The sequence below is a fragment of the Meles meles genome, chromosome X (assembly GCF_922984935.1).
Source record: "Meles meles chromosome X, mMelMel3.1 paternal haplotype, whole genome shotgun sequence".
Taxonomy (NCBI): Eukaryota; Metazoa; Chordata; class Mammalia; order Carnivora; family Mustelidae; genus Meles; species Meles meles.
Window position 1 is genome coordinate 61,799,993 of NC_060087.1, and position 244,240 is coordinate 62,044,232.

A 244,240-nucleotide genomic window follows, 5' to 3' on the forward strand; every position below is an offset into this window, starting at 1 on the left:
TTAGATATTTCATCTCTAAATAATGACCCATCCTTTTGGTTCCTACCAGCATTATTTAGACCACACTTTGTCCTCTCCCATATGTAGTCTTGGAATAACTTTCTGTCTGGTTCCTAGCTCTAACTTCTATCTTCAATAATACCTACAAGAAACTCTATCTATAGAAAGGTTTTCCTAGTCTCCAAGCATTTCTCTGTACAGAAACATTACCACGATACATTGTTCTAAGAACTTTATATATGTGAATTCACATAATCTTAATAAATTACCATTTATTCTCCATTTTAAAGATTATAAAACTGAGGCTCTGAGAGGTAAAGTAGCATTCCCCAGTATAGCTGCTAAGTGGTAGAGCTTGGATTAAAACCCAGGGAGTCCTGCTCCAAAGCTTGTTTCTCTAATGATTCAAGACAAACTCAAACATCTAAAATTGAAATTATTTCCCCCTATATTCAAATCATGCTCAGTTCTCACCTTGGCCTAGAGGGCTCCCCAGATATCATAGGTTAGAATTAACTCCTCTTGTCCCTCCTCTCTCATTGAGCCATCTCTGTTCATTAGAGACCTTATCACGAGGGCTCTGCTCATCAACCCTTCTCTCTTCCTCTTTCTCCCTTCTCCTTTATTGTAAACCCTAAAAGATATCTCTGTATCTTCTCAGAGAAATATTGGGAGCTGCAAACAAATGTGTTCATGGATTTGAAGGCATCTCAAATGCATTTTGGGTAACCTAGAGTTCATCTGGTTCTACCTCTTAATAAAGATGAGAAAATTAGAGATCAGACACATTAAGCAATGTTTCCCAAGCCATTCAGATAATTAATTATAAAGCCACAGCTCCGGGTCTAGAAGAATCTTTTCATAACTCTTGTAGAATTATTTCTAATCTACATGTCATTCCAGATTACACCGGTGATGGTGTTACAAGATTGACAGGACTCCAGTTCAGGAAAGAAAGAGAAAAGGAAATAGTGAAAACAGAAACAAAGGAAGTGGGAAGAGCAATCTCACTTGCTACTCCCCAGTACCTTAGAATTTGTGACCTCTTTAGGAAATTTCTAGGCAAGGCCAGAAGCTAGTGGCCTTCTGAGTAATAAGACCATAAAATCTGTGCTTGAGCATGTGCAACCTACAACAAACATAATGACATTATTACAACTAGTCATTTACTCTAATTGTACCATGCCAAAATAATTGGTGAGTGAAAGTAAAACAAAGGTCATAGCAGACTTGCCCCATTATACCCTTTTCATTTACACTTTCAGTTTGGTTCTGTGATGCACAGGCAATGGCTGTCTGCCATTCCTGTCTCCTTGAGGCTGGTTGCAATAGAGTCTAGTCTCCCCCAACAAGGTGTAATGGAGGACTATGTACTTAACTGATACACTTAGTTCATGGAGGGGAGAAAAATCTTATGATTGAGAATTATGGTCATCCCCTCAAGGGAAAAGGATAGTCTTGGGGACTAAAACATACAACCTTTTTAGTAATAGCGGTGGTGCTTTGCATATCCAGATTTGAATCCTGACTTGGCATATTTTTCTGATTTTACATCTTCATAGGGCTTCAGCAGGAAGGAAGCAACCCTCTGTAAGATGGCAAGTTGGGGCAGGGCATGAATTCAGTAGTTTCTACCCATAACTACCCAAAACAAGTGATCTTCAAAATTTCTTAAGATGTTTTTCTTAGCCTATGGTCTTATAGATATGGTAGAACTTGAGGAAGTTTCTTAAGAATAGATAATATTATTTCTATACTATATAGATAATAATATTTTTATATTTTATATTTACATGAATTGTTCTCACCGGGAAAAAAAAGACACCATGTTCACATCCTTCACAGCTTCTCTCAATAAGCAGATCTTAACAATGTATTTCTAGTGAGAGTGCATCTGGCCACTATATCAATTTTGATAAAAAAAAAAAAGGAAAAACTGAATAATGTGATCTTTGCAATTAGTCCTGGTATATCATTTTTTTAAAAATTTTTTATTTTTTTGTTAATTAATTAATTTATTTTTTTCCAGCATAACAGTATTCATTGTTTTTGCACAACACCCAGTGCTCCATGCAATACGTGCCCTCCCTATTACCCACCACCTGTTCCCCCAACCTCCCACCCCCGCCCCTTCAAAACCCTCAGGTTGTTTTTCAGATTCCATAGTCTCTTATGGTTCACCTCCCCTTGCAATTTCCCTCAACTTCCTTCTCCTCTCCATCTCCCAATGTCCTCCATGTCATTTGTGATGCTCCACAAATAAGTGAAACCATATGATACTTGACTCTCTCTGCTTGACTTATTTCACTCAGCATAATCACTTCCAGTCCCGTCCATGTTGCAACAAAAGTTGGGTATTCATCCTTTCTTTTCTTTCTTTCTTTCTTTTTTTTTTTTTTATAAACATATAATGTATTTTTATCCCCAGGGGTACAGGCCTGTGAATCGCCACGTTTACACACTTCAAAGCACTCACCATAGCACATACCCTCCCCAATGTCCATAACCCCCTCCCCCTCTCCCAACCCCACCTCCCCCCAGCAACCCCCAGTTTGTTTTGTGAGATTAAGAGTCCTTTATGGTTTGTCTCCCTCCCATCCCCATCTTGTTTCATTTATTCTTCTCCTATCCCCCAACCCCCCATGTTGCATCTCCACGTCCTCATATCAGGGGGATCATATGATAGTTGTCTTTCTCCGACTGACTTATTTCACTAAGCATGATACCCTCTAGTTCCATCCATGTCGTCGCAAATGGCAAGATTTCATTTCTTTTGATGGCTGCATAGTATTCCATTGTGTATATATACTACTTCTTCTTTATCCATTCATCTGTTGATGGACATCTAGGTTCTTTCCATAGTTTGGCTATTGTAGACATTGCTGCTATAAACATTCGGGTACACGTGCCCCTTTGGATCACTATGTTCGTATCTTTAGGGTAAATACCCAGTAGTGCAATTGCTGGGTCATAGGGTAGTTCTATTTTCAACATTTTGAGGAACCTCCATGCTGTCTTCCAGAGTGGTTGCACCAGCTTGCATTCCCACCAACAGTGGAGGAGGGTTCCCCTTTCTCCGCATCCTCGCCAGCATCTGTCATTTCCTGACTCGTTAATTTTAGCCATTCTGACTGGTGTGAGGTGATATCTCATTGTGGTTTTGATTTGTATTTCCCTGATGCCGAGTGATGTGGAGCACTTTTTCATGTGTCTGTTGGCCATCTGGATGTCTTCTTGGAAGCAATGTCTGTTCATGTCCTCTGCCCATTTCTTGATTGGATTATTTGTTCTTTGGGTGTTGAGTTTGCTAAGTTCCTTATAGATTTTGGATACTAGCCCTTTATCTGATATGTCATTTGCAAATATCTTCTCCCATTCTGTCAGTTGTCTTTTGGTTTTGTTAACTGTTTCCTTTGCTGTGCAAAAGCTTTTGATCTTGATGAAATCCCAATAGTTTATTTTTGCCCTTGCTTCCCTTGCCTTTGCCGATGTTCCTAGGAAGATGTTGCTGTGGCTGAGGTCGAAGAGGTTGCTGCCTGCGTTCTCCTCAAGGATTTTGATGGATTCCTTTCTCACATTGAGGTCCTTCATCCATTTTGAGTCTATTTTCGTGTGTGGTGTAAGGAAGTGGTCCAATTTCATTTTTCTGCATGTGGCTGTCCAATTTTGGTATATCATTTTTATCCCTGGTCAAGTAAGCTTCACAATTCCTTCATTTGAATGATAGTGCAATGCAGCCATGTAAAACAATAGGGTCAATGTTGCCTAATACATACAGGCTTGGAAAACCAGACCTTTAGAAATTTTCTAGGAATCTGGGGCGCCTGGGTGGCTCAGAAGGTTAAGCTTCTGCCTTCAGCTCGGGTCATATCTCAGGGTCCTGGTATCAAGACCCACATCGGGCTCTCTGTTCAGCAGAGCGCCTGCTTCCCCCTCTCTCTCTGACTGCCTCTCTACCTACTTGTGATCTCTCTGTCAAATAAATAAATAAAATCTTTTAAAAAAAAAGAAATTTTCTAGAAATCTTTCTGCAGCAAGGAATATAGTGGTCACTTCAAATACAAATTAAAGAAATAGGAGGGTATTTTTCTCTCTGCCTGTTTTATATTGTCTTCCTCTCTCTGTCCTCTTTTTTGCTCAGAATGAAGACTCTCCCTCCCCAACAGACACATGTACACATAGACACACACAGACACACTCACACTTCAACTAAATTCTGGAGAACCTATCTCTATTGGTATCTCTAAAAGCTGATCCTTTTTATCTATTTACACTAAGCCTTCCCTAGTTCTTTTTTACCCTGTTTTGTTAACTTCCTTTCTGGTTCCTGCATCTAGTTTCTTCCTCAAAATGTTCCCAAATGTCTTTATTTAAAAGACAGATTTAATCTTGGAGTGCCTGGTGGCTCAGTCAGTTAAACATCTGCCTTCAGCTCAGGTCATGATCCCAGGGTCCTGGGATTGAGCCCCACATCAGGCTCCCTGCTTAGCAAGGAGCTTGCTTTTCTCTCCCACTCCCCCTGCTTGTGTTCTCTCTCTCTCTCTCTCTCTCTCTCTCTGCCAAATAAATAAATAAAATCTTAAAAAAATAAATAAAATATAGATTTAAACTCCTAGTATTTCCCTACACAAAAATCTCCAATCACTCAGGATGTTCCATCCTTTATACCAGGAGTTGGCAAATGTTTTTTCTAAAGGGCCAGATAGCAGATATTTTAGGTTTTGTAAGCCATATGATCTCTATTGCAATGACTCAACTCTGTTGTAGTACAAAAGCAGTTATAGACAAGACATAAATGAATGGGCATGGCTAGGTTTCCATAAAATTTTACCTACGAAAGCAGATAATAGCTAGGTTTGACCTGTTGACTGTGGTTTGTTTGACCCATACTAACATGCACAGCCTCCTTTTAACAAAATTTGTTCCCTCCTCCTGGCTCCCTGATAGCTGCCTATGCTTAAGATAAGACTTCCCTATCCTATATGCTTGTGAACTGACTCGGAATGCTGGCCTACTCAATTTATTCCAGTACTTCCTCAGCCCCACCTACTTTCTGCCTTAAAACACAGAGTTGCCTATCAAGGTAAACTAGGAGGAAGACTCACCAAGAGTCACCAAATACCTACAATATTTACACCAAAATATCTACAATAGAGGCAAGGAAATGAACTACCAGGAAGAGTTTTTCTACCAAGTGACTGTGAGGGAACTGATTATAGGACAGTAATATGATAGAAAAAGGGAAGAAATATTAACAATAATAATAGTTTGTTCAGAAAGCAGAAACGATTAGAGGGAAGCTGTTAAGGCAGAAAAAGCAACCAAAGAGGTTTTCTCTTTCTGTTCACCTGCTTTTAAGGATCTCTGGCATAGTACAACATTCAGGAACCTGGGCCTTACACTCAGGCTGCCTACATTTCAAATACTGGCTTAATCACTTAATTTCTGTGTAAATTAAAAGCAGGTCTGTGTCATAGTTTTTACATGTTACATACATTTTACATGAGAATGATAATTGAACAATCTCTGAGAATTTTTGACAGGACCAAACTGACAGTGTATATAAACCACTTAAAATAGGGCCCAGCACATGGTAAGTAGTCAGTAACTGTTAACTACTACTATTATGGAAATCTGGGGACAGAGCCAGCATTCACAGATCTGTCAGATAGTAATGAGTTTGCAGACTTTGGAGTGGCTAGTTCTGCCTCAGTGACTGTGCCCCAGAACTTCTGTTCGGACACAAGATAGTTTTGTCCACCAAAAAGACCCAAAGGTCTGCTGCTCTGAAATGTTACGGAATTAAACTTTTAAACTTTTAGCCACAACACAGTAATAAAAGGGTTTTTTCAAATAAAGAACTCAGTAACAAAACATTTTCTTCTGCCAGTCAGATTAGTGGGCAATTCCTACTTATGTTATCATGTCCCAAACCAAGGTTTTTTGGTTCTTACTCTCTTTGTTTCCCATTTAGGCATTTATCTTTCAGCTAGAATATCTCCTGCTTTCCGTTTCACTGTCTCCAATCTAGCCTCTACTCTTTTCAGGGTGATCTTTGTACAAATCAGATTCCAGTACATTTTTCGTTACCCAAACTAAAAAATTTCATTCCTCTTTACTACTTGATGAATAAATCCCAAATTACTCTATAATTGGGCATTCAAGGTCCTTTACATTTGGCTCCATGCTACTATATTTTAAGTGAATTAGGTCCATACTTCATTAACTCTGCATGGTTAGTATTTTTATATTGAATTCAGTTTAAATTTATTTTTAAAATTAAAATAAAGCAAAAATTATTTTTTGATGTACAGATCAATGAATTTTAACACAGGTGTAGATTCACATAACCATTACCATAATCATAATGAAGGATAGTCAGTCAAAAAAACTCCCTCATGCTAATATTTCCTATTCACACACTACTGCCACTCTTTATCCCTGGGAACCACTAATCTATTTTCTTGACACTTTACTTTTGTCTTTTCAAGAACAACGCATAAATAGAATCATACTCTAGGTGAAATTTGGAGATTAGATTTTTTAAACTTAGCATAACATCTTTGAATATATTAGTAATTTATTCCTGTTTGTTGCTGAGTTGTAATTCTGTGGTGTGAATATACCACAGTTATTCATTCACCTATAGAAGGGCATCTAGGTCCTTTTTAGCTCTTATGAGTAAAGGCACATGAATACTGGTGTAGTTTTTGTGTGGGTGGACAAGAGTTTATGTTTCTCTGAGATAAATGCTCAATAATGCAACTGCTGTATCATGTGGTAATTATGTGTTTGATTTTTTTTTAAAGATTTTATTTATTTACTTGACAGAAAGAGATTACAAGTAGGCAGAGAGGCAGGCAGAGAGAGAGAGAGCGAGCGAAGCAGGCCCCCTGCTGAGCAGAGAGCCCGATGCGGGACTCGATCCCAGGACCCCGAGATCATGACCTGAGCCGAAGGAAGAGGTTTTAACCCACTGAGCCACCCAGGCGCCCCATGTGTTTGATTTTTAAAGAAACTTCCAACTTGTCAAGAAGAAGGCAACTGAAGGTAGTCAAGGGCCAGCTCCCACCCCCACCCCAAATGAGACAAGCTCACTCCACAGGAGAAATAGTGAGGATGCTGTATGAGGTGCCAGCAATGGTATAGATAAGACTGTAACAAAAAAAGTTCATAGCTTTTTTTCTCAAGCTCATCTATAGTATAAGAAATGGAATAGTGGACCTCCTTCATTGCCCTCCTCCATAAGCTGACTGCCATGGCAAGAAATCTTGCTACCCCAGACCACTCGGCCATCCTGACACCCGAAATCTTGCTACCCCAGAAAGTGTGACTTCACCTTGATTATTAGTATTAGGGGGTGTGGCCTGAAAAATTACAAAAAGATATCAAGTTCTTCACCTTGTAAAGTTAGGACTGTAGAAAAATATAGAGCCTTAGAAGAAAATACCTCCCTTCTGACCTTCCTCCCCTTCCATAGGCTATCAAACTACTTTACCTGTCTCCATTCCTCCAGGACTGGTAGAGTTTCAGGGGAACACAACTGTGAAAAATTGTTCTAGATAGTGGGTTTTCAGGGTCTATGCTACATTTAAATCATTCTGCAATGAGAATTTGAGCTACTTCCAATTATAAATGTTGGAAGAATGGGGTTTATGTGGATAAAGTGCTAGAGTAGGGCAGCAGTTGAGTATAATGATTAAGAGTATGAGTGATGACAGAAAATGGCTCATATACCTATGTACAAAGAACTCTTAAAAATTGGTTAAAAAAAAAAAGGCAACTGGGTGGCTCAGTGGTTGAAAGCCTCTGCCTTCGGCTCAGGTCATGATCTCAGGGTCCTGGGATCGAGTCCCGCATTGGGCTCTCTGCTCAGCGGGGAGCCTGCTTCCTCCTCTCTCTGCCTGCCTCTCTGCCTACTTGTGATCTGTCTGCCAAATAAATAAAATCTTTTAAAAAATTGGTAAAAAAATAATAATAGAAAAAGAGATCTGATATGGTTATCAGAGGCGGAGGGTGCGGGGGTATTGGAGGAAGGTGGACAGAAGATACAGATTTCCAGTTATAAGATAAATAAGTACTTGGAATATACTGTACAACTTGATGACTACAGTTAACACGGTATGCTATATGATAGATAGGAAAGTTGTTAAAATTACAGTAAATCCCAAGAGTTCTCATCACAAGGAGAATTGTATTGTATCTGTATGAGATTATGGATGTTAGCTGAACCTACTGTGATAATCTTTTCACAAAATATGTGATAATCATTTCACAATATATGTGATAATCATTTCACAATATATGTAAATCAAACCTTCATGATGTATGACTTAAACCTATACAGTGAATTATACCAATTATTTCTTAATAAAACTGGAAAAAAATATTGAGTGAACAAAGACCATCTTCCCCAAAGGACCAAAACCCAAGAGAAAAAATGGGGGATATGTGGATAGACAATTCACATATGGGATATAAAATTAGTCTTTAAGCATATTAAAAATGTTCACACTCACTCAAAATTAGAGAAATACTAAGTAAAAATATAAGGACACCATTTCTCACATACCAGACTGACAAGAATATGATAATGCATTCTGCTAGGTGAGACTCTGAGGGAATAGGCACTCTTACACATTGATGGAAGGAAGACAAACTGCTACAACTCTTCTGGTGGTAAATCTGATGATTCTAACAATTTTATATACATATTTATTTAAAAAATATCACAGCTTGGGGTGCCTGGGTGGCTCAGTTGGCTGAGTGTCTGCCTTTGGCTCAGGTCATGATCTCAAGGTTCTAGGATCAAGCCCTGCGTCAGGCTCTCTGCTCAGTAGGGAGTCTGCCTCTCTCTCTCTCAAATAAATAAAACTTTACGAATATAAAAATAAACAGCATGGAGGTTCCTCAAAATGTTGAAAATAGAACTACCCTATGACCCAGCAATTGCACTACTGGGTATTTACCCTAAAGATACAAACATAGTGATCCGAAGGGGCACGTGTACCCGAATGTTTATAGCAGCAATGTCTACAATAGCCAGACTATGGAAAGAACCTAGATGTCCATCAACAGATGAATGGATCAAGAAGATGTGGTATATATACACAATGGAATACTATGCAGCCATCAAAAGAAATGAAATCTTGCCATTTGCGACGACGTGGATGGAACTAGAGCGTATCATGCTTAGTGAAATAAGTCAATCGGAGAAAGACAACTATCATATGATCTCCCTGATATGAGGACATGGAGAAGCAACATGGGGGGGTAGGGGGATAGGAGAAGAATAAATGAAACAAGATGGGATTGGGAGGGAGACAAACCATAAATGACTCTTAATCTCACAAAACAAACTGGGGGTTGCTGGGGGGAGGTGGGATTGGGGGAGGGGGAGCGGGCTATGGACATTGGGGAGGGGAGGCGAACCATAAGAGACTATGGACTCTGAAAAACAACCTGAGGGTTTTGAAGGGTCAGGGGTGGGAGGTTGGGGGAACAGGTGGTGGGTGATGGGGAGGGCACGTTTTGCATGGAGCACTGGGTGTTGTGCAAAAAGAATGAATACTGTTACGCTGAAAAAATAAATAAAAAGGGGAAAAAAAATAAACTAAAAATCATAGCTTTATTGAGGTATAATTCATATTCCATAAAATTTACCTACTTAAAATGTATGATTCAGTTTTTTGGGGTTTTTTGTTTGTTTGTTTTTAGTAAAGTCACAATGTTGAACGACCATACTACAATCAATTTTGGATCATTTTCATCACCCCAAATAGAAATTCCATACACATTAGCAGTCACTCCTCATTTCCCCTCATAGCACTCCCCACCACTAGCCCTACACAATCACTAATATCTAATTTTTGTTTGTAGATAGCAAAGAGGTATATATGGGGATAGAATACTGAACATTCACAGAAATCATGGGAAGAATACTGAACTTGCCTAGGTTATGAAATTCAGGTTTCAAGATACATTTACCTTAATTCCCAAGGAAAAGTAATTCTGAGAGATATCTGTATTAAAAGTGAACAATGCTATTGATTTAGACCAAGTATAGCCCTACCACCACTAAATTAAACCTGCTTTCAAAATCCTGAAGGAGCAGTTTTTGAACTATGTTGAGTCAAGTTATTCCCATGATTCCAGTGAAAATTTCATAAGTTCTAAACTGAGAAACCCTCCAGATAATCAAGGAAATTTGGCAGTTCCTACAGTTTCTGGATATTATTGATAGTTTCTCCATCATCATTGCATAATGATTACTTCACTAAATGATTTATCCAGGAAAGGAAAAAGTTATACAGAAAAGCCACATTTCAGGAGATAAACTATTTCTTCCATAATATTGGCTAAAGAGATCCATCCATTTACCCTGGCAAACCCCTCCTCTCCCTCTAATTCTCAAAAAAAAGGCTGGTCGTGGACAAAGGCAGCTACCCAATGTGAGAAAAAAAGACATAGATACACTACCTTATAGGATCCCAAAATTTCATGGAAGTCTAATCTAATCATCACAATTCAGAGCAGTAGATACCAGAAAAACTGTCTATGCCAATGAAGGTAAACTCTCTTTTACAAAGATTTTAACTTTTCCTTTTCCTATGACCCTAGAGTCAAAACAGCCACAAATATCAGAGAGGTGGCAGAGGACTCCTGTCCTGCAAGATTATCTGGCCTGGGATTATTCTGGTATCAATGTCAGTTGGAACACAGCAGATGGGTACCGTGCAGAAAGAGTTAATGTAGCAGACCTGAGATTGCTATTCTTAGAAAAAGTCTACTTACCAGGTTGGTCTTTGGCTGGCATCTGATAACTTGGTTTTTGGAGTATTTCCAGTCAACAATTAACTGATTAGGGTTGCTCATGGTGCCTAGACTATTTGTGTAAGCAATGTGGTTTAAGCCTAAACGTCTTCTTTCCTTTTTGGAGGCTCGAGTTTTGGTATGTGCTAAAAAGAGAGTGCTTATGTGACTAGATTCCAATAAAAATCTTGGGCACTGAGTCTCTAATGGGTGTTTATAGTAGACAGTATTTCACATATGTTGTTGCAGTTTTGTTGATGAGTGAAGAGTGGACTCTGTGTGACTCCTCATAGGCAGAAAAGAGCATAAGGAAGCCCACACAAGGATTCATCCAGATTCCACCTGTGTCTATTTCTTTTATGGTCAGTGTATCCTTACTGCATCACTGTAATAAATCTTAACCACAAATAAAACTATATATTGAGTCCTGTGAGCTTTCTACCAAACTGCCAAACCCGGAGATAGGTTTGAGGATCTCTGACATATAACACTTATTCACCTAGCCACTCACAGGTAACACAGATGGTCAAAGAGTGGTCTAAGTCTTGGGAAAGTGGCTTCTACTTCAGGTATGTCGTTCTTCCATACTACCCTAAAGGGCCAAGGTAACCCATTCAAAACTCTATGTCTAGTAAGTGAATAATACATTTATGTAACAAATACTCAATGAGTACTTATTGTATGCCAGGTACTATAGTTTCAAACTGAGGACAGGCCTAGAAGGCCCAAATTATTACTGTATCCTATGCTGACCATCAGATTCTTCATATAATACCATTTTATTGGACTTCAACATGGATTTTTTTCCTTCCTGAAGTTTTTTTTCCTTATTTATTTATTTATTTATTTGAGAGAGAGAGTGAGCAAGCGAGCACAGGGTGGTACATCAGTAGGCATGCTTTATACAAGTTCTGGTAATGCATCCACATTGTTACACTTCCTCAAACAATATGACTAATTCTACTCTATTACACTCATTTTCTTTATAATAATTCACTACATTGTTCACACAAACACCTATCTACAACTGTGGTTTTCACCCCCTCAGCTTCCCAATGTCATTAAGCAAATACCATAACCAGAAAAGGTAAAGGCCACTCAAGAAGATCTATGAGACAGAATGCTGAATAGCTCCAGGAGAAATATTAAAGTGTGACATGTTGTCTTCTTGTCTTTCAGACACATCAGAATCACCCCAACCCTATAAATAATATCCGTAGCTATTGAAGACAATGCTAGCCTTTTAATTTCCAATTGCTTTCCACCCAAACAGTTTTAATATCTCTTTCCTCACTCCCTGCTAGGTCCAGCACATCAGAGCCATCCCATGCCTCTCCACCTGCTTGGGAAACTCCATATGGGAACCAAAATGCATGGTAAAACAAGTATTCGACTCCCACTGATAGTAATCAGCCCCAATACTTGGTACAATTGGATGGGTATCAGCTAGAAGAGCAGTTGTAGCAGTTGTTTATACTTGTCACCATAAAACATTCCACAAGAGTGCCTGGACAGCTCAGTCAGTTAAGTGTCTGACTCTTGATTTTGGCTCGTGTCATGATCTCAGGATGGTAAGATCAAGCCCCATATTAGGCTCCACACTCAGCATGGAGTCTGCTTGAGATCCTCTCCCTCTGTCCCCTCCTAACCGCTCATGTTCTAAGTACATACATACATACATGCACTCTAGAATATGTCATAATTTTCCCTCAGGCAAACCTGGGAACAATGTGCCCAAACCCAGGAAAAAGTAATATCTATTCTGCCATTGTTCCTTTAATCTGACTGATGTACCAAAGTATCACACCTCAACCAACTCATAAAACCAAGCTACAAACACTAACAGGTATTCTATCAATCACCTCAGTCCTCCCTCACTACTTCCTGAACCACCCTGTAATCTTGACATTCTTTTTCTCTACCCCACTCACCCATCCACCCCACTCCCTGCTGCCATTGATCCCAACTCATTTGTATTTGTTCTTGCTCTCACTGTTTAATGTCTTTGGCTCTGGGTGTCTGGTTCTGTGTTTTGGCTTCAAATTCCTGCCTCTAGCACTCTTTGATTTGAAATAACCTCCAGTCAATTTGCCCTTCTCTTTAGTCCTCATCCTTCATACATTGTTTTTAGCTTGATTTGTTTTCTGGTTTGGGCATCCCAAGATGGTAGTGGGCATCCCTCCTACCACTGGGTCCCATGAAACCTAATAAAACCCAATCTCCACTTATTTCCATATAGAGGCTGGATGTGATTTTGATCTTCTATGTCTGTAGTTAGACTCTGGTATTTGAACTTTGTCTTTCTCCTAGACCAGTAGATGTCACACATCTTACACAGAGTAAAAATTTCAGACCAATAAATTTTAGGTCATGTAATCTCTGTCACAACTACTCAACCATGCTATTATTGTGCAAAAGTAGCCAGAAACTATAGGTTAAAAAATGGACATTAATGTGTTCCAAATAACACTTTATTTTTAAACAGTCAATAGATTGTCTCTCTGGTTCTTGACCTCCCATGTTACTCTGGATACTATCTATCCTTATCATAAGCCTTCTGCCCCAGGCTATTTGATTGAAGCCTAGGCTACCATATGAGAGGAAGATTTATACAAAATTTATCATGTCTAAAAATTAAAGTTATCTTCCCCTACCAAAGCTGTTCTCCCCAGAGCCCCTAGCATGGTTACTCACAAACACTGTTCATTCAGGCATTGAAGTTAGAAATGTGGTAGCTTTGACCTATCCCCTTTCTCACTTGCCAATTTGTCAACAAGTTCTGTTGAGTTTTTTCTCCAAAACACTCTTATATTTGCCCACTCTACTTCCTCCCTGTGGGAGGCCGCGATAAGGCTTGAGACGAGAACCAAACCAGGCCCTGATTTGTGTCTCCTCTATTGTCTAACTGGCTGATTAAAGACAGAAGATAATGGAGTTGAGTTGCACTGAGAAAGGGTCTGTGCTATGTGTTGTGCGCTCGCCCACGTGACTTCCCACATGCAGTTAGCTTTGAATACAATTCCGACGGGGTTGTAAATCCTTAACTGGTCCTTGCTGTCCCAGCACAAACTTGTAGATTACTCTCAAGATTGTTGTCACTTTTTGAATCAATATTGAAACAATGTCTTAGCTCCAGCCTTTTGGAGTCGTGAAGTCTGTGTGTGATCATTTACAAGATTGATTAGGGGAACTGATTACAGGAATTTGTGGTTGTTTAACTAGACACGGGTATATTGCTTCTCTTATTGTGTAACTACTATATATATGGCCATAATGTCCCTAATAAACTCGGTACTGTTGGACATCCTCCTCAGTGTTCCTCCTGCCCCCATCTCTTTGTCTCTTTAACTTCTTTTCACCATCCTCTTACCCTCACATTTCCTGGTCGATTTGTCGCACCGGCTGCGACGCTCCCCACTTCCTCTGTGGCCCCTCTTGATTTAGTCCACTGTAATATATTACAGCAAGATCAGATTACTTGCAATATACTGTGATGTTTCACAAATTCAGTACATACTTCCTTTTTCCTAGACTCCTCTCCACTTTAACTCCTACTCCCACCTTTTATATTCTTGGTGAACTTTTATTCATTATTCAAAATGTAGCTCAGACTTTCCCTAATACTTGTAACCACTGCCTCTTTAAGTTTACTTGTTTAAATAGCACAACTGATCTAAGAGATATATTCCAAAAGCCAAAATTCATGAATGATGGAAAATTTAGATTAAGATGGTAGAATAAGAGGTTCTCCACACATATCCCTTTAAAGCGACAATAATTTGATAGCAATCCACAGACAGGAGTGCCGTTGAGACAAATTTGACATCCAGGTAAAAGGTGCAAAATCCCAGTAGAGTCCAACACCAAGAAGGGTCATTTTGAGAAGGCAATCATAAGCCCACAGGGCAGGCTGGCCAATTGTGGACTTGGATACAAAAATAGAAACAAACCTATCCCCCTGGGGACTCAGCTACAGCCCCATTTGGCCTTGGTCCTATCTTCAGCACCAGCTGCCAAGGGAACCAGGAAAAGATATGCCCACGATGCCTTAGGTAACAGGCTTATCAATATTGGTTCAACTCTCAACATGGAAGATGCCTTGTGGTTAAGCTCCACCCTCTCTCAGCCATGGTCTGAGAGCAATCCTGTCCACTGAGGGATCTGGCATGAGGCACACGCATCCATAATCCTACAAGCAGGCCTAAAGGCTTTGGACCTGGCTATGGACATAGAAGCAGCACTGTGACTTGGTTCCAGTCCTTCTCAGGTACAGTCCAGAGCCATTCCTGCCCACCCAGGGAACTTCCCAGTAACCTGGTAGGAACCCTCTACAATTTCCAGCAGGAGTTACATCTATCCATATACCTGGTAACAGGCCTACCAACGGCAAACACTGAAAAAGAATGTTATCCTAGCACCAGTCCTACTAACAAAGTCCTGGAGGCAGTCCTACCAGCCCAGGTACTAGGCAGGATTCATAGCTGCCTAAGCCACTGGTAATAGAACCACCAACCAGTACCCATGATGAACCAGCAATAGTCACATGACTATTCAATGCTACTCAACTGAAGTCCTGGATGCAATACTGTCAGTGCAGGGACCCAACAGGAAAAGGACTTTATCGGCCAAAATCAGTCTGTAAAGACTGTAAAAGAGGTTTGGTCCTTTAAGTGTACAGATACCAAACAAGGCTGCAAGGATCATGAAGAATCAAGAAAATATGATACCACCAGAGGAAAGTAATAAATCTCCAGAAACTGATCCCAAAGAAATGCATTTCTATAAACTGACTGATAAGGAATTCAAAATAATCATCTTAAAAAAAGTCAAATGAGATGCAAGAGAAACAGATAACTAAACAAAATCAGAAATAACTGCATGAAAATGAGAATTTTAGTAAAGAAATAGAAACAATTAAAAATGAACATAAAGCGAATCAATAGAACATAAAAACTTAAAAATTCAGTATAGTGCTTTAGCAGCAGACTCAATCACGCAGAAGTAAGAACCAGCAAACTTGAAGACAGGTCTTTTGAAATTAGTGAATTAATGGAACAATACAACAACAAAAAAGAATGCAGGGGCTCCTGGGTGGCTCAGCGGGTTAAAGCCTCTGCCTTCAGCTCAGGTCATGATCCCAGGGTCCTGGGATCGAGCCCCGCATCGGGCTCTCTGCTTGGCTGGGAGCCTGCTTCCTCCTCTCTCTCTCTCTGCCTGCCTCTCTGCCTACTTGTGATCTCTATCTGTCAAATAAATCTTTAAAAAAAAAAAAAAAGAATGCAAAAGAGTGAAGAAGGCCCATAGGGCCTATATGACAATACAAGGATACAAAGGTTATATACATTATAAAAATCAAAGAAGGAGAAAAGAAAGAGGAAGGGGCAAAAAAGTTTATTTAAAGAAATAATGGCTGGGGGCGCCTGGGTGGCTCAGTGGGTTAAGCCGCTGCCTTCAGCTCAGGTCATGATCTCAGGGGCCTGGGATCGAGTCCCGCATCGGGCTCTCTGCTCAGCAGGGGCCTGCTTCCCTCTCTCTCTCTGCCTGCCTCTCTATCTACTTGTGATCTCTCTCTGTCAAATAAATAAATAAAATCTAAAAAAAAAAGAAAGAAATAATGGCTGAATGCTTCCCAAATTTGGGGATGGATATGGATATCCACATTCATGAAGCTCAAATATCCCCAAATAAGATCAAACCAAGATTATCCCAAGACACATTATAATCAAATTATAAAAAGTCCAAGACATGGAACATTGAAGCAGCAAGAGAAAAGCAACTTGTCATATAAAAGGGAACCCCCCATAAGTCAACCAGCAGATCTCGCAGCAGAAACATTACAGGACGGGGATGCCTGGGTGGCTCAGTTGGTTAAATGTCTGCTATCGGCTCAGATCATGATCTCAAGGTCCTGGGATTCAGTCCAACTTTAGGCTCTTTGCTCAGCATGCAGCCTGCTTCGCCTTCTGCCACTCCCCCTGCTTGTGTACTCTCTCTATCTGACAAACAAACAAATAAATAAAATATCTTAAGAAAAAAGAGAAAGAAACCTTGTAGTACAGGAAGGAGTGGAATGGTATGTTCAAAGTACTCAAGGAAAAAGGTGCCAACCAGAAATACTACATCCAGAAAAGCTATTGCTCAGAAGTGGAGAGATAAAGACATTCCCAGACAATTTAAAGCTGAGGAAGATCATCACTACTAGACCAGCCTTACAAGAAATGTTAAAGGGAGTGCTTCAAGTTGAAATGAAAGAAAGCTAAGAAACAAGAAAACATATGGAATCATTAAGTAAAAGTAAATATATAGTCAAATTCAAAACACTCTAATAATGTAATAGAGGTATGTAAATCACTGAACTCTAGAAAAATGTCAAAAAACAAAAGTACTAAAAATTTACCATAGGGGCACCTGGTTGGCTCAACTGGTTAGGCACCTTACTCTTGATATCAGCTCAGGTCAAGATTTCAGGGTTGTGAGATCAAACACCATGTGGGACTTGGTGCTTGGCGGGAAGTCTGCTGGAGATTCTCTCTCTCTTCCCCCAACTCATGTTCTCCTCTTTCTCTAAAATAAATAAATAAATCTTTAAAAAATAACTATAGCTACAATAATTGTTAATGGATGCCCAATATAAAAAGATGTGAAGAGTGATATCAATAGTATAAAATGTGGGAGAGGAATAAAAGTATTAAGTTCCTTCAAGTGGCTGAAGTTCTTATTAGTTTAAAACAGAAGTGCTATAATTATGTTTTATGTAAGCCTCATGGTAACCACAAAATAACCTCCAGTACATACACAAATGATAAAGAAAATTAAAGCATATTACTAGAAAAAATAAAAAAGAAGACAGCAAGAACAAAGGAGCAAAGAAACTTAAAAGTACAGTCAGAAAACAATGAACAAATTCGCAATAGTAAGTTCTTATCTATTAATAATTACTTTAAATACAAATGGATAAATTCCTCAATCCAAAGACACAGAGTGGCCAAATGCATTTTTAAAAGTTCTAATAATATGCTGTCACCAAGAGATTTATATTAGCTTTAGGGGAATGAGAAAAAGCAGGGACGGGGCTCGAGATTCCTAACCCAGAAACTCACAGAAAAAAAAATCACAACAATCCAGTTCTCTAGCCCAGCTTGCAGGTGTTGCTGGACATCAGGAAGCCTGAAGGCACCAGCTCAGAGCAACCCCCATGGCTCAGGTTATAAGCAATTCTGCTCCTGCAAAAACTAGACCAGAGCAGCCTGAGCAACAGTGGACCCCAGCAACTGACCTTTCACCAACTTTTTCCCTGATTATAATGTGAAAAATCATGCCCAGCAGTAGAGATTTAACATGCTAATTAGACATGTAATATATGATAAAACATGATCTTTAAGTGTGCAGGGTTGATAAGTCCCTCCCTGCAGAGTGATTCTTAGAAAATATATTATAAGCCCCAAGGAATGACTGTGGAAGCAGTCAAATGTCACCAGCATTCCTGTTCTAGGGCTTTTGAGTTCAACAGCCCTGTAGGAGCAGGATTCCAAGATCCCCAGGGCTGGGCATAAGTGAAGAGCCATGAAAGAATGTGACCTTCAGTCTCCCCTTTTTGCACCTGGCGATTGCCAGCCCAAACATCCCGCCCCTCCCTTATCCCATGACTGCATCCCTGCGTGTCTACACTTAGGGGAAAATGCAAGCCTGCTTCAAGATATTTGCCATCCCTTTGTACTCCTTTCCCATGCTTGGAGGCATCTGTCCTTGCTTTTCTGATAAAAACAGAACAAAATAAAAGCTATGTGCAGGATTCAGCTGCTGCTGCTCTACCTTGCAGAAGCAGCCCTGCACTGCCATTCAGATTGGTGTCTGAGAACTTCATTTCAGTGTGTGACCACACCTGTCTCTACATGCTTAAACATCACCTTCTTCCCTGCTTAAGCCTCTTTAAAACCTTTCCTACCAGCCAGTCTGAGAACACCTTCCTTTGTGCTGTCTCCCTTGTGCTCGAGCATAAGCCTCAATACCTTTGTCTGGAACTCTCTTTAGGCCTCTTGTCAATTTGTATTGCTTGGGGAGCCCAAGGGCCCGGTTCAGTAACAGGCACATGTTGGCTGAAAGTGAAGGGATGAAAAAAGTTATTGCATGCAAACAGTAACCAAAACAGAGCAGAAGTGACTGTACTTAGTAGGCAAAATGGGCTTTCACTCAAAATCTGTCACAATAACCAAAGGTCACTAGACAGTGATAAAGGAGTCAGTTCATCAAAGGATATAGCAATGTAATTATAAATGCTTTCCATAGTGGAACACTTGAATATGTAAAAGACATATTAACAGAAGTGAAGGGAAAATTAGACAGCAGTTCAATGACAGTACAGGACTTCAATACTTCACCTCAGGGAACTAAAACAAACTAAGACCAAAGTTAGCAGAAGGAAGGAAATAATGAAGATTAGAACAGCAAAAATTACTAGAAACTGAATAAGCAATAGAAAAGATCAGCAAAAGTAAGAATTGAGTATTTGAAAAGATAAGCAAAATTGACAAATTTTTAATTACCTAAAAAAAGGAGAGACTTAAATAAACAAACTTGTAAATGAAAGAGGAGACATGGCAACTGATACCAAGAAATAAAAAGGATCATAACAGATTACTATGAACAATTATACACCAACATATTGGATAACCTAGAAGAAATGGATAAATTTCTAGAAATACACACCCTACTCAGAATCATGAAGAAATAAAGAATCTGAACAAACCAGTAAAGAGTATGGATTTTTGAATCAGTAATCTAAATCTGTCAATAAAGAAAAGTCCAGGGCCAGGTGGCATCACTGGTAGATTCTAACAAACATTTAAAAAGAACTATGCCAATTGTTTTCAAACTTTTCTCCAAAAATTGAATAGGAGGGAACACCTCCAACTCATTTTACAAGGCCAGCATTACCCTGATCAAGGCCAAAGGAGGACACTAAAAGAAAAGAGAACTACAGGGCAACATCTCTGATGAACATGGTTGCAAAAGTCCTCAGCAAAATACTAGCAAACCAAATTCAATAGCATATAAAAAGGATCATATACTATAATCAAGTAAGATTTATTCCTGGGATGCAAGGATGGTTCAATGTATACAACTAATAAATGTGATATACTGCAGTAATGGAATAGCAAATAAAAATCATATGGCCATCTCAATAAATGTAAAATATACATTTGACAAAATGCAACATCTTTTCATGATAAAAACTTCTAACAAATAAGGTATAACAAAAAGTCCTTCAACATAATAAAGGCTGTTTATGATAAGCCCACACTTAACATTATAGTCAATGGTGAAATTCTAAAAGCTACTCCTTTAAGAAACAAGACAAAGATGCCCACTTTCACCACTTCTATGCAAAACTGTGCTTAAAGTCCTAGCCAGATCAACTATGCAAGAAATGGAAATAAAAGGCATCCAAATCATAAAGGAAGAAGTAAAATTGTTGTTGTTTGCAGATTACATGGTTTTACATAGAGAAAACTCTAGAGATCCCACCAAAAACCTGTTAGAAGAAATAAATTTATAGAATTTACTAAACAGAATTTAGTAAAGTTGCAGGATGCAAAATCAACATACAAAAATCAGTTGCATCTCTATATGCTAATAATAAACTATCTGAAAGGGAAGTTGGGAAAATCATCTCATTTATAATTGCATCAAAAAGAAAAATGGTTAGAAATAAATTTAACAGCAGAAATGAAAAATCTATACACGAAAAACTATAGGACATTGGTGAAAGAAATTGGACAAGACACAAATAAATGGTAAGGTATCCAGTGGTCATGAATTGGGAGACTTACTATTGTTAAAATGTCCATACTACTTAGAGTGATCTATAGATTAAATGCAATCTCTATCAAAATTCAAGTGGTATTTTTCATAAAAATAGGTAAATTATAAAAATCATATGAAACCACAGAAGACTGAATAGTCAAAGGAATCTGCAGCAAGAACAAACTGGAAGCATCACACTGCCTGCTTTCAAAGTCTATTATAAAGTTCTTTTTAATCAAAACAGAATGGTACTGGCATACAAACAGATACATTGTCCAATGGAACAGAATAGAGATTCCAGAAATAAACTCATACATATGCAATCTACTAATATTTGACAAAGGTGCTAAGAATACACAATGGGGAAAGGATAGTCCCTTTAATAAATGGCACTAGGAAATCTGGATATCCACATGCAAAAGAATAAATTTGGAACCTATCTTGCAACATACACAAAAATCAACTCAAAATGGATTAAAGACTTAAATGTATAATCTTAAACCATGAAACTTAGAGAAGAAAACATAGGGAAAATGTTCCCAGACACTGATCTTAGCAATGATTTTTCTGGATATGACACAAAAAGCAAATATAACAAAAGCAAAAATAAACACGTGGAATTTTATCAAACTAAAAACTCCTCCACAGCAAAGGAAACAATCAACAAAGCAGCAACCCACAGAATGGAAGGAAAAATACTTGCAAATCAGTATCGAGGTTCCCCTTGATAAGGGACTAGGCTTCCTTGAAAAGGAAATTACCCAATTATTCAATAGCAAAAAAAACCCAAAAAAATGTAGAAAGGATCTTAATAGTCATTTTTCCAAGGAAGACATACAAATGGCCAAGAAGTATATGAAAAGGTGTTAAGCATCAAGGAAAGCAATCATCAAGGAAATATAAATTAAAACTACAGTGACATATCACCTCACAGACATTATAATAGCTAATATCAAAAAGAAAAGATAACAAGTGTTTCATTTATCTATCCACCCAGCAACAAAGATTTTGAGACTATTTATGAGACTATTACTCTTTTTGTTACTCTTTGTTCTTTTGTTTTATTTTTTAGATTCCACATGTATGTGAAATCATATGTTATTCGTCTGTATGTCTAACATTCCAATATTGTAATAATTTTATATGGTTACAAATGGTAACTGCACTTATAATTATGAGAACTTCATATTTAAGTAATTATCAAATCAATATGTTGTATATGAAAAACTAATAATAATATTATATGTCAACCATACTTCAATTTCAAATAATGTTTTTAATTTAAAAAAGACAAATGTTGGCAAGGGTGTGGAGAAAAGGGAACACTTGTCCATTGCTGGTGGGAATGTAAATTGGTAGAGCCATTATGGAAAACAGTATCGAGGTTCCTCAAAAAATTAATGATAGAACAACTATGTGACCCAGCAATCATACTTTTGAGTATATATCCAAAAGAAATGAAACTTGTATCTCAAAGAGATATCTAAGCTCATATGTTCATTGCTGGCTTACTGACAGTCTTCAATATATGGAAACTACCTACAGTTTGTTGATGGATGAATGGATAAAAAAATATAATGGAATATTTTTCAACCATGGAAACAAAGAAATACTGTCACTTGCAACAACATGGATGTACTTGTAGGACATTATGCTAAGCAAAATAAGCCAGGCATAGAAAACATACTATATGATCTCACTTATATGTGGAACAAAAAAGGTAAATTCATAGTAGCAGAGAATAGAAGGTTGTTACCATGGGCTGGGGTCCGGGGGAAGGAATAAGGAAATGCTGGTGAAAGAGTACAAACATAGTGTCATAAGATGAATAAGATATGGAGATCTAATGCACAATATGACTATAAATTAATAATATTGTATACTTGAAATTTACTAAGAGTGTAGAACTTAAGTGTTTTTACTATACACACACATACACACAATGGTAAGTACAATGACATATCACCTCATACCTGGAAGAATGGCAATCATCAAGAAGATAAGAGATAAGTGCTGGAAGAATGTCAAGAAAAGGAAATATTTATGCACTGTTGGTAGGACTGTAAATGGACTGTAAATTGGTTCAGCCACTAAGGAGAATACCATGGAGGTTCTTCAAAAAATTATAACCTACCATACACTCCAGAAATCCCCCTTTTGGATATATACACAAAGGAAATCAAAGGGGTTACCAAAAAGACATACACACTTCCCAAGTTTATTGCAGCATTATTCACAATAGTCAAGATATGAAAACAACCTAAGTGCCTGTCAATAGATGCATGGATAAATAAGTAAATAAGACTGGATTTTATAAATATATATACATATATACATGGGTGTGAATATATGTGTGCGTGTGTGAAATACTGTTCAGCCATGAGAAAAAAGAAGTTCTGCCATTTGTAACAACATGGATAGACCTTGAGGGTATTATGCTAAGTGAGATAAATCACACAGAAAGATAAATACTATGTAATATCTCTCATATGTGAAATCTAAAAGAACTGAAATCATAAAAGCAGAGAGTAAAATGGTAGTTACCAGAGACCCAGAGTGGGGAATGAGAGAGATGTTTACGGGTACATACTTGCAACTAATAGATAAGTAAGTTTCTAAAAACCCAATACACAATACAGCGATTATTGATGACAAAACTATATTGTAAATACTAAACTTACTAAAAGACTAGATCATAAATGTTCCCACCACTAAAGAATGATAATTATGATAGGATAGAGGTATTAGCAATGGCAATCATGCTGCAATAGGAATGTATCAAAAAATATGTTATACACCTTAGGGGTAGAGGAAGATGGTGGTGGAGCAGGAAGACATTAGGCTTCCCTCGTTCCACAAAAACAACTAGGTAACTATCAAATCATCCTAAATACTCCAGAAATCAACTTGAAGGCTGAAAGAACAAATTATACAACTAAAGGGAGAGTAGGGGTCACATCAAAGAATGTGGTTCAGGAAGTGCAGAGACATGCTTTAGGGGAGAAATGGAAAATCAGTGCTATGGAGGGGAGGGAGCTGTGGTTGCAGAGAAGGGCAAGAGAGAGAGGAGCCTATAGGAGAATGCATAAGGAGAGCATCTCCCCAAAGCCATATCTTGGAAAACAAGAAAGGCTGAATTTCATTAGTTCTTACAAGCTGCAGGGCTTAACGTCTGGAGTTTTAAAGGTCAGCAGATTTGGCTGGGGTAGAGCCCTGAGGGAACAGCCCTGCTCCCAGAGAAAAGGCAAGCAAACACCTGGGGGCAGACAACACAGAAACAGTAATTTGAGGAACCCGTGGTACAAACCAGGGATAGGGGGTGGAGGTAGATGTGGGGGTAGGGGTGGGGTTAGAGTGGGGAGGTGAGGGGTTGGGGGAAGATTATTCACTCCTCTAGGAGTGCTTCACTGGGAGGCAGCTTTCACAGAGATTCCTCTCTGAGAAGAAAGGAACTGGCTGGTACCATTTCCCTCCTCTGCCCCTCAGCATAAACACAGATCCATAGGCAGGAAGCAACCCAGCACCATCACTGGCTGCCTGACTTGCTTACACCAAGACCTGCCCTGCAGAGCTCTGGCTGGACTGCCCTTCTCAGTCACCTTTGCCTCAGTCCCAATGAGAGAGACATTTCCTTTGGAAGATAGCACACACCCCTGACCCCACAACATATCCCAACCAGAGAGTTCTGCAGGGCCTCAGTTCTCATGAAGTGGTGTCAGGTCTCATTTCACAAGCAGACCAGAGCACACCTAGTTAAAACTATCCATAGTCAGTCCAGGGACCAAACACTGCACACAGCAGGCAAGGACAGACTCCATGGACAACTGGCCTGAAGGATAGAGCAGACAAAATACAATAGCAGAGTGTAAACAGCACACACCAGAGACACTCCCTGAAACATCAGACCCTGGACACTACATGATCTCTTCTTCATAATGCCATTACTTTCAGGAGCAGGAGACATAACTGGCTTTTCTAACACAGAGAAGAAGGCAGACACTTAGACAAAATGTCAAGACAGAGGAATTTATCTCAAATGAAAGAACAAGATAAGGCCATGGCCAGAGATGTAACCAAAACAGATATAAGTAACATGCCTGATGGAGAACTTAAAGCAACAGTCATAATGATACTCACTGGCCTCAGGAAAAAAAATAGATGATATCAGTGAGACCCTTCCCACAGAAATAAAAGTTAAAAAAGACTCGGTCGGAGATGAAGAATGTGATAAACAAGATTGGAAATAGGCTTGATGCAATGAACAGCAGGCTGGAAGAAGCTGAGGAATGAATTAGTGACCTAGAAAACAAAACAATGGAAAATAATGAAGCTGAACAGAAGAGAGAAAGAAGAATTATGCAACATGAGAATAGACTTAGGGAACTCAGTGACTCCATCAGATGTAATAACAATTATAGGAGTCCCAGAACAAGAAGAGAGAGAAGGGGGGCAGAAAGTTTATTTGAAGAAAGAAGACTTGAATACTTCCCTAATCTGGGGAAGGGAACAGACATCCATATCCAGGAGGAACAGAGAACTCCCATCAAAATCAACAATAGCAGGCCAACATCAAGGCATATTATAAATAAATTTTCAAAATACAGTGATAAAGAAAACATCTTAAAAGCAGCAAGACATAAGAACTCCTTAACTTATAAGGGAAGACCCATAAGGCTAGCTGGAGATTTCTCAACAGAAACTTGGCAAACCAGATGGGAGTGGGATGATAAATTCAAAGTGCCAAATGGAAAAAATCTGCAGCCAACAATATTCTATCCACCAAGGCTGTTATTCAGAATAAATGAGAGATAAAGAGTTTCCCAGACAAGCAAAAACTAAAGGAGTTTGTGACCACTAAACCAGTCCAGCAAAAGATATTAAAGGGGACTCTCTGAGGGCAAAGGAGAGACCAACAGCAACGAAGACAAGAAAGGATTAAAGAATATCTCCAGAAACAATTACAAAACAAGTGATGAAATGGAAATAAATATATATCTATCAATAATTACTTCGAATGTAAGTGGACCAAGCACTCCAATCAAGAAACATAGGGTTGGTACCTGGGTGGTGTAGTCGGCTGAGTGTCCAACTCATGGTTTCAGCTTAGGTCATAATCTTGGGGTCATGAGACTGAGCTCTGCATCAGGTTCCATGCTCAGTGCAGAGTTTCCTTGGGATTGTCTCTCCCTTCTCCCTCTGCTCCTCCCCACTGGTCTCTCTCTCAAATAAATGAATAAATCTTTAGAAAATATATAGGGTGTCAGAATGGATAAAAAACAAGATCCACCTATATGCTGACTACAAAAGACTCACTGTTGACCTAAAGACATCTGCAGAACGAAAGTGAGGGGGATGGAGAAACATTTATCACTCAGAAGAATTTCAAAAGAAAGCCAGAAGCAGTATTATAATTGGACAAACTAGACTGTAAAACAAAGACTGTAAAAAGAGACAAAAAGGGCACTATATACTCATAAAGGGAAAATCCAAGAAAATGATATAACAATTGTAAATATGCACCCCACGTGGGAGTGCCCAAACATATAAAATAATTAATAACAAAGACAAAGGAACTCATTGAAAATAATACAATAATAGTAGGGGAATATAACAACCCATGTATGTTAATGGACAGATCAACTACACAGAAAATGAAAAAGAAGAAAATGGCTTTCAATGACATCCTGGACGAGATGGACTTAATAAATTCAGAACACTCCAGACTAAAATGGAAAAATACACATTCTTTCAAGTGCACATGGAAATTTCTGAAAAATAGATCACATGTTTGTCAAATGGTTTTGATACATCCATTGAAATAATCATATGGTTATTGTCCTTTCTATTATTAGTGTGGTATATCATGCTGATTGATTTGCAAATATTGAACCACCCTTGTATCCCAGGAATAAATCTCACTTGATTGTGGTGAAAGATTTTTTAAAAAATCTATTGTTGGGGCGCCTGGGTGACTCAGTGGGTTAAAGCCTCTGCCTTCAGCTCAGGTCATTATCCCAGGGTCCTGGGATCAAGCCCCACATCGGGCTCTCTGCTCAGCAGGGAGCCTGCTTCCTCCTCTCTCTCCCTGCCTGCCTCTCTGACTAGTTGCAATCTCTGTCTATCAAATAACTAAATAAAATCTTTAAAAAAAATCTATTGTTCTTTTAAAGGCCACCTACAAAAAACCCACAGCTAACATCATACTCAATGAAGAACAACTGAGAGCTTTTCCTCTACAGTCAGGAAGAAGACAGGGATGTCCACTCTCAACACGGTTTTTTTTTTTTAATTTTTTAAAAAATTTTTTATTTGTATATTTGACAGAGAGATCACAAGTAGACAGAGAGGCAGGCAGAGAGAGAGAGAGGGAAGCAGGCTCCCTGCTGAGCAGAGAGCCCGATGCGGGACTCGATCCCAGGACCCTGAGATCATGACCTGAGCCGAAGGCAGCGGCTTAACCCACTGAGCCACCCAGGCGCCCCTCAACACGGTTTTTTAACAGTACTGAAAGTCCTAGCCACAGCAATCAGACAACAGAATGCAACAAAAGACATCCAAATCTGCAAGGAAGAAGTCAAACTTCCACTATTTGCAGATGATTGATTTGATACTCTATATTGAAAACACAAAGGACTCCACCAATAAACTGGTAGAACTGATACACAAATTCAGTGAAGTCACAGGGTACAAAATCAATATACAGAAATATGTTGCATTTTTCTATAGCAATAATGGAGCAGCAGTGAGAGAAAATAATGAATCAATCCCATTTACAATTACACCAAAAACAGTAAGATACCTAGGATTAAACCTAACCAAGAGGTAAGACACCTGACTCTGAAAACTAGAAAACAATGATGAAAGAAATTAAAGATGTCACAAAGAAATGGAAAGGTATTCCATGCTCATGGATCAGAAGAACATATATCTTAGAATGTCTATACTACCCAAAGTAATCTACACGTTTAATGAAACCCTTACCAAAATACCACTAGCATTTTTCACAGAAATAGAAAAAAATGGCCTAAAATTTGTATGGAACCAGAAAAGACCCAGAATAGACAAAGCAACCTTGAAAAATAAAAGCAAAGCTGGAGGCTTCACAATTCCAAACTTCAAGTTATATTACAAAGCTGTACTAATCAAAACAGTATTGTACTGGCACAAAAGTAGACACATAAAACAAAAGAACAGAATAGAAAACCTAGACGTGAACCCACAATTATATGGTCAGGTAATTTTTGACAAAGCAGGAAAGAATATCCATTGGATAAAAACCAGTCTCTTCAACAAATGGTGCTGGGAAAACCAGACAGCAACATGCAGAAGAATGAAACTGGACCACTCTTTCTTATACCATACAGAAAAATAAATTCAAAATGCATTAAAGATCTAAATGTAAGACCAGAAACCATAAAACCCTACAGGAGAACATAGGCAGTAACTTCTTTAACACTGGCTGTAGAAACTTCTTTCTAGATATGTCTCCTGAGGGAAAGGAAACAAAAGCAAAAATAAACTATTGGGACTTTATCAAAATAAAAAGTTTCTGCACAGCAAAGGAAATAATCAATAAAATTAAAAGGCAACCTACAAGAATGGAAGAAGATATTTGTGATGGCATATGTGATAAATGGTTAGTAACTCAAATATATAAAGAACTTATGCATAACCCCCAAATAAATTATCTAATTAAAAATGGGCAGAAGACATAGACATTTTGACAAAGAAGACATCCAGAGGGCCAACAGACACATGAAAAGATGTTTAACATCCCTGATTATAAGGGAAATGCAAATCAAAACTACACTGAGCTATCAACTCACACCTGTCAGAATGGCTAAAATCAACAGCACAAGAACAGCAGGACAACACTGAAAGGGGAACCCTCTTGTGCTCTCGGTGGGAATGTAAACTGGTGCAGCCACTCTGGAAAACAGTAGGGAGGTTCCTCAAAAAGTTGGAAATAGAACTACCCTAAGATCCAGCAGTTACACTACTAGGTGTTTACCCAAAGAATACAATAATACTAAGTTAAAGGGAGACATGCACGCTAAAGTTTTTAGCAGCATTATCCATAACAGCTAAATTACAGAAACAACCCAAGTGTCCATCAACTGATGAATGGATAAAGAAGATTTTATATATATATACATATATATATATGCACCACATACACATATAATGAAGTATTATTCAGCTATAAAAAATGAAATCTTGCCATTTGCAATGACATAGATGGGACTAGAATATCATGCAAGGGGAAATAAGTCCATCAGAAAATGTCAGACCCCCTATGGTTTCACTCATATGTGGAATTTAAGAAACAAAACAAATGAGCAAAGAAAAAAAAGAGAGAGAAACAGAGAGGCAAACTACAAAACAGACTCTTAACTATAGACAACAAGCTAATTGTTACCAAAATGGAGTTGGGTGGGTGGAATGGTTAAATAGGAGATGGGGATTAGGGAGTGTACTTGTTATGATGAGCACCTAGTGTTGTATGGAGGTGTTGAATCACTACATTGTACACCTGAAACTAATATTACACTATATGTTAAGTAATTGGAATGTAAATAAAACTTCAAAAAATGTACACCTTACATTTATCAATGTTGTATGTAAAATATATCTCAATAAAAAATATTTATCAAAAATGGTAACTGTTACTGGCATAAAAACAGATACAGAGACCAGTGGAACAGAGTAGAGAGCCCAGATATGGACCCTCAACTCTGTGGTCAATCTTCAACAAAGCAGGAAAAAACATACAGTGGAAACAAGACAGTCACTTCAATAAGTGGTGCTGGGAAAAATTGGACAGCTATATGTAGAAGACTGAAACTCGACCATTCTCTTACACCGTACACATAGATAAACTTGAAGTGGATAAAAGACCTCAACGTGAGACAGGAATCCATCAGAATCCTTGAGGAGAACATAGGCAGTAAACTCTTCGATATCAGCCACAGCAACTTCTTTCAAAATATGTCTCCAAAGGCAAAGGAAACAAAAGCGAAAATGCATTTTTGGGACTTCATCAAGATCAAAAGCTTCTGCACAGCAAAGGAAACAGTCACAAAACAAAGAGGCAACCCACGGAATGGGAGAAGATATTTGCAAATGACAGTACAGACAAAGGCTATTATCCAGGATGTATAAAGAACTTCTCAAACTCAACACACACAAAACAGATAATCATATCAAAAAATGGGCAGAAGGGCGCCTGGGTGGCTCAGTGGTTTAAGCTGCTGCCTTCGGCTCAGGTCATGATCTCGGGGTCCTGGGATCGAGTCCCGCATAGGGCTCTCTGCTCGGCAGGGAGCCTGCTTCCCTCTCACTCTCTCTGCCTGCCTCTCTGCCTACTTGTGATCTCTCTCTGTCAAATAAATAAATAAAATCTTTTAAAAAAATGGGCAGAAGCCATGAACAGACACTTCTCCAATGAAGACATACAAATGGCTATCAGACACATGAAAAAATGTTCATCATCACTAGCCATCAGGGAGATTTAAATTAAAACCACATTGAGATACCACCTTACACTAGTTAGAATGGCCAAAATTCCCAAGACAGTAAACAACGTGTGTTGGAGAGGATGTGGAGAAAGGGGAACCCTCTTACACTGTTGGTGGGAATGCAAGTTGGTGCAGCCAGTTTTGGAGAACAGTGTGGAGATTCCTTCAGAAATTAAAATAGAGCTTCCCTATGACCCTGCAATTGCACTGCTGGGTATTTACCCCAAAGATACAGATGTAGTGAAAAGAAGGGCCATCTGTACCCCAATGTTCATAGCAGCAATGGCCACAGTCGCCAGACTGTGGAAAGACCCAAGATGCCCTTCAATGGACGAATGGATAAGGAAGATGTGGTACATATACACTATGGAATATTATGCCTCCATTAGAAAGGATGAATACCCAACTTTTGTATCAACATGGACGAGACTGGAAGAGATTATGCTGAGTGAAATAAGTCAAGCAGAGAGAGTCAAGTATCATATGGTTTCACTTATTTGTGGAGCATAACAAATAACATGGATGATATGGGGAGATGGAGAGGAGAAGGGAGTTGAGGGAAATTGGAAGGGGAGATGAACCATGAGAGACTATGGACTCTGAAAAACAACCTGAGGGTTTTGAAGGGGCAGGGGGTGGGAGGTTGTGGGAGCCAGGTGGTGGGTATTATGGAGGGCACGTATTGCATGGAGCACTGGGTGTGGTGCATAAATAATGAATTCTGTTACACTGAAAAGAAATTAAATACAAAAATTTTAAAAATGGTACCTGTGAGATAATAGATGCATTGATTAGCTTGATTGTCATAACCATTTCACAGTCTATATACCTACCAAATGATCACATTATACATCTTAAATATATACAATTTTTATTTGTCAACTATACCTCAATAATGCTGGAAAAATAATATTTAAATATTTATGTCTGAACCTGAGTACTCAAATAATTAATTGGTTTATTAAGATAAATATTGCAACTGAAATGAGTCTGTGTTTCACTACACCACTAATTTAGTAGTATCAACCATGAACTTAATCTGAAAAGAAACACAAAAGCTCTTATCGCTTCAGGAAATTACTGCATGTATAACCATAAAGAATAGAGCACAACCCTGTTGAAATCCTTGTTCCCAATACAGAATGTGAATAAGGCATGGTCTCGGCAAAATCACAAATTTCTCCATGTCATAGAACTTTAGAAATCATTCAACAGTGAGTTTCAAATCCTTAAGTGTCAAAATCTTACCATACTTCCATTATTGTGCTTATGTCATTGAACACCTAGTCCCCTGAAGAGAAGATGAGCTTCACGGGAACAGGCCTCCCGTTTATTCATTTTTTTATACCAAAGATGACCTACACAAAGCAACCATCCCAAAACATTTGTTGAATTAAATTGCTTGCTAACTGGGCTTCCAGGCTGTCCTCCTCTCCCAAATCCTGCCAGTTCTTTCAAAAAAACACATCTCTGCTAATGTCATTCCATTGCCCCAAACCTTTAATGGCTGTTCATAGTAACCTGCTTTATAGGATTATGTTCACACACCCTGGCAGGGCGTATAAGGACCCTCACACTGTTCCCTCAGCCTATATTCCCAGTCTCAGTCCAGCCTCTCATCTTCACACACACTCTCAAGCCATATTAGTTGTTCCTTGAACACTTTTGGATTTTTATGACTCTATGCTTTTGCAAACGCTGCTTCCTCTGTCTGAAAGATCCTTTCCCTCTCGTCTGCCTAGCAAACATTTGCTATTAAAGCTGTTTAAATATTACTACCTTTGCATCTTTCCCTGACCCCTCACAGGATTAAGGTCCCCTTCATTCGTTTTTCCATACCAATGGGTTTATTTGCTCTGAAAACGGACGAAGCTAAACTCAGGGGTAAGGGAGGAAGAGAAGGAAGGAGGGAGAGTCCTGAACTGACTTACCTAAGCAGTGATTGCGGCACTACGCGTTAAGCACATTGTTCTAGCGGCGGTGGGAGGATGGGGTTGGATAACCTTTCAGTCTTGAGAGGCTATGGCTGGCATCTTTCGTACAGCGTGTACGTGTGCTCCCGCGTTTGTGTTGAAACACAAACGTGTGTGGGAAACAGAGAGACAAAAGACAAAAAAACAAAAAACCACCACCACCACCAACAAAACAGAAAGAGAGAAAAAAGGAGATTGGGGGCGGGGGGGGGGACGCAGTGCAGTAAAAGCGGATGGGCGGACCCAAATTTCTTGAGCTTCACTGTTTTGCAGAGGTCTAGCTCTGCATCTAGCGCTGTGGCAAGGCTGTGGAAGAGGAGAAAAGGGGAGGGACTGCATTCCCTCCGAGCGTGCCCAGCCTCGACTGCGGGGCAGATCACCTTCCGCTCCAGCAAGGCCAGTTCCTCCTCGCCATGACTCACGCCTATTGTGCTCGGCAGGGCGTGCTCTGCCCCGCAGCATTACAGGTGGTATCTGCTCCTTGAGACGGTTCCCGCCAGGCTAGGCAGTGGAGCGCCGCATAGCGCGCCGCGCGCCTTCCTGCTTCCCAGCTCCGGGCCGGGCAGTTTAGACTCAGCGCCGGCAGGCCTGCTCGGTCGATCTTCGATCCAAAGATGCGGCGGAGCTGGAAGATGGCTCTGTCCGGGGGGCTACGGTGCTGCCGCCGAGTACTTTCTTGGGTGCCAGTGCTCGTTATTGTCCTCGTTGTGCTTTGGTCCTACTACGCCTACGTCTTTGAACTCTGCCTGGGTAAGTGGAGCTGGGCACCTACGGTGGGGAAATCATGCTCCAGCATAATTTTCCTACCCTTAACACTGGCGTCGCCCTCCCGGTGTTAGCCATCACGCTGCAGGGCTTTTTTTTTTTTTTTTTTTTGAGGGGAGGGGATTGTTTGTTCTTAGCTCTTGGGAGACCTCCTCGTCTTCAGCCTTGGCCTCTCACAATATTTCTTCACAGTCTTCCCGCGAGGGTCCCAGCATGTCGCCATCGCTTCCCATTGAGGGTTTTTTCCCTTATTCCCTGGCCATACCCACAAGAATCTCCTGGCACTTTCCACTATAGCCCCCTTTTGTCATACAGGACAACCACTTGTCCCTGGTGTTCTCGTTCTGGGGCCTCCCACCCTACAGAATTGGGAAACCCACCCTGTATCATTAAACTGCTTGCACAAGAATCCCACCAATGCATCCAACTCGGAGCCCCACATTTTCGCATTCCTTCCTACTAAAGGAAGCCCAAAACATTTCCTGTAATCTCTTACTAGCACTCTTTTTTCCAACACTGGAATTCATCCTTTTTCCATGATCCTCTCACACTGGCTGAAGTGCTTCACAGCTTCTCCCACTTAGAACCCCACAGTATGCCTTGTTTTATCCCACTGGGTCTCCCCTTTTCACAAAATGAAAATGGCCCCTTTATTCTCTTTCCCTGTGGGCTTTACCATTTTGTCATCTTCTCCAGTGGAATGAGAGTCCTACAATACATCTTGTCCTGTCCCCTCACCTTAGAGCCCCTGATTTTATCAGAATAAAAGGGGTTCCTTTTAGTGTTCTGCTCTCCTGTTTTGAGGAGCATTCACTCTTCTCCACTAGGGTCCCCACATTATTTTCTCACATCTCATACTAGGCACCCTGCTTTTATCACAATATGGTCATGCCTGTCCACTCTCTTCTCATATTAGTGTCCTCTTTACCCTCCCATAAGACTTTCCACAACATCTCATACAGCGCCCCAAGGGCCACTACTTTTCTAATGATACTACCCCCTTGTTATCTTTTTTGAAAACTACTCCCCACCTCCTGTAGTTCTCTTTTATTGTTAGCCCCACATTTTGCCATCCTCTTTCTCTAAGTTATTATTATTATTATTATTATTATTATTTTATCTTATTTCCCTCTAGGGTTGTCCTTTCCCCTGTCTTCTCAAACTAGGAAAACACCATCCTTTTCTACTGGGATTTCTAATATATCCTTCACCGCCCATGGGAGCCTCATGTCTTGTCCCGTTTTATTAGACCATCCCTTTTATAAATCTAGAATCTCCTCTTGTACCCTGTCCTGTCACATTATAGAGAGTTCCAACCCCTTATCTAGAAAATGGTTCCCACATCATATCTTATGCTTTCAAACTCAGAATTCCACAGTATTTCCTGACACAAACCACAACATCCTATCCTGTATGTTCCCCAGTTGTATTGCCCCAGTCACCTATTCTTATCACTAAAGGGTTTATGGTGTTCTTATAAATTCACAATGGAGTTTTTATATTATATCCTGTCTCCTCACAACAGACCTTCTCTTTTTCTCAAGTGAGATCTCCCCTTGCCTCTATCTTCTCCCATTAAAGAATTTCCATCTCTTCTCAACAGAGATTCACTAATAGTTATTGTCACTTCAGTGTAAGAAATACACCTTTAAACTTGTGTCCTGCAATGATCCCCATTCATTCACTATGAAGTTCCAACATATTTCTGGTTCCCTCACACTAGGAATCTTATTTGTCCCATTTGTCATCTATGCACTGCCAAGTCCTTCCACAATATCTTTATTTTTTTATACTAGGCTCTTAACATCTTAAAAATTATGGTTAGGGCATTGTTTTGTCCAAACCCAGGACCTGACCCTTCTTACAACTTCCTTCTCTTATATATTTGACAAAATACTAGTTTACTCCAGGTAGGTGGAGATTAAGTAGGGAGCCAGGAGATAACTGTGTTTGCCAGTATAAAAATTTCTTCTAACTATGCATGGGAGTTTGAATTTTCTACTTCTCCTTCTTAGATTTATTATTGAAAATGTACTGAGACGTTAAAAAATAAATTCAATTAGTTGCCTTTATAGATGCAAATTTAGGCTTTTTTCCTTTTTATCTCAAAGTTTATTTCAAACTTTACCCCAACAATAAACCTCAGCTTTATTGATGAGTATTAAGTGGGCTATGCAATGATTGGGAAGTTTTACTGTTCTCAGACTTCACCACTTGGCTTTTTTGAATGACTGACTAATGGGTTAAAAGTTCAGCTCCAATATTATACTATGGGCTTTGCTTCTTAGGATCAGTGCCATCTTGTAAACACTACTAAGCATATTTTAAAGTTTTGCAGTACTGACTTACATGAGCTTAGCCAAGCATTCATTTTAAAAATTAATAATAGTAATGGCTGACAGTTACATAGTGCTTAATCTGTTCTAGGTAATGTAAGTACTGTAGATATCTTAATTCTCTCTATATTAAATTACTTAGTCCTGATAATAACCATACAAAGTAGGTACCCTTATTGTCCCCATTTTACAGATGTGCAAACTGAGGCAACTATCGAGCTGGAATCAGTGAAAATAGTTAAAGGAAACTTAGAGCTTTTAAATTTTGCTTTATTTAACATATTTGCAGATCACTTGTTATATGCCAGGCACTGTTTTAAATGGTTCCTGTGCACGTACACCCGCCTACGCGCCCCCCCCACAAATTCAATTCTCATAACGACCTTCTAAGGTACATTCCCATTTTAAAGACAAGAAAACTGAGGCACAGACAGATGAAAAAGGTTGCCTAGGGTCATAGAGCTAGTAAATTGTCCAACTTGGGTGGCAACCCAGGCAATATGGTTCCATAGTCCATGCTTTAACCACTATAGTGTCCTAACTCTCTGCCTTCTTTTAACAAATACAGAAGGTGGGGCGCCTGGGTGGCTCAGTGGGTTAAGCCTCTGCCTTCGGCTCAGGACATGGTCTCAGTGTCCTCGGATTGAGCCCCGCATCGGGCTCTCTGCTCAGCGGGGAGCCGCTTCCCCCTCTCTCTCTCTGCCTACTTGTGATCTCCCTCTCTGTGTCAAATAAATTAAAATCTTAAAAAAAACAAATACAGAAGGCAAAACTTGTGACTAATGGGCCAAATGTCGCCTGCAGATGTATTTTATTTGATCTGCACAGTGTTTTCTTAACATTTTGCATCAGTTACCATTATTTAAAAACCAGGAGAGTAAGGTAGCCTTCACTTCCAATTATGGCTCCGCCTTCATTCTGTCATCTTCATTTTATAATCTTCTGAAACCTTGGTTTCAGAGAGGTTAAATCAAATCTTCCTAAGTCACTTGTTTAAGAAATAGTGGGGAGTTGGGTGTCAAGTTTGTTTGAAACCAAAACAACACAACCAAATTAACAGTTTAAATTTCAATATGACTCAAAAAGTAATATTAATGACCTTTCTAGAAATAGAACCTGATGTCTTTATCTGTAATTTCAGGTTAGAACTCAAGCCAAAAGTGGTATTTTTGTCTTTTAAAGTTTGAATTCTGCCACTTACTAACTAGGAGATCTGCGGCAATTTGCCTACTCTTTCTCAACCAAAGTTGCCACACATGGTTCCTTTCTTATACGGTTGTTCATTCATACCACAAATATTTCCTTAGCACTTACTATATGCCATTTAGAGCATTGTTGTGAGAGTTAAAGAATATGACGCATCTGTATATCTTCTTTGAACAATGTCTATTCATGTCTTTTGCCCATTTTTAAACATTTTTTATTTAAATTCAATTAATTAACATAAAATATATTATTGGTTTCAGAGGTACAGACCTGTGACTCATCAGTCTTATATAATACCCAGTGCTCATTACATCACATGTCCTCCTTAATTTACATCACCCAGTTACCCCATCTGTGCACCCCCTACCCCTTCAGCAATGCTTTTGTTTCCTATCCTTAAGAGTCTCCTATGATTTGTCTCCCTCTCTGGTTTTGTCTTCTTTTATTTTTTATTTTTTTCTGTCTTTCCCTATGATCCCATTTTGTTTCTTAAAGTCCACATACCAGTGAGATCATATGATAATTGTCTTTCTCTGACTGACTTCTTTTGCTGAGCATAATACCCTCTAGTTCTATCCATGTCATTGCAAATAGCAAGATTCCATTCTTTTTGATGGCTGCCTAATATCCCATTGTATGTATGTATGTGTGTATATATACACATGTGTGTGTGTGTGTGTGTGTGTGTGTGTGTACCACATCTTCTTTATCCATTCATCTGTCAGTGGACATCTGGGCTCTTTCCAATTTGGCGATTATGGACAATGATGCTATAAACATTGGGGTGCAAATGCCCCTTATGATCGCTATATTTGTATCTTTGGAGTAAATAACCAGTTGTGCAATTGCTGGGTCATAGGGTAGCTCTATTTTTAACTTCCTGAGGAACCTCTGTACTCTTTTCCAAAGTGGCTGCTCCAGCTTGCATTCCTACCAACAGTTTAGGAAGTTTCCCTTTTTTTACACCCTTACCAACATCTGTCATTTCCTGACTTTTTTAAATTTTAGCCATTCTGACTGGTGTGAGGTGTCATCTCATTGTGGTTTTGATTTGTATTTCCCTGATGCCGAGGGCTATTGAGCATTTTTTCATGTGTCTGTTAGCCATTTGTATGTCTTCTTGGGAGAAATGTCTGTTCATGTCTTCAGCCCATTTCTTGACTGGATTATTTGTTCTTTGGGTGTTGAGTTTGATAAGTTCTTTATAGATTTTGGGTACTAGGCCTTGATCTGATATGTCATTTGCAAATATCTTCTCCCATTCTGTCAGTTGTCTTTTGGTTTTGTTGACTGTTTCCTTTGCTGTGTGAAAGCTTTTGATTTTCAAGTCCCAATAGTTCATTTTTGCCTTTTTGTTCCCTTGCCTTTGGAGACTTGTCTAGTAAGAAGTTACTGCTGCAGAGGTTGAAGAGGTTCCTGCCTGTGCTCTCCTCTAGCATTCTGATGGGTTGCTGTCTCATATTTAGGACATTCATCCATGTTGAGTCTATTTTTATGTATGGTGTAAGGAAATGGTCCAGTTTCATTCTTCTGCATGTGGCTGTCCAATTTTTTGCAACACTGTTTGTTGAAGAGACTGTCTTTTTTCATTGGTTATTCTCTCCTGCTTTGTCGAAGATTAACTGAACATAGGGTTCAGGGTCCATTTCTGGATTCTCTATTCTTTTGATTTATCTATGTCTGTTTTTATGCTAGTATCATACTGTCTTGATGATTACAGCTTTATAAATACAACCTGAAGTCTGGAATTGTGATGCCTCAAATTTTGATTTTCTTTTTCAACATTCTTCTAGCTATTTGGGGTCTTTTCTAGTTCCATACAAATTTTAAGATTGTTTTATCCAGGTCTGTGAAAAATGTTGATGCTATTTTTCATCATTCCATCCACTGGAATCATTCCATTCCATGCATTGAATGGATGATTTGCTTTGGGTCATATAGACATTTTAACATTATTTGTTCTTCCAATCCAGGAGCATGGAATGTTTTTCCATTTCTTTGTGTCTTCCTCAATTTCTTTTATAAGTGTTCCATAGTTTTCAGAGTACAGGTAATTTACCTTTTTGGTTATGTTTATTCCTAGATATCTAAGTGTTTTTGATGCAATTGTAAATGGATCAATTCCTTGATTTCTCTTTCTTCTGCCTTATTGTCATTATTTAGAAATGCAATTGACTTCTGTGCATTGGTTTTATGCCTTACTAATTTGTGGAATTTCTGTATCAGTTCTAGCAATTTTTGGGTGGAGTCTTCTTGGTTTTCTGCATAGAACATCATGTAGTCTGGGACGAGAGAAGGTTTGACTTCTTCTTTGCCAGTTTGGATGCCTTTAATTTCTTTTTGTTATATGATTGCTAAGGCTAGGCCTTCCAGTACTGTGTTGAACAGCAATGGTGAGAGTGAACATCCCTGTCATATTCCTGACCTTAGGACAAAATGTTCAGTTTTTCCCCATTGAGGATGGTATTCACGGTAGGTTTTTCATATATGGTTTTTGTGATATTGAGGTATGCTCCTTCAATCCCTACACTACAGAGGGTTTTAATTAAGAAAGGATTCTGTATTTTGTCAAATGCTTTATCTGCGTCTATTGAGATGATCATAATGTTCTTGTCCTTTCTTTTGTTAATGTGGTGTATCACATTGGTGGATTTGTGGATATTGAACCACCTCTGCAGCCCAGGAGTAAATCCTGTTTGGTGGTGGTGAATAATCCTTTTAGTGTACTGTTGGATCCTATTAGCTAGTATCTTTGTAAGAATTTTTACATCCATGTTCATTAGGGATATTGATTGTAAATCTCCTTTTTGCTGGGGTCTTTTTTTGGTTTGGGGATCAAGGTAATGCTGCCCTCATAGAAATTTTCCTTCTTTTTTCTTTTTTTTTTTGAATCAGCTTCAGAAGAAATGGTATTAATTCTTCTTGTAGAATTCCCCTGGGAGGCCATCTGGCCCTGGACTCTTGTTTATTACTGTTTCAATTGCTTTTTTTTAAATATTTTATTTATTTATTTGACAGAGAGAGAGATCACAAGTAGGCAGAGAGGCAGGCGGGATGGGGGGATGCAGTCTCCCTGCTGAGCAGAGAGCCCAATGTAGGGCTTGATCCCAGGACCCTGAGATCATTACCTGAGCTGAAGGCAGAGGCTTAACCCATTGAGCCACCCAGGTGCCCCTACTGTTTCAATTTCATTGCTGATTAGGAGTCTGTTCAGGTTTTCTATTTCTTTCTGTTTCAGTTTTGGTAGTTTGTATGTTTGTAGGAATGCGTCCATTTCTTCCAGATTGCCTAATTTGTTGTCATATAATTGCTCATAATATTCTCTTACAGTTGTATTTCTTCAGTGTTGGTTGTGATTTCTCCTCTTTCACTCTTGATTTTATTCATTTGGGTCCTTTCACTTTTCTTTTTGATAAATTTGGCTAAGGGTTTATCTATCTTATTAATTTGAAAGATCTAGCTCCTAGTTTCTTTGATCTGTTCTGTTTTTTTTTTTTCTTTCTGTATCATTGATTTCTGCTCTAATCTTTGTTATTTCTCTTTTTCAGATGGATTTTGGCTTTATTTGCTGTTCTTTTTCCAGCTCCTTTTTGTGTAAGTTTGTGTTGTATATTTGAGACTTTTCTTGTTCTTTGAGAAGGGCCTTTATGGCTATTTATTTCCTGCTTAGGAGCACCTTTGCTGTATCCCAAAGGTTCTGAACTATCTTGTTTTCATTTTCATTTGTTTACATGTGTTTTTTAAATTGTTCTTATATCCCTGGTTGACCCATTCATTCTTTACTAGCATGCTCCTTAACCTCCATGTGGTTTTGTTCTTTCCAATTTTTCTCATGTGATTAAGTTCAAGTATTAAAGCACTGTGGTCTGAAAATATGCATGGTATGATCTCAGTCTTTTTGTAACAGTTGACGTCTGATTTGTGATCTATGTGATTTGTGATCTGTAGGATATTTCATGTGCACTGGAGAAGAATATGTATTCTGTTGTTTTAGGATGAAATGCTCTGACTATATCTGTAAAGTCTATCTGGTCCAGTGTGTCATTTAAAGCCCTTGTTTCCCTGTTGATCTTCTCCTTAGATAATTTGTCCATTGCTGTGAGTGCGGTGTTAAAATCCACTACTAGGATTGTACTATTATCAAAGTATTTTTTAAAATTTTGTTATTAATTGGTTTATACAGTTGGCTGCTCCCTATTTAGGGACATAAATATTTACAATTCTTAGATCTTGTTGGATAGACCCTTTTATTATGATATAGTATCATTCTTAACTTCTTATTTCAGTCTTTGGTTTGAAATCTAGTTTGTCTGATATAAGTATGGCTATTCCAGCTTTCTTTTGATGTCCATTTGAATGATAAATTGTTCTCTACCCCCTTACTTTCAATCTGAAAGTGTCTTTGGTTATAAAATGAGTCTCTTATACAATGCATTTCGATGGGTCTTGTTTTTCAATCCAATCTGATACCCTGTGTTTTTGTCCATATTCATTCATAGTAATTATTGAAAGATATGAATTTAGTGTCATTTTATAACCTGTAAAGTTGCTGTTTCTGTAGATTGTCTCTGTTCCAGAAGTCCAAAGATCAGAAGTCTTTGTTACTTTTGTGCTCTCTTTGTGCTCAAAGGATCTCCTCTAATATTTCTTGCAGGGCTGGTTTAGTGTTCACAAATTCCTTTAGTTTTGTTTTTCCCAGAAACTATCTCTCCTATTCTGAATGACAGGCTTGCTGGATAAATTATTTTTGGATAATTGGATAAATTATTGCTGGATAAACTATTCTTGGCTGCATAGTTTTCCCACTTGGCCAGTCCTTTCTGGCCTGGCAGGTCTCTTTGGACAGGTTTGCTTCCAGCTTTATCTTTTTACCCTTGTAGGTTTAAGGATCTTTTTCCAGAGCTGCTTTCAGGATTTTCTCTTTACTTCTGAAATTTTCAAGTTTCACTATTGTATGTCAAGGTGTTGACCTATTTTTATTGATTTTGAGGGGGGTTCAGTATGCCTCCTGGACTTGAATGCCTGTTTCCTTCCCCAAATTAGGGAAGTTCTCAGTTGTAATTTGTTCAAATAACCCTTCTGCCCCCCTTCATCTTCTGGGACCCTTATTATTTGAATATTATTTTGCTTTATGGTATCTCATGATTTCTCTCATTCTCCCTTCATGTTCCAATAGCTGTGTTTCTCTCTTTTCTCGGCTTCCTTGTTTTATATATCCCTGACTTCTATATCCCTGACTCTGTCTTCTGTCTCATTTATACTAGCTGTTAGAGCCTCCATTTTTTACTGCATCTCAGGAATCGCATTTTTAATTTCGACCTGATTAGACTTTATTTCTACAGTGAGGGATTTTCTACTGTCTTCTGTACTTTTTTCCATCCCAGCTAGTGCCTTTATAATTTTTGTTCTGATTTTTAGTTCTGATGTCTTACTTATAACCATATTGATTAAATTCCCAGAAGTGAGTACTTCTACCTGTTCTTTCTTTTGGGTTGAGTTTCTCCATCTCATCATTATGTCCAGAAATGAATAAAAGAAAGAGAGAGAAAAGGCAAAATGAACAACAACACCAGAAAAATATAAACAAAACTAACCAGAAGAAAATGGAAACAGATCAAAATAAGAAAAAAGCCAAACAAGAAGTAAAGCAAAACAAGACAAACTAGATCCTGGGGTATTTTGGTTTGTTTGATAAAGGAAACTAGACCTCAAAATAGGAAAGAAAGAAAAACCTATATATACAAAAACACAATAAAATACAATGAAGGAAACCAAAAATCATATATACACACACACACACACATATATATATATATAATGTTAAGATAAACATGAAAAAAGAATTTAAAAAATAATAAAATAGCTGGAAAAACTGAAAGACAAAGGATAATAGTAATAATAGTATATATATAGTAATAATAGTATATATGCTATATATATAAAATAATAGTAATAAAAGTAAAAGTAATAAAAAATGACAATGAAAGAAACCAAAAATCATATATATACACACACCCACACATATATATATATAATGTTAAGATAAACATGAAAAAAGAATTTAAAAAATAATAAAATAGCTGGAAAAACTGAAAGACAAAGGATAATAGTAATAATAGTATATATATAGTAATAATAGTATATATGCTATATATATAAAATAATAGTAATAAAAGTAAAAGTAATAAAAAATGAATGCTATATTCTGTTTCCTCAAGTACTGAAGTCTTGCCATTCTCTGATCAGTAAACTTCATGCCAGTGAATTGTTCCTACTGGTCTTGTGGGGGAGGGGCCTGTTACACTGATTCTCAGATGTACATGCCCAGGTAGAATTGCATTCCCCTTGCCAGAGGGTGGGCTCAGTGTAAGGGGCTGCAGATTGTACTATGTGGTGCTATTTTCCTCCCTGAAGGATTTCAGCACCAGTGGGGGAGATTAAAATGGCAGCACCCAGATCTCTAGCCCCGGAGCTTTAATATTGCCTACCAGACTCTTCAGTGAGCCCTCACAGAAAAGCAGTCAATCACTCTTGTCTCCCTGGTTTCTGCTTGAACTCTGTGTTCACCCAGCCTGTGACCGGGCATTTTTATCTCAGGCACATGTCACAGTTTCTAGTCTTCCAACTTTATGGACTCCTGTGGTGTGAACCTACACCATTCCTCCTGGGGGTGGGAGGGGAGTCTCGCTGCACTTCTGCCTTTTGCTGGGCCCCTGCCTGGAGAACAGCTGCTTGACCTTGTAGCAGTTTGCAGTTTATGGTAACACTGAGCAGAAAGTTGGTGCCTAGACCCTCCATTTTCAACTGGTTTCCCCACTCTGAAGCCTAGAAACTGCCACATTCAGTCACCCCTGTTCTTGTGATCCCAGGAATCATGATTACCACACTGTCCCACCTGAGATTCTGCCCTGCTTCACCACCTGCTCACCTTTAAGCCATTGATGCCCCACACTGTAGCAGACATCTGAAAATTCTGATTTTACACTCCACTGCTCAAATACTTTGTAGTGGTTTCTTTAAGCTAGCTCCTGACCCTCTTCCCTATCTTCAGATGTATCACCCCAGATTCATAGCTCCAGACCTCCTACCTTCCAAAAAGTGGTCACTTTTCTATTTGTATAATTACAGCAATTCTATTCTCAGATACCCGATTTATTTTACATTTGTTCAGAATGATTTGGTAACTAGCTGAATTTCAGGGACCAGGTGAAATTAAGGTTCCTTATTCCTCTGCCATTTTAGCTCCTGGGATCTCAATTCAGAATCTTTTTTAAAATTTCCTTTTCTGATTTTTCTTTGCTAGTGCACAGAAATAAAACTATGGGCTCTTGATCTTATATTCTGTAATTTCACTGAATTTTCTTATTAGCTCTAAGAGGTTTTTCAGTTGTTCCTTAGAATTATTTATACAGTAGGATCACCATCTGCCAATAGAAATAATTTCATTCCTTCTTTCCAATTTGGGTTTTTTTTTTCTTTTTTTGGCCTTATTGCACTGCCTAAAACTTGCAGTACAACATGAACAGAAGTGGTAAAAACAGGTATCCTTTTTTTGTTTCTTATCTGAAGCAAAAAGTTTTTAGTCTTTTTTCATTGAGTAAACTGTTATCTGTGTGTTTTTCATAAATGCCCTTTATCAAGTTAAGAAACTTCACTTCTATTCCTAATTTCTTTTTTCAAAAACAAATTTATTTCTTGTATAGTTAACATAAAATATTATATTAGTTTCAGGTATACAATATAGTGATTCAACAATTCTGTACATTACTCCATGCTCATCATCACACTTGGACTCCTTAATCCCCATCACCTATTTCACCCATTTCTCCCCCCCAGCCTACCCTCTGGTAACCATCAATTCGTTCTCTTTAGTTAAGAGTCAGGTTTCTTGGTTTCTCTCTCTCTCTCTCTCTTTTTCCTGTGCTTGCTAGCTCTGTTTCTTACATTCTACCTATGAATGAAATCATAAGGTATTTGTTGTCTATCTCTTACTTATTTTGCTTAGCATTATATTCTCCACCTCTGTCCATTTTGTTGAAAATGGCAAGATTTAATTCTTATTTATGGCTGAATAATATTCCATTGAACAAATGGAATTTTTTACCACTTCTGTTCATGTTGTACTGCAAGTTTTAGGCAGTGCAATAAGGTGAAGATATGGAGAAAGGGGAACCCTCTTACACTGTTGGTGGGAATGCAAGCTGGTATAGTCACTCTGGAAAACAGCATGAAGTTTCCTCAAGATGTTAAAAATAGAGCTACCCTATGACCCAGGAATTGTACTACTAGGCTCTTCAACAGACTAATGGATAAAGAAGATGTGGTCCATATCTACAATGGAATATTACTCAACCATCAGAAAGGATGAATACCCACCATTTGCTTTGACATGGATGGAACTGGAGTGGATTATACTAAGTGAAATAAGTCAACCAGAGAAAGACAATTATCATATGGTTTCACTTACATGTGGAACATAAGGAATAGCATGGAGGACATTAGGAGAAGGAAGGGGAAAATGAAGGGGGGAAAATCAGAGAGGGAGATGAACCATGAGAGACTCTGGACGCTGGGAAACAAACTGAGGCTTTCAGAAGGGGGGGTAGGGGGATGGGTTAGCCCAGTGCTGGGTATTAAGGAGGGCATGTATTGCATGGAGCACTGGGTGTTATACGCAAACAATGAATCATGGAACACTACATGAAAAACTAATGATATACTACAGTGACTAACATAACGTATTAAAAGAAAATAAGAAAAAAAGAAAAGCTTAAATGTGAGACCTGAAGCCATAAAAATCCTAGAAGAGAACACAACCAATAATTTCTCTGACATCAACCATGGCAACATTTTTTTTAGGTCTGTCTCCTGAGGCAATAGAAATAAAAGCAAAAATAAGCTATGGGACTATGTCAAAATAAAAAGCTTCTGTACAGCAAAGAAAACAACCAACAAAACTAAAAGGCAACTTATTAAATGGGAGAAGATATTTGCAAATGACATATCTGATAAAGGATAAGTATCCAAAAACATATAAAGAACTGATACAACTCAACACCACAAAACAATCCATTTAAAAAATGGGCAGAAGACATGAGGAGACATTTCTCCAAAGAAGACATCCATATGGCCAACAGACACCTGAAAAATGGTCAACATCATTCATCGTTAGGGAAGTGCAAATCAAAACCACAATGAGATATTACCCCACACCTGTCAGAATAGCTAAAATCAAAAACAGAAGAAACAATAAGCATTGACAAGGATGTGGAGAAAAAGAAAACCTCATGCATTATTCCTAGTTTCTTGACTATTTTTTATCCATAAAAGTTTGTGGTATCTTGTCAAATACTTTTCTAGCATCAATGGAGACTATTTTTTTTTCCTTTATTCTCTTAATATAGGGTATTACATTATTGATTTTCATATGTTGAAGTAGACTTACGATTTTTGGATACATCTCACTTGACCATGATGTATAATCCTCTAATATGCTGCTGAATTTGGTTTGCTGGTAATTTTTCAGTAGTGTTACATCTATATATTCATGAGATGTTTGTATGTTGTTTTATTTTCTTGTGGTATCTTTATCCACCACAGGTATAAGGGTAATGCTGGCATTATAGAGTAAGCTAGGAAGTGTTCTGTCTTTGATTTTTTAACAGTTTGAGAAGGATGGATGTTTATTCTTCTTTAAGTATTTGGTACAATTTACCACTGACTCTATCTGGTCTTGGATTTTTTGTTGTTGTTGGGAGGTTTTTGATTATTGATTCAGTCTTTTTACTTTTTGTGTCTGCTCAGATTTTCTTTCTTCTTAACTCAGTTTTGGTCATTTCTGTGTTTTCAGGAATTTGTCTATTTCATTTAGGTTACCAATTTGTTCATATATAATTGATCCTATACTATTATAATCCTTTCTATTTATGTAACCTCTCTTTTACTATCTCCACTGTATTTCTGATATTAGTAATGTGAGTCCTCTCTCCTGACCTGGCTAGTTGAAGGTTTGTCAATTCTGTTGATTTTTTTCAAGGTCCCAACTTTCAGTTTCATTGATTCTATTGTTTTTGAGTTCTCTATTTTGTTTTTCTCAAGTCTTCATTATATCCTTCTGCTAGCTTTGATTTTAGTTTTCTCTTCTGTTTTATTTCCTTAAGGTATAAAGTAAGATTATTGATTTTATATTTTTGCTCTTTAATAATGTAGGCATTTAAAGCCATAAATTTGGGGCACCTGCCTGGCTCCTTCTGTTGAATGTCTGCCTTTGGTACGGATCATGACCCAGGGTACTGGGACTGAGCCTTGCATCAGGCTTCTGCTCGGGGGGGGGGGGTCTGCTTCTCCCTCTCCCTCTGTGCTCTCTCTCTCTCTTTCTTAAGTAAATAAATAAAATCTTTAGAAGAAAAATTAAAGCCATAAATTTACCTCTTGAGTACTGCTTTTACTGTATCCTGTTAGATTTGGTATGTTGTGTTAATATAGTCATTCATCTCAAAGTATTTTCTTTTTCACTTGTCATTTATTCCTTGATCCATTGCTTAATAGTGTATTTTTTAGCAAAACATACACTTGTTGAGTCACAATGTATGCCTGCAACTGATAAAACATTGTGTCAACCATACTCAAATTAAAAAAAAATTAAGAATACCTGAAGTAAATATAGCAAAACATTAAGACCTTCATACGCTGATTAGATATAAATTAAAAAATGAGTTTAATGTTTAATTTCCCCATATTTAAAATTTTATAGTTCTTACTATTATTCATTTCCAGTTTAATTCCATTGTGTCAGAAAAGAAACTTTGTATCATTTCAATCTTTTAAATTTATTGAGATTTGTTTTGTAGTTTATTATATGGTTTAAAATGGCAAATGTTCCATGTACATTTGAGAAGAATGTGTATTTTTCTGTTGTTGGGTTCAGTGTTTTCATATATCTGTTAGACTGATTGGTTTATAGTGTTGTTCAAGTCCTCTATTTTCTTACTCATCCTCTCTCTAGTTTTTCTTTAGTCTCAAGGTAAAATTTTAATACAATCTGCTGTTCCCTTCAGTTATGTTACATGTTACATTCCTCATCCCAATCACCTATTTAACCCATCCCCTCCCACTTCACCTCTGGTAACCTTTAGTTTCTTCTCTATAGTTAAGAGACTGTTTCTTGGTTTGTCTCTCTATTTTATTCCCCTTTGCTCTTTTGTTTTGTTTTTTAAATTCCACATATGAGTGAAATCATATGGTATTTCTCTTTCTCTGACAAACTTATTTTGCTTACTGTAATACTCTGTAGTGCCATTCATGTTGTTGCAAATGTCACAATTTCATCCTTTTTATGGCTGAATACTATTCCATTATGTATGTATGTATATATATATATATATACACACCACATCTTCTTTATCCATTCATAAATTGCTGGACAATTGAGCTGTTTCTATAATTTTCCTATTCTAGATAATGCTGCTGTAAACATCAGTGTGCCTATATCCCTTAGAATTAGTATTTTGTATTTTGGCATAAACACCTAATAGTGTAATTGTTGAATCTTTGTGTAGTACTGTTTTAACTTTTTGAGGAACCTCCTTCTGTTTCGCAGAGTGGGTGCAACAGTTTGCATTTCTACCAGCAGTGCAAGAGGGTTCCCGTTTCTCCACATACTTGCCAATACCTGTTGTTGCTTGTGTTGTTGAGTCTAGCCATTCTGACAGGTGTGAGATGATATCTCATTGTCATTTTAATTTTCATTTTCCTGATAATTAGTGATGTAGAGCATATTTTCATGTGTCTGTTGGCCATCAGGATGTCTTCTTTGGAAAAATTTCTATTCATGTCCTTTGCCCATTTTCTAATTGGATTATTTATTTTTCACTGTTGGATTTTTTCATACATTTTTATATATGTTGGATACTCTTTATTACAAATGTCATTTGCAAATATCTTCCCCCCTTCCATAGGTTGCCTTTTAGTTTTGTGTATTGTTGCCTTTACTATGCAGAAGTTTTTTATTTTGATGAAGTCCTAATAGTTTACTTTCTACTCTTTTTTTTCCCTTGCCTTGATTTCAGTCATTCTGAAATGTGTGAAATGGTATTTCATTGTAGTTTTGATTTGCATTTTCCTGATGATGAGTCATATTGAGCATCTTTTCATGTGTTTGTTGGTCATCTGTATGTCTTCTTTGGAAAAATGTCTATTGATGTTTTCTGCACATTTTTAAATCAGATTATTGATTTAAATAATCATATTTAATAATATTTAAATAATAATTAAATTAAATAAATAAATTTATTTAATAAATAATAATAAAAATTAATAAAATTTATTTTATATTTTATTATATTTTATATTATAATTTTATTATATTATTATATATAATAATATTATATTTTATATTATAAAATAATAATAAAATAATAATAAATATAATAAAAATAATAAATTAAATAAATAAATAAATAATAATATTTAAATAATCAATTTAAATAATTGGGTGCTGAATTTCCTGAGTTCTTTATATATTTTGGATACTAACCCTTTGTCAGATTTGTCGTTACCAAATATTTTCTCTCATTCCATAGGTTGCTTTTTAATTTTGCTGATTATTTCCTTCATGGTGTAGATGCTTTTTATCTTAACGAGTCCCAGTAGTTTATTTTTGCTTTTGTATTCCTTGCCTCAGGAGACATATCTCGAAAGGAGTTGCCATGGCCGATATTGAAGAGGTTACTGCCTGTGTTCCTTTCTAGGATTTTGATGATTTCAGTTTTTTCATTTAGCTCTTTAATGAATTTTTAAAAGATTTATTTATTTTAGAGAGGAAGAGAGAGCAGGGGGAGGGGCAGGGAGAGAGAGAGAGTCTTAAGCAGACTCCACCCTGAACATGGAACCCAACATGGGGGTCAGTCTCATGACCCTGAGATCATAACCTGAGCCCAATCTAAGAGTCAGATGCTTAACCAACTGAGCCACCCAGGTACCCTAATCTTTAATGCATTTTTAATTTCTTTTCATAAATGGTGGGAGAAAGTTGTCCAGTTTCATTCTTTTGTATGTTGCTGTCCAGTTTTCTCAGCACTATTTGTTGAAGAGACTGTCTTTTTCCCATTGGATATCTTTTGCTGCTTGGTCAAAGATTAACTGGCCATGGATATGTGGGTTCATTTCTGGTATTTTTATTCTGTTCCCTTTATCTATGTGTCTTTTTTTGTGCCAATATCATACTGTTTTGATCACTGCAGCCTTGTAATATAACTTGAAGTCCAGAATTGTTATACCTCCAGCTTTGATTTCCTTTATCAAGGTTGCTTTGGTTATTCAGGGTCTTTTGTGGTTCTATACAAATTTTGAGATTATTTTCTGTATGTCTGTGATAAATGTCTTTGGTATTTTAATAGGGATTGCATTGAATGTGTTGATTGCTCTGGATAGTATAGCCATTTTAACAATATTTGTTCTTCTAATCCATGAGCATGGAATGTCTCTCCATTTCTTTATGTCATCTTCAATTTCTTTCATCATTGTTTTCTAGCTTTCAGAGTATAGGTATTTTACCTCCTCGGACAGGTTTATTCCTAGGTATTTTATGATTTTTTGGTACAGTCGTAAATGGTATCGATTCTTTGATTTCTCTTTCTGCTCCTTCATTATTACTGTATAGAAATGAAACAGATTTCTGTATGTTGATTTTGTATTCAATTTTACTGAATTTGTGTATCAGTTCTAGCAATTTTCAGGTGGAATGTTTTGGGTTTTCTATATAGAGTATTATGTCATCCGAAAATATGTCATTTGAAAGTTTGACTGTTTCCTTGCTGATTTGGATACCTTTTATTTATTTTTGTTGCCTGATTGCTGTGGCTATGACTTCCACTACTCTGTTAAATAATAGTGGTGAGAATTGACATCCCTGTTTTCTTCCTGACTATAGAGGAAATGCTCTCAGGTGTTCCTCATCGAGCATGATATAAGCTGTGGGTTTTTCATATATGGTCTTTTTTTTTTAAGATTTTATTTATTTATTTGACAGACAGAGATCACAAGCAGGCAGTGAGGCAGGCAGAGAGAGAGGGGGAAGCAGGCTCCCCGCTGAGCAGAGAGCCCAATGCGGGGCTCGATCCCAGGACTCTGGGATCATGACCTGAACTGAAGGCAGAGGCTTAACCCACTGAGCCACCCAGGCTCCCCAGTATATGGTCTTTCTTATGTTGAAATATGTTTCCACTAAACCTACTTTGTTGAGTATTTTTATCATGAATGGATGTTGTACTTTGTCAGATGCTTTTTCTGCATCTATTGAAATGATCTTATGGTTCTTATCCTTTCTTTTATTAATGTGGTGTATCATGTTGATTGATATGTGAATACTGAACCACCCTTGCAGCCCAGAAATAAATCCCACTTGATCATGTTGAGTGACTGTTTAATGTACTCTTGGATTTGATTTGCTAGTATTTTGCTGAGAACTTTTGCATACATATTCATTGGCAATATTGGCCTATAGTCACTTTTTTTAGTGGAATCCTTATCTGGTTTTGGTATCAGGGTAATGTTGGCCTCATGGAATGAATTTGGAAGTATTCTTTCCTTTTCTACTTTTTGGAATAGTTTGTGAAGAATATATATTACCTCTTCTTTAAATGTTTGTTAGAATTCCCTTTGGAAACCATCTGGCCCTAGAGTTTTGTTTGTGGGAATTTTTTTGATTTCTGTTTCTGTTTTTCTGTTTCTTTGCTAGTTATCAGTCATTCAAGTTTTCTGTTTCCTTCAGATTTAGCAGTTTATATATTTCTAGGAATTTATCCATTCCTTTCAGGTTGTCTAATTTGTTAGCATATGGTTTTTCATAATATTTACTTATAACAGTTTGTATTTCTGTGATGTGGGTTGTTCTTTCTCTTCTCTCATTTGTAATTTTATTCATTTGGGTCCTTTCTGTTTTTTTTTTTTGATAAGTCTGGCTAGAGGTTTATTAATTGTATTAGTTTTTTTCAAAGAACTAGGTCTTAATTTCATTGATTTTTTTTTTTTTTTAGTTTCTGTATCATTTATTTCTGCTCCAATCTTTACTATGTCCTTCCTTCTGCTAGATTAAGGCTTCATTTTTTGCTCTTCCTACCTCCTATAGGTGAGATGTTAAGTTGTTAATTTCAAGTTTTTCTTGCTTCTTAATTTAGGCCTGAATTGCCATATACTTCCCTCTTAGGACCACTTTTTTGCATCCCAGATGTTTTGACTGTTGTGTACTCATTTTCATTTGTTTCTACAAACTCTTTAATTCCTTAGTTGATTTCCTGGTTGACCCATTCATTGTTTAGTAGCATGTTGTGTTGCCTCCATATATTTGTGGTGTTTCCATAGTTTTTCTTGTGATTGACTTCTAGTTTCGTAGTGCTGTGGTCAGAAAAGATTCATAGTATGATTTCAATCTTTGTTTTAGTTTCTGCGTTATGTGTAACCCAATACGTGATTTATATGGGAGAATATCCCATATAGTCTTTAAAAGAATGTGTATTTTACTGCTTTAGGATAGAATATTGTGAATATATCTGTTAAGACCATCTGGTTCAAAGCCATTGTTTCCATGTTGACCTTCTGTTTAAATGATCTTTCTATTGATGTATGTGGGTTGTTAAAGTCCCCTACTATACTTGTATTACTGTCAATACGTTTCTTTATGTTTGTTATTAATTGTTTTATATATTCAGATGCTTCCATGTTGGGTGCGTAAATATTCATCATGGTTAGATATTCTTGTTGGATTGTCCCTTTTATTATGACATCATGTCCTTTTTGTTTGCTGCTAGATGAAACACAGGACCTTATCTTTTTAAATTTATATTGTTATATTTTAGCTATATCATTCTGGATGTTTTAGATATTATAATAAGCCAAGAAAAGGAAATAAGAGACTTGCATATTGGGAAGGAGAAAAGCTCATTATTTGTTATTGATATATTTGCCATCTTGGAAAAATCTAAGCAAATCAACTAGAAAACTATGAAACTAATAAGCTTAATAAAGTGACCTGGTTTCAAAATATCTAGATGAAATAAAAAAAATATGTGTTGACATACATAAATGGAACCACGGGATTTTCTTATTCCCATTGCAAAGGCAGGTCTTTGTAGGATAAGCAAGGATAGTCTTACGGTGGGGAGGAGTTCCCTACTTGCCTGCAGTTGAGATTCTGCAGAACCATGAAGCCCAAGTCCCCAATCAGGAACATTTCTGAGATGTAGCAGTCTTTATTTACTGGCTTGTACTGCTTGTCCTTGCCACTCTTGGGGACTTTGGTCCACATCTCTTTGACATTCTCCACCACCACGTTACAGTGCCTGTCACTGGCTTTCACAGGGCCCAGGAGCTTCTTACTGTTACGCCAATTCATGATCACAAGAAGAGCGTTGTTCTTCACTATTGCATTAGCACAGAGAGTGGATCCATGTTTACTCCTTCCTCCTGCCACTCCTGCAGTGCTTTCATGGTCATCTCAGTTTTGGGCTTTTTGAGGAGGCTCATGGTGGTAGAGGCTCTGCCCCCAGATCAGTGCTGTCTCCTCCACGTTGCTTCTGTTTCTGTCTTCTGTATCTCTTGTTATGGTCTTTCTTTAAAGTCTAGTTTTTCCAAAACAAATATTGCCACTCCCACTTTCTTTTGATGTCCATTTGCATAATAAATATATTTCCATCCTCTCATTTTCAATCTGCAGGTGAGTAAATGAGTCTATTATAGGCAGCAGATAGCTGGGTCTTGTATTTTATTCATTCTGACACCCTATATATTTTTTAAATATTTATTTGTTTATTTGTGAGAGAGACTGGTGTGGGGGAAGAGCAAAGGGAGAGGGGAAAGAGAATCCCAAATAGACTCTGTACTGAGCATGGAGCCCGATGCAGGGCTTGATCTCATGACCCCAAAATTATGACCCAAGCTGAAACCATCAGTTGGACACTCAACCAACTTTACCACCCAGGTATCAGCCCTGTTTTTTGATTGGAGTGTTTGGTCCACTTACATTCATAGTAATCATTGATAGATATATATTTATTTCCATTTCATCACTTGTTTTGTAATTGTTTCTGGAGATTTTCTTTGATCCTTTCTTGTCTTTATTGCTGTTGGTCTCTCCTTTGCCCTCAGAGAGTCCCCTTTAATATCTTTTGCTGGACTGGTTTAGTGGTCACAAACACCTTTAGTTTTTGCTTGTCTGGGAAACTCTTTATCTCTCATTTATTCTGAATAACAGCCTTGGTGGATAGAGTATTGTTGCCTGCAGATTTTATCCATTTGGCACTTTGAATTTATCATCCCACTCCCATCTGGTTTGCCAAGTTTCTGTTGAGAAATCTCCAGCTAGCCTTATGGGTCTTCCCTTATAAGTTAAGGATTTCTTAGTTCTTATATCTTGATGCTTTTAAGATGTTTTCTTTATCACTGTATTTTGAAAATTTATTCATAATATGCCTTGATGTTGGCCTGCTATTTTTGATTTTGATGGGAGTTTTCTATGCTTCCTGGATGTGAACATCTGTTCCCTTCATCAGATAAAGGAAGTTTTCAACTCTTCTTTCTTCAGGTAAATTTTCTTTTTTGTTCATAGGATGAGACAAGGCTAGGGTCCTCTTACCCACTGCCATCTTCCCTCTCTCCTCCTTTTGTATCAATTTTTAATTTAAAGTCTTTTTGTCTGATATTAATATAGCTCCCCTAGATCTTTTTCAGTTTTTATTTACATGGATGTGTTTGAAAAACTGTATTCCAAATTGTACCATTTTGCATTCCCACCAACAATGGGTGAGATTTCCTGTTTCCCCACATCCTTATCTGCATATGGTGTTGTCAGTATTTTAAAGTTTTGTGTTTCTAATATATGTGTAGTGTAGTATGTGTAGGCCTATTGTTTTACTTCATTGTTATTTAGTTATTTTTTATTTTTATTTGTATCCTTATTTTTTAATTGATTTTTAATGCACCCATTTCAATTTTTTGTAATTTCATTATATATATGTATATCTTTTTTCATAGTGCTTACCCTTGATAATATAATTAAAATTTATAATAAAGTCCAAATAATTAATTTGAATCAATTCCAGCTTAGTATAACAGTATACAAAACTACTCCTTTTCAGCTCCAGTCCCCACATTATGTTGGTACCTCTTCCATATTGCATCATCATAAATTGTATGCCTCTTAACACAGATTTATTATTGTCTTATTTATTTATTTTTTAAATCACATACTAAATAAAAGAACTATAAACCAAAAATACAATCCTAATAGCTTTTATATTTACATACATAGTTACCTTTACCAGTATTCTTGGTTTCTTTTAATGGTTTCAGTTACAGTTAGTGCACTTTCATTTCTTCCTGCAGAACTCTGTCATTTCTTAAAGGACACTTCTACCAGTGATGAATTCAATCACTTTTATCTGTGAATGTCTTATTTTATCCTTCATTTTTTGAAGGATAGTGTTTTATGTTATTAGATTCTTGACAGATATTTTTCATTCAATAGTTTATTTTTTAAATTTTTTATTTTTTATAAACATATAATGTATTATTAGCCCCAGGGGTACAGGTATGTGAATTGCCAGGTTTACACATTTCACAGCACTCACCATAGCACATACTCTCCACAATGTCCATAACCCCACCACCCTCTCCCTACCCCACTTCCCTCCGGCCACCCTCAGTTTGTTTTGTGAGATTAAGAGTCTCTTATGGTTTGTCTCCCTCCTGATCCCATCTTGTTTCATTTATTCTTTTCCTACCCCCCTAACCCCCGATGTTGCATCTCCACTTCCTCATATCAGGGAGATCATATGATAGTTGTCTTTCTCCGATTGAATTATTTCACTAAGCATGATACCCTCTAGTTCCATCCACGTTGTCGCAAATGGCAAGATTTCATTTCTTTTGATGGCTGCATAGTATTCCATTGTGTATATATACCACTTCTTCTTTATCCATTCATCTGTTGATGGACATCTAGGTTCTTTCCATAGTTTGGCTATTGTAGACATTGCTGCTATAAACATTCGGGGGCACGTGCCCCTTCGGATCACTATGTTTGTATCTTTAGGGTAAATACCCAGTAGTGCAATTGCTGGGTCATAGGGTAGTTCTATTTTCAACATTTTGAGGAACCTCATGCTGTTTTCCAGAGTGGTTGCACCAGCTTGCATTCCCACCAACGGTGTAGGAGGGTTCCCCTTTCTCTGAATCCTCGCCAGCATTTCTTTGTGTCTTCCTCAATTTCTTTCAAGAGTACTTCTTAGTTTTCTGAGTATAGATTCTTTGCCTCTTTGGTTAGGTTTATTCCTAGGTATCTTATGGTTTTGGGTGCAATTGTAAATGGGATTGACTCCTTAATTTTTCTTTCTTCTGTCTTATTGTTGGTGTAGAGAAATGCAACTGATTTTTGTGCATTGACTTTATATCCTGACACTTTAATGAATTCCTGTACAAGTTCTAGCAGATTTGGAGTGGAGTCTTTTGGGTTTTCTACATACAGTATCATATCATCTGCAAAGAGTGATAGTTGGACTTCTTCTTTGCCGATTTGGATGCCTTTAATTTCTTTTTGTTGTCTGATTGCTGAGGCTAGGACTTCTAGTACTGTGTTAAATAGCAGTCATGATAATGGACATCCCTGCCGTGTTCCTGACCTTAGCGGAAAAGCTTTCAGTTTTTCTCCATTGAGAATGATATTTGCGGTGGGTTTTTCATAGATGGCTTTGATAATATTGAGGTATGTGCCCTCTATCCCTACACTTTGAAGAGTTTTGATCAGGAAGGGATGCTGTACTTATTCAAATGCTTTTTTAGCATGTATTGAGAGTATCATATGGTTCTTGATCTTTCTTTTATTAATGTATTGTGTCACATTGATTGATTTGTGGATGTTGAATCAACCTTGCAGCCCTGGAATAAATCCCACTTGGTCATGGTTAATAATCCTTTTAATGTACTGTTGGATTCTATTGGCTAGTATTTTCATGAGAATTTTCACATTTGTGTTCATCAAGGATATTGGTCTATAATTCTCTTTTTTGATAGGATTCTTGTCTCGTTTTGGGATCAGGGTGATGCTGGCCTCATAAAATGAGTTTGGAAGTTTTCCTTCCATTTCTATTTTTGGAACAGTTTCAGGAGAATAGGAATTAATTCTTCTTTAAACGTTTGATAGAATTCCCCTGGGAAGCTGTCTGGCCCTGTGCTTCTGTTTGTTTGGAGATTTCTGATGACTGCTTCAATCTCCTTACTGGTTACAGGTCTGTTCAGGTTTTCTATTTCTTCCTGGTTCAGTTGTGGTAGTTTATATGTCTCTAGGAATGCATCCATTTCTTCCAGATTGTCAAATTTGTTGGCGTAGAGTTGCTCATAGTGTGTTCTTATAATTGTTTGTATTTCTTTGGTGTTGGTTGTGATCTCTCCTCTTTCATTCATGATTTTATTTATTTGGGTACTTTCTCTTTTCTTTTTGATAAGTCTGGCCAGGAGTTTATCAATCTTATTAATTCTTTCAAAGAACCAGCTCCTAGTTTCGTTGATTTGTTCTATTGTTCTTTTGCTTTCTGTTTCATTGATTTCTGCTCTGATCTTTATGGTTTGTCTTATTCTGCTGGGTTTAGGCTTTCTTTCTTGTTCTTTCTCCAGCTTCTTTAGGTGTAGGATTAGGCTGTGTATTTGAGACCTTGTTTCTTGAGAAATGCTTGTATCGCTATATATTTTCCTCTCAGGACTGCCTTTGCTGTGTCTCACGGATTTTGAACCATTGTGTTTTCATTATCATTTGCTTCCAAGAATTTTTTTAGTTCTTCTTTAATTTCCTGGTTGAAGCATTCATTCGGTAGAAGGATGCTCTTTTGTCTCCATGTATTTGGGTTCTTTCTAAATTTCTTGTTGTGATTGATTTCTAGCTTCAGAGCATTGTGGTCTGAAAATGTGCAGGGAATGATCCCAATCTTTTGGTACCGGTTGAGACCTGATTTATGACCCAGGATGTGATCTATTCTGGAGAAGGTTCCATGTGCACTAGAGAAGAATGTGTATTCTATTGCTTTGGGATGGAATGTTCTGAATATATCTGTGATGTCCATCTGGTCCAGTGTGTCATTTAAGGCCTTTATTTCCTTGTTGATCTTTTGCTTCGATGATCTGTCCATTTCAGTGAGGGTGGTGTTAAAGTCCCCTACTATTATTATATTATTGTCAATGTGTTTCTTTGATTTTGTTATTAATTGGTTGATATGGTTGGCTGTTCCCACGTTAGGGGCATAGATATTTAAAATTGTTAGATCTTCTTGTTGGACAGACCCTTTGAGTATGATATAGTGTCCTTCCTCATCTCTTATTACATTCTTTAGCTTAAAATCTTATTTATCTGACATAAGGATTGCCACCCCAGCTTTCTTCTGATGTCCAATAGCACGGTAAATTGTTTTCCACCTCCTCACTTTAAATCTGGAGATGTCTTCAGGTCTAAAATGAGTTTCTTGTAGGCAGGATATTGATTTTTTTTATCCATTCTGATACCCTGTGTCATTTGATTGGGGCATTTAGCCAGTTTACATTCAGGGTAACTACTGAGAGATATGAATTTAATGCCATTGTATTGCCTGTAAGGTGACTGTTCTGTATATTGTCTCTGTACCTTTCTGATCTACTACTTTTAGGCTCTCTCTTTGCTTAGAGGACCCCTTTCAATATTTCCTGTAGAGCTGATTTGGTGTTTGCAAATTCTTCCCGTTTTTGTTTGTCCTGGAAGTTTTTTATTTCTCCTTCTATTTTCAATGATGGCCTAGCTGGATATAGTATTCTTGGCTGCATGTTTTTCTCACTTAGTGCTCTGAATATATCATGCCAGTTCTTTCTGGTCTGTCAGGTGTCTGTGGATAAGCCCACTGCCAATGTAATATTTTTACCATTGTATGTTATAGACTTCTTTTCCGGAGCTGCTTTCAGGATTTTCTCTTTGTCGCTAAGACTTGTAAATTTTACTATTAGGTGACAGGGTGTGGACCTATTCCTACTGATTTTGAGGGGGGTTGTCTACCTCCTGGATTTTGATGATTCTTCCATTTGCCATATTAGGGACATTCTCTGCAATAATTCTCTCGAATATACCTTCTGCTCCCCTCTCTCTTTCTTCTTCTAGAATCCCAATTATTCTAATGTTGTTTTGACTTATGGTGTCACTTATCTCTCGATCTCCTCTCGTGGTCCAGTAGTTGTTTGTCCCTCTTTTGCTCAGCTTCTTTATTCTCTGTCATTTGGTCTTCTATATCACTAATTCTTTCTTCTGCCTCATTTATCCTAGCCGTAAGAGCCCCCATTTTTTATTGCACCTCATTAATAGCTTTTTTAATTTCAACTTGGTTAGATTTTAGTTCTTTTATTTCTCCAGAAAGGGCTTTTGTCTCTCCAGAGAGGTTTCTCTAATATCTTCCATGACTTTTTTGAGCACAGCTAGAACCTTGAGAATCATCATTCTGAACTCTAGGTCTGACATATTACCAATGCCTGTATTGATTAGGTCCCTAGCCTTCGGTACTGCCTCTTGTTCCTTTTTTTTTTGTGGTGAGTTTTTCCACCTTGTCATTTTGTCCAGATAAGAATATGTGAAGGAGCAAATAAAATACTAAAAGGGTGGCAAATACCCCAGGAAAATGTGCTTTAACCAAATCAGAAGAGACCCCAAATCGTGGGGGGCGCGGCGGGGAGAGAAAGTGCATAAAAAGAAGTTCAGGAAAAAAAAGCAACTAAAAAAAGAAAAGAAGTAAAGAAAAATAAAAACATACAATATATTTGTATATTAGACTAGTGACTAGAACAGGGTCACCCACTTAATTTTGGGAATATTTTGTTCTTTTAGAAGAAACTACCTCTCAAAATTTTAAAGTATGAAAAACATATATAAGGGTAAACACAATGAAGGTATGGAATATGCATATAAAGATGAAAAAAATTTGTTTTTAATTTCTAAAAAAATAGTTGATAAAGTAAGTTGGTTGGGAGAATAAAGAAAAAGAAAGTGGAGAGAATTTGCTTGGGCTGGAGACTAGAACAAGCCCAGAGCTAGATTTAGGGTATACTTTGATCTATTAAACCAAGTTGTACCCCAAATTTTTTAGATGTAAAAACCCTATGTGTATACAAAAAATAAAGTTAGATACAATGAAGGATCAAATATGACTATAAGAATGAAGGTTCAAAAAAGATTATTATTTTTTTATGGAAGGTATTGTTAAGATAAACTAGTTAAAAAATGTTAAAAGAGGAAAGTTTAAAAGTTTAAAAAAATTTAGCAGAAGAAAAGAAATAAAATTTAAAAAATTAATTAACTGCAAGACTAAAGAATCATGGGGAGAAAGCCATGAATTCCATGGTTTGCTTTCTCTTCCTCTGGAATTCTGCTGTTCTCCTTGGTATGTGAGCTTGGTTTTGGCTGGATTTCTTGTTGATCTGGGAGAGACTCCTGTTGTAGTGATTCTCAAGTGTCTTTGCCTGAGGTGGAATTACACCACCCTTATGAGGGGCCAGGCTAAGTAATCCCCTTGGGTTGGCTTTCAGGAGCTTTTGTTTCCTGAACGCTTTCCGGAAGATGGGAATGAAAATGGCGGCCTCCCAATCTCTGGCCCGTAGGAGCCGAGAGCTCAGGGCCCACTCCTCATTGCGCTCTCAGAGAAAAGCACTCAATCACTCCCATCTCCCTGGCCTCTGGCCGCGCTCCGGGCTCACCCAGCCTCTGACCAAGCGTCTCTGTCTCTGGCATACAGCTCAGCCTGCAGTCTCTGAACTGCATAGATCCCTGAGCTCTTCCAGGGGGTGTCTCCCTGGATCTTTTGGGGACCCCACTCACAGAGCAGTGGCCTGCACCACGGATTACGGTTCAAGGTAACCCTGAGTTGAGAGCTCACTCCTTGGCTCTGTCTCTCTAGCCAGCTTCCCCGCTGTAATACCTGCAACCTCTGCGACACTCAGACACACCCGATCCTTCTGTGACCCTACATGGGCTTCACCCCGGTTTAGCCTCTGGAGTGATGTCCCTCTGTGGAGCAGACTTTTAAAAGTCCTGATTTTGGGGGCACCTGGGTGGCTCAGTGGGTTAAAGCCTCTACCTTCGGCTCGGGTCATGATCCCAGAGTCCTGGGATCGAGCCCCGCGTCGGGCTCTCTGCTCAGCAGGGAGCCTGCTTCCTCCTCTCTCTCTGTCTGCCTCTCTGCCTACTTGTGATCTCTATCAAATAAATAAATAAAATATTAAAAAAATAAAAAAAATAAAAGTCCTGATTTTGTGCTCTGTTGTTCCACTGCTTGCCGGGAGCTGGCCCCTCCCCCTGCGCTCTATCTTCCCGTCATGTTGGATTCACTTCTCCACCAGTCCTACCTTTCAGAAAGTGGTTGATTTTCTGTTTCTAGAATTGTTACTCTTCTTCTCTTCAGTCTCCTGTTGGATATTTAGGTGTTCACAATGGTTTGATACTCTATCAAACTCCTGCTACCTGATGTCGTCTCAGCCTGCTACTTCTCCACCATCTTGACTCCTCCCCCTCTTTCAATACTTTAAATATGGCATCTTACTCCCTTCTGGCCTCCATTGTTTCCAAGGAGAAATCAGATGGTAATCTTATTCTTACATGTGAAGTTGCTTATTTTTTCCTGCCTCTTTTTGAAGATTTTATTTATTTATTTGACAGGAGATCACAAGTATGCAGAGAGTCAGGCAGAGAGAGGGGGGAATCAGGCTTCCTGCTGAGCCGAGAGCCCGATGCGGGGCTCGATCCCAGGACCGTGAGGCCATGACCTGAGCCAAAGGCAGAGGCTTTAACCCACTGAGCCACCCAGGCACCCCTATTTTTTCCTGCTTTTAAGATGTTTCATTTGTCTTTGGTTTTGTCCGTTTGAATATAATGTGTCTGATTGTGGATATCCTTTAGTTTATGCCATGTGTAGTTTATTGAGCTTCCTGGATGTTTAGATTCATGTCTTTTAACAAATTTGTGGAGTTTTCAGTCATGATTTCTTCAAAAATTCTTTGTTCGCCCTTTTTCTGCTCTCTTTCTGAACTCCCATTGTGCATATGATATTTTATTTGTTAGTGCACTACAAGTCTCATGGGCTTTGTTCATTTTTCTGTCACTTTCTCAATTTGCTCTTCAGACTGAATAATTTAAGTCAACCTGTCTTCATATTCACCAGTTCCTTCTTTTGCCTGCTCAGATGTGCTGTTGGATTCCTCTAGTACATTTTTCCGTTCATGATTCTCCTTTTCATCCCCAGATTATCTATTTGGTTCCTTTCTCTGTTTTGTATCTCTTCATTTATATATACTATTTTCATTCTTCTGATCCTTTTATTTTTTTTATATGCTGCCACCTCCTGACAGCCCAGGGGAGAAGAATGAGGCACAAACAAGTCAGCTGCAAGAGAATGGGAGCAGGGAGTGACAGTAGAATAAAGACTGTCACCCCGAACAACTTCTCAGTCTCACATTTATTAGAAAGTGAGTAACAACCAGCAAAGAAGCTGTAGTAGATTGCACATTGACCATGAGTCTTGTAGATATGTTAGAAGAAAGGCAAAATATGTCTGGTCACATAGCACATGACCTATAGTGGGCAAGCCCAAACTAAAGGATTGTCTGACTAACTGCTGATGCTCTCAGGGGAAGGGGAGCTAATGGAAAAATGAAGCAGGTGGCATTCCGGCCTGAGCAAGCCGGGCATCCCCAACTGGTTGACTTCAAGGATGCATACTGTTCTGTCCCCCAGAGGCCTGTTGCCAGTGCATGTTTTTCTTAAGGCTATACCTGAGCATCTTAGTAGCTCGTATAATTTCTCATAGGTTATATTTTAAGCAGTACATTATTCTGAGGGACAGTTATAATACACAGTTTCTTCTAGCTCTTTGAGCATCTTTAAGACAGTGCATTTAAAGTCTTTGTCTGGTAAATTATTGGCTGGGCTTCCTGAACAGTTTCTATTAATTTTTTTCCCATTAATAAGCTATACTGTTTTGTTTCTTTGTATGCCTTGTAATTTTAAAAAAGATGTTATTTATTTATTTGACAGTGAGAGACACAGCAAGAGAGGGAACGTAAGCAGTGGGTGTGGGAGAAGGAGAAACAGGCTGAGCAGGGAGCCCAAGAGGGGCTCGATCCCAGGACCCTGGGATCATGACCTGAGCTGAAGGCAGACGCTTAAAGACTGAGCCACCCAGGCCCCCCTGCCCTGTAATTTTTTGTTGTTGAAAAACATATATTTAGAATATTATAAAGTAGAACTCTAGAAATTAGATTCTCTATCTCTTTAGGGTTTGTTTTTGCTACCTGTTGTAAGTTGGTTTTGTTTGCTTCTTTAGTGATTTTTCTAGATTAAAGAATGTTTTCTTTGTTATATGTGGTCTCTAAAGTCTTTGTTTCTTAACCTTGTCATAAGTCAGTTGTTTGGTAAAGGCTTCATGAGTGTCTGGAGTGAGAAATAGAGAAGAAGAAAAATATACTTTCCCAGCCTTTGCAGATTAGCTCTGTGTTGGTGCAGTCCTTTACTCTTTCTACTCTTTCCATCCAGTTTACAACTTTGCTTTAGTCTTTCCCTACTTTTTAAATGCCTGAGGGCCAGTTAGAAGTGAAAGCTTAAGGTCGTCTCTGGCCTTTTCTGAGCATGCATTCCACCCTGCATGTGTGTACCCTTCTTAATTCCATGGTACACAGAGTAGCTTTTAAACACATATTCTCCTACCCGTTTTGTTGATCTCTTCATTCCCATCCTTTTTATTCTGTTAGTTGCCTGTCTCAAGTGTTGTCTTTTGCCCCAAGCTGCCTATAAATGCTTTCATCAGAGGCCACCCAAGAAGGTGCCTCAGACCTAGGAATGCACTGAGTCAGATATACAGGGAGGCCTTTGTTTTGGTCTTTGAAGGAGCTGTAAGACCATCAAGACTCACAACCACAATTCTTTGATAATAAGGTCTGTATTGCTACTTCTGGCATTTGTGAAACCACACCAGGATATTCTCACAGCCCCTTCTGATCTTGGATGTGAAGAATGGTAAGAGAAAATTTAAAATGCCACAACATTCCCTTACCAAAAAGCAACAACTCCTTTCTTCACTAACTGTACCCTCTTGATTGTTGTACATTTTTTTATTAAATTACAGAATTCTGTAAAAACATTCTAACAGTCTTTGCCACTTCATTTATAACTTCTTGATGAAATAGAAAACCCTGGAATTCCCTACTCTACCATTTTTAGTGACCAACAGTGACCATTTTGAGATCTAAAAAGATCCAGGAAATAATTCTCCTCAGAAGCTAGAAATCCTTCAAAAAGATTCAAAGGAAATGAAAAAATAAGGCAAATAAGGCAAAAAACCCAGAAAGAATATTTCCTGGAAACCACGTTTCTGAATAAGTAAAAGTTACCCATTTAAGCCTGTGTGAATGCCTATGTCAAAAATGGTATTTTCTTTCTTTTTTTTTTTTTAAAGATTTTATTTATTTATTTGACAGAGAGAGATCACAAGTAGGCAGAGAGGCAGGCAGAGAGAGAGAGAGAGAGGGAAGCAGGCTCCCTGCTGAGCAGAGAGCCCAATGCGGGACTCGATCCCAGGACCCTGAGATCATGACCTGAGCCGAAGGCAGCGGCTTAACCCACTGAGCCACCCAGGCGCCCCAATAATGGTATTTTCATATCTAAAATAGTTTTGTAAGTCTCCCACATGCAAAACAGTTAAATATATCACACCTGACTACTAAGATAACAAACCAAACATTTAAAATAACTCCAATAGTTCTTATACCTAGCTGATAATCAGAATCACCTATTGAATTTTTAAAGTACAAATTCCTGTAACTTCACACAGAGATTTGTTGTATGAAGAGGACCCTATAATCTATATTTTTCTTAGTTCCCTATGTGGGTATTGAAATTATCCAAATTTGAAGATAGCTGCCTAACCAAGTAAAAGGATGGCTGGTATGAATAACTTTTTCTGAGGAGTAAAAGAAATCTGGTGTGACTCGCTTGCTCTCAACAAGCAGAACATGAGAAATATGTCTAGGTTCTACATTTTAAATTCTTTTCTCTGTCTAAAGTCTAAGAAACATGAAATGGAAAAAGTAGGTATCAAATATATTCACTTTGACATTGAATACATTATTTTAAAACCATAATTTGAAACTCTGGGATTGGTATAATAAACAATATTTTTAAATAAGACTTTTTTTTAATCCTAAACTATTCTGAAACCTAGCTTTACTGAAAGGGTTATCTTTCTCAGAAAAATAATAAAGAGCTGACAATAATTAAGTACTTATTATATACCAGACATCCAAGTACTTTACACATATTTTGTCATTTACTTCCTATAACAACCTTATAACATATATAATTTTATCTTCATTTTACAGGTGAGGAAACTGAGGCCCAGAGAGATTAAATAATTTTTTGAGGGCCACAGAACAAGTAAGTGGCAGAGCCACATTATTAGTACATGCCAAAGTAAATGTCATACATCACTACAATAAACTCACCTCCCAAATGAGTCATTAAGTAAAAGAGAACTTCATATTGTGAGTGAACATTCATCTCAATAGACTCAATTTTCAACCTTCCCACTTTTCTTTTACAAGTCCTTTTGAGCTTTACTATCTAATTTGGAAGGTACTAGCCACATGTGGCTATTAAACACTTGAAAATGGCATCTGAATTAAGATGTGCTGAAGTATAATGTATACCCCAGCTTTCAAAAGTTTGAATGTAAAATGTTAATGCTTTTATGTGCATAACATGTTGAAATGATGTTTTTGATATATTGGACTAAATAAAATATTAAAGTTAACTTCACTTGGTTTTTTTCAATGTTTGAAATGTTCTTGTTAGAACAATAAACTATGTGGCTTGTATTATATTTTTATTGGTCATCACCATTGTGGAATTTCTTCCATGTCCTTCCTGCTATGTTTGCTGACTATCTCCATCTAGCCTCAAATTAGGATTACTCTAACATTCCCATTTTGGGAACCCTATAATATGCATCTACTGAAAGGAAGTTATGAGGTATGCTTTGTTTTTAATACTAATTATCTGTGATGAACTGTCCTTACATGTACTCCACATTTCCATACCTTCTCTCCACACCTAGTTGCAAAGAACCAGTAATTAGGTGAAAGAAAAAAGGAGAACAGTACAAAAATTTATTTGATAATTCCAAATACTTCCCAGTAGTGAGCTAAAATTTGAAGGAAAAAAGCAGGTATATAATTACATATATCACCACATCACTATACAGTCATGCATAGCAACTTACCCCTAGAATGACTAAGTGTACACTTATCCAAGAGATTCATGATAAAAGATTAATTTTGTAAAATTTTATAATGATTTTTGTAACATTTTCATTTTATTTATTATTCTTAAACAGCTTTATTAAAGGATAGACTACATGCCATAAAACCCACCCATTGCAGGTATGTAGTTCAGTGATTTTCATAAATGTATAGTGTTGTATAACCATCACCTGGTATAGTTATAAAACATTTCTATCACCTCCCCAAAGTTTCTTCATGCCCATTTGCAGTACCTCACTTTTTCAGCCCTAGGCAACTACTGATTTGCTTTCTCTTTTTTTTTTTTTAATTTTTAAATTTTTTAATAAACACATAATGTATTATTAGCCCCAGGGGTACAGGTCTGTGAATTGCCAGGTTTTACACACTTCATAGCACTCACCATAGCACATACCCTCCCCAATGTCCATAACTCCATCACCCTCTCCCGAACCCTGTCCCCCGGGCCACCCTGAGTTTGTTTTGTGAGATTGAGTCTCTTATGGTTTGTCTCCCTCCTGATCCCATCTTGTTTCATTTATTCTTTTCCTACCCCCCACATTGCATCTCCACTTCCTCATATCAGGGAGATCATATGACAGTTGTCTTTCTCTGATTGACTTATTTCACTAAGCATAAAACCCTCTAGTTCCATCCACATCTTCGCAAATGGCAAGATTTCATTGTTTTCTCTTTCTAAAACTTACCTTTTCTAGGCAGTTGTACAAATGGAATTGTACAATATATACAGTCTTCTTTATCTGGCTTCTTCACTGTACATATTTTTGAGTTTCATCCATGTTATAGCATTCTATTAGAGTTCTTCAAAGAAACAAGACCAATAAAATATGTATAATGATATAGAAAGGGATTTATTACAAAGGCTTAGCTTATATGATTACTAAGGTTAAGTCCCATGATCTACCTTCTGAAAGCTGGAGGCCCAGGAAAGCCAGTGGTGTAATTTCACTACAAAGCTGAAGGCCTGAGAACCAGGGGGAACCAATGGTGTAAGTTTTAGTCCAAGTCCAAAGGCCTGAGAACCAGGAATACCAATGTCTGATTACAAAAGAAGATAGAGGTTTGAGGTCATTCAGACAACAAATTTGCCTTACTTCTACAATTTTGTTCTGTTCAGGCCCTCAAAGGATTGAATGATGCTCATGCCAAATTGGTGAGGGTAATCTTTACTGTCTGCTGCTTTAAATGCTAATCTATTCCAGAAATACCCTCACTGACACACCCAGAAATAATGTTCTATCAGCTATCTGGGCATCCCTTAGCCTAGTCAAGTTGACACATAATATTAAACATCACAAGCAATAATATTTTCATTTTAAATATGACTGACGTATTCTTAGTCTCTTCCTTTAATAGTGAAAAAGGCAATATTACAAAGATCACTAGAGGAAAGGCAGAACTTCCAAGATAAGTGCCCAGTATTTTATAATAAAGGCCCTTATTTTTTTCTTCAGAAGTATGTAACTTCCAGCAGGGAATTTTGCAAGAAAATATTTTTTCCCTTAGGTTTATTGAATCCTTACAGATTCTAGGAATATAACAAACTTTAAAAGTCAAGTCCACTGTCTAACTAATATGTAAATGTCCTCTACAACATTTCGAAGTGTGTGTAATGGGAAACTCAGTCCTTTCCAATGCTGCCAATCCATTATTGTCAGTCATCACTGTTATCGTCATCATCAGAATCATGATTTTTTTTTCTTATATTGAACTAAAATGTGTTGACCTGTAGCTTTTAACCATTGATTCTATTTCTGGCCACTGTTCTTGATTGTATGAACCAATCCCACTTGCACCATGACAGACATAAAATTACTTAAAGAAAGCTGTTCTCCACCTGGAAACTTCACTGGTTTCCACTCATTTTTCTGTATACACATTGTCTTGTTCCAACATCTTCAAAGTGCTGAATGATTGCCTTCCCTCACCGACAAGTACTACAGCAAGTGGTCAAGCAAATGGTAGTTAGGACCTTCACTTTTCACTTACCAGTGATCAGCCATAGAGATTGAAAGCGATATACGAAACAGCAGTTTGTCAACCACTCTTTAAGATTGGTCTGCAAGCAGCTCTGCTCTCCCCCACTCCATTTTAAGGATATGTTATTAACCCAGTTCAGAGCCTAGTTAAGCTGATTCAGTCATGCAACATGTCTGTGCAAAATCATGCATCCTAGGTTGATCCAACAAGGCTTCTTGTTTCCATTTCCATTTGCATTGTCAAAGTAGAGCATGTGCTTCTTTCAATCATTCTTAACCAGGATTTTTTAAACTGGAAAGGGATAAAAAGTTAGTATCCATCTCTAGGCAGGTATATTATAAAAAAGAGGACATTACCTGGTCATATTTTTGCACTAACAGAATAGAATAGTTTTTTAAAATGACATATAATGCATTATTTGTTTCAGGGTTACAGGTCTGGGATTCATTAGTCTTACACAATTCACAGCACTCACCATAGCACATACCCTCTCCAGTGTCCATCACCCAGCCACCCCATCCCTCCCAACCCCCTTCCCTCCAGCAACCCTCGGTTTGTTTCCTAAGATTAAGAGTTTCTTATGGTTTGTCTCCCTCTCTGGTTTTTTCTTATTTCATTTTTCCCTCCCTTCCCCTCTTGTTTCTCAAATTCCACATATCAGTGAGATCATATGATAATTGTCTTTCTCTGACTGAATTATTTTGCTTAGCATAATAGCTTCTAGTTCCAGCCACATTGCAAATGGCAAGATTTCAAATTTTTGATGGCTGCATAATATTCCATTGTGTATATATATCACATCTTCTTTATCCATTCATGTATTAATGGACCTCTAGGCTCTTTCCATAGTGTGGCTCTTGTGGACATTGCTTCTATAAACATTAGTGTGCAGGTGTGCCTTCAGATCACTACATTTGTATCTTTAGGGTAAATACCCAGTAGGGCAAAATTGCTGGGTCATACGGTAGCTCTATTTTCAATTTTTTGAGGAACGTCCATACTGTTTTCCAGAGTGGCTGCACCACCTTGCATTCCTACCAACAGTGTAGGAAGGTTCCCCTTTCTCCGCATCCTCACCAACACATGTCATTTCCTGACTTGTTAATTTTAGCCATTCTGAGTGGTGTGAGGTGGTATCTCACTGTGGTTTTCATTTGCCTTTCCCTGATGCCAAGTGATGTTGAGCACTTTTTCATGTGTCTGTTGGCCATTTGGTGTCCTCTTTGCAGAAATGTCTGTTCATATCTTCTACCCATTTCTTGATTGGATTGTTTTTTCCTTGGATATTGAGTTTGATAAGATCTTTATAGATTTTGGATACTAGCCCTTTATCTGATATGTCATTTGCAAATGTCTTCTCCCATTCTGTCAGTTGTCTTTTGGTTTTGTTGACTGTTTCCTTTGCTGTGCAAAAGCTTTTGATCTTGATGAAGTCCCAAGAGTTCATTTTTGTCCTTGCTTCTCTTGCCTTTGGTGGTTTCTAAGAAAAAGTTGCTGCAGCTGAAGTTAAAGAGGTTGATGCCTGTGTTCTCCTCAAGGATTTTGATGGATTCCTGTCTCACACTGAGGTCTTTTATCCCCAAATAGAGTAGTTTTAACAAAGTTCATGAAAAACAACCTGAGGGTTTTGAAGGGTCAGGGGTGGGAGGTTGGGGCAACCTGAGGGTTTTGAAGGGTCAGGGGTGGAAGGTTGGGGGAACAGGTGGTGGGTAACGGGGAGGGCATGTTTTGCATGGAGCACTGGGTGTTGTGCAAAAAGAATGAATACTGTTACGCTGAAAAAATAAATAAAATGGAAAAAAAAAAGTTCATTCAAATGATTATTAAAAGGATAAATTTTAAGACTCAACAAAAGTAGACCTGGAAATGAAGAGAAAGAGGAAGGATAACTGATGAATGACTTGAGGAAATAGCCCCTAGAATATAGTATTGCTCTCTGTTTGGATTTTTCCCCCATTTTTTCTGACCATAAGTGTTTATTTTTGTGTATGAAAACCATGTGTTTTTTTTTAAAGCTTTTATTTATTTACTTGACAGAAAGAGATCACAAGTAGGCAGAGAGGCAGGCAGAGAGAGAGAGGGAAGCAGGCCCCCTGTTGAGCAGAGAGCCTGATGTGGGACTCGATCCCAGGACCCTGAGATCATGACCTGAGCCGAAGGCAGCGGCTTAACCCACTGAGCCACCCAGGCGCCCCAAAACCATGTGTTTTTTTAATTAAAAAATTTTTTTCTCTTCTAAAGAGAGTGCACATGCAAGTGGTGGGGGAGGGGCAGAGGAAGAGACAGAGAGATAATCCCAAACAGGCTCTCTACACCCAGTGCAAAGCTCAATTCAGGGCAGGATCCCAGGATGCTGAGATCATGACCTGATCCAAAATCAAGAATCAGATGCTTAACCAAGTGATCCACCCCAGCTCCCCTGAAAACCATCTTAATTGAATAATTTCTCAAGACTGAAAGCCATGCCTTATAGTTTCACTTTGCCTTAACACTTAGTATAAATGCTCACAGATGGTGGTGACTAAAGACAGGCCTCACTTTGCTCAAATGACATTCTGAGCAAAAATTATGTATATATCACATAAGGCAGTAAAGAATGATTGGAGAAGATATAGATACAGTTCATTCAAAAAGCCTTGGAGGCTGGAATCTAGTCCCAGCTCTACCATTAATTTGCTCTGTGACCTTGGACAAATTATTTGATTCAACTCTAGTCCTTTTTTTCCGATCTGAAAGATGAGACAGATAAGCCAGGTAGTTGCTAAAGTTTCTTCCAGTTCTGATACTCTACAAAATCACAGTTCAAATATAATAGGAAGTGTTAATATTTATTTTATCCTTGCCTTGCACTAGGTAGTATGTTAAACAGCAGTTACATGCATTAATTCATTTGAATCTCAAGTAACCTTGTAAGGTAGGTACTATTAGGGAAGTTAAGGAACCTGCCGAAGGTCACAAAATAGTGCAACTGGGTTTTTAACCCAGGCAGTTTGACCTCAGATCTGGCATGCAACCTCCACACTAAATTAACTCTAAATATATAAGAGAAGCTTGGTATTTAAAGATGTTCTCCAGTGACTACTTTGAGAAAATGAATGGTCATCTCCTAATTGATTGGCTTTTAAGCTCTTAAATAGCTCAAGATTTTCCGATTGATAGAATTTTTAAAAATCTGGTTATATCTATATTCATTGAATGAGTTCAAATTCTTAATTAACTCAAATTTAAGATGAAGAAAGATAGCAAAGGATGGAATTTAATCATGCTTGCTTTCCCTCATCTTAGCAGGCTGGTTGTTTTCCTAAAGTGTTATTCCACTGAATACATAGCTCAAAAATGATGCTATGGAAAGATGGACTAGAAAAATGATGCTTGGAGGCACCTGGGTGGTGCAGTGGTTAAGCATTTGACTCTTGGTTTTGGCTCAGGTCGTGATCTCAGGATTGTGAGATCAAGCCCTGCATCAGGCTCCATGCTTAGCCTGGAGTCTGCTTAAGACTCTGTCTCTCCCTTTGCCCTTTCCCTTTCTCTCTCTCCCTCTCTCTCTCAAATAAATAAATACATCTTAAAAAATGAATAAAAAAATTGTTTTTAAATATCACTAATTTTGACCTTTCTCTTTTCTTTTCACAGTGACTGTATTGAGCCCAGCAGAAAAAGGTAAGATAATGTTGTAAATTGTATTGGTCAGAGTTGTATCCCTCTTTCTATATAAAAGTGAATTACCTAAAAGACTATAAATTGAGCAACTTTCCCAGAAATATTGAACTGAGTGGAAAATTTAGGATAACATTTTTTTCAGGAGGCATACCTGGAGCGTACCCAGAGATAAAGCAGAACATATTTTCAGTGACCCCTTTCACTGTAGGACAGGAATTGGAAGTTACCAGTATTTATTATAAAGACATAGGTAACCATGTTGTTGGCCATAGTGACCCTAGGCTCCTGCTTCATCACTATTGTCCTAGGTACCTTGCTTTCCTGGGCAATTCATTCCTTCTTAAAGGTGTGGAATAAGGGTCCCACAAGGAAATTTAAAAGGATAAGTCCTTCACCATCACAGTTGCAGTATATTTACATATTCTCCATTCTTCACCCCTATCTGTCTTAATCTGCAATTTATACTACCACTGTGAAGAGACTGAGGAATTTTCCATTAAAAATATGTAAACTAAGCCTGAGTCTTAACAAACATAACCTCATGTTCTTTATTCAGGCATAACCATAAGTATTTATATAGCCACTTTTAATTCTCACTTCATGGGGGCGCCTGGGTGGCTCAGTGGGTTAAAGCCTCTGCCTTCGGCTCAGGTCATGATCCCAGGGTCCTGGGATCGAGCTCCGCATCGGGCTCTTTGCTCGGCAGGGAGCCTGCTTCTTCTTCTCTCTCTCTACCTGCCTCTCTACAGGTTGTGATTTCTCTCTCTGTCAAATAAAAAAATAATAATAATAAAAAAATTAAAAAAAATTAAAAAAAATAAAATAAATTTTAATTCTCACTTCATGGGATTAACTTGTAATTACATAATGTTTGTAATAACTTGTAATTACATAATTACATAATTACATAATGTTTATATTATGCATTTTTATTTGTTTTTTTATCTAAATGAAGTATACTTAACATAGAGTATTACATTAATTTCAGATGTATGATATAGTGATTCACAATTCTATGCATTACCAGGTGCTCATCATAAGTGTACTCATTATTCACCATCGCCTCTTTCACCATCTCCCAAACTAACTTCCCTCTGGTAACCACTAGTTTGTTCTCTATAGTTAAGAATCTGTTTTTTGGTTTGTCTCTCTACATCTTTTTTTCCTGTGCTTGTTTTGTTTTTGTTTCTTAAATTCCATGTAAATGAAATCATATGGTATTTGTCCTTCTCTGACCAACTTACTTCACTTAGCATTGTGCTCTCTACCTCCATCCATTTTGTTGCAAATTTCAAGATTTAATTTTCTGGAGCTGAGTAATATTTGATTGTGTATATTTACCACATTTTCTTCATCCATCAAGGTACACTTGGGCTGCTTCTAATTTTGCCCATTTTGAACAATGCTGCAATAAATATATAGGTGCTTGTATCCCTTTCAATTACTGTTTTGTATTTTTGAGGTAAGTACACAGTTGTGCAATTACTACATCATAGAGTAGTTCTATTTTAATTTTTTGAGGAATCCCCATAATATTTTCCATAATATTGGCTGTACAAGTTTGCATTCTCACCAACAATGCAAGAGGGTTCCCCTTTTTCCATACCCTCACCAACACTTGTTGTTTCTTGTGATTTTGGTTTTAACCATTCTGCAGATGTGAGGTGATACTTCATTGTAGTTTTGATTTGCATTTCCCTGATGATAAGTGATGATGAGCATCTTTTCATATGTCTTTGGACCATCTGGATGTCTTCGTTGGAAAAATGTCTGTGAATGACTTCTGCCCATTTCTTAATTGGATCATATATTTTTGGGGTGTTGAGCTGTATAAGTTCTTTATATGTTTTGGATACCAGCCCTTTATCTGATATGTCATTTGCAAGTATCTTCTCCCATTCTGTGGGTTGTCTTTTGGTTTTGTCAACTGTTTCCTTTGGTATGCAAAAGGTTTTTTTTTAAAAAAGATTTTATTAATTTATTTGACAGAGAGAGAACACAAGCAGGCAGAGAGGAAGGCAGAGAGAAAGAGAGGAGGAAGCAGGCTCCTTGCCAAGCAGAGAGCCCAATGCGGGATTCAATCCCAGGACCCTGAGATCATGACCGCGCCGAAGGCAGAGGCTTAACCCACTGAGCCACCCAGGCGCGCTGCAAAAGGTTTTTATCTTGATGAAGTCCCATTAGTTCATTTTCGCCTTTGTTTCCCTTGCCTTTGGAAACATGTCTAGCAAGAATTTGTAGCGACTGAGGTGGAAGAGGTTTCTGCCTGTGTTTTCCTCTAGGATTTTGATGGATTCCTGTCTCACATTGAGGTCTTTCAACCACTTCGAATTTATCTTTGTATGGTGTGAGAGAATGGTCAAGTTTCATTCTGCTGCATGTGGCTGTCCAGGTTCCCCAACACCATTTGTTGAAGAGTCTTTTTTCCATTAAATATTCTTTCCTGCTTTGCCGAAGATTAGTTGACCATGAGTTGAGGGTCCATTTTTGGGTTCTTTATTCTGTACCATTGATCTATGTATCTGTTTTTGTGCCAGTACCATACTCTCTTGATGATTACAGCTTTGTAATAGAGCATGAAGTCCAGAATTGTGATGCCACCAGCTTTGGTTTTCTTTTTCAACATTCCTTTGGCTATTCAGGGTCTTTTGTGGTTCCATACAAATTTTAGGATAGTTTGTTCTAGCTCTGTTAAAAATGCTGGTGGTATTTTGGTAGGGATTGCATTGAATGTGTAGATGGTTTAGGGTACTATAGACATTTTAATAATACTTGTTCTTCCAATTCATAAGTGTGGAATATCTTTCCATTTCTTTCTGTCCTCTTAAATTTCTTTCATCAGTGTTTTCTAGTTTTCAGAATACAGTTCTTTTACCTCTTTGGTTAGGTTTATTCCTAGTTATCTTCTTATTTTGGTTGCAGTTGGAAATAGAATTGTTTTCTCAATTTCTCTTTCTGCTGCTTCATTATTGCTATACAGAAATACAACAGGTTTCTCTATGTTGATTTTGTATCCCGGAACTTTCCTGAATTCACATATCAGTTCTAGCAGTTTTTTGGTGGAGTCTTTGGGTTTTCTGTATAGCACTTCATGTCATCTGCAAATAGTGAAAGTTTTACTTCTTCCTTGCCAGTTTGAGTACAATTCTTTTCATTGTCTGATTGCTGTGGCTAGGCCTTCCATTACTATGTTAAATAACAGTGGTGAGAGTGGACATCCTGTCTTCTTCCTTACTGGAGAGAAAAAGTTGTCAGTTTTTCCCCATTGAGGATAATATTAGTTGTGGGTTTTTCACATATAGCCTTTATGATGTTGAGGGATGTTTTCTCTTAACCTACTTTGTTGAGTGTTTTTATCATGAATGGGTGTTGTACTTTTTCAAATGCATCACCCTGTTACCAAAGCCAGATAAGGACTCCACTAAAGAAAGAGAACGAGAAGCCAATACTCCTGATGTACATGGATGCAGAATTCCTTAGTAAGGGGTGGCTTAATGGCTCAGTCATTAAGTGTCTGCCTTCAGCTCAGGTTATGATCTCAGAGTTTTGGGATCGAGCCAAACAACAGGCTCCCTGCTCAGTGGGAAACCTGCTTCTCCCTCTCCAACTCCCCCTGCTTCTGTTCCCCCTCTCACTGTCTCTCTCTCTGTCAAAATAAATAGATAAAATCTTTAAAAAAAAAGAAGTCCTCAGTAAAATACTACCAAACCAAATCCAACAATATATTTAAAAATCATTCCTCATGGTCAAATGGGATTTATTCCTTGGTTACAAGTGTGGTTCATCATGTGCAAGTCAGTGTGTTATACCACATTAATAATAGAGTAAGAACCATATGATCATTTCAATAGATGCAGATAAAGTATTTGACAAATAAGCCTTCATGGTATTAATCATTTAACAGAGGGATTGGCTATAGAGGCAACAGAGTAGAGTGGTGGGAAGACAGTAGAACACAGTAGTTAGAAGTATGGGTTCTGGAGCTATCCTCACTAAATTCTAGTCCTGGTACCACTACTTCTTAGAAGATTATTCAACCTTTTTGTGTCTACTTTATCATTTGTGGAATAGAAATTCTAATATAACCTATTTCATAGAGTTACTATGAAAATTTAATGTGTTCATACATACAAAACACTTAGAACAGTGGTAAGTAAAGCCACACTACGGCCTAACAAATATTTGCTACTATTATTATAGCCTTAGAGCAAGTCTGGAGTTGTCTCTTTTTCTCACGTATGGTTCCTTAGGTCAGAGATCACTTTATGTATGTGCATAAACATAATATAAACATAATTTTCCACAATACACTTTGAAGATAAGTTGAGCTGGGGCTTTACTTACGCTCTATCATATTAAGAATAATGACAATTATCTTATTATTGGAAACAATCACTTATTGTGTTGGGTACCCTACTAAGTTTTATATGTATATTAAGTCCTTCAGTATTAACATAAATGCAGTGATACAGGCAATCTTGTATCAATTTTATTGTGAAGGAAACTGAAATTTAGAAAGGTTAACTAAATTATCCCAGGTCATACACCTAGTAATTAGGAGAATTCACACCCATACCTGTCTGACTTCAAAGTTTGTACGCTTAAGTAAACTTGTACTCATCTTTTACTTTTCTTTTTTTTTTTAAGATTTTTCCCACATTTTTAAAAATTTTATTTCTTTTCAGCGTAACAGTATTCATTGTTTTTGCACCACACCCAGTGCTCCATGCAATACATGCCCTCCTTAATACCCACCACCTGGCTCCCCCAACCTCCCACCCCCCCGCCCTTTCAAAACCCTCAGGTTGTTTCACAGTCCATAGTCTCTCATGGTTCACCTCCTCTTCCAATTTTCCTTAACTCCCTTCTCCTCAACTTCTCCCCATGTCCTCCACGTTATTTGTTATGCTCCGCAAATAAGTGAAACCATATGATACTTGACTCTCTCTGCTTGACTTATTTCGCTCAGCATAATCTCTTCCAGTCCCGTCCATGTTGCTACAAAAGTTGGGTATTCGTCCTTTCTGATGGAGGCATAATACTCCACTGTATATATGGAGCACATCTTCCTTATCCATTCATCTGCTGAAGGGCATCTTGGTTCTTTCGACAGTTTGGCAACTGTGGCCATTGGGGTACAAATGACCCTTCTTTTCACTACATCTGTATCTTTGGGGTAAATACCCAGTAGTGCAATTGCAGGGTCATTGGGAACCTCTATTTTTAATTTCTTCAGGAATCTCCACACTGTTCTCCAAAGTGGCTGCACCAACTTGCATTCCCACCAGCAGTGTAAGAGAGTACCCTTTCTCCACATCCTCTACAACACACGTTGTCTCCTGTCTTCTAATTTTGGCCATTCTAAGTGGTGTAAGGTGGTATCTCAATGTGGTTTTAATTTGAATCTCCCTGATGGCTAGTGAGGATGAACATTTTTTCATGTGTCTGATAGCCATTTGTATGTCTTCATTGGAGAAGTGTCTGTTCATGGCTTCTGCCCATTTTTTGATATGATTATCTGTTTTGTGTGTGTTGAGTTTGAGGAGTTCTTTATAGATCCTGGATATCAACCTTTTGTCTGTACTATCATTTGCAAATATCTTCTCCCATTCCGTGGGTTGCCTTTTTGTTTTGTTGACTGTTTCCTTTGCTATGCAGAAGCTTTTGATCTTGATGAAGTCCCAAAAGTTCATTTTCGCTTTTGTTTCCTTGGCCTTTGGAGACATATCTTGAAAGAAGTTGCTGTGGCTGATATCGAAGAGGTTACTGCCTATGTTCTCCTCTAGGATTCTGATGGATTCCTGTCTCACGTTGAGGTCTTTTATCCATTTCGAGGTTATCTTTGTATACAGTGTAAGAGAATGGTTGAGTTTCATTCTTCTACATATCGCTGTCCAGTTTTCCCAGCACCATTTATTGAAGAGACTGTCTTTTTTCCACTGTATATTTTTTCCTGTTTTGTCGAAGATTATTTGACCATAGAGTTGAGGGTCCATATCTGGGCTCTCCACTCTGTTCCACTGGTCTATGTGTCTGTTTTTATGCCAGTACCATGCTGTCTTGTTGATCACAGCGTTGTAGTAAAGCTTGAAATCAGGGATCGTGACGCCGCCAGTTTTCTTTTTCTTTTTCAACATTTCCTTAGCAATTCAGGGTCTCTTCTGATTCCATACCAATTTTAGGACTATTTGCTCCAGCTTTTGAAAAATACCAGTGGAATTTTGATCAGAATGACATTAAAAGTATAGATTGCTCAAGGCAGTATAGACATTTTAACAATGTTTATTCTTCCGATCCAAGAGGAAGGAATGGTCTTCCATCTTTTTGTGTATTCTTCAATTTCTTTCATGAGTGTTCTGTAGTTCCTCGAGTACAGATCCTTTACCTCTTTGGTTAGGTTTATTCCCAGGTGTCTTATGGTTCTTGGTGCTATAGTCAATGGAATCAATTCTCTAATTTCTCTTTCTGTATTTTCATTGTAGTGTATAAGAAAACCATTAATTTCTGTAAATTGACTTTGTATCCTGCCACGTTACTGAATTGCTGTATGAGTTCTAGTAGTTTGGGGGTGGAGTCTTTGGGGTTTTCCATATAAAGAATCATGTCATCTGCGACGAGAGAGAGTTTGACTTCTTCCTTGCCAATTTGGATACCTTTTATTTCTCTTTGTTGTCTGATTGCTGTTGCTAGAACTTCTAATACTATGTTGAACAAGAGTGGTAAGAGTGGGCATCCTTGTCGTGTTCCTGATCTCAATGGGAAGGCTGTGAGCTTTTTTCCATTGAGGATGATATTTGCTTTGGGTCTTTCATAGATAAATTTTATGAAGTTGAGGAATGTTCCCTCTATCCCTATACTTTGAAGCGTTTTAATCAGGAACGGATGCTGGATTTTGTCAAATGCTTTTTCTGCATCCATTGAGAGGACCATGTGTTTCTTCTCTCTTCTCTTATTGATCTGTTCTATCACATTGATTGATTTGCGAATGTTGAACCATCCTTGTAACCCAGGGATGAATCCCACCTGGTCATGGTGGATAATCTTTTTAATGTGCTGTTGGATCCTATTTGCTAGGATCTTGTTGAGAATCTTAGCATCCATAATCATCAGGGATACTGGTCTGAAATTCTCCTTTTGGGTGGGGTCTTTGCCTGGTTTGGGGATCAGTGTAATGTTGGCTTCATAAAAAGAGTCTGGAAGTTTTCCTTCTACTTCAATTTTTTGGAACAGCTTCAGGAGAATAGATGTCATTTCTTCTTTGAAAGTTTGGTAGAATTCCCCAGGGAATTCTTCAGGTCCTGGGCACTTGTTTTTTGGGAGGTTTTTGATCACTGCTTCAATCTCGTTACTAGGTATCAGTCTATTCAGGTGGTCAATTTTGGGAGTTTATAGTTTTCCAGGAATGCATCTATTTCATCTAGGTTGCTTAGCTTATTCGCATATAACTGTTGATAATAATTTCTGATGATTGTTTCTACTTCCTTGGTGTGAATTGTGATCTCTCCCTTTTCATTAATAATTTTATTAATTTGAGCTTTCTCTATTTTCTTTTGGATTAGTTCGGCCAGTGGTTTATCGATCTTATTGGTTCTTTCAAAAAACCAGCTTCTTGTTTCATTGATATGTTCTACTGTATATCTAGTTTCTCCCTCATTGATCTCTGTTCTAATCTTGTTTATTTCCCTTCTTATGTGTGGAGTTGGTTTTATTTGTTGTTGATTCTCCAGTAAGAACTCCAGTTGATTCTCCAGTAAGAAGGTGTAGAGACAGCTAGTGTATTCTCGATTTTTCTTTTTTTTTGAGGGAGTCTTGGATAGCTGTGTATTTCCCCCTTAGGACTGCCTTTGCTGTATCTCATACGTTTTGGACCAAAGTGTCTTCATTCTCATTGGTTTCCATGAATTGTTTACGTTCTTTGATCTCCTGGTTGATCCAAGCATTCTTAAGCAAGGTGGTCTTTAGCTTCCAGGTATTTGAGTTCCTTCCAAACTTTTCCTTGTAAGTGAGCTCCAGTTTCAAAGCATTGTGATCTGAGAATATGCAGGGAATAATGTCAGTCTTTTGGTATCGGTTGGGTCCTGATTTGTGACCCCGTATGTGGTCTATTCTGGAGAAGGTTCTATGTGCACTTGAGAAGAATGAGTATTCTGTTGTTTTAGAGTGGAATGTTCTGTATATATCTATGAGGTCCATCTGGTCCAATGGGTTATTCAATGCTCTTGTTTCTTTATTGATTTTCTGCTTGGATGATCTGTCTTACTGAGAGAGGCATGTTAAGATCTCCTACTATTAATGTATTCATATCAATATGACTATCTTGAGTAATAGTTTTCTTATGTAATTGCCTGCTCCCATTTTGGGGGCATAGATATTTACAATTGTTAGATCATCTTGGTGGATAGTCCCTTTAAGAATTATGTAGTGTCCTTGTGTGTCTCTGACTACAGTCTTTAGTTTAAAATCTAAATTATCTGATATGAGAATCGCTGCCCCCGCCTTCTTTTGAGGCCCATTGGCATGAAAGATGCTTCTCCATCCCTTCACTTTCAGTCTGGGTGTATCCTTAAGTTCAAAATGGGTCTCTTGGAAACAACGTATGGATGGGTCTGTCGTTTTATCCAATCTGCAACCCTTTGTCGTTTTATGGGCGCATTTAGGCCATTCACATTGAGAGTGATTATTGAGAGATAGGTTTTTTATTGACATCGAGTTACCTTTGAAGTCTTTCTGTCTGTAGATTGTTTCTATATTTCTGTTCAATGATATTCTTGTAATTTTTTCTCTTTTAATATTTCTTGCAGTGTCGCCTTGGTGGTTGCATACTCTTTTAATCCTTGCCGGTCTTGGAAACTCTTTATCTCTTCATCCATTTTGAATGTCAGTCTTGCTGGAGAAAGTATTCTTGGCTGCATCTTCTTCTCATTTAGTGCCCTGAATATATCTTGCCAGCCCTTTCTGGCTTGCCAGGTTTCTGTGGGCAGGTCTGACGTTATTCTGATGGGCTTTCCTCTGTACGTAAGGAGCTTCTTTGTCCTAGCTGCCTTTAAGAGGGCCTGCCTACAATTATAATTCTTCATTCTTGCTATTAGGTGTCTCGAGGAATTTCAAGATTCTGTATTCTTGGGGGGAGACCGTTCTGCCTCTAGTACATGAACGCTGGTTATATTCGTGTTATTGGGAAAATTTTCATGGAGTACTTGTTCCACTATATCTTCTAGACTTCTTTCTTTCTCCTCCCCTTCAGGGATTCCAATAATTCTGACATTGGAACGTTTCATGGCATCATTTATTTCCCTGATTCTGTTTTCGTGGCTTCTGAGCTGTTTGTTCCAGGCTTCCTCCTGGTCCTTTCTCTCTATCTGTTTGTCCTCCAGATCACTAATTCTATCTTCTGTCTCAATTACCCTAGGTTTTAGAGAATTTAGATTAGATTGGAACTGATTGAGAGCATTGTGACCATCATCCCTGGTGACTTTCAGTTCTGCCCTAACATTGTGAACATCATCCCTGGTGACTTTCAGTTCTGTCCTAATCAATTCTATTTGGTCATCCATGGCTTTCTTCAACCTAGCTATTTCCTGGATAATTGTTAGCCTGAATTCCCTTTCCGACATATTGTCTATGTCAGTAGCCATTAGCTCTGTTGCAGAAGGTCCATCCTCTTTATTTTTCTTCTGTTGGGTATTCCTCCTCCTAGTCATTTTGGTGAGAGATGGCTGAACGGATTTAACTGGATGTATTGACCGTGATGCAGTCAAGGTGCACCCTGGAAAGCTTCTGAGCAATCAGGAGTCCCCACCCAAACGAAAGAAAAAAGAAAGAGGAAAAAAGAAAAGAAAAGGAAAAAGAAAAAGAGAGAGAGAAACAGGAAAAAAAGAAAGATAAAAGAGAAGGCTCAGCCCAAATGGGCCCCAAGGTAAGATTTATGATATATATAAAGAAAAACAGACAAACAAAAAGACTGATAAAAGTATATGACAAGAGAAAAAAATATATATATATAAAAGCAAAAAAAAAAAATAACCCTCTTCAAAAAGAACCCCAAGTATAAGATTTATATACTATCAGGACAAACACAAATACACAGAAACACTGGTGGAAGAAAAAGATGGGAGAGTGGTTATAAGTTCTCAGTGTGTGCGAGGAAGGTTATTTTGATTCTTCCTGGATGTATCTTGATATCTTTGTTAAAGGACTCAACTTTCCTAAGATAAAGGAGGATTAAAAATTGGTTTACCTATAGGGGTAGCATTGACTGGGGAAAGGGGATTACCTTGTAGTTTAACTCTGTATGAATATTAAAAAATAAAAATAAAAAAAGAATAAACTAAACTAAAATATTAAAAAAACTTAAAAATTAGAAAAGCGAAAAAAAAAATCCCACGGGTATATGTATCAAAATTTCACTTTAAAAAGTTATTATGGAATTTGAAGTACTGGACATCTCACTGTGATGGTAAATAGGTTAAAAAATTATCTATATAAAAAAATGAACCAGAATAGTTTGAACAAATTAAAAATAAAAGTTGTATCTATGAAGTAGTGGTGGTCGTTCTCTTGTCTTTTTTTTTTTCCCCCTGGTTGGTTTTCTGTGGAGGGGCTTGCCACGTGGGTTTTAGGCAATGTTCCCTGAGTTAAGTCCTCCGGAACCCCTCAAGGGGGTGGGCTTTGAGGAAACCGGTTTTTCAGGCTTTTGTTCTCTGGAGGTTTTTATTTTTGTTTGTTTGTTTGTTTGTTTTTTCCTATTGCCTTGAACACTTTTGATGTTCTTTAGAGGTTTAGAGGAAAGCAAACTGCACCCAGACCTCCCTCTCAGGGAGAAGCCTCAGTCTGTTCCCCTCTATGTGCTGCGGAGCACATAAGTTCCCCCTAGGCCACTGGCAGAGTACGTTCCGAGTTGAGGTCCCTGGGGACGCAGGAACTCCTGCTTGTACCCCAAACCACGACAGTGGCAGCTGTCTGGGCAGCTCCGGACTGCCAGAGAGATTCCAAGCAGCGATCGCACACTGAGATTTTCCTGCTGGCCCGGGCTGGGAGTCCCTGGTCTTTCCGGGTCCGAGAGCACCGGGCTGGCGCCTGTGGGCACCTCTCTCAGGGGAGCTTGTGGGACACGTGCGTCTCGGGCTCTGATAGCCCAGCACGGTGCGCGCGTGGAGACTGCAAAAAGGCTATGCTTCTGCCAGCTGGTGAGGCTCCCAGCTCCTCAGGGGACCCCACGCATTCTCGGGCGCGCTGGTGGCTCAGGGACCAAGACCTGGTTTCTCCGCCGCACTCTCTCTGGCTCAGCGCCAGGGGTCGCTGTCCTGGTTCCAGGGACTTAAGCCCCTGTCCCTAACTGCCATTCCACAATTCCCACAATTCCCCCTCCTCCGTGATCCTTTGTTCTTTTTGAGTGCTTTCAACCAGACTCCAAGTTAATGCTGGTCCCCAGTCGCAGGGCACTCTCATATTGGGGTATTACTTTCCTGGGTCGCCTCTGGTGGCTCCCTCCCCCTTTTGTTTATCTTCCGATATCAGTCCGAGGTTCCCACTCCGCTTTACCTGCCCACTGGCATCTTCTGCCCCCGTAGAGATCCAGGCGTGTATAATCCTGATCTCAGGCTGATTTCATGGGTGATCAGAGTTCTTTGGCGGGTAATCAGCTCACTTTAGTGTACAGGTTGAAATGGCGCTTCCTCCGACTTCCCTGCCATCTTGTCTCCCTCGTCTTTTACTTTTCAGTCTACAGCTTCCTTATTTGCTTAGCTGAGCTCCTTAATGAGAAACCTGATGCTCAATTGCTGTTTTATCTAGTGTCCAAAGTTCTGTATCTTCATTTTATCTATATTACCAGTGAACTCAATCACTCCAGTGTGGAGTGTCATTTGTAAGCTCAACTCTGTTCAGAGCCTTCCTAGTAGCATCAATCCAGTTACCAGGATTTAAATTCTTTAGACTATGTTACCACAATGTATGATTTCTTCTTCTTTTATCGACTATTTGACAAATCCCCACTCCTCTCTGCTAACATCAGTTTGTTCTCTATAGTTAAGACACTGTTTCTTGGCTTTTCTCTCTTTTTTCTTTTTCAATATTCTTTCCTGCTTTGTCAAAGATTAATTGCCCATATAATTTTGGGTTTAATTCTGGGCTTTCTATTCTGTTCTATTGATCTATGTGTCTATTTTTGTGCCAGTACCATACTGATTACTACAGCTTTATAATATAATTGAAGTATGGAATTGTGATACCTCCAGTTTTGTTTTTCAAGATTATTTTGTGTATTCAGGATCTTTTGTGGTCATAATGTATGATTGTTTGTTTTTTTTCATGTTTTTATTTAAATTCCAGTTAGTTAACATACAGTTTAATATTAGTTTCAGATGTAGAATTTAGTGATTCATCACTTATATGCAACAACCAGGGCTCATCTCAACAAGTGCTGCTGTTAGTACCCATCACCAGTTTAATCCAGCCCCCTGCCCACCTCCCTTCCAGCAACCCTCAATTTGTTCTCTATAGTTAACAGTCTGTTTTATGTTTTGCCTCTTTTTTCCCCCTATGTTCATCAGTTTTGTTTCTTAAATTCCACATATGAGTGAAATCATATGGTATTTATCTTTCTCTGAATGACTTATTTCACTTAGCATAATGCACTCTAACTCCATCCATATCATTGTAAATGGCAAGATTTCATTCCTTTTTATGTCTGAGTAATATTCCACTGTAGATAAATACCAGAGCTTCTTTATCCATTTGGACCAATTTCTTTTTTTTTTTTAAGATTTTATTTATTTATTTGACAGACAGAGATCTCAAGTAGGCGGAGAGGCAGGCAGAGAGAGAGGAGGAAGCAGGCTCCCTGCTGAGCGGAGAGCCTGATGCCGGGCTGGATCCCAGGACCCTGGGATCGTGACCTGAGCCGAAGGCAGAGGCTTTAACCCACTGAGCCACCCAGGCGCCCCTGGACCACTTTCTTACACCACATACAAAAATAAATTTAAAATGGGTGAAAGACCTAAATGTGAGACAGCAAACCATAAAAATTCTAGAGAACACAGACAACCTTTTTGACATCATCCATAGCATCTTCTTTCTAGATACATCTTCAGAGGCAAGGGAAACAAAAGCAAAAATGAACTATTGGAACTTCATCAAGATGAAAAGCTTCTGCACAGTGAAGGAAACAATCAACAAAACTGAAAGGCAACCACTAGAATGGGAGAAGATACTTGCAAATCACATACCTGATAAAGGTATGAGTATCCAAAATTTATAACGATCTTATTAAACTCAACACCCAAAGAACAAATAATCCATTTAAGAAATGGGCAGAAGTCATGAATAGAAATTTTTCCAAAAAAGACATATAGATGGCCAACAGACACATGAAAAGTTGCTCAATATCACTCATCATCAAGGAAATACAATGTATGATTTTTAAGCACCTTCCTGATATTAGAATTCTGATTCTAAGCACTTTTTTTTCCCTGATAGCTCTCAAATTTATCAATATAATAAAGAATTATATCTTGCTTTATTCTGCAGTGGGGCATAATGGGACAAAGCACAGAATTTAGGGACAGAAGATCTGAATTGGACTTATGGCTCTATCATTTACTAGTCCTATGATTTTTAGTAAGTAACTCAACTTCTCTGAACCTCAATTTCTATAAAAGGAGGTGAGTTTAGTAACATGTTACAGATTTATTGTAAGTTAGCAAGCATGAAATTATATGGGAATTGAAGTATACAATAGTAAACTGCTTTGTAAATGTTAAGTATGAACAGTCTCAGTTATAACATTTTTATGTCAGGGTTCTCAAAGACAGTGGGATAAATAAGCTGGAATTAGATTTGATTGTAACCATAAGAGAGAAAGTTAGACTTATAAGGAACTTCTAAAGACTAGAGTTGGTTACTAGGAGATGCCATGAAATTTATTCAGAAAGTATTAGACACCCAAGTATCTGGCATGAATTGGTAAGCCTTGCCTAGAACCTGACCAATAGGCCTAATGAATATATGTGTCCCTTCTAACATGAGGAATTTGTGTTTTGTTTCAATTTACACTGCACTATTAAAGTAGTGTAGGAACTGCCAGTAGGAACATTATTTGGCATTGGCAAGGAAAATATTACTGCCAAATAAAAGAAGACCTCAAATCACATAACCTTTTATTCAGTCTCCACAGCTTAAGAAAACCATAATCAAACATACTGCAAAAGTTTTTCCATTTCTTGTCAGCTTAATGGTTCTTTTACTGAGTTGAAGAGCTCTCTCCAAATTTATAACCACCCAAAGCTGATAGATACTTTGTTTAAAAATATGGTCCTTTGCAATAAAAAAGATATGAGATACACACACACACACACACGTGCAGTGGAATCAAAAAGTGGAATCAGCCATCAAAAAAAATGAAGTGTTGCCATGTGTAATGATGTGGGTGGAACTAGAAGGTATTATGCTAAGTGAAATAAGTCAGTCATAGAAAGACAAATACCATATGATTTCACTCATATGTGAAATTTAAGACACAAAGCATATGAATATAGGGGAAGGGAAAGAAAAATAAAATAAGATGAATACTGAGAGGAGGCAAACCAAAAGATACGCTGAACTCTAGGAAACAAACAAGGTTGCTTCAGGGAGGTGGTTGGAGAGAAGGGATAATTGGGTGATGGGCATTAAGGAGGGTACATGATATGAGCACTGAGTGTTACATGCAAAGAATGAATCATTAAATTCTACCTCTAAAACTAATAATTTGAGAGAGAGAGCATAAGTGGAGTGGGATGGGCCGAGCAAGAAGGAGAGGGAGAAGCAGAATTCCCACTGAGCAGGGAGCCCAATGCCAGGCTTGATCCCAGGACTGGACTTGATCTCAGGAACCTAAGATCATGACCTTGCTGAAGTCAAATTTTAACTGACTGAGCCACCCCTGTGCTGCAATATAATATTCTTTTAGAAGTAGGTTAGCCTCTAGAGAGAGCTTCATTTGGTTCCCCAAATCCACATTATATAATTTTACAGTATATAAATACTGTACATTTATATAATTTTACAGTAATAAGTATAGAATAGTCTATTATAAAGAACACTGAGACAAGTGCTCAAAACCTAATTGAAGATTTCCTGTGCAGTATGAATGTGAGTATAATAGATCATACTGTGGCCCAAACTTTTTCCTCCCAGTGCCCTTTCAGCTTGCTGATGCCTCATATATGACCAATAAGTCAAGATTAATATAATAAAGAAGTAGACACAAAGCAAATACTTCTATGCTCTGGATTTTTAAAAAAGATTTATTTATTTATTTATTTGACAGAGAGAGAGATCACAAGTAGGCAGAGAGGCAGGGAGAGAGAGAGAGAGAAAGGAAGCAGGCTCCCTGCTGAGCACAGTGCCCGATATCCGGCTCGATCCCAGGACCCTGGGATCATGACCTGAGCCGAAGGCAGAGGCTTTAACCCGCTGAGCCACCCAGGTGCCCCTGTGCTCTGGATTTTTAAATGGAAACCTAAATCGTTCTCATATTAACTTGCTAGGGCTGCAATAACAAAGTACCACAAACTGAATTCTTAAAACACAGAAATTTACTTTCTCACAGCTTTTGAGGTGAGAAGTCCATTAAGATACTATCATGGTTAGTTTCTTCTGAGACTTTTCTTTTTGGTTTGTAGATGGCCGTCTTCCTGTGTCCTTACATGGTCTTCGCTCTCTGTGTCTTAATATCCTCTTTTTATAAGGACACCAGTCATAATGATTAGAGCTCACCCTAGGGACCTCAGTTTAAATTACGTTCTTCTTTAAAAAAAAACCCTATCTTCAAGATGTGGTACATATACACGATGGAGTATTATGCATCCATCAGAAAAGATGAATACCCAACTTTTGTAGCAACATGGACGGGACTGGAAGAGATTATGCTGAGTGAAATAAGTCAAGCAGAGAGAGTCAAGTATCATATGGTCTCACTTATTTGCGGAGCATAACAAATAACATGGAGGACATGGGGAGATGGAGAGGAGAGGGAGTTGAGGGAAACTGGAAGGGGAGATGAACCATGAGAGACTATGGACTCTGAAAAACAACCTGAGGGTTTTGAAGGGGCGGGGGGTGGCAGGTTGAGGAACCAGGTGGTGGGTAATAGGGAGGGCACGTACTGCATGGAGCACTGGGTGTGGTGCAAAAACAATGAATACTGTTACACTGGAAAAAAAAAAAAACCCTATCTTCAAATACAGTCACAGTCTGGGATATTGGGGGTTAGGAGTTCAACATGTAAATGTTGGGGGAACACAATTCAGCCCACAGAAGTTCAAGTATTTAGGAATGACATCTTTTTCTAAAAAGGTAAATAGCTACAACTATTTTTAACTTGAAAAGGGAAACTAATTTAGTATGAAACTAGTATGCAAATGAATTCTCAAAGGATGAGTGAAACTTTTTTTTTTAATGTATATTGTTTATGGATACATGTATGTAGCAGGAGCATAAAATGTGCACTGGATACACATCAATTTCAGAATCTGGTTGCCTGTGGAAGGAGAAGGAGCAGGAAGGAGATATGGAGATGGGTTAGGATGAGTGAAACTTTTACTTAAAATGGTTAATGGCCGTTTTTCATGATAAGCAACTATGGTCAATATGTTACTCTTGATTATATTTGGATTTTTCCAACATATTGTGTCTGATGTCATTCCTAAATTCATCTCCTATCCTCGCCTATCCTTGAATCCTTTTAAATTTCTAACATCCGGTGCACCCCAGATCCTCATATCAAGATCTTCAAAATACAGATACTATGATGCTGAATAGGGTCATCTATGTAAAACAGTCTTATGAAAGCAAAATTATTATTATGGACTTCGTTTTTAATCATCTACAGAAAAAGATATGCACTCATGTCTTAAAAAAGAATTTGTGAATCCTGTGTAACAAGGATTATACAATATATAATATTCAGGACTGTGGTTCAGATTTTCTAGGCTTTAGTTCTTTCTGTTTACTGGATTCAGCATGACTAGGTCAACATATGCTACTTCTTTTGATCTCAGTTGCTCTACTTACAAAATATGAATGCATGGCTTTTGACAATATATTTATAAAGGTAGTAGTAGGAATTATAGTCCTAAAATATATTATGCTTCTTAGAAGAAAGACCTTTAAGTCCTTTCCAATGTTAATAACAATAATAATATCTACTACTATTTATTTTGTAATTATCATAGTGCCAGGCACTATGCCAAGAGACTTACATACATCGTCTTATTTAGTGCTCTACACACCATGTAGAACAGGTACTTTTATAACAATTCTATAGATGAAGAAAGTGAAACTTAGTGACATTAAATTCCCAAAGGAAATATATATATTAAGTGTCAAAGTTGAGATTTGATCCTGGGTACATCTGACACCAAAGTCTGTGCCTATTTGCTACTGTTACAATGTTCTTAGAGCATTAGAGATGGGAATTTATCAGGAACTCTATTAATTCTCCAAGTTTGTCATGACAAGTTACCACAAACTGGGTGTCTTCAAGAACAGAAATTTATTCTCTCAGCTCTGGAGACTAGAAGTCCAAAATTAAGGTTTAGTCAAGTTCATATTCCTTCTGAAGTTTTCAGGGGAGACTCTTTCCTTGCCTCATCCTAGCTTCTGGTGATTCTTGGCAATACTTTATGTTTTTTGGTTTGTGACAACATAGCTCTTTTCTTGTTCTGTCTTTGCATGACCATCTTCTCTATGTGTGTATCTTTGTATCTAAATTTCCCTTTCTTATAAGAACACCTGTCATAGGGCCTACCCTAATGCAGCATGATCTCATCTTGACTTGATTACTTTTGTAAGGACCATCCTGAGAAAGAAGAACAAAGCTTGAAGTATCACAATTCCAGATTTCAAGTACTCCAGTATTTAAGATAAACTACACAGCTATAGTAATCCAAACAGTATGGTACTGGCACAAAAGTAGACACAGTGGAACAAAAATAGATCAGTGGAACTGAAGAGACCCCAGAAACAAACCCACAATTATGTGATCAATTAATCTATGATGAAGAAGACAAGAACATGCAATGAGGAAAAGACAGTCTCTTTATTAACTGGTGCTGGGAAAACTGGACAGCTATATGCAAAATAATGAAACTGGACTACATTTTTACACCATAAACAAAAATAAACTCAAATTGGATTAAAGACCTAACTGTGAGACCTGAAAGGATAAAATTCCTAGGAGAGAACACAGGCAGTAATTTCTTTGGCATCAATTATAACAGCATGTTTCTAGGTATGTCTCCTGGGGTAAGGGAAACAACAGTAAAAGTATACTACTGGGACTACATCAAAATAAAAAAGCTTTTGCATAGTGAAGAAAACCATCAACAAAACAAAAAGCAACCTACTAAATGGGAGAAGTTATTTTCAAATGATGTATCCGATAAGAGGTTAATATCTAAAATATATAAAGTACTTAAACATCACAACACCAAAAAAAATGTCTTTTTTGGAAAGATAATCCAAATTAAAAATGGACAGAAAACTTGAATGGACATTTTTCCAAAGAAAACATACAGATGACCTACAGACATATGAAAAGATGCTCAACATCACTCATCAACAGGGAAATGCAAATCAAAACTGTAAGGCATCACCTTACATCTGTCAGGATAGCTAAAATCAAAACCACAGTAATAACAAGTGTTGGTGAGGATATGGAGAACAAAGAACACACAAGAACTGTTGTTGGGAATGTAAATTTATTATAGCCACTGTGGAAAACAGTATGGAGGTTAAAAAAAATAGAAATACCATGTGATACAATAATTTCACTAATTGGTATTTACGAAAAGAAAATGAAAACACTAATTTGAAGATATATGCACCCCTATGTTTACTGCAGATTTACTTACAGTAAACAAGATATGGAAGCAATCTAAGTGTCTGTCAATTTACAAATGGATAACAAAAAATAGTGTGCATATATGCAGTGGAAAATTATGCAGCCATGAAGGAAAGAATGAGATCTTGCTATTTGTAACCACATGGATGGACCCACAGAGTATTATGCTAAGTGAAATAAGTCAGACTGTGAAAGACAAATACCATATGATTTCACTCATATGTGGAATCTAAATAACAAATGAATAAACAAAAAAAGAATCAGACATATACAGAGAACAAAATGATGGTTGCCAGAGGGAAGGGGATTCAAGGATGGGCAAAATAAGTGAAGGAGAATGGGAGATACAGGCTTTCAGTTATGGAATGAATAAGTCACAGGGATAAAAGGTACAGCATAGAGAATACAGTAAATGATATTGTAATAACATTGTATGGGGACAGATGGTAGCTACACTTCTGGTGAACATAGCATGATGTATAGGGGAGTTGAATCACTATGTTGTATACCTGAAACTAATCTAATGTGTGTCGACTATACTTAAATGGAAAAAAATTTAAAAAAAAATCCAGTGGTGTCTATTGTAACTTGGTAGAAACTTTAAAAAGAAATTTTGCTCCTTCACATTTTGACAAGTCTCTTTTGATATAACTACATTTAAATGTACATTTCAAAGCTATTACTCCCCTGCTTTTATCCTTCCCCAGTGGCCTGAGCTAGAACTTACATGCTCCTTTGTACTTACCAATATGACTCCTGCAACACCCTCTTGCAACAGTTTACGCCTTGGTGGGGGCATATATGGAGCCGAAATGATGAGATCTCTATGTATGAGGAAAGATCAGCAGCGTGCAGCCAATGCTGTTTCAGAGTCATGATTTTGTTTCCTACCATTGCTGCATACCACTTGGCACTGGTTTCTATCATACAGACTAGAATTCCCAACACATTTAAATATGACTATCAGAAAAATGAAAATGTTAGGCTGGGAAGTCAGAATAAATAGCTTTTTAAAAAAAAAAATCAGTGGCAAGGACTCCTTTCACACACCACTGTGGAGCAGGCAACTACTTCTTTATATTGCTCTTCGTGTCCCCAAATTAGCACTCACAGAAGACATTCTTCATTTACTTGTAAATAAAATAAAAGGCTTAAAATTTGTCTTATTTCCTAAAAAAAAAAAAAAAAGAATAAATAGCTACCTATTATGCTAAATGTTAGAAAATCTAAAATGAAAAGATAGCAAAGGAAGAGGCCCATTTTTGTTTGTTTGTTTAGAGGTTGTTGGTCAATATTTTTATTTCTACCAGTTAACAGATAAAGGGACTGGAGATGAAAAGATAAGTGAGGTTAGAGAATTATAATACATTCTACTTCAGAGGTGCCTGAGTAGCTCAGTCGGTTAAGCATCTGACTCTTGATTTCAGCTCACATCATGATTTCAGTGTTGTGGGACTGAACCCAGTGTTGGGCTTCACACTCAATGTGGAGTCTCCTTGAGAGTCTCCCTTTCCCTCTGCCCTCCTCACTCCCCTCCACTCGTGCGCTCTCTCTCTCTCTAAAATAAGTAAAATCTTTTTTTTTTAATTTATTTATTTTTATTTGTTTATTTACAGTATAACAGTGTTCATTGTTTTGGCATCACACCCAGTGCTCCATGCAGTACGTGCCCTCCCTATTACCCACCACCTGGTTCCTCAACCTCCCACCCCACCCCCCACCCCCCCCCCCGCCACCCCTTCATAACCCTCTGGTTGTTTTTCAGAGTCCATAGTCTCTCATGGTTCATCTCCCCTTCCAGTTTCCCTCAACTCCCTCTCCTCTCCATCTCCCCATGTTCTCCATGTTATTTGTTATGCTCCACAAATAAGTGAGACCATATGATACTTGACTTTCTCTGCTTGACTTATTTCGCTCAGCATAATCTCTTCCAGTCCCGTCCATGTTGCTACAAAAGTTGGGTATTCGTCCTTTCTGATGGAGGCATAATACTCCATTGTGTATATGGACCACATCTTCCTTATCCATTCATCCGTTGAAGGGCATCTTGGTTCTTTCCACAGTTTGGCGAGCGTAGCCATTGCTGCAATAAACATTGGGGTACAGACGGCCCTTCTTTTCACTACATCTGTATCTTTGGGGTAAATACCCAGCAGTGCAATTGCAGGGTCATAGGGAAGCTCTATTTTTAATTTCTTCAGGAATCTCCACACTGTTCTCCAAAGTGGCTGCACTAACTTGCATTCCCACCAACAGTGGAAGAGGGTTCCCCTTTCTCCACATCCTCTCCAACACACGTTGTTTCCTGTCTTGCTAATTCTGGCCATTCTAACTGGTGTTAGGTGGTATCTCAATTTTGTTTTAATTTGAATCTCCCTGATGGCTAGTGATGATGAACATTTTTTCATGTGTCTGATAGCCATTTGTATGTCTTCGTTGGAGAAGTGTCTGTTCATATCTTCTGCCCATTTTTGGATATGATTATCTGTTTTGTGTGTGTTGAGTTTGAGAAGTTCTTTATAGATCCTGGATATCAACCTTTTGTCTGTACTATCATTTGCAAATATCTTCTCCCATTCCGTGGGTTGCCTCTTTGTTTTGTTGACTGTTTCCTTTGCTGTGCAGAAGCTTTTGATCTTGATGAAGTCCCAAAAGTTCATTTTTGCTTTTGTTTCCTTGGTCTTTGGAGACATATCTTGAAAGAAGTTGCTGTGGCTGATATCGAAGAGGTTACTGCCTATGTTCTCCTCTAGGATTCTGAGAGATTCCTGTCTCACGTTGAGGTCTTATATCCATTTCGAGTTTATCTTTGTGTACGGTGTAAGAGAATGGTCGAGTTTCATTCTTCTACATATCGCTGTCCAGTTTTCCCAGCACCATTTATTGAAGAGACTGTCTTTTTTCCATTGAATATTTTTTCCTGTTTTGTCGAAGATTATTTCACCATAGAGTTGAGGGTCCATATCTGGGCTCTCCACTCTGTTCCACTGGTCTATGTGTCTGTTTTTATGCCAGTACCACGCTGTCTTGGTGATCACAGCTTTGTAGTAAAGCTTGAAATCGGGTAACGTGATGCCGCCAGTTTTGTTTTTGTTTTTCAACATTTCCTTAGCAATTCGGGGTCTCTTCTGACTCCATACAAATTTTAGGATTATTTGCTCCAGCTCTTTGAAAAATATCGGTGGAATTTTGATCGGAATGGCATTAAAAGTATAGATTGCTCTAGGCAGTATAGACATTTTAACAATGTTTATTCTTCCAATCCAAGAGCATGGAAGAGTCTTCCATCTTTTTGTGTCTTCTTCAGTTTCTTTCATGAGTGTTCTGTAGTTCCTCGAGTACAGGTCCTTTACCTCTTTGGTTAGGTTTATTCCCAGGTATCTTATGGTTCTTGGTGCTATAGTAAATGGAATCGATTCTCTAATTTCCCTTTCTGTATTTTCATTGTTAGTGTATAAGAAAGCCACTGATTTCTGTACATTGACTTTGTATCCTGCCACGTTACTGAATTGCTGTATGAGTTCTAGTAGTTTGGGGGTGGAGTCTTTGGGGTTTCCCATATAAAGAATCATGTCATCTGCGAAGAGAGAGAGTTTGACTTCTTCCTTGCCAATTTGTATACCTTTTATTTCTCTTTGTTGTCTGATTGCCGTTGCTAGAACTTCTAATACTATGTTGAACAAGAGTGGTGAGAGTGGGCATCCTTGTCGTGTTCCTGATCTCAACGGGAAGGCTGCAAGCTTTTTCCCATTGAGGATGATATTTGCTGTGGGTCTTTCATAGATAGATTTTATGAAGTTCAGGAATGTTCCCTCTATCCCTATACTTTGAAGCGTTTTTATCAGGAACGGATGCTGGATTTTGTCAAATGCTTTTTCTGCATCTATTGAGAGGACCATGTGGTTCTTCTCTCTTCTCTTATTGATGTGTTCTATCACACTGATTGATTTGCGAATGTTGAACCAACCTTGCAACCCAGGGATGAATCCCACCTGGTCATGGTGGATAATCTTTTTAATGTGCTGCTGGATCCTGTTTGCTAGGATCTTGTTGAGAATCTTTGCATCCATATTCATCAGTGATATTGGTCTGAAATTCTCCTTTTTGGTAGGGTCTTTGCCTGGTTTGGGGATCAGGGTAATGCTGGCTTCATAAAAAGAGTCTGGAAGTTTTCCTTCTGCTTCAATTTTTTGGAACAGCTTCAGGAGAATTGGTGTTATTTCTTCTTTGAAAGATTGGTAGAATTTCCCAGGGAATCCGTCAGGTCCTGGGCTCTTGTTTATTGGGAGGTTTTTGATCACTGCTTCAATCTTATTACTAGATATCGGTCTATTCAGGTTGTCAATCTCTTCCTGATTCAATTTTGGGAGTTTGTAGCTTTCCAGGAATGCATCCATTTCATCTAGGTTGCTTAGCCTATTGGCATATAACTGTTGGTAATAATTTCTGATGATTGTTTCTATTTCCTTGGTGTTACTTGTGATCTCTCCCTTTTCATTAGTAATTTTATTAATTTGGGCTTTCTCTCTTTTCTTTTGGATTAGTGTGGCCAATGGTTTATCGATCTTATTGGTTCTTTCAAAAAACCAGCTTCTAGTTTCATTGATACGTTCTACTGTATATCTCGTTTCTACCTCATTGATCTCTGCTCTAATCTTGATTATTTCCCTTCTTGCATGTGGAATTGGTTTGATTTTTTGTTGATTCTCCAGTTCTTTAAGGTGTAGAGACAGCTGGTGTATTCTGGATTTTTCAATGTGTTTGAGGGAGGCTTGGATGGCTATGTATTTCCCCCTTAGAACCGCCTTTGCTGTATCCCATAGGTTTTGGACCGAGGTGTCTTCATTCTCATTGGTTTCCATGAATTGTTTAAGTTCATCTTTGATCTCCTGGTTGATCCAAGCATTCTTAAGCAAGGTGGTCTTTAGCTTCCAGGTGTTTGAGTTCCTTCCAAACTTTTCCTTGTGATTGAGCTCCAGTTTCAAAGCATTGTGATCAGAGAATATGCAGGGAATAATGTCAGTCTTTTGGTATCGGTTGAGTCCTGCTTTGTGACCCAGTATGTGGTCTATTCTGGAGAAGGTTCCATGTGCACTTGAGAAGACTGAGTATTCTGTTGTTTGAGGGTGGAATGTTCTGTATATGTCTATGAGGTCCATCTGGTCCAATGTTTCCTTCAATGCTCTTATTTCTTTATTAATTTTCTGCTTCGATGATCTATTTCTGAGAGAGGCGTATTAAGATCTCCTACTATTATTGTATTCATATCAATATGACTCTTTATCTTGATTAATAGTTTTCTTATGTAATTGGGTGCTCCCATATTGGGGGCATAGATATTCACAATTGTTAGATCGTCTTGGCGGATAGTCCCTTTAAGAATTATGTAGTGTCCTTCTGTATCTCTGACTACAGTCTTTAGTTTAAAATCTAATTGATCTGATATGAGAATCGCTACCCCGGCCTTCTTTTGAGGCCCATTGGCATGAAAGATGCTTCTCCATCCCTTCACTTTCAGTCTGGGTGTATCCTTAGGTTCAAAATGGGTCTCTTGTAGACAACATATGGATGGGTCCTGTCGTTTTATCCAATCTGCAACCCTCTGTCATTTTATGGGCGCATTTAGGCCATTCACATTGAGAGTGATTATTGAGAGATAGGTTTTTATTGACATCGTGTTACCTTTGAAGACTTTCTGTCTATAGATTGTTTCTATATTTCTGTTCAATGATATTCTTAGGATTTTTTCTGTTTTATAGGACCCCCCTTATATTTCCTGCAGTGTCGGCTTGGTGGTTGCATCGTCTTTTAAGCCTTGCCGGTCTTGGAAACTCTTTATCTCTCCATCCATTTTAAATGTCAGTCTTGCTGGATAAAGTATTCTTGGTTGCATGTTCTTCTCATTTAGTACTCTGAATATATTTTGCCAGCCCTTCCTGGCTTTCCAGGTCTCTGTGGAAAGGTCTGACGTTATTCTAATGGGCTTTCCTCTGTATGTAAGAAGCTTCTTTGTCCTAGCTGCTTTTAAGAGGGTCTCTCTTGAAACATAGTTCCCCATTCTAACTATAAGGTGCCGTGAGGACTTTCGGGAATCTAAAATCTTGGGAGGAAATCTCTCTGCCTCTAGTACATGAACGTTGTTTGCATTCGTGAGATTGGGAAAATTTTCATAGACAACTTCTTCCACTATATCTTCTAGACTTCTTTCTTTTTCTTCCCCTTCAGGGATTCCAATAATTCTGACGTTGGAACGTTTCATGGCATCGTTTATTTCCCTGATTCTGTTTTCGTGGCTTCTGTGCTGTTTGTTCCAGGCTTCCTCCTGATCCTTTCTCTCTATCTGTTTGTCCTCCAGATCACTAATTCTATCTTCTGTCTCAGTTACCCTAGCTTTTAGAGAATTTAGATTGGATTGGAACTCATTGAGAGCATTTTGAACATCATCCCTGGTGACTTTCAGTTCTGCCCTAACATTGTGAACATCATCCCTGGTGGCTTTCAGTTCTGCCCTAATCAATTCTGTTTGGTCATCCATGGCTTTCTCCAACCTAGCTATTGCCTGGATAATTGTTAGTCTGAATTCCTTTTCTGACATATTGTCTATGTCGATAGCCATTAGCTCTGTTGCAGAAGGCCCATCCTCTGTATTTTTCTTCTGTTGGGTATTCCTCCTCCTTGTCATTTTAGTAAGAGATGACTAAACAGATGCAGCTGGACTTATCGATTGTGGTGCAGTCAATGTGCACCCTGGAACGCTTCTGTGCAATCAGGATTCCCCACCCAAATGAGAGAAAAAAGAAAAGAAAAAGTAATAGAGAAGAAGAAAGAAAAAAAAGGGGAAAGAAAAAAGGAAAAAAAAAGAGAGAGAGAGAGAGGAAAAAAAGGGAAGATAAAAGAGAAGGCTCAGCCCAAATGGGCCACAAGGTAAGATTTGTGGAGTATACAAACAAAAAAAGACAGACAAAAAGAGTGATAAAAGTATATGACAAGAGAATAAAATATGTATATATAAGCAAAAAAAAAGGGAAGAACCTCATCAGAAAGAACCCCAAGTATAAGATTTATATATTATCGGGACAAACACAAATTCACAGAAACACTGACAGAAGGAAAAATTGGGAGAGTGGTTATAGATTCTCAGTGTGGGTGAGGAAGGTTATTTTGATTCTTCCTGAAGGTATCTTGATGTTTTTGTTAAGGGACTCAACTTTCCTAAGTTACAGGAGGATTCGAAACTGGTTTGCCTATAGGGGTAGCATTGATTGGGGAAAGGGGATTACCTTGAAGTTTAACTCTATATGTATAGTAGAAAATAAAAATTAAAAAAGAATAAACTAGACTAAACTAAGTTAAAATTAAAAAAGAATTAAAAAGATAGAAAAACAAAAGAAAAACACGGGTGTATGTATCAAAAAGTTCAGGTAGAAGGTTATTAAAGAATTTGATGTACTGGGCATCTCAGTGTGAAGGTAAATAGGTTAAAAAATTATCTGTATGTATAAAAAAAAAGAACCAGAATATTGGTAAAGAGTTAAAAATAAAAGTTGTATTTATGAAGTAGTGGTGGTTGTTCTCTTGTAGTCTTTTTTTTTTTTCTTCCTTCCTGGTTGGTTTTCTGGGGGAGGGGTCTGCCACGTGGGTTTTCAGACAATGATGTTCCCTGAGTTAGGTCCTCCTGCTCCCCTCAAGGGGGGTGAGCTCTTTTTTTTTCAGGAAACTGTTTTTTTCAGCCTTTTGTTCTCTGGGGGTTTTTATGTTCTTTCATCTGCTCTCTCTTGCCTTGACAGCTTTTGATGGTTTTTGGAGGTTTAGAGGAGAGCAAACAGCACCCCAACCTCCCTCTCAGAGAGAAGCCTCAGACTGTTTTGCAAGAGCTGCTGGCAGAGTCGGTTCTGAGTCACTGTCCCTGGGGATGCAGGAGCTCCTCATTGTACCAAAAACCAGGGCAGCGGTGGCTGTCTGGGCAGCTCCAGACCGCCAGAGAGGTTCTGAGCAGAGATCGCACACTGAGATTTTCCCGCTGTCCCGGGCTGGGAATATCTGGTTTTTCCGGCTGCCAGAGCTCCAGGCTAGCGCCTTTGAGCACCTCTCCCAAGGGAGGGTGTGGGACGCGAGCGTTTCAGGATTTCTGTCTGTCCAGGTTCCCAGCCCCTCATGGGAGCCAGACCCCACTCTTTCTTGGGCGCACTGGCATTCAGGTGCACTGGCGGCTTAGGGATGGAGACCTGATTTCTCCACCGCACTCTCTCTGGCTCCGCGCCAGGGGAGGCAGTCCTGGGTCCAGGGACTTAGGTCCCTGACCCTAACCGCCCAGGTTCCCACTATTACCCCCCGCGATCCTTTGCTGTTTGTTTTTTGAGTGCGTTCAACCAGACTCCAAGTTAATGCTGGTCCCCAGACACAGAGCACTCTCGTGTTGGGGTGTTACTTTCCAATGGGTCACCTCTGGTGGCTCCCTCCCCCTTTTGTTTATCTTCTGATATCTCCGACACTCCCAGTCTGCTTTACCTGCCACTGGCGTCTTCTGCTCCAGTAGAGATCCAGACGTGTATAATTCTGATCTCAGGCTGATTTCATGGGTGGTCGGAGTTCTTTGGTAGGTAATCAGCTCACTTTAGGGTACCGGTTGAAATGGTGCCTCCTCCTATTTCCCCGCCATCGTGACTCCCCTCAAGTAAAATCTTTTTAAAAATACCATTTCAAATCGACTTATTATATGTCAGCTACTGCTTTAATGTACCTTAGGTGTATTAATTCATTTACTTCTCATCACAGCCCTATGGAGTATTATTGTAGGCTCATTTATGGATGAAAAAACTGAGTATAGACTGTATTCATTTTCTAGGGCTATCATAACAAATTATGACAAACATGGTGGCATAAAACAACCAAAATTTATTCTCAAATGGTTCTAGAGGGCAGAAGTGTGAACATGTATCTACAAGCCATGCTGCTTCCAGAGGCTTAAGGGAAGATAACAAATCTTATCTCTTCCAGTTCCAATGACTGCCTTTGCTCCTTGGCTTGTTAGCTGCATAACATCACCCCAGCAAAGACTCATTTTTAGATCTCTTTGCGGGTTTTTTGGGTCATGTTTATTGAGATATAATTTACATACAATAAGAATCATTCTTGTAAATATACAGGTTGATGAGTTTTGACAAATATATACAGTGATGTAAACTCCACCATCGAGATAAAGAATATTTACATTATCCTCAAAATACCCGTCTTCCCCATTTATAAGCTGCCTTATCACTTTTCACCTTGGCAACCAATTATCTGTCTTCTCTTCATATAGTTTTACCTTTCTTAGAATGTCCTATAAATTGAATCATAACCCTTTGTATCTGGCTTCTTTCACTTCGTAATGTGCATTTAAGGTTCATCCATGTCAGTGCATATATGAGTGTTTTTTTTTTATTTTTACTGCTGAGTAATACTCTATATTATAGATGTACCTCAGTTTGCTTATTTATTCACATATAAATGAACATTTGGGTTTTTTCCAGTTTGGGGCTATTATGAATCAAGCTGATAAGAATATCAATGTACAGGCCTTCACGGAAACTTATGTTTTTATTTCTCTTGGGTAAATACCTGAGAGTGGATTGCTAGGCTGTATGGTAATTGTATGTTTAACTTTCTAAGAAACTGCTAAACTGTTTTGCAAAGTAGTTCTACTATTTTGCGTCTCCATCAGTGATATATGAGAGTTCTAGTCATTCTACATCCTCACTGTCATTTGGTGTTGTCAGGGATTTTAAAACATGTTATTGTGCATAATTTGGTATCTCCTTGTGGTTTTACTTTGCACTTATGTAACAATTAATAATAAGCATCTTTTCATGTGCTCGTTTGCCATCTTTCTATCTTTTTTATAAAGTGTCTCAGTCTTTTACTTATTTTTTATTGAGTCTTTTGTCTTATTATTGAGTTGTAAGAGATCATTAAATGTATAGATACCAGTCTGTTTTTAAGCAAATATGATTTCTTTCCAGGGAGCAAAATTAGGAACAATGGGAGAGAATTACCAGGAGGCATATTTCTGCTTAATATGAGGAAGATCTGCCTAAAATCTAAAAATAGAATGGGCTTCCCCAAGAGTTAAGTTTCCCATTACTTCAGGTATTCAAACAAAAGCTGGATGAACAATTGTTAGCAGTAGTGCAAAGCAGATTTATACATTTATACATTATGAAGCCTGTTGATCTAAATGGTGTCTAAGGACTTTTCCAAATGTAAAATTTTATATTAAAATAAATCAAGCCAACATTATATTAATGAGGTACAGAATTTATTGGTTGCATCAAAAAAAGGAAATACATTCTGAGGGAACCAAGCTAGGATTGTGATAACCCCAGCCACTTTCTCAGCCAGTGAAAAATTGGCTTACAAATCCCTAGCTACTATGTGGAAAGTAGAGGCTCTCTGTTTTGCTTTGGTGTTGACTGTGAGTATCCCTGACAACATGGAGGCATTGAGCTATACTTAATCCAAATGATATGTATGGAATGGTGGCATTCCAACTATCAATTTTAAACTGGGAAAGTAGCCAAAGGTTATTCCCTAAGTGATGTTGCCTTGTATACTTATTTATTTCCACAATCAATGAATCAATGAAGTGTTAAGTAAACATTATCAAAAAAGAACACTGGAAACAAACCACTTTCCTCTTTTTGAACAAAGCCATTGTGTGTCTTCCTCTGAAGTCTGTGTAGTTTTTACCACCATATCTCAGAACACAAACCACTCAGACTTAAGAGGAAGGAAAGGAGAGGAAGAAAATTGATGTCAGTTAAGTCCTAAGAGTATATGAGATCCTTTTACATTTAAGTCAATTAGTTCTCTAAACTTTGTCAGACAACTTGATAAGGTTGTTTGTGTGTGTGTGTATATACATATATCATGAGATCAGCAAAGTTAACTAGCTTCTCAAGGACATGTACTTATTAAGTGGCAGATCTAGAATTCAAACCCAAATAATCTGAGTCCAAATCCATTGTAATTTTGCGTGGCATTTCAGTGCTCAAAACAGATCAAAGAAAGAGGCCTCTTCGGCATAGAAAAACAGAAGGGCTATAATCCAAGGTTATAAACACACATAGCCTATATGTTTTGTTAGCTTTGTGTTGTTTACCAAATTCCAATATGCTGGGACTAGAAAGCTCTTTGAAACTGAAGAAATATTGAATTTAAGACAATTAAAATGAAGCCCTGCTTTGCACAGGGGCTGGAAAACTTATGAAACTCATTACCTCCCCAAATTGGTATAGACTAAGATATAACCAGCTTCATAAAAGGTTTATATAAATTGATAGATGGTAGATACCAAATGGATAATTAAGGGAATATAGGGTATTTGATAGATAACCCTAACCTTTGAAATTCGTATCAATAAGGAAAATCATGCTCTTTTAAAATGTGATGCCATATATTGGCACTAGAATTTGATACTACCATCAGACAGACTCCTAAGGAGTAGCTGACTAAACCTTGAAAACCACTCTTTGGGTGCCTGGGTGGCTCAGTCAGTTGAGTGTGCATCTGGCTCTTGGTTTTGGCTTGGGTCATTATCTCAGGGTTGTTGGATCGAGCCCTGTGGCTGCACTCAGCATTAAATCTGCTTGGGATTCTCTCTCTCCTCTCCCTCTGCCCCTCCCCCTGCTTGTGCTCACTCTCGCACTCTCTCTTCCTCTCACTCTATTCTCTTTCTCTCTCAAATAAATAAAGTCTTTTTAAAAAACAACTTGAGAAAATCTTATATTCTCCTTGGGCAGGGGGTAGCTAAATAATGGGAACAACTCTTGGACAATTTTTGTGTTCTCATGAATTATCCTTAGCTCTTTGGCTACAATGTATGGGTCTCCAACCCCCTCTCTCCAAATAATACTTCAAATAGCTTGGAGAGAAGGTACAACTCTTTGTTCAAGTTTTTAAGGCAGTGAAATTAAGGCAGTGAACTCAAATATTAGAATCAAAACCTCATTGATAGTTGTCTACTACTCAAAGAGAGAGATGACTCACTGACAAATTTCCCCCTAGTAATAATCTGGGAATTTCTATCTTGGGCCAAAAATGGGGATCCCATTTTGGGAATCCCCAAAAGTGAGGATTCTTTCAATTGCTAAAGCTGCAGCTGCTGTTCCTATTGGAATGATGGTATGTAGTTGAAAGGTATACCCTCCTCCCCATTACCCAGCTCTACCAACTCATATGCTTTTAGTCATCAGTTGATATAAAAGATAAAAATAATATCTTTTTAAATAAAACAGTTTTCACCAATAGCTTTTAAGAAAAGAGGTATGTTGGATAATTGCCACATTAACAGTCTTAGCATTTATTTGTCTAAATATATACAGTAAAATATCATTATTTTCCTTTTTTCCCCATTTTGGTGCTCATCTTGCTGCATTTAGAGAAGCTTATCTGCTGCATTCCTTCTTATTCACTCAAAAAGTATATGCATGTGCATACACACACACCACATACACACACACAAAATCACTGATTTCCTATTAGTCCCTGGAGCAACAAATAGAAAGGCATCCTTCTGGCAAAAGATGTTGCTAATAACAACTTTATAATACTTCGACCTTGTGGTTTCAGATTCCATCATTTTTATCAAGATGTTTAGGAATTCTTATTTCAGGAAAAAAAGTTCAAGTAGCTTTGTCATTTCAGAAGCTGCTTCCATAATGGAATATTCACAGTGCAACACAGTGACTAAATTCAGAAAAACTGTATACCTAAGGATTTTTCTTTGGCAGTTGGTCATGTTCCTTATGGCTGATTTCTTCTTCTCCTGAAAACATTTGCACATGTGGAAGGGGAGAAAAAAGAACAACAACACTTGAAAGGTTTTGGCTTTCATGTGGTAATCACAGCTCCAGCTGCTTCCAATGCCCATGACTGTGATCACTACCAGATAAACAAAAGACTCTACCCTGCCTGTTTGCTTTAAAAAGATGTTTTCCTGTTTCATTCCTATGTCAATGACTAGTGGCAATTCAGGAATACTGTTCACAAGCCCTTTGATTTTTCTAATGATCTGGAAACTCACTAGAGCATCACACTTAAAAAACTTATTGTCCCGAGGAGACGCCATTAGAAGGAGGCGGAGAGGGAGCGCTCTTCGCCTTTCCTTGGGTGTTTGACGTGGTGGCGGGGGCCCTTCATTCCCGGACTTTCCTCTGCCCTCTCAGGCTTCGCCCCGAGGCGGGAGTAGAGACAGTGGCTGGGGTTGGCGGGTCGGTGCGAAGGGGCCTGCGCCGGCCGCGGTTGTAAAGGCGCTGCGGCGGCTGTGGGGTGCTCAGCGCAGCGCTAGGGCTCGGGTGGCCGGGAAACGGGATGGCTGCGGCCGGCAGCGGCGGCGGGTAGGCGGCGGGTAGAGCCTACTCATTCAAGGTGGTACTGCTGGGGGAAGGCTGCGTGGGAAAGACGTCGCTGGTGCTGCGCTACTGCGAGAACAAGTTCAACGACAAGCACATCACCACTCTGCAGGCATCCTTCTTAACGAAGAAGTTAAATATTGGTGGGAAAAAGAGTAACCCTTGCTATATGGGATACAGCAGGTCAAGAGAGAGTCCATGCATTGGGTCCAATTTACTACAGAGATTCAAATGGAGCTATTTTAGTTTATGATATAACAGATGAAGATTCCTTTCAGAAGGTAAAAAACTGGGTCAAAGAATTACGGAAAATGTTGGGGAATGAAATCTGTTTATGTATAGTTGGTAATAAAATAGATCTGGAAAAAGAGAGACACGTTTCCATTCAAGAAGCAGAATCATATGCAGAATCTGTAGGAGCAAAACATTATCATACTTCTGCTAAACAGAACAAAGGAATTGGGGAACTCTTTCTTGACCTTTGTAAAAGGATGATAGAAACAGCACAAGTGGATGAGAGAGCAAAAGGCAATGGCTCTAGTCAACCAGGATCTGCAAGGCGAGGTGTACAGATTATTGATGATGAACCTCAAGCCCAGAGCAGTGGAGGGTGCTGTTCTTAACTGTTCTTAACTAAGAAATTAAACAACTGTGGATCATTGCCCTCAACATGAAGACTGCCATATTCCAAGTGACATTATTTTACCAATGGAATTATAGAATTAACAGTATTTTAAATTACGTTTATAACACTGCAGAGACCTTAGGTGCTAAACTTAGTGGAGTTTGTGACCAGAGAATTGGCATTTGTCTGCAAATATTAAAAAAGCAATTACCAATGGCCTTTTTACATACTTTTTTCTTTAATAAGGAATAATATGCATGTAGAAAAGATGTACTTAAAGGCTTCATTTATATTCTTTTCAATCAAATCTTTATTTAGTAACTTAAATATGTTGTTGGAATGGTATACATTTTTGCAGGCCTTTGTATTTTGTGGTAGTTTGAATTGTATCACTTCCGAACAGCAAACTGTTTTTGTTTTCTTTTTTTTTTTTTTAAGTAGCAGATACCTGAAGTACTATTTTTGCAGGGTTTGCACAGGCCCCTTAACTGTCTACTACTTTGATATAATCTATACACAACCTGTATGCTGAGCTGGTAAAATACATTGTAAAATTACATATTAAATATTTTATCTGCTTTTACAAGCGCAAGGTGCAAAAATATATACAATAGTCTCATTGATGATTGTAAAGTGAATTAACATTTGGTGATAATGCCTAAGCTTTTTGACTCTGTTATAAAGATCATAGCTCTGACACCAGTTAGAATGGCCAAAATTAGCAAGACAGGAAACAATGTGTGTTGGAGAGGTTGTGGAGAAAGGGGAACCCTCTTACACTGTTGGTGGGAATGCAAGTTGGTGCAGCCACTTTGGAGAACAGTGTGGAGATTCCTCAAGAAATTAAGAATAGAGCTTCCCTATGACCCTGCAATTGCACTGCTGGGTATTTACCCCAAAGATACAGATGTAGTGAAAAGAAGAGCCATCTGTACCCCAATGTTTATAGTAGCAATGGCCACGGTCGCCAAACTGTGGAAAGAACCAAGATGCCCTTCAACGGATGAATGGATAAGGAAGATGTGGTCCATATACACAATGGAGTATTATGCCTCCATCAGAAAGGATGAATACCCAACTTTTGTAGCAACATGGACGGGACTGGAAGAGATTATGCTGAGCGAAATAAGTCAAGCAGAGAGAGTCAAGTATCATATGGTCTCACTTATTTGTGGAGCATAACAAAGAACACGGTGGACATGGGGAGATGGAGAGGCGAGGGATTTGAGGGAAATTGGAAGGGGAGATGAACCATGAGAGACTATGGACTCTGAAAAACAACCAGAGGATTTTGAAGGGGCGGGGTGGGGGGGGGGTGGGAGGTTGAGGAACCAGGTGGTGGGTAATGGGAGGGCATGTACTGCATGGAGCACTGGGTGTGGTGCACAAACAATGAACACTGTTATGCTGAAAATAAACAAATTAAAAAATAAAGATCATAGCTCCCCTTCACGTTTGTCTTAACTTGAAAGTGGCATGTTTTAATTTTCACATATACTTTACTTGAATTATTGCTGTTGTCATATTTTTTTGCCTCTGTAAGTCTTTCTGATGATTGAACAACAGCATTTGCCTTTTGGTTTGTTGGGGTTTTTTTGTTTTGTTGTTGTTGTTGTTTGGGGGGACTTTTTTGGATAAAAGAGATGACTTCTGCTGATTTTGCTTTAGAGTGGTTACCTTAGAAGTATTTGAGTGGAGCATGCTGAGTTTCACTTCTGCAATGGCTTTAGTTTTCTCTTAGACTTTATGTGAGATGGTTTCACTGGTGTGAGAAGAAAGGAAGAGGTCCCAGAGAGTTGCCACTGGCCAAGATTCATTCATACAGCATGTCAGTGGGTAGTTTATTCTCCTGGGGCAGCACTTTTAAATCCTTTGTGAGCAAATTGTATTTGTTCATTGCTTGCCAGAGATGAACACAGAAAATTTGTTCCATTTTATAAGAGTTGTCCTTCTGAGTTTCTGTGAAGGGAAACATTTCATGTAATGTGGTTATAGCAAACACTGGAAAGATTTATTATAAAATTATATTCTTGTATACTTTGTAAATTAGTCTCATTAGGGCTTTTTTTTCTGCATAGGACTGAACTTAAATTTGTTAATTTTTTTTTTGACAGAGATCACAAGTAGCTAGAGTGAGAGAGGGAAGCAGGATGATGTGGGGCTCGATCCCAGGACCCTGGGATCATGACCTGAGCCGAAGGCAGAGGCTTAACTCACTGAGCCACCCAGGTGCCACAAATTTGTTAATTTTAATAGAATCAGACACTGCTCACAGAAGGATCACAAATTGTGGAGATTAACATAAATTGTTTTTGTTCTAATATATATATTTTTCCATTTCTGTCATGCTTGGAAAACTAGTAAATGTTATGTCTAAGATTAAAAAAAAAAAACTTATTGTCCCAACAGTTTATAAGAATAATTATAGTTACAAAATAATTATAAAGAAATATGTCTCTCACTTTTTAAAAAGATTTTATTTATTGATTTATTTAAGAGAAAGAGGGAGCAAGCACAAGCAGAGAGGAGAGGCAGAGGGAAAGAAAAAGGGAGAAGCAGACTCTCTGCTGAGCATAGAGCCCAATGTGGGACTCGATCCCAGATTATGACCCGAGCTGAAGGCAGACACTTAAACAACTGAGCCACCCAGGGGTCCCTAAAGCTCTAGGCTTTAAGCCCTGCTAGTTGTATGAACTCACGAAATTCAGCCCCTCTCATTTTCCAAGCCAATGGCTCTGGGGAAACCTTTTGTATCCCTCTGTGTGCTTCTCTCTCTCTCATTCTCTCTCTCTCTCTCTTTCGCTCTGTCTCTCTCTTCCTTCCTCTCTCTCTCCCTCTCTCCCTTCTCCATTACCACATCTCCCTTCCCTGCATAGCATCCACAATCCTTTTTCCCCTAAACTACGTCTCCACACTTACTACCTCCTTTAATGTGGCCTCTTCTCTCCTTATAGTTCTGTAGTTCTATCAGTCTTCTGGTCTATTTCTTGGCTATTTATGATGATTTGATTGTTATTTAGCTGTGTTCATGAGTTGAAATGAGCTTAGGGTCCTCCTACTCTACCACTATCTTCCCTCTTCCCTATTAAGAGGAAAAATCCTTCTAGTTTGTGGGGTGATACATATGGAACTTCGATATCTTCACTCTGGTGTGACCTGAAACCACAAGGGAGATGACAGAGTGTAACAGACCCTTGTAGGTACCTTAATTGAACCTGTGAAATAAGTGTTGGAGCAGGTAATGTCTGAGGTCCCTTCTAACCACAGTCTTGCTCAGTGTACCACCCCAAACACTGATCACAGGACTCGGTGAGCCACAACCCAGTGAGTGGCCCTGTGGAACCTTCTGGTGCCTAGCCACAGAACAGGTGTGGGAGAGTGCATGGGTGGGCAACAGCAGGAATTGTCAGTGGATAGGTGGCTGGGAGTTCAGTGGGTTCAGTGTGAGCAGGATCCCCATGCTCCCCTCATGCGAGTGCTCTCCTTGAGTTCTGCCCTGCAGTGCCTGGGCATGCCTGTCCTGAATATCACCTGAGTGGCCCTGTAGAACCTTATGGTTCCCCTACACCAGAAAAAAACCTTTTTTTTTTAATGGCAGTTTGACCTCATCTGCCAAAAGACCTATGTTTGGGCCTAGCAATCCCACTTTAAGGAATTGATCCTATAGATTTAGTATATGTGGCACAGACATATATACAAAATTTTTTATTACAGCATTATTTGTAGTAGCAAGAGAAGAAGAAAAAACTAAATTTTCATCAGAAACACTTCAGTTAAATTATGACACATCGATGCAATGAAAACGCATGAAACATTTGTAAAGAGTGAGGAAGCTTACTCTTTGCAGTTTATATTAAATAGAATGATCTACAACTTATAGAAGATGAAAAAGAAATTGGTACAAAACTATATATAGAATACTATTTCTGTGGGAAAAAAAACCACACTGTTTCAATGTTTTTATATGTATAAAATCCAAAAGGGTACAGAATGAAGTCATGAAACTAATATTTGTTGTTTCCAGGAAGGAAACTTGGTGGCTGAGGGACAGAGATGGAAGGGGATCTTTTCACTGTATACTGTTTTATGCCTTCAAATTTTGAATGTTGTGAATGTATTACCTTTCAAAAGAAATACAATGAAAACATTTTTAAATATTACAAAAATTTGACGTTTATATTGTGTTCATATATTCATATAAACGCATAAAAATCAGAAGATCTGTAATGATACGCAGCAAACAGCAATCGGGTATTAATGCCCTAGGAGGGGAGGTGGGAGGCTAGATGTCTGTGTGTGGTGGATCTTACTTTTTACTTTATTGCTTGAATTTGAAAATGAGATTTCATAATTACACCAATGAAGCCCATAAAAAAGGACTTGCAACATAAGACTAGGAGCACTGGGCCAAGAGAGTACAGTTTTCTCAATTCAGCCATGTATGTATAAGGCACTCAGCCCTATTAACTTGGTCTTGAGTCATCAATCCCTTGAGCCTTTCTGATTGATTGAGGTAATAATGCCTGCCCGTCCACATGAGAACACAGTGAAACAGCAACATGACTATCAGCTTATAATGGCCTCTGTGGAGAATAGTGAATTTTTTTTATATCAGAAGAGCTATCCAAGAGGCAAAGATTATGAAAGACAAGCAATGGAAGCAACTTTTACAACTATTGCAGATACAACTCCCATTTCAAAAGTATATAATCTGTGAGATTAAGAGTCATTTATGGTTTGTCTCCCTCCCAATCCCATCTTGTTTCATTTATTCTACTAATGAATCACACACCTGTACCCCTAAAATAAATAATACATTGTATGTTCATTTAAAAAAAAACAAAGTATATAATCTGAAGACGTTGTCATGTCCTATTGGTTTAACAAAGTTGAAAGTGACTGCTCTGTACATAATGACCTTGACAATGTTGATGCTGTAAGTGAAGGTTCACTGTCATCTTTATATTAAGTTTAATAGTGTGTCTTATGTAAAATTAGGACTTGCCGATTATTCCCCTACCAGTCTTTATCCTGGGATATGACTCTAACCAGATGCAGTTATGCAGTCATGTAGAACCTTGCTTTCTAGTGCTAGAAAAGATGTCTCTAATTACTGGATTAAATAAATACGAATCCAGATTGCTTGCAAAAAAAATAAATATGTAGTCTTTGAGGATACTGAAAAGAACTTGTGATTTTTGGTCAGTAATCCTGTCTTTAAGACCTGGATACATTATATGGTAGCTGTATCACTTTGGATCATTAGATATTTCTAATAGTTAACCAACTGTCCTTATCCTTTTACCTGTCTTACAAAGTTAGTGAAATAATAAAATGAGATAGTATTATGAAATCATGTTGTAAACTCTATAGTGTTGTGCAAATACTATCATTATCATCTTTTAGCACATACAATGACAGATAGTAATAAGTGGCTATAGTAGCTTCCCTCACATTGTCATAAAGAACATTTTCCATTTAGTTTTAGAATCACGTGGCAACTTTTAAAACATACAACTTCCAGAAGGTCTCACTTAAACTATGGCACTGTAACTTATTTCTGTCAGTTCATGGGGAAAGGTAAAAATTAACATTTTATAATAATACTAGAAAATACTTGGTAATAAAACATAACAGAAATTTGTTGTTTAGTTTTACATCTTTCTGAACTGCTAGAAATGGACAAAAAAGATAGTATAAACACTGATTTTTTTTCTCTTAAATTTCAGTTATCTACCTCATATTCTACCATGCCATCTTTGTGTTCTTTACCTGGACCTACTGGAAGTCTATATTTACACTCCCACAACAGCCAAATCAGAAGGTAAGAATCCTGGTTACTTCCTAAAGGCTAAAGAGACAGGAAAGCAGAAATACAAACAAACAAACAAAAAACAAACAAAAACCCCAAGAACAGAAGAAAATGAGAAAAGAAACAAATAGCCTTCATTTAAGGAGAAGAGATTCAGGGTAATTTTTAAAAAGGCTTCTTAATGATAAAGGCAAATTAAGGGTAGAATAGTCTATAGAAGGATAATATATCGTAAAATCACTGGCCATAGATACTTTGAAAACTAAGAAACCGCTATTTGAATTAATGACATAATTATTTTTTAAAATTTTTATTTCAATTCAATTTAGTTAACATATATTATTAGCTTCAGGAGTAAAATTTAGTGGTTCATTAATAGCATATATCACCCAGTGCTCATTACATTAAGTGCCCTCCTTAAGGCCCATCACCCAGTTACCCCATCTCCATGCACCTCCCCTCCAATAATTCTCAGTTCATTTCCTATAGTTAAGAGACTCTTATGGTATGTTTCCCTTTCTATTTTTATCTTATTTTCCCCTCCCTTTCCCTATTTTCATCAGTTTTGTTGCTTAAATTACACATGTGTGAAATCATTTGGTATTTGTCTTTCTCTGACTTATTTTGCTTAGCAAAATACTCTCTAGTTCCATGCACATCATTGCAAATGGTAAGATTTCATTCTTTAGGATAGCTGAGTAATATTCCTGAGTGTGTGTGTGTGTGTGTGTGTGTGTGTGTGTGTATACCACATTGTCTTTATCCATTCATCTATGAATGGACATCTGAGTTCTTTCCATATTTTGGCTATTGGGGTCACTGCTACTACAAACATTGGGGTGCATGTGCCCCTTAAAATCAATATTTTTGTATCACTTGGAATAATATCTAGCAGCACAATTTCTGGGTAGTAGGCTAGTTCTATTTTTAACTTTTTGAGGAACCTCCATACTGTTTTCCAGAGTAGCTATGCCATTGTGCATTCCTCCAGTAGTATAAGAAAGTTCCCCTTTCTCTGCATCATCACCAATATATGCTGTTTCTTCTGTTGTTAATTTTAGCCATTCTGACCGGTGTGAGGTGATATGTCATTGTGGTTTTGATTTGTATTTCCTTAATGCTGAATGATGTTCAAAATTTTTTCACGATAGTCATTTGCATGTATTCTTTGGAGAAATGTCTGTTCGTATCTTCTCCCCATTTCCTGACAGATTATTTATTTATGGGTGTTGAGTTTGATAATTTCTTTATAGATTTCAGATACTAACCCTTTATCTAAGATGTCATTTGTGTATATCTTCTCCCATTATGTCCATTGTCTTTTGGTTTTGTTGATTGTTTCCTTTACTGTGCAGAAGCTTTTTATCTTGATGAAATCCTGATAGTTCACTTTAGCTTTTGTTTCCTTTGTCTTTGGAGATCTCCCTAGCAAGAAGTTGCTGTGGCCAAGGTCAAAGAAGTTGCTACCTGTGTTCTCCTCTAGGATTTGGATGGATTCCTCTGTCACATATAGGTTTTTCATCCATTTTGAGTTTATTTTTGTGTATGGTATAAGAAAGTGGTTTCATTCTTCTGCATGTGGCTGTCCAATTTTCCCAGCACCATTTGTTGAAGAAACTGTCTTTTTTCCAATGGATATTCTTTCCTGCTTTATCAAACATTAATTGACCATAGAGTTGAGGATCCATTTCTGGGTTCTCTATTCTGTTCTATTGATTTATGTGTTTGTTTTTATGCCCATACCATACTGTCTTTTTTTGTTTGTTTATTTACAACATAACAGTGTTCATTGTTTTGGCATCACACCCAGTGCTCCATGCAGTACGTGCCCTCCCTATTACCCACCACATGATTTCTCAACCTCCCACTCCCCCCACCCCTTCAAAACCCTCTGGTTGTTTTTCAGAGTCCATAGTCTCTCATGGTTCATCTCCCCTTCCAATTTCCCTCAAATCCCTCTCCTCTCCATCTCCCCATGTCCTCCATGTTATTTGTTATGCTCCACAAATAAGTGAGACCATATGATACTTGACTCTCTCTGCTTGACGTATTTCGCTCAGCATAATCTCTTCCAGTCCCGTCCATGTTGCTACAAAAGTTGTGTATTCATCCTTTCTGATGGAGGCATAATACTCCATTGTGTATATGGACCACATCTTCCTTATCCATTCATCCGTTGAAGGGCATCTTGGTTCTTTCCACAGTTTGGCGACCGTAGCCATTGCTGCAATAAACATTGGAGTACAGATGGCCCTTCTTTTCACTACATCTGTATCTTTGGGGTAAATACCCAGCAGTGCAATTGCAGGGTCATAGGGAAGCTCTATTCTCTTTTTTTTAAATATTTTATTTATTTGACAGAGAGAAATCACAACTAGGCAGAGAGGCAGGCAGAGAGAGAGGAGGAAGCAGGCTCCCTGCGGAGCAGAGAGCCGGACGTGGGGCTCGATCCCAGGACCCTGGGATGATGACCTGAGCCGAAGGCAGAGGCTTTAACCCACTGAGCCACCCAGGCACTCTGGGAAGCTCTATTCTTAATTTCTTCAGGAATCTCCACACTGTTCTCCAAAGTGGATGCACTAACTTTATCTTCCAGGTGTTTGAGTTCCTTTTAAACTTTTCCTTGTGATTGAGTTCCAGTTTCAAAGCATTGTGATCTGAGAATATGCAGGGAATAATGTCAGTCTTTTGGTATCGGTTGAGTCCTGCTTTGTGACCCAGTATATGGTCTATTCTGGAGAAGGTCCCATGTGCACTTGAGAAGAATGAGTATTCTGTTGTTTGAGGGTGGAATGTTCTGTATATGTCTAGGAGGTCCATCTGGTCCAATGTTTCCTTCAATGCTCTTATTTCTTTATTAATTTTCTGCTTCGATGATCTATTTCTGAGAGAGGCGTATTAAGATCTCCTACTATCAATGTATTCATATCAATATGACTCTTTATCTTGATTAATAGTTTTCTTATGTAATTGGGTGCTCCCATATTGGGGGCATAGATATTCACAATTGTTAGATCATCTTGGCGAATAGTCCCTTTAAGAATTATGTAGTGTCCTTCTGTATCTCTGACTACAGTCTTTAGTTTAAAATCTAATTGATCTGATATGAGAATCGCTACCCCGGCCTTCTTTTGAGGCCCATTGGCATGAAAGATGCTTCTCCATCCCTTCACTTTCAGTCTGAGTGTATCCTTAGGTTCAAAATGGGTCTCTTGTAGACAACATATGGATGGTCCTGTCGTTTTATCCAATCTGCAACCCTGTGTCGTTTTATGGGTGCATTTAGCCCATTCGCATTGAGAGTGATTATTGAGAGATAGGTTTTTATTGACATCGTGTTACCTTTGAAGTCTTTCTTTCTGTAGATTGTTTCTATATTTCTGTTCAATGATATTCTTAGGATTTTTTCTCTTTTATAGGACCCCCCTTAATATTTCCTACAGTGTCGGCTTGGTGGTTGCATAGTCTTTTAAGCCTTGCCGGTCTTGGAAACTCTTTATCTCTCCATCCATTTTAAATGTCAGTCTTGCTGACAGTCTTGGTTGCATGTTCTTCTCATTTAGTACTCTGAATATATTTTGCCAGCCCTTCCTGGCTTGCCAGGTCTCTGTGGAAAGGTCTGACGTTATTCTAATGGGCTTTCCTCTGTATGTAAGGAGCTTCTTTGTCCTAGCTGCTTTTAAGAGGGTCTGTCTTGAAACATAATTCCCCATTCTAACTATAAGGTGCCATGAGGACTTTCGAGAATCTAAAATCTTGGGAGGAAATCTCTCTGCCTCTAGTACATGAACGTTGTTTCCATTCGTGATATTGGGATAATTTTCATAGACAACTTCTTCCACTATATCTTCTAGACTTCTTTCTTTTTCCTCCCCTTCAGGGATTCCAATAATTCTGACGTTGGAACGTTTCATGGCATCGTTTATTTCCCTGATTCTGTTTTCGTGGCTTCTGAGCTGTTTGTTCCAGGCTTCCTCCTGATCCTTTCTCTCTATCTGTTTGTCCTCCAGATCACTAATTCTATCTTCTGTCTCAGTTACCCTAGCTTTTAGAGAATTTAGATTAGATTGGAACTCATTGAGAGCATTTTGAACATCATCCCTGCATACCATACTGTCTTGATGATTACAGCTTTGTAATAGAGCTAGGAGTCTGGAATTCTGATGTCACCAGCTTTGGTTTTCTTTTTCAACATTCCTTTAGCTAATTAGTGTCTTTTCTGGTTCCATACAAATTTTAAGATTGTTTGTCCCAGCTGTGTAAAAAATGCTGGCAGTATTTTGGTAGGGATTGCACTGTATGTGTAGATTGCTTTGTGTAGCATACACATTTTAACAATATTTATCCTTCCAATCCATGAGCATGGAATGTTTTTCCTTTTGTGTTTGTGTGTATGTTTTCCTGAACTTCTTTCATAAGTGTTCAACAAATTTCAGAGTACAGATCTTTTATCTCTTTGGTTAGGTTAATTCCTAGGTATGCAATGGGTTTTGGTGCCATTGTAAATGAGATGAATTCCTTGATTTCTCTGTCTGCTGTCTCATTGTTAGTGTATAGAAATGCAACAGACTTCTGTAGGTTGATTTTATATCTTGCAACTTTGCTGAATTTCTGTATCAGTTTTAGTAATTTTTTGGTAGTCTTTAGGGCTCTCTAGATAATCATGTCGTCTGTGAAGAGTAAATGTTTGACTTATTCTTTGCCAGTTTGGATGCCTTCTCTTTCTTTTTATTGTCTGATTGGTGAGGCTAGGAATTCCTGTACTATGTTGGACAACAGTAGTGAGAGTGGACATCCCTGTCATATTCCTTACCCTAGGGGAAAAGCTCTGTTTTTCCCCATTGAGGATAATATACATTGTGGGTCTTTCATATATGCCTTTATGATGTTGAGGTATGTTCCCTCCATCCTTACATTTTGGAGACTTTTTATCAAGAGAGGATGCTGTATATTGTCAAATGACTTTTCTGCATCTATTGAAAGGATCATATGGGGTTCTTGTCCTTTCTTTTGTTAATATGTTGTATCACTATGATTGATTTGTGGATGTTGAACCACCCCTGAAACCCAGGAATAATTTCCACTGGGTTGCAGTAAATAATCCTTTTAATGTATTGTTGGATCCAAATAGCTAGTATCTTGGTGAGAATTTTTGCATCCATGCTCATCAGGGATATTGCCCTGTAATTCTCCTTTTTGGTGGGGTCTTTGTCTGGTTTGGGGATCAGGGTGATGCTGGCCTCATAGAATGATTTTGGAAATTTTCTTTTTATTTCCATTTTTTGGAAAAGTTTCAGATGAATACGTATTAATTCTTCTTTCAATTTTTGGTAGAATTCCCTTCGGAGGTCATCTGGTCCTAGACTCTTGTTTCTTGGGAGATTTTTGATGACTGATTCAATTCTTCTCCTGGTTATGGGTCTGTTCAGGTTTTCTATTGCTTCCTGTTCCAGTTTTGGTAGTTTATATGTTTCTAGGAGCTCATCCATAGTTTCCAGGTTTTCTAATTTGTTGGCATATAATTGCTTATAATATGCTCTTATAATTGTATTTCTTCAGTGTTGGTTGTGATCTCTCCTTTTTCATTCATGATTTCATTTATTTGGGTCCTTTCTCTTTTCTATTTAATAAATCTGGTTAGGAGTTAATCAATATTATTAATTCTTTCAAAGAACAAGATCCTGGTTTCATTGATCTGTTCTGTTTTTTTATTTCTGTATCTTTGATTTCTTCTCTTATCGTTAATATTTTTCTTCTGCTGGTTTTAGGCTTTATTTGTTGTTCTTTTTCCAGCTCCTTTAGGTGTAAGGTTAGCTTGTATATGTAAGACGTTTCGTGTTTCTTGAGAAAGGCCTGTATTGCTATATACTTCCTTCTTAGGTCCACCTTTGCTGCATCCCAAAGGTTCTGAACTGTCATGTTTTCATTTTCTTTTGCTTCCATGTATTTTTAAATTGTTCTTTAATTTCCTGGTTGACCCATTCATTCTTTAGTAGGATGTTCATTAACATCCATGTATTTGTGCTCCTTCAAAATTTCTTCTTGTGGTTGACTTCAAGTTTCATAGCGTTGTGGTCTGAAAATATGCAGGCTATGAACTCAATTCTTGTCTACCAGTTGAGGCTTGATTTGTGACCCATTATGTCATCTGTTCTGGATAATGTTCCATGTTCTCAAGAAAAATGTATGTCCTCCTGCTTAAGGATGAAATCCTCTGAATATATCTGTGAAGTCTACCTGTTTCAGTGTGTCATTCAAAGCCCTTGTATCCTTGTTGATCTTCTGCTTAGATGATCTGTCCATTTCTGTGAGTGGGATGTTAATGTTCCCTATTATTTTTGTATTATTATCAATGTGTTTCTTTCATTTTGTTATTAATTGCTTTATATACTTGTCTGCTCCCAAGTTGGGTGCATAAATATGTGCACTTGTTAGATCTTCTTGTTGGATAGACTCTTTATTATAATATAATGTCCTTCTTCATCTCTTACTACAGTCTTTTGTTTAAAATCAGTTTGTGTGGGGGCGCCTGGGTGGCTCAGTGGGTTAAAGCCTCTGCCTTTCGCTCAGGTCATGATCCCAGGGTCCTGGGATCGAGCCCCGCATCGGGCTCTCTGCTTGGCAGGGAGCCTGCTTCCTCCTCTCTCTCTCTCTGCCTGCCTCTCTCCCTACTTGTGATCTCTATCTGTCAAATAAATAAATAAAATCTTTAAAAAAAATAAAATAAATCAGTTTGTGTGATATAAGGATGGCTACTCCAGTTTTCTTTTGATGTCCATTAGAATGATAAATTGTTTTCCACACCCTCATTTTCAATCTGGAGGTGACTTTTGGTCTAAAGTGAGTCTCTTATTGATGGGTCTTCTTTATTTTATCCATTCTGATACCCTGTTTCTTTTGATTGGAGCTTTGAGGCCATTTACATTCGGAATAATTATTGAAAGATATGAATATAGTTCCATCGTATTACCTATAAAGTCACTGTCCCTGTAGAATGTCTCTATTCCTATCTGGGCTCTTTCTCTGCTCAAAGGATCCCGTTTAGTATTTCTTGCGGCACTGATTTGGTGTTCACAAATTCCTTTAGTTTTGGGGGTACCTGGGTGGCTCAGTTGGTTAAGTATCTACCTTTGCTTCTGGTCATGGTCCCATGGTTCTGCGATGGAGCCCTGGTCAGGCTCCCTCCTCAGCGGCAAGTCTGCTTTTCCCTCTCCCTCTGCCCCTCCCCCATATATGCGTGCGCACTCTCTCTCTCTCTTTAGTAAATTAATAAAATCTTTAAAAAATATAAAATCCTTTGGTTTTTGATTTTCCTGGAAACTCTTCATCTCCCCTTCTATTCTGAATGACATTCTTCTTGGATAAAGTATTTTTGGCTGCATATTTTTCCCATTTAACACTGAATATGTCATGCCAGTCCTTTCTGGCCTGCCAGCTCTCTGTGGACAGGTCTGCTGCCAGCCTTTTGTGTCTACCCTTGTGTGTTAAGGACCTCTTTCCGCAAGCTGCTGTCAGAATTTTCTCTTTGTAGTTTATAAGCTTCTCTATAATATGTTGAAGTGTTGACCTATTTTGTTGATTTTGAGGGGGTTCTCTCTGCTCCCTGGACTTGAATGCCTGTTTCCTTTCACAGATTAGGAAAATCTAAGTTATAATTTGTTCCAATAAACATTCTGCCCCTTTCTACCACTCCTCATCTTCTAATATTCCTATAATATGGATATTATTTCACTTTGTTGATTCACTGAGTTCCATTAGTCTACCTTCATGATTTAATGGTTTTCTTTCCCTTTTCTTTGCAACTTCCTTATTTTCCATCATTTTGTCTTCTACATCACTACTTCCTCTTCTGCTTTTTTCATTTTCATTTGTATGGTGTCCACTTTGGACTGTAACTTGGTAATAGCATTTTTAAATTTCAGCCTGACTAGATTTTAGTTCTTTTATCTCTATAGTAAAGGATTCTCTAATATTTTCTACGCTTCTTTCAAGCCAAGCTAGTATCTTTAAAATTATTTTTAATTCTATTTACATCTTTCTTATATCAGTATTCATCCTTAGCATTGAGTACTACCTCCTATTCTTTCTTCTGGTGTGAATTTCTTCATCGTGTCATTTTATCCAGGAAAGAAATGAAGAAAGACATAGAAAACAGCAAAAACTTAGAATTAGATCCTGAATGTGTTTTGGTCCACTTGTTGAAAGAAACTAGATCTCAAAGTCAGAAAGAAAGAAAAAAATATATATATATATATACACACATATCTATATGTATATATATATATAAAAGAAAGAAAAACATATATATATATATAATACAATGAAAGTAAACAAAAAATAATATATCTAAGCTACATATAAAATTTTTAATTATAAAAGATTAAGAAAAGAATTTAAAAAATAAATAATGGAAAAAAAATACTAAAAGACTAAAGAATGAAAATGCAAAGAATGCTGTATACTGTTTACCCCAGGAGGTGAAGCTTTCCAGCCCTCTATAAACAGTAATTTTGGGGCACCTGGGTGCCTCATTGGGTTGGGCCTCTGCCTTCAGCTTGGGTCGTGATCTTGGGGTCCTGGAATTGAGTCCAGTGTTGGGCTCTCTGCTCAGTGGGGATCCTGCTTCCCTTCCTCTCTCTCTGCCTGCCTCTCTGCCTGCTTGTGATCTCTGTCTGTCAAATTAAGAAAAAAATCTTAACAGTAATTTTGGTGAGAGTGAGTTTTTTGTTCTGCTCTTCTGGAGGAGGGGCCTGTTGCACTGATTCTCAGGTGGACTTACCCTAGTGGAAAAGCACTTGCCATCCTAAGAGAAGCAGGATTTGGTGTAAGCAGCTCTAGACTCAACTAGGTGGTGCTGTTTTGTTCCCTGAAGTCTCTCAGAACTCATGGGTGGGTTGAATACTGGCTATGCCCTACCTTCTAGCCCCCAAGCTGAAAATTCTTGTCCTCCACTCTTCAGTACGCCCTCACAGAACAGCAGTCACTCTTGTCTGCCCAGTTTCCATCAGAACTGTGTTCACCTGGCCTGTGAGGAAGTGTTTTTATCTCAGTCACATGACTGAGTTTCAAAACTCAAAATTTATGGCCTCTTGCATCTTGGACCACTGCTATTCCTCCTGGGGGAAGGGGAACTGTCTCATCATGCTTCTGCATTTTGCTGGGCCCTTCCCAGGAAAGGGGTCACATGACCATCTAGCAGTTTGCAGTTCATGACAACACAGAGCACAAAGGTGGCACCCACATTCCCTGTTCACAAACAGCTTCCCCGCTGCCAGTTAGGCATCACTGATTCTTCTTATAAACCCAGGGATCCTCCAACCATGCCGTCACACCTGGGATTCTGCCCCACTTCTCCACCTGAACACCTTTAAGCCAGTCACATCCCCCTCTGGAGGAGACTTCTAAAAGTTATGATTTTTCACTCCACTGATTTTTTTATTATGTTCAATTAGCTAACATATAATACATCATTAGTTTTTGATATAGTGTTCAATGATTCATTAGTTGCATATAACACCCAGTGTTCACCAACACAGGTGCCCTCCTTAATACCTGTCACCCAGTTATTCTATCCCCCTACCACCCTCCCTTCTGTAACCCTCAGTTTGGTTCCCAGATTCCAGAGTCTCTCATGGTTTGTCTCCCCATATTTTTTCCCCATTCAGTTTTCCCTCCCTTCTGCTAAGGTCCTCCATGCTATTCCTTATGTTCCACATATGAGTGAAAGTATATAATAATTAACTTTCTCTGCTTGACTTATTTCACTTAGCATAATCCCCTCCAGTTCCATCCATGTCGATGCAAATTGTGTATTCATCCTTTCTGATGGGTGAGAAATATAGAATATTATGTCATCTGCAAATACTCAAAGTTTTACTTTTTCCTTACCAGTGTGGATGTCTTTTATTTCTTTTTGTTGTCTGATTGCTATGGTTAGGACTTGTGTTGAATAAAAGTGGTGAGAGTGGACATCCTTGTCTTTTCCCAGTCTTGGGGGAAAGCTTTTAGTTTTTCCCCACTATAATATTAACTATGGGTTTGTCATAGATGGCCTTTATTATGTTGTGGTATGTTCCCTGTAAAACTACTTTCTTGACTATTTTAGTCATGAAGGGATGTTGTTCTCTGTCAAATGCTTTTTCTGCATTGAAGTGATCATATGTTTTTTATCTTTTCTCATATTGATGTGATGTATCATATTGATTGATTTGCAAATATTGAACCACCTTTTTATTCTGGGAATAAATCCCACTTGATCACAGTGAATGATTTTACTAAGATATTATTGTATTTAATTTTGTTGAGAATTTTTGCATCTCTTTTCATCAGAGACAGTGGCCTGTAGTTCTCCTTTTTTGTAGTGTCTTTATCTGGTTTTGGTATCAGGGTAATGCAGGCCTCATAAAATGAATTTGCAAGTTTTCCTTCCTCTTCTTTTTTTGGGATAATTTGAGAAGAATACATAGTAACCCTTTAAATGTTTGGTAAATTTCACCTGTTAAGCCATCTGGTCCTGGACTTTTATTTGTTGGGAGTTTTTTGATTACTGATTGACTTTTGTTGCTGCTAAATGGTCTGTTCAAATTTTTTCTCTTCCTGTTTCAATTTTTGGAGGTTTATATTTGTAGAAATTTGTCTATTTCTTCTACGTAATCCAGTTTGATGGCATATAATTTTTCATGAGATTCTTTTATAATCCACTGTATTTCTGTGGTATCAGTAGTTATTTTTCCTTTTTCATACATGATTTTGTTTATTTTTGACTTCTCCCTCTTTCATCAATCTGGCTAAAGTTTTATCAATTTTGTGTATCTTTTCAAAGAACTAGCACCTTTCATTGATCTGTTCTATTTTTTTAGTACCTCCTTCATTTAATTCTCAAATCTTCATTATTTCCTTCCTTCTACATGTTTTGAATTTTGTTTATTTCTCTTTTTTCTAGTTCCTTTAGATGAAACATTCGGTTTGAGATTTTTCTTGCTTCTTGAGGTAGGACTGTATTTCTATAAACTTCCCTCTTAGCACCACTTTTGCTGTGTCCCAAAAGTTTTGCATGATTGTGTTTTCATTTTGATTTGTCTCCATGTATTTGTTTTTATTTTCTCTTTGATGTCTTGGTTGTCCCATTCATTGTTTAATAGCATTTTATTCAACCTCCATGTATTTCTAGACTTTCTAATTTTTTTTCTTGTTGATTTTTAGTTTCATAGCATTTTGGTCAGAAAAGATGAGTGGTATTGCTTTGACCTTTTTTAATTTGTTGTGACTTGTTTTGTGGCTTAATATGTGATCTGTTATGGATGTTCCATATGTACTCGAAAAGAATGTGTATTCTGAACATCTTTTGAATCTATCTAGTCCACTGTGTCATTCAGAGCCACTGTTTTCTTGTTGATTTTCTGTTTGGATGATCTCCCATGTATGTCAGTTGGATGTTAAAGCCCCCTACTATTATTATCTATTACTTCCTTTATGTTTGTTATTAGCTACTTTAAGTATTGAATGCTCCCATGTTGGGTGCATAAACAATTGTTATGTCTTCTTTTTTGATTCTCCCCTTAATGATTAATGTTCTTCTTTGTCTCTTATTACAGTCTTTATTTTAAAGTCTGTTTTTTCTGATATAATTATTGCTACCCTGGCTTTCTTTTCGCATCCATTTGTATGTTAAATACTTCTCCATCCCCTCAATTTCTATCTGCATGTGTCTTTAGGTCTGAGATCAGCCTCTCACAGGCAGCATATAGCTGGGTCTTCTTTTTTATTCATTTTGTCACCCTATATCTTTAGATTATTTATTCTATTTACATTCAAAGTAATTATTGATAAGTATGTTCTTGTTGCCATTTTGTTACTTGTTTTATCATTGTTTTTGTAGTTTTTCCCCATTCCTTTCTTCCTTTGCTCTCTTCTCTCATGATTAGTTGGCTTTCTTTAGTGATTATAACTGGATTCCTTTCTCTGTATTTTTTGCATATCTATTACTGGTTTTTGAATTTTGGTTAACATTTGGATTCTATATAAGATCTTCTGTATATGGCAGTCTATACTAAGTTGATATTTGGTTAAATTTGAACCCATTCTTAACTTCTCTCCTCCATACTTTTTAAGTATATGGTGTCATACTTTGCATCCTTTTATTTTTTGAGTCCCTTTACTAATTTTTAGACATATACTTACTTTTACTGCTTTTGTGTTTCCTATTTTCCTTACTCTAGCTTATGGTCTTTCCTTTCCACTTAAAGTCACCTTTAACAATTCTTGCAGGACTGGTTTAGTGTCCATGAATTCTTTTTATTTTTATTTGTCTGGGAAGCTCTCTCTTTCTATTCTGAATGACAGACTTGCTGGATAGAGTATTCTTGGCTGAAGATTTTTCCCATTCAGCACTTTGAATATATCATGCTACCCCCATCTGGCTTGCAAGTTTCTCATGAAAAATCAGCTGATTGCCTTATGGGGGTTTCCCTTTTATGTAACTGTCTTTTCTCTTGCTGATTTTAAAATTCTCTCTATCATTACTTTTTGCCATCTTAGTTACTATGTTTCTTGGTGTGGACCTCCTTGGGTTGTTTTTATCGTGGATCTCTCTCTGCCTCCTGAATTTGAATTTCTGTTTTCTTCTCCAGATTCAAGAAATTATAGGCTATTATTACCTCAAATAAATTTTCTGCCTCTTTTCTCCCTCTTCTTCTGGGATCTGTATAAATAAAATGTTATTACACTTCATAGCACCACTGAGTTCCCTAAGTCTTTTCATGTTTTGCACATTCTTTCATCTCACCTACTCAGCTTGATTACTTTGTGTTACTTTCCCCTCCAGGTCACTGATTCATTCTTCTTGCCTCATCTAGTCTGCTATATAGTCCACCTAATGTATTTTTAATTTCATGTTCTTCATCTCTGATTGGTTCTTTTATGTCTTTTTTTTATATATTTCATAAGGGTCTCACTGATGTCTTCCACTCTTCTCAAGACCAGTGAGTACCTTTATAATCATTTCTTTAAACTCTCTATCAGGCATATGACTTATCTGTGTTTCACTTTGGTCTCTTACTGTAATTTTATTCTGTCATTTCATTTGGGGCATATTCTTCTATATCTTCATTTTGTCTTACTCTCTGCACCTGTTCTATGTGTTAAGAAAGACAGCGATGTCTCCTGCTCTTGAAAGTAATGACCTTATATAGAAAAAGTCCTGTAGTACCCTACTATGCTGTATCCCCTGTTCAGAATCTGGCACTTCAGGGATGTCTCCAATATGTAATTTATACACCCTGCTGTTGTGGCTGAGCCATTTTATCCCTCAGCCCAGTCTTCCCCAGTGGCTCTCTTTGCCTGTTATAGGCAGTGTTTTCTCCCTGTGGTGTATTTGGGCAGTCTGGGGACACCTTGGGCTTGGTTAAATCAGCCTGGGCATTTGCCAGAGATGTAGTAGCAAGTAACCACAAGGTGCTGTCTTCATGTTGTCCCCTGAGAAGCTTTCATATGTGGGCAAAGCCTGAAGTCAGACCAGTTGTCTGGCCTCCAGCCTTCTGCTGGGGTCTCAGTCTGAGTGGTTTGTGTGATTATCTTTCCCACTCTCCAAGGCAGAAGTCACTTTGGTGTGGTGCTGTCCACTATAGGGGTTGGTTGCATACTCCCAGACCTGAGACACCACTGTGTATGGACTCTGGCTGCGAGCATATTGGAGAGTGTGCATCCACTGAAGCATAGTGTGGGGGGTTGGTTGGTGGGGTGATGGTGCTAGCAAGCTTTGTGTGCCCCTGGTCTTCTGTGTGAGGGGCCCTGCAGTGATGGACTGAGAAGGGCTGTCTGGAGCAGTGAATTGGTAAAAGCACTGCATGGGGGCTCAAGGCGTCATTGCCAGCAATTTACAGTCCAACTCTAGGGCTGGGGAGGGAAATGGCATCTTGGCAGATGGACTTTCCTGGAGTTGTTTCCCTAGTAGTTCTCTCCCTCCAGGTCTTGCTCTGAGATTAGGAAGTAACTCCTTCCCATATGCCCCAGGTCCTTTCAGACTGCTGCTTTTATGCTGTATCTCCACAAGCTGTTTATTTTGCCGTCCTTTTAAGGGTGGGGACTCAGTTTCTTCTTCTTGCCCACCAGCTCTCCCAAAGCTGAGCCTGCTGATTTTCAGGTTTTAAGTTCTGCAAGTTATAAGAGCTCATGAAATTTGGCCCCTCTGGTTTTTAAATGCAAATGTTATAGGAGTTTGTATTCCCTATGGAGATGTCCTAGTGTGTGGGTTTGTTTTTTACCCCTTTTCAGGATCACACTGTCCTTCTGTCCTGCAGACAGTCCCAGGAGTCCCTTTAGTTCCTGACCATGTCTCCACCCTTCCTACCCTCTTTGACATGGCTTTTTCATGCATTTAGTTGTGGAGTTTATTCCACCAGTCTTCAGGTCATTTTCCAGGTTATTTATACTGATATGACTGTTACCTAGTTGTATCTGTGGGAAGAGCTGAGCCTAGGGTCCTCCTAGTCTGCCATTTTCTCTGGAAGTCCCCTTATCAACTATTTTAATGCTGTCTACAAACAACTTATTTTAGAACCAAAAGTAAATGGGACAAATGTGAAAGGATGGAAAAAGTTATTCTAAGCAGATAGTAGTTAAAAGAGATCCAGGGTAGGTATACTAGTATCACATGAAAAGAGGTTTTAAGCCAAAAAATATTACAAGATACTAGGAAGAAAAAGACCATATTAGTGATGTCAGAAAGATGCAGAGAAGAAAAGACCAGCTTTTGTCCCCCCACAAGCCAAATGGCTTCACTTGGTGCTTCAAAACTCATTTTACAAGGATGGCATTAATCATGATACCAAAGCCAGACAAGGCCATTACAAGAAAAGAAAATTACAGGCCAATATCCTTGGTGAACAAAGATGCAAAATCCTTAACAAAATACTAGCAAACCAAATTAAACAGCGTATTAAAAAAGGTCATTCGCCATGGCTAAGTGGGATTTATACTTAGGATACAAGGATGGTTTAACATATGTAAATCAATATATGTGCTATACCATATTTACAAAATGAAGGATAAAAGTCATATGATTATCTCAATAGATGTAGAAAAAGCATTGACAAATTTCAACATCATTTCATGATTAAAGAAAAAACTCAACAAATTAGATGTAGAACAAATGTACCTCAACATTATAAGACCATATATGACAAACCCACAACTAATGTCATATTCAGTCATGAAAATCTGAAAGCTTTTTCTCTAAGATCAGGAACAAGGACAAGAATGCCCATTCTCACCACTTCTATTCAACGTAGTACTGGAAGTGCTAGCTAGAGCATTTAGGAAAGGGAAAGAAATAAAGGCATACAAATCAGAAAGGAAGAAGTTTTCTGTTTGTAGATGACATGATCTTACATATGGAAACCCCAAAAAGCCCACCAAAAAAAAAAAACCTTTTAGAACTAATAAATACATTCAGTAATGTTACAGGGTTAAAAATGAAAAACAAAAATCAGTTGAATTTCTATACCATAAAAACAAACCATCCAAAAAAGAAGTTAAGAAAACAATTGCATTATAGTAGCATCAAAAAGAATAAATACTTAGGAATAAATTTTACCTAAGAGTCACAGGAACTGTACAAGAAAAACTATAAAACAATGATGAAAGAAATAGAAGAAGACACAAATAAATGGAAATATTTCCTATGTTCATGAATTGGAAGAACTAATATTGTTAAAATGTCCATACACCTACAGCTATCTACAGAGTCAGTGTAATACCTCTCAAGATTCCAATGACATTTTTTTAACAGAAATATAAAAAACAATCCTAGAATTCACTTGGAATCACAAGAGAACCTAAATAATTAAAGCAAGTTTGAGCAAGAAAGAAAAAGCTGGAGGCATTACATTTCCTGATTTCAAATTATATTATAAATTTATAGCAATCAAAACAGTACTGTACTGGTATAAAATGAGACACATAAACTAGAACAGATTCAAGAGTTCAAAATAAACCCATGCATATGCAGTCAATTGATCTTTAACAAAGTTGCCAAGGATACACAATGGGAAAATGATAATCTCTTTAATAAATGTGCTGGGGAAATTGGATATTCACATGCAAAGGAAAGAAATTAGATCTTTATCTCAAAAAATTCATTTGAAATGAATTAATGACTTGAAAAAAAGACCTGAAACCATAATAATCCTAAAAAAAAAAAAAAAAAGAAAAAGAAAAGCAGGGCACCTCGGTGGTTCAGTTGGTTAAGCGACTGCCTTCAGCTCCGGTCATGACCCCAGGGGCCTGGGATCGAGTCCCACATCAGGCTCCTCCTGCTCTGTGGGGAGCCTGCTTCTCCTTCTTTCTGCCTGCTATTCCCCATCTTATGCTCTCTCTCTGTGTCAAATAAATAAATAAATAAAATATTAAAAACGAAAAGAAAGGAAAACCAGAAGAAAACTCTTTGACATTGGTCTTGGCATAATTTTTTGGATTTGACACCAAGTCCGGACATAACAAAGGCAAAAATAAGCAAGTGGGACTACATCAAACTAAAAAGTTTCTGCATAGTAAAGTAAACAAGCAATACAATTATAAGACAATCTATGGAATGGGAGGAAATATTTCCAAAATTACCTGATAAGCAGTTATTATATAAAGTTATTATTATATATATGTAACTCATATAACTGAATAACAATAGTAATGTATAAAACAAAAAGAACATACAAATAGCACACAAATATTTGAAAACATGTTCAACCTCACTAATTGTCAGAAAAATGTGACTCAAAACCACAATGAGATATTACCTCACAACTGTTAGGATGGCTGTTATCAAAAAGTCAAGGTATAGGGGTGCCTGGGTGGCTCAGTGGGTTAAGCCTCTGCCTTCGGCTCAGGTCATGCTCCCAGGGTCCTGGGATCAAGCCCCACATCAGGCTCCCTGCTAGCAGGGAGCCTGCTTCCCGCCCCCCTCTCTGCCTGCCTCTCTGCTCACTTATGATTTCTGTCTGTCAAATAAATAAATAAAATCTTTAAAAAAATATCAAGGCATAAACAAGTGTTGGTGAGGATATGGAAGAAAGGGAAGCCTTGTTCATAGTTTTTGGGAATGTAAATTGCTACCACCATTATGGAAAACAGTGTTGAGATTCCTCAGAAATTACCAATAGAACTACTGTATGATCAAGCAGCCCTACTTCTGGTGTATAACCAAAGGAAATGAAAACAGATTACTGAAGAGCCATATGCACTCCCACTATTTGTAGTCATAAAGATATAGAAACAACCTATGTGTTCATCAGTGGATGAGTAGATAGAGAAAATAAGGAATAAATGTATAATTGAATATTATTCAGTCTTTCAAAATAAGGAAATCCTGCCATTTGCAACAACATGGATGTACCTAGAGGACATTATGCTAATTAAGATAAGCCAGACACAGACAAGCACTGCATGATCTCTCTTGTATGTCGAATCTTCAAAAAAAAAAAAAGGCAAATTCATAGTTATAGAGCAGAATGGTGGTTATCAGGAACTGGGAAGTGGGAGTTAGGGGACGTGTTGGCAAAAATGTACAAAATTTCAGTTATAAAATGAATAAATTATGCAGACCTAATGTATAGCATGATGTCTATGGTTAATAAAAATGTATTAATAATGTATTATATTAAAAATGTATTATATAACTAAAATACTAAGAGAATAATCTCAAGTGTTGTACCACAACAAAACAGTAACTGTATGAGGTGGCAGATATGTTAATTAGCTTGACGTGGTAAACATTTCACAATTTATATGTGTATCAAAGCATCACATTGCATATCTTAAATATATCCAATTTTTAACTGCCAGTCTTACCTCAATAAAGCTGAAAAAAATGAATAAAATAAAATACTTAACCCAGGAGAAAAGAGAGATAGACATTAGATATTGATAAGATAGTCAGTTCATCAAGAACATTCTGTGGTTATAAACATAGAGTGCCCCCAAATGTAGGAAGTAAAAACTGGCATCACTGAAGGAAAAAATACACAGTCCTACAATAATTGGCGATTTAAATAACCCATTTTCAATAATGGATGCAACACCTAGACAGAAGATCAATACAGAAATGAAGGATTTCATAACACTGTAAACCAACTAGATGTAATACACATGAACAGAACACTCCACCCATAAATAAAAGAGTGCAAGTTCTTCTCATGAGCACACAGGACATCCTGTAATCTAGATCATATGTTAGGATGCAAAACAAGTCTCAATAAATTTAAAAGACTGAATCATACAAGATTTTCTCCAACTTCAGTGGAATGAAACTAGAACTTGACAACCAAAGGAAAACTATAAATTCACAAATTTGGGAAATTGAACAACACTCTTAAACAACTAATGAATTAAATGAAAAATCACAAGAGAAATTTTAAAAATCAAAAATAAACAAATAAATATAAATTAAATATAAATAACCATAAACATAAAATGATAAAGAACATACCAAAAATTTTAGGATGCAATAAAACAGTATTTGGAAGAAAATTTATAGTTATAAACACTTACAAAAGGAATAATATGTCAATTCAATATTCTTTACACCTTAAAGAATGAGAAAATGAAGAGCACTCTATCCCCAAAGTTAGCAGCAGTAAATAGGGGTGATTATAGCAGAGATAAAACCATATAAGAAATAGAAAATAGTAGAAATAATCAATAAGACCAAAATTGGGACTTTGAAAGATCAACAAAATAAAGAAACTTTTAGCGAGACTGAACAAAGAAAGAGAGGACATAAATTACTAATATCAGAAATGAAAGGAGCGCCTGGGTGGCTCAGTGAGTTAAAGCCTCTGCCTTCTGCTCAGGCCCTGATCTCAGGGTCCTGGGATTGAGCCCCGCTTCGGGCTCTCTGCTCAGCAAGGGGCCTGCTCCCCGCCCCCCCTGCCTGCGCCTCTGCCTACTTGTGATCTCTCTCTCTCTCTCTCTCTGTCAAATAAATAAATAAAATCTTCAAAAAAAAAAAAAAGAAATGAAAGTTGAACATTACTACAGACCTTATAGAAACAGAAAGAATTATAATAGAAGAATTGTGTGCCAACAAATCAGAAACCTAGATGAAATGGAAAAATTCCTAGAAATACACAAACTATCAAAACTGACTCAAGAAGAAATTTTAAAAATTTTGAATATACCCAAAATAAGTAAAGAGATTGACTAATCAAAAAACAATCAAAAAAGAAAAGCTCAGGACAAGATGGTTTCACAGGTAAATTCAGTCAGAAGAATAATTAACATGAGTCCTTCTCAAAATCTTCCAAAAGAGAGCGAGAGAGAAGTGACGAACACATTCTCTAACCAGTGCAAGTAGGCAAGAAGAAAAAAAGGCATTGAAATTAGGTAGGAAAAAGTAAAATTACTTCTGTTCACACACAGTATGATCTTATATGTGGAAGACCGTAAAGATCCTCCCCCCAAACCTGTTGCATTTACAGTATCATGAAAAAGAATAAAATACTTAGGAATAAGCTTCATAAAGGGGGTGAAAATCTCAGTACACTGAAAACTAAAAACTTGCTAAAACAATTAGATACAAATAAATGGAAAGACAGCTCATGTTCATGGATTGGAAAAATTAATGTTAAGAATGTCATCACTACCCAAGGTAGTCTACAGATTTGTTGCAGTCTCTATCAAAATCCCAATATTTTTTGCACAAGTAGAAAATTCCATCTTAAAATTCATATGAATCTTAAGGGACCCCAAATAGCTAAAATAATCTTGAAAAAGAACAAAGTCCTAGGTCTCATTTATTCATTTCTAAACTTACTATAGAGCTACAGTAATCAAAACAGTGTGTTACAGACACAATGGAATGTGTCTGTATGGAACAGAAGTAAGAGCCTACTAATAAATCCTCACATATATGTGACCATATATATCCTCACATATATGGTCAGGTGATTTTTGAAAAGGGTAATAAGACCATTCAATGGAGAAATGATGGTTTTTTCAACAAAAGGTATTGGGAAAATTGGACACACACATGCAAAATAATGAAGATGGATCCTTACACCATATACAAAAATTAGGTCAAATGGAAAGCTACAGAACCTTTAGAAAAAAAAAAAAAAAACAGGCTGGTGCCTGGGTCACTCAGTTGGTTAAGCATCTGCCCTTGGTTTAGGTCATGATCTCAGGGTCCTGGAATTGAGCCCAGCACTGGGCTCCCTGCTCAGCGGGGAGTCTCCTTCTCCCTCTCCTTCTGCTCCTCCACCCCCCAATTCATGCTTTCCTGCACATGTGCTCTCTCTGTCTCTCAAATAAATAAATAAATAATCTTTAGGAAAAACCATAAGCAAAAAGTTTCATAACATTGGATTCTGGCAATGATTTCTTAGACATGACATCAAAAGCAGAAGAAACAAAAGTAAAAGTAAACTGGACTACATTAAAATTTAAACTTCTGAGCATCAAACCACAACCAACAGAGTGAAAAGGCAACCTATGGAATGGGAGAAAATGTTCATAAATTAAATATTCAATAAATGTCAAGTATCAAGTATCCAGAATATATAAAGATTCTTATAACTTAACAACAAAAAGACAAACAACCCAACTACTAAATGGGCAAATGATTTATCTAGACATTTCTCTAAAGAATATATATGAATGACCAACAAGCTCATGAGAAGATGATTGACATCATTAGTCAACAGAGAAATGTAAATCAAGACTACAGTGAGATGCCACTTCACACCCACTAAGAAGTCCAAAATATAAATACATACATATGTACATATATACAGAAAAGAGAGAGAGAGGAAGGAAGGAAAAGAATAAGTGTTAATGTGGATGTGGGAAACTGAATCCTCATATATTGCTACTGGTAATATAAAATGGTACAGCTGCTGTGGAATATAGTTTTTCAGTTTCTCATAAAGTTAAAAATGAAATTATCTTGTGACCCAACAATTCTATTTCTAGGTATATACTCAAATTAAAAACAAGTGTTCAAAAGTTATACACAGTTGTTCATAGAGCACTAGCCACTATAGCCAAAAGATGGAATGGAGTATCCATCAACAGACGAAATAGGTAAATCACGGGTGTTATGTCCATAAAGGGATATTATCCAGGTATAACAAGGAGTGCATTACTGATACATGCTGCAGCATGGATGAAAACTTTTTGCTAGAAAGTTTTCTTTCTAGCAGACCACATATTGTTTGATACCATTTGTATGCAATATCCAGAAAGGAAAGAAATCTCGTGAGATAGAAAGTAGATTAATGGTTGCCAGGATCTGCGGATGGGGGAAATAAGGAATTATTACTTAATGCAATATGGGGTTTCCTTTTGAGGTGATAAAAATATTCTGAAAGTAGATAGTGGTGATGGATGCCCAGTACTGTGAATATACCGAATGCCACTATCTACACTATGAAATGTGCATTTTAAAATTAAATCTTATGTTATATGAATTTTAGCTCAATAGAAATAATTGTCCCCTCCACCCTATTTAGAAAGCTTGTAGACCAATAGAAAGACTGAATGATGGGAATTTTGTAGAATTTTGTTAAGATTTAGATAAGAATTGTAAATGTCTAACCCTTAAGACCACGTTTTCAGAATTTTTAATTGGTAAAAAGAAAAGGTGAGTCTTTGGGTCCAATTTGATAGCCATGATATTCATTTTTCTAATACCAAATACATCCCAATCTATCATCAGTTGCCCACCTAAAATGTGTTTACTGTTTCATTGCATCCTAAACCTCAAAAAGGCTTAGTTAGTGCCAGAAAGAGGGCATCTAAAAATGACATCTTATTCCAATCCAGAACTTACTTGTTGAATAAACACAAGGTTTTCATCACATACTACCAGTAACAACTCTGCCTCTGCTTTTTTTTTAATTTGTTTATTTTCAGTGTAACAGTGTTCCTTGTTTTTGCACCACGCCCAGTGCTCCATGCAGTATGTGCCCTCCCTATTACCCACCACCTGGATCCTCAACCTCCAACCCCCCCCGCCCCGCCCCTTCAAAACCTTCTGGTTGTTTTTCAGAGTCCATAGTCTCTCATGGTTCATCTCCCCTTCCAGTTTCCCTCAACTCCCTCTCCTCTCCATCTCCCCATGTCCACCGTGTTCTTTGTTATGCTCCACAAATAAGTGAGACCATATGATACTTGACTCTCTCTGCTTGACTTATTTCGCTCAGCATAATCTCTTCCAGTCCCGTCCATGTTGCTACAAAAGTTGGGTATTCATCCTTTCTGATGGAGGCATAATACTCCATTGTGTATATGTACCACATCTTCCTTATCCATTCATCTGTTGAAGGGCATCTTGGTTCTTTCCACAGTTTGGCGACCGTGGCCATTGCTGCAATAAACATTGGGGTACAGATGGCTCTTCTTTTCACTACATTTCTATCTTTGGGGTAAATACCCAGCAGTGCAATTGCAGGGTCATAGGGAAGCTCCATTCTAAATTTCTTGAAGACTCTCCACACAGTTCTCCAAAGTGACTGCACCAACTTGCATTCCCACCAACAGTGTAAGAGGGTTCCCCTTTCTCCACATCCTCTCAACACACGTTGTTTCCTGTCTTGCTAATTTTGGCCATTCTAACTGGTGTCAGGTGGTATCTCAATGTAGTTTTAATTTGAATCTCCCTGATGCCTAGTGATGATGAACATTTTTTCATATGTCTGATAGCCATTTGTATGTCTTCATTGGAGAAGTGTCTGTTCATATCTTCTGCCCATTTTTTGATATGATTATCTGTTTTGTGTGTGTTGAGTTTGAGGATTTCTTTATAGATCCTGGATATCAACCTTTTGTCTGTACTGTCATTTGCAAATATCTTCTCCCATTCCGTGGGTTGCCTCTTTGTTTTGTTGACTGTTTCCTTTGCTGTGCAGATGCTTTTGATTCTTGATGAAGTCCCAAGTTCATTCTCGCTTTTGATTCCTTGGCCTTTGGAGACATATCTTGAAAGAAGTTGCTGTGGCTGATATCGAAGAGGTTACTGCCTATGTTCTCCTCTAGGATTCTGATGGATTCCTGTCTCACATTGAGGTCTTTTATCCATTTCGAGTTTATCTTTGTGTACGGTGTAAGAGAATGGTCAAGTTTCATTCTTCTATATATTGCTGTCCACTTTCCCCAGCACCATTTATTGAAGAGACTGTCTTTTTTCCATTGTATATTTTTTCCGGTTTTGTTGAAGATTATTTGACCATAGAGTTGAGGGTCCATATCTGGGCTCTCCACTCTGTTCCACTGGTCTGTCTGTCTGTTTTTACGCCAGTACCACACTGTCTTGGTGATCACAGCTTTGTAGTAAAGCTTGAAATCGGGTAACGTGATGCCGCCAGTTTTGTTTTTGTTTTTCAACATTTCCTTAGCAATTCGGGGTCTCTTCTGATTCCATACAAATTTTAGGATTATTTGCTCCAGCTCTTTGAAAAATACCGGTGGAATTTTGATTGGAATGGCGTTAAAAGTATAGATTGCTCTAGGCAGTATAGACATTTTAACAATGTTTATTCTTCCAATCCAAGAGCATGGAAGAGTCTTCCATCTTTTTGTGTATTCTTCAATTTCTTTCATGAGTGTTCTGTAGTTCCTCAAGTACAGATCCTTTACCTCTTTGGTTAGGTTTATTCCCAGGTATCTTATGGTTCTTTGTGCTATAGTAAATGGAATCGATTCCCTAATTTCCCTTTCTGTATTTTCATTGTTAGTGTATAACAAAGCCACTGATTTCTGTGCATTGACTTTGTATCCTGCCACGTTACTGAATTGCTCTATGAGTTCTAGTAGTTTGGGGGTGGAGTCTATGGCGTTTTCCATACAAAGAATCATGTCATCTGCGAAGAGAGAGAGTTTGACTTCTTCCTTGCCAATTTGGATACCTTTTATTTCTCTTTGTTGTCTGATTGCCGTTGCTAGGACTTCTAATACTATGTTGAACAAGAGTGGTGAGAGTGGGCATCCTTGTCGTGTTCCTGATCTCAACAGGAAGGCTGCGAGCTTTTTCCCATTGAGGATGATATTTGCTGTGGGTCTTTCATAGATAGATTTTATGAAGTTCAGGAATGTTCCCTCTATCCCTATACTTTGAAGCGTTTTTATCAGGAACGGATGCTGGATTTTGTCAAATGCTTTTTCTGCATCCATTGAGAGGACCATGTGGTTCTTCTCTCTTCTCTTATTGATTTGTTCTATCACATTGATTGATTTGCAAATGTTGAACCAACCTTGTAACCCAGGGATGAATCCCACCTGGTCATGGTGGATAATCTTTTTAATGTGCTGCTGGATCCTGTTTGCTAGGATCTTGTTGAGAATCTTATCATCCATATTCATCAGTGATATTGGTCTGAAATTCTCCTTTTTTGGTAGGGTCTTTGCCTGGTTTGGGGACCAGGGTAATGCTGGCTTCATAAAAAGAGTCTGGAAGATTTCCTTCTGCTTCAGTTTTTTGGAAAAGCTTCTGGAGAATTGGTGTTATTTCTTCTTTGAAAGTTTGGTAGAATTCCCCAGGGAATCCGTCAGGTCCTGGGCTCTTGTTTATTGGGAGCTTTTTGATCACTGCTTCAATCTCATTACTAGATATCAGTCTATTCAGGTTGTCCATTTCTTCCTGGTTCAATTTTGGGAGTTTATAGTTTTCCAGAAATGCATCCGTTTCATCTAGGTTGCTTAACTTATTGGCATATAACTGTTGGTAATAATTTCTGATGATTGTTTCTATTTCCTTGGTGTTAGTTGTGATCTCTCTTCATTCATAATTTTACTAATTTGGGCTTTCTCTATTTTCTTTTGGATTAGTGTGGCCAATGGTTTATCGATCTTATTGATTCTTTCAAAAACCCAGCTTCTAGTTTTATTGATACGTTCTACTGTATCTCTGGTTTCTACCTCATTGATCTCTGCTCTAATCTTGATTATTTCCCTTCTTGCGTGTGGAGTTGGTTTGATTTGTTGTTGATTCTCCAGTTCTTTAAGGTGTAGAGATAGCTGGTGTATTCTGGATTTATCAATTTTTTTGAGGGAGTCTTGGATGGCTATGTATTTCCCCCTTAGAACTGCCTTTTCTGTATCCCATAGGTTTTGGACCGAAGTGTCTTCATTCTCATTGGTTTCCATGAATTGTTTAAGTTCATCTTTGATCTCCTGGTTGATCCAAGCATTCTTAAGCAAGGTGGTCTTTAGCTTCCAGGTGTTTGAGTTCCTTCCAAACTTTTCCTTGTGATTGAGTTCCAGTTTCCAAGCATTGTGATCTGAGAATATGCAGGGAATAATGTCAGTCTTTTGGTATCGGTTGAGTTCTGCTTTGTGACCCAGTATGTGGTCTATTCTAGAGAAGGTCCCATGTGCACTTGAGAAGAATGAGTATTCTGTTGTTTTAGGGTGGAATGTTCTGTATATGTCTATGAGGTCCATCTGGTCCAATGCTTCATTCAATGCTCTTATTTCTTTATTAATTTTCTGCTTCGATGATCTGTCTATTTTTGAGAGAGAAATATTAAGATCTATTATTGTATTCATATCAATATGACTCTTTATCTTGATTAATAGTTTTCTTATGTAATTGGTTGCTCCCATATTGGGGGCGTAGATATTTATAATTGTTAAATCATCTTGGCAGATAGTCCCTTTAAGAATTATGTAGTGTCCTTCTGTATCTCTGACTACAGTCTTTAGTTTAAAATCTAATTGATCTGATATGAGAATCGCTACCCCCGGCCTTCTTTTGAGGCCCATTGGCATGAAAGATGCTTCTCCATCCCTTCACTTTAAGTCTGGGTGTATCCTTAGGTTCAAAATGGGTCTCTTGTAGTCAACATATGGATGGGTCCTCTTGTTTTATCCAATCTGCAACCCTATATCGTTTTATGGGCTCATTTAGGCCATTCACATTGAGAGTAATTATTGAGAGTTAGGTTTTCATCGACATTGTGTTAACTTCTGTCTCAGTTACCCTAGCTTTTAGAGAATTTAGATTGGATTGGAACTCATTGAGAGCATTTTGAACATCATCCCTGGTGGCTTTCAGTTCTGCCCTAACATTGTGAACATCCTTCCTGGTGGCTTTCCGTTCTACCCTAATCAATTCTGTTTGGTCATCCATGGCTTTCTCTAACCTAGCTATTGCCTGGATAATTGTTAGTCTGAATTCCTTTTCTGACATATTGTCTATGTTGATAGCCATTAGCTCTGTTGCAGAAGGTCCATCCTCTGTATTTTTCTTCTGTTGGGTATTCCTCCTCCTAGTCATTTGGGTAAGAGATGACTGAACAGATGCAGCTGGATATCGATTGTGGTGAAGTCAAGGTGCACCCTGGAACGCTTCTGTGCAATCAGGATTCCCCACCCAAATGAGAGAAAAAAGAAAAGAAAAAGAAATAGAGAAGAAGAAAGAAAAAAGGAAAAAAAAATAAGAGAGAGAGAGAGAGAGACAGGAAAAAAAGGGAAGATAAAAGAGAAGGCTCAGCCCAAATGGGCCCCAAGGTAAGATTTATGAAGTATACAAACAAAAACAGACAAACAAAAAGACTGATAAAAGTATATGACAAGAAAAAAAACATATATATATAAGCAAAAAAAGGGAAGAACCTCATCAGAAAGAACCCCAAGTATAAGATTTATATATTATCAGGACAAACACAAATTCACAGAAACAGTGGCAGAAGGAAAAATTGGGAGAGTGGTTATAAATTCTCAGTGTGGACGAGGAAGGTTATTTTGATTCTTCCTAGGTGTATCTTGATGTTTTTGTTAAGGGACTCAACTTTCCTAAGTTACAGGGGGATTAGAAACTGGTTTGCCTATAGGGTAGCATTGATTGGAGAAAGGCGATTACCTTGAAGTTTAACCCTATATGTATAGTAGAAAATAAAAATTAAAAAAGAATAAACTAGACTAAACTAAGTTAAAATTTAAAAAGAATTAAAAATATAGAAAAGGAAAAGAAAAACACAGGTGTATGTATCAAAAAGTTTAGGTGAGAAGGTTATTAAGGAATTTGATGTACTGGACATCTCAGTGTGATAGTAAATAGGTTAAAAAATTATCTGTATGTATAAAAAAAAAGAACCAGAATATTGGTAAAGAGTTAAAAATAAAAGTTGTATTTATGAAGTAGTGGTGGTTGTTCTCTTGTAGTCTTTTTTTTTTTTTTTTTCCCTTCCTTCCTGGTTGGTTTTCTGGGGGAGGGGCCTGCCACGTGGGTTTTCAGACAATGATGTTCCCTGAGTTAGGTCCTCCCGCTCCCCTCAAGGGGGTGGGCTCTGAGCAAACTGTTTTTTTCAGGCTTTTGCTCTCTGGGGGGTTTTATGTTCTTTCATCTGTTTTCTCTCGCCTTGACACCTTTTGATGGTTTTGGAGTTTTAGAGGAGAGCAAACTGCACCCCGACCTCCCTCTCAGAGAATGTTCTGCAGAGCTGCTGGCAGAGTGGTTCTGAGTCACTGTCCCTGGGGATGCAGGAGCTCCTCGTTGTACCCAAAACCAGGGCAACGGTGGCTGTCTGGGCAGCTCCAGACCGCCAGAGAGGTTCCAAGCAGAGATCGCACACTGAGATTTTCCCGCTGTCCCGAGCTGGGAATGTCTGGTTTTTCTGGATGCCAGAGCTCCAGGGTAGCACCTATGAGCACCTCTCCCAAGGGAGGGTGTGGGACACGCGCGTTTCAGGATTGCTGTCTGGCCAGGCTCCCAGCCCCTCATGGGATCCAGACCCCACTTGTTCTCAGGTGCGCTGGCGGCTCAGCGGCACTGGTGGCTCAGGGACGGAGACCTGGTTTCTCCGCGGCACTCTCTCTGGCTAAGCGCCAGGAGAGGCTGTCCTGGGTCCGGGGACTTAGGTCCCTCTCCCTAACTGCCCAGATTCCCACTGTTTCCCCCCGCGATCCTTTGCTCTTTGTTTTTTGAGTGCTTTCAACCAGACTCCAATTTAATGCTGGTCCCCGGACGCAGGGCACTCTCGTATTGGGGTATTACTTTCCAATCGGTCACCTCTGGTGGCTCCCTCCCCCTTTTGTTTATCTTCCAATATCAGTCCGTCGCTCCCAGTCTGCTTTACCTGCCACTGGAGTCTTCTGCTCCTGTAGAGATCCAGACATGTATAATTCTGATCTCAGGCTGATTTCATGGGTGGTCGGAGTTCTTTGGTAGGTAATCAGCTCACTTTAGGGTACAGGTTGAAATGGCGCCTCCTCCTACTTCCCCGCCATCTTGACTCCCCCCTGCCTCTGCTTTTCAAGCAGGTGCAGTATGCCACACAAAAGTTATTTCCCAGGACGGCCCCCAAATTAAAGGACTGTCCGAAGTGCTACTCTTAATTATCAAAATTAAATAGAATTGTTTAAAACTTTATACTAAAAACTAGAAAAGCAAAAATTTAAAATGATAGTATCAAATATTTTTAAATGATTTAAGAAATTGGACTTGTAAAGGAAACTTTTAGTTACTTATTAGCCAGTACTTTTAAACTAATCACATGAAGTAGGTATTATCTCCTCTGTTTTACAGATGAAGAAACTTGGGCTGAAAGTATCTGATTTTCCAAAGTGATTTCTTTACTATTAAGTGGAAGAGATAAGGTTTAAACCCCCAAAATCTGATCACAGATCCTTCTCTTTTTCACCTTTGTTTACCTTTTGGCCCAGGCAGAAGAAAGCTTTCAAGTCTGTTACTTTTGGAAAATTGTTGACATATCTTTTGCAAGATTAGCCAAGTGTGATGCCAACATTAGCATGAAGCTTAATATGAGACTAAAAATTTCTGAAATAGTAAGAATACCCAAACTTCTACTCATTTGCAAGATTAGAATGTAATATCACAAGCAGTCTCATCCAGCTTCTCTAAGAGTGTAACCTAGGAAAAATACAACTTAATAACATTCATAGTTAATCATCAACAGGGTCCTGGCAGCAAGCTATCATACATCTGTACATTACACTATTATGGTATAATGGAGTGGAAAGGGCAGAAGTCTTGGAATCAGGTGAACTGGTTTTACCTTAGTTTTGCTACATACTAGTTAGTATAACCATAAGACAAAGTACTTGCTAAGTTTATTTATAAAACAATATTACCCTATCACATGGACTTATGAAGATTGAGATAAAAGCCAGATAAAATAATTAAGATAATTATGCTGAGAAAGTTATAAACTAAATTGATACCTAGAGTTCAACGGTAGATAACAAATATCTTCATCTAAATTGTTGTTGTTTTTAATGTTTTCTTTGAACCTTGGAAAATAAAGTCTCGCCTCTCACTTCTGCTTCTAGTTCCACTTGTCCTATTCAGACAAGGAACGCTATGAAAATGAAGAGAGACCTGAGGTCCAGAAGCAGATGCTCATCGATATGGCCAAAAAGCTACCGGTTTACACAAGAACTGGGAGTGGAGGTCAGTTCATCTAAAGTCACCTAGACAAGGGGCAAGTCACCTTTTGAGATTGGCAAAGACCTCAAAAAGGCTAAGTCATATATATCCACAGGCTCATCTGTATGGCCTGTAGCACTGGAGTCTACCACTAACATTTTGCTATGTTACTTTATCATATACCTGGCCACAAATCCATCCCTCGTCCCTCATTCATCAAGCCATCTTATTTTTTCATACATTTCAAACTAAGTAGCAGGTATCAAATACACATCTACCTAAATATTTTATCATTCTTTTTTGAGTGAAATTTGCATACAAAAACACAAGTCTTAAGTTTGCCATTCAGTGTTTTGACAAATGTACACATCTGTGTAACCAAAACCTCTGTAAATAGTACCACATCCCCAGAAAGTTCTCTCATGCTCCTTCCCAGTCAGTCCCACCAACCACCACCAAGGCAACCACTATTCTGATAGTTTTTTTTTCTTTTTTTTTTTCTGATAGTTTTCCATCATAGATTAGTTTTACCAGCTCTAGAATTTTATATAAATGTAATCATATAGTATGTACTGTTTTGTCTGGCTTCTTTTATTTAATATAATATTTTGAGATTCATTCACATTGCTGTGTACTTTATTCCTTTTATTGCTGAGCAGTATTTCATTGAATGAATATATTATATTTTACCCATCAACCAGTTGATGCACATTTGGTGTTTTCAGTGCTTAGCTATCATGAGTAAATCTGCTATGAATATTCTTATGCAAGTATCTGTGCAGAGATATGTCATCTTTCTTGGGTAAATGTCCACTCTGGAGTCTTAACTCTTAGTTTTCATCTGTATGATATAAGTACTATTCTAGTACTAGCTGAACCAGTTTTCCACCGTTCAAAATTTGAAAATCAAATCTCTTTTGACAAGTCATCCTAATGTTTCTAATAAGGAAGATTGTGTTTCAAGGCTTTGGGAATTATACTGTTAGATATTTATGTTCATCTGTTTACCATTCATTTATTCAGTAATCATTTATTAAGATCCTATGTGGTGATTTGGAAAATTTTAGTATGGTCTGGGTATTAGATATTAAGGACTTACCATTCATTGTCTTAGAGCACTGATGGTATGGTGGTCATGATTTTTTAAAATCTTCATGCATACTGAAGTATGGTGAAAAATAGACAGGAAATTATTTGTATAATTTCTCACAGTAGTAAACAGAATGATGTGACAGAACAGAGATTGGTTACAAACTAAAGGTATATGGGATGAATTGGACCCGAGATAAATTTTGTTTGATCTCTAATGTACCTTTAACCTTTATATTTGTTACTGATTTTTAACAATTAGAATATTTCCACATGAAAGTCCTTATTTCTGGCTTCTCCTGAAAACTCAGACTCTGTGGCAACATTCAGTCTACATTTTCACATGGCAAAAATTAGCTAAAGCTGAGTAGTAGCCACACTCTTTAAATAAGGCATACATTCTCAGGTTCCCTCAGTCTCCAGCTGGCTGCTTCACTCACTACTCACTATTCTCTGGACCCTTGAATCATTTGTTTGCAACCCTGTGATATAGAGAAGGCTTCTCTTAGGAAACATCCTTGGTTTGAGACCTGAATAATAAAATCCAGCAGGAAGTAAAGACCAGAGGCATCCCAGGCAGAAGGTAATGCAAGTACAAAAGGCCCTTAGACAGGAACAAGCTTGCAGTATTAGAAGAGTGGACAGGCAGCCATGTGACTGGAGTATGGCAGGTGGAGAGTGATATCAGTTAAAACTGAAGAGGCAAGCAAAAGCCAGATGATGCAGGTCATGGTAAGGAGTTCAGATTTTATTCTAATGGTGTTGGAAGTCCGTTGAAGGGTTTAGGTTAAAATGGAAGTCCATTGAAGGGTTTAGGTAAAAAGTGATATAATCTGATTTACATTTTAACAGATCATCTGGCTATTCTGCCAAGAATATATTATGGGGAACAAGAATGAAGGCATCTATTATAGTCACCCAAATGAGAGATAATGGTGGCTTAAACTGGGCAATGGCATTACTATATCTTTAAAAAACATGCTGAATGAATTAAACATGCATGTCCCTCTCCGTTTTTCATTGCCTCAATTATAAGCATACTTTTGTCATCCCTCATTGCTAGACATAAACACAAACTGCTGAATCAGCAGTCCATTATGCTAAATCAATTATATGTGCTTAATATATACTTCAGTTATAATTATTTTATGAGCTCAAATTATTCATGATTTTAGTTGTTTCACTTAATAATAATTACATTAAATGTAGTTATACTTTATTGATGAACAGAGAGAAAATGGGAAGAAAAAATGCCTTTCATTAAGGGAAATAAAGAAAGAAAGGAAGGAGAGAAGGAAAGAAGAGGGAGGGAGAATACATATTTTTTTACTATCAGACTTACAGAGTGAAGAGAACCCTGAATGAACTAAGGGGTTAGAAAAATTATAGTAGTCACAGTCCTGCCACTCACTTGCTGTGTGATCTCATGTAAGTCACTTGATATGTCTCAAGTCTTTACTTCCTTCATCTGTGAAATGGTCAATTGAATTAATTGTTTTTATATAGGAAACTTGGAGTAAATAGAATCTAAATGATTTTCCCAAGATCATTCAAGCAGTTGACAGTGTTGTTTGCTTTATAATACCAAATCTTATTATCAGATATCCAGATATGAAAACTTTTCCTTTACCTTCATCCCCCAAAAGGTGCCTTCAAGATTGATTTAACAGGGGGAAGAAATATGTACACAATTCTCTTCTGTGATCTGCCTTTTTCTTGGTAACTTGAGATGAGCTTAACTACCTGTAATCAATGTATAACAAGCCATCCAAATAGGCTACTGAGATATATGGTGTCATACTGAGTCCTAACCAATGCTAACCACCTTATTTTTCGTATAGCTGTTAGATTCTGTGACCGGTGCCATTTGATCAAGCCAGATCGCTGCCACCACTGCTCTGTCTGTGCCATGTAAGTGACATCCACATTTCCTCTGGGCTGAGCTTAGACAGCAAAGTGACTGATCCTAACATGTGATCATGCCTAGAAAAGAGCATTTCCTTTCAATCATAATGAACATATGCCACACACCCTCTTGGAATGGTGATGATTCAAACTATTCTAAAGATAGGAAGGAGATATAAAACCCCATTTTATTTTTTTTAATTTCTTTTCAGTGTTCCAGAATTCATTGTTTATGCACCAAACCCAGTGCTCAATGCTGTATGTGCCCTTCATAATACCCACCACCAGGCTCAACCAGCCTCCCACCCCCCGCCCCTCCGAAACCCTCAGATTGGTTTCCAGAGACCACAGTCTCTCATGGTTCGTCTCCCCCTCCAATTTCCCCCAACTCCCTTCTCGTCTCCAGCTCCCCATGTCCTCCATGTTATTCCTTACGCTCCACAAATAAGCAAAACCGTATGATAATTGACTCTCTCTGGTTGACTTATTTTTTTTTTTAATAAAAATGGGGCACCTGGGTGCCTCAGTCAGTTACGCATCTGCCTTTAGCTTAGATCTTAATCCTGGGGTCCTGGGATCAAGCCCTGCCTCAGACTCCCTGCTCATTGGGGAACCTGCTTCTCTCTCTACCTATGCTGCCTGCCCTGTTTATGGTCTCTCTCTTAACACTCTCTCTCAAATAAATAAGTAAAATCTTTAAAAATAAATAAATAAGTAAAATTTTAAAAATCAAAAAATAACAATAAATGGGGTGCCTCGGTGGCTCAGTGGGTTAAAGCCTCTGCCTTCCACTCAGGTCATGATCCCAGGATCCTGGGATCGAGCTCCGCATCGGGATCTGCTCAGCAGGAAGCCTGCTTCTCCCTCTCTCTCTCTGCCTACCTCTCTGCCTACTTGTGATCTCTGTCAAATAAATAAATAAAATATTTAAAAACCATAAATAAAATAATTAATTAATTGTTTTTAAATAAAAAAATAACAATAAAGTGTTCTATTTCAAAACAGTTTTAGATTTATAAAGTTATTGTGATGATAGTTCTTATATGTCCTACATCCAGTTTCCCCTGTTATCAAACTCTTACACTAATATGATACATTTGTTATAAATAATGAACCAACACCAGTACATTATTTTTTTGAAGTCTGTACTCTGGTTAGAATTCCTGTTTTTCTCTAGTGTCCTTTTTGTTTTCTAGCATCCCATCCAGGATACCACATTACATTTAGTTTGCATGTCTTCTCAGGCTATTTTAGCACTTTCAGTTTCTCAGACTTTACTTGTTTTTGATAACCATGACAGTTTTTAAGATTTTAGGATTAATGGTGGGGTATTTTGTAGAATATCCCTCAGTTGGGATTTGTCCAATATTTTTCTCATGATTAGACTTGGATACTGCGTTTTGGATAGGAAGAGCATAGAGGTAAATTACCATTATCATTGTATTATATCAAGGGCACATATTATGAACATGACTTATCACTGTAATATTAATCTTGATCATCTGGCTGAGGTAGTGTTTGTCAAATTTCTCTAATGTAAATTTACTCTTCCTCTGCTGCTTCCTTTACCCTTTAGAAAGAAGTCACTATGTATAGCCCAAATGAAAGGAATGGGAAATTATGCTCCCCCTCCTTGAAGGCAGAATATCTACATAAGTTTTTAAAATTCTTCTGCGTGAGAGATTTGTCTCTTCTCCCTTATTTGTTAGTTTGTTTGTTTATTATTCATATAATTATATTTACATGGATAATCCCTTTATATTTTGGGTTATACCTCAGTACCACTTTATTTTGGTACTCAAATTATTTTAGCTTTGTAAAGTCACATCTTTATGTTAATATAATCTTTATGTCCTTCTTGGGTATATGTTCCACTCATATTTCTCTTATTATTGATTGAAAGAAATCTGTCAAAATATCAGAAATAGCCAAAGTAAAACAAATAAATCACCAGAGTAGTAATTGGTAATTTTAAAAAATTTTTAAAGATTTTATTTATTTATTTATTTGAGAGAGAGAGAACACAAGCAGGGGAGGGGCAGAGGGAAAGAGAGAAGCAGGCTTCTGGCTAAGCAGGGAGCCTGAGGCGAGGCTTGATCCCAGGTTCCCAGGATCATGACCTGACCCGAAGGCAGACAATCAACTGAGCCACCCAGGGGCTCCTAATTAGCAAAATTTTATTGTGTACACACCAAAAAGACAGTTTTCAAACCAGGAGCACTCAAACCAAAACAAAAAATAAGGCTTGAGATATATGGTTATGAAACAGCTTATATAGTGAGAAAACAATTACGAGATTATACAATTATTCTTTACAGTGATTAGTTAGAATAGTCAGAATTTTCTTTTTTTTTAAGATTTATTTATATGACAGAGAGAGAGAGATCACAAGTAGGCAGAGCAGGAGGCAGAGAGAGAGAGGGGGGAAGCAGGCTCCCTGCTGAGCAGAGAGCTCGATGCGGGGCTGGATCCTAGGACCCTGAGATCATGACCTGAGCCAAAGGCAGAGGCTTAACCCGCTGAGCCACCCAGGCGCCCCAATAGTCAGAATTTTCTTAAATGATAGAGAATTTGTCAGTGGTTACTTTACGTCAACCTTAGAAAACAGATTAAGTTTTACTAATGATTTCCAGAGGCATAAGCAAGAAATGACCCAGGTCCAGTCAGTCTAATAAAATAAGCTAAATTAAACTTTGTTTGTATGACTAAACTGGTTTTGTCATCTTGGGAAATTTTCAAGGATGGTTTCCATTGGTCTTTTATTTTAACAGACTGTAGCCATATTTTTTTTCTGTACTTTTATTAATCTGCATATTGAGCAAAATGAGGGGAGATATCTTAGACTTCCCGGCATGTAACTTGCGGCCAGCATAATCCTGTAAAGTGTTGTGATTGGCTCATACTAGAAATAACTGAGAACAAAATAATTTTATAGTAGCTTATAGTGGAAATCTAGGAATGAGTGTACCGGTACCGTGTAATTATACTGGTGAGACAAGTTCAGTTATGAGGTGTTACTTCATTTCCATAGCTCTACTTATCACGTGTGTTTTGTTTCTTTTGTAGGTGTGTATTAAAAATGGATCATCACTGCCCTTGGTATGTCCCTTTGATTCATTTCTTTACTCTGAAAGGGTCAAAGTTGCTCAAAATACCTACTCTCCTAAGCATAGTTTTAACATGTTTGTTTCTCTAACCATAAATCACTGGGTCTTGTATGTACATGGGGGACAGGGGAGGCATAACATTTTAAAGCAAAAATAAATAATACCACCAAGGTATGGTAGTGAATTCCTGGGCTCACAAAACTAATGGTCTTTTGTCTGTTGGCTTTAGTAGTTGGGTATAGTAATGAAATCAAGTACAAACAGTTCTCTTCTTTGACATACAATTCATTCTGTTTTTAGTTGTCTTGATGTTTAAAATATTCTAGATTATTAACTTCAGCAATTCTTCTCCAAATTTTGAATGTCTAACTTAGAGAACAAGTCTGAAACCATCTAACTACAGAGAATATGTCACTCTATACTAAGTGTAGCTGTTAAGATTGCAATATGTTTTTAGCATCCAAGATTCAGGTTTTCTTGGGTGGATCAGGAACCAGTCCAGAACTATTAAGTAGTCCAGGTGTCTCTACGCCTGTAAATGAAAAGAGAAACAAATAAGGCTTGAACTTATTTTCCAGTCTGTTCCTATTAAGGGACTTCTGTTTCTGTTGAGTTTCTACACAGCACATAATGAACGTACTTCCATTGCTGTGTTCGCTTATGTATCCATGTGTTCTCAATCAATGGATCCTGATTTCAAATTACTTTTTCTTTTTTTTAGGGTTAATAATTGCATTGGATTTTCCAACTACAAATTCTTTCTTCAGTTCTTAGCTTATTCTGTTCTCTACTGCCTGTACATTGCTACAACAGTCTTCAACTATTTCATCAAATATTGGAGAGTAAGTTAAATAACCCTGAAAGGTCACCCCCAAGACACACACCTACTCCAATCTGTGATGTTTTCCAACTTTTCTTTTTACATTTTGAAATAGCTACGGTAACCAGAAAGGAAGGCACCAAAACCAAGTTTCCCCATGTTGAATATTCTGAGATTTAGGAGTTTGTTATTTAAGGATTCTGCTAAAACAAATTTCTGTCATACATAAGAATCTTGTTAAGATCTTTAGGAACCTAACCCCTTGACTCTTAGTGATTCTTTACAATGTACTTACCTAGTCAAGTTTTAAAAGTTCACTTCTTCCCAATTACAGATTTTTAAAAATGTTGAAACTAATTTTGAATCTCTAGTTTCCTAAGAAAAAGGATACAAAAATATTCCCTCATTTTCAGAAAATACTTTCTTACTTCCTGTTCAAAGGAGAGTTGCAAAATTCCTCACTGTGCAGAAAGATTCATTGACTCATCTTCACACATGACCAAACTGAAATGGGAAGTCTTATTTGAAATTTGTATAACAAACACTGGGTTGGGAATTAGGAAAACTGATTTCTAATACTGGCTCTATTACCTGCTTCACTGGCTCACCGCCAAGATCAAATGAAACATGATTTTGATTTTGATGATTATAGTGAAATCTAAAAGAGAATTTCACATTTCTTCTATAAAAGTTCAATCATATCCCATCTATTTCCAAAAGAATTGAAGGCAGATTTTTACGTTACGTATGTGTGTTGGGTCTGGCAGCAATATGGTGATTTTTTTTTTTAATTTCATGCTAATGGACTCCAGAAGTTATCCCCTCCCCACAATTCCAGTACAGTAGTTAAAATATCATAACCTTCTGTGGTGGAGGTTATCCAAACTGAACCTAAATAGCAAAAGACAGATGTAGGCAGAGCTATTAGTTATTACTGTAGGAATTGTACAGGAGCCCATATAATAGGAATATCTCACATCAAGTGAAGAGATAAAGCAGCAAGGAAAGAATGTGAATCCTGTGACCAGATTAAAGATTATAGTAAACTGGAGAACAATGGAGAAAGACAGGCATTGAGAACCTAAATACCTGAGAATAATTAAATTATTAATTAGTGCTTTGATCCTGACTAGTATAGAAAATACAGGATAAAAAATTATAGTGATATGTGTTTTCCATTTTCCCAACTTTCTTAATCAATTCAGATATTTAATGACTTTAAGAATCAGGAATTATGGGGTACGTGGGTGGCTCAGTCGGTTAAGCATCTGCCTTCAGCTCAGGTCACGGTTCTGGAATCAAGCCCTGCATCAGGCTCCTTGCTCAGCTGGAAGCCTGCTTCCCCCTCAGCCCCTTCCCCTTCTCATGCTCACTCTTTCTCTCTCTCTCTGACAAATAAATAAAATCTTTTAAAAAAATCTTCAAGATATAAAAGTATAAGCAGAAATGAAATTTTCTCATAAATTTTCCCCAAATATAAAATGTTTCATTATCTTGGCATCTCTTCTTTGGCTCCTTTCCACATCACAGGATCTCTTATCTATTGTTCAGGTTTTCATGAGCTGTTTGGCATCCCATTCATACACTGAGCTACTACCCTGAATGTAAAGAAAATCTGCCGTATCCAATTCAGCAGGGAAGGAGTCAACCTTAGTCTTCACTACAGGCCTTACTTGGTCTTCACAGTAGGATAGTGTTTAAGAACTCATAACAGAGTAAACAATGTTGCATTTTACACATTTTGCCTTGGCCCTCTAAGCCAGTTAGTCATCAGATACCACAATGCCAGCCATCCAGGTGATGTATGTTTTTTTCACTCTTGAAATATAGTATTTGGATGTGAATTAATTACCAAAAATATGCCAGTATTCACATGCACAAGATGAACATGGGCTTGTCCTTTTCTTATTCCTTCATTTTTCTCTACAGTAGATTAGCTCATGCCTGATAAATGGGATGTAAAAGAAATTGTCTTGGCTTGCTCTCGTAATGAAAAGGGCATTGACAATTCAGAAAAATGCTTCTTTGTAGTCTCTCCAGTCAGAAAGCACTTTGAGGTGGTTTAGAAAAGGCTTTCTCAGTTTAAATTGAATCTCACCTTAAAATAAAAAGTAAACACTTCCACGTATTCTAAAAACCATGTATCAAGGTGACTAGTGGTTCTCCTAAGAACAGAAACCTCCGTTTGTAGGATACTTTACCATTTTCAGAGCACTTTCATATCTATTGTCTCATCTTCTCCTTACCACAACCTTATAAAGTACACAAAACAGGAATTGTTAATCTCATTTAAAAATGATAAAACTGAGGCTCATAGTAGTTAAGTGACTTGCTCAGGATCACCCAGCTTTAAGTTTCAAAATCAGGACTGGAAGCTATCTGACCCTAAGCCCAGAGATCTTAAACACTATACCATATCCGCCTGCCCTTTGTAGTCCTGCTGTGGAGACGCTATAGCTCCTTTGGAATAAAGAATTTAGAACACAAACATCGGTCATGTTTTTCCTCTATATATTATCTTGAAGAGTAGCTACTTAATAGGAAATTGATCTTTTGCCTTATGAAAAAAGTAGTAATATATACCTTCCACACTGGGACATGAAGCTCCTCATAGAGACTATGAATTATTTTAGAACCAAGATAGTAGTAGTATTCTACCAGTATTCCCCTGAACTGTTTCTAGTGGTTGTTGCTTTGAGTAATTTAGCTTAGTTATCTCCTGGGAAGGTAATTTTGAACATAGGGCCACCAACCTCTTCCAACAAAAAAAGGGGGGGACACTTTATCAAGAGATACCCTTTAGCAGACAAAAGACTATAAGAGTAATTACTATAAAAGTAATTAGGGGAGGGAAAGAATTGGAAAGAATTCCAGCTTAGCTACCCAAGGTCTGAACTGAGTTTCTATCAGCCCCTCTTGCCTAGACATTTCTTATCATTCAAACATGAAAGACAAGAAGTAAAGTAAATGTAAGCTGTAAAAGCTTTAACAAACATACTCAAAAAGTAGAGATTATGAAAGCAAAAACCCAGCTAGGCAAAAACCACTAAAAAACTGTACATAAATTTTTTTTATAAACTCAAAACAAACACAAGCCAATCAAATTCAGTTTGGGTGCTTAGGCCAAGATGTTGTGGAGGGATCATTTCAGAAAGGAGCTTCAGATGAAGTTTTCTGAAGGTTGAATTCCTTGAGGTGACTGTGTCCTGGGTGCTCTGCCCCTATCAAATTTTACCCAGAATATTGTCAGCTGAATACATCTAACTAACTGACTTCCCCTAATCTTCATCCTTCAAACATATATACTGTGAAAGATCCCCAAAATTTCCTTACATCAAAATGAAAAAAAAATCTTCTCTAAGAAAAAAAATCTGTGCTATCTGAATTTTCCAGGTGTTTCCAAGTCTTAATTTTTTTCCTTCCAAACTGAAGTAGAACCAGATCCTAATGTGAACACCCACTTCAATCAAGAATCACCTTTAGGGGCGCCTGGGTGGCTCAGTGCATTAAGCCGCTGCCTTCGGCTCAGGTCATGATCTCAGGGTCCTGGGATCGAGCCCCGCATCGGGCTCTCTGCTCCGCAGGGAGCCTGCTTCCTCCTCTCTCTCTGCCTGCCTCTCTGCCTACTTGTGATCTCTCTCTGTCAAATAAATAAAATCTTTAAAAAAAAAAAAAAGAATCACCTTTAACTTTACTACTCAAAGCATATGGAAATACTTTAATGCAATTCATCATGCCAAAACAATGATCAGCACAGGAAAGAGGGGAATAAAAAACTTCTCTCAACTACCCACTCCAAAACTGAAAATGTTTTCTAAAGTTCTCTTCAGAAGATAAAATGTTATATATGCATACTGGTTTATGGCTGCATGTAAAAGAAGAAAGCTGGTACCACATGGGAAATAAGATGTCCCAAATAACTATAAAAGTCTTTAGCTACCTATTTTACAATTGCCTGTCAAATCCTGCATGATTTTACTGTCTAAAGAGCTATCTCACAGGTTGTGATATACCAACACATTCTACTTCAGCTATAAAAAAACAACCACACAAAATTTTCAGTAGCTTTAAAGTCAGGTTATAGCTTATAGGTGGAGCATTTTGAAATTCTACCTATGTGTTTTAACTTCCTACCTGTATCATTATGATGTTTTCAATAGACATATATCCAAGGAAACATGACATATAAAGTATTTCAGAATAACCCATTTTGAGACAAGAGGATGAACCATATAACCTCAAAGTCACCTCTGTCCAATGACTCATAGTTTGCAAACTAAATGGAGTACAAGGCTTAAGAAGTTGCATACCGGGACGCCTGGGTGGCTTAGTTGGTTAAGCAGCTGCCTTCGGCTCAGGTCATGATCCCAGTGTCCTGGGATCGAGTCCCACATGGGGCTCCTTGCTCAGCGGGGAGCCTGCTTCTCCCTAACTCTGCCTGCCACTCTGTCTGCCTGTGGTCCCTCACTCCCTCTCTCTCTGACAAGTAAATAAATAAAATCTTAAAAAAAAAGGGGGGGGGGGCGCCTGGGTGGCTCAGTGGATTAAGCCGCTGCCTTCGGCTCAGGTCATGATCTCAGGGTCCTGGGATCGAGCCCCGCATCGGGCTCTCTGCTCTGCAGGGAGCCTGCTTCCTCCTCTCTCTCTGCCTGCCTCTCTGCCTACTTGTGACCTCTCTCTCTGTCAAATAAATAAATAAAATCTTTAAAAAAAAAAAGAAGTTGCATACCAGTTATGGCCTGAATATACCCTTTTTATACTATTTTCTAATTTTTGCAGTATATACTCTGTTTTACACTGAACATAATCAAGGATCCAATTTAGGCTTTGTAGGCTGAAAATAAAACCATAATGAAGTATGGTCATCAAAGAGCTTTTATAAAAAATTTATAAAATCTATTTTTTAATTATATCTAGACATACATATGAGAAAAGTGCTAACATATAGAAAAACTAGCCAAGCCTTATCACTTTCTTTGTTTTTATTTGTTTATTATTTCTGTTCTAGGGGGAATTGCCCAGTGTTCGCTCAAAGTTCCATGTTCTTTTCCTCCTCTTTGTGGCCTGCATGTTTTTTGTCAGCCTTGTGATTCTCTTTGGTTACCATTGTTGGCTTGTCAGCAGAAACAAAACCACCTTAGGTAAGACTGGTTATTAAGATGAGGGAAGAAACACATTAATGTATATGATAGTGACCTACAGATTATTCCCAAGGAAGAGAAAAAGTCCCACTGAAGCATTTTATTTATACTGACATTCCTTTGCTTCCAAATTGAGACAGATGTAAACACGTTTAACCAAACTGGAGAGCCATAGTGAACAAATAAAGCATTATTGAATGAAACCTCACACAAAACCAAAATGGATCACTGCTCTTTAGAATTCACATTAAATTTATGGCTTGAAAAATTTCTGAAAGGTGTTAACATGAGGAAGTGGAGGAAAAATCAGTACAGAAGGGAACATGAGAAGAGAGAGGTGAAGGTTAATAAAGATAAAAGAATCTAAGTTATTGAGGGCATCCAAAGACAGAGTGCTGAGAAAGAATCTAAGCCAAAAAAAATCACGATATCTACACTCATCAAGGAGCTGTGGAGGACTGGAAATATGATAAATACACTGAATAAGCAAGTTTCTAGAAAATGAGGACAAGAGGTGAACATTTTTTTGGTTACTCTATACTCTAGGCTGTTATTGGGAGAATTATATTTCTGATGGAGTCCAGTGCAACAACTTTATTTCATCTATAGTGAAACAAATATTTACATTGTATACAAATAAATGCATTAGGAGTGAGGAGAAAGTGTTGAATGTTTAGCTAAGATAGATTGAGCAAAGTTTAGTACAAAAGCCTCTATACATTTGAAACTCATTCACTAATAATGCTAACAGCTAAGAAAATATTTACACTCCTTTTCTAAACCAGATATTTGTAGCACTTAGTTGCTAGGGTGGTAGATGAACACATTTGGCTTAGACATAACTGCAAAGTAGAGAAGTACTAAAGACTTCACGATAACAGAATCTGAAAACAAAGAACAAATGGGAGAACACTAGATGCAGCCTGTCCAACAGTGAAAGTGTTTTTTGCTTAATGGAATAAATGGTATCTAAAAATAAGGTGCACTAACATGGTCTAATTCCTCAGTCTTTGAGGTGATTATAATTCACCTGTTGACATTTTTACTGGAATAAAACTCAGTTTCTTACATTGCAGGTTTTAGTGTAAACATCTTCATTTCTGAAATGTTTCAAAACAAAATCAGTGTTATTATCAACTCTTCATGCATCTTTACTTTAGTCCCAGCTCTAAAAATGGAGACCATTGAGCATCTGTTTCCACTTAGATTCAAATAAATACTGTTCAGATTGTTCTTTCACTCCTTAAATGTAGCCACACAAAATATATAGTTACCCCATGGCTGCTTATAATAATTTCTACCATTATGTGTTTCCTCTGCCTTTTAAAAAAATAGAGTACCAATTATTTGCATTTAGTAACAAAATTACTTTGTATTAAGTAATTAAACTGGTTTTTACTAAGTAATTTAGCAATAACTAAGAATAAGAGGCCCGTGCTACCACAGCAAAAAGATATTATAACATCAAATCACATTCATGGAGAACTGTAAGATCATGATAGTCCTGAAATTTGTTCCTTTATTGCTTTCTTCCTCTTTTTTCAACTCCCCTATCTTGCCCTAGAGGCCTTCTGTACTCCAGTGTTTACAAGTGGCCCAGAGAAAAATGGGTTCAACCTTGGCTTCATCAAAAATATCCAGCAGGTGTTTGGCGATAACAAGAAGTTCTGGTTAATACCTATTGGGTCCAGGTAGGTAATTATTACCACTGAAAGAAGTTGATGCTGGATCATACCTTGAAGTAGGAAATGTTGTTTTAATTGTAGTTTGCAGCAAATAACGGTCCAGTAAAAACTCTTTTTATTTCTAGGTTAATAAAGAGAAATCAGGAGGTGAGGGTATGATAAATAGACATTCTTATGCTTTGTAGCAGTGTAAACTGGTAGTACTCTTCATAAATGGATTTAGTAGTATGTGTCAAAAATCTTAAGAATCCACATATCCATTGTCCAGTAATTCCACTTCTAAAAATCTATCCTAAAGACAAACTAGGCATAAAAATGTTCATCACAACAATATTTCCAGCCAATCATTAGGAAACATCCAACCTAAATATTCAACAATATGCTATATATATCCCCATTGACTAGAATATTATGTAGTCATAAGTAATAGTTATTAAGACTATGTCACAATAAAGGGAAATGCTCACTCTATTTTAAATGAAAAATGTAGAATTCAAACGTTATGTACTCTGTAATTAGAAATATATACGAAGATATGTACAAATATATACAGAAGAAAACAACAGAGGGGACATATACCCCCAAAATGCTCTAAATAAATAAGTGGTACCAGTTGGTGTTTCACAGGCTCATTTATTTAAGGTCTATGGTATAGCCTACTATCCTGGCTATAAAGTACAAGACAAAACTGTGTTGGTGGGCAATGTTGATTAATAACCATTACCAGCAATTATTTGCACCCCACTAACACATACACACAAATATACACACACTATCACTACATCAAAGATCTAAAATGGTCTTCTGTGAAATAAAAAAACAAAAAAAGTCCATTCACTTATAATCAGTATACTTACATCCTCTGTAGACAACTATCAATAAAATCTGTCAACTTCCAGTTAACCACAATTATGAATAGAAGAAAAGGCATAGGTAATAGAAAATGAGTAATCCAAAAGTCACTCATATATAAATTTGCAATGGATTCAGGTATATATACTCAAATGTTCAAACTGTAGCCCACTCTAGCCAGAACTAACATAGTTCCCTCCAATGCATCCCATCTGTTGGTGGACAGAGATTACTCAAGGAGGTAGCCCTAGATTACCATAGATACCCATAAAGTGGATCCCACTTGAGGGTAATTGTGCCCAAAATCTGCACACCTAGAGATGCTTCACTCTGGCTGTTTCCCATAGTTCCCATTAAACTTTCTGCCATAACAAGCCAAATAATGGGGCATTCAGACATTAATATCTATCACCAATTCATAGCAACTTATCTCCAATATATCAATGATTCTGAATCTGCTAATATTTGTTGAAAATTTGGAACCAAAACAATAAGATAGTTTGATATAAATTCAGATGATCATCATTAAATTATAATTATGAAGACTGCAGTGTGTGCATATTGCCATAACTGGACATTGTGGGAGACAAGTTAAACAGCTGCTTACAAACCAAAACAGTTAACACTGATGCAGACAAACAAGATATAGAAATTGAAAGCAATACAGCAACTAAATGGTGCTATTGTAAAACCGTATTCCACCATGGCTTTAATGAATAAATGGTTTAAATCTTTCTAAGAACCCCCTTCTATTTGTAAGAGGTTTATCACATTTATAAAAAGTCTGTGTCAGCTGCAGGAGCTCATTGCCTTTCTTTCCTCAACAGCCCTGGTGATGGACACTCCTTCCCTATGAGGTCTGTGAATGAGTCACAAAACCCACTGCTAGCAAATGAAGAGCCCTGGGAAGATAACGAAGATGAAACCCGAGGTAAGGAGGCTCAGAAGGAAGTGTTTTCTCCACCTAGCAGAGCAATCACTAATATGGACCATGTTAATGCAACCAAAGTAGTGTAATGAGAATATAGTATCCAGAAAGATTATATAAGCCTGTCAACCTTATAAGTGCCCATTAGATAGAAGAGGGCAAGTATATCCAGATTTGTGTAGCATATACAGGTGGCTTAGGTTGGAAGATGGCAGCTTGAAGGTGTCTTAACAGTTTTGTGATACCTTGATTTATAACCAGTCAGAAGTCAGGAAACAATAAAGAGTGCTGTGTATATTTATAAACAATCCTGCCAGTTGGTTACTCATGGTGCTTTGCTTGAGTTCATTTAATCAGTGGACAGCAGCTCACCTTTCTCTGCCCTTATTTACATTGGTTAAATTTTCTATATTTTGTTCAAGATTTTATTTATTTATTTGAGTGAGAAAGTGAATGAGAGAACATGAGCAGGGGCAGAGGGAGAGGGAGAAGCAGACTCCCCTGCTGAGCGGGGAGTCTGATGTGGGGCTCGATCTCAGGACACTGGGATCATGACTTGAACCAAAGGCAGACACTTAACCAACTGAGCCACACAGGGCCCCCTAAAATTTCTTTAAAATCATTTCCATTCTCTCTTAGAATGGTTTAAATATACAAAGAAATATAGTATATGTAGGCAAGCCTACATAGGCATGTAGTCTACTTTTCTAAAAGGCAGAGTGGCAAAGGAAAAATGAGAAAGTAGAACTTTGTCCTTCCACCTTTCTCCCATTAGATTTTTGGATCATAATGAGGGGTGTGTGTGTGTGTGTATCAAAAGCTAAACGTTAAGTTCTCGTGTCACATACCCCTACCATCACCTGTTCTTTGTCTCCACGTGATGTTATGCTTACAACTGTGCCTCCAGCATGTGTTTATGTTGCTAATATCAGGCATCAGTGTATAATTTTTAGCAGCTGGTCCCAATAATAAAACAGCTGACAAAAATTTTGAGTGAGAAATTGTAGTACTTGTCAGAAACTGTACCTGGGGTGAATGTGGCTGATGAGGAAACAGAAAAGCATTGAGGTGAGGAACAGAGATGGGAAACATGCCTTTATAAGTGTTTACCCTGTTAAATTATCTAGGTCCAGGGTTTCTATCTTAAAGTCCAGTTTTAAAATAAGGCAGCTTACTAGGACTAAGGAAGATAAATCATTCCAAACTTCACAGTAAAAAGGGAAAGAGTTCTTGTCCAGCCACCTGGGAACCTCCTGTATCGACTCCTGCTGACCTTTTATAGAAAAGCTGACTATTTTGACCAACCTTCCTTCAACTACCATTCTTTCCATTTTTCTCTTTCAAGTTTTTATTTAAATTCCAATTAGTTAATATACAATGTAGTATTAATTTCAGGTATAAAATTTAGTAATTCAACACCAAATCAGGCACAGGGTGCTACTAAAACATGTGCCCTCCTTAATCCCTATCAACTATTTAACCCATCCCCCAAACACCTCCTCTCTGGTAACCATATTTGTTCTCTATAGTGAAGAGTTGTCTTCTTGGTTTTTCCTCTCATTTTTCCCCCATGTTTGTTTGGTTTCTTAAATTCTGCATGAATCAAGTCCTATGGTGTTTGTCTTTCTCTTACTGACTTACTTCACTTAGCATAGTACTATCTAGCTCTATCCATGTCCTTGGAAATGGCAAGATTTCATTCCTTTATATGGCCGAGTAGTATTCCATTGTATATACATGCCACATCTTCTTTATCCAATCATCAGTCAGTGGGCAATGGTGCACTTTCCATAATTTGACTCTTGTGGATAATGCTGTTATAAACATCAGGGTGCATTTATCCCTTCAAATTAGTATTTTTACATCCTTTGGGTAAATACCAAGTAGTATAATTACTGGACTATAGGTAATTTTATTTTTAACTTTTTGAGGAACTGTTTTCCAGAGTGGCTGCACCAGTTTGCATTCCCACCAACAGTGTAAGAGGGTTCCATTCTCTGCACTCTCACCAACATCTGTTGTTTCCTGTGTTGTTCATTTTGGCCATTCTGACAGGTTTGAAGTAATATCTCACTGTAGATTTGATCTGTATTTCCTTGATGATGAGTGATATTAAGCATCTTTTCCTGTGTCTGTCTTCTTTGGAAAAATGTCTATTCCTGTCTTCTGCCCATTTTCTTAAATGGATTATTTGTTTTTTGGGTGTTGAGTTTTATAAGTGTGTTATGTGTTTTAGATACTAACCCTTTATAAGATATGTTATTTGCAAATATCTTCTCCATTCCATATGGTGCCTTTTAGTTTTGTGGATTGTTCCTTTCGATGTGCACGAGTTTTTGTTTTTGGTTTTTGGGGGGTTTTTTGGTTGTTTTGTTTTGTTTGGTTTTGGTTTTGGTTTTTTCATGAAGTCCCAATAGCTTATTTTTGCTTTTGTTTCCCTTCCCTCAGGAGGCATATCTAGAAAGAAGTTTCTTCAGCTGATGTCAAAGAGGTTACTGCCTATGTTCTCCTCTAGGAATTTAATGGCTTCCCATCTGACATTGAGGTCTTTCATCCATTCTGAATTTACTTTTGTGTATGATGTAAGAAAGTGGTCCAGTTTCAGTCTTTTGCATGTGGCTATCCTATTTTCCCAATACCCTTTATTAAACAGATTATCTTTTTCCATTGGATATTCTTTCCTACTTTGTCAAAGATGAATTGACCATATAGTTGTAGGTTCATTTCTGGGTTTTCTATTCTGTTCCATTGATCTATGTGTCTATTTTTTGTGCCAGTAATATATTATTTTGATCACTACGCCTTTGTAATATAACTTGAAGTCCTGAATTGTGATGCCTCTAGGTTTGCTTTTCTTTTTCAAGACTGTCTTGGCTATTGTGGGTCTTTTGTAATTCTATATAAATTGTAAGATTGTTTATTTTAGCTCAGTGAAAAACACTGGTGTTATTTTCAAAGGGATTGCATTAAATATGTAGATTGCTTTGGGTGCTATAGACATTTTAAAATATTTGTTCTTCTGATCCATGATCATGGAATGTCTTTCTATTTCTTTGTGTCATCTTCAATTTCTTTCATTAGGGTTTTATAATTTTCAGGGTACAGGTCTTTATGTCTTTGGATAGTTTTATTCCTAGTTATCTTATGGTTTTTTTGTGCAATTATAAATGGTATCGATTCCTTGATTCCTCATTCTGTTGCTTCATTATTGGTGCATGGAAATGCAACAGATTTCTGTACATTGAGTTTGCATCTTGTGACTTTACGGAATTCGTGTATCAGTCCTAGCAATTTTTTGGTGGAGTCTTTTGGGTTTTCTATACTGAGTATCATGTCATCTGCAGAGAGTGGAAGTTTTACTTCTTCCTTGCTGATATCAGTGCATTTTAATTCTTTTTGTATTCTGATTGCTGTGGACAGGACTTCCAGAAGTATCTTGAATAACAGTGGTAAGAGTGGACAACTGTGTGTTGTTTGTGAATATGGAGAAAAAATTCTCAATTTTCCCCAGTTGGAGATAATATTAGCTGGGGGTTTTTTATATATGGCATTTATTATGTTGATGTATATTCCCTCTAAACCTATTTTATTGAAGGTTTTTATCATGAATGGATATTATGCTTTGTGAAATGATTTTTCTACATCTATTGAAATGATCATATGGTTCTTATCCTTTTTTTTATTAATGTGGTGTATCATGTTGATTGGTTTTCTAGTAATGAACCAGCCTTGCAGCCCAGGAATAAATTTCACTTGATTTTGGTGAATGATTCTCTTAATTACTGTTGAATCTGATTTCCTCGTATTTTATTGAGAATTTTTGCATCCATGTTCATCAGGGATATTGTCCTGTAGTTCTATTTTTTGATGGAGTCTTTTCTGGTTTTGGTATCAGGATAATGTTGGGCTCCTAGAATGAATTTGAAAATTTCCTTCCAGTTTTTTTTTTTTTTTTTTTTTGAGTAGTTGGAGAAGAGAGAAGAATAGGTACTAACTCTTCTTTAAATGTTTGGTGAATGCCCCTAAGAAGTCATCTGACTCTGGAGTTTTGTTTGTGGGGAATTTTTTTAAATGCTAACTCAATTTATTTGCTGGTTATTTGTCTGTCAAGTTTTCTATTCCTTACTGTTTCACTTTTGGTAGTTTATATGTTCCCAGGAATTTATCCATTTCTTCCAAGTTGTCCAATTTGTTAACATATAGTTTTTTCATAATTCTCTTATAATTGTATTTCTGTGGTATTTGTTGTTATTTCTCCTGTCTCGTTTGTGGTTATATTTACTTGGGTTCTTTCTCTTCTTTTTGCTAAATCTGGCGAGGGGTTAATCAATTTTATTGATTGTTTCAAAAAATCAACTCCTTGTTTCATTGATTTGTTCTTTTGTGGTCTTTTTTAGTTTCTATATCATTTATTCTGCTCTAATCTTCATTTTCCCTTCTTCTGCCTGCCTTAGGCTTCCTTTGTTGTTGTTTTTCTAGCTTCTTTATGTATAAGGTTAGTATGTTGCTTTGAAATTTTTCTTCCTTCTTGAGGTAGGCCTATATTGCTACATACTTCCCTCTTAGGACCACTTTTGTGGCATCCCAAAGGTTTCCAACTGTCATGTTTTCATTTTCATTGGTTTCCAGGTAATTTTTTTAAAATTCAATTAACCAATGTATAGTACCTGGTTAGTTTTGATAGAATGTTCAATGATTCATTAGTTGCATATAATACCTAGTGCCCATTACATCATGTGCCCTCCTTATTGGTCATCACTGAATTACCCCATCCCTCCGCCCAGCTCCCCTTCCACAACCCTGTTATTTTGAGAATCAAGAGTAGACTCTTTTCCATGTAATTTTTTATTTCCTCTTTGATTTCCTGGTTTATCCATTCATTGTTTGGTAGCATACTGTTTAACCTCCATGTATTTGTGGTCTTTTCAAATTTTTTTCATAGTGTTGTGGTTAGAAAAGATGCATGTTATGATGTCAATCTTTTTTAATTTGTTGAGGCCTAATTTGTGATCTTTTCTAGAGAATGTCCCGTGTACATTTTGAAGATTTATTTATTTATTTATTTGAGAGAGAGAGAGAGAGAGAGATTGAATGCAGTGGGGAGGGGCAGAGGGACAGTAGAGAATCTCAAGCAGACTCCCCGCTATGTACAGAGCCTGATTCAGGACTTGATCTCACAACCTTGAGATAATTACCTGAGCCAAAATTAAGACTTGGACACTTAACTAACTGAGCCACCCAGGTGTCCCTGTCCCATGTGCACTTTAAAAGAATGTGTGTTTTGCTGCTTTAGGATGTAATGTTGTAAATATATCTGTTGAGTCCATCTGATCCAGTGTGTCATTCAAAACCATTGTTTCTTTATTGATTTTCTGCTTAAATGACCTGTCCATTGCTGTAAGTCCATTGCTGTAAACTTCCCATTGCTGTAAGTTGCTGAGAGAACAATTAGTTCCTTTATGTTTATTATTTACATTTTTCTACATTTGAGTGCTCCCACGTTGGGTACATAAATATATAGAATTGTTATATATTCTTGTTGAACTATCCCCTTTATTATGATGTAGTGTACTTCTTCATCTCTAGTTACAGTCTGTTTTAAAGTCTAGCTTGTTTGATGTAAGTATTGTTACTCTGGCTTCTTTAACATCCATTTCAAGACAAATGTTTCTCCATCCCCTCACTTTCAATCTGCAGGTGTCTTCAAGTCTAAAATGAGTCTCTGATAGGCAGTATATAGGTGGGTCTTATTTTTTTATCCATTATGACACCCTAGCTTTTGATAAGAGCATTTAGTCCATTTACATTCACAGAAAGTGTTAACAGATATGTATTTATTGTCATTTATTACTTGTTTTGACATTGTTTCTGGAGATTTTCTCTGTTCCTTTCTTGTCTTTGTCGCTTTTGGTCTTTTCTTTCCACTCAAGGAGTCCCCATTAATATTTCTCACAGGGCTGGTTTAGTGATCACAAACTCCTTTAATTTTTCTTTGTTTGGCAAACTCTTTCCCCTTCTGTTCTGAATGATAGGCTTGCTGGATAGAGTATTCCTGGCTGCAGGTTTTTCCCATTCAGCACATATATATCATGCCACTTTCTTCTGGCTTGCTGCATTTCTATTGAGAAATCTTCAGCTAGCTAGTCTTCTTTTGTAAGTTAGGGACTTTTGTCTTGTTGCTTTTAAGGTTTTTTTTTTTTTGTCATCACTATATTTTACAACTTTAATTACAGTATGTGTTGGTGATAGCCTGCTTTTTTTGACCTTGATGGAAGTTCTCTGTGCTTCCTGGATCTCAATATCTGTTTCCTTCCCCAAATCAGGGAAATTTTCAGCTATTATTTGCTCAAATAAATTTTTTGCCCCCTTTTCTCTCTCTTCTTCTGGAACTCCTATAATATGAATGTTATTACATATGGTGGAGTCACTTATTTTTCATTATTGTATATTTTATATCACTTATTCATTCCTCTGCTGCTTCATTCCTTGTGTTCATTGCATCAAATCTGTTTCTAATCTTAGTTATATCATTCTTCATTTCTGACTGTTTTTTAACTCTTTCATCTCTACATTAAGGGCCACCCTGAAGTCTGCCATTCTTTTCTCAAGCCCAGTGTGTGTCCTTATGATTATTGCTTTAAATTTTCCATCAGGCATGTTACACATATCTGTACTCCTTAGATCTCTGTTCATGACTTTATCTTGTTCTTTATTTTAGGATGAATTCCTCCAACTTTGCATTTTGTCTAAGCCTCCACCTTCTTCTCCGTGTTAGAAAAGCTATCATTCTTGCTCCTGAGTAATAGTTTTATGAGGAAGAGATCATGTAGTGTCCAGAGCCTGACACCTCAGGCAGTGTCTGGTGTATACTGGGTGCACTCGCTGTTGTGTTTTGGCTGTTCTATTCTTCAAACCAGTTATGTGCACAGGCTCTTGCCTGTAGTTGACAGTGTTTGGTCCTTGACCAGAATGTGGTGAGTTCTAAGTAGGTGTGCTCTGGTCTGCTTGTGAAATGAGACCTGATACTATTTCCACTAGAACTGAAGCCCTATAGAACACTCTTATTGGAAGACATACTGTGGGCTAGGACTTCCACTGGTGTTCTGGGGAAGAGGTCCTCTGTGCTGGGACTAAGGCTAACTTGACCGAGTAGGGCAGTAGTGCCAGAGTACAGGGTGTGGGACTTGGAATAAGCAGGTTAGGTAGCTAATGTTGGAGTTGTGCTGTTTTCCATAGGGGGCTCTGTGTTTATGCGGAGGGAGAGGAAAGGGAAATGGCACCCACAGGTTCCTTTGTCCCTGGAGAAGCATATCTGTGAATCTACCATCTCAGCAACGCACTCCAAGAAGATCAAACAGTATCCCTCTGTGTGCCTCAGGCATTTTTCAGATCACTTCCATGCCATCTGCCTCACAGGTTGTATGTCTGCCTTCTCTTCAGGAGCAGGGCAATGCCCTCAAGGCTCTATCCATCCAAGCCTGCCAACCTTTTTTTTAAATTATGTTCAATTAGCCAGCATATAATGCATCATTAGTTTTTTAAATTTTTTAAATTTCTTTTCAGTGTTCCAAAATTCACTGTTTATGCACCACACCCAGTGTTCCGTGCAATATGTGCCCTCCATAATACCCACCACCAGGCTCACCCAACCTCCCACTCCCTGCCCCTCCAAAACCCCCAGATTGATTTTCAGAGTCCACAGTCTCTCATGGTTCATCTCCCCCTCCAATTACCCCCAACTCCCTTTTCCTCTCCATCTCCCCATGTCCTCCGTGTTATTCCTTATGCTCCACAAATAAGTGAAACCATATTACAATTGACTCTCTCTACTTGACTTTTTTCACTCAGCATAATCTCTTCCAGTCCTGTCCATGTTGATGCAAAAGTTGGGTATTCATCCTTTCTGATGGACTCATAATACTCCATAGTATATATGGACCATATCTTCTTTTTTTTTAAGATTTTTATTTATTTATTTGACAGAGAGAGAGAGAGATCGATCACAGGTAGGCAGATAGGTGGGCAGAGAGAAAAGGAAGCAGGCTCCTGGCTGAGCAGAGAGCCTGATGAGGGGCTCAATCCCAGGACCCTGAGATCATGACCTGAGCTGAAGGCAGAGACTTAATCCACTGAGCCACCCAGGCACCCCGATATGGACCATATCCTCTTTATCCATTTGTCTGTTAAAAGGCATCTTGGTTCTTTCCACAGTTTGGCAACTGTGGCCATTGCTGCTAGGAACATTGGGGTACAGATGGCCCTTCTTTTCACTACATCTGTATCTTTAGGGTAAATACCCAATAGTGCAATTGCAGGATCATAGGGAAGCTCTATTTTTAATTTCTTAAGGAATCTCCACACTGTTTTCCAAAGTGGCTGCACCAACTTGCATTCCCACCAACAGTGTAAGAGGGTTCCCCTTTCCCCACATCCTCTTCAACACATCATTAGTTTTTGATGTAGTGTTCAACAATTCATTAGTTGCTTATAACGCCCAGTGCTCATTACCACACATGTTCTCCTTAATACCTGTCACCTGGTTACCCCTTCCTCCTACCCGCCCTCCCTTCTGTAACCCTCAGTTTGGTTTCCAGAGTACAGAGTCTCTCATGGTTTATCTCCCTCTCTGATTTCTTCCCATTCAGTTTACCCGACCTTCCCCTGTGGTCCTCCGCACTATTCCTTATGTTCCACATATGAGTGAAACCATACAATAATTGTCTTTTTCTGCTTGACTTATTTCACTTAACATAATCCCTTCCAGTTCCATCCATGTCTATGCAAATGGTGGGTATTCATCCTTTCTGACGGCTGAGTAATATTCCATTGTATATATGGACCACAACTGTTTTTTAAAGGCAAAGGAACCCAGTTCTTTTTTTTTCTTTCAATTATTTATTTATTTGACAGAGAGAGAGAGAGAGAGAGAGAGAGACAGAGAGGGAACACAAGCAGGTGAAGTGGGAGAGGGAAAAGCAGGCTTCCCGCTAGCAGGGAGCTCCATGGAGGGCTCGATCCCAGGACCCTGGGATCATGACCTGAGCTGGAGGCAGATACTTAACAACTGAGCCACCCAGATACCTATTTTTTTAAAAGATTTTATTAAACCACAACTTCTTTATCCATTCATCAGTTGAAGGGCATCTCAGCTCCTTCCACAATTTAGCTATTGTGGACATTGCTGCTATGAACATTGGGGTGCATGTGCCTCTTCTTTTCCCTACGTCTATATCTTTGGGGTAAATAATACCTAGTAAATAATACCTAGTAGCACAGTTTCTGGGTTGTAGGGTAGCTCTATTTTTAACATGTTGAGGGACCTCCATATGGTTTTCCAGAGTAGCTGTACCAGCTTACATTCCCACCATCAGTGTAGGAGGGTTCCCCTTTGTCCACATCCCTGTTGTTTCTTGTCTTACTAATTTTTGCCATTCTAACTGGTGTAGGGTGGTATTTCATTGGAATTTTAACTTGAATTTCCCTGATGGCTCGTGATGTTGAACATTTTTTCATGTGTCTGTTAGCCATTTGTATGTCTTCTTTAGAGAAGTATTTGTTAATGTCTTCTGCCCATTTTTGACTAGGTTATTTGTTTTTGGTGGTGTTAAGTTTGAGTTCCTTATAGATCTTGGATCCCAGCCCTTTATCTGTACTGTCATTTGCAAATATCTTCTCCCATTCAGTGGAGTGCCTTTTAGTGTTGTTGACTGTTTCCTTTGCTGTGCAGAAGCTTTTGATCTTGATGAAGTCCCAAAAGTTCATTTTTGCTTTTGTTTCCCTTGCCTTTATAGACATGTCTTGAAAGAGGTCACTGTGGCCAATGTCAAAGAGGTTACTGCCTATGTTCTCCTCTAGGATTTCGATGGATTCCTGTCTCACATTGAGGTCTTTTATCCACTTTGAGTTTATCTTTGTATATGGTGTAAGAGAATGGTCCAGTTTCATTCTTCTGCATGTGACTGTCCAGTTTTCCCAGCACCATTTATTGAAGAGACTGTCTTTTTTTCCATTGGATATTCTTTCCTGATTTGTCAAAGATCAGTTGACTATAAGGTTGAGGGTCCATTTCTGGGGTCTCTATTCTGTTCCACTGATCTATGTGTCTGTTTTTATGCCAATACCATGCTGTCTTGATGATAACAGCTTTGTAATATAGCTTGAAGTCAGGCATTGAGATGCCCCCAGCTTTGGTTTTCTTTTTCAACATTTCCTTGGCGATTCCTTGGGATTCTTTTCTCATTCCATATAAATTTTAGGATTGTTTGTTCCAGTTCTGTGAAAAATGTCAATGGTATTTTGATTGGGATTGCATTGAAAGTTTAGATTGCTCTGGGCAGCATAGACATTTTCACTATGTTTAGTCTTCCAATCCAAGAGAATGGAATATTTTTCATCTCTTTGTGTCTTCCCCAATTTATTTCATAAGTGTTCCATAGTTTCTAGAGTATAGATCCTTTACCTCTTTGGGTTTATTCCTGGGTATCTTAGGGGTTTTGGTGCTATTGTAAATGGAACTAATTCCTTAATTTCTCTTTCTTCAGTCACATTGTTAGTGTATAGAATTGCAGCTGATGTCTGTGCATTGGTTTTTGTATCTTGCCATGTTGCTGAATTGCTGTATGAGTTCCAATAATTTGGGGGTGGAGTTTTTTGGGTTTTTCACATAAAGGATCATGCCATCTGCAAAGAGAGAGAGTTTAACTTCTTCTTTGCCAATTTGAGTTCAGGGCCAGAAGGTTTACCAGGGAAACCTTTTTTTTTTTTTTTTTTTAAGATTTCATTTATTCACTTTTGTGTGAGAGAGAGCGAGAGAGAGAGCACATGCATATGAGTGTAGGAGGGGCAGGGGGAGAAGCAGATTCCCCACCAAGCAGGGAGCCCAATGTGGGACTCGATCCCAGGAAGCTGGGATCATGAAACCAACTGAGCCACCCAGGTGCCTGCATGCCCATCTTTAAAACTCCAATCTTATGGCCTTCTGGTTGCAAGAACTCAGGAAAATCAGCCCCTCTCATTTTCCCAGACAGTAGCTTTGGGGAAGTCTTCTCCTTCTGCATTTCCCTGTGTGCTCCTCTCTCTCTCCTTTCTGCATGACCACTGCTTCCTCCCCGCCAAGCAACCATGATCCATTTTTTCCCCCAAACCACATCTCTGCACCTCCTACCTTCTTCAATGTGGCTTCTTCTCTCCCTCTAGTAGTGCAGTTTGTTCCATCAATCTTCAGGTTCATATGTAGGGTATTCAGAATGATTTCATAGCTATCCAGCTATGTTCCAGGGATGAGACAAGCCTAAGGTCCTCCTACTATGCCACTGACTTAACTCCAGCTATCACTCTTTCTGAACAGACTTTTAGTTACAGCAGTTAGAAGTGATAAGAATTTTAGTTTTGTTAAAAAAAAAAAACAAGTTCTAATAAAAATTAGAGACATATAGGTTGTTATTAACCAGTTTGAAGTATTTCCACAATGGAAAAAGCTATTCACATTTGTGTCTTATATTGGTAAGCAGAATACTTTAATTACAAATGTAGCACTATATTATAAAAAGGGTTTTATTTTAAGTCAAACACCTTTATTATCACCTCACTGCCTACTAAATAAAATCTAAGATCCTTAGGGCAAATTATCTAAGCCAGATTTTCCTCCTTGACATTATCTCCCATCTTTAAGGGCCTTGAGTTGCCCTCTTTTAGCACCTCCATTTCCTCTTGGGATTTTTCTCCATCAGTTCTCACAGTGATCATCCCACCTGGCCACCAAGAATAGTCTTCCTCCATCAAAGGTATGGCACTAGCAGATTCTATTCAAAAAGAACATTACTGAAACCTAAGGAAAATATAAAATGGAATGAAAATAGGCAAGTTTCTGAAATTGAAGTTTTTGCATTAACAGATTGAGTAAGTAAAGACGAGGTTTCACTGACAATTAACTGTATTTTAGCCCCAGGTCAGCTGGTAAACATTATAGATGTTTATTACTATTACTTAATTCTTTCTCCAGAACTTGCAAGTAGCATGTCTTACTGTTTTCCTGGATAAACTAAATTCTCAGACACAAACTTCCAGACATTCTGTAAACACCAATAATATTATCCTATATAATATTCCGAATATCACCAATTTCTTGGATTTGAGAAATTAAGAATTCTTCTATCTGTTGGGCGCCTGGGTGGCTCAGTGGGTTCAGCCTCTGCCTTCAGCTCAGGTCATGATCTCAGGGTTTTGGGATCAAGTCTTACACTGGGCTCTTGGCTCAGCAGGGAGCCTCCTTCCCCTTTCTCTCTGCCTACTTGTGATCTCTCTCTCTGCCTACTTGTGATCTCTCTCTCTGTGTCTAGTAAGTAAATAAAATCTTGGAAAAAAGTCTTCTATCTGTTGATATATGGAAAAGCACAAATTATATTTTATAAGGTAATTATTAGTTCCAGTAAATAAATGCTCACAAACAAGTGATATCAACCATCTTTTATATAAAATTTTCAGGTATCTGTAAATTTTCCATGGCCTTTCTTCATTTATAAACACCATTAGAGACTACCAATTCATAATCATGTGTCTTCCCTAGTTGTTCCTTTCTCTTCAATATGCAGTTTTTCTTAACTGGTATGCCTCATCTCTGTGTTCATTTTGCTTCCTTCCAAAAAGTCTACAGCCTAGTGATATAGTTCTGGTCTGCCTAGAGATAGGATAGAGGAGTACAGGAATGACTACTTCCCAGTAGCTGGCCCAGGACCTCTCAAGAGTAGAATAATAATAATAATTGTAATTATTATTATTATTGAAGTATAATTGACATACAATATTATATAAGTTTCAGGTGTACAAAATATTAGTTTCACAATTCAATGTATTACTCAGTGCTTTCCACAATAAGTATAGTCACCATAGCACATTATTACAATATTATTGACTATATTCCTTATGATGTAATTTTTATCTTCATGAATTATTTATTTTGTAATTGAAAGTCTGTACTTCTTAATCTCCTTTACCTCTTTTGTTCATTCCTCCACCCACCACCCTCTGGCAACAATCAGTTTACTCTCTGTATTTAAGAGTTGAGTTTTTGTTTTGTTTGTTTTGTTTTTTAGATTCCATCAAGTAGGGAAAATCATATGGTATTTGTCTTTCTCTGTCTCATTTATTTCACTTAGCATAATACCCTGTAGGTCTATCCATGTTGTCACAAATAGCAACATCTTATTTTTTTGTGTGGCTGAGTAATATTTTTGCGTGTATATATATACCACATCTTCTGTATTCATTCATTTATCAGTGGTTGCTTCCATATCTTGGTTATTGTAAATATTGTTGCAATAAACATAGTGGTATATATATCTTTTCAAATAATTGTCTTTGGTTTTCTTTGAATAAATATCCAGTAGTAGAATTACTAGATCATGTGATATTTCTATTTTAAAATTTTTGAGAAAATTCCATAATGTTTTCCATAGTGGTTGTGGCAATTTATATTCTCAACAACAGTGCATGAGGGTTCCCTTTTCTCCACATCCTTGACAGACTTGTTATTTTTTGTCTCTTTGACGGTAGCCATTCTAACAGATTTAAAGTGGTATCTCATTGTGTATTTTATTGAGCATCATTTCATGCATTTGTTGACCATTTGTATATCTTCTTTGGAAAAATACCTATTCATGTCCTATGCCCATTTTTCAATCAGATTGTTTGTGGGATTTTTCTGCTATTCAACTCTTTAATATTAAGCCCTTATTAGATATATCATTTGCAAATATTTACTCTCACTTAGTAGGTTGCCTTTTTGTTTTGTTGCTAGTTTCCTTTGCTATGCAAAAATATTTTATTTTGGCGTAGTCCAAGTACTTTACTTTTACTTTTGTTTACCTTACCTGAGGAGAGATATTAAACATATTGCTAAGGCTGAAGTCCAAAAAAAATCACTGTCTAAATTTTCTTTTAGGAGTTTTGTAATTGTGGGTCTCACATTTAGGACTTCAATCTATTTTTTAATTTTTGTGTATGGTGTAAGAAAATGGTCCAGCTTCATTTGTATGTAACTGTCTAGTTTTCCCAATACCATTAATTGAAAAGATTGTCTTTTCCCCATTGCATATTCTTGTCTCCTTTGACATAGATTAATTAATCATATGTGTATGGATTTATTTCTGAGGTCTCTATTCTGTTCAGCTGATCTATGTGTCTATTTTTGTCCAATACCATATTGTTTTGATTACTACAACTTTGTAGTTTATCTTGAAATCTGAAGTGGTAATACCACAAGTTTTGTTCTTTCTCAAGATTGCTTTGATTATTCAGGGCTCTTTGTGGTTCAATACAGATTTTAGGATTATTTGTTCTGGTTCTAGTTTTATTATATGTTGATAGGCACTCCATTGAATCTATAGATTGCTTTGAATAGTATGGACATTTTAAAAATATTAATTCTTCCAATCCATGAGCATTGTCTCTCTTTCCATTTGTTTATGTTATCTTCAGTTTCTTTCACCAATGTCTTATAGTTTTCAGAATATACAACTTTCACCTCCTTGGTTAAATTTATTCCTATGTATTGTATTCTTTTTGATGCCATTTTAAATGGAATTGTTTTCTTATTTTCTTTTTCTGCTACTTTGTTATTAGTGTATAGAAATGCAACCGATTTCTGTATATTAATTTTGTATCCTGCAACCTTACTGAATTCATTTATCAGCTCCAATATTTTTTTGGTGGAGTCTTTAGGAATTTCTATATGAAGTAGGGTGACCATTTAACTTCTTGCTTACCAATTTGGGTGCCTTTTTTTAAAAAATATATTTTACTTATTTATTTGTCAGAGAGAGAGAGAGGAAGAGTACAAGCAGGGGAATGGCAGGTAGTGAGAGAAGCAGGCTCCCTGCTGAGCAAGGAGCCCAGTGTGGGACTCAATCCCAGGACCCTAGGATCACAACTTGAGCCAAAGACAGACACTTAAACAACTGAGCCACCCAGGTGTACCTGGATGCCTTTTATTTAATTCTGTTTTCTGATTACTGCAGATAGGGATTCCCATACTATCCTGAATGTAAGTGGTAAGAGTGGATATCCTTGTCTTGTTCCTGATCTTAGAGGAGACATTTTTAGTCTTTCACCATTGAGTATGCTGTTAGTTGTGGGTTTTTCATATATGGCCTGTATGTTGAGGGATGTTTCCTCTAAACTCACTTTGTTGAGAGATTGTAACCATGAAAGGATGTTGTATTTTGTCAAGTGTTTTCACTCCTATTGAGATGATCTTGTGCTTTTTAATCTTCCTCTTGCTAATGTGATATACCACATTAATTGATTTGCAAATACTGAGCCACCCTTACACTCTAGAATGAATCCCACTTGATCATAGTGAATGATCTTTTAATGTATTGTTGAATTCAATTTGCTAATATTTTGTTGAGAATTTTTATTGGCATGTTGGGGCACCTGGGTGGTTCAGTGGGTTAAAGCTTCTGCCTTCAGCTCAGGTCATGGTCCCAGGGTCCTGGGATCGAGCCCCGCATTGGGCTATCTGCTCCGCAGGGAGCCTGCTTCCTCCTCTCTCTATGCCTGCCTGTCTACGTGTGATTTCTGTCAAATAAATTTAAAAAATATTTTTTAAAAAAAGGTATGAGGTTCCTTTACATAAAAAAAAGAACTATTGGCGTGTAGTTTTCTTTCTTTTCTTTCATTTCTCTCTCTCATAGTGTCTTTGGTTTTGGTATCAAGTTTACATTGGCCTCATAGAATATATATGAAAGCTTTCTTTCCTTTTTCATTTCTTGGAATAATTTGAGGAGAATAGGTATTAACTCTTCCTTAAATGTTTGGTAGAATTCACTTGTGAAGCCATCCAGGGCTGGACTTTAATTTGTTGGGAATTTTCAGACTACTGATTCAATTTCATTACTAGTAATTGGTCTTTTCAGATTTTCTATTTTTTTCTTACTCAGTTTTAGAAGAATTGGATATTTCTAGTAATTTATCTATTTTATTCTAGTTGTCTAATTTGTTGGCATATAATTTTTCATAATATTCTCATATAATTGTTTGTATTCTATGGTGTTGGTTGTTATTATTCCTCCTTCATTTCAGATTTTATTTGAGTCCTCTCTATTTTTTTCTTAATGAGTCTGGCTAAGGGTTTATCAATTTTGTTTATCTTTTCAAAGAACCAGTTCTTGGTTTCATTTATCTCTTTATATTGTTTTATAGTCTCTATTTTTTCTTTTTATCTTCTGGTTCTTTAGGTGTATAATTAGGCTATTTATTTGAGATTTTTCTTGTTTTTTTGAAAGAAGAGTGTGTCGCTATCATCTTCCCTCATAGAACTGCTTTGTGTCCCAAGGATTTTGGACCATTGTGTTTTCATTTTCATTTGTCTCCATGTATTCTTTTATTTTTTTTTTTGTTTTTGATAATTGGTTGTGTAGTAGCACATTTCTGAGCCTTTGTGTGGCTTTGTTCTTTCTAGTTTTTTTTTCTTGTATTTGATTTCTAGTTTCATTGTTTTCTTTGAAAAAGATACCTTACATGATTTCAGTCTTCTTGAATTTATTGAGAACTGTTCTGTGGTCTAACAAGCGATTTACCTTGGAGAATATTTCATGTATACTTTAAAAGAATGTGTATTCTGCTGTTTTTAGATTGAATGTTCTGAAAATATCAGGTCCATCTGGTCTAATGTGTCATTCAAGGCCATTTCTTTGTTGATTTTCTGTCTGGATGATATATCCAGTCATGTAAGTTGGTAGCTAATGTCCCTTATATTTATTATATTACTGTCAGTTTCTCCCTTATCTCTATTAATATTTTTTATGTAGTGCTTCTAGTTGGATATGTAAATATTTTTTAATTATTATATTTTCTCATTGGATTGATTCTTTTATCATTATGTAGTGCCCTTCTTTTTTTTTTTTACATTAGTGGAGTTGACACACAATGTTACATTAGTTTCAAATGTACAACTTAACAATTTGTCAGGTTTATGCATTGTACTGTGTTCACCCCAAGTGTAGCTATCATCTCTCTGATTACATCACTATTACAGTATCATTACTGTATTCTTTATGCTGTGCTTTTTTAAAAAAATCAACATATAATGTATTATTTACTTCAGGGTTCAGTCTGTGAATCATCAGTCTTACACATTTCACAGCACTCACCATAGCACATACCCTCTCCAATGTCCATAACCCAGCTAACTTATCCCTCCCCCACGACCCCCCAGTAACCCTCAGTTTATTTCCTGAGATTAAGAGTCTCTTATGGTTTGTCTCCCTCTCCAGTCCCATCTTGTTTCATTTTTCCCTCCCTTCCCCCCATGACTCCCAACCCTGCCTCTCAAAGTCCTCATATCAGAGAGATCAAATAATTTTCTTTCTCTAATTGACTTATTTCGCTTATATGCTGTGCCTTTTATTACCATGACTTATTCATTCCATAACTGGAAGTCTTTGTCTGCCTCTCCCTTTCACCCATTTTGCCCATCCCCTCACGTTGCCCCACCACCAACTACCATCAGTTTCTTTGTATTTTTAAGTCTGATTCTGTTTTGTGTTTGCTTATTCAGTTTTTTAAAGACTCCACTTATGAGTAGAGTCATGTGGTATTTGTCCTTCTCAGTCTGACTTATCCCACTTAGCACAGTACCCTCTAGGTTCTTCCATATTTTCTCAAATGGTATAATCTCATCCTTTTTGTGGTTGTGTAATATTCCATTGTGTATACATACCTTTTATCTATCTATTGATGGACATGGAGGTTACTTCCATATTTTGGCTATTATAAAGAATGCTGCAATAAACATGAAGTTCATATATCTTTTTGAATTTGTATTTTCATTTTAGGGGGGTAAATAGCCAGTAGTGTAATTATTAGATCATATGGTATTTAAATTTTTAATGTCTTGAGGAAACTCCATACTGTTTTCCATAGTGGCTATATCACTTTACCACCAATTGTGAATGAGGGTTCCTTGTTCTCCACATCCATACCAACACTAGCCATTCTAAGTACTGTGAGGTGACACCTCATTGTGCTTTTGATTTACATTTCCCTGGTGATTGGAGATATTGAATATATTTTCATGTGTCTGAGGCCATCTGTATGTCTTCCTTGGAAAATGTCTATTCAGGTCTTCTGTCTTTTTTTAAAATTATTATTTTATTATGTCATGTTAGTCACCATATAGTGTGTCATTAGTTTTTGATGTACTGTTCCATGATTCATTGTTTATGTGTAACACCCAGTGCTCCATGCAGTACATGCCCTCCTTAAAACCTATCACTGGGCCAACCTGTCTCCCCCTTCTCCTCTAAAACCCTCAGTTTGTTTCTCCGAGTTTGTAGTCTCTCGTGGTTCGTCTCCCTCTCTGATTCTGGCCCCCTTCATTTTTCCCTTCTTTGTCTTAATGTTCTCCATGTTATTCCTTATGTTCCACAAGTAAGTGAAACCATATGATAATTGTCTTTCTCTGCTTGACTTATTTCACTCAGCGTAATCTCCTCCAGACCTATCCACGTTGAAACAAAAGTTGGGTATTCATCATTTTTGATGGCAGACTAATATTCCGTTGTATATATGGACACATCTTCTTTATCTATTCATCTGTTGAAGGGCATCTCAGCTCTTTCCAAAGTGTGGCTATTGTTGACATGCTGTTATGATCATTGGGGTGTGTATGGTCCTTCTTTTCACTATACCTGTATTGTTGGGGTAAATACCCAGTAGTGCAATTGCCAAGTCATAGTAAGCTCTATTTTTAATTTTGAGAAATCTCCACAGTTTTACAAAGTGGCTGCACCAACTTGCATTCCCACCAGCAGTGTAAGAGGATTCCCCTTTCTCCATATCCCTCCAACATTTGTTGTTTCTTGCCTTCTCAATTTTTGCCATTCTAACTGGTGTAAAGTGGTATCTCAGTGTGTTTTTGATTTGAATTTCCCAGATGGCTGATGATGATGAACATTTTCATATGTCTGTTAGCCATCTGTATGTCTTCTTTGGAGAAGTGTCTGCCCATGTCTTCTGCCCATTTTTTAACTTGATCATTTGTTTTTTGGGTGTTGAATTTGAGAAGTTCTTTATAGATCTTGGATATCAGCCCTTTGTCTGTAGTGTCATTTGCAAATATCTTCTCCCATTCCGTGGGTTGTCTCTTTGTTTTTCTTTACTGTTTCCTTTGCTGTGCAGAAGCTTTTGATCTTGATGGATTCCCAAGGGTTCATTTTCACTTTTGGAGAAGTGTCTTGAAAGCAGTTGCTGTGGCTGATGTCGAAGAAGTTACTGCCTGTGTTCTCCTCTAGGACTCTAATGGATTCCTGTATCACATTGAGGTCTTTCATCCATTTTGAGTTTATGTTTGTGTATGGTATAAGAGCATGGTCAAGTTTCATTCTTTGGTATATAGTTGTACAATTTTCCTAGCACCATATATTGAAGAGACTATCTTTTTTCCACTGGTTATTTTTTCCTGCTTTGCCGAAGATTATTTGACCATGGAGTTGTGGGTCCATATCTGGGCTCTTACTCTATTCCACTGATCTGTGTTTCTGTTTTTGTGCCAATACCACATTGTCTTGGTGAACACAGCTTTGTAATAAAGCTTGAAATCAGGCATTGAGATGCCCCCAGCTTTGTTTTTCTTTTTAAACATTTCCTTCACAATTCAGAGTCTTTCCTGGTTCCATACAAATTTTAGGATTGTTTGTTTCAGCATTTTGAAAAATGCCATTGGTATTTTGATTGGGATGGCATTGAAATATGCATTTCTCCGGGCAGCATAGACATTTTAATAATGTTTATTCTTCCAATCCATGAGCATGGGATTTTTTTTATCTTTTTGTGTCATCTTCAATTTCTTTCATGAGTGTTTTCTAGTTCCTAGAATACAGACCCTTTACTTATTTGGTTAGGTCTATTCCAAGGCATCCTATGGTTTTTGGTGCTATTGCAAATGGAATCGATTCTCTAATTTATCTTTTTACAGTTTCACTGTTAGTGTATAACAAAACAACTGATTTCTGTGTATTGATTTTGTATCCTGCCACATTACTGAATTGCTCTTTGAGTTCTAGTAATTTGGAGATGGAGACTTTTGGGTTTTCCAGCTAGAGTATCATGTCATCTGTGAAGAACAAGAGTTTGATTTCTTCTTGGCCAATCTGAATACTTTTTATTTCTTTTTGTTGTCTGATTGCTGTTGCCAGGACTTCTACCATGTTGAACAATAGTGGTGAGAGTGGTCATCTTTGTCATGTTTCTGATCTGCATGGGAAGGCTCTCAGCTTTTTCCCATCGAGAATGATATTCACTGTGGGTTTTTCATAAATGGATTTTATGAAGTTGAGGAATGTTCCCTCTATCCCCGTATTCTGAGGAGTTTTAATCAGGAAAGATGCTGTATTTTGTCAAATGATTTTTCCGCATCCATTGAGAGGACCATGTGATTCTTTTCTCTACTCTAATTCATGTGTTCTGTCACAGTGACTGATTTGCAAATGTTGAGTGACCCTGGCATCCCAGGGATAAATCCCACCTGGTCGTGATGGATAATCCCTTTAATGTACTGTTGAATCCTATAAGCTAGGTTCTTGTTGAGAATTTTGGCATCTTTATTCATCAGGGATATTTGTCTGACATTCTCCTTTTTGATGGGGTCTTTGTCTGGTGTTGGGATCAAGGTAATGGTGGCCTCATAGAAAGAGTATGGAAGTTCTCATTCTGTTTCTATTTTTTGAAACAGCTTCAGAGGAATAGACATTATTTCTTTTTTGAATGTTTGGTAGAATTCCCCAGGGAATCCATCAGGCCCTGGACTCCTTTTTTGGAAGGTTTTTGATCACTGCTTCAATCTCATAACTGGTTATTGGTCTATTCAGATTGTCAATTTCTTCTAGTTTCAGTATTGATAGTTTATAGGTTTCCAGGAATGCATCCATTTCTTCCAGGTTGCTTAATTTATTGTCATATAGCTATTGATAATAATTTCTGATCATTGTATTTATTTCCTTGGTGTTAGTTGTGATCTCTCCCCTTTCATTCATAATTTTATTAACTTGGGTCCTTTCTCTTCTTTTGGATAAGTCTGGCCAGTGGTTTATTGATCTTATTAATTCTTTCAAAGAACCACCTTCTAGTGTCATTGATGTGTTCTACTATATCTCTGGTTTTTAATTCACTGATCTCCACTCTAATCTTAATTATTTCCTTCTCATGCATTGCTTAGGTGTAATTTGTTGTTGATTCTCCAGATCTTTAAGGTGTAAAGAGATTGTATATTTGTGATTTTTCTAATTTTTTGAGTGAGGCTTGGTTGGCTATGTATTTTCCCCTTAGGACTGACTTTGCCATATGCCATAGGTTTTGGATTGATGTGTCTTTATTCTCATTGGTTTCCATTAATTGATTAAGTTCTTCTTTGATTTCCTGACTGACCCAAACATTCTTGAGCAGGATGGTCTTTAGCTTCCAAGTGTTTGAATTTCTTCCAAACTTTTTCTTGTGATTGAATTCCAGTTCCAAACCATTGTGGTCTGAGAATATGCAGGGAATCATCTCGGTCTTTTAGTACCAGTGGAGTCCTGATTTGTGACCCTGTATGTGGTCTATTCTGGAGAAAGTTCCATGCATACTGGAGAAGAATGGGTATTCTGTTGTTTTAGGGTGGAATCCTCTGTATTTATCTGTGAGGTTCATCCTGTCCAGTGTGTCATTCAAAGCTCTTATTTCTTTGTTGATTTTCTGTTTTGTTGATCTGTCTGTTGCTGAGAGTGGAGTGTTAAGGTCTCCTACAATTAAAGTATTCTTATCAATATGTTTCTATATTTTCGTTAACAGTTTTGGTATATAACATTTGGCTTATATAGTTGGCTGCTCCATGTTGGGGACATAGATTTGTGCAATTGTTAGATCTTCTCATTGGTAGACCTTTTACAAATGATATAGTGTCCTCTTCTATATCTCTAACTACAGTCTTCAGCTTAAAATCTAATTTGTCTGATATGAGAATTGCTACGCCAGTTTTCTTTTGAGGTCCATTGGCATGAAATATAGTTCTCCATCCCTTCAATTTCAGTCTGGATGTACCTTTACGTTAAAAATGAGTCTCTTATAGACAGCATATGGTCCTGTCTTTTTATCCAAGCTGCAACCCTGTGCCATTTTATGGGAGCATTTAGGCCATTCTATTCAGAGTGATTATTGACAGATAAGATTTTATTGACATCATGTTGCCTGTGAAGTCCTTGTTTCTTTGGATTGTCTCTGTACATCTCTGTTCTGTATCACTTCTTAGGGTCTTTAACCTTTTATGGAACCCCCCCCCCCTTAATATTTCTTGCAGGGCTGGCTTAGTGGCCTCATATTCTTTCAGTCTGTGCTGGTCCTAGATGCTTCTTATCTCTCCATCTATTCTGAGTGACAACCTTGCCAGTTAGAGAATTCTTGGCTGCATATTCTTCTCATTTAACACACTGAGTATATCTTGACAGCCCTTTCTGGCTTGCCAGGTGTCTGTGAACAGGTCTGATGTTATTCTGATGTTCCTCCCTCTATATGTAAGAAATCTCTTCCACCTAACTGCCCATAAAATGGTTTCCTTGATTCTAAGATTTATGAGTTTTACTCTTACATGCCAGGAGGTTGATCTGCCCTCATGGATCTTGGGGGGGGGTGTCCTCTCTGCCCTAGGACAGGATTACTTGTTTCATTCCCCAAATTAGGGAAGTTTTCAGCTACAGTATGGTCAAATATATCTTCTACTCCCCTCTCTCTCCACCCATTCAGGGATCCCAATAATTCTGACACTGGAACATTTCATGGCATCATTTATTTCTCTAATTCTGTTTTCATTGATTTTAAAATGTTTGTCCCATGCCTCTTCCTGCTCCTTCTTTTCTGTCAGTTTGCCTTCAAGATCACTAATTTGTTCTTCTGCCTCATTTACCCTAACTATTAGAATATTTAGATTGGATTGTGTCTCATTGATAGCATTTTTAAATTCTGCCTGATCTGTTCTCACTTCTGCCCCTAACGAATTTATGTTGCCATTAATAGTTTTCTCCAGCCTGTTGTCTCCATATCTGCTTCCCCAAAGTCTATTTCCAACATCTTGCTTAGATCCATACCCATTAGACCTGCTGAAGAAGCCATTGTCTCTGGGTTTTTGCTTTTTTGGGAATTACTCCTCCTTGTCATTCTGTTGAGTTGTGGTTGAGATGATATACAGCCAGAACAACCACTATCCAGGCAAGGTGCACCCTGGAATGTTTTGGAGCAATTGGAAGTCACCACCAAAAAGGAAAGATAAAATAGCCAAAATGAGCCCCAAGAGTAAGATTTTAGAAGTACAAAAAGAAGAGCAAACAAAAAGATTGACAAAAGAAAAAGGAAATGAATAAATAAATAAGTAAAATAAAAAGAGGGGATTGATGGTAAGGTGGTGGTAAACCCTCAGTGTCAGCAAGGAAGGGTATTTCAGTTCTTCCTGGTGTATCTTGTTATCTTTGTTAGAAAACTCAACTTTCTAGAGATACAGGGAGATTAAAACTTGTATACATATATAGATATAGATATAGATATATCTATATCTATATCAATATATATACACATATATATTACACACATATATATATATACATATATATATACAGATATATATACACATATATATGCACATTACTATATATATAGTAATATATATATACATTATATATATATTACTAAATATGGAAAAAAGAACTCATTGAAGCTTATATCTATTTATATAAAAAAGAAAAAGAAAAACGTATGTATGAAAAAGTTCAAGTGAAAAGGTTAAAGTTAAAAAGTTACTATGGGGACACCTGGGTGGCTCAGTTGGTTAAGCTGCTGCCTTTGGCTCAGGTCATGATCCCAGGATCCTGGGATCGAGTCCCACATTGGGCTCATCGCTCAGCAGGGAGCCTGCTTCTCTCTCTGCCTCTGCCTGCTGCTCTGCCTGCTTGTGTTCTCCCTCTCTCTCTCTCTGACAAATAAATAAATAAATAAATAAATAAATAAATAAATAAAATCTTTTTTTTAAAGTTACTATGGCATATGTTTTATTAAACATCTAGTTGAGATGAAAAGTAGATTTAAAAAAGAACAAGAATCAAGAGAAAAAATTTTAAAGAGAGAGAAGTTGTATCCAAGAAATATACAGGCTGCAAAGCAGTACCAGGAGCTTAATATACGTTTTCCCCTGGTGTTGGGGTTTTATAGTTCTATGGGGACCCTGTGGTTGTTATCCTCTTGTTCTTTCAGTTTGTCTTCTGTTGGAGGGGCCAACCACATTGTTTTTCAGTCAGTCCTGCTTGGGCGGAGTTGCCCTGCCCCCCATCAAGGGGTTAGGCTCTGTGGAAACTGGTTTTTCAGGCTTTGTTCTCTAGAGGCTTTTGTTTTCTGGTGGTTTTTCTGACCTTTTCCAAGGGTCAGAGCAAACTATCCAAACCCAGTCCTTCCCCTCAGAGAGAATCCACAGTCTGCTTTTCTCTGTATCTTCCAGAACACACAGTCTCCCCCTCTGCAAGTCTGTACTGCAGCTTCCCACAGGCGGTGCACACCCTAGCAACCCACTCAGTGGTCACTTGAAACCCCTGCTTGTCTCTGTACCCCCATGCCACCAAAACCACAAGCAGTGCTCATCCAGGGGAGCCCAGTCCTTTGGGTTGCTGTTCTCAGGACCGATGACTCAAGTCTGCACCAGGTCCTCTTAGCCATGGTGGAGGTGGGTGGTGGCTGCAGTGGTGGCAGCAACCACCAGCCCCAGGGACCACTGAGTTGAGTCAGCAACAGGTCCTTTCATCCCCAGTAGCAGTGCAGGCAATGGAGGCAGCTGTGGTGGTGGCAGTAGCCACCAGCCCCAGGGACTGCTGACTCGAGTCCCTGCCAAGTCCTTGCAGATGTGGGTAGGTGGTGGTTGTGGCCGGTCGTGGGACTGTGGGCTTAGGTCCCCTGTGGGCCCGAACCCCCAGCATTTGTCCCTTAACTCCTTTTCTTTTTGAGTGCTGTTATCAGTCCCTTCTCATCTTGCAGCCACAGGTCTTCAAGCTGTCGCTGGTCTCTGAACACCGGGCACTTTTGCATTGGGGTATTACTTTCCAATGGCTGGCATCTGATATCTATTTGTGCAATCCCAACTCTTTCTTTTCTCCGCACACTCCCAGCTCCTCTGTACCTCTCCACTGATGATCCTCTGCCCCCATAGAGATCCAGATGTATATAATCTTACATCTCACACCGGTTTTATGGGTGTTCAGAGTGCTCTGGTAGATATCCAGCTCAATTCAGGATACTGGTTGAAATGGAGTCCCCTACTCTTCCACCATCTTGTGCCACTCGCCTAATTGAATTTAAATTTAAAAAATAATAAAAATAAAACTTTGATTTCTGGGAAAGGTACTATAAGTTAAAATTAATGTGCTGAACTTAATTTGTTTTCTTTTAGGAATAATAAAAGATTTTACTCCTAGCCCAACATATACTTTCATTTATTACATTGTGTGATGCAAAATATTCTAAAATGTATGTAAATTTCTTAAATATAGCAACCACAATCTGTTAAGCAAAAATGAAATAGCACAGTCTGAAACTATATAAAGTCATAATGTCTTTATCTTCTTTAAAATATTTTCCTTACTGTAATACAGCAGTATACTGTGTAAAGAAATTAAGTCAAGAGGTCTTTTTTTAATTGAGGTACAATAAGTATATAACATTTCATAAGTTTCAGGTGTATGTAGCCTTATAATTCAACATCTGTATACAAGGCAAAGTGATTACCACCAAAAGCCTAGTTATCACCCTTCATACAGTTTACCCTCTTCACCTATTTCACTCACCCTCCAAACACCTTTCCCTCTAGTAACCATCAATCTCTTCTCTGTATTTATGAGTTTGTTTTTGTGTTGTTTTGTTTTGCTTTAGATTCCACATATGAATGAAATCATGTGGTATTTCCCTTTGTCTGTATGACTTACTTCACTTAACATAATGCCCTTAAGGCCCATCCATGTCAGAAATGGCAAAATTTCATTTTTATGGGTAAATAGTATTCTATTCTCTCTCTCTCTGTGTGTGTGTGTGTGTGTGTGTGTGTACCACATTCTCTTTATCCATTCATCTATCAATGGCCTCTTAGGTAGTTTTCATATTTTGTTTGTTTGATTTGTTTTTTAAGTAATCTCTGCACCCATTGTGGGGCTTGAACCTACAACCCTGAGATCAAGAGTCCCATGCACTACCAACTGAGACAGCCAGGCATACTATCCATACTCTGTCTATTGCAAATAATGCTACATTGAACATAGGGGTACATATATCTTTTTTAACTACTTTTTTTTTTATATTTCTCAGATAAATATCCAGAAGTGGAGTAGCTGGATCATGTGGTAGAACTATTCTTAATTTTTTTGACAAATCTCCATTCTGTTTTCCACAGTGGCTATACCAATTTATATTCTCACCAATAGTATAGTAGAGTTCCCTTTTCTCCACATCATCTCCAGCACTTGTTATTTTTTGTCTTTTTGATAATACCCATTCTGAGAAGTGTGAGGTAGTAGATGTATCATCATGGTTTTGATTTGTATTTCCCTAATAATGGTAGACATGTTTTCATGTGCCTGTTAGCCACCTGTATGTCTTCTTTGGAAAAAATGTCTATTCAAGTCCTCTGTCCATTTTATTTTTAATTTTCAGCGTAACAGTATTCATTGTTTTTGCACCACACCCAGTGCTCCATGCAATACGTGCCCTCCCTATTACCACCACCTGGTTCCAATCTCCCACCCCCCGCCCATTCAAAATCCTCAGGTTATTTTTGAGAGTCCATAGTCTCTCATGGTTCATCTCCCCTTCCAATTTCCCTCAACTCCCTTCTCTTCTCCATCTCCCCATGTCCTCCATTCTTTGTTATGTTCCACAAATAAGTGAAACCATATGATACTTGACTCTCTCTGCTTGACTTATTTCACTCAGCATATCTCTTCCAGTCCTGTCCATGTTGCTACAAATTTGGGTATTCATCCTTTCTGATGGAGGCATAATACCCCATCGAGTATATGGACCACATCTTCCTTATCCATTCATCCGTTGAAGGGCATCTTGGTTCTTTCCACAGTTTGGCGACCGTGGCCATTGCTGCAATAAACATTGGGGTACAGATGGCTCTTCTTTTCACTACATCTGTATCTTTGGGGTAAATACCCAGCAGTGCAATTGCAGGGTCCTAGGGAAGCTCCATTCTAAATTTCTTGAGGAATCTCCACACTGTTCTCCAAAGTGGCTGCACCAACTTGCATTCCCACCAACAGTGGAAGAGGGTTCCCCTTTCTCCACATCCTCTCCAACATACATTGTTTCCTGTTTTGCTAATTTTGGCCATTCTAACTGGTGTAAGGTGATATCTCAATGTGGTTTTAATTTGAATCTCCCTGATGGCTAGTGATGATGAACATTTTTTCATGTGTCTGATAGCCATTTGTATGTCTTCATTGGAGAAGTGTCTGTTCATATCTTCTGCCCATTTTTTGATATGATTATCTGTTTTGTGTGTGTTGAGTTTGAGAAGTTCTTTATAGATCCTGGATATCAACCTTTTGTCTGTACTGTCATTTGCAAATATCTTCTCCCATTCGTGGGTTGCCTCTTTGTTTTGTTGACTGTTTCCTTTGCTGTGCAGAAGCTTTTGATCTTGATGAAGTCCCAAAAGTTCATTTTCGCTTTTGTTTCCTTTGCCTTTGGAGACATATCTTGAAAGAAGTTGCTGTGGTTGATATGGAAGAGGTTACTGCCTCTATCAAAATCCTCTAGGATTCTGATGGATTCCTGTCTCACGCTGAGGTCTTTTATCCATTTCAAGTTTATCTTTGTGTACGGTGTAAGAGAATGGTTGAGTTTCATTCTTCTACATATAGCTGTCCAGTTTTCCCAGCACCATTTATTGAAGAGACTGCATTTTTCCCCCGTATATTTTTTCCTGTTTTGTTGAAGATTATTTGACCATAGAGTTGAGGGTCCATATCTGGGCTCTCTACTCTGTTCTATTGGTCTATGTGTCTGTTTTTATGCCAGTACCACGTTGTCTTGGTAATCACAGCAGAAATTATTACCAACAGTTATATGCCAATAACCTAAGCAACCTAGATGAAATGGATGCATTCCTGGAAAACTATAAACTCCCAAAATTGAACCAGGAAGAAATTGACAACCTGAATAGACTGATATCTAGTAACAAGATTGAAGCAGTGATCAAAAACCTCCCAAAGATCAAGAGCCCAGGGCCTTACGGATTCCCTGGGGAATTCTACCAAACTTTCAAAGAAGAAATAACACCAATTCTCCTGAAGCTGTTCCAAAAAATTGAAGCAGAAGGCAAACTTCCAGACTCTTTTTGTGAAGCCAGCATTACCCTGATCCCCAAACCAGGCAAAGACCCTACCAAATAGGAGAATTTCAGACCAATATCACTGATGAATATGGATGCTAAGATTCTCAACAAGATCCTAGCAAACCGGATCCAGCAGCACATTAAAAGATTATCCACCATGAGCAGGTGGGATTCATCCCTGGGTTGCAAGGATGGTTCAACATTCGCAAATCCATCAATGTGATAGAACAAATCAATAAGAGAAGAGAGAAGAACCACATGGTCCTCTCAATGGATGCAGAAAAAGCATTTGACAAAATCCAGCATCCGTTCCTGATTAAAATGCTTCAAAGTATAGGGATGGAGGGAACATTCCTGAACTTCATAAAATCTATCTATGAAAGACCCACAGCAAATATCATCCTCAATGGGAAAAAGCTCGCAGCCTTCCCATTGAGATCAGGAACACGACAAGGATGCCCACTCTCACCACTCTTGTTCAACATAGTATTAGAAGTCCTAGCAAAGGCAATCAGACAACAAAGGGAAATAAAAGGTATCCAAATTGGCAAGGAAGAAGTCAAACTCTCTCTCTTCGCAGATGACATGATTCTTTATATGGAAAACCCCAAAGACTCCACCCCTAAACTACTAGAACTCATACAACAACTCAGTAACGTGGCAGGATACAAAGTCAATGTACAGAAATCAGTGGCTTTCTTATACACTTAGAATGAAAATACAGAAAGGGAAATTAGAGAATCGATTCCATTTACTATAGCACCAAGAACCATAAGATTCCTGGGAATAAACCTAACCAAAGAGGTAAAGGATCTGTACTTGAGGAACTACAGAACACTCATGAAAGAAATTGAAGAAGACACAAAAAGATGGAAGACCGTTCCATGCTCTTGGACTGGAAGAATAAACATTGTTAAAATGTCTATACTGCCTAGAGCAATCTATACTTTTAATGCCATTCCAATCAAAATTCCACCGGTATTTTTCAAAGAGCTGGAGCAAATAATTCTAAAATTTGTATGGAATCAGAAGAGACCCCAAATTGCTAAGGAAATGTTGAAAAACAAAAACAAAACTGGTGGCATCATGTTACCTGATTTCTTCTGTCCATTTTTGATCAATTTGGTTTTTTTATTGTTGAGTTGTATGGATTCTTTATGTATTTTGGATATTAACCCCTAATCAGATATATGATTGCAAATATCTTCTTCCATTCAGTTGGTTGCCTTTTTGTTTTGATGTTGATTCTTTAGCTGTGTAGAAGCTTTTTAGTTCGATGTAGTCCCGTTTTATAATTTTTGTCTTCATTTGCCTTGTCTTTGTCATTAATCCGCAAACACATCAATGAGACTGTTGTAAAAGACCTTGCCACCTGTTTTCTTCTACAGATTTAATGTTTTCAGGTCTTAAATTCATTTTGAGTTATCTTTTGTGTATGGTGTAAGATAGTGGTCTAATTTCATTTCTTTGCATGTGGCTGTCTGGTTTTCCCAGCACCAATTACTGAGGAGACTATTCTTTCTCCATTGTGTGTACTTGGCTCCTTTGTCATGAATTAATTATCCATATGTGTGTGGGTATGGACTCACAATTGTGTTCCATGGATCTGTGTGTCTGTTTTTAATGCCAGTACCATAATGTTTCGGTTACCATAGCTTTGTTGTGTAGTTTTTAATCAGGGAGCATGATACCTCTACCTTTGTTCTTTCTCAAGATTGCGTTGGTTATTCAGGATCTTTTGTAATTTCACAAAAATTTTTAAATTAGTTTTTCTATTTCTATGGAAAATGCAGTTGGAATTTTGAATATGTAGATTACTTTACATAATATGGACATTTTAATATTAATTTTTGGAATCTATGTGCATGGAATATCTTCCCACTTTTTGTGTGTCTTGAATTTCTTTTATCAGTGTCTTAATAGTTTTCAGTGTACAGCCTTTTGCTTCCTTGGTTAAATTTATTTCTAGGTATTTTATTCTTTATGGTGCAATTATAAATGGGATTGTTTTATTTATTTCTCTTTCTGATACTTAATTAGTATGTAGATACACCACAGATTTCTGCATATTGATTTTGTATCTTGCAAATTTACAGAATTTGTTTACTATTTCTAACATTCTTTGGTGGACACTTTAGGTTTTTCTATATATAATATGTCATCTGCAAATAAGGACATTGATACTTCTTCCTTTACGATTTGGATGCCTTTTATTTTTTTTCCTTACCTTATTGTTATGGCTAAGATTTCCAATACTATATTGAATGAAAGTGGTGAGAGTAAACATCTTTGAATTACACCTGATCTTAGAGTGAAAGCTGTCATTTTTTCACCATTAAGCATGATATAGCTATGGGTTTTTCATATATGACTTTTATGGTGTTGAGATATGTTCCCTCCAAACCCACTTAGTTGAGAGTTGTTATACATGGATGTTGAATATTGTCAGATGCTTTTTCTGCATCTACCGAGATGATCAAAGGATTTTCATCTTTCATTTTTATAATTTGGTATATCATGTTGATTTGTGGATGTTGAAACATCCTTATATCCCCGAAATAAATCCCCTTTATTTATGCCATAGGATCTTTTTGATGTATTGTTGAACTCAGTTTGTTAAAATTTTCTTGAGGGTTTTTGCATCCATGTTCATTAGGGATATTGGCCCATAATTTTTTATCATTGTTATGTTCTTATCTGGTTTTGATATTGGGGTAATGCTGGCCTTTTAAGTGAATTTGGAGCATTCCCTTCTCTTCTATTCTTTAGAAGGGTTTGAGGATAGGCATTACGTTTTCTTTGAATGTTTCATAGAACTCACCAGTGAAGTTTTCCAGTCCTGAACTGTTGTTTGTTAGGAGGTTTTTGATTACCTATTCAGTTGGCTTCACAGTAATTGTTCCATTCAGATTTTCTATTTCTTTATGATTCACTTTTTGAAGATAGCATTTGTAAGGAATTTATCTGTTTCTTCTAAGTTGTTCAGTTTGGTGGTGTATAGTTGTTCATACTAGTTTCTTAAGATCCTTTCTACATCTTGTGGGGGCCGTTATGACTTTTCCTCTTATGTTTTTCTTAGAGAATATAGCTAAAAATTTGTCATGTTTGTTTCTTTTCAGAGAAACAGCTCTTAGATTCATTGATCTTTTGTATAGCTTTTTAGTCTCTATTTGTGCTTTAATCTTTGTTACTCCTTCCTTCTACTAACTTAAGGCTTAATTTGTTCTTTTTCTAGTTCTTTAGGTGTAAAGTTAGGCTGTCTGAGACTTTTCTTGTTTCTTGAGGTAAGCTTGTATTGCTATGAAATTCCTTCTTAGAAATGCTTTTGCAGACTCCACCCCAAAACTGCTAGAACTTGTACAGGAATTCAGTAAAGTGTCAGGATATAAAATCAATGCACAGAAATCAGTTGCATTTCTGTACACCAACAACAAGACAGAAGAAAGAGAAATTAAGGAGTCAATCCCATTTACAATTGCACCCAAAACTATAAGATACCTAGGAATAAACCTAACCAAAGAGGCTAAGAATCTATACACAGAAAATTATAAAGTACTCATGAAAGAAATTGAGGAAGACACAAACAAATGGAAAAATGTTCCATGCTCCTGGATTGGAAGAATAAATATTGTGAAAATGTCCATGCTACCTAAAGCAATCTACACATTTAATGCAATCCCTATCAAAATACCATCCATTTTTTTCAAAGAAATGGAACAAATAATCCTAAAATTTATATGGAACCAGAAAATACCTCGAATAGCCAAAGGAATATTGAAAAAGAAAGCCAAAGTTGGTGGCATCACAATTCCGGACTTCAAGCTCTATTACGAAGCTGTCATCATCAAGACAACATGGTACTGGCACAAAAACAGACACATAGATCAGTGGAACAGAATAGAGAGCCCATAAATGGACCCTCAACTCTATGGTCAACTCATCTTCGACAAAGCAGGAAAGAATGTCCAATGGAAAAAAGACAGCCTCTTCAATAAATGGTGCTGGGAAAATTGGACAGCCACATGCAGAAAAATGAAATTGGACCACTTCCTTACACCACACACGAAAATGGACTCCAAATGGATGAAGGACCTCAATGTGAGAAAGGAATCCATCAAAATCCTTGAGGAGAATGCAGGCAGCAACCTCTTCGACCTCAGCTGTGCAACATCTTCCCAGGAACAACGGCAAAGGCAAGGGAAGCAAGGGCAAAAATGAACTATTGGGATTTCATCAAGATCAAAAGCTTTTGCACAGCAAAGGAAACAGTTAACAAAACCAAAAGACAACTGACAGAATGGGAGAAGATATTTGCAAACGACATATCAGATAAAGGGCTAGTATCCAAAATCTATAAGGAACTTAGCAAACTCAACACCCAAAGAACAAACAATCCAATCAAGAAATGGGCAGAGGACATGAACAGACATTTCTGCAAAGAAGACATCCAGATGGCCAACAGACACATGAAAAAGTGCTCCACGTCACTCAGCATCAGGGAAATACAAATCAAAACCACAATGAGATATCACCTCACACCAGTCAGAATGGCTAACATTAACAAGTCAGGAAATGACAGATGCTGGTGAGGATGCGGAGAAAGGGGAACCCTCCTCCACTGTTGGTGGGAATGCAAGCTGGTGCAACCACTCTGGAAAACAGCATGGAGGTTCCTCAAAATGTTGAAAATAGAACTACCCTATGACCCAGCAATTGCACTACTGGGTATTTACCCTAAAGATACAAACATAGTGATCCGAAGGGGCACGTGTACCTGAATGTTTATAGCAGCAATGTCTACAATAGCCAAACTATGGAAAGAACCTAGATGTCCATCAACAGATGAATGGATAAAGAAGAAGTGGTATATATACACAATGCAATACTATGCAGCCATCAAAAGAAATGAAATCTTGCCATTTGCGACGACGTGGATGGAACTAGAGCGTATCATGCTTAGTGAAATAAGTCAATCGGAGAAAGACAACTATCATATGATCTCCCTGATATGAGGACATGGAGAAGCAACATGGGGGGTTAGGGGGATAGGAGAAGAATAAATGAAACAAGATGGGATTGGGAGGGAGACAAACCATAAATGACTCTTAATCCCACAAAACAAACTGGGGGTTGCTGGGGGGAGGTGGGATTAGGAGAGGGGGAGGGGGCTATGGACATTGGGGAGGGGAGGTGAACCATGGGAGACTGTGGACTCTGAGGGACAACCTGAGGGTTTTGAAGGGTCAGGGGTGGGAGGTTGGGGGAACAGGTGGTGGGTAATAGGGAGGGCACGTTTTGCATGGAGCACTGGGTGCTGTGTAAAAACAATGAATACTGTTACGCTGAAAAAAATAAATAAAATCGGGAAAAAAAAAGAAAAGAAAAAAAAAAGAAATGCTTTTGCTTTTCTTTTTGATAAGTCTTGTGAGAGGTATATCAATTTTATTAATTTTTTTAAAGAACCAGTTTCTGGTTTCATTATCTCTTCTATTTTTTTTTTTTTTTTAGTTTCTATATTACTTATTTCTGTTCTAATCTTTATTATTTCTTTCCTTCTGCTTGCTTCTTCATTTGTTGTTCTTTTTCTACCTCCTTTAGGTATAAAGTTAGGTTGTTGATTTGAAATTGTTTTCTTGCTTCTCTAGATAGGTGTGTATTGCTATGTACTTCCCTCTGAGGACCACTTTTGCTGAATCCCAAAAGTTTTGGACTGTCATGTTTTCATTTTCATTTGTTTCCATGTATTTTTATTTCTTCTTTGATTTCTTGGTTGACGCATTTGTTGTTTAGTAGCATGCTGTTTAACCTCCATGTATTTGTGGTCTTTCCATATCTTTTTTTGTGGTTGACTTCTACTTTCATAATGTTGTGGTCGGTAAAGGTGCATGGTATGATTTAAATCTTTTTGTATTTGTTGAGACCTGTTTTGTGACCTAATATGTGATCTATTCTGGAGAACCATGTGCACTCGAAGGGAATGTGTATGCTGCTCCTTTAGGATGGAATGATCTGAATATATCTGTTAAGTCCATCTGGTACAGTGACTCATTCAAAGTCATTGTTTCCTTGTTTATTTTCTGTATAGATGATCTGTGCATTGATGTGTGTGGGGTGTTTAAGTCCCTACTATAATTGTATTGATATCAGTGAGTTTCTTTATGTTTGCTATTAACGGTTTCACACAGTTGTGTGCATAAGTATGTACAATGTTTAGATCTTCTTGTTGGATTTTCCCCCCTTTTTATGATATAGTGCACTTCTTCATCTCTTATTGCAGTCTTTGTTTTCAAATCTAGTTTGTCTATGCTAAGCAAAATAAGTCAGTCAGAGAAAGCCAAATACCATATGATTTCCTTCATATGTGAAACTTAAAAAGCAAAACAGATGCGTGTAAGAGAAGGGAAGGAAAAATAAAATAAGACAAAATCAGAGAGGGGAACAAACCGTAAGAGACTCTTAACTATAGGAAACAAACTGAAGGTTGCTGGAGGGAGATAGGTGGAGGAATGGGGTCCCCAGGTGTTGGGTATTAAGGAGGGCACTTGATGGAATGAGCACTGGGTGTATAGGCAACTGAGCCAATGACTAAATTCTACCTCTGAAACTAATAATATACTATATGTTCATTAAATTGAATTTAAATTTTAAAAATTTAAAAATCAATTTTGTCTGATGCAAATATTGCTACTCCACCTTTCTTTTGAAATCTATTTGTGTGATAAATATTTTTCTCCACCCCCTCACTTTCAATCTGCAGGTGTCTTTACGTCTAAAATGAGTCTTTTGTAGGCAGCATGTAGATGGATCTTTTGGGGTTTTTTTAGCCATTCTGACACCCTATCTTTTGATGGAAGCACTTAGTCCATTTACATTCAGAGTAAATACTGATAGATATATATTTAGTGCCATTTTATTACTTGTTTTGTCATTGGTTCTGGAGATTTTCTCTGATCCTCTCTTGTCTTTGACACTTTTCATCTTCTTTTCCACTCAGAGAGTCCCCTTTAATATTTCTTGCAGGCTAGTTTAGTCATGCACTCCTTTAGTTTTTCTTTCTCTGGGACACTCTTTACTTCTCCTTCTATTCTGAATGATAGACTTGCTGGATAGAGTATTCTTGGCTGCAGATTTTTCCCATTCAGCTCATTGAATATATCATGCCACTTCCTTCTGGCTTTCTGAGTTACTTTTGAGAAATCTCCAGCTAGCTTATGAATCTTCCCTTGTAAGTTAAGGACTTCTTTTAACTTACTGCTTTTAAGATTTTTTCTTTACCACTGGATTTTGCAATTTTAATTATGAAATGTCTTGAGGTTGGCCTTCTTTATTTGACTTTGATGGGAGCTGTCTTTTCCTCCTGGATCTAGATGTCTGTTTCCTTCGCCAGATTAGGGAAGTTTTCAGCTATTATTTCTTCAAGTAGTTTTTCTGCCCCCTTTTGTTTCTCTCTTCTAAGACTCCTATAATATGAATGTTATGTTTAATGGAGTCACTGAGTTCCATAAGCCTATTCTCATGTTGCATAAGTTCTTCTTTCTCTCTTTTGTTCAGCTTCATCATTTTCTATTGTTTTTTCTTCTGTATCACTAATTCATTACTCTGCTTCTTGCAACCTGCTGTTTTTGCATCAAATCTATTTCCAATTGTATTTATTGTATATTCTTCATTTCTGATTCTTTTTAAACTCTTTTATCTTTGTGGTAAGGTTCTCCCTGATATCTTCCATTCTTTTCTCAAGCCCAGCAGGTATCCTTATGATCATTGCTTGAAATTCTCCATCAGGCATGTTACTTATATATATTTCACTTATACCTCTGGCCATGACCTTATCTTGTTCTTTCATTTGGGAAGAATTCCTCTGTCATGGCATTTTGTCCATCTCTACTTTTGTTTGTATGTTAGAAAAACTGGTTGTGTCTCCCGCTCCTGAGAGTAATGACTTTATGAAGAAGAGGCCATGTGGTGTCCAGGGCCAGGTGCCTCAGGGAACACCTCTGCTGTGTGCTGCATGTGTTCTGCTGTTGTGTTTTGGCTGCTCTTTCCTTCAGACCAGTTGTCTACAGAGACTGTCCTTGCCTTCAGTGGGCAGTGTTTGGTCCTTGGCCAGAACATAGTGAGTTTGTTTATTTGTTTTTTTAAAGATTTTGTTTATTTATTTTATTTTTTTTTAATATTTTATTTATTTATTTGACAGAGAGAGATCACAAGTAGGCAGAGAGGCAGGCAGAGAGAGGGGGGGAAGCAGGCTCCCCGCTGAGCAGAGAGTCCAGTGGGGGGCTTGATCCCAGCACCCCAGGATCATGACCCAAGCTGAAGGCAGAGGCTTTAACGCACTGAGCCACCCAGGTGCCCCGAAGGTAGTGAGTTTTAAGTAAATGTGCTCTGGTCTGCTTGTTGAATACTGATACTGAAATCTGATACTATTTCATCCAGAACTGAAGCCCTACAGAACTGTCTCTTGGGAGCTGTGGTTTGGGCAGGGGTTTCTGCTGGTCTTCTGGGGAAGGGCCCACCACACTGAGGCAGACTTGACTGAGAAGGGTAGTCTCACCTGAGTGCAAGGGTATGGGACTTGGTGTAAGCAAGTTAGGCAGCCTGTGTCATCGCTGCATGGCTTCCTGCAGTGGTTCTGTGTTTATACTGAGGGGCAAGGCAGGGAAATGGGGCCAAGTATCTCCCTTGTCCCTGTAGAGTCATGCTTGTGAACACTCCCTGGTCAGGGAAGCACTCTGAGAGTGATATTCTCCCCTCCTGTGTCCAGTGTTTTTCAGATCCTGTTTCTGTACTTTCTGCTCCTGGGTTTATTTTTGCCTGCATTCTCTCCAGGAAAACCCAGTGCCTCAGGGCTCTATCCTACCCAAACCTGCTGACCTTCAAAACTCTAGGCTTTGGGACCCACTAATTGCAAGAACTCACATGAAAGTAAGCCACTTTCATTTTCCCAGCCCATAGCTTTGGGGAGATATTCTCTTTGTGTGTTCCCCTGTGTGCTCTACTCTCTCCCTCTCACCTTTCTCTGTAACCACATATCCCTCCCCTCTGTAACACCCAAGATCCATTTCTCCCCTAAACCACAACTCCATACTTCATCCCTTCATCATTGTGGCTACTACCTTGAGTTGTGGAGTTTGTTCTGTCAGGCTTTAGGGTGATTTCTGTGGTATTTTTTTCAAAGATTTTATTTACCTATTTGACAAAGAGAGTTACAGCAAGAGAGGGAATATAAGCAAGGGGAGTGGGTGAGGGAGAATCAGGCTTCCTGCTGAGCAGGGAGCCCAGCCAGGACCCTAGGATCATGATCTGAGCCAAAGGCAGAAGCTTAACTGCTGAGCCACCCAGGTGCCCTATTTCTGTGGTATTTAGAATGATTTTATTGTTATCTAGCTGTGTTTGAGGGATGATATGAGCCTAGGTTCTACCTACTCCACTGCAATCTTCCACCCCATTCCCTATTCTAATAATTTTGATAGAGTATATCCCAGAAAGGATATTTTGTCAAGAAAAAATCTCTATGATACAAAAACAAAATTTCCTTTAATTTGTTAATTCAACCTTCTGATAACAGGGATTAGAAAAATTAGTCTTACCAAATACTGGATGCTTATCCAGAAATACATTGAATTAGACTCTAGCATATTATGTGTTTTATATAGAGCTCAATCTCCTACTGTTTTGTTTGGATAAAACTTTTTTGTTTGAAACCATTAGTAATTGTTCAAGTTAGAAAATGTTTCTGATTCATTTTCAATCTTGTAAGTTATGTTGCCATAATAAATAACCTATTAGGAAGAAGAACAGAATAAATAAGCTAGTATTTGTTGAGAACATATTTAGGTTATGATATTAGAATCATAAGAGGCATTATGCATTATTATCTGTGAACTCCAGGGTTTTGCATTTATTTGGGAAGATAAGATACATATATATGAAAAGTTGCCTAATAAAACACAATATAAGATATGTTATTGACCAAATACATAGAACCATGAAGTTTATGCTACGGTAATTCAAAGGAGAGAGTGATTCCTGTGGCTAGCTAGTCAGGAAATGCTTTACAGAATAGTTAGGATTTGGGCCTTAAAGACTAGATAGAATTTGAATTGGTAGCAAGGAATAAAAATACAGTAGGTACAAGGAAAGTCACGGTTTACAATGCATGGGACCACAAGCTAAGTGAGAGGGACTTAAAGAAAGTAGCTTACCTCCAGCAAAGAGTTTGAATGGTGGGTGAGTGGATGGGAACTCCTTGAAGTCAAAGACCTAGTCACCTTGATATCAGTATTCTCTGCATACCTTGCAAAATAGTGTTGCTTATGGAAGATGATTGTTAGATTAAGTTAGCAAGTAAATTGGTGTCAGATCAGGTAATCCTTCAATACAAGACTAAGAACTTTATTATATAGGTGATGAGGAACTATTGATGGTTTTTGTGCAGGTTTTTTGTGCAGGTTTTTGTGCATGATGTGAGGAAAATGTTGTTTTAGGAAGATGATGAAGTGATACTTCTATCAAAGCACACTTCCATCCTATGTCAAAGATTGCTCTAATTTCTGGACCTCCTGAGAGAATTAGTAAGAGCCCTTCTCTTCATCAGAACTCAAACCCTCCAAGTACATCCTGTATATAAGAGCTCTGATTCTGCGACAAGGGGCCTTTCACATCAAGAACTGTGTTGTTAAGAAACATCTATGGGTGACATTCTATGCAATCCCCTGCCAGTTAGAGACAGCTATTGTATCTTGCTTGAAGAAAAAAAATACCTTATCACATAGCTCTTTGGGCCTAACCAGACCTCTGTGATCATGCGTGAGTAACTTTAAGACACTACCATAGTACTTAGACAAGGCCCTAAGTTAAATTCATGTTTTCTACCTCAAAGAATATACTCCTTCAGGGTACCAAATTGTCCTTATTTATTCCCAGGCAGAGTGGCAGTAGGTAAGACCAACTATGAAAGAGTCCATAATCTCAGTCAATTCTTTACCAGCTTTCTATATAGGAATTCAAGATATATAGGCCTATATTAACATTTTACCAACCTGGTCTTCCAGTGGGTTATACTTATGAATACACACGTGGGATGATTACTTGAGTGGCTCTATTCTAAGAGGCTATTTTCTATCATTCAGAATACATACAGGGGTTAGTACCATTCTGGGGGAGAATGTCTGGTTGGTTGACCAAGAATATTTAGGTAAAGGACAGGAGAAAGGGAGAAACTAACATTTGTTAAATTTATTTGAGAGGATAAACACAAAAATGAAAAATTGCTTAACAAAACATAATGCAGGATATAATGTTGACCAAATGAATAGAATCATAAAGTTCTATAGAAATTCAAAGAAGAGTGATTCTTGTAAGGCTGGACTGGTCAGAAAAGGCTTTACAGGGGAGGTAGAATTTGGACCTTAAAAATTAGGTAGAATTTGGTTTGGTGGCAAGGAATGAAGAGCAGAAGATATGCGTAAGTCACAAGTAATGCGTGAAATATATCTAAGCAACCACTATAAATTCACATTATAAATATGCCTTCCTTATTCTGGAACAAAATTTCTTTGAGCAAGTATTCTCCTAAGTATACCCAGTCACTACCTCTTATCACATCCACCTCGCATTCTGACCACCAGGTTATAAAACTATTCTCACACTCATCATTTTGCCTTGAGAGTAGAAATCCTAGGTCTCATTCCTGAAAGTATCAAACATAACACACTAGGTTAGGGAGGGGACTATGCTTTAGGTAGTTAGGCATTTTCCAAGTGATTTGTTTCTTATGTTTCTAGTTAAGAAGGATGTGACCACACCCACGGCTCCTGAAAATTTACCTCATGTAATAATATCATGGATGTTCATTTTACTGATTTACTTGAAGTATCCAACCCTCAGCTCTGAATTGGCATATTTTCCTGAAATATTGAAAGTCTCCAATCAATCAGTTCAATTCAGAAAACATTTCATGAAGGTATACTCAGACAAGCTACTGTAGAAGGATACAAAGATAAATAATAGGTGAGCTTTGCCCCCATGAAATTTGCAATTGTAAGGAAGGAAGGATAGGAAAAGCACACAAGGCTTAATGAGCACATTGCCATAAAAGTGATGATAGCAATTACATACCTTATGTAGGCTTAGCCTCATGCTAAGTACTGTGTGGTACACATGGTAAGTGTGTGATTGTTGGTGATGATTAAACACTGAGTATATTAATAAAGGGAAAAGTATATGAGCTATAGTGGTGAACGTTTTGAGGAAGAGACAGGACTTAAGTGAGATGTTATTTGGATAAGTAACATCTGGATAGATGATAGAAATAAGGAAACATTCTACATAAGAAGTATGACATGAATGTGGCTAGATCACTGAGGAGAACATTCATTCCTAAGTACATTGTGGGTTGTGGAAAGTAAGATATGGACAGATGGTAGAGGGCTAAGAAATCACTATTAACTTTTGGTCTTGAGTGATATTGATATAATGAAAGATACAGTTTTGTTTTGTTTTGTTTTGTTTTCAATAAGACAGTAAAAAATTTAATGAGCCTTTAAGTTTTCATATTGGACTGAAGATTTAAAACATCAAGCTGGCCCCAATCTGTCAAAAATGACAGATAAATATTTACAATGTTTGGACAGGTTATTTAGTTACAATGGAACTGGAGGACTACTCAACCTGGGGGGCGGGCGGGAGAACCCTTTGAGGTTAATTTCTCAATGCAATCAAGTCTTTGTAAATACTGTGATAATTATAAACCTGGAAACATACCTGGAATTAGGACAGTGATGAAAAGCAACACACAAGTCAATCTTACTTCTAATCTGTCTTCATAAAGCCTTCTGGCTCTAAAAGCCCAACACTGTCCCTAAATATAAAACTAAATTAAGAACAAAAAAATGACTTTACCCTACTTGCTGCCGTTCTTCTACAAAATAATCTTTCACTAGGGCAGGGCTTAAGCTCCATTAACTTGCTTCTCTAGAGTGTGATTAGCAGAGCACCAAATTTATAAAGTGATAGGGCCACCCAAAATGCTGAACACGCTTTTCAAACAGAAGTAAACTTTCTTTTCCAGATGTTAGTTAGTTCTTTGTGCCATGTTATTTTTGAAACTTATGTGGCTACCAAGAAAAAAAGAATTAGGGAAGCTTTGAACATATCTTGTACTTTTCATCAAGGCTAAAGTGCAAAATATCTCTATATCTCTGGTATTTTAATAGGAAAAAACATCAAACACACATAATAAAGGAACTGAAGTGACAGTGAAGCTAATAGAAAAGACCTCTTTAAATATACACTTGAAGACTACATAAGACCAATTTAATTTTTCTTTCTTCAGTGTAATCTATAAATGAACCATGTTCTCACAGAACTTGACATTTTGTTTCTCTTTCCCAGGATCAGAAATTCCAAAATTAGAGGGAAAAAATGGAAAAAAAAATAACATTGCATGACAATGGACACTAAGTTCATAAAGAACCTTTTTAAAAAAATGAGATATTATGGAAGAAAATACCATGAAAATAATAATCCTATGAGAATTGTTTTTTAAGCACAGTAAATTTGAGTCTTGGTCTTCATGAAGATACTACAGCTTATATAGAAAACTATAAATATACAAGACTCCAGGAAAAAAAAGTCAAAATACATATTATTTAACATTCTGTAGGCCTAAAAAAACTTTTGAGGGGAAGGAAAAGGATAGCCAACTGAATCTTCACTTAAGAATATGGAACTGTGAAAAATTCCTGGGTCAAAAGGGTGCTCCAAATGGAACCATACTTCATCAAAACATACAACTTAGATATATTTTTAAAAGGAAAGAAAAAGTCCTGAATAATTGCAGTCCCTTCCCAAAAGGAAATTTTAAATTAAGGGGAAAAGATTCTAATAGTGTAAACGAGTCTGGCTCAGAAAGAAAACAACAACATATCCAAGATTCTGTCCATAAAAGTAAAGACGTTACATCTTTAATATTAAAGAAATAGGCTATAAAAAAAGTTCATTCTCAGACTTGGTTTTAGTAAAAGCTCATTTGTGCTCCTTTGTGGGTGCCTAATAAAGTTCCATGGGTTTGTTCACTTTCCAGTATTTCTCACTGACCAATTCCAGAGAAAAAGAGCCATTTAATACAGTGAACTGCCCACTGGCTGTTGCTATGTAAATGGTATACTGCTTCTCACTGGCTGTATCAAGGTTCATCTGGTTTGATTCTCCTTTGCTTCGAAGTTCCTCCAAAGCTCACAGCCAGATACTTGGATAGGTGATCAACAGTGGCATTACCTGAAGTCTTTATGTATCTTGTCTGTGCACTATCATCTTTTTCTGTTAGTGTGGGATGAGGACTGAATACTAATTCAATTTCACTAGCACCATCCATTACTGGATCAATTGCCACTGTTGCATTGTTATTATCAAGCTCAAGCCCGGAATCATCAGATGTTTTGGTCCATTTGTTACTAGGTCCTGCTTCCTGATTACTGTGCGTGGAAGCATTACTACAGTGAGAACTGTCACCATTGTCTTCTGCTCCACTGCCATTTTCAATCTGTTGTTTCTTGCCTCGCTGTAATCTGTTCATGGCCTGTATCTTCAGTCCTTCCTCAATGCTGTGACTGAGTGCTTGCTGATTATTGTGCTTGTTGATCCTGGCTAATACTCTCTTGATGAGCTTCATACTCATCACGACTTGGATAAATTTTGCTGATAAGCACATCAAAGTTTGGGTCTGGCCTTAGTGATCTTTTAGAAACTAGCTTTTCCGACAGGTAGGACATTCTTTATTGCCACTTCTGAGGGTGTGATAATGCAGTCTGCACAAAAACGATGTAAACACTCCTTTGTAGTCATGGTGTTCTTCAACATATCCAAACAAATTGGACACATTAATTCACTGTGTAGACTTCGAGGCGAAACCACAATTTCCAAGCCATCCGTTATTGCCTCCTGAGGTGTTCGTTGTAATTCATATAAACTGAGTTCCCATGTTTTACTTAATGGTTGAGTTCCGTTTATCTGCACAGCCTGAGACATTGTGGCTCCTGCCCCAGCCCGGGACTCAGCTGGCCGGGGCCAGACCGAGACTCAGGTACAAGCCACCGTGGCCGCTGGCGCCGCCGCACAATATGGCAAGCCTCGGCTTCCGCAATGAAAGATACAGTTTTTAAAGAATACTTAGTTACTAGTACACAGGATGAATTGAAATTTGGAGAGACAAAAACTAGAAAGAGTAATAGATAGTTGGGCATATGCCACAGTGGCTTCGTGAGTGGTGGATAACACTAGAAATGAAGAGGAAGGATCAAAGCCAGGAGGCATTTTGATTAATTAGAAATAGTCCCAGTGACAAGAAAGATCTGGGAGTCATTCATATAGAGATAGCAGTTAAACCTATTAGAGGTGTAGGAGATCATCAAGGGAGAAAGTAAGTGTAGGGAAAGGAGGTAAATGTGAAATTTGGAATCACCTAAGCAATGTTGAGATGCATACATAAGGAGAAGGAAATGAATGGAAAAAGAGAACTTGAGAGTGTAAAGGTCAGACCCTTAGAGGTTACTCATAATTTGGGTGAGAGTGTCATAAAAATACTGTGAAGGAGAGAGTATTGCCTTATTTTACAGATAATAAAGCTGAGGCTGAAGGATAAAGTGACTTATATAAGGCCACGAATCAGTTGCAACTCAGCTGAAGTTCTTCCAGATTCCACATTGTGTCCATTTCCCCACACTTCCCTGTCTCTGAAAACCAATGACTAGAAAGAAGTGTGCACATACTGTTCTGATATCCAGGGTTTATATAGAAATATAGGATTTTAAAGGAAAGGAGGAGATCTAGAGTGAGACAGGAAGAGAATGAATGCTGAGCACACACTAATACTGAAATTATCATTCTTGGTAAAAGTAGACATCTATTGAATAAATGATGAAATCACTATAACAACAAGCATCAAGAGCAGGTGGGAGTGGGGAAAGCAGTATAGGTGCAGATAGTAGAAAGCAAATTAACTTCCTAATTCTTCATTTGTCTTCTATTATGCAAAGCATGATTTTTTGAAGTATCTGTATTTTTTCAATTTAGTCCTCACCACATGATGACTACTTTTCCTGCCTTAGCTTGATCTCTACCAGGAGTGGTATTTTGAAGTTGTTAATCCAGTTTTTCAGCTCAGACTTCAATGTCTACAAGCCTGATCAAATAAGCGCTGAGAGGAAGCATTCTGTGCCAAATAAGAATGTGGACTGCAGTGGTAAAAAGCTAAAGAAATGCATTTAGCAGAATACTAAGTCAATTTCTGAAAAGATACATTGCCAAACCATAACTACCAAATTTTGAGACATCCAACCTTCGCAAGGAACAGAAAGGCAAATAGCACATTACAGTTCAGAATTGTCTTTCAATCGCCTTCTTGGTGGAAGTATATAGGTGAGATAATATATATGCTTAAGCACTTACTCTTTTTCTCTTTGAGATGTTAGACAACCATGAGTTATTTTCTGTATATCCTTCGCTGAAGAGCTGGGTAAATACAGCTGCTTTCTGTTTGGACTTAAGGGCAAGAACAACCTAACCCTGAGATTCCAGATAAGAGAGAATATTGTGCCCATCATGGAGCCATGATCTAGAATCTGTCTGGTTAACATAGTGGCATGAAAATTTTCCAGCCTCTTGTGGCAAGTGTAATCCATCCTGACTGGCATCTGTACTCTGGGATCTAGACCTCACAGTTATGGAAGGACTCTGAATGGCACAATAATTTCATAAAGAATATACTAACCAAAAACTGTAAGGGACAACTGCTGACAACTTTTTACTTATTTATTTATTAATTTTAAGATTTTATTACATTCTAGTGAACATACACTATAATATTGGTTTCAGGAATATGATATAGTGATTCAACAATTCTATATATTATCCTGTGCTCATAACAAGAGTACTCCTTAGTCCCCACCACATTTTTTTTCCATTTTATTTATTTTTTAAGCGTAACAGTATTCATTGTTTTTGCACAACACCCAGTGCTCCATGCAAAACGTGCCCTCCCCATTACCCACCACCTGTTCCCCCAACCTCCCACCCCTGACCCTTCAAAACCCTCAGGTTGTTTTTCAGAGTCCATAGTCTCTTATGGTTCGCCTCCCCTTCCAAATTTTTTTTTTAATAAACATATAATGTATTTTTATCCCCAGGGGTACAGGTCTGTGAATCGCCAGGTTTACACACTTCACAGCACTCACGATAGCACATACCCACCCCAATGTCCATAGCCCCCTCCCCCTCTCCCAATGCCACCTCCCCCCAGCAACCCCAGCAGTTTGTTTTGTGAGATTAAGAGTCATTTATGGTTTGTCTCCCTCCCAATCCCATCTTGTTTCATTTATTCTTCTCCTATCCCCCTAACCCCCCATGTTGCTTCTCCATGTCCTCATATCAGGGAGATCATATGATAGTTGTCTTTCTCCGATTGACTTATTTCACTAAGCATGATACGCTCTAGTTCCATCCACGTCGTCGCAAATGGCAAGATTTCATTTCTTTTGATGGCTGCATAGTATTCCATTGTGTATATATACCACTTCTTCTTTATCCATTCATCTGTTGATGGACATCTAGGTTCTTTCCATAGTTTGGCTATTGTAGACATTGCTGCTATAAACATTCGGGTACACGTGCCCCTTCGGATCACTATGTTTGTATCTTTAGGGTAAATACCCAGTAGTGCAATTGCTGGGTCATAGGGTAGTTCTATTTTCAACATTTTGAGGAACCTCCATGCTGTTTTCCAGAGTGGTTGCACCAGCTTGCATTCCCACCAACAGTGGAGGAGGGTTCCCCTTTCTCCGCATCCTCACCAGCATCTGTCATTTCCTGACTTGTTAATGTTAGCCATTCTGACTGGTGTGAGGTGATATCTCATTGTGGTTTTGATTTGTATTTCCCTGATGCTGAGTGACGTGGAGCACTTTTTCATGTGTCTGTTGGCCATCTGGATGTCTTCTTTGCAGAAATGTCTGTTCATGTCCTCTGCCCATTTCTTGATTGGATTGTTTGTTCTTTGGGTGTTGAGTTTGCTAAGTTCCTTATAGATTTTGGATACTAGCCCTTTATCTGATATGTCGATTGCAAATATCTTCTCCCATTCTGTCAGTTGTCTTTTGGTTTTGTTAACTGTTTCCTTTGCTGTGCAAAAGCTTTTGATCTTGATGAAATCCCAATAGTTCATTTTTGCCCTTGCTTCCCTTGCCTTTGCCGTTGTTCCTGGGAAGATGTTGCTACGGCTGAGGTCGAAGAGGTTGCTGCCTGCATTCTCCTCAAGGATTTTGATGGATTCCTTTCTCACATTGAGGTCCTTCATCCATTTGGAGTCCATTTTCGTGTGTGGTGTAAGGAAGTGGTCCAATTTCATTTTTCTGCATGTGGCTGTCCAATTTTCCCAGCATCATTTATTGAAGAGGCTGTCTTTTTTCCATTGGACATTCTTTCCTGCTTTGTCGAAGATTAGTTGACCATAGAGTTGAGGGTCTATTTCTGGGTTCTCTATTCTGTTCCACTGATCTATGTGTCTGTTTTTGTGCCAGTACCATGCTGTCTTGATGATGACAGCTTCGTAATAGAGCTTGAAGTCCGGAATTGTGATGCCACCAACTTTGGCTTTCTTTTTCAATATTCCTTTGGCTATTCGAGGTCTTTTCTGGTTCCATATAAATTTTAGGATTATTTGTTACCTTTCTTTGAAAAAAATGGATGGTATTTTGGTAGGGATTGCATTAAATGTGTAGATTGCTTTAGGTAGCATGGACATTTTCACAATATTTATTCTTCCAATCCAGGAGCATGGAACATTTTTCCATTTCTTTGTGTCTTCCTCAATTTCTTTCATGAATACTTTATAATTTTCTGTGTATAGATTCTTAGCCTCTTTGGTTAGGTTTATTCCTAGGTATCTTATAGTTTTGGGTACAATTGTAAATGGGATTGACTCCTTAATTTCTCTTTCTTCTGTCTTGTTGTTGGTGTACAGAAATGCAACTGATTTCTGTGCATTGATTTTATATCCTGACACTTTACTGAATTCCTGTACAAGTTCTAGCAGTTTTGGACTGGAGTCTTTTGGGTTTTCCACATATAATATCATATCATCTGCGAAGAGTGATAGTTTGACTTCTTCTTTACCAATTTGGATGCCTTTAATTCCTTTTTGTTGTCTGAATGCTGAGGCTAGGACTTCTAGTACTATGTTGAATAGCAGTGGTGATAATGGACATCCCTGCCGTGTTCCTGACCTTAGCGGAAAAGCTTTCAGTTTTTCTCCACTGAGAATGATATTTGCGGTGGGTTTTTCATAGATGGCTTTCATAATATTGAGGTATGTGCCCTCTATCCCTACACTTTGAAGAGTTTTGATCAGGAAGGGATGCTGTATTTTGTCAAATGCTTTTTCAGCATCTATTGAGAATATCATATGGTTCTTGTTCTTTCTTTTATTAATGTGTTGTAGCACATTGATTGATTTGCGGATGTTGAACCAACCCTGCAGCCCTGGAATAAATCCCACTTGATCGTGGTGAATAATCCTTTTAATGTACTGTTGAATCCTATTGGCTAGTATTTTGGCGAGAATTTTTGCGTCTGTGTTCATCAAGGATATCGGTCTGTAGTTCTCTTTTTTGGTGGGATCCTTGTCTGGTTTTGGGATCAAGGTGATGCTGGCCTCATAAAATGAGTTTGGAAGTTTTCCTTCCATTTCTATTTTTTGGAACAGTTTCAGGAGAATAGGAATTCGTTCTTCTTTAAATGTTTGGTAGAATTCCCCTGGGAAGCCGTCTCGCCCTGGGCTTTTGTTTGTTTGGAGATTTTTTTTCTTTTTTTTTTTTTAATTTTATTTATCCATTCGACAGAGAGAGATCACAAGTAGATAGAGAGGCAGGCAGAGAGAGAGAGAGAGGGAAGCAGGCTCCCCGCTGAGCAGAGAGCCCGACGCGGGACTCGATCCCAGGACCCTGAGATCATGACCCGAGCTGAAGGCAGCGGCTTAACCCTCTGAGCCACCCAGGTGCCCCTTGTTTGGAGATTTTTGATGACTGTTTCAATCTCCTTACTGGTTATGGGCCTGTTCAGGTTTTCTATTTCTTCCTGGTTCAGTTGTGGTAGTTTATATGTCTCTAGGAATGCATCTATTTCTTCCAGATTGTCAAATTTGTTGGCGTAGAGTTGCTCATAGTATGTTCTTATAATTGTCTGTATTTCTTTGGTGTTAGTTGTAATCTCTCCTCTTTCATTCATGATTTTATTTATTTGGGTCCTTTCTCTTTTCTTTTTGATGAGTCTGGCCAGGGGTTTATCAATCTTATTGATTCTTTCAAAGAACCAGCTCCTAGTTTTGTTGATTTTTTCTATTGTTTTTTTTGGTTTCTATTTCATTGATTTCGGCTCTGATCTTTATGATTTCTCTTCTCCTGCTGGGTTTAGGATTTCTTTCTTGTTCTTTCTCCAGCTCCTTTACGTGTAGGGTTAGGTTGTGTACTTGAGACCTTTCTTGTTTCTTGAGAAAGGCTTGTACTGCTATATATTTTCCTCTCAGGACTGCCTTTGCTGTGTCCCACAGATTTTGAACTGTTGTGTTTTCATTATCATTTGTTTCCATGAATTTTTTCAATTCTTCTTTAATTTCCTGGTTGACCCATTCATTCTTTAGAAGGATGCTGTTTAGTCTCCATGGATTTGGGTTCTTTCCAGCTTTCCTCTTGTGATTGAGTTCTAGCTTCAGAGCATTGCGGTCTGAAAATATGCAAGGAATGATCCTAATCTTTTGATACTAGTTGAGACCTGATTTGTGACCCAGGATGTGATCTATTCTGGAGAAGGTTCCATGTGCACTAGAGAAGAATGTGTATTCTGTTGCTTTGGGATGAAATGTTCTGAATAGATCTGTGATGTCCATCTGGTCCAGTGTGTCATTTAAGGCCTTTATTTCCTTGTTGATCTTTTGCTTGGATGATCTGTCCATTTCAGGGAGGGGAGTGTTAAAGTCCCCTACTATTATTGTATTATTATTGATGTGTTTCTTTGATTTTGTTATTAATTGGTTGATATAGTTGGCTGCTCCCACGTTAGGGGCATAGATATTTAAAATTGTTAGATCTTCTTGTTGGACAGACCCTTTGAGTAGGATATAGTGTCCTTCCTCATCTCTTGTTATAGTCTTTGTCTTAAAATCTAATTGATCTGATATAAGGATTGCCACCCCAGCTTTCTTCTGATGCATGGTAAATTGTTTTCCACCCCCTCACTTTAAATCTGGATGCGTCTTCGCGTCTAAAATGAGTTTCTTGTAGGCAACATACTGATGGGTTTTGTTTTTTTATCCATTCTGATACCCTGTGTCTTTTGATTGGGGCATTTAGCCCATTAACATTCAGGGTAACTATTGAGAGATATGAATTTAGTGCCATTATTTTTCTGTAAGGTGACTGTTACTGTATATTGTCTCTGTACCTTTCTGATCTACTACTTTTAGGCTCTCTCTTTGCTTAGAGGACCCCTTTCAATATTTCCTGTAGAGCTGGTTTGGTGTTTGCAAATTCTTTCAGTTTTTGTTTGTCCTGGAAGCTTTTGATCTCTCCTTCTATTTTCAATGATAGCCTAGCAGGATATAGTATTCTTGGCTGCATGTTTTTCTCGTTTAGTGCTCTGAATATATCATGCCAGCTCTTCCTGGCCTGCCAGGTCTCTGTGGATAAGTCTGCTGCCAATCTAATATTTTTACCATTGTATGTTACAGACTTCTTTTCTCGGGCTGCTTTCAGGATTTTCTCTTTGTCGCTAAGACTTGTAAATTTTACTATTAGGTGACGGGGTGTGGACCTATTCTTGTTGACTTTGAGGGGGGTTCTCTGCACCTCCTGGATTTTGATGCTTGTTCCCTTTGCCATATTAGGGAAATTCTCTCCAATGATTCTCTCCAATAGACCCTCTGCTCCCCTCTCTGTTTCTTCTTCTTCTGGAATCCCAATTATTCTAATGTTGTTTCGTCTTATGGTGTCACTTATCTCTCGAATTCTCCCCTCATGGTCCAGTAGCTGTTTGTCCTTCTTTTGTTCGGCTTCTTTATTCTCTGTCATTTGGTCTTCTATATCACTAATTCTTTCTTCTGCCTCATTGATCCTAGCAGTAAGAGCCTCCATTTTTGATTGCACCTCATTAATACCTTTTTTGATTTCAACTTGGTTAGATTTTAGTTCTTTAATTTCTCCAGAAAGGGCTTTAATATCTCCAGAGAGGGTTTCTCTAATATCTTCCATGCCTTTTTCGAGCCCGGCTAGAATGTTCAGAATCGTCATTCTGAACTCTTGATCTGACATATTACCAATGTCTGTGTTGATTAGGTCCCTAGCCTTCGGTACTGTCTCTTGTTCTTTTGTTTGTGGTGATTTTTTCCGCCTTGTCATTTTGTCCAGATAAGAGGATATGAAGGATCAAATAAAATACTAAAAGGGTGGCAAAGACCCCAGAAAAATGCACTGTAACCAAATCAGAAGAGACCCCTAATTGTGGGGGGGGAGAAAGTGGATATAAACAGGTTCTTTCAGAAAGTGGTTGATTTTCTGTTTCTAGAGTTGCTGTTCTCCTTCTCTTCGCTCTCCCGTTGGATTTGTAGGTGTTTGCAATGTTTAGATAAGCTATCGAGCTGATCTCCTGCTACCTGATGTAGTCTCAGCCTGCTACTTCTCCGCCATCTTGACTCCTGTCCCCCACCATATTTTTAACCCATTCTCCCACCCACCTGCATTCTGGTAACAGTTTCTTCTCTTACTTAAGTACCTACTTCTTGGTTTGCCTCTCTCTCTCTCTCTCTTTTTCTCATTTGTTTTCTTTCTTAAATTCCACATATGAGTGAAATCATATGATATTTCTCTTTCTCTGACAAACTTATTTCACTTACCATGATACTGATCTAGCTCCATCCATGTCATTGCAAATGGCAAGATTTAATTCTTTTTTGTGACTGAGTAATATTCCATTGTACACACACACCCCTCACATCTTCTTTCTCCATCCATCTATTAATGAACCCTTGGGCTTTTTCCACTGTTTCCATAATTTAGCTATTGTAGATTGTGCTGCCATAAACATTGGGGTGCATGTATCCCTTTGAATTGTATTCCCTGAGAAAATAGCTAGGAGTGCAGTTGCTGGATTGTAGGGTATTTCTACTTTTAACTTTTTGAGGAACCTACATATTCCTTTCCACAGTGGCTGCAGCAGTTTGCATTCCTACCAGCAGTGCAGGAGGGTTCCCCTTTCCCACCTCCACACCTTTGCCAAAACTAGCTGTTTCTCATATTGCTGATTTTAGCCTTTCTGACAGGTGTGAGATGATACCTCATTGTAGTTTTGATTTTCATTTTCTGGATGATCAGTGATTTTCACTGATCATCATCTTTTCATGTGTCTATTGGCCAACTGGATGTCTTCCTCAGAAAAAAGGTCTACTGAAGCCTCTCATCCATTTTTAACTGGATTCTTTGTTTCTGGTGTTATATTTTATAAGTTCATTATATATTTTGGATACTAATCCTTTATCCGACAGTGATTTTGCAAATATCTTCTCCCATTCCATAGCTTGCCTTTTAGTTTTGTTGACTGTTGCCTTCATTGTGCAGAAGCTTATTTTGAGAAGTCCCAATAGTTTTGTTTGTTTGTTTTCATTTGTTTCCCTTGCCTCAGGAGACATACCAGAAAGAATTTGATACACCTAATGTCAAAGAGGTTACTTCCTGTATTCTCTTCTAGGATTTTTACAGTTTCAGGTCTTTTTTTACAGTTTCAGGTCTTTAATCCATTTTTTTAAAGATTTTATCTATTTATTTGATAAAGACACAGTGATAGAGGGAACACAAGCAGGAGGAGTGAGAGAGGGAGAAGCTGGCTTCCCGCCGAACAGGGAGCCCGATGTGGGGCTCAATCCCAGGACCCTGAGATCATGAGCTGAGCCAAAGGCAGACACTTAACCAACTGAGCCACCCAGGCACCCCTCTTTAATCCATTTTTAATTTGTTTTTATTTTTGGTGTAAAAAAGTGGTCCAATTTCATTCTTTTGTATCTCTCTGTCCAGTTTTTCCAACATCATTTGTTAAAGACACTGTCTTTTTTTCCATTGGGTAATCTTCCATGCTTTGTCAAAGATTAATTGACCATATAGTTGTGGGCTCATTTCTGGGTTTTCTCTTCTCTTCCATTGATCTGTGTCTATATTTTTGTGCCAGTGCCATACTGTCTGGATCACTACAGCTTTGTAATGTAACTTGAAGTGCAGAATTGTGATGCCTCCAACTTTGCTTTTCTTTTTACGTTTTTTTTGGCTCTTCAGAGTCTTTTGTGGTTCCGTACAAATTTTATGATCGTTTGTTCTAGCTCTATGAAAAATGCTGGTGGTTGTTTGGTAAGAATTGCATTAAATGCATAGATTGCTTTGGGTTGTATGGACATTTTAAGAATATTTGTTCTTCCAATCCCTGAGCATGGGATGTCTTTCTATTTCTTTGGGTCATCTTCAGTTTCTTTCATCAGTATTTTCTAGTTTTCAGAGTGCAGGTCTTTCACCTCTTTGGTTAGGTTTATTCCTAGGTATCTTACGGGTTTGGGTGCAGTTATAAATGGGATTGATTCCTTGATTTCTCTTTCTGCTGCTTCATTATTGTATATGGGAATGCAATATATTTCTGTATATTGATTTTGTATCCTGTGTTTTGTGTATCAGTTCTAGCAGGGTTTTTTTTTGGGGGGGGGTAGAGTCTTTAAAGTTTTCTATACAAATTATATCATCTGTAAATAGTGAACATTTTACTACTTCCTTGCTGATATGGATGCCTTTTATTTCTTTCTGTTGTCTGATAGCTGTGGCTTGGACTTAGAATATTATGTTAAATTACAGTAGTGAGAGTAGACATCCTTGTCTTGTTCCCTTCCATAGAAGTAAAGCTCTCAGTTTTTTCCCCATTGAATATGATGTTAACTTTGGGTTTTTCATCTGTGTTGAGGTATGTTCCCTCAAACCTACTTTGTTGAGGCTTGTTATCATGAATGGATGTTGAACTTTGTTAAATGCATTTTTATGCATCTATTCAAATGATCATATGATTCTTATTTATTTATTGTGGTGCATCATACTGATTGATTTATGAATATTGAACCATCCTTGCAACCCAGAAATAAATCCAAATTGATCTTGTGAATTATTCTTTTAAAGTATTGTTTTGCTATATTTTGCTAAATTATTTGGTTTGCTAGTATTTTATTGACAATTTTTGCCTCCATGTTCATCAGGGATATTGGCCTGTATTTTTCTTTTTCAGTGGTATCTCCCTCTGGTTTTGATGTCAGGGTAATGCTGGCCTCATAGAATGAGTTTGGAAGTTTTCCTCCCATTTCTATTTTTTTTAATAGTTTGAGAAGAATAAGTATTAACTATTCTTCAAATGTTTTGGTAGAATTCCTCCGGGAAGACATCTGATCCTCAACTTTTGTTATTAGGGAGATTTTTTTGATTACTGATTCAGTTTCTTTGCTGGTTATTTGTGTGTTCAATTTTTCTATTTCTTCCTGTTACAGTTTTGGTAGTTTATATGTTTCTAGGAATTTATCCTCTTCTTCCAGATTGCCCAGTGTGTTGGCATTATTTTTTTCATAATATTCTCATAATTGTTTGGATTTCTGTGGTGTTGGTTGTTTCTTATCCTCTCACATTTGTGATTTTATTTATTTGGGTCCTTTCTCTTTTATTTTGGTAAGTCTAGCAAGAGGGTTGTCAATTTTATTAATGTTGTCAAAGAACTACCTTCTGGTTTCATTGTTCTGTTCTATTATTTTCTTAGTTTCTATATCACTCATTAGTGATCTAATCTTTATTATTTCCTCCTTCTGCTGGGTTTAGGCTTCATTTGTTTTTCTTTTTCTAGCTCCTTTAGGTGTAAGGTTAGGTTTGATTGGAGATTTTTCTTGCTTCATGAATTAGGCCTTTATTGGTATACACGTCCATCTTGTGATCGCTTGTGATTGCCTCCCAAAGGTTTTGGACAGTCAGGTTTTCATTTTCATTTGTTTCCATGTATTTTTAAATTTCCTCTTTAATTTCCTTATTGGCCCATTAATTGTTTAGTAGCATATTGTTTAACTTCCATGTATTTGTGGTCTTTCCAAATTTTTTCTTGTGGTTGACTTCTACTTTCATAGCTCTATGGTCAGTAAGGTTGCATGTTACCACTTCAATGTTGTAGTATTTTTTGAGGCCAGATTTGTGACCTAGTTTGTTGTCTATTCTGTTGGGCCCATGTACACTTTGAAAAAATGTGTATGTTGCTGTTTTATGATGGAATGTTGTATATATATCTGTTGAGTCCATCTGGTCTAGTGTGTCATTCAAAACCATGTTTCCTGGTTTATTTTCTGTTTAGATGATCTGTCCATTGATGTAAGTAGGGTATTAAAGTCCCCTAATGTTATTGTATTTTTATCATTTATTTCCTTTATGTTTGATATTCAGTGTTTTATGCATTTTGGTACTCCCATGTTGGGTGTATAGATACATCCAATTTTTGGATTTTTGTGTTGGATTGTCCCCTTTATGATTATATAGGGCCCTTCTTCATCTTTTGTTACAGTCTTTGTTTTAAAGTCTAGTTTGTCTTATGGCACCTGGGTGGCTCAGTCAGTTAAGCATCTGACTCTTGATTTCAGCTCAGGTCATGATTCAGAGTCCTGGGATCAAGCTCCACATCACGCTCCTCGCTCAGTGGGGAGTCTGCTTGAGATTTTGTCTGTCCTTTTCCCTCTGGCCTTCCCAACCCTCCCCTGCACTCACACTCTCTTTAAAATAAATACATAAATATTGAAAAAAAATAAAGTCTAGTTTGTATGATATAAGTACTTCTCTTGGGGCACCTGGGTGGCTCAGTTAGTTAAGCATCTGATTCTTGATTTTGGCTCGGGTCATGATCTCAGAGCCATAAGATCGGGCCTCATGTCAGGCTCCACCTAGACACCCCTCCTCCTTTCTGGTCTTTACCACGTTTGGCTTTTTCCTTTCCACTCAAAGAGTCCCTGTTAATATTACTTGTGAGACTGGTTTTGTGGTCATGAACTCCTTTAGTGTTTTTTTTTCCCTTGGGAACTCCTTATCTCTTCTTCTATTCTGAATGATAACCTTCCTGGATAGAGTAGTCTTGGCTGCCAGTTTCTCCCATTCAGCACTTTTAATGTATCATGCCACTTTCTTGTCGCTTGCCAAGTTTCTGTTGAGACATCCCTAGCTAGCCTTATGGTTTTTTCCTTATAAGTTAAGGACTTCTTTTGTCTTGTTGATTTAAGATTTTTTTCTTTATCCCTATATTTTTCAAATTTAATTATGAAATGTCTTGGTGTTAGCCTGCTTTTGTTGATTTTGATGGGAGTTTTCTCTGCCTCCTGGATCTGGATATCTCATTCCTTCCACAAGTTAGAGAAATTTTCAGCTATTATTTCTTCAAATAAATTTTATGCCCCTGTTTCTCCCTCTTCTTTAGGACTCCTATAATAAGAATGTTATTGTGTTTGATGAAGTCACTGAGTCCCCTAAGTCTATTCTTGTGTTGTATAATCTTCTTTCTCTCTTTAGTTCACCTTCATTACTTTTCATTATTTTGTCTTCTAGGTCACTGATTCATTCCTCTTCTTCTTGCAGTCTGTTGTTCATTGCATCAAGCCTGTTTTCAATCTTATCTATTGCATTTTTCCTTTCTGATTGATTGTTTTTTTTTAAAAATACTTTTCTCTGTGGTAAGGGATTCCCTGATGTCTTTCATTCTTTTCTCAAGCCTAGTGAGTATTCATATAAATAATTCTTGCTTCAAATTTTCTATCAGGCATGTTCCTTTATATCTGTTGTATTTACATCTCTGGCCATGGCCTTATCTTATTCTTTCATTTAGGATAAATTCCTCCATGTTTGTGTTTTGTCTAAGTCTCTACCTTCATCTCTGTGTTGGAAAAGCCAGTTATATCTTCTGCTCCTGAATGTAATGGCCTTATGACAACGGGGTCATGTAGTACCCAGGGTCTGGGACTTCAGGGAGTGTCTCTGATGTGTGCTTCGTATACTCTGTTGTTGTGTTTTGGCTTCTCTGTCCTTCAGGCCAGTCATCTGCAGAGGCTCTCCTTACTTCCAGTGGGCAGTGTTTGGTTCCTGTCCTGAATGAAGTGAGTTTTAACTAGGTATGCTCTCGTCTTCTTGTGAAATGAGATCTAACACCACCTCCACCAGAACTGAGGCCCTGCAGAACTCTCTGGTTGGGAGATATGGTCTGGCTAGCTGTTTGTTCTGATCTTCTTGGGGAGGGGCTTCACTGCACTGGGACTGAGGCAAGTGTGACTGAGAAGGGGAGTCCTACCAATGTGCAAGGGTATGGGGCTTGTTGGCACTGCTGTATGCCAACCCAGCACCCCAGCAACCCCAGGAGACTCTATATTTATGCTGATAGACAGGGTAGAAAAATGGTACAGGCCAGCTCCTTTGTCCTAGAGAGGCATCTCTGTGGACGCTGGCGCTCAGTGTGGTGCTCTGAGAAGAGCAAATAATCTCCCTTCTGTATGCCTCAGGTGTTCTTCAGATCATTGTTTCCATACCCTATGCCCCTGCGTTGTTTGCCTGCCTTCTGTCCAGGAGCAGCAAAGTACGCTCCAGGCTCTGTCCCAACCAAGCTTGCTGACTTTTAAAATTGGAGGCTTTAAGCTCTGCTCTTTGCAAGAACTCATGAAATTCAGCCCTCCTCTTTTCCAAGCCAGTGGCTTTGGGGAAACATTCTTATGCATTCCCTGTGTTTCTTTCTCTCTCTTTCCCTTCTCCATGACCATGGCTCCCTCCCCTCTGCAGCACCTGTGATCCGTTTCTCCCCCATACCATGTCTCCCCACTTCCTACCTTTTTCAATGTGACCTCTTCTCTTTCTTTAGTTGTGGAGTTTGTCCTGTCAGTCTTCAGTTCTACTTCTGGGGTACTTAGAATGATTTGATAGTTATCTCATTGTGTTCATGGAATAAGACATGCCTAGGGTCCCCCTATTCCACCGCCACTTTCCTTCCCCCTGGTTGACTTTTTTTTTTTTAAATCTCAAACTGCCAAGTATATTATTATGTAAAGAGTATAAAGAAAGTGATTATCTGTACATTAAGCTAGCTGATGCAGAGTGTACCCGAAATGCTCAGATAGGAGACAAAAACATTTGTACCCTAAATGATGTTGCTTGTTACTTTCAAAGCCTCTTATTTTCTAGATGCCTCATTCCTTTTTGAAACACAACACCAAAGTACTTTAATAGCTATTCCAATAACATCCAATCGAAAAACATGAGATATGGCAATTTTGTGAGTAGCAAGACCCAAGCATCCCATTAAAGCCAGATGATGTTGAGTTGTTATCACAGCTATCTAAGTCTAATACCTGCCGGTATTATAGATCAGATAATGTTTATAAATAAAATAATCTTGTTTTATACTACATCAACCTGACTGCTCTTAGAATGTGAATATCTCAACTGGTTACAAATGCTTTGGTATAACATACCAGTCTTTAGAGATCTCCAGATATCTGCTGTCTACAGGGATTGAACAAAAAGGAAATATACCAGTGAATGAATACCCACCCATATAAGAGAAAGGGTCATTTGATCACCTTCACTTTTCAACCTTACAGGTTATCCAGAAGCTTCATCATCTCTCACCGTGGAAACAGAAACATAGCAGTTTACACATTTCCTACATCTCTCAGGTCAGTATTCTGAGGGAGGTACCTAGAGTGTTACCTGGACTGCTAAGAGACAGGCTTGGAAGCAGACTCGAAAAGAAGTAAGTTCTTACTCTGGTGAACAAGTTGTAAAATTCCTCACCCTCATATTATTCACATAAGTAGAAATTCCATGTATAATTTATAAACTTGACTAATAGCCCTTATAATGTGTTTCCCTTTCTATAGACCTTACATAGAATTCATGTGCATAACACTCCATCTCCCCAAAATTTGTAAATTAAATACCCATTTATTTATAACTTAAAATTAACAAATGTTAACATATTTTTAAATTTTGCTTCAAATTTTGTCAGTAAAAAAGAAATTATTGCCTTAATTTTTACAACAAAGGCACTGATTCTAAATAATTCCTTCAAAATGAAAAAAACAAACTAGTAGAAACATTTGCAAAACATATAATACATAAAATTTAATATCCTTAATTTACAAAGATACTACAAATCAGAAAGGAAAAAAATAGAACCATTAGAAAATGGACAATAAAAAAATGAAAGTTTAGATGAAGAATAAACATGAAAATTGTTCAACTTCATTAGAAAGGATACAAATTAAAATAGCCCAAAATATCAATTTTTGTCTACTAAAGCAACCAATTTTTATAAATTATAGTACTTAGTATTGATAAAGACATATTGAAACAGGTATCTTATATACTGCTGATATAAGTTTAAATTCATACATCATTTTTATGTCAATTTAATAACATTTATAAAAACCACAAAATGATCATATAATTTTATTTGATAACCAAATTTTAGAAAGTATTTTAATGAAATAATCCAAGATCTACAAAAGTATGAATTATCAATTTATCATAATACCAGAAAAATAGAAACAAAACTAAATATCTAACAACAGAGGAATGGTGAAGTAAATTATTCCATTATTATGATGAAATAGTTTGCACCATTAAAAGTAACTATTTTGAAGAACAATTAATAGTTACATTAAAAAGCTATATGAAGGGGCGCCTGGGTGGCTCAGTGGGTTAAAGCCTCTGCCTTTCAATCAGGTCATGATCCCAGGGTCCTGGGATCGAGCCCCGCATTGGGCTCTCTGCTTGGCGGGGAGCCTGCTTCTTCCTCTCTCTCTCTCTGACTGCCTCTCTCCCTACTTGTGATCTCTGTCTGTCAAATAAATAAATAAAATCTTTAAAAAAAAAAAAAGCTATATGAATGCAGTTTAATTTTAAAATTACATTTTTATCAGCTTTATTTGTGCTATAATTCACAATACCATATAATTTGACCACTTAAAATGTACAAGTCAGTGGTTTTTAGCATAGTCACAGAGTTGTACAATCATCATCGCAATTAATTTAGAACATTGAGAAACTCCATACTCTTAAGCAATCATTCCTCATTCTTCCATTCCCACTTCTTGATAACTACTAGTCTACCCTTATGTCTCTATAGACCTATTTTGAACATCCCACATAATTCATGACCCCATGGTCATGATATATATTTGGCCTTTGAGGAGAAAATATTTGTGAATCAAATATGATAAAAGACTTGTATGCAGAATATATAAAGAAATTTTACAATTGTATAATAAAAAGAAAACCAATTTAAAAAAAATGACACAAAGGATCTGAATAGACATTTCTCCATGTGTAAATGATCAATAAGCACATGAAAAATGCTTAACACTATTAGCCATTAGAGAAATGCAAATCAAAAGCACAATATACCACGTAACATCCACTAGGATCCAAAAGACAGATAATAACAAGTGTTGACAATGATATGGAAAAATCAGAAACCTCATACATTACTGATTGGAGTATTAAATGATTCAATCACTTTAGAAAAGTTTCACAGTCTTTCAAAATATTAAGCATAGAAATACAATATGATCCAGAAATTCCAGTCCTTGTATATAATGAAGAGAAATGAAAACATATGTCCCCACAAAACTTCTACATAAATGTTCACAGCAGCTTTATTCATAGTGGCCAAAATGTGGAAACAACCATAACATGAATCTGCTGATGAATAGATAAATAACAATGTGGCGTATCCATACAATGGAATACTATTTGGCAACCAAAAGAATACATGTTACAGCATTGACGAACCTAGCTTTGACTGGAGAGAGAGAGCCTTCAACTTCTCTCTTACCAATATATTTTTGAAGTATAATTAAAGTAGTGTTATATTACAGTATGGTTCAGTTGTATACATTACTCAGTGCTCATCAAGATAAGTTGTACTCCTTCAATCCCATTTACAATTGCACCCAAAACCATAAGAAACCTAGGAATAAACCTAACCAAAGAGGCAAAGGATCTATACTCAGAAAACTATAAAGTGCTCTTGAAAGAAATTGAGGAAGACACAAAGAAATGGGCTAAAATTAACAAGTCAGGAAATGACAGATGCTGGAGAGGATGTGGAGAAAGGGGAACCCTCCTCCACTGTTGGTGGGAATGCAAGCTGGTGCAACCACTCTGGAAAACAGCATGGAGGTTCCTCAAAATGTTGAAAATAGAACTACCCTATGACCCAGCAATTGCACTACTGGGTATTTACCCTAAAGATACAAACATAGTGATCCGAAGGGGCACGTGTACCCGAATGTTTATAGCAGCAATGTCTACAATAGCCAAACTATGGAAAGAACCTAGATGTCCATCAACAGATGAATGGATAAAGAAGAAGTGGTATATATACACAATGGAATACTATGCAGCCATCAAAAGAAATGAAATCTTGCCATTTGCAACGACGTGGATGGAACTAGAGCGTATCATGCTTAGTGAAATAAGTCAATCGGAGAAAGACAACTATCATATGATCTCCCTGATATGAGGACATGGAGAAGCAACATGGGGGGTTAGGGGGATAGGAGAAGAATAAATGAAACAAGATGGGATTGGGAGGGAGACAAACCATAAATGACTCTTAATCTCACCAAACAAACTGGGGGTTGCTGGGGGGAGGTGGGATTGGGAGAGGGGGAGCGGGCTATGGACATTGGGGAGGGGAGGTGAACCATAAGAGACTATGGACTCTGAAAAACAACCTGAGGGTTTTGAAGGGTCAGGGGTGGGAGGTTGGGGCAACCTGAGGGTTTTGAAGGGTCAGGGGTGGGAGGTTGGGGGAACAGGTGGTGGGTAATGGGGAGGGCACGTTTTGCATGGAGCACTGGGTGTTGTGCAAAAAGAATGAATACTGTTACGCTGAAAAAATAAATAAAATGGGGAAAAAAATTTAAAATGCAAAAAAAAAAAATGTTCCATGCTCATGGATTGGAAGAACAAATATTGTGAAAATATCTATGCTACCCAAAGCAATCTACACATTTAATGCACTCCCTATCAAAGTCCCATCCATTTTTTTCAAAGAAATGGAACAAATAATCCTAAAATTTATATGGAACCAGAGAAGACCTACAATAGCCAGAGGAATATTGAAAAAGAAAGCCAAAGTTGGTGGCATCATAATTCCAGACTTTAAGCTCTATTATAAAGCTGTCATCATCAAGACAGTATGGTACTGGCAAAAGAAACAGACACATAGATCCATGGAACAGAATAGAGATCCCAGAAATGGACCCTTAACTCTATGGTCAACTAAACTTCGACAAAACAGGCAAGAATGTTCAATGGAAAAAAGACAGCCTCTTCAACAAATGGTGTTGGGAAAATTGGACAGCCACATGCAGAAAAATGAAACTGGACCATTTCCTTACCGCACACACGAAAATAGACTCAAAATGGATGAAAGACCTCAATGTGAGAAAGGAATCTATCAAAATCCTTGAGGAGAACGCAGGCAGCAACCTCTTTGACCTCAGCCACAGCAACTTCTTCCTAGGAACATCGCCAAAGGCAAGGGAAGCAAAGGCAAAAATGAACTATTAGGACTTCATCAAGATCAAAAGCTTTTGCACAGCAAAGGAAACAGTTAACAAAACCAAAAGACAACTGACAGAATGGGAGAAGATATTTGCAAATGACATATCAGATAAAGGGCTAATATCCAAAATCTATAAAGAGCTTATCAAACTCAACACCCAAACAACAAATAATCCAATCAAGAAAAGGGCAGAGGACATGAACAGACATTTCTACAAAGAAGACATCCAGATGGCCAATAGACACATGAAAAAGTGCTCTGCATCACTCAGCGTCAGGGAAATACAAATCAAAACCACAATGAGATATCACCTCACACCAGTCAGAATGGCTAAAATTAACAAGTCAGGAAATGACAGATGCTGGTGAGGTTGCAGAGAAAGGGGAACCCTCCTCCACTGTTGGTGAGAATGCAAGCTGGTGAAGCCACTCTGGAAAACAGCATGGAGGTTCCTCAAAAAGTTGAAAATAGAGTTACCCTACAACCCAGCAATTGCACTATTGGGTATTTACCCTAAAGATACAAACGTAGTGATCCGAAGGGGCATGTGCATCCAAATGTTTATAGCAGCAATGTCCATAATCGCCAAACTATGGAAAGAACCTAGATGTCCATCAATAGATGAATGGATAAAGAAGAGGTGATGTATATATATATATATATATATATATATATATATATATACAATGGAATACTATGCAGCCATCAAAAGAAATGAAATCTTGCCATTTGCGACGACATGAATGGAACTAGAGGGTATTATGCTTAGCAAAATAAGTCAATCAGAGAAAGACAACTATCATATGATCTCCCTGATATGAGGAAGTGGAGATGCAATGTGGGGGGTTTGGGGATAGGAAAAGAATAAATGAAACAAGATGGAATCAGGAGGGAGACAAACCGTAAGAGACTCTTAATCTCACAAAACAAACTGAGTGTTGCCGGGGAGAGGGGGTCGGAAGAGGGTGGTGGGGTTATGGACATTGGGGAAAGTATGTGCTATGGTGAGTGCTGTGAAGTGTGTAAACCTGGCGATTCATAGAACTATACCCCTGGGGCTAATAATACCTTATATCTTAATAAAAAATTAATAAAAAATAAAATAATAGAGTCTTCTTCTTAAAAACAAACAAACAAACAAAAAACAAAGATAAGTTGTATTCTTGTGTTCTTTATGTATTTCACCAATCCCACACAGCCTTCCCTCTGGAAACCTCTTGTTTGTTCTCTGTATTTAAGAGTCTGTGTTTTTTTGTTCATCATTTTCTTTGTTCATTTGTTTTGTTTCTTAAATTCCATATATAAGTGAAATCATATGGTATTTGTCTTTCTCTGACTTATTTCAGTTATCACCATACCTTGCAGGTCTATCCATGTTCCTGCAAGTGGCATTTCTTGCCAATATTTATATTGCCCTAACTCCTTCCTCAGCCAGAAAAAAAAAAATCCAGATTCAATCTATCTGCCTTCTCCATTCCTATACTCAGGCTGCTGAGAATTACTACAAAAATATTGAGAATTACTACAAAAATAACAGAACTGATTATAAATACTGATTTCAACTTTTCACAAAAAAACACAACTGAGTTTACATGTTTACATTTACATGTCTCCAGCCTAAACTGGCTTCACTACTTACTTACTTACCAGTAGTTCTTTCCTCTATTAATCACAACTTCATACAGTTTCTCATATCACTCTTATCCGTTATCATAGTAAAAGTCCTAACATGAAGTAGCACTAGAAAAAGATATAAAGGCACTCTGGAAAAGAATAAACTGTCCTGATTTGCAGATGACTTGATTGTCTACATAGATAATTCAAAGAATCTACAAAAACTCTTAGAACTAAATAAGTGAGTTTAGTTAGTTCACAGCAAATAAGATCAACACACCAGCATCTATTGTGTTTCTATACACTAGTAATGTGCAATTGGGAAACCAAAATCAAAAGACACAGTATCACCTACAATAACTCCAGCAATTAAATAGCTAGATATAAATCTAACAAATCATATATAATATCTGCATGCTGAAACCTTCAGAACAGTGATGAAAAAGACTGAAGAAGTCTTAAATGAAGAAAGAAATATACTATGTTCATGAGTCAGAAGACTCAATGTAGTTAAGATCTTAGTGTTCCCCAAATTGGTAGACAGATTTAATGCAATCCCAATTAAAACTGTAGCAGGATTTTTATAGATATAGACAATCTGATTCTAAAATTTATATGGAAAAGTGAGGGAACTAAAATGCCAAAAAAAATTCTGAAGAAGAAAATCAAAGTCAGAACACAAAATGTATCCAATTTTAAGACATACTATAATTTCACAGTAGTATGGACAGTGTGGTATTGGCAAAAGGATAGACCCATAAACCCAATGGAACAGAATAAAAAGTAAAATACAGAAACAGACCCACAAAAGGATAGTCTGTTGGTTTTTGCACAAAGATGTTATTCACTGGAGAAAATAGTCTTTTCAACAAATGGTGCTAGAACAACTGGACATCACTACAACATGTACATTTCACAACATATAAAAACTTAATTCAAAATGGGTCATATACCGAAATGTAAAATCTAAGACTATAAAATGCTTAGAATGTAGGAAAAACCTTTGTCACTTTGACTTAGGTTGTCACTTTGACTTAAGTTCTTAGATATGACATCAAAAGTAAAATACACTGAAGGAAAAATTTACAGTTTAGACTTGAACAAAATTTAAAATGTTTTCTCAAAAGAACACTGTTAAGAAAATAAAAAGACAAGCCACTGACAGGGAGAAAATACTTGCAAAACATGTATCTGATAAAGGACTTGTATCCAGACCTATATGTAAAGTCCTCTAAAAGTTCAAAAATTAGAAAAGAGGGCGCCTGGGTGGCTCAGTGGGTTAAAGCCTCTGCCTTCGGCTCAGGTCATGATCCCAGATTCCTGGGATCGAGCCCCGCATCGGGCTCTCTGCTCAGCAGGGAGCCTGCTTCCTCCTCTCTCTCTGCCTGCCTATCTGCCTACTTGTGATCTTTGTCTGTGAAATAAATAAATAAAATCTTTTTTAAAAAAATTAGAAACAAGATGGGATTGGGAGGGAGACAAACCATAAATGACTCTTAATCTCACAAAACAAACTGGGGGTTGCTGGGGGGAGGTGGGATTGGGAGAGGGGGAGCGGGCTATGGACATTGGGGAGGGGAGGCAAACCATAAGAGACTATGGACTCTGAAAAACAACCTGAGGGTTTTGAAGGGTCAGGGGTGGGAGGTTGGGGGAACAGGTGGTGGGTGATGGGGAGGGCACGTTTTGCATGGAGCACTGGGTGTTGTGCAAAAAGAATGAATACTGTTACGCTGAAAAAATTAATAAAAAGGGAAAAAAAAATTAGAAAAGAAACACAATAAAAAAATTGGCGAAAGGTTTGAATGGACATCTCACCAGAAAAAGTGGAAAGAAGCACTAGAAAGGATGCTCAACGTCACTAGCTTAGGAAAATGCATATTAGAACTGCAAGAAGAATTCTTTACACTCATACTAGAATGGGTTTGTTTGCGTATTTGTTTATTATTTATTTATTTATTTATTTATTTATTTATTTATTTGTGTTATGTTAGTCACCATACAGTGCATCATTAGTTTTTGATGTAGTGTTTCATGATTCATTGTTTGTACATAACATCCAGTGCTCCATACAGTCCATGCCGCATTCCTTAATACCTACTACCAGGCTCACCTATCCCTCCACCCCGCTCCCTTCTAAAACTCTCCATTTCTTTCCTGAAGTCCATAGCATCTCATGGTTTGTCTCCCACTCTGATTTCTACCCCTTCATTTTTCCCTTCTCATAATGTCCTCTATGCTATTCCTTTTGTTCCACAAATAAGTGAAACTATATGATAATTGACTTTCTCTGACTTATTTCACTTAGCATAATCTTCTCCAGTTCCATCCAAGTTGATGCAAAAGTTGGGTATTCATCCTTTCTGATGGCTGAGTAATATTCCATTGTACACATGGACCACATCTTCTTTATTCATTTGTCTGTTGAAGGGTATCTTGGCTCTTTCCACATTTTGGCTATTGTGGACATTGCTTCTATGAACAGCAAGGCAAGAAACAACAAATGTTGGAGAAGTTGTGTAGAAAGAGGAATCCTCTTACACTGTTGGTGGGAATGCAAATTGGTGCAGCTGCTTTGGAAAATGGTATGGATGTTCCTCAAAAAAATTAAAAATAGAGCTACACTATGACCCAGAGTGGGTAAATTTTTAAAAAATAGTGATAATTCCAAGTGTTGACAAGGATGCAGAATAATCGGAATTCTCCTACATTTCTGGTGGGAATGGACAATAGCACAGGTACTCTGGAAAACAGAGTTTGGCAGTTTATTATAAAGTTAAATATATATTTACCATATCACCCAGTAATCACATCTTGAATATTTCCCCTAGAATAATGAAAGCCAGTGTTCATATAAAATTAGTATATGAAAATAATAGCTATATTCTATCTGAGATGGTGGTTACAAGATTATATGAAAGTGTAAAAGTTTATAGTATACCAAAGTTAAATTTACTTTATTTAAATTTAAAAATTAAACAATAAAGCAAAAATTGTTTAAAATTCTGTCATGCTTCTCTCAAACTTCCTACAATATCTTTCCCTCCCCCTCTCCCCACCAGAGAGGTCTCCTTGAAATATATCTTCCCAAACTTTGCTAGGTTTTTTTCCTGACCATCACATTAATCTACTCATTCCTTAGGAAATCTATCCATTCCTTGGCTAAAGAGTGTGTGTGTGTATATCACATATATATATATATATAAAATATATATGATTATGTATATATAATATATAATTGTGTGTATATACACACAAAACATATATACACATACACACTCACACCACACACACACAGACACACACACACACACACACACACACACACACACACACAGAGAGAGAGACAACTTACTGAATATGCTTCTCCAACCCAGGACTCTTTCCTGATCTCCAGACCTGAATCACCAAGTGCCTTTCAACTTCACCCATCCAAAACCTTTTTCCTATTTTGTTCCCACTCCTTCATCTCCCACCCACATCTAATTAATCACCAAGGTGTGTTGACTGTGTTTCCTAAATATCTCTGGAAGCTGTGAACTTTTTTTTTAATACCAATGACCATGATCCCAGATCCCTGTATTGGTGTAGTAGCCTCTTGACTGGTTTCCCTGCCTCCAGTCTTACCCCTCGTTCAATCCATTCTCCATATTGCAACTAGAATGATGTTAAGAACTCAAATCTGTGTAGTGACTTTCATTGGCCTCAGCATTGTCTGAACTCCTTAACACAGTTTACAGGCCCTTTCATGATCTGGCCCTTGTTCATGTCTCCAGGTTCATCTCCCATAATTCTCAACTCCAAAGCTCCCTCTCCACTAGTTTTATCCCTACACCCAATGCTTGAACCACACTCTACTGCTTTCAATCCCTAAAACACACCCCTGCTGTTTTCCATGATTGGGATGCTTTCTTAGCAGCCTCCTACCTCCTCCATTCCACTGTCCTTCATCGGGTTGTATAATATTTATCACGACAAGGATGCCCACTCTCACCACTCTTGTTCAACATAGTATTAGAAGTCCTAGCAACAGCAATCAGACAACAAAGAGGAATAAAATGTATCTAAATTGGCAAGGAAGAAGTCAAACTCTCTCTCTTCGCAGATGACATGATTCTTTATATGGGAAACCCCAAAGACTCCACCCCCAAACTACTAGAACTCATACAGCAATTCAGTAACGTGGCAGGATACAAAGTCAATATACAGAAATCAGTGGCTTTCTTATACACTAACAATGAAAATACAGAAAGGGAAATTAGAGAATTGATTCCATTTAGCAATGGTTAAATGGTTTAGCAACAAGAACCATAAGATACCTGGGAATAAACCTAACCAAAGAGGTAAAGGACCTGTACTCGAGGAACTACAAAACACTCATGAAAGAAACTGAAGAAGACACAAAAAGATGGAAGACTGTTCCATGCTCTTGGATTGGAAGAATAAACATTGTTAAAATGTCTATACTGCCTAGAGCAATCTATACTTTTAATGGCATTCCAATCAAAATTCCACCGGTATTTTTCAAAGAGCTGGAGCAAATAATCCTAAAATTTGTATGGAGTCAGAAGAGACCCCGAATTGCTAAGGAAATGTTGAAAAACAAAAACAAAACTGGCGGCATCACGTTACCCGATTTCAAGCTTTACTACAAAGCTGTGATCACCAAGACAGCGTGGTACTGGCATAAAAACAGACACATAGACCAGTGGAACAGAGTGGAGAGCCCAGATATGGACCCTCAACTCTATGGTGAAATAATCTTCGACAAAACAGGAAAAAATATTCAATGGAAAAAAGACAGTCTCTTCAATAAATGGTGCTGGGAAAACTGGACAGCGATATGTAGAAGAATGAAACTCGACCATTCTCTTACACCGTACACAAAGATAAACTCGAAATGGATAAAAGACCTCAACGTGAGACAGGAATCTCTCAGAATCCTAGAGGAGAACATAGGCAGTAACCTCTTCGATATCAGCCACAGCAACTTCTTTCAAGATATGTCTCCAAAGACCAAGGAAACAAAAGCGAAAATGAACTTTTGGGACTTCATCAAGATCAAAAGCTTCTGCACAGCAAAGGAAACAGTCAACAAAACAAAAAGGCAACCCACGGAATGGGAGAAGATATTTGCAAATGACAGTACAGACAAAAGGTTGATATCCAGGATCTATAAAGAACTTCTCAAACTCAACACACACAAAACAGATAATCATATCAAAAAATGGGCAGAAGATATGAACAGACACTTCTCCAACGAAGACATACAAATGACTATCAGACACATGAAAAAATGTTCATCATCACTAGCCATCAGGGAGATTCAAATTAAAACCACATTGAGATACCACCTGACACCAGTTAGAATGGCCAAAATTAGCAAGACAGGAAACAACGTGTGTTGGAGAGGATGTGGAGAAAGGGGAACCCTCTTCCACTGTTGGTGGGAATGCAAGTTAGTGCAGCCACTTTGGAGAACAGTGTGGAGACTCCTGAAGAAATTAAGAATAGAGCTTCCCTATGACCCTGCAATTGCACTGCTGGGTATTTACCCCAAAGATACAGATGTAGTGAAAAGAAGGGCCGTCTGTACCCCAATGTTTATTGCAGCAATGGCTACGGTCGCCAAACTGTGGAAAGAACCAAGATGCCCTTCAACGGATGAATGGATAAGGAAGATGTGGTCCATATACACAATGGAGTATTATGCCTCCATCAGAAAGGATGAATACCCAACTTTTGTAGCAATATGGACGGGACTGGAAGAAATTATGCTGAGCGAAATAAGTCAAGCAGAGAGAGTCAAGTATCATATGGTCTCACTTATTTGTGGAGCATAACAAATAACATGGAGGACATGGGGAGATGGAGAGGAGAGGGAGTTGAGGGAAACTGGAAGGGGAGATGAACCATGAGAGACTATGGACTCTGAAAAACAACCAGAGGATTTTGAAGGGGCGGGGGGGTGGAAGGTTGAGGAACCAGGTGGTGGGTAATAGGGAGGGCATGTATTGCATGGAGCACTGGGTGTGATGCCAAAACAATGAACACTGTTATGCTGTAAATAAACAAATAAAAAATATATATATTTATTTTCTAGGTTTCAGCTTCCACATCATTTACTCAGGGTACATCACTGGCTAACCTACATAGCTGAGCTGTGTCCATTCTGGACATAGTGTCATGCCTCATAATAACATTATGAGCACACTTTTATTCTGTTATAATAATTTATTTACTTGTCTAGACAGAAATGATTATAAGCTCCTTGAGGGCAAGGACTATGTCTTCTTTACATTTTAGTGCCAGTCCCTAAGACAACACTTGGCATATGGTAAGTATTCAATAAATATTTGTTGAATGAATGATGAGAAGGAGGGAGAATGATAAACAGTCTCTGATATTATAGGTCATTATTTTTCTTTATTCTTTTCTATATTTTTCAGTTATTCTATGATGAATATGAATTGTTTTTATAATAAACACACTAGAATTAATTTTAAAGATACATTAAACATAACAAAAAAGAAAAAACTATGAAGAAATTAAAATCACCTATATTTCCCCCACCTAAGGATAACTTATGTTAATATTTTGTTGTATCCCTTCCAATATTTTCTTTGAATGTATTTTTTAAACATTGAGATCATATTGTGTTCAGTTTCAAATTCTACATTTTTCATGAATGCCAATAGTAATTTCTCATTATATTAAGGTACTGCTATTGATTTAATCAATTTCCTACTTTCTGACATTAATATTTTATCCAATTTTTCACTATTATGAATAAGGTCATCAATAATGTCATTGGATATTAATCTTTTTTTCTCATTTTTTATCATTTTCTTTTTTTTTTCTTTTTTTTTAATTATCATTTTTTTAAGATAGAATCCTAGAAGCAAAGTTACTGGCATGAACTTAATTTCAAAGACTCTTAAAATATATAGCTACATTGTTTTCCAAAAAGCTTATACTAATGACAGCTACTTCAGTGCCTACTATATGCCAGATTTGTTTCAGGTAGATTTTATTGTGCTTATTTTACAGATGAAGAAACTAAGATTCATTGATGTTATTTGTCCAGAGTCAGTGATAACAAGTAGCAAAGCTAGGATTCAAATTCAGAATTACCCACTTTCAAAGATCATGTTGTTTTCTTGTGAATTTCAAACAATAAATATTTTGTGCTATCAATTATATATTTACTTGAGAAAATGTGGAAAATACAAGTAGAATGTAAAGAAAATTAAATTAACCTGTGAGCCCACCACTTTGAACAATTTAGTATATTTCCTCAGGTTTTTGTTCCAGATCCAATTTCTGGGTTAAAAATTATTATAACATTGTATATATAATTTTTCATCCTGCTCTTTTCACTTAGCATTTTTCAGTGTTAACTGAATAAACATAATTTTAATGATTGCATATTATTGTCAATGGATGTTACTGTGTGGGTATTTACAGTTGTTCAGCTCACCTGTCAATTTCTTTTTTTCATTCCCAGGACCCTCCATCTCCCATGAGGCTTACAGAATTCAATGTCGGGAACCATTTTAATCTTCAAAATAAGTCACCATGGTGAATTGAAAGCTTCACAATTTAAAAGCATTCCATCAAATACTTGCTGTGCGGATAGATGTTGCAGGACTTTACAAGTTATTTAATTTACTAACTGAACTCATCAATCTGGTAGCAGTTAATTCAAGCCAGTCTTCCTCTCTTTTGTCATTTTACCTCCCCAATCTGTAAAAACCTACAGGTAGCATATATACCTTTCCAGAGGCTCTTTGTGTTCCTCTTCACAGGTAAAGAGGAATTCAAAAGACTTCCATGTAGTTCCTAACTCCCCTGGAAAGACTGTTAATTATATTTATAGGGTCTTTTTGGTATCAAGGGAAATCAGACTGTTTGCTGCTTGTGTGCCTGTGCATTTATAAGCATGCATATGTGCAGCATATTTACACAAAATTCTGCCATGGTGTTGTGAAAATTAAGGTTTAAAAAAATCCAAGGTTTTTATTCAGCCCTACTTTTTTCCCTAAATAGCAATTTAAATATTTGCTGGGCTGTGAACACCATCCCTATATCAGGTATCTAAAAGTCAAGAGGCATAATCAACACAACATAATCAAGGTCCTCAAATTGGAAATTGAACAACAATGCAAAACCTGTTCTCTGTCATAAATGTGTGATGTTCCTGAAAGCACCACAGCTAATAGGGAAGATCAGATCAGATTTCAACTTTATTAAACGTAAGTATTGGTGTTTTAAAGACTTTTAATGTCAGGCTGTAGTAAAATTCTGTAGTTACTTTTATTATTTTCTCTGCTACCTAGCTTTATTTTTGCCTATATGAATTATTCTTAGGATGAAAGAAAAACTATAACCCAAAGTTATGCACCATAGATTTTGTTAAGGAGCTTAAGGGTAATTTTCAGGTTTAATTACAATACTGTTGATAGGGTAATGTTTCAAAGTTGAAATTAGCCTAAGGATTAGCACTTGAGATCTATGTTTCCATAGCAGGGGTTAGGGTAGAGATAATGATAACCTAGTAATAGTATGCCAATACTTTCTTCCTTTTTTTTTTAGCTTTAGTGGTAGTTGAGCCATTAAGACAGTTTACATTCATTTCCCCATTTATTTATAATCGGGCTTTCTTTTAGTCCCAGTGCCTGAATCAATGAGAATGAACACTAATGCTGAGTCTTTTTAATATATAGTAATAATACCTAAGAGCATTAATGGTTTTCATTTATCTGCCAGTATTCTAGTGCCCAGCTGCCAGCAATAGAAGTCCCAGCTCTTTCAGAAATTAGTGAGAGTTAGAGGTATCTCACAGATATCAAGAATTGAACTCTTAGGACATTAGGTTTACTAAGTAATCCCCACTAAAACCTTTTTGAGTAAAAGAAAATTTGCCTACCAGAAACTATTTGGTGTTCAGGTCCCAGTGGAGCTGAGAAAGTGAACAATTCAGCTATTCAAAGAAACAAAAAATTTGTTTACTTGGATCCTCTAGGTGATTTGGGGCCAGGTAAGACTTTTAGCATAAATTAAATGCACTGTGCGAGCATTTCATCTGAGAGAATACTAGACATGACAAAATCTATTAGCGTCAGGGACTGCTTCCTAAGCTCAGATGCTAAGAAGCAACGTAGAAGACTATACACACCAGGTTTCACAAATGAAATCATGTATGTTCAGGCGGGAAGATTTTTCCCCTTCCTCTCTCTCTCTCCAAAACACTCTCTGGTTTAGGTTTTTCTTGAAAGCTTATTTAGTCATTCACATGGTCTTATGATGGACAAACCTTGCATTTTACTCATATAGTAATACACCTTTCTCTAAAGATGGAGCTATTACTTAACTCCACAGCCAGTGGGCCTCAAAGAAATCTTTCCCTTTCCCGTCTATACTTTTCTGTGAAGGGTTTAGGCAGGGTAGCTTCTAACTATGATTCAAAGTCAGGAAGGAATAAGTAACCTTTTTGATGCCTAGAGTGTATCAACACTTGGCACTGATACAAATCAGGTTATAAAAGACTTGGTCATGAAACTACAGGGAAGCACTGGAAGGGTAAGGCTCAGGAGAACTATAATGCAAAGCTGATTGTTTAATGTCCTACAGATTTACATCATCTTCAGAAGGCCAAATAAATCAGTTTTAAGTTGGAAGTTGGGGGGGGGTGGAGAAAGAAACCCTATTCCTATCTCAGACCTTTATTTCACTAGTTTATAGACTCTGATAATACCCCTATCCATACATAATTCAGTATTGACTATTGTACATCCCCCCAATTGATTGACTATTGATTGACAGAGAGGCTCATTTAATAATTAGTGTATTCTGACTTGGCTCCATTGCCTGTTTTCCTTGGGGCCCTGTCAAATAACCTCTGTGGGATCTCCTTCCCCAACTTTTGGTACCCATATTCACCTTTTGCAAAATAAGACACTCATTGTTAGGATCCTACAACTGAAAGGTGCTATGTAACTCCCTAGTGCTCTTATAAGTCTTTCAGTGAAGGACTGGAACAAAAACTTGAACCATAACAGTATTTCTAAGCAAACCAGTATGCTCCATTCTTTCTTCCATGCTCTCATTGCTGACTTGTTCTTGCAGAGTTTAGGTTACTTTAAGTTCTTCAATTCATTCCAACAATGTTCTTGAAATAGAAATCATTTTCCTTATAGTACATCTGGAAAAGGTGAGGGCAAAAAAATAATGAGGTGACTTCCAAAAGCACATAGCTGTCTGGAGCAGACCTCAGTTATCATGTCCAGTGCACTGTTAGGCTGACTTGGCTTCCCAGTACTAGAATTATTGGGGAACAACTTAGAATATTGAGATCACTTTGGGCAGATCACATTTCAGAAAAGCTACACTTTGTCCAAAATCTAAAAGTATGCAATTAAACAACTGTTATTTTCTATGTGATATAAATGTTACATGTCTTTCCCACACTGGTCCCATGTAACACATGTATTTCACACTATGTGACATCAGCCAGTGCCATTATCTCCTCTAGTACCCATAGAGCCCAATCTCAGGGCTGTCTTTGCCAGGGAAAATAATGTGCTTCCCTATGTTTATGCCAAATTGCACAAAGTGTTGTCATTGAGGTTAATGGAGATTAAGCACAATTCTAAGCAGGTATGTTTTAAGAATATTGAATGTACATTATTGTGACATGCACCTGAAATTTAACATGGCCCCAATTCATAGGAATGTAACAGTCACACAAAGCCTATCCCTTTTACCTCTCATCACACATATGTATCTACGTACAAGTATGCATACCACACACTGCCCCCAAAACAGGCTGCTTGGTCATCAGGAGCAAATACTTTAAAGGAATGATTCTTTGTCCTCTCCTTTTAGAAAAAAAGTCCAACATTCACTACAAATGAAGAACACTCCATTTATTCATTCTAAAACTTCTACTCCCAGAGTAGCTATGGTACTTGGTGCAAAAGACAAAATTGTTAGACCCTTTCACAAGTCCTACATTCTTAGAAAATTCATGCATTCCATCCAATCAATAGGAAATGGCTTATGAGGTATGGTACATCTGCATTTCTTTAAATTTAGTTGTAATGTACCATATTAAGTTGTAATCTTTTGAATGCAGGGGTTATGTAATATAATAATGAAGAGGTGGCTCCTAATAGCATGCAACCAAGAGCTGTTTGTTTCCCCAGAAGGGCTAGAGCTGTGTCCTGCACAGTGTTTGAAACTATTAAATTTGTTCTTTGTAGTGGACTGGTATGTGGCCATCAGCAGAATGAGTTAAACTGGACAATGAATGCAATATATCAGGAAGCAGATTTTTAGTAGGGAATGGAATTAAAGATGGAAAAAAAAAGCCAATAAGGTAAGGCGCATTCAAAGAATAATTGCTGTCACCCTGCTGGCTAAATCAGCAAGGAGACACAGAAGGAAAGCTGGTCTTGGTAATATATTAAATGTATTGGAGAGCCAGCCAGAAAATGAAAGGCACTTGGGCCCTCTGCAGTTAAGCTGAACTTGCCAATTTGCTATAACTTTTTTCCCACCAATCTGCTCAAATTATTGTATATGGTATTCTTAAAATCATGTGTCTTGCTATAGAAACACCCGCAAATACTAATAAGCTTTATCTTCCATGTCCTTTATTAAAAGAATATGCATAAAATTGTTGTTTCTTTTGTGTATTATAGTTTTGTTAAACAATGTTGGCAAAGCTTAAAATTTCAGACCACTTTAATGGAAGTTTCTATACATCTGCTTTCACAGGATTTTGGTAGAGTTTATTTACTTTCAGGTTGATTGGTATGTGTGTTATGTGGACTCTTCTGTAACATACCTACGAAACAGCCCCCATCCCTGTGCTTGGTATTTCTTATGTTCCTACATAGATATGAGTTGGGAACTTAGCAGCAATGGCTTTTAGGTAGAAAGCAGACTAGTCTAATAGTACTTGATCATATTTGGTCTCTGCTCAGCATCACATCTTTTGCCTTTCCCCTTTTGTTGTGGTAAGTAAAAAGAAAAAGAAAGAACTTATGTGACTAAGGGTGATATGAACTCTGGTTTATTTTTTTCATTACACTGAAGACTATGTTTAGTATTCTCCAGATGCTTGTCACCTGAAAAAAGAACACAATGGTCCTGAAAAAAGAACACAGTGGTGCACTTGCTCCTAAATTATAGATTATCCTCAGAGAAATAGTTGAAGAGTCCCTCATTAAGTAAGTCCCAAGTAAAGTTTCCCTCAATAGGTGTACCATCTGCAAAAAAATACCTTTTCAGACAAAATGAAGAAAAAGCCTCCCAGTTAGCCAGAAAGAAAGCATAAGTCATTGAAAATGCAAAGCATTGAAAGCTGAAGTTTGGAACAGTCATTGCTGATCTCAACTAAATAATAATGGAGAACATGAATTACGTGAGAGAAGCCTAGCCCATAGAGGTCAGGACTAACACAAAACTAGAAAAAAGTCTTTTAAACCCATTAAAATATAAAGTAAGTTATAAATGTAATTACAAAATAGTACTTTATCTTAGGTAAAGACCTCAAACATCTCAACTGAAAATCCCATTTCATTTATTCCAAGGCATCAACTACAAACAGCTTATATTTGCATCACACACAGTGTAAAAAAATTCAAATACTGCAAACAAAATATAATTAATTACTTTCTAGATTAAAAAAGGAGGAATAAAGGAGGAGACCTTATAAGATTCCTATACAAGAATCTTATTTGAATAGAGGTTACTAAGAAAAAGGCATAGATGAATAAAAGGAAATTTTATTGATACAAGGGAAGTGTGTAAATATATTGACAGAAATGTGTTTGTACAGAAATGTGTAAACATATTGATATGCATTTTCTTAATGTTATAAACAAACTTCAAATTTTCTCACCATATGCAGGAACATTAAAAACTAATCAGTTTCACTTTGAATATTATAATATTCATTCTCACACAGTAATGTAATGTTTCAGTGTTTAGACTTTCAGCTTTATGGAATGGAGAAATTATGATAGTAAAAAGTATACTTTTTTTTTAAAGATTTTATTTATTTATTTGATAGGCAGAGATCACAAGTAGGCAGAGAAGCAGGCAGAGAGAGAGGAGGAAGCAGGCTCCCCGCAGAGCAGAGAGCCCGATGCGGGGCTCGATCCCAGGACCCTGAGATCATGACCTGAGCTGAAGGCAGCGGCTTAATCCACTGAGCCACCCAGGCGCCCCGTAAAAAGTATACTTTAAGCAAATTTTTAAAAAGTCTTTGTATACGTTTATGATTTGGAAAGAAATTTTACTCTAACCTTAACTGAAGTATTCAATCAGTTTTGCAAACTAGGGTAGTATTAGACCCAGATCCTGACAGTGTTGACAAATTCTAAAATAAACCTGGTTGTGGCATAGAAGAATTTCAATAAAAATAAAATGCAACTCACTGTACAGAGAAGCGAAAAGTTTTGCCTTTGGAACATTAAAGAATGTGGGTTACCAGTTAGTCAAAAATTGTCATTATCTTACCAATCCACTGTCATACCATACATAAATTACCCTGGACAATTAGAAAGCACTTAGAGTAATGTGGTTCAGAGAGATGCAACAGAAATGCAAATCTAAAGTTGCTTCTGAATCACAAACATCTGTGTGTGGCAAAACTACTGGACACTGAGGATTGAGGGCTCTGTGAGATATAAAAAATCAAAAGGGAATACTAGGAGAAGTGAAGATGAGATAGGAAACATTAATATTTAACCCCTTTCCACTTGATTATCACTGCCCCTAAACTAAAGCCTTCTATTTTCTACCTACATATCTTCAGTTTATTAATATTGTAATTTTGTTTAGGGTAAAATTAATTTACCTCTTATATGTCTATCCCATTATCTTACTGTTCCAGAGACAACTTCTGATTTGCATTTGTATCACTGCCTCTGTCTGAATATCCTAATAGAACCACGTGAAACATCCATTTCTAAACATTATTTTTAAATTATATTCATTCATCATGAATTTATCGAGTCTTACTGTTTATTCACCTCAAAGTCTTTTACAATCTAACAGCCAAAGTCATCAGAAACAATTTTGCCTTCAAATGGCTGTTTTCAAAGAATGTGGACCATACAATCCTAGTTGAAAATTAACACACTGCATTTTTATGAAGTCTTTCTATTGTACCCAATCTAGCTTTTAAAACCACTTCTTCATGATAATAATTCTCAGTGCCATGAGATATCATCTCTGTTTTTAAATTATTTTTAGTATAGTTGACATATAATGTTACATTAAGTTTAGGTGTTCAACGAAGTGATTCAACTTCTTCATATGTTATGCTCTGCTTATGACAAGTATAGCTACCAACTGTTACTGTACAAGACTATTACAATATCATTGACTATATTTTCTATATCTATGTCTTTTATGCCCATGACATATTCATTCCATAACTAGAAGCCTATATCTCTCTCTCCCTTTCACCAATTTTGGATACCCCCATCCCACTTCAGTCTGGCAACCATCAGTTTGTTCTCTATATTTATAGTCTGATTCTGCTTTTTGTCTGTTCCTCATTTGTTTTGTTTTTTAGATTCCACATATGAGTAAAATCATATGGTACTTGTCCTTCTCAGTCTGAATTATTTCACTTAGCATAATAAGCACTAGGTCCATCCATGTTGTCACAAATGGAAGAATCTCAGCTTTTTATGGCTAAGTAATATTCCATTACATATATCCATTCCTTCTTGGTCTGTCACTGGATGAGTAGATTGTTTCCATATCCTGGCTATTGTAAATGTTCCTTCAGTAAAACAAGGTTGCATATGTATTTCTAAATTAGTGATCTAATTTTCTTTGGGTTAAAAACCAACTAGTGAGGGCACCAGGCTGGCTCAGTTGGTTAAGCGACTGCCTTCAGCTCAGGTCACGATCCTGGAGTCCTGGGATCAAGTCCCACATCGCACTCCCTGCTCGGCAGGGAGACTGCTTCTCCCGCTGCCCATGCTCTTTTTCCTCTCTACTCATGCTCTTTCTCTCTCTCTCTCATTCTCCCTCTCTCAAATAAATAAATAAATAAATAAATCTTTAAAAAAAATTAGTGAAATTATTGGATCAACATAGTATTTCTATTTTTAATTTTCTGAGGAACGTCCATACTGTTTTCAACAGTGGCTTCAGCAATTTACATTTCCACCACTAGTGCATGAGGGTTCCTTTTCTTCCACGTCCTTGTCAACACTTGTTATTTCTTGTGGTTTTTTTTTTTTTATTTTACCCATTCTGACAGGTGTGAGGTGATATTTCATTGTGGTTTTGATTTGCATTTCCCTGATGATGAGTAATGTTGATGAGTAATTCATGTGTCTGTTGGCCATCTGGATGTCTGTTTTGGAAGAATGTTCAGGTCCTCAGCACATTTTTCAATTGGATTGTTTGTTTATTTGTGTGTTGACCTGTATACATTCTATATATATATTGGACATAAACCCCTTATCAGATGCATAGGGATTTGCAAATATTTTCTCCCATTCATTAGGTTGGCTTTTTGTTTTGTTGATGGTTTCTTTCACTGTGGAAAAGCTTTTTATTTTAATGTAGCTCCAAAATTTTAGTTTTGCTTTTATATCCTTTGTCTTAGGATACATATCTAGAAAAATGATGCTATAGCCAATGTCAGAGAAATTACTGTCTGTGGTTCTCTTTTGGGAGTTTTATGGTATCAGGTCTCACATTGAGGTCTTTAATCCATTTTGAATTTATTTTTATGTGTAATGTTAGATAGTAGTCCAGTTTATTCTTTTGTATGTAGCTGTCCAGTTTTCCCAACATCATTTATTGAAGACTGTTTTTCTCTATTTTGTATTTTTGCCTCCTTTGTCATAGATTAATCGGACATAAAATCACTGGTTTATTTCTGATTCTGTTCTATTCCACTGATCTATGTGACTGTTTTTGTGCCAGTACCATACTGTTTTGATTACCGTAGTATATCTTGAAATCCAGAATTGTTATACCTACAGCTTGTTCTTTTTTCCTCAAAATTGCTTTGACGAGTCAGGGTCTTTTGTGGTTCCATACAAATTTGAGGATTATTTGTTCTAGTTCTGTGAAAAATGTTGTTGGTATTTTGATAAGAATTGCACTGAGTCTATAGATTTCTTTGGGAAATATGGAAGTTTTAACAATATTTGTTTTCCTGATATTTGAGCATGGAATATCTTTCCATTTGCTTGTGCCATCTTTAATTTTTTTCATCTGTGTTTTATAGTTTTCAGAGTATAGGCTATTCACCTCCTTGGTTAAGTTTATTCCTAAATATTTTATTCTTTTTGGTGCAATTGTAAATGAAATTGTTTTCTTCATTTCTCTGCTACTTTATTTTTACTGCATAGAAACACTACTGATTTCTGGGTATTGATATTATATCCTGAAATTATACTGAATTCATATATTATAATGTTTTTCTGGTGGATTATTTTGGGTTTTCTATGTATCGTATCAGGTCATCTGCAAATAGTGACAGCTTGAATTCTTCCTTACCGGTATGGATGCTTATTTCTTTTTCTTGTCTGATTGCTGTGGCTAGGACTTCCAGTATTAAACTGCATCAAAGTGGCCTTGTTTTCTTGATTTTAGAGAAAAACTCTGTCTTTCATAATCAAGTATGTTAGCTATGGGTTTTTCATATATTTATTGTGTTGAGGTATATTTCTTCTAAACTCACTTTTGTTGAGAGTTTTTATCATGAACAGATGTTGAATTTGTCAGATGCTTTGGGGACATCAATTGAGATGATCATATGACTTTATCCATTTTATTTTTGTAGTGTATCACATTGATTGGTTTGCAAATATTGAACCATCCTTGCATCCCTGGAATTAATACTACTTGATTTTGGTGAATGATCCTTTATTGTTGAGTGCAATTTCATATTTTGTTGAGGATTTTTGCATCTGTGTTTATCAGGGATACTTGCCTGTGGTCTTATTTATTGTGTTGTCATTATCTGGTTTTGGTATGAGAGTAATGCTGGCCCTATAAAATGTAGTTGGAAGCTTTTCTTCCTGTTCAATTTTTTTTAATAGTTTGAGGAGAATAATTAGTAACTCTTTAAGTGTTTGGTAGAGTTTATTTGTGACCCCATCTGGTCCTGTACTTTTAATTTTTGGTAGTGTTTTGACTACTGACTCAATTTTGTTACTAGTAATTGGTCTTTTAGCTTTTCTATTTATCCCTGATTCACTTTTGGAAGATTATATGTTTATAGGAATTTATTCTTTTTTTTTCTAGTTTGTCCAGTTTGTTGCCCTGTAGTTTTTCATAGTATTCTCTGACAATCTTTTGTATTTCTGTGGTGTTAGTTGTTTTTATTTCTGAATTTATTTATTTGACTCCTTTCTCTTTTTTCTTGATGAGTCTGGTTAAGGATTAATTTTTTTTATCTTTACAAAAAACCAGCTCTTGATTTCAGTGATACTTTTCTATTGTTCTTTTAGTCTCTATGGCATTTATTTCTCCTCCAACCTTTATTATTTCCTTATTTTGATTCACCTTGGGCTTTGTTTGTTCTTTTTCTAGCCCCTTTAGGTATAAGGTTATACTGGGTTTTTTGTTTGTTTGTTTTTTTGTTTGTTTGTTTCATGGGGTAGGCCTATACTGCTTTATATTTCCCACTTAGAGCTCCTTTCATGGCATCCTAAAAATACTGGTCCATTTTGTTTACATTTTTGTCTTTATGTGTTTTTAATTTTTTTAATTTAAATTCAATTTAGTTAACATACAGTGTATTATTAGTTTCAGGGGGTAGAACTTAGTGATTAATCAGCTGCATATAACACCCAATGCTCATTCCATCAATTGCCCTCCTTTATGCCCATCACCCAGTTACCCCACCACCCACTCATCTCCTCTCCAGCAACTGACACTTTATTTCCTATAGTTAAAATTCTCTTATGGTTTGTCTTCCTCTTTTTTTATCTTATTTATTTTTCTTTCCCTTCCCCTATGTTCATCTGTTTTGTTTCTTATATTCCACATTTTGATTTCTTCTTTGATTTCTTCATTGATCCATTTGTTGTTTAGTAACATGTACTTTAGCCTCCACATATTTATGTTTTCTCCAGTTGTTTTTTTCTTGTGATTTATTTCTAGTTTCATACTATTGTGGCAATAAAATATTCATGGTATAATCTTAACCTTAAATATTTTTAGTCTGTTTTGTGGCCAAACATGTGATCTCTGCTTTCTTATTGATTTTTTTGCCTGGATAATTTATCTATCCATCTATCTATCATTTATCTATCTATTGATGTAAGTGGAGTATTAATTTCTCCTTTTATTTATTGCAGTACCATCAATTTCTCTCTCTATGTCCATTAATGTTTACTTTATGTATTTAGGTGCCTCTATGTTGGGTGCATAGATATTTACAATTGTTATATCCTATTGTTGGATTGATCTCTTTATCACTATGTAATACCTTTCTTTTTTGCTTAGTCCTGTCTTTATTTTAAACTCTCTTCCCTCTGATATAATTATTGTTGCCCCACCCTTTCTTTTCTCTTCTATTTCCTTGTTAAATGTTTTTTTCACTCCTTCACTTTCAATCTGTAAGTGTCTTTAAGTCAAGGTATGTTTCTTCCCTATTTATCTGTAACATTTGACATTTTAATTATTATGTGTCGTGGTATGGCCCTCCTTGGTTCATCTTGTTTGGAACTCTGTGATTCTTGAACCTGGGTGTATATTTCCCTCCCTGGTTTAGAGACATTTTCACCTATTGTTTCTTCAAAGAAGTTTTCTGCCCCATTCTCTCTTCTTATCCTGGGACTCCTATAATGTAAATGTTTGTTTCCTTGATATTATCCAAAATAGCCCTTAACCTATCCTCATTTTAAAATATTATCTTTTTGTTATAAACTACTCTGTCTTGCAGATGACTGATACATTCTTCTGCATCCAGTCATCTACTGTTGATTCCCTCTAGTGTATTTCATTATTTCATTTATTGTGTTCAGCTCTGGTTCTTTTTCATATTTCTGTATTTTTATCAAAGGTCTCACAGAGTTCTTCCACTCTTCTTTACAACCAGGTGTGCATCATTAAGATCATAAAGACTATTCTTTATCAGACATATTACTTATCTCCATTTCAATTAGGTTTTTTTTTCCTGAAGTTTTATCTTTTTCTTTGTTTTGGAGCATATTCCTCTAATTCCCCATTTTAGTTCACTTTGTTTCTATGGATTAGGTGAAACAGGCACTTCACCTAACTTGAAGGAATGGTCTTATGTATGGTCGTTTCCCGTGGAGACTGCATGTGTTTGATGAATTTTGCTGGCTGGCTAAAACTGTAGCTCACATGGCCTGGTGGTCTAGAGGTCACCATAGAGTTGGCATCTGGCCAAATAACTAAAGCAAATGTTGGTACAGGCTAGGGGGCCCTAGGGTTTTAAGTGCTGAAGACACCCTAGCAGGACAGCTAAGCTGAACTGGGTGTAAACCAAGGTTTCCAGGACTTCCACATATAGGATGCTCTAAAGGAGCATCTGGACCTGAGGTGGGACACCGGCCAGAAGGTCTTGGGGTACCCTATAGTGGGCACCCTTAAATGACAGCCAAAGCTAAAGGGGGCATGGACCACTGTGATCTCTGGGCTTGCCATGTGAAATGTGCCCTGGCAGGGCAGATGAATCTGAATTGATTCCATACTGTGTTCTGGGGCTCTCCACCCTGTGGGTAACATGGCAATATAGCTGAAAGTGAACTGTATGCATGCTGGGTTTCTCAAGGTGCTCAGCTATATGGGGTGCCTTGACTGCGTTACTGGAGCTAAGCCTGATATGGGCAAGTGTGTCCTGGGGTGCTCATGCAGGCTGGTTACATCCTTGTTTATTTCCTGCTCAGAAGATATCACCATTGATTTAATTAGCATGTGGGTCATTTCTCTATACATTCTGACACCCTATGTATTTTGTTTGGAGTGTTTACGCCATTTACATTCAGAATAATTATTGATAGATATGTACTCATTGGCATTTACTACTTGTTTTGCTGTTATTTCTCAAGATATTCTCTGATCCTTTCTTATCTTTATTGCTTTTTTTCTTTCTTTTCCACTCAAAGAGTCCCCCTTACTATTTTTTTTGCAAGGCTGGTCTAGTGGTCACAATGTCCTTTAGTTTTTGTTTGTCTGGGAAACTCTTTATCTCTCCTTCTATTCTGAATGATAGCCTTGTTGGAGATGGTATTATTGGCTGTAGATTTTCCTGCTTCAGCACTTTGAATATACCATGCCACTCTCTTCTGTCTTGCCTACTTTCTTTTGGAAATCTCCAGGTATCCTTATGGGTCTTGCCTTGTAAGCTGAGGACTTATTTTTTCTTGCTACTTTTAAGATTTTTTTTATCAGTATATTTTGCAAATTTAATTATAGTATATGTCAGTATTGTCCTGCTTATGTTGATTTTGATGGGAGTTCTCAGTTCCTCCTGAATCTGGATGTCTGTTTCCTTCCCCAGATTAGGGAAGTTTTCAGCTTTTAGTTCCCCAAATATTTTCTATCCCATTTCCTTTCTTTTTCTGACTTGATAATATAAACGTTATTGCATTTGATGGAGTCAAATGCTAAGGGTATTCTCATGTAGCATAAGTCTTATTTCTCTCTTTCATTCAGCTTCATTATTTCCCATTATTTTGTCTTCTATATCACTAATTAATTCCTCTTCTTCACCCTACTGTTCACTGTAGGTGTACTGTTTCCAGTCTCATTTATTACATTCTTCATTTCTGATTGATTCTTTTTTTTAACTCCTTTATCTCTGCAATAAGAGTCTCATTGATGTCTTCCATTTTTTTGAGCACAGTGAGTAGCCTTATGATTTTTCCTTGAAATTCCCCATCAGGCATGTTACTTATATCTGTTTCACTTAGATCTCTGGCTGTGGCCTTATCTTGTTCTCTCATTTGGGATGAATTCCTTCATCTTGGGATTTTGTCTAAGTCTCTACCTTCTTCTGTGTGTTACAAAAGCCAGTTATGTCTCCTTCTCCTGAAAGTAATAACTTTATGAAGAAGAGGCCATGTAGTGTCTAGGGCCTGACGCTGTAAGAAGTGTCTCTAATGTATGCTGGATGCACTCTGCTGTTGTGTTTTGGCTGTTCTCTCCTTCAGGCCAGTCATCTGCAGAGATTCTCCTTGCTTTCAGTTGGCAGTGTTTGGTCTTTAACCAGGCTATAGTGAGGTTTAACTAGGTGTGATATTTAACTAGGTTTTAACTAGGTCTGCTTGCTAAGTGAGATCCGATGCTACTTCCACCAGAACTGAGGCCCTGCAGAAATCACTGGTCTGGAGATATGGTGTGAGAAAGGGTTTCTGTTGGTCTTCTTGGGAAGGGGTCCATACCAAGCATAGCAAGACCATACCCCAGAGGAGGAGTGCCAGTCCCTGCTATACCAGGTCGCTAAAGTTTGTTGTTTTAAAACCCAGCCAGCTTGCCTGGAATAGAACACAGGTGCACTGTGCTGTCAGGTGAGCAGATAGCCCAGACGCAAAGAGGGTGATGGCAGGGATATAAGGGATGCCTGGGACACACAAGAGGAGAATTTTTGTTGTTCTAAGAAGGTTACCCAGAGTGCAATGGATGCAGTCTCTCATCTCTAGGACAAGGAAGGGCTGAAGCCATTTCCCTCCCCTCCCCCTCAGGATAAACTAACTTCAGTAAGCAGCACAGCAGCAACAGGGTGACCTATAATGCTTACACCAAGCCCTGCCTCCCCACCCCCCCCAGTGCTCGGCAGTTGTATCTCAGAACCAGAACAGCAGGCCCCTCCCCAAGAAGACCAGCACAACCCCACCCCACCCCACAGACACCTTGTCTACTGACCATACTTCTGCAAAGCTTCATATCTATCAGAAATAGCACTGGATCTCTTGTAACAAGCAGACCAGAGCACACCTAGTTATAACTCACCATACTCTGGCCATAGTCCAAACGCTGCTCACTGCAGGCAATGAGAAACTCTGCAGAGCACTGACCCAAGGGAAAGAGCAACCAAAATACAGCAGCAGAGTGCACACAGAATACAACAGAGATACTTTCTGAAGCAAAAGTCCCTAGCAGTATATTACCTTTCTAAAGCCATTAATATCAGGAGCAGGAGCCATAATAAGATTTTCTAACAAACAGAATAGAGAGACCTAGACAAAATGCCATGATGGAGGCATTCATTCTAAAAGAAAGAACAAGAAAAGGTCAGAGCAAGGAATCTACTCAAAACAGATATAAGTAATATGCCGGATCCAGAATTTAAAGCAACAATCATAAGGATGTTAGCTGGGCTTGAGGAAAGGATAAAAGGAAGGAGTCCCTTACTGCAAATATAAAAGACCAAAGAACTAGTCAGGACAAAATAAAAATCCAATAACTAATATACAAAACTGACTGGAGGTAATGACCAAAGGATGGAAGAAGAAGAGGACAGAAGATGTGATATAGAAGACAAAATTATGGAAAATAATGAAGATGAAGAGGGAAGAAATATGGGATCACAAATGTAGACTTGGGGAGCTCAGTGACTCTGTAAAGCAAAATAACACTAGTACCAAAGGAGTCCCAGAAGAAGAGAGGGAAAAAGTGGCAGAATCTGGGGAAAAAACAGACCACCAATCTAGGAGGTAGAGTGAACTCCCACCAAAATCAACAAAAGCTAGACACCACCAAAAGATATCATAATTAAATTTGCAAAATATAGAGTAAACAATAAATCCTAACAGCATCAAGGCAAAAAAAAAAAAAAGAATTGGGGCGCCTGGGTGGCTCAGTGGGTTAAAGCCTCTGCCTATGGCTCCTGGGATCGAGCCCCACATCGGGCTCTTTGCTCCGTGGGGAGCCTGCTTCCTCCTCTCTCTCTGCCTGCCTCTCTGCCTAGTTGTGATTTCTCTCTGTCAAATAAATAAAATATTTTAAAAAAAAAGTCTTCAACTTAAACAAATAAGCTTAGTAATAGGCCTCTCCATAGAAACTTGGCAGGCCATGGGTGCCTGGGTGGCTCAGTGGGTTAAGCCTCTGTCTTCAGCTCCAGTCGTGATCTCAGGGTCCTGGGATCGAGTCCCACATCAGACTCTGCCCAGCAGAGCCTGCTTCCCCCTCTCTCTCTACCTGCCTCTCTGCCTGCTTGTGATATCTCTCTCTCTCTCTCTCTGGCAAATAAATAAAAAAAATCTAAAAAAAAAAAAAAAGAAACTTGGCAGGCCAGAAGGGAGTAGAATGATGTATTTGATGTGTTCAATGGGAAAAACATGCAGCCAAGAATACTCTATCTAGCGAGGATGTCATTCAGAATAGAAGGAGAGATAAAGAGTTTCTCAGAAAAACGAACACTAAAGAAGTTCATGACCACAAACCAGCCCTTAAAGAAAAATTTTGAAGGGGACTCTGAGTGGGAAAGAGACATCAACAGCTAAAAGGACTAGAAAGGAACAGAGAAAAACTCCAGAAACAATAACGAAGCAAGTAATAAAATGGCACTGAATTCATAACTGTCAATAATTTCTCTGAATGAAAATGGACTAAATGTTCCAATCAAAAGACATAGGGTGTGAGAAGGAATTAAAAAAAAAACAAGATCCATGTAAATGCTACCTATAACAGAAGACAGAAAAATCAAGGAATTGATCCCATTTATAATTACAAACCATATGATACCTCGGTATAAACCTAACCAAAGAGGTAAAAGATCTGTACTCTGAAAACTACAGAATACTTAGAAATGGAGAAAGTCACCAAAATAAAAATGGAAAAACATTCCATGCTTATAGATTGGAAGAATAAATATTGTTAAAATGTCTATGGTACCTACAGCAATCTACACATTCAATGCAATCCCTATCAAAATACTATCAACTTTTTTCACAGAACTGGAACAAATAATCCTAAAATTTGTACGGAACAAGAAAAGACCCTAAATAGCCAGAGGAATGTGAAAAAAGGAAACCAAAGCTGGTTGATCACAATTCCAGACTTCAAATTGTATTATAAGGCTGTAATCATTAAGACAGGAGGGTACTGGCACAAAAACAAACACATAGATCAATGGAACAGAATAGAGACCCCAGAAATGGACCCTCAACTCCACGGTTGACTAATCTTTGACAAAGCAGGAAAGAATACCCAATAGAAAAAAGACAGTCTCTTCAACAAATGGTGTTTGGAAAATTGGACAGCCACATGTAGAGGAATGAAGATGGGCCATTTCCTTACACCAAACACACACACACACACCACAAAATGAATGAAAGACCTAAATGTGAGACAGGAATCTATCAAAATCCTAGAGGAGAACACAGGAAGCAACCTCTTTTGCCTCAGTCTTAGCAACGTCTTGCTAGACATGTACTCAAAGGGAAGGGAAACAAAAGCAAAATGAACTCTTGGGACTTCATCAAGATCAAAAACTTTTGCCCAGCAAATGAAACAGTTGACAAAATCAAAAGACAACCAATAGAATGGGAGAAGATACTTACCAATACATGACATATCAGATAAAGGGCTAGTATTCCAAATCTATAAGGAACTTATCAAACTCAATACCCAAAGGACAAATGATCCAATCAAGAAATGGGCAGAAGACATGAATAGACATTTCTCCAAAGAAGACACAAATGGCCAATAGGCACATGAGAAAATGTTCCACATAACATGGCATCAAGGAAATACAAATCAAAACCACAATGAGAAAACACACACACACACACACACACACAATGAGATACCATCTCACTCTAGTCAGAATGGTTAGAATTAACAGGTCAGGAAATGACAGATACTGATGAGGATGTGGAGAAAGGGGAACCTTCCTACACTGTTGGTGTGAATGCAAGCTGGTACACCCACTCTGGAAAACAGTATGGAGGTTCCACAAGAAGTTCAAACAGAGCTACTCTGTGACTGAGCAATTGCACTACTAGGTATTCATCCAAAGGATACAAACATAGTGATTTAAAGGGGTACATACTCCCCAATGTTTATAGCAGCAGTGTCCACAATAGCCAAACTATGGAAAGAGCCCAGATGTCCACTGACAGATGAATGGATAAAGAAGAGGTGGCGTATATACCAATGGAATATTATTCAACCATTAAAAAGAAGAAATCTTGCCATTTGCAATGATGTGGTTGAAACTAGAGGGTACTATGCTAAGGGAAATAAGTCAGTCAGAGAAAGACAAATGCCATTATGATTTCACTCATATGTGGAATTGAAGAAACAAAACAGATAAACATAGGGGAAGAGAAGGAAAAATAAAATAAGATGAAACCAGAGAAACCCCGCCAACCAAGCAGCCTGATGCGGGACTCAGTCCTAGTCAACCTCAAGAAAAAATTTGCAAAGACTATAAATTCATGGAAGTTGAAGAGCATACAACTAAAGAATAAATGGGTCAACCAAGAACTCGAAGAAGAATTTAAAAATATATATCACAACAAATAAAAAAGAAAACAGGGGT

At 37.6% G+C, this 244,240-nt stretch overlaps 1 protein-coding gene and 3 pseudogenes across 1 annotated transcript; 2 read left to right on the forward strand and 2 right to left on the reverse strand.

The window, feature by feature from the left end:
• Nucleotides 1-32,333: 32,333 nt before the first annotated feature.
• Nucleotides 32,334-230,169, forward strand: ZDHHC15 (zinc finger DHHC-type palmitoyltransferase 15). The gene is made up of 12 exons (XM_045995724.1): nt 32,334-32,857; nt 71,386-71,412; nt 110,041-110,135; nt 139,401-139,521; nt 142,428-142,497; nt 145,558-145,590; nt 146,320-146,440; nt 151,427-151,559; nt 153,124-153,250; nt 154,924-155,027; nt 213,140-213,214; nt 226,238-230,169. Exons 1-11 carry the CDS (start codon nt 32,722-32,724, stop codon nt 213,184-213,186), a joined length of 1,014 nt encoding a protein of 337 aa, XP_045851680.1. The 5' UTR covers nt 32,334-32,721; the 3' UTR covers nt 213,187-213,214; nt 226,238-230,169.
• Nucleotides 46,933-52,935, reverse strand: LOC123935221 (annotated as a pseudogene).
• LOC123935192 lies at nt 103,621-104,309 on the forward strand (annotated as a pseudogene).
• On the reverse strand, nt 197,352-198,485 carry LOC123935191 (annotated as a pseudogene).
• Nucleotides 230,170-244,240: the final 14,071 nt, after the last annotated feature.

Excerpts from the sequence above, each read along its gene's own strand:
- ZDHHC15 (XM_045995724.1), top strand. The coding sequence starts at position 32,722 with ATGCGGCGGAGCTGGAAGATGGCTCTGTCCGGGGGGCTACGGTGCTGC. Across the intron at positions 71,413-110,040 it reads ATTGAGCCCAGCAGAAAAAG|TTATCTACCTCATATTCTAC; the intron begins GTAAGATAATGT and ends CTTAAATTTCAG. Across the intron at positions 151,560-153,123 it reads CAGAAACAAAACCACCTTAG|AGGCCTTCTGTACTCCAGTG; the intron begins GTAAGACTGGTT and ends ATCTTGCCCTAG.